We start from the raw sequence: 236,773 nt of genomic DNA on the forward strand, positions 1-236,773 counted from the left end.
CCTACCCTGTGATGTGAAGAGAGGTAAATGACAATTTTCTTTTGTGGTCTTCCCCCTAAAACTCATATCCCAGTCTAATCATGAGATAATTATCAGAGAAACCCAATTAAAGGACAGTTTGCAAAATATCTAAGCAGTTTTCCTCAAACTGCTACATACACTGTCAGCTACAGAGAGTGTGAAAGGAACTCACTGCTGAGGGCCCCTCATAAAAGCATGGCCTTAGGAACCCGGTAGGCAGTACTCCCGACTTCAGAAATCACTGCAGTGTGAGCACCTAGACTTGCACGTTCAGGGGCCAGGAGGCAGGAGACACGACCTTAGGCAGGTTGCTGCCTCCGGAAGGCCATCTCTCCATTAGTCACATGAGGCAGTTGGTTTAGATCAGTGCTTGTCAATCTCTAAATGCAGAGGCATCAGCTGAGGACCTTGTTTAAATACAAGGTGCTGATTCAGTAGATCTGGTGTGAGGCCCAGAGTCTTTGTCAACCACAAATCCTTAGATGAGGCCAATGCTCCTGGAACATGGACCACATTTTTAAGAAGCAGAGGTCTGGATCCACAGTTTTCAAGTAGAGTTAGTTTTGCCCCATGGGAATATTCCGTTATGTCTGGAGATATATATGAGTCTCACAATTGGAAGGTGAGTACTACTGGCATCTACTGGGGAAAGATCAGGGGTGCTGCTAAACATCCTACAATGCACAGGACAGCCCCCACAGCAAAGAATTTTCCAGCCCCAAAATGTCAACTGGGCTTCCCTCATAGCTCAGGTGGTAAAGAACATGCCTACAATTCAGGAGACCCAGGTTTGATTTCTGGGTCGGGACGATACCCTGGAGAAGGAAATGGCAACCCTCTTGAGTATTCGTGCCTGGAGAATCCCATGGAAGTAGCCTGCCAAGTTCTTCTGTCCATGGGGGTCACAAGAGTTGGACACGACTTAGCAACTAAACCACAAAATGTCAACAGTGCTGAGAAACCCTGGTCTGCCAGTGTGGTCCACGTCATTCTTAGTGTGGGTAAGAATCACCTGTGCGATTTATTAAAACACAGATTGTGGGCCTCTTCCCCAGAGCTTCTGATTAAGTCTGGAGTGTGACCAGAGACTCTGCATCCAGAACATGTTCCCTGGTGGTGCTGATGCTGCTGGTCCCAGGATGCACTTGGAAAACTACTGGTCTTGATGACGGCTAAGCTTCTTGTAGCTCAGGCATGATGTGCTTCTCCCACTCTCACATCCATACATAACCACCAGAAAAACCATAGCCTTGACTAGAGGGACCTTTGTTGGGAAAGTAATGTCTCTGCTTTTGAATATGCTATCTAGCTTGGTCATAAATTCTTCCAAGGAGTAAGCGTCTTTTAATTTCATGGCTGCAGTCACCATCTGCAGTGATTTTGGAGCCCAAAAAGATAAAGTCTGACACTGTTTCCAAGGATAGTCCTTGTTAAAAGCAAAGTATTGTGAGGACAACCTACTCCCAATCATACTGTCCCATTTTTTTCTTGCTCACAAGTGACCCATTAAATGCCAGAACCATGGGATTCAGCTAATAGGCAATGAAAGTTGGCTGTCCATCAAAGATTACATCTTGGCAGGCCCAAGAGATAGCACACAATGTCACCAAGCCACCCCAACCCCTCTACTCTCCTCCCATAAAACAACACAGAAAAAAAACTATCTGGTTTAATCAGGAGAATCTAGCAATAAATATGTGTGCTCTCATTACCTTGCTTGTCCATTTCTCTGTGTGACCTTGGGCAAGTCACTTTTCCTGAGCCTTTGTTTGCAATCTGTAGATGAGACTGACACAGTACTCCACGAGGCCATGGTGAGCACTCATGCATGAGGCAATGGCTATTGACTCCCTGCTACGTGCCAGCACCATTATAAGCATCAGGGCTAGAGCAGTGAACAAAATAGACAAAAACCACTGCCCTGCAGGGCTAAGCCCTCAACACTTTTTGTTGAATTTACCCAAGGAAAATGAATGGGGGTGCCTCTCCCTACGACTTCACTTCTCTTTCATTACCAATATAGAGACTCTCAAAGACTTTAACATGAAATGAAAGGTTATAATTAAAGAGTAGGCAGAAGCAATTCTTGGAGAAGGAACTGGCAACCCACTCCAGTATTCTTGCCTGGAGAATCCAATGGACAGAGGAGCTTGGTGGGCCACAGTCCATGAGGTCGCACAGAGTCGGACACAACTGAGTGATTTAGCAGCAGCAGCACCCTCTCCCTAGGAAATCTGTCAAACACAGCCTCCAATCCACTCACAAAGAAAAACTCCAGCAGGCAAGGCAATTGGAGCAGAGAAAATGGAGCCCAGTGAGGCCTCCTAACCAGGATGATTTATCTCTAGTTCAATATGGTACAGGGCTGTGGCTCCTGGAGCTTTAAATATTAAGGCTTTCATTATGACTATTTCATTATCCCAAGCAGTGCGCTGCAGGAGGCAAAGTAGCTTAGCGTGACCGGGCGAGAGGTGGGACGGGCTGGGGTCAGGAACAGAGAGCCCCTGGAGGCAGGACCATGACTCGCTGAGCAGACCTCACCGTGTGCTGCACACTGTAGGCACAGAGGGCACAGCGGCACCTGGGGAGCTGCCAGACCTGCCCCAGGACAGCCGAGAGCCTGGGGAATTTCTGGGTGAAGACTTCTAGAAGACGGCCAAGAACTTCTGCCTGGTCAACACAGCAGACTTATCCAGAGCCTCTGTAGGCCCAACATCTGGTTCAGTTCCATGAGGCCAGCAGCCCTAAGCCAACCTCAGCCCTTAGCCTCCCTCCAGCCCTCCCTGGTAGCTCAGCTGGTAAAGAATCCATCTCCAATGCAGGAGACCCTGGTTAGATTCCTGGGTTGGGAAGATCCCCTGGAGAAGAGATAGGCTACCCACTCCAGTATTCTTGAGCTTCCCCAGTGGCTCAGACGGTAAAGAATCTGCCTGCAGCAAGGGAGACCCAGGTTTGATCCCGGGGTTGGGAAGATCCCCTGGGGAAAGGAACACGTACCCACTCCAGTACTTTTGCCTGGAGAATTCCATGGACAGAGGAGCCTGGCAGGCTACAGTCCATGGGCCTGCAAAGAGTCAGACACAACTTTTCTCTTTCACACTCATTGCCCTCCCTCATGACTCACATTTCAGAGCCTCCCCTGGGCTGCTGCCCCATTACCTCCTCCCAAGGTGAGACCTCCCTATTGGTCTGGGCCTTCCACAGTTTTCAATGCTTACCCTGCCTGTGTCCCTGCTCCCTGAAGTTCATGGCTAACTAGATGTGATCAACTATCCCAGGGCCGGTTTGAGTGAATGCATCTTAACCAAACTGCAACACTGATTCACTAAATACAAATTTAAGTACTTTCTACAAGTCTTCTGGAGACTATTTCTTAACCCAAGGGAATAATAGATGTGTAAATTTATGACTACGGAAAAGTGTAGGGGGATTAAAGATAAGATAGGGGCATTTACTTATACTTGAGATGGGCTGTAGAAGTCACAATAACCCTAAGATAGATAGCAGTGAGGCAAATTTCTACAAATGAAGAATCTGTGGATAGGAGAGCTTAAAGGGCTTTCTCTCAAGGGTCACACAGTGACCAAAAGACCCACCAGGATTTTCCGAGTCTAAATTTGCAAGTCCATCACCTCTCATGAGACGAAGGAGAACTAGAGTTAATAAAACAGGGAGTAGGGGAGCCTGGAGAGACGAGGATTCTCCTAACATTTGCACTGAATCCACACCCGCACTTTCCTTTTTTTCTGATAAGGGGTTGGTTCATTTTTTGTTTTTATTGAAATATAGTTTATTGACAATGCTCTGTTAGTTTCAGGTATACAGTAAAGTGATACATATACTCTTTTTAACATTCCCTCCCATTATAAGTTATTACCAGACAGTGAGTATCATTCCTTGTGCTATGTAGCAGGCCCTTGTTGTTTATGTATCTTATATATAGTAGTGTATATTTTAATCCCAAACTCCTAATTTATCTCACTACCCGTCCTTTGGTAACCATAAGTTTGTTTTCTATGTCTATGAGTCTATTTGTTTTGTAAACAAGCTTTTTTAAAATTTTACATGATAAAGTGATATCACAAGTGTGTAAATGATACATGATATTTGTCCACTCCCTCACTTTCACCCCTTCCCTGAGTAGGAGTAGGCTACCCATTCCAGTACTCTTGAGCTTCCCTGGTGGCTCAGAGGGTAAAGCATCTGCCTGCAATGCGGGAGACCCAGATTCGATCCCTGGGTCGGGAAGATCCTCTGGAGAAGGAAATGGCAACCCACTCCAGTATTCTTGCCTGGAGAATTCCACGGATGGAGGAGCCTGGTGGGCTACAGTCCACAGGGTCGCAAAGAGTCAGAAACAACTTCACTTTCACTTTCACTCTTAGCCCAGCAAAGCCCTAGACTGAAGAGTGGAGCTGAAGCCATCGAGGAAGAAGCCAGGCTGTAGGGATCCCCCCTGAGCCAATGGTGGATGAAAACATTTCAGGTGTTCCCTGGACCCGGGCAGCCACCTCATCTGAGAGCTCAGAGGTCCACACCAGCTGGTTTTGACTCAGGACCCCTGGCCTCAAAAGGGCGGCTTCTCCAGGCTTTACCCTGGGCTTCATTGAAGCTCAGATGGCCAGTTGAGCAAGCTTCAGCCTCACAGCTGGTGGTGGCTTACAACGCCAGCTCTTCTGACACTGGCATTTCCAGCCCTTCCAACACTGGCATTTTCGCAGCCTTCTTCACATTGCCACACTGGAGCTGGGAAGGGCTATTTGAGAGAGAAGCAGGGCCTTTCCTAGACCCAAGAAGTGTTTGATTCCCCAAGTGCTGTTTTCCTGTTTTTTCCATAAGCCTTCCCATGAATGCCGCTTCTTAGTTCTTTCCTCATTGGGAAGGGCTCGCTGGCCTTCTCAGCCCCCTGCCTGCCTTTTTGCAGCAAGTCAGCTTAGCCTCAGCTGGGGCTCCTTATTAGGCAAGGGTTCCAGCTAATGGGCTCCCTTGACTCTTCTGCAGCCCAGGGTGGAGTCTGGGAGGGGGGCGGGTGTCCCTAATGCCCTTTCTGCTGCCTCCTCCTGATTCAGGGCCACCCTCCTCCACCCCAGTACCCCCTCCCAGCTCCTCAACCCTGCCTTGGATTTCTCTGTTTCAGACTCAGTGCCTCTGATGACTATACTCCTGCTAGCTTCAGAACAGACATTAATACATTAATTTTGTCCTCTACATCCCTGCCCCTGGCACATGGGATCATCATATCACGCCTGCCCAAGCACATGGTGAGAGGGAAGGGGCCCCAGGCTTAGAGCTGGGTGACTCAGGTGTGATCCCAGCTCTGCCTGGAATCTTGTTAATTGTATGGCCTTACTTGGGACATGTCATCTGCTAGCCTCTGTTTACTCACCTGAGAAAGGGGGAGGAAACTGAGACCTGCCTGACTCCCACAGCTCTTGTGAAAGTCAAATAAAATCATGTACTTAAAGGGGCCAATAAATAATATTCCCATCCTCCCTTTTTGAGCTTAGTACTAGTTAAGAAAAAAGACAAAAATGAAGCAGTAAATTTTTAAAATCAGTTTACGGTACTTCCCTGGCAGTCCAGTGATTAACACTCCATGCTTCCACTGCAGAGGGTGCAAGTTTGATCCTTGGTCAGGGAACTAAGATCCCACATGTCTCACAGTGTGGCAAAAAAAAAAAAAAAAAAACTTATTTTTAATTGGAGGATAATTGCTTTACAATGCTGTGTTAGTTTCTGCCATACATCAGCAGGAATCAGTCACAGATATACATACGTCCCCTCCCTCTTGAATCTCCCTCTCACCCCCCACCCCATTCGACGCCTCTAAGTTGTCAGCACTGGGTTTGAGCTCCCTGCATCATATAGCAAATTCTCGCTGGCTATTTCACATCCAGTAATGCGTGTGACTCAGTGTTGCTCTCTCAGTTCGTCCCGCCCTCTGCTTCCCCCGCTGTGTCCACAAGCCTGTTCCCCATGTCTGCATCTCCACTACTGCCCTGCAAACACGTTCATCAGTTCCATCTTTACAGATTCCATATATATCTGTTAATAAACAATCTTTTGTTTTTCTCTTCTGACTCACTCACTTCACTCTGTATAACAAGCTCTAGGTTCATCCACCTCATTACAACTGACTCCAGTTCACTCCTTTAATGGCTGAGTAATATTCCACTGTATATATGTTCCACAACTTCTCTATCCGTTCATCTGTCGTTGGATGTCTAGGTTGCTTGCATGTCCTGGCTGTTGTAAATAGTGCTGTTATTAACTCTGCACATGTATCGAAGTTCACAGGGTATGTGCATCTTTTTCTCTGTTGTTCATTTTTCTGTGTTGGGCCTTTGTTGTGGCATGTGAGACCTTCACTGTCTCGTGGGAGATCCTTCACTGCAGCATGCACGAGGCTCGTGTGAGCAAAGGCTTAGTCGCGTGTGAGATCTTAGTTTCCTGACCAGAGATCCAACCCGTGTCCCTTGCATTACAAGGCAAATTCCTAACCACTCTACCACCAGGGAAGTCCCCATGCATCTTTTTGAATTATGGTTTTCTCAGAGTAAATGCCCAGTAGTGTGTTTGCTGGGTCATATGGTAGTTTTATTCCTAGTTTTTTAAGGAATGTCCGTACTGTTCTCCATAGTGGCTGTATCAATTTACATTCACATCAACAGTGCAAGAGGGTTCCCTTTTCTCCACATTTTCTCCAGCATTTATTGTTTGTAGATTTTTTGATGATGACATTCTGACTGGTAGGAGGTGATACCTCATTGTAGTTTTGATTTGCATTTCTCTGGATGAAGCACAAGCTGGAATCAAGATTGCTGGGAGAAACATCAATAACCTCAGATATGCAGATGACACCACCCTTATGGCAGAAAGCAAAGAAGAACTAAAGAGCCTCTTGATGAAAGTGAAAGGAGAGTGAAAAAGTTGGCTTAAAACTCAACACTCAGAAAACAAAGATCATGGCATCTGGTCCCATCACATCAAGGCAAATAGATGGGCCAACAGTGTAAACAGTGTCAGACTTGATTTTTTGGGGCTCCAAAATCACTACAGATGGTGACGGCAGCCATGAAATTAAAAAGATGCTTGCTCCTTGGAAGAAAAGCTATGACCAACCTAGACAGCATATTAAAAAGCAGAGACACTAACGTTGCCAACAAAGGTCCATCTAGTCAAAGCTATGGTTTTTCCAGTAGTCATGTATAGATGTGAGAGTTGGACTATGAAGAAAGCTGAGCACCAAAGAATTGATGCTTTTGAACTGTGGTGTTGGAGAAGACTCTTGAGAGTCCCTTGGACAGTGAGGCTATCCAATCAGTCCATCCTAAAGGAAATCAGTCATGAATATTCATTGGAAGGACTGATGCTGAAGCTGAAACTCCAATACTTTGGCCACCTGATGCAAAGAACTGACTCCTTGAAAAGACCCTGATGCTGGGAAATATAGAAGGTAGGAGGAGAAGGGGACAACAGAAGATGAGATGGTTGGATGGCATCACCAACTCAATGGACGTGAGTTTGAGTAAACTCCAGGAGTTGGTGATGAACAGGGAGACCTGGTGTGCTGCAGTTCATGGGGTTGCAAAGAGTTGGACATGACTGAGCGACTGAACTGACTGAATAATAAGCAATGTTAAGCATCTTTTCATGTGTTGGCTATCTGTATGTCTTCTTTGGAGAAATCTCTGTTTAGGTCTTCTGCACATTTTTTGCTTGGTTGTTTGCTTTTCTAGTATTGAGCTTTTTGAGCTGCTTGTATATTTTGGAGATAAATCCTTTGTTAGTTGCTTTATTCGCAATTATTTTCTCCCATTCTAAGAGCTGTCTTTTCATCTGGTTTATAGTTTCCTTTGGTTTCCTTAAGTTTAATTAGGTCCCACTTGTTTATTATTGGTTTTATTTTCTAGGAAATGGGTCAAAGAGGATCTTGCTGCAATTTATGTGAAAAAGCATATTGCATTTGTTTTCCTCTAAGAGTTTTATGGTATCTGGCCTTACATTTAGGTCTTTGATCCATTTTGAGCTTATCTTAGTGTATGGTGTTAGGAAATGTTCTCATTTCATTCTTTTACCTGTAGCTGTCTAATTTTCCCAGCACCACTTATTGAAGAGACTATCTTTTCACCATTGTATATTTTTGCCTCCTTTATCAAAGGTAAGGTGCCCATAGGTGTATGGGTTTATCTCTTGGCTTTCAGTCTTGTTCCATTGATCTATATTTGTGTTTTGTGCCAGTACCATACTGTCTTGATGACTGTAGCTTTGTAGTATAGTCTGAAATCAGGAAGGTTGATTCCTCCAGCTCTTTTTCTTTCTCAAGTTTGCTTTGGCTATTTGGGGTCTTTTGTGTTTCCATACAAATTGTAAAATTTTTTGTTCTTGTTTGGTGAAAAATGTCATTGGTAATTTGAAAGGAATTGAATTGTATCTTAGATTGCTTTTGGCAGTATAGTCATTTTCACAGTATTGATTCTTCTAATCCAAAAATATGGTATATCTCTCCACCTGTGTGTCATCTTTGACTTCTTTCATCAGTGTCTTATAGTTTTCTGCATATAAGTCTTTTGTCTCCTTTGGTAGGTTTATTCCTAGGTATTTTATTCTTTTTATTGTAATAGTGAACAGGATGGTTTCCTTAATTTCTCTTTCTGACTTTTTATTGTTAGTGTATAGAAATGCAGAGTAGCTTCGACTGCAAGGAGATCCAATCAGTCCATCCTGAAGGAGATCAGCCCTGGGATTTCTTTGGAAGGAATGATGCTAAAGCTGAAACTCCAGTATTTTGGCCACCTCATGCAAAGAGTTGACTCATTGGAAAAGGCTCTGATGCTGGGAGGGATTGGGGGCAGGAGGAGAAGGGGACGACAGAGAATGAGATGGCTGGATGGCATCACTGACTTGATGGCCGTGAGTCTGAGTGAACTCTTGGAGTTGGTGATGGACAGGGAGGCCTGGCGTGCTGCAATTCACGGGGTTGCAAAGAATCGGACACAACTGAGTGACTGAACTGAACTGAACTGGCTGATAGAAATGCAAGGGATTTCTGTGTGTTAATTTTTAAATTTTTTTAAATTTTAAGTTTTTTTAAATAAAATAAAACAAAATCAGTTCAATTGGTAGAGAACCTGGATTGAATTTGTGATCAGTGAAGCTAACTAATCCCTCCTGCATTCATGCATGGCACTCTGGGCCAAAGGATGTACCATTTTTAATTTCCAAGAATCACTTGGGAGACCCGAGGCAGGTGTGATTCTTATCTGTTACAGAAGAGGAGCTGAGGCCCAAAGAGGTTAGGAATCCTGCCTAAGCACACACCACAAGCAAGTTGCACAGCTGGGTTCTGAACCCAAGTTAGTTGATTGCAAAGCCCAGGTTCTTACTACCAGCTCACAGGGGAGACACTTTCTTGCCACTGGAAGCAGAGGCACTGGATAATGGTCTTGACCAATGGGTAATGTGTCCAGTTTTCAGGGCAATTTCTCATGCATTATCTCATTTTATTCATTCAACTATTCAACAAATATGTGTTGAGCATACCTGTATGCTGGACAATCGGCTGAGGGTATGGCAAGAAGCAACCCAAAGTCCCTGCCCACAAAAAGCATACATTCTAGTGAAGAGACAGACCTCAAAGAATTATCCATAGAAAGAAAGACAGGTAGGTAGATCTAGGCCTAGCCATAGACAATCTCAATGAAAACACAGAATCAGGATTAAAGGATAGACAGAGAGTCTAGGATGGCAGCTCTGAGTGTCACGTGCAGTAGAGACTCAAAGTAAGTGAGAGAATGTGAGCATCAGAGGAAGGGCATTCCAGGCAGAAGGAACAGCCAATGCAAATTTCTTGAGAAGGCAGTAGTACAGTGATCAAGGACTAGTAATAGGACACTGTGACTGCAAAAGAGCAAGAAGGAGGGTGGTAGGAGGTGAGGTCTTACAGCTGGGGAGGTGGAGAAGGGAACATGTAGCCTTACTAGTCACAAGAAACACTCTGGATGTTTTTTCTTAAATGTGTTGGAATCTGGGAGATTATGGAGGGATTATGGGCCAAGTGAGTGGCTTGATTTGATTTAAATTCTTAAAACCACAGCTGCAGCTGTTATGGTGAGAACAGGTTCTAAAGGGTAAGAAGTAAGAATGGAAGCAGAATCATAGTCCACTTATAAAACTAGAATATTCCATCTGACAAATGAGATTGGAGATGCTGGGAAGTGTTTGGATTCTAAATCTATTGCAAAGGTGGAATCAACAGGACTGGGCTTCTCACAACCCACTTGTGAAGGCAACAGGGTGGGTTTTATCTGCACAAGCAGAAAAGGAACCCAAAGCCTAGAGCAGGGAGGGGAGGATGAGTGTGCACACGGGAAGTGACCGGTTCATGAGAGCTGAGCCCGCTCTGGGAGCAGCTCCCTGACCCCGCCAGGGACCTCTGCATCAGAGGTATCAGAGCAACCACGATGTCCCTCTGGAAGCCCAGTAACCAGCCTCAGGCTGTCCTTGGTCCCCATCCCTCCCCCATTAAGCTGGTAGGCCAGATGCACCATCTAATGCTTGCTGCGTATTTTTCAAGTGACATTTCCTCAACAGTGAAAACACCGCATGCCACGTTAATGCAAGATGATAGGGCAAAGGCCCAAGGCTGGGGGAGGCGCTTCAGTGCCCTCACAGTCCGGGAGCCACACTATGTGTCACACCAACAAGCTGGTGATGCTTCATTTCAACTCATGTTTCTGAGCATTTGCTTGCCAAGTGTTGGCTGGGGGACACTGTGCTTGTAGCCCGGTGGTAGCAAGAGAGGTTGGGGGACACAGGAGAAAGAGCAAAGGATGACTCCAGGAGTAAGGGAAAGGGCCAAGAAGAGAGTGCCCTGAACAGGACTAGGGGGACAACAGTGTGTGGGCAGAGGCACCCAGGTGTGCAGAGGCATGGGCCCCAAGAGTCCTGTGCAGGGGGGCGGTCTGTGGAGCCTGAACAGTGGGAGCAGAAACAACTCATTCTTCCTGAGCAATGTTCCAGGCAAGCCCTGCACAAAGAGCTTAAAGGTCGCTTGGTCCTCCCTACAGTAGGAAGCAGCCCCATTGTAAGGCGTGAGGAAATAGGCTCAGAGAGTTTAAGTGACTTGACCAACCAAGATTACTTACTAAAAAGTAAAATTTAAATTTTTAAAAAAAAATTTATTGAAGTGTAACACACATACAGAAAAGAGTACAAATCCTAAATGTTACAAAACAGAAAAAACAGACTCACAGACTTCGAAAACAAATTTATGGTTAGCAAAGGGGAAAATGGGAGGGGGGATAAATCAGGAGTTTGGGATTAACATACATACACTACTATATTTAAAATAAATAACCAAAATGGACATACTATAAAGCACAGGGAACTCTACTCGATATTCTGTAATAAGCTAGATGGGAAAAAGAATTTGAAAAAGAATAGATATTTGTATATGTATAACTGAATCACTTTGCTATACACCTGAAACTAACACATTGTAAATCAACTATGCTCCAATATAAAATTAAAAATTAAATTAAAAAATTTAAAAACTTGTTGAAGAATAACACAATTTGAAAAGATTACAAATCCTAAGTATGCTGCTGCTGCTGCTGCTGCGTCGCTTCAGTCGTCTCCGACTCTGTGCGACCCCATAGACAGCAGCCCACCAGGCTCCCCCATCCCTGGAATTCTCCAGGCAAGAACACTGGAGTGGGTTGCCATTTCCTTCTCCAACACATGAAAGTGAAAGTGAAGTCTCTCAGTCATGTCCGACTCTTAGCGACCCCATGGACTGCAGCCTACCAGGCTCCTCCACCCATGGGATTCTCCAGGCAAGAGTACTGGAGTGGGGTGCCATTGCCTTCTCCGAATCCGAAGTATATAGGTAGATAAATCATCACAAAGAGACTACACCCAAGTTACCACCAGTCAGGTCAAGAAACCAAATCTCACCCTTCTGAAGTCCCTCTCCAGCCCCTTCCCCAAACTTTCCTTTCCCTTCTTCCCAAAGGTAAGCACTCTGCTGACTTCTGACTCCGCAGATTCATTTTCAGAGTTGAGATTTACACCCAGGTTTGTGGGAATCCCGAGGCCAGGGTTTTTAGTGGCTGCAGGCATACGCAGAAGGACTTTCCCAGTCTGGCTGGGTCTGTACACCATCACCAGGACTGTTTTCCTCAGCCACATCCCATCCTGTGCCATTCTCCTTGCAGGGTCATTGGTGGCACCAGAGGACAGGGGACAGCTCCAAAGCGGACTCTGGAAACAGGTGTGGGAGCTGCCTGCCTCCAGCCCAGAGTCCCTCCCCGGGCTTGGCGATAGGATCTGCAACTAGACTGTAGGTCACTGAGGTTCCCCATATCCCATCTTCAGGAACACATGATCTAACAAGTCTGTCCTTTAGGAAAGAGCAAACCAATAGCCCTGAGTGGTGTCTTTGAATGGATTTAACCATATTCTCAAAGCTAAGAGTTTTATTTTGAGAAACATGAAGAAATCTATACAGTCACTGCAAAATAGAAAGACTCCAGTTTGTCAATAGGACATTATGACACACTCTCCGTTCCCCCATCGAGCCCCCTAGTCTATGTTCTGGTACAAAAACAAAAAAGAAGCATAAACTTTGCTGAGACAGTGATCAGCTTGGGTTCTTCTGAAACCCTGAGTAACACAGCTCTGACTCATGCCCTGCCCCTTCACCCCCAATCATATTTTGGCCAAGTCCTTAATGCAGAATTCTGTGGTCCACTCACTCTTGACAAATCTTACTTTTCGTGTGTCCTTTCACTCAGGACCAGATCAACCCCTGACTGTCTCAGGCAGCACCCATCAAGGCCCTGCTCCCCTTCCCTGGCCATCCTGACTGGAGTACTGCTGGATGGAATCAGTCTAGTGAAGGACTATTTCTCCCTGTGAAGCCATGGTGAGTTCCAGGAGGAGCCACCTGAAGGGAGACAGGCAAGACACAGAGCTGAGTAAAGTAAAAGGACTGCAGATGGCATTGGAAAGGGCAGTGAGAAAGAACTTTAACGTGCAGTTGTAATGGATACTGTCCCAAACGGGGGTGTCCTTGGGAACACGAGGCCTAGGTCAGGGGGCCGAGGTAACTGTTTCCTGGTCGGGCGAGCAGGGGCCTCCGAGGGGCTGGGTGAGTGGAGAGCAGCGGAGCACTTGTCAGGCTATGCAGTGGGGGAGAGTGGGGGGAGTCCCTGCCAAAGGCTGGCAAGAACCCAGCCTTGGGGACGCAGGACACAAAGGAGGCAGCAGAGTGTAAGGCACAGAATTGAAGCTCTGCAATCAGGAAAACACAGGTTCCAACTCCAGCACCTCTGCGCACGGCCAACTTAGCATAAGTTACTTAGCCTCTCCTAAACCTCAGTTCCCTTATGGAAAGTGGGGTAATCTGATCCACGTCGTAGAAGTCAAGTGAGATTGAAAACAAAATGATGTATTCAGGTGACAGACATGTGGTAGAGGCTAGGTACGTGGTTGATGAATGAAAAGATTAGGAGAAATTTCAATTTCGCCCCCAGTGGAATTGTGAAGCCTAGCACATTGGAGAAAGGAAGGAGATGGTGTGACTGTAGAATGTCATGGCCAACACACACACTCACTCACACCTAAATGTCTGCATGGAAATCTCATTTTAACTAAAGTTTTAAAAACACTGATTGTGATCAAATGGATTCACACGTTGTTTTTAAAATAGACTCTGGTGGCAAAAAAAAACCAAAAAACCAAGCTGAGAATCCCCACAGGGGCTGGGGCAGAAAAATAACTATGGTGAGTGTGTTCCTTGATGGGACAGGAAGGTAACTATGGTGACATGTCTCCAGGCTGTCCCCTTCCCTTGAATCATGGGAAGATACCTGGTGTCTCCCATCAGCTGGAGGACTTGATCTCCTTCCCTCTATAGTGAGTGGGATAGGAAAACCGTCACTAGCCTTTATCACTGCTGCTGCTGCTGCTAACTCACTTCAGTCGTGTCCAACTCTGTGCGACCCCATAGACAGCAGCCTACCAGGCTCCCCCATCCCTGGGATTCTCCAGGCAAGAACACTGAAGTGGGTTGCCATTTCCTTCTCCAATGCATGCAAGTAAAAAGTGAAAGTGAAGTCACTCAGTCGTGTCCGACCCTCAGCGACTCCATGGACTGCAGCCTTCCATGTTCCTCCGTCCATGGAATTTTCCAGGCAAGAGTGCTGGAGTGGGGTGCCATTGCCTTCTGCCTTGAAAAGGGACAGTGGCTTTTCCTCTTGAGAGCTTGTTTCAGGGGATAGGACGGCATCACACTCCACATACACAGCCCTACCCCACCCTCGATGTCATTTTCTTCAAGGCCCCTGCCTAGGGAAGGAAAAGAGACCCTCTCCCCAGGCTGAGGCAGACCCCTCCCACAGCACCTGAAATAGGAACTCCTGCCGCAGAAGACCCCCTTTCTTGGACCAGGCTGCACCAGGTCCGGGAATCATTAGGGGCTTAGCCCAGCACTTCAATGACACTGCTATCTCCTTAGCTCTGAATCAGCTGGTACACATTAACCAGTGCTGGGCCTCCTCTTCCAGAAGAGTTTACATTCTAATCCATCCAACCAATGCCCAAGTGGACCTAACTTTTCCTGAAAGAATTTTAGAGAATGCTATATAAACAATGATTTTAATGCCTCCTAAGTCTATGGCACTTATGAATTTTCAAAGCACTGTAACATTTATTACTTCACTTAAGTGTGACACAACTCCGGGAGATGGTAAGGACCAGTACTGTTGTTTGGTTGCTAAGTCATGACAACTTTTTGCAACCTCATGGATTGTAGCACGCCAGGCTTCCTTATCGTTGGCTCAATCTCCCAGAGTTTGCTCAGATTCATGTCTATTGAGTCGGTGATGCCATCCAATCATCTCATTCTCTGTTGGACCGGTATTATGCTCCCTAAACGAGACTGAGGCTTAGAGAACAGTTAATCCAGGGTCACATAACTAGTCAACTGCAAAGCAAGGCCTAGGAAGAAAACCTGATGGGAACAACAAGATATATAACATGAAACAACTGTGTGAAGACGTAGGGTGAAACTGGGAGGGGGTGACCCGCTACCAGAGGCTTCCGTCTCATAAACTGACCAGCCTGAGTCCTGAAGGGAAAAGATCAGTGGTTCTTCCTTCTTGAGACTCCTTGGGTGTAATTTGAATCAATCAACTCTGTGTCTATACATGAGTGACTACTGGCCATTTATGAGGTTCCCAAAAGCAGAAAAGGATTGGCAAAGTATCTGGCACGTGACAGGTGTTCGATGTTTTTGAATTAGCTGTCTTTCAGTTGTTCTGAAAATTAAAGCCGGACTTGTGTGTTGTGGCTCATTCTCGCCATCTAGTGGCCAATTCTAAGAGCACTAGAACACAGGGAGCTGAGCTCCCCTAGCCAATCTGCAAGATGAAACCAGTCAATCCTAAAGGAAATCAACCCTGAATATACGTTTGGTCTTTCCCAGGCTCAAGCAGTAGAGAACCTGCCTGCAATGCAGGAGACACAGGTTCGATCTCTGTGTCAGGAAGATCTCCTGGAGAACTAAATGGCAACCTACTCCAGTATTCTTGCCTGGAGAATCCCATCTACAGTCTGTAGTGTCGCAAAGAGTTGGACACAACTGAGCAACTAACAATTCAAAAATTCAGGGCCAGTGCTAGCATGAGATGCACACACATTTTTAAAGTGTCATGGAAATCTGAGTTTTTCCTGACCAGAAGAGTGGGCTGTAGCCTAGGTGTGGCTGTGCTGCCAGATTGGCTTGTTGTTATTGTTCAGATGCTAAGTCCTGTCCAACTCTTTGTGACCCCATGGACTATCTCCTGGAATTTGCTGTCTTTCACTGTCTCTTGGAGTTTGCTCAAATTCATGTCCATTGGGTTGGTGTTGCAATCTAACCATCTCATCCTCTGCCACCCCCTTCTCCTTTTGCCTTCAATCTTTCCCAGCATCAGTGTCTTTTCCAATGAGCTGGCTCTTCATATCAGGTGGCCAAAGTATTGGAGCTTCAGTGCAGTATCAGTTCTTCCAATGTAAACACACATGGGTGCTCAGTCAAGTCTGACTCTTTTGCGGCTCTATGGGCTATAACCCACCAGGATCCTCTGTCTATGGGATTTTCAAAGCAAGAATACTAGAGTAGGTTGCCATTTTCTCCTACAAGGCATCTTCCCAACCCAGAGATCAAACCCACATCTCCTGTGTCTCCTGCGTTGCAGGCAGAGTCTTTAAAAATATGTGTGTATCCCATGGCAGCACTGGCCCTAGCTCCAAAACAAAAGTCAAATAAATAGCCAACTACTGAGAATCAATTATGTGGACAAGTGTTGATACTATGCAGGAGCACATGAAGATACGAGAAAGGCACATTTCCAGCTCCTTTAATTCCACACCCTAGACATCCCAGCACCCTCACATGCTTAGAACCATGGAAGTTTTAGAACTCCAAGTAAAATTCGGTCCTGTAGACAAAGTGAAATTTTTTTCTGGAGAAAAAACATTTGAAAAGATCAATAGGATACTTTCATATCCAGAAAAATAGAAAACTCTCTTGTTATAAAATACTAGAAATTCTAGATAAAATACAAATATATATATATATATATAACTTAATGCATAGTTGAATACATAAGAAAAGTACAATTTTTTACAGTGGCCATGAATAGAAACTGAAAATATAAAGATAAGACACTGAAGAAAATCAATAAACAGATTTGTAATAAAGTGAAATAGTTTTCTAAAAGCCAAAAATATGGTCAGCAAGGGAATTCTCTGGTGGTCCAGTGCTTAGAACTCTGTGCTTCCACTGCAGGGGGCACAGGTTCTATGCCTGGTTGGGGAACTAAGATCCTCATTGATGCACGGAGGTGGTCTAAATAAATAAATAAAAATATGGTCAACAAAGTTAAAAACTCAATGGGTAGGTTTTAGACAGCAGAATAGATCTGAGACCCTTTGCAAAATTGTAGTTAAAAAGAAGAAAAATAGAATGGGAGCAAGAGACTCAGAGGAAAGAATAAAAGGTCCTAATATATGTAACTACAGATCCAGAGGGAGAAAGGTGAGGGGCACGTTAGGAAAGATAGTAGCTATGAATTTTCCAGAAAGTATGACACACATAGATCTTGCCGATCAGGGAGCACAAGTAGGATAAATGAAAATAGATCCACATCTCAATACTTCAAGGTGAACTGCAGAACATCACAGACGAAAAGAAGCTATTCATTAAAAAATATATATATAGCAGAAAAATATGCTCAAAATGTTGAGAAGAAATATACGGCTACATTATCTTTCAAAAGTGAAAGTAAAATGGAAAATAAAATAGACATTTTCCAAGAAAGAGCATATCACTAACACCCTTTGTAAAAGTATTGCTAAAGGGTGCACTTTAGGGAAAAAATTTAATCTGGAACTAAGAAGAACAATGCAAAATGAAATAGTGAACAAAGGCATCAATAAAACTCAGTGAATATAAAACAAGCGCTGACAGCATAAAAAAGTAATGATTTTTTAATAAAATAAATGATTATTTAGGGGATATAAAAGCAAGGTGGACATAATAGAAAAGATCTGAAAAAGAATACATACATACATATATATGTATGGGCTCCCCTAGCGGCTCAGAGGCAAAGAATCCACCTGCAATGCAGGAGATGAAAGGTGGATCCCTGGGTGGGGAAGATCCTCTGGAGAAGGAAATAGCAACCCACTCAGTATTCTTGCCTGGGAAATCCCATGGACAGAGGAGCCTGGTGGGCTACAGTCCATGGGGTTTCAAGAGTCAGACATGAATTAGTGGCTAAACTATTACCACTAACATATATAAATATACATATGTTTTGGATCACTTTGCCCTACATTTGAAACATTGTAAATCCGCTGCACTTCAATAAAATACTTAAAAATAAACATTAAAAAAAATTTTTTTATTCAAAAGTGAGGTGAAGGGCTTCCCTGATGGCTCAGTGGTAAAGAATCCACCTGCCAATGCAGGAGACACAAGTTCAATCCCTGCTCCGGGAAAGTCCCACATGCTGTGGAGCAACTAAGCCGGTGAGCCACAACTATTGAGCCTGTGCGCTAGAAGCCAGGACCTGCAACTACTGGAGCCCTTGTGCCCTGGAGCCCGCGCTCCACGAGAGAAGCCACCACGGTGACAAGCCCAGGCACCGCAAAAGAGTAGCCCCTGCTTGCCGCAACTAGAGAAAAGCCCTCGAAACAACGAAGACCCAGCACAGACAAAGATAAAATGAAATAATAAATGAATAAAATTATTTTTTTAAAGCAAGATAGAAATAAAACTCTTAGCAATACTAACATGTAAATTGGACTGTGCGGAGTTATTCATAAAACTCTCTAAAGCTCTTATACTGTTTGATAGAAGATTAGAGATTTTTTTCCATTTTAAAAGATAATCACCAAAGTAAGAAAAATATGATTTCCAAACCTGTAGAGATGCTGAAAGACAATACAGAAATTTTAAGAACTTTTCATTAAATATGGTAGATGGAATCAGTTTTATTTCTGTTCCCTCCTGAAAATACTCTAAAAATAGTATCAACATTAATAAGTGAGTTTAGCAAGGTGGCAAGATAAAAGACCAGTACGCAAAAATCAATTCTATTTCTGTATGCTGGCAACAAGCAATAGGAAATCAGAATTAAAAAAAATACTTCGGGGACTTCCCTGATGGTCCAGTGGCTAGGACTCCATGCTATTAAACCAAGGAGCCCAGGTTCAATCCCCTGATCAAGGAACTAGATCCCACATGCTGCAGCTAAGAGCCAGTGCAACCAAATAAATTTTTAAAAATACTATGTAAAAAAGCACCAACAATTATGAAATACAAAGGAAAAAAATCTGATAAAAGTGTATAAAATCTGTAAACTGAAAACTACAAAGTATTGCTAAGAGAAATCAAAGAAGACCAAAATAAGTAGAGATATATACCTTGCTCATAGATCATGATGACATATTTAAGATCATTTAAAAATCAAAATGAATAACTGTGGTTCAGGCATTCAAAATGGAGCCAGATGGCCACGGTGGATGTGGTTTCAGTCATGTTCTTGCACCACTGAGAACTTAAATTTTCTGAATTGTATTAAACTCAAGAACCACCAGTCCTTTTCAAAACAGTATCTGCTATCAACTTCCAAATGCAACCTTGTAACTGTGTGATGGTTCTAGATCCTAATAATTTCTTGTTTAACAAGTTCCCTTCTTACCAGTGGCCGATCCTAATTCTTAAAAAGCAATTTATATAACTTTGCGGTTTTTGCCCATATTTACCTCCCCCGTTTTGTAGTTCATAGAACACAATTCAAGTGCTTCTTGAATTTGCATCTCCCAGGCTATAGTCCTCAGCTTGGCTCAAATAAAACTCTTTTCTATTCCTATTATAGATTGTTTATTGATGATTTGTTGACAGTAGAAAGATACAATGTTGTTAAGATATCAATTCTCTCCCAATTAATCTAAGTATTCAATGCCATCCCAAATAAATTTCCAGCAGGACTTTTTGTAGAAATTGACAAGTTGACTCTAAAATTCATATAGAAATGCAAAGGACTAGAATAACCAAATCAATTTTGAAAAAGAAGAACAAAATTGAATGGCTTATACAACCTCATTTTAACACATTATAAAGCTATAGTAATCGAGACAATGTAGTACTGCCATCAGATAGAAAAATAAATCAGTGGAGCAGACTCCAGAAACAGAACCACAAATATATACAACTGACTCTTTGCAAAAATGCAGACAGTTCAATGAAGCACTGTCCCCTCAACAACGCTGCTGTTGAAAACTAGCTGCCACACGTAAAATAATGAACTTCCATCTCTACCTCACACCATACACACATATGAACTCTAAATGGATCACAGACCTAAATGTAAAACCTAAAATTGTAAAACCTGAAGACAACCCAGGAGGAAATGTGACATTTGATTATGCAAAAATTTCTTAGATGTGGTACCAAAAGCAATTTTGACTAAAAATTTGATAATTAGACCATCAGATTTTTCAACATTTGGCACATGGAATGACACTGTCATAGGAAAACAGAAAGACAAGTCAAAGAGTGGGAGAAAATACAACTGACCCATGAATGACATGGGGGTTGGGGCACCAACCCCCCACACAGTTGAAAATCCATGTATCACCTGATAGTCAGCCTTCCATATACAGTGTTGTGCATCTGTGGATTCAACCAACTTGGGAATCTTGTAGTACCTTAGCATGTATTTATGGGGGGAAATCCATGCATAAGTGGACCAGCACATTTCAAATCCATGTTGTTCAAGGGTCAACTCTACTCACAAAGAACATATTTGAAAAGGATGTGTATACAAAATATTCAATGTATTTAATTCTAGAAAATACACAGTAAGTAGTCTATATTGAGAAAGTCTAGGAGGAAGCGCTTCCCCGATAGCTCAGTTGGTAAAGAATTCGCCTGCAATGCAGCAGACCCTGCTTCGATTCCTGGGTTGGGAAGATCCCCTAAGAAGGGATAGGCTTCCCACTCCAGTATTCTTGGGCTTCCCCTGTGGCTCAGCTGGTAAAGAATCCACCTGCAATGCAGGAGACCTGGGTTTGATCCCTGGGTTGGGAAGATCCCCTGGAGAAGGGAATGGCTACCCACTCCAGTATTCTGGCCTAGAGAATTCCATGGACTACTGCCCATGCGGTCGCAAGGAGTGGAGCACGACTGAGTGATTTTTCACTTTCACTTTCAGAGAATATATTGGATATATATGGATATATTTACTATCTCGAATGTGATAATGGTTTCACAAGAATATACATGTCAAAATCTATCTAATTGTAAACTTTATGTGCAGTTTATTGTATGTCAATTATACCTTCGTAAAGCTCTGTTTAAAAAAAATTTTTTTTAATTAACAGCTGTCATTTATCTAGAGCTCGGCATGCTTGGTTGTTTTTCTGGTTGTATTATGTTTGCATGTTTCTATTTTATTCAGAGTAGGAACGACTCAGCTAAAAGATCACACTTCCCAACCTCCCTAGGTGGTAGATACAGACAGATTAAGTTCCGGCCAATGAGATGTTGGCGGTATATTCTACCATGGTGCACTTCTGAACAGTCTTTCTTAACAATAACCCGTGCCTTACGTCCCCGGTGGCTCAGACGGTAAAGCGTCTGTTTACAATGCGGGAGACCCGAGTTCGATCCCCGACTTGGGAAGATACCCTGGAGAAGGAAATGGCAATCCACTCCAGGACTATTGCCTGGAAAATCCCATGGACAAAGGAACCAGGTAGGCTACAGTCCATGGGGTCGCAAAAAGTCGGAGATGACTGAGCGACTTCACTTTCACTTTCTTTCTTGTCCTCTCTGTGGAAGGCAGACTTGCTGACTAGTCCAGCAGACTTCTTGGAACACAAAATGATCTTCATGAGAAAAATAGACTACCTTGATTAAAGTTAATTATTTGGGGCATGTTTAGTTTTCTGTTGTTGTTGTTGTTATATTCAACTGAACCTAATCCTGATAGAGACTCTTTCAATGATGCTTAGTATAGTGGAGCTACTTCGCTGACTTTGGAAAGGTTAGATCTTGTGACAGGTTGACACTTTGTAACCAGAGGTAAAGAAACAGACATTGTCTTCATGCTTCCTGCAGACTCACAGACACTGTCCCAGAGGCATTCTCTCCAAGTGGCTGACACAGCTTTCACTCCATGAATCCACTCTGCTGTTTTCATCTGCTCTCAACCTCCTTTCCAGAGAAGGCAATGGCACCCCACTCCAGTACTCTTGCCTGGAAAATCCCATGGACGGAGGAGCCTGGTAGGCTGCAGCTCATGGGGTTGCTAAGAGTTGGGCACGACTGAGCGACTTCCCTTTCACTTTCCACTTTCATGCATTGGAGAAGGAAATGGCAACCCACTCCAGTGATCTTGCCTGGAGAATCCCAGGGACAGGGGAGCCTGGTGGGCTGCCGTCTATGGGGTCGCACAGAGTCAGACACGACTGAAGCGACTTAGCAGCAGCAGCAACCTCCTTTCTGGCTATGTACAACAGCTTATTTTCCTCACCTGCAATTGGTCTGAGTCCAACTTGATCATTTCTTAATACTACTTTGGCCCAGTTACACTTTCCACTGAAAACAAATAACACTTTTTATGTTGGACAGCTTTTATTGCTCTAATTCATGTTATAGCTATTATTTCACGTTATAGCTATACTTTCACATGATCTACTAAGCCATTATGTTGAGGAGGGCAGAGAGGCCTGGCAGGAGAAGCAATATGACTTGCCAGCATCCCAAGGAAAGAGTGGACAGAACCTCAGACCAGACGAGGTTCCCTGACTCTGTACCCATCCTGCTCTGCACGCAGAGCTCTCCACCTTTATTTGTTTATTCCTCCCTTTTAAAAAATTTGTCAGACACGTTCTGTTGCAGAACTATGCCGCCTCAAGCACTGGGGATCCTAAGTGTAGCCAGACATGCTCTTGGCTCTCAACGAGCTCCCCCAAGCAGGAGACAACTTTTTACACATGCAGACAGCATGGAGGATAAGTGTGACTGAGCTGTGGTTTATGACAATTCATTGGTGTCTACATAGTGAATAAGCTGCGGCTTAAGACAATTCTCTAGTATCTTCCCTTGTCTGTTTTTAGTAAAGAACCAGAAGATTCTAGGATTTCCGCCTTTTCTCCTTTCATTATCAGTCATTTCCTCCTTCTATTTCATAATCATCACCTTTGAACCTCCATGGGATAAATGGATTTTTTAAAATATGTTCCCCAGCTATTCATGATTATCTCAAAGATTTTGCCTTTCCATACTACTTATTGACAGTTTTCTTTTTATTTCCCATTCATTTCTGAATTGGTCATTTCATCTTCATCCATTGCTTAACCAGCATATGTTCTTCCTGCTGTGAGGTGACCCCCCACCCCCCGCAACCATTTCTGACATCACCAAATTCCCCTTCACTCCCGCATGATTTTCTCCCATTAGCTGTTTTTCTGGCCTTCTTCACTAGGCTTTTGGAGAAAGCACTGGCAACTCTTGGGCCTCTCTTTAAGAATTCAAGGCCTTTGGAACTCAGGGCTGGAAAAAAATGTAACCTTTCCTGTAGGGCAACTTGATGGCAGACTTCCCACTAGACCAGGGCCTAACACAGCCTGGCTTTCTAGCTAACTAACCAGGACCTTGGGCAGATTGCTTCCTCTCTGGGCCCCAGGACCCATTTTGGTAAAAGAAGATTTTATTGGAGCCCCTACCTGGCACAGACACAATGTAATTCTAAATATACTGACTTGTGCTGTCCAATAGGCAGCCATTAGCAAGGCCACTGAGGCCTTGAAATGTGTCCAGTCCAAATTAAAATGTGTCCCAAGTGTGCAATAGACACTGGATAACAGATGATATGAAAAAATATATATAGATTACACATTGAAATAATAGTAATTTGGATATACTAGGTTAATAAAGGAGAGAGCAATGGCACCCCACTCCAGTACTCTTGCCTGGAAAATCCCATGGATGGAGAAGCCTGGAAGGCTGCAGTCCATGGGGTCGCTGAGGGTCAGACATGACTGAGCGACTTCACTTTCACTTTTCACTTTCATGCATTGGAGAAGGAAATGGCAACCCACTCCAGTGTTCTTGCCTGGAGAATCTCAGGGACAGGGGAGCCTGGTGGGCTGCTGTCTATGGGGTCACACAGAGTTGGACACGACTGAAGTGACTCAGCAGCAGCAGCAGGTTAATAAAATATGTTAAAATCAATGTCACCTTCTTCTTACTGTTTTAAATGTGGTTCCAAACACATTTTCAATTATACTGGGGTTGCTTATTGTGTGTCCACTGGCCAGCACCCAGATAGCTGTCACACAAGAAGCCCAGCACCATGGCTGGAGCCTGACTCACCCAAGACACGTAGTAATAGTACCTTAGTCACCAGGTGACCTGGAGGATATGGATCTAGACCAGGGTTTCCCAGTCTGAGGATTAAGGACAGAAGCCTTGGGCAGAATCCAGGTGGTCTATGAACTTTATTTGTATTTATTCGGCTGTGCCAGGTCTTACTTTTGGAATGAGGGACCTTTAGTTGCAGCAAATGAACTCAGTTGCAGCATGTGGGATCTAGCTCTCTGGCCAGGAATCTAGTTCCCTGCATTCATTGAAAGCACAGAGTCTTAACCACTGGACCTCGGGGGAAGTTCCCTAAACTTTAAAATTTACATCTTTATTTTCACTAGTCTCTACCTGAAATTTTACCATTTCCTTCCATTATGAGTGTAGGCAACAAGCCACTGGAATATTAGCCGTACTTGTTTCTCAGCAGTAAAAATCAAAGTTATTTTCCTAACGCTTTACAGTTGTTGCGGGATTTCAAAATACCGCTTAATTTCATCACTACAACACCATTGTGGTAGTTATAAGACCTGCCACTGGACCTTATTATCGGGTGTGTTAATAAAGAAGCACATTTAATACTGTACCATAGATTTGCTTTTATATTTTGGTAAATATGTCTCGGTATAATTTATTTTCTTAAATGTTTTTTGGATGCTATTTCATATGCATAAAAACATTATTATTCTGAGAAGTGGTCCTTAGACTGCTAGAGGGGTCCATGGTGTGCACACGCACACGCACACACACACACACACACACACAAAGACTAAAAACCCAGTCAAGGAAGACAAGCCATTTTCATTGGCAGGGGTACCGGTAGGCAGAGTATAAGGGGAACCCCCACCCTGAAGGGGCTGCCAGGACAACCTACGCTGCCCCCTGGAGATGCCTAGTGCCCTCAGTGTCTGCCCACGGACGCTTCAGTTACAGAACAAGAGAGCATAGTGTCGGATCCCTCTGGTTTGGTGCAAGGACGTTTTGATAGTCGCTGTTTTGCGGTCCTAAAGAGCAGACCATCAAGTATTTGAATCCATTTTAGATCACTAAATGATTGTACAACAGACATCCTTCCTATTCCATCGGTAATCTGTCTCCCATCTCAGAGCCTCACACTGGGGTCAGGGTGAACAAGACGCCCAGGAATGGGAGTTTTTACTTAGCATGGACGTCGTCACCCTGCTCACTTAATTTAAATGCAGAGCACATCATGAAAAACACTGGTCTGGACAAAGCACAAGCTGGAATCAAGACTGCCAAGAGAAATATTAATATCAATAACCTCAGATATGCAGGTGACACCACACTTTTGGCAGAAAGCGAAGAAGAACTAAAAACTAAACTCTTGGTGAAAGTGAAAGAGAGTGCAACAGTTAGCTTAAAACTCAACACCCAGAAAACTAAGATCATGTTATCTAGTCCCATCACTTCATGGTAAATAGATGGAGAAAGAGTGGAAACAGTGACAGACTATTTTGGGGGGCTCCAAAATCACTGCAGATGGTGACTGCAGCCGTGAAATTAAAAGACACTTGCTCCTTGGAAAAGCTATGACCAACCTAGACAGCATATTAAAAAGCAGAGACATTACTTTACCAACAAAGGTCCATTCAGTCACTGACTGACTGAACTGTTACTTAGCAGGCAAGCGGGCACAGCATGCAATGTTCTTAGCCCCAGGGCTGGGGTGGGCTAAGGGTCTGAACCCTTTTGGGTTGGTCTGTGCATGACTATAATCCTGTTTTGGTTTTGCTAAACCCTCCTCTGGCAACTAGCCTGAGGGCAGGGCTCTGACAAAAGCTACAGAGAAATACAGTTGAGGGATTCTTCCCCATCAGCCAACTTCTCCCAGGTACCCTGAGCTACTAAGAAAAGGCCTTCGAGGAACTCGGTTGCACCCATGGAGCTCAACTACTAAGTGTATAAAGACAGTTGCCCCTCGCAGGACACCATATGCCCAGGCAGTCCTGCCTCTGTGAACCAGCTCTCATTCAACACAGAGCAAAGCAGGGGCCCTTATCCCTACAGCACAGCTTGCCCTACACCACACAGCCATTACGTATAGCAGCCAACATTTAAACTAAATCCGTCAACTCCAGAGTGATTTCCCCCAACAGGCTACCTGAAACCAAACAACACTGAAATCAATGGGCAGAAGGTGGAAGCCCTTTTACAGAACTCAGCTGACCTCCAACTAACCAAATGCAATTTTTAAAAGAGGCTTGATTTTGTCTCCTCCTTCTCCTGTTCTCCAAGCCAGGCCCTGCTTCCTGTAGCTGCCAGAAAGAATCAGTCCAGTAGCAGCACCTCCACTTCTGCTACCAACACTGCCCTGGAGAAGCCCTAAAAGAAAAAGGGGCTTTTGCTTCCAATCCCAAGTCAAATCCACTGCAGACCTACAGCCCAGTAGTGGGATCTGGAGCCAGGCATTTTGCCTATGGGCCCTAGGTTCCTCATCTGTGGAATGAAGGGATTGGACTTCAATGGATGTGAAAGTTGGACTATAAAGAAAGCTGAGCGCCGAAGAATTGATGCTTTTGAACTGTGGTGTTGAAGAAGACTCTTGAGTCCCTTGGGCTGCAAGGAGATCCAACCAGTCCATCCTAAAGGAGATCAGTCCTGGGTTTTCATTGGAAGGACTGATGTTGAAGCTGAAACTCCAATACTTTGGCCACCTGATGCAAAGAGCTGACTAATTGGAAAAGACCCTGATGCTGGAAAAGATTGAAGGCAGGAGGAGAAGGGCACGACAGAGGATGAGATGGTTGGATGGCATCACCGACCCAATGGACATGAGTCTGGGTGGGCTCCAAGAGTTGGTGATGGACAGGGAGGCCTGGCGTGCTGCACTCCATAGAGTCACAAAGAGTCAGACACAACTGAGCGACTGAACTGAACTGAGTGATGATGGCCAACTGTGGGAAACACCACAGTAGATTGTAGCAATAGAGAAACTAACAAGTAGGAGCTGATGCTCCTGTCTCCCTAGTGAAGACTTTATTTAATAAAGATCTTCCAGACAAAAAAAAAGTCTAGATTTCTAGGCCCTGACAGCTCTCATAAAGAGCACGAGTCCAACAACCCAAGGCCATCTCCTGTTGAGAAATGAGTTCTACCACTAGATGGCAGACGTGTGCCAGGCAGCCTCATCCTACAGCTTGACCCACTTCGTAGCTTCCTCTGTAAAACTGGAACAGGACCACATTGCTTACATACTTTGCAGGACTGAGGACTGGTAAAGTCCCAGGAGTTATCATCAAAGTCAGGAATTTCAGGAACCTGAAAAGAGTACATGGTGCACAGGGCACGCACTGATAAAGAGGAATCTGGAAACATCCTCAACTCTAATACCCTTGGTGAGAGCCTCCTGGGCCTGTCAGATAAAACCCCACGTGACACATGAGCCTGTAAGGAGAGGTTAGGCTGGCTTTCCCTGGTCCAGGGCAGTCAGCACTCAACTGTGGTGAAGGCCACTTCATCCTCACTCAGCAACACACCATGGGCACCTCATTGTAAAAGGGCATGCCAAGCATAGATTGCCCTGTATGAAAAATCAGTTTACGTAACGCACAATTTCACATTCTCCCGTCCATTCATTCGAGGAGATATGTCTGGATAAATCTTTGCTGTTGTTTTGTTGCTAAGTCGTGTCTGACTCTTTGTGACCCCGTGGACTGTAGCCCTCCAGGTTCCTCTGTCCGTGGGATTTCCCAGGCAAGAATACTGGAGTGAGTTACCATTTTCTTCTCAAGGGGATCTTCCCAGCCCTGGGATCAAACCCCGTGTCTCCTGCATTGACAGGTGAATTCTTTACCATTGGGCCACCAGGGAAGCCCCGGATAAATCTTTAGTCCTGGCTCAAACTGATTCCACTGGCTAATTTGTTGTTTCAGTTCATGGTTTATTGAGAAGATAAACCATGGATAGTTAACTTCATGTTGGGTTTTAGCAAATGTATCTCAACTGTTTTAAACTGCCCTCAGCACCAGATGATGACAGAAATTGATCTCTGTGGTCCCCTCCTCTCAAAGCTACCGTCCCACATCCTAGGTCTCCTTCCCCACCTCTCATCTGTAGATCTTTTATGCAGGTCCTAACAGGTTTCTTTCAATCTGAGTCAAGGTGGTTTGACTCCAGCAGCACTTACTCGCTCATCAAACTAGTGAGTCCAGGCTGTGGAGCAGCAGGTGGCTCAAAGGACATTGTGACAGATGGGTGCGGAGGCAAAGCGAATGGCTCAAGAGCTCCACTAGCCTGCACCACTGCCCCTCCAGTTATAAGGAAGCAGAAAATGAGCGAAGTCCCAAGCAAAGCATCCAGCTCCAGACATGGTACACAGATCGGGGAGATGTGAATGCAATGCACAGAGAAAACTGGATTACAGCTAAAGTGATTGTAAAACCATGGCTCACAAGGTCTTCATCTGCCCGCAGATAATCACCAAGCTTGATAACACACACCTATGTGTGATTTAAAAACATACCAGCCTTCTGGGACGGATTCCTCTGAAATTCAAGTTCTTTTGGACCCAAACTCCTCCGTGGGTTTGCCTCTGTCCTTGGGACAAGTGGCTGGAAATAGCAGGGCCACTCTGCACGCAGATGAGGGTCATGTAGTGCCTGGGGACAGCGGGTGAAGGGACACAGAGAAGGTGGGGAGCGAGGGGGGACTGGGGTGCTACAAAGAGGGCAAAAGCCAATTATTTTAATTATTTTAAGATCTCTGGTGGTGGGTGGCCTAGATCTTTTAATATTGAGGTCGATGGTTATCTGCATTGATTGTATGACTATACACTAAATAGATATAGTCACTTAAGGTAATCACACACATGGATGTATGTGTATTCAGCTTGAAGTTGTTCATTGTTATAATGCCAAGTTTCCTCCAGCCAATAAGGGTTTAGAATGTTTTGTTTTGGCTTTTATTATTAAAGTTCAGGAAGGGACAGCAAAGGGAGGGGAGGGAGGGAAGACACTGCACAAACTGGATGACCTCAAAGGAAGCAGAGCCAGCTAGAGCTAGAGAACAGAAGCCTCCCAGGGACATTGGCCTGGCTTTCAGAGATGGAGCAGAAGTGCACGCATGGAGGCCTGCAGCGCAGCAGAGGATGGGGAAGCTTAGCGACAACAGGCTGGTGCCCATATCCAGCCAGCGAAGGCCTAGAGGGCTACCCTCCCGTCACCCGCTGGCCTCAGTCACTGTTCCTCCTGCACAAGCACCACAAAGAAGGCAAGAGTGGGTTCTTTTCTGTTCAGTCTTTATTTACAGCAAAGTACAGAGTATGTGGTCATTTAAGTAAGTGCTAACAAGTAAGTGCAGGGCAGTAGAAGGAAAAGGGGAAAGTGCAAGCATCTGAAAGACCAAAAAAAAAAGGCCTATGTCTCTATTTACCTACTCACCCTGTGCCTGAGGCAGGACCAGCCAGGCACTCACCACCTCTATGGGTGGCCGGACACTGCCTTGAAGCCAGCCCGCTGCCTGAGGAGGGCCACAGAAGGCGCAGAGACCAAGCTCAAGGCGGGGACTCAGCTCCAGACTCGCCCTGACGGTTTCCCGAGCATGCTCGTCTCACTCTCATCTGCTGGGACACAGACTTTGCCCCTCTACCCTCAGGTCAGGGGGAAGGGCAGGAGTGGCAGAGAAGCCAGCCCCCTCCCGAAGCCCAGCCCTGAGACCCGGAACCACCCTTGCCTGCCTCACCCACGTGGTCATTGACAGGCAGCTGGGAGACTCCAGGGTAGAGGAGAACATTTCCCTGCAAGAGGCTACTAGTTGCTGCCAATGGCTCTGGGCCCTGGAGCAGGTCCAGGTTGCTAAATTAGGAACGCCGCACAACAGCAGCAAAGGAGGTGATGCACCAACCAGCTGGGCTCCGGCCCCTGCTGCACACAAGCCTGACCTCACAGCCTCCCAAGAGGCTGGCATCCCACCCTGAGCACCACGACAAGCGTCCACGCCAGCCCAGAGAGGCAGCAAGCCAAAGTCCTTGACCGTCCAGCAGCCAAGACCACAGTGGGTTGTTGCGGTTCACAGGCTCTGAAGGGTGAACTGGAGACTTCTGCGGTACCCTCCGGGGCCTGTTCTTCAGAGACCATGGCTTCTCGAGGGCCCACCCTATCCACTCCAAAACCGGTGACGCCTGAGGTAACCACACTGCATCTTCCTTACACACACTCCCAGCTCTCTGCTCCTGTTGGTCCCAGGGCGGCAGAAGTCCCATTAGCGTGAAGGCGTGTGGGACCAGGACTTCCCCCGACACAGCGCCTGTTGCCTAAGCACATGGTTCTTGGACAACACCTGCACAGCGGGAGAAGCAGGCGCCACCGGGCGTCTCTGAAGGCAAGAGACCCCCATGCGTACACTACCAACACTGCCCTACGCCGCTCATCCGCGTTGCCTCCCCAGACAGTGAACAGTATCCATTTCTGGCCTAATAATTATATCCGATGCTCCAGCAAAAACAGAGATCCAGTGGGCTTCCCTGGTGGCTCAGAGGGTAAAGTGTCTGCCTGCAATGCAGGAGACCCAGGTTCGATCCCTGGGTTGGGAAGATCCCCTGGAGAAGGAAATGGCAACCCACTCCAGTATTCCTGCCTGGAGAATCCCATGGACAGAGGAGCCTGGCAGGCTACAGTCCACGGGGTCGCAAAGAGTTGGACACAATTGAGCAACTTCACTTTCTTTCTAGTGGCTCTTAAAATACCAATTCCAGGATTTGCTGCATAGAAAGATCAAGTTCAAATAGATACCCAGTTGGCTAAATGCTGGGGTCCCCCCAGGGTAGAGCTTCCTATCCCCTCCTTGCCCCAGACTTTCTGTGTCACAGAACCAGAGGAGTCATTAGCATGGCCAGCGAGCCCCCAGCCAAGAGGCCAAGATATCAAGAGGTGGGGCTTCCCTGGTGGCTCACACAGTATAGAATCTGCCCGCAGTGCAGAAGACTCAGGTTCAAACCCTGGGTCTGGAAAATGCCCTGCAAAAGGGAATGGCTACTCACTCCAGTAGTCTCACCTGGAGAACTCCATGGACAGAGGAGCCTGGTGGGCTACAGTCCACTGGATGGCAAAGAGTCAGACACCACTGAAGGACTAACACTCTGACTTTACCAAGAGGCAGGGCAGCCTGAGAACTGTTTCCTACCAAGGACAGGGCTACTCGGAGACCCTGGAGGCTTGGTCCCAACACCACGAGTGGATGAAAAAGCAGCTAAGTAAGTCAAGGCTCAGAGATGAGAAGACTCCATCTTCCAAGGCAGTAGGATAGACAGCCAAGGCACTGAATGGTTTGGCACCTGGGAGCTTCAAGTAAAGTTCAGCGTGCTACCCACCCAGGGGCCAAGGCTCCCCGAGACAGGGAGCGGCTGCCCCTGAACACAGACAGGCCCCAACAAAGCAGGAGGCCCTTGGGTCCTCAGGATCCTAACCCAGGCCTGCCATCCACCCTTCACCTCAGAACTACACAAGGCATGACTGGAAAGATAATCAATACTGGTTTGGAAATGCACACTTCAGAACTCAGCCAACCCACGGGGCACTGGCCTTCAGAACAGGCACCTTGGGGGCCTTCCCTTGCTCCAACTCAGCAGTTGCTACTCTCAGGGGCTCCTTCCAGAGCCTATAGTCCAGTCTCAGGGGTGGCAAAGCCCTGCTGCGGATTAGGTTTGACTTTCAGACAGAGCCCAACAGAGTTAGAGTCAAATGGAGTCCAGAAAAGGGGAAGCAAACCGGGTGAGGCTGAGCCTACAGGAACAATTCAATGTGACTGCAGTTAATGGTGTTGGATTTATCAGAATGGCTCCAAGGGGCTACAAAAGCAATGGAAAGAAAAGGGGTCCCAAAATGTTTCAGGCTGTGGCAGCCACAAGGGTAGCCTATCGAGCTACCTAAGGGCGATAGAGTAAGGGCGTAGCCTATCGAGCACTGAGATGGTCAGACGCCGAGATTAAAAGGTTCTGGCTCTTCTGCAGTTAAAAGATGAGGCTTTAGAACAGTATACTCACAGCTCCTCCATCTTACTAGGTCCCCTGCTTCCTCTAGCCCTCCCCACCAAGAATCTTCAGGAATCTGTACTGCTTCCAAAGAAGGAAGTCTCCACCAAGAGGGAGCCTCAGGGAAAGCTAGAATTCTCCACCCCAAATGTTTTCAGCCTAAGACTCCAACTTGTAATTTAAAAACGCTACTCTTCCTCCCCGCCTCTGTGCCCAGCGGCCAGGTGACGTGGCTGCATGGTAAATAAGTAAATCGGCGTGGCCATGATACTGCCTGTCATGGCCCCTGCTGTCTTCACCGCGCTGCAAATCCCTCAGGGTGGGGAAGAAACGCTACAGCTCCCTATACAGCTGAGCTCTCTGGCTGCCCTGGGAGGGGCTGGCTGCCAGGAGAGGTCCTCAACCAAAGTACAGGCTGCTAGGGTCCACTGTGCACCCCACAATCTGGGGGAAAGCCTGAGGACTATCATTGTGACCTCCCTGGAAGACGTCAGCATCTCAGATGCTACGATAGGCACAGTCCCTCTTTCCCCACTCTGTCAGGAAGCAACCCCATCGCATCCCCACCAGGGAAGGAGAGAGAAGCCGCTCTGGTTTTCAGAAGTGGGTGAGTAAGGAAGGAAATAGCGAGCTGCCTGAGCAGCCAGGGGTGGGGTGGGGGCAAGAAGAAAACACAGAAGACTCGTTCCCCTCTGTGGGCTTCTTCCCTGAGTTTTTTAATTGAGGTCTTGCCTAATTTCAACTCAGAAAAAAAAGAGAGAGAGAGAGAAGAAAAATAAAAGAGGATCTCTTATCCACATTATCCTAAAGCTCCAGCTCCAAGAAGGTAGCATCTGGCAGGGGAGGTGATCAAAGGTCCCAAACTCCACTTCCAGTGAGTCGCACAGACGCGGAGAGCCACGAGTCCCGAGCCTCCCTTCCAAGGCCACCTGAGCCTGCCCCACCAGGCACACGCTGGGTACCAGGCCTCCGGTGAAACCCCAGGTCCAGCCCCAACACACTCAAGGACAGGCCCTCCTGCAGAATACTTACGGCAAACAGCTGTACAGTATTTGTACATTTACACAAAAATAGATCCTTTTATATATATATATGTATTTATAACTGGTTACACGTTGGACTCATAATTAGGCATCACCAGTAGTAGTTGGCACAGTTTGTCATTTAAGCTCAGGGTCAACTTCTGTTTCATTTCGTCGCTCCAAAGTACCAAAAAAAAAAAAAAAAAAAAAAAAGGCATTTCATCTCCATGGTGTTTTCTTAAATACAGCAATGTCATAGGAAACCACATGTATAGATGCACAGTGCCTCCTGCCCCCTCCTCCGGCCCTTTGGAGACGGGGTCAGTGCGGCCGGCTGCTGGATTCCGAGGCCTGCCTCTTGCGGGAAGGGGTGTAGCCGTTGAGATAGCCATTGGTCTGTCGTTTGGAGAGCCCCCCATTCAGGATGTCCTGGATGTGCTGCACGATGAGGTTGATGGCCACTGTGGAGCAGAGAAGGGCAGAGTGTCAGGGGCACATGGGGGTGGGGGCGGGGCTGCGGGTCTGTTTGGGTGGAGGGCACACAGGAACCGGAGATGAAAAACCGCTCCAGGAAGCCGGCTCTGCTGCTTGTGGGAAGTCACCCGAACTCCCCAGACCTCTATGGGGGCTAATATAACCCCACAGCAGAGTTCTCAGAGTAGGACAACCTGGGACACAGTAAGCCCTGAATGTGAGGCTTCTCATCAGGATGCGATCAGAGGCAAGAACTGGATGGAAGCAATCAACCCAAATTCTGCAGACATGAGGACTGGTCTTTGTTCTGACACCATTCCACCAGGGAACCTACCAGCTCCCCACCCCAAAGACAGGGAACCCCACAGAAGGTCCTCTCCTCCAAAGATAAGATTGGACTCTCCTTCCTTAGCCTTAGAAATAAATCATATGCTTCAAGCACATGATCAATGTTAACATCATCAAAAACAAGACAAACATCAAGTGCTTTCTGGGGTGATGCCCCAAGAACATGGCCCCCCCAGGGTATTCTCCACGTTGTATGAGCTGAAGCCAACCATGAGGACACAAAGGCAAACCCAAGCTGAGGGCTGTTCTATAAAAACAACGGGCCTGTACTCCTCAAAAATGTAGCGTCACAAAAAAACAAAGGCTGAGGAAGGTTAAAGGAGTCAATATTAAGTGTCCTGGATGTGACGAGTGCACTGTGGCTTGAATGAAGTGAAATTTTCATTGCTGAGACTAACTCCCAAATGGCTCAGCAAAAAAATTACCTTTTTAAACAGAGGAAAACTGAAATAAATTATAAAGAGAATAGGAAAACAGGGTCTCCCAATTCAACTCTGCCCCATTACGCCTAAATCCAGAGATATTCCTACTTTCTAGACAAGGCAAAGCTAATGCATAAGTACACAGTGGTAAAAATCCTTCCCACCCCAGGAAAAGCTACTTTGAGTTTTCTAAATGAAATTAAGAAGGAACTCTGCTTTTACTAAAAAACGGCCTTAGATACAAGGTGCCCAGGTATCACTGGGAACAGCAGCAGAAGGTATCCACCGCCAGAGGAGCAGGAACAAGTTCGCGTCTGTCCCCGCTGATGTACACGCATAAGCACAGCGGCCTGTCCTTGAGGCCAGGTGTGTAGGTATGAATCCCTTTCTGGCTGCAGCAGCGGCCGGGGCCTCAGCCACACCTACAGAGCCTTGTTTGGTTACCACATCCTATCCAAAGTATAACTGACAAAGGGAGGAGTCGTGCCCATGCATGGCACCCCACGAGGACTCACCGAGATTATCTGCACCTCTAGGAATGATCACGTCAGCATACTTCTTTGTCTGTAGAGAAAGATATTTATAACACATTAGATGGATTGCAATGCGTTAAAGAGGAAAGCTGGCCCAAGCCCTTCTCCAAGGGAATGTGGAGAAACGGCCAGCCTTCGCCTACTAATCCCAGAGGGCAATAATCTGTCACTTCCAATGTAATATATTTTATCCCCTTTATCTAATTTGTAATAGATCAGCTTTTTCCTGAGTTCTCATTAACATTTAACACTTGTTCAGCTTACAACCTGTACAATGAACATGGTCTTGGAAACTAAATATATAACTGCCTCTTCACCACTATGAAAAGCCTCAATTCATAACACCCAGACTTAGGAAGAAGCAGTTCACCTTGGACTTCAACAGTTTGTCTAGTCGGAAAAAGTAAGTCCCACTGATGACCATTTTCTTCAGCTCTGTTATGACACAGTCTTAAAAAAAGAAAAAATAAAGCGCACAGTTTTTGGGTTTTTTGGTTTACTAAGACTTGGTGAACCATTTTACACACTACTGTGTCCTGGTGAGGCTGTGTAAACAATGCCTTAGGCCTGCCTTAGGCAGGTCGGTACCCTGCACCATGTCCATACTACAGCTGTGGAAGGCCAGAGGCCCAGCGTGAACTAGGCAGACGATGTATCAGGCCCAAGCTCACACAGACTGAGCTGCTCTTTCCTGAGCTGAGTGGCTGCACAGTGGGAGCTAGTAGAAACAACCTAGAAAATACTTACTTAAAATTCTGAGTTCTACTGCAACAAAGTTAAACAGCAGAAAGTTGGCAGTAAACTCTAATCTATGTCCACAAAGAATACTTTGTATTTTTATTATTAAGCTAGAAAGAACAGAGAGGTCCTCAGATGGATGGGTAGAACTTCAGAGCACCACAGCCACCTCTGCCCTCTCCCCAGAAACCTAATCCTGTGACCCAGGCCTCTCCAGGGAATGAGCAGGGCATCAGGGTTACTCAGGCTGACTCACACAGCCCGCCTGGTTCCGAATCTGAAACAAAAGTCAAGTCGGTTTTGAAGCAAAACCTACTAACATACTTGAAGAAACAAAGACAGCTTGGGATCTTATTTTTCCAGTACAGAAGAAAGAAGTTAATTATTAACATTAAGAGAAGTAGAAAAATCCCCACCCTACACTACTTCCCAATAGCCCCACACGAGCCAGTCTCCCTAAAGGCATCAGCCAAAATCTGGCGAAGACCCAGCCTCTCTCACACTCTCAGGACTGAACTCTAAATTCTCAAGGAGTGAGAACATGGTTTAGCCAACGTGAAAAAGATGTATGAGGAGGTATGAGTCTCCTGAGCTGAAACTCTTTCCAAAGCTAGGTTCTCTCCCATGCCTTCCTCTTTGACACCCCACCACTCTACCTCTTGCCCCTGACAGCCTTCCCCAAACTTTCACCTTACTTTCCTCAGGAAGCTGGGGTGCTTCCTAGGCTGAGGGCTGATTCACTAAAAGCTGAACACTGCCCAGTCCCTACTCTTCCTTCTCTGAAAGTCATCTCACTAGAGAGTTCCCAGCTCATGGGGAGGCCTGACGAGCCTGGGCTAGGGTAGACATACAGGAAGCCTGCTCCTCCGTGGTACACCTCCCCAAGCGGAACTTACATAGGGACAAGCTCAAAATAGGGCTCAAAGGTGGTGGCAGAAGAGATTCAGAAGGGAAGACTCTGCAGCTGAGGTCTCGTGCACCAACATGCCAACCGTCACAAATCTTCTGAAGACCCAAGTGGTCGAGTCTGTCCTTGGATACGATGCCTCCTTAATAAAATGCCTCCCCATGAGCTCACCAAGTGAGAAGTGTACAGCTTGCAGGAATATGGGACAGCAAGATCCTGAAGGACCACCCCGAAAAAGAGTGGCAGGGCAGAGCCCCGTGGTAGGAGGCAAAGCACCAGAGACTGCCCTTTCTTAGGACTCGACAGAGGAGCAGTCAGAGGAGCGAGTGAGATCCTGGCCGGGGAGCTCAACTGACAGACCTTTATTTGTTTCATTACATTTTAAAGACTAAATTCAATGAAAAACAAGAACACAACTCACTGGCAAGCAGAATTCCTCAAAGGCAGGCTTGACGAATGTAATGTACTGAGATAAAATCTGCTCAAGGTCCCTCCCTCTTTCGCTGATGTCCCTTAATACTAGAAGAGAAGGAAAAACAAGAATCAAGAAAACGGTGCATGAGTCAACACATGTCCGCCCTTCGCGAGGCTGATCAGGATCATACAAGCTCCACGAGGACTCTGGATGATTCACATGCCGGATTCCTGAGAGATCAAGAGCCGGTCAGCAGCAGCTTTGGGGAAAAACAAGTTGCATTTTCAAGTCTTGCTACAGTCAAATTCAGCTATGGCAAAACACTCTCTGAAATAAAAGGTTTCCGGGAAAGGCCATTAGTCTTCTCATTTCAAGCAACACTTGCCCCAAATAAAACTTCATTGTGAACCCTCCCAAAAAGGTAGGACAAACTCATAACAGGAAGGAGACTGGGCCGAGAGAAGTGGTGGGGCTTCCTGGCAAAAGGGGCAGGTTGCCAGGAGACGTCTCCTTTGCCCATCCTCATCCGATTACCCTTGCACGCACTCACCTGTGTTCAGGCTGGCAACCCTCTGTGGATGAGCCACCTCTGTCTGCCTGGCTCCCGTCCACACTGGGGCCCCCCCCCCACCGGGTGGAAGTATGGCAGAGGGCCCAGCTGCGGTCAGCCACACCTGCCCACCTCAAGCACAGAGAAGACCACTAAGAAAAGATGAGAAAACTATGGTGTCAGAAACCATGGGCCAGAGCTATGAAGCAGCCCAGAGGGACCCAAACTTATCATCTTCCACCTTCTTCCTCCTTGAGGGTGGGGGGTGCTTTTAACAGAGTCTTTTGTCAAAGCACAGAAAAGAGACCAGAATCCTGGTTCTGCCTCCCTGGGCCTGAGTGTCTCCCAAACTCAGCAAGTGAGTTTGATTCCCATATCAAAAGCAACCCCTCCCTACAAATGTTTTCAATCATGGCTATTAAAATCTTTCCTCCCACCCCCAGAAGGGTATCAATTTATCTACAATCATTTGCAGTGGACCCTTGGCTCCTTTCAATCACTTGTCAAGTAATCATTTCAGCATGGGATGAAACTCACTGTAAACAAACACAGGGAACACTTGTGAGTGCACTGCTGGAAAGTTGTGTCTGTAAATAATTCTGTGGACATGTATGCACGCACATAGGAACACACGCACGTGGGGAGGGGCGGGAAACAGAGCTTCTGTGGTTACAGTACAGGCTGGCGTGAAGTCTGTAAGATCAGAAGGCTAGAAAACTGTCAGGAAGACCCCATTCCAGAAACCCAGGTAATACACTGCTACCACCACTGACTTCCAGCTCCGCGATTCACAAGGGTCTTCCCGCCATGGGCCCTGCTAATAAAATGGTTGGTTGGTCCCTAACTTGTCAGGATTTGCCTCACAAACCCAGCTGCCTGCATGCCCAGCCCAGCCAGGAAATGGTCTTCTCGGGCATTTGGACATGGGGCCCTGCTCCAGCTGCTGCCGCTGCTCTGCCAGGGACACTCAGCGGCCAAGTAGAAGCTCCAACAGCTGCCACGTGGCTCAGCCCCACGGGCCTCCAGAGTGCGGGCCTGTGGGCCAAGGGGCTGAGCTCACCAAAACACACAGCTCCAGAGCAGAGGAGCCCGTGTGGCCTCCAGCTCTTCACATGTCTCCAGATAAAGCCCAAAGGAAAAAGGAAGTCAGACCAAAAGGGCATCAGAGCTGGGGGGGAAAAAAAAGCAAGCACATGCCTGCACTTCAGCAGCTTTGACTCAAAACCGTATAAGAGCTTGATGTCGGATTTGTTTTGCAAGACATGCATTTCCCACAATTGCTGACAGCCTCAGCACCGTGCAAATCTCCATCCTCCCCACAGGACACACACGCATGAACTCTCCCCTTTCACAGTGCTCTGCCGCCGCCCTCAGCCCACGTCTGCAGCTCTCCTGTGCCTTGCGGACCTAGAGCATCACCTGTCAAGTCACAGGAGTGAGGAACAGGAGGGGAGAGAGCAGGTGGAGCAGGTGAATCACACCTGCCTCTGCTCTGGAGCCCAAAGCTGCTTCTGGCCCCATCATCTAGAGCGATGGGGGCAAAACTGACCCTATTTGAATCCTGACCCCATTAACTACTACCTTTGTGGCCTCAGACAAAAAGCTCATTTTTCTTAAGTGTAAAGCAGAGACCACAATAGCAGCTTGTCTCACAAAGCTGCCACTTAGGAAGACTGGAGATATGCATAAGATTCTTCAGCACCATGACTGGCACGTGGTGTGCATTCAGTAAGCCTAAGAGGCACGATCATGACGCTGACAGGACCTGAGGAAGCTCCAGGAGAGGGATGGCTCCCTGATAAAGCAGACCATCAGGAGGACACGAGCTGGGAACTCAGCTAAGCAGGCTGGACCCAGTGGGAGGTGGGGGGTGCAGTCCCGGGAGCAGCTGGGAAGGAGGGGGTGGGGCTTCAGTGGGGAGGGGAGGGCAGACACGTGGAAAGACAGCATGGCGGGGGGAAACAGGCAGACGGGAGGAGACGTCCCGCAGCTTCCACGCTGGAACAGGAGACGGCAGGGGGCCAGAGCGCAGTCCAGACACATGAACACGCAAAACAGAAGGCTTCGCCCACCTCTGCTCCCAAGAGCCTCCCATCCAATTACCACCTTAGACAGACGGCACCCCTCCTTGAGCCCGGGACAACTTGGGACCAGCTAGTTCACTACTCTGAAGTGCCCTCCTCCTCAGAGTCAGGAAAGGTAACCAAGCCAACCACTGAATCAGAACAAGGTCTTGGCACAAACCGGAAACTCCAGAGACTCAAAGCCGTCTCTGACCCCGGCACACTTGCTGCGCCGGGACAGGTCACCTAAGAGCGCCCTGCCGGGTGAAGGGCAGGAAACTCCAGGCCTGCTCTTCCCTGCCTGGCTTCCGCTCAGCCCTTCCAAATCAGCCTGTGCTGCTTCTGGTCAGCCAGAGCCAAGAACCAAATGCAGAAGGACCAGAATAAACACAGTTCCTCCACGGTTGTCAATTCCCTTTAAAGATCAGTTGAGGAGATGTGTTATTCTAGTAAAAGAACCAACTGCCTATGTCAAGGCTCAGTGAAGCCCTAATTCTGTGTAAGCTGGAGAGAGGGCCGTGGCAGGCGGGCCTGAGGCCAGCGGTCCCAGGGCCCACTGCAGGCCCTCTCTGGTCCTGGTCCAAGGGTAGGTTACACTCACACGGAGGGGAGGCATGGCAGGCTTTGCTGGGAGGAGACCAATCCCCTAGACATCAAGGGGCCCCCTGGGAAGGAAGGAAGTCCTTCCAAAGGCTGTGAGACTCCCTCCCTTCCACATGAGGGTCAACCTGGAGTGTGCCCGGGAGGATGTGACCCACAGACAGTAAGACCATGGCACTCAAGTCCCCAGGAATGTTCTGCTCCACAGCTCCTGACTAATCCTCCTTCCCTCTCCCTTACCCCTACCCCGCCCCAGCCCACAAAGCATGTTCTCCGGCCCTACAGAGACAGAGAGTGAGTTTGTAGAAACAGCATTTGGGAAGCCCCACTAGACCAGCAGAAGGGTAACTCGGCAGTGGGTGACATGACAGGACGCAGGTCTGAAAGAAGGCAGTGAGCTGCCGCAGGGGAGGCAAGGGGTGCAGAACTGGCCCTGAGAAACCCCAGAAGAGGCTCTCCTCCATTTCACGGAAGGATCCTAGGATCAGGTCTTACCTAATCTATCCCAGAATTATCCATCTAAAAATGTGGTTCCAATTTCCACATTTTTGTACTCACTTCTCTCTCTCAGGCATCACTCCATCCCCTGGGACGTTAGTACCACCTGCTGGACTAATGATCTCAGCCCAGGTGTTACCAGCTCCAGAGGACATGTCTACTGAGGTTCTGACAAGTCCTGACAGAACACTAGGGAAAACAGAACATCAGCTACCCTCTCAAACGAAGCAGGTTTCTGATCTGCCACGTTGACATTTATCCGCTAAAGCCGTCACCAGGCATTGCCTCTCACGGCACAACTATCCTAGGAGTACTAACCAGTCATTACATGATCCACCAGTAGGAAAGTAAGGTGCAAACTGATTAGAACACAGCCTGCTCCAAGTCACACATCGACTAAACAGTGAAAAGTGAAAGAAACTGCAAGTGTCAGTCGCTCAGTTGTGTCCAACTCCTTGCGACCCATGGACTGTAGCCCGCCAGGCTCTTCTGTCCACGGGATTCTCCAGGCAAGAATACTGGAGTGGGTTGCCATTCCCTTCTTCAGGGGATCTAAATGGTGAAACCAGAATTAAAATAAAGTCCAGTTCATCTGACTCCCATTTTCCCCCAGTGATGCCTCCCAAATCTGGCAAGCTAACATGGATATCCGAGCAGATGAGCTGGGAGTAGAGCAGCCTAGGCAGGACCTGGATTCATGCATGAAGTTATAAACCAGACCCTGGGATCAGGTGCATAAGAGATTCTCAGGCTCTAGTCTCAATTATCTGTCAAAAAAGACCATGTAATCCTTATCTGGCCTGTGTCATGACCCTAAAAAACAGGACTGTTTCCTTCATATTACCTATTAAAAAAAAAAATTGCCTAGGAGGTCACCAAAGTCATAAAGCTAGGGGGAGGCTCTGCTGGGACTAGAATTCTCTTCATTCCATCGGATTACCCTTCCCGCATGCCCCCTGGGAGGCGAAGTACAGCTTCCCTGACTTGCAGAGTATGAATCCTATTACTTCTCAGGAGGGCAAATCCCAGGGGCTCATTTCTCTAGACTCTGCCCTTTCCACTTACAGTCCTTGTGATAAGCACACTAAATTGGATAAACACCAAATTTGTTTCATGAACTGGAAAAGGGAAAACTTCACACAATTTGAGGTTGGAAGGCTTTGGGTTGGGGCTTACGAAATCTGAATCTGCCACTGACTTGCTCTGTGACTAAGGGCTAAGCCTGGAGTATCCTGTGTCCCTCCTCCTCCACATGATGGGGACTCAAACCTTAGTCACCCTTCATGCCTCCCTTCAGTCACTTCCACCGCACTGCCTAGGCTGTGTCCTGTCGGCTCCAACTCTGCTGGGTTCCCCATCTCTCCTCAGTGGTTCATGCCCCAAGATGCCACCCACAGACCTCAGCCCTCCCTGTCATCCAGATCAGAAAACAGTCCTAACCAACCACAGTGTCTATTTTTGCAGCGAGTGCCTTCTCGGGTTGCCTACACCATCAGCCCACCACATCCACGTCCAGACTCCACTTCCCCCACAAGCCCTCTGGAGCTCTTTGCTCTGAGCCCCAGGGCTGAGTCCATGGACTCTGCTTCTCCCACAAGGCCTCCCAAGCTCTCTGCTCTGCGTCCCAGGGTGAGTCTACAGGCCCTGCTTCCCCCACAAAGCCTCCTGAGCTCTCTGCTCTGTGCCCCAGGGCTGAGTCCATGGGCTCTGCTTTCCCCACAAGGCCTCCCGAGCTCTCTGCTCTACGCCCCAAGGTAAGTCCACAGGCCCCACTTCCCCGACAAGGCCTCCCGAGCTCTCTGCTCTATGCCCCAAGGTGAGTCCACAGGCTCCACTTCCCCCACAAAGCCTCCTGAGCTCTCTGCTCTGTGCCCCAGGGTGAGTTCACAGGCCCCGCTTCCCCCACGAGGCCTCCTGATTTCTCTGCTCTGTGCCCCAGGGTGAGTCCACAGGCTCCACCTCCCTGCCAACAAGCACTTCAGTGTCTTCCGCACACGCTCAAGGTGTTCAGAGGGAACAACCAACTGTGCTCCTGAGCTGGCTGGACAGAGTGACCAAAGCTTCACAGAACTTTCTGGACAGCAAAGGGCAAGCGGAATGGGCAGATGGGACCAGCTGCCCAGAGCTGCCAGCAGAGGGTGTTCCTGCCCCAAGATGTGCTACAGTGAGTCCCCATCTTGACTGGACACCTATGGGGAAGTCATAGGGAACTAAGCACTTAGCCAAACTTCTCCCCAGCAAAACCAGAAGGTAAACTTATTTCATGTCTGTGACCTCACAAACCTTTAACAAAACAGTGAGTGAAACTAATCCCTTCTCAAATGTCACTTGGGCAGCAGGATGTCCCTGCGGCAAGGCTGACTGGCCTGGGCTGGGCCCCAGGGGCACAAGGCCACCGATGCGCTGTTGGCAGCTTCTGGGACGCACCTCTGCGGGAGAGCCGGGTGTCCGCATCTGTGTCCACAAAAAGCTTCATCTGGAACAGGTCTCGCACTTCCTGGGAGTAGAAGGCCAGGATCCCTTCGAAGAGCACCACGTCTGCGGGGTAGACAGTAACCGTCTCCTCCTTCCTGCAAACCAGAGGGCAGAAGAAGGGCTGGGTCAGGTGGGAGCAGCAGGGGAGGGGGAGTCTGGAGTTCCGTCCCCTGGACTGAAAACGGGCTGAAAGGGTTTAAGCATAGCCTCACAGAGCGCTGGGACCACTATGGAGACCTAAGAATGAGCGCCAGTGCGGCTGGGCCAAGGCCTCCTGTAACCAGCTCTTTGGAGCTTTCACTGTAAAACAGAAACAGCAGGCCTACATCCCTCTCCTTGGAATAAAAAAAAACCTGCTGCTAAATGAAGAATAAAGACAGACAAAAGGAGATGTGAGCACTTTCCCCCCACCCCCCCGGAGGCATCCCTAGGAATGCTCTGAGTCCTGTCATGTATGGAGACTCACACTCTGAACTTTCAAAAACAGAAATTCAGTTTTCTCCCAAGAAGCCCATCCCGTGCCCTCCATGCTGAGGCAGCTGGGAGGAAGACAGAAGGGGCCCAGGGAAAGATGCGGATAAGAAAGCTTTAGACAAGAGACTGGGAAGGGGAAGGGTCTCTGTGAAAGGAGGAAACAGCCCCAGACCTGCCTGCTTTGGCTCTCTTCCTCATCAGCAAAGCAGAGACACACAGTCATCCATCTACCCGTGGGGTTGGGAAGCCCAAGGCAGAGAGATACTAATGTAAACATGACTTCTCAAAAGCCGGGGCAGTGAAAACAGGTGGAGGGGCCTGATGGCGCCTAGCTCTGCCCTGCCTCAACTTTCACTGTACAGTTTTATCTTTTGCTTCTGTCCTAAAACCACATTGCACCTCATTTCAAAATTCACTGGAAGAAAAGTAAGGATACCACTGAAGGTTTACCACTGACCCTGACTGGCAGAGCAGCAAACATTTGTGAAGAAAACCAAATATTTATTTCAAAAGCTCCTTAAGATGATAGGTTTTATTTGGCAAATATAGGGAAGTCAGTAGCAGCTGCCTGCTAAGGAGGAACTTCCTTCCCATAAACATGCTTTGATTCTTTACTGGCTCAGTTCCTTGGGCTCGGGTCTAAATTTTAAGGGAGCACTGCTGGAGCAGCTACCAAGGTAGCAGAACATGGAGCATAAAAGACGGCAGAAAAGGGCCAGGTTAGAGCAGTTAGGAGACTCTAGAAGAGTGGTGTAACTCTTGATGCACAAAGAATCAACTGGGGAGCTTTTAAAAATATTTATTCCTGGACCCTACTCCCCTGGGGCTCTGATTTCATTAGTCTAGGGTGTAGCTAGGGCATCAGTACTTTTTAAAAGCTCCCCAGGTATTTCTTTCTCTTTTTTAAGTCATGAAACTTTATTTACTTAACAGCAGAGGTTTGCAGTATATTGAGCAGATAAAAATACCAAGAGAAATTGCATCCACATTCATATTGGAGATACTTCTAACTTCTTTATTTTAGAAACTGACAGATAAAGAAGGAAATGGAAAGTCTGAATAACACAATTAACAAAAATATGTGGTTTGAGCATACACACGACTTTGTACAAAACTTTGAAATACAACTGCAGCAGGCACAAAAATTAACTGTCAGGCCACAGTGGAATATTAATCAATTCCAAAAAGCAGAACTCACTTGTACTTTTGTTTTTTATCTATCCTGTTTGGAATTGTATGGCATGAAATCTATGGATTTGATTTCATTAGTTCTGAAATAAAATTAAGCTGGTATCTCTTCAGATATTGTCTTTATTCTCTTCACTTTCCTCTGATTAAATATTTTTCAGGTCTGAACTATCTTCCACGTCTCTTAATCTTTTTTGTTTTTTCTGTCTTTTTCTTTCTTCATCCATTAAGGCATTCATGCATTAATGGAGGATTTCTTCAGATCAATCCTCTATTGTCTGAATTGAGTTTTTTTTTTTTCCATTTGGCTGCTAATACATCGACTGAGTTTGAAAATTTTGCCATTGTGTTTCCCATTTCTAGAAGTAATTTCTTTTCTCATACTTATACATTATTTTTTTTTAATTTACATTTGCTTCTTCCAATTTTATTAAGATATAAAGCACTGCATAAGTTTAAGGTATACACATAATGATTTGACTTGCATTATGAAATGATAACCGTAATGGGGTTAGTGAACATCCATCATCTCATATAAAACAAGTATCGAAGAAACAGAAAAAAAATTTTGTGATGAGAACTCTTAGGATTTACTCTTAACGGCTTTCACCCAGAACGTACAGCAGTGTTATCTATATTGTATTGTACATTACATCCCTAGTTCTTATTTATCTTTACAAGCTGGAGCATGGACCTTTTGATGATCTTCATCTAATTCTCCCTCCTTCACAAACCCTATCTCCTCGTTCCCCAACCCCCTATGGCGGTAGCAATAATCTCTTTTTCTATTAGTTAGTCAGTTTGTTTTTCTGCAGTATAATCAAGCTACAATACTATGTCAGTTGCTGGCACACAACACAGTGATTTGATATTTCTATACATTTCAAAATCATTACCATGGTAAGTCTAGTTATCACCTGTCACCACACAAAGATATTGTTATTGAGTAAATTCCCCACACCGTACACTTCATACCTGTGATTCATTTATTTGGCAGCTGAAAATTTGTACCTCTTAACCTCCCTGACTATTTCTTTTTCCCTACTCCCTTAACTTCTGGCAACTACCAGTTTGTTCTCTGTACCTATCAACTCTTATCTCTGTTTTCTTGTTTGTTCATTTGTTTTGTTTTGAGACTCTACATAATACATAAAATCATACAGTATTTGTCTTTGGCTGATTGATTTCACTGGCGTAATACCCTCTAGGTCCACCAATGTTGTCACAAATGGCAAGATTTCAGTCTTTTCCCCAGCTATGTCTGCAGCCAGGGTTGAGACGTATCAGTCTCTGGGATAATGTCAGGTACTGGAAAACAGTGCCCACTGTGGTTCAGGATAAGGGACCAAACTGGGCAGAATTCAGAAGCAAGATGGACAGAAAAAGAGATCAACAAGTGAGTGAAATAATGAGTAGTCTCTAGACAGCTGGCCTGGGCCAAGAAGAGGGCGGAAAGGCTCTGCTGGGAAACAAAGAATGTGTGTTTTCCTGGGATTTCTAGGGTTCCATCTGGAAAACACACACTGTGCTTACACAGACTGACACTGTCTGGCAGTGCTGATCGGCTTGCCTAACGGATAAAGACTAAAAAGACTGTTGACTGTTTCAATTCAGTCATGCCTCTTCAATCCTGGGACAGTAAGGAGAACAGAACTGCATGCCCCATGGGTGGTGCCCCCGGAAGCTGGAATCAATCACTTCCCTAATCCACATGAAGGTCTGGGTGGGAGAAAATTTTGAAGCAGTTTAGAGCTAAAAGCAACATTTATTGAGCAACTACTAGCCCAAGATGGAGAAGGCAATGGCACCCCACTCCAGCACTCTTGCCTGGAAAATCCCATGGACGGAGGAGCCTGGTAGGTGGCAGTCCATGGGGTCGTGAGGAGTCGGACACGACTGAGCGACTTCACTTTCACTTTTCCCTTTCATGCATTGGAGAAGGAAATGGCAACCCACTCCAGTGCTCTTGCCTGGAGAATCCCAGGGACGGGGGAGCCTGGTGGGCCGCCGTCTATGGGGTCACACAGAGTCGGACACGACTGAAGCGACTTAGCACTAGCCCAAGATGTGCCAGAAGCCACATACCTCGCAAGGTCCTGTTTAGGAGTTTGGAGATGGGCTGTGAGGTTCACATAAGAAACCTGGAGTATTAGAGCATTTAGGATAACCTAGCACAACCTTCTCACTTGAGAATTATTCCTTACAGTAAAGAAGGGGAAGATCAGAGAAAGGTATTTACAGAGAATAGGTGACTTCTCAGTTTTCGCCCGACATTCATTTGTAGTCATCACAAAAAACCCAAGGCTGGAACGGGATCAGTTAACCCTGAGTGGCTGGGTCCCTCACAAGTGGCCCTTGAGAGCTGGGGGACTGTTGGGGTCTTAGATGGTCACAAAGCCTCAAAGAAGAGTTGGACTCTGGGCCACTAAAGAACAGGATTTTAAAATAAAAGATATGAGAGCAGAATTAGGAGAAAAAAGTAAAACATGTCTGGATGTGCAACTCTGTGGGGTTTTTTGTTACTCCGTGAACTTGACGGAGCCCATGCCAAGAAGATACTCATCTTCACCTCTTGCACCTGACTACACTGGTCAGGCCTGAACTCCTCCCAGCTCCCCTCACTCCACTCCCTTCCATCGGGCCCTTATCGGTGTCTCACCGGGGCCACTCCAAAGGGCTTCATAAACAGCACTGTGCATCTTCTTTTCCTGCCACAAGAATGACCTCTCCACTCCTACATAATAGCCGTCTTTGGCTCCCTACCCCCAACACATTTGCACCCTGGCTGTAAGGTCTGTGCCCTTCCTGATCTGAGGCCTATCTACCTCCCAGCCTCCTCCACCTCCTGCCACTCTCCCCCCATACCAATCCCCTTCCCTCCATACCCAACCCACTGCAATCTCCCACCAAGCTTGCCCCTGAAATGCCTCCCTATCCATCACCTTGGAGATCCCTTTCCCAATAACTTCTCATGCTTTTCAATACACAGTTTAAGTATCACTTCCTATACACGTACCTGCTCTAACTACTCCAGCCTCCTTCTTCCTTTACATCCCTCTACGGGCCTGTGCCTTAGCTGTCAGGCTGCAGGTTAATTCTGTAGTAGTGCCCCACCCTAGACCTTAAAAGGGGGTGGGCTTGACTGTCTCTTGTCACCACCAATCTCTGCTAAGGCTGCTGCTGCTGCTGCTAAGTCGCTTCAGTCGTGTCCGACTCTGGGTGACCCCATAGACGGCAGCCCACGAGGCTCCTCCATCCCTGGGATTCTCCAGGCAAGAACGCTGGAGTGGGTAGAAACTACAATTTCCAGAATCTCTTTCCCTAAATGGTCCCAGCTACTTTGCCAAAGGAAAACTTAGAAGATGAAAGTAAAACAAAATCTAAAATTTTTAGGAGATCATAACAGCTAGACAAGGAAACTGTGGACACTCCACACAGAGGCTGTGGGTACTTCCCTGGGGGTCCAGTGGCTAAGACTCCACACTCTGGATGCCCCCCTGAATCCTTGGTCAGGGAACTAGATCCCACATACTGTGACTAAGACCGGGTACAGCCAGGAAAAAAAAAGGCTGTGGGCCCAGATGCAGCAGATTCATGGACTTGGCATGAACACAGTTTCTCTTCCAGGGGCCTAGTCTGCCATCAGTGGGAACTGACTTCTCTGATTCTCCACCTGCAGCCTCCCAGATCCTCGCTCTCCCAGCCCCTCATTATTTATGTTAGTTCCAATTTCTATCTAAACATCCCTCTATTCCTGCACAGTCTGTAGAGGCAGATACAGGAGGCGTATCTTGTTCTTTGAATGTCAGTAGAACTGGGTTCATAATAGGAAGTGCTTCCATAGATACCAGAGAGATATGAAGGTGAGCACCAAAGCAGCTGGACTTGCCATCACAATGTGCTATCTCTTTTCTCCTCCTCCAACCAAACCTCTGCCACACCCTCAAGTTCTGAGAAAGTTCCAGAGAGCAGCACAGAATGTGTGAGCTAAACTGCATTAAAAGCTGAGATGTGTCCTAAAGGAACACACAGAGAGATAAAGATCGGGCTTTTAAATGGAGAAGCAGACATAGAGAATAGACTTATGGACATGGGGAGAGGGGAGGAGAGGGCGAGATGTATAGAGAGAGTAACATGGAAATTTACATTACCATATGTAAAACAGATAGCCAACGGGAATTTGCTGTATGTCTCAGGGAACTCAAACAGGGGCTCTGTATCAACCTAGAGGGGTGAGATGGGAAGGGACGTTCAAGAGGGAGGGGACCTATGGCTGATCCAGTGTTGATTCACACTGATGACAGAAAACAACAAAATTCTGTAAAATAATTATCCTTCGATTAAAAAATAATTAAACAATATTAGGTTTTTAATCATAGAAATATCTGGTAGTAACAGTTGCACAAGATCTAATTTCCCATTTAAGGGGGAAAAAAAAAAAAACAACTCAAGACAGATCAAGATAAAAGAACTAGGAAAGAAAATGAAAAGTGGGAGGGAGAAACTTTCAAAAACACAGCCCAGAGCTGAAAGCAACACTTACTGAGCCATCACTAAGCCCAGGATATGAAGCAGCTGTACATGGCCTAACACACCGCTTGGGAGTGTCAGCTGTGCCTGGGAGGCCCCAAAGTAAGCAGAGAGCCCTGGGCAGCTCTGAAGGAGCTCTAGGCCAGCAGGAAGGAAATCCTCCAGAAGCCCCTTTTCATTGCTCAGAGGGGAGGAGGCTGTGATGAAGTCAACCCACTCCTCTATTGATCAGGAGCATTACTACTGTTGCTCAGATGCTCAGTGTCCAACTCTTGGCAGCCCCACGGACTGCAGCACGCCAGGCTTCCCTGTCCTTCACTATCTCCCAGAGTGTGCTCATACCCATATCCATTGAGTCGGTGAGGCCATCCAACCATCTCATCCTGTCGCCCCCTCTCCTCCAGCCCTCAATCTTTCCCAGCATCAGACAGAATCTTTTCCAATGAGTCAGCTCTTTGGATCGTATGGTCAAATTATCAGAGTTTCAGCTTCAAACAGAAGCATGGAAACTGACAAATGGAAGGACAAATCTGACCTGACTGAGAAGATCCCTAGAGGACCTGGTCCTGGTGACTTCAGGACTCTCACAGCTCTCCACACAGCCCAATCCGAAGTGAACCAGAGAGCAGAAGTAACAGCTTCCTTGTTCTTCTTCCCGTTCTTCCTCTACTCTGCCTCGCTTTTTATTCTAGGAACATCTTGGGCATGTGAATAAAGATGAATGTGCAGTCCCTCACCTGAGCTCAAATTCACAGATCCGTCCTTCAGGGTAACAAAATAGGATGATCATGATCGGACTGTTCCAGGAACCACCTGGAACTGTTGGAATTCCTGACCTGTGTATCTGCGGACACCCTGACGTCACTGCCCCACCACAGACAGGATGCAGTGGGCACCAGGCGGCGGGAGGGGCCAGGAGACTGGCACTTCCGAGGAGCAGCAGGCAGCAATCCCCAGCCCAGAACAGCTCACTTACCGGGAATGGGAAACAAAGTCGTACACGGGAATCTGGACAGTTTTCCCTTCCGTGATTTCTTTGAGTGTCTTGAAGATGAGTTCATTGTCAAAGGCATCTGAAGGAAATCAAACTGTTAAGATGTTTGCTAACTGTAAAATGATTTCTCCTATAATGATGAACAGGCATCCCTTTAAGCCTGTTTTCTACCCATATATGCATCACACCCTAGATAAGCATCCCCTCTCCCCAAAAAAGTCTAATTTCAACCCAAAGCAGGATGCAAACTCCCTACATTTCAAACCAAAATGTGTGAGTTCTGAGAACTGGAAGTGGGTTCTTTTCTTTTGCTTTAATGTCCCATCCCTGGCCTGTATCTCTCTAAACCCAGCATACGAAAGATACCTCACGACTAGGTGAGGGCAGCAGGCACTACGGCAGCTTTGACTCAACTGAAAGAACCCTAAACCAGCTTAAGAGGCAGCGTGCTGACCTGGGACTGTCAGGGCACTGGACCCTCAGTCTCCCTTTCTGCCTTTGGGTGAGTTTAACGCACAAGCCGCGTATACCCACGTGCCAGGCGGTGGCAGGAGGCGGGGCCACAGGCTGTGTAGACCAGAGGAGGCAGGAGAACCAGCTGTTCTGGCCTGTGTCTGTCCCGCCCTGAGTCATGGGTTTTTCCAAGAGTCACCCTTGTTTAGACACAGACTCAATCAGTATTTAAGGAGGCAAGCATCGCAGAAGCCACAGCAGAAGCCCTTCTTTACTATGAGCCCACAGCAAGCCTGCAAGGTACCCAAGAGTCCTCCATTCAATGGCTAGGAAACAGACTCAGAGAGGTTAAGCCACTTCTTCAATCAACACCTCCACATAGGCCCTTTCAATGCCCCAGCTCACCTGGGTGATCAAAGTTGAACTGGCCCTTCAGGGCTTTGGCCTTCTGCTCTGAAGTGAGGGCGCGGTAGAAGCTGTCCTGGCTCAGGATGACCACCTGCTTCTGGCGATAGTCCACCTCGTTCTGCCCCAGAAGCTGCACGATCTTAGCACAGACGGAAGACTGCAAGGAGAGAAGAGAGCAGTGCAGACCACAGGGTGAGGCCCAGTCACTGTGTGTGTCCCGAGCAAGGGCCTTTGCAAGGAAGAATGCAAAGGCTACCACCACGGATGATGGAGTAGGGGAAGGGAGGATATGTCTGCTGAGAAGGAATTCAGGGGGCCCAGAAGTCTCTTCCTCCCCCATTCCTTAACACAAATTACTATGCTGAAGTATCCACAGTGATGACGTGGGGACGATGGCAGTAATCTCTGCTTCTATTTCATAAAGCCTTCCCCAAAGCCGCAAATAAAAGGTGATGCTATTTTATCCTTTACTGCCACCCTAGTATAGATACACAAAAAAGACAGCAGAAATTAGGGAAAGGGCACAGAGATGATGTGCTGATGGGCCAAAGGGCTGCTGGGTCATGAAATGACTGAGCATTTTCAAGACATCTCAGCCCTTACACATCTCTTTATATCAAAGGAATCTCAGCTGGTTGGCAGTGAGGCCAAGGCCTTGGCTTCCCTCCTACTTCAGTCTTTCGCTCTGGCCTACAGCCACAGTACACAAGGCAACCTTCTCACAGATGTATGCCCCCACTTCTGGAGCTGCAGACATAAACATCACCAATACTGCAAACAGTAGGGCATCCTAATTAAGAGGAGGGACACCAGCTCCCAGTGAACTTGAACCTACATACTTGTAATACACATATCTGACTTCTTTTCTCTCCAGTGAACACACACTCTTTGTAAAAAGGAAAAGTATAAAAACAAGTGCATTCAAAAGAATGAGATAGTCGGGACTTCCCTGGCAGTCCAGTGCATAAGATTTTGCCTTCCAACGCAGGAAGTGTGGGTTTGATCCCTGGTCAGGGAACTAAGATTCTACGTGCCTTGTGGCCGGGAAAACAAACAAACAAACAAACAAAAAAACCATAAAACAGGAGCAATATTGTAAAAAATTCAGTAAAGAATTTTAGGGCTTCCTTGGTGGTCCAGTGGTCTGCCTGCCTCTTACCATATTCGATCCCTGGTCCAGGAAGATCCCACATGCTGAGGAACAACTAAGCCCCTAGGCCATAACTACTGAGCCATGCACACTGCAACAAAGCCTCCCCACTCACCACAACTAGAGAAAGCCCACACACAGCAACGAAGATTTAGTGCAGCTAAAATTTCTTTAAAAAATGAAACAAAAATTTTTTAAAGAATTTTTAAATGGTCCACATCGATAAAGATCTTTTTAAAAATGAGATAGTGAAGGATTGTATTTATCAAATAACTGACTTCTTCTTCATTTGCTACAAAGATTAACTGAAAAATAAGAATGTCTACATCACAAAACCTCTAGAAGATGTAATGGAAGTCCCCTTATGGAATTGGCTGACCTGATTATAAGCGATGAAACAATGAGCACAGTTGAAAGATGAAAGAAGGAGAGGTTTCTTGGGCTCACCCTTAGAAATCTTACAGTTGAGACTATTTTACCAATTCATTTTAACAGGGAAAAGCCAGGAAACTTTTAACTAAAAGTTACAATTCATATGAAGAATGTATTCGATTCGTCCAAGCATAAGGAAAACTCACTATTCCTGTTGTACTACTCAATGTAAATCAAAACTATTTTGCACAGTATGTCCTGTTGTATAAGTTGTGAAACACACTGCCATTTTATAAGGATCTGTGGGAGAATAATATTTTGGCTCAACTGTTAGAAAGTTATTTTACTTTGACATTTTTGCATATTAATACACAGATAAAACATTTAAACTACTTAGGATTTTTGGAACGACAGATGTGCCACACAAAAAAAAAATCATAGGAAGATATAAAGCTTGCATATGACTTAAACTAGATTCAAAAATGAAAATGCTGTAACAATCCAAGGGTTCTATGCGGTTAAAAACTTTTTAGGTTTTTATACTTGTATAGGTCCATAATTTCCTTTTCCTAGCTTCCATCTGCTTCTTGTATCATAAAGCTATGAGTGGGGAACGCTTATACCTGCAGTTTTCACTAGTAAATAGAATTCCTTCTAGAAGTCCAAAGAACTGGGGCTTTCCTGGTAGCTCAATGGTGAAGAATCCACCTGCCAACGCAGAAGACACAGGTTTGATCCCTGATCTGGGGAGATTCCACATGCCTCAGAGCAACTAAGCCCGAGTGCTACAACTCCTGAGCCTGTGCTCTAGACCTCATACGCCTCAGCTACTGAAGCCCACGTGCCTGGAGCCCGTACCCTGCAACATGAGGCGCCACTGCAATGAGCAGGCTGTGCACCACAAACAGTGAGCAGCCCCCGCTTGCCACAACTACAGAAAAGCCCACTCAACAACAAAGACCCAGCATAGCCAAGAATAAATACATAAATAAAAAATTTTTTAAAGAAAGTCAGCGGGAGGAAGTGAGACAAATTTGGAGTTTGGGGTTAACATATACACGCCACTATATATGAAGTAGATAAACAATAAGGATTTACTGTATAGCACAGGAAACTACAGTATCTTGTAAAACCTACAGAGGAAAAGAATCTGGAAAACAGAAGTATAACTGAATCATTTTGCTGCACACCTGAAGCTAACACAACACTGCAAATCAACTATACTCCAAAAAAAACAGGTAATAAGAAGTTTCAAGGCAAGGCTCCCTTGGTGGCTCCTTCCTTACTTCCCTGGAATAAGGTGGTAAAGAATCCACCTGACAATGCAGAAAACACAGGGTTCCATCCCTGGTCCAGGAAGATCCCACCTGCAACCGAGTCCCTGCGCCTCAACTATTAAGCCTGTGCACTAGAGCCTGGGCGTTGCAACCATGGAGCCCACGTGCCGCAGCGAGTGAAGCCTGCACGCCTACAGCCCACACTTCAGAACAGAAGTCACCACACAGCTCCACTGTAGGAGAGCAGCCTCACTTCCTAAAACTAGAGAAAAGCCTGTGCAGCAACAAAGACCCAGCAGAGCCAAAAACAAATAAGTAAATAAACAAAATTAGTTTTTTTAAGTACTAAAAAAAGAGAGAGAAAGAAAGTTCCAAGGCATACGAAACCCTTTATCGTTCAGGAGATAAATACCACTGCATGAACGAGCAAAGAAACACCAGCCTCTAAGTTAATCTACATTTTTCTAGTATTTTCTTCTCCCTGAAACTTTTGTTAAAAATGGGCCCAGAATATCTAGATAACTGCTGAATCAGGGAGAGGTTCATTGTATTATTCTGTCTTCTGGCGCTTAGGTCTGAATCTTTACACAATCAGAAGGAAGAAGTGCTACAGAGGACTTCTGCAATGAGTAAATACTTAAGTCCCTCCTTTTATGTCTTCTTCACTTTTAATTTCCCTTTTCTCCAATCCTGCCCTCTTCAAAAGGATGAAATGGAGCTGTAAGGTGTCTTCTTCTCTTAGGAAAGGGTTTGAGATAGGAAAAAAATTAATGACTAGGGCCTGGAGAAGGGAAAGTCTACCCACTCCAGTATACTGGCCTGGACAATTCCATGGACTGTATGGGGTTGCAAAGAGTTGGACAGGACTGAGCGACCGACTTTCACTTTCTCCAGTACTCTTGCCTGGAAAATCCCATGGATGGAGGAGCCTGGTGGGCTGCAGTCCATGAGGTCCATAAGAGTTGGACACGACTGAGCGACTTCACTTTCACTTTTCACTTGCATGCATTGGAGAAGGAAATGGCAACCCGCTCCAGTGTTCTTGCCTGGAGAATCCCAAGGACGGGGGAGCCTGGTGGGCTGCCGTCTATAAGGTCACACAGAGTCGGACACGACTGAAGTGACTTAGCAGCAGTAGCAGGGCTTGAGAAGAAGGCAAGCAATCATGAGCTTCTAGAATGCTAAAAATGGGAGATGGTACAACTGCTGTGGTGAGCTAAGACTTATTAATAACTATAGTTACAAAAACACAAGTACCATATGATGCCACTTACATGAGGTATCTAGAGTAGTCAGATTCATAGAAAGTAGAATGGAGATGGCCAGGGGCTCGGGGGAGTTGCATAATGGATATAATTTATTACAGGATGAAACAGTTCTGGAGATTGGGGCCCAAAGCAAATATACTTAACATTACTGAACTATATGCTTAAATATTATTTTTAAGACAGTAAATTTTATGCTATTAGGTTGGTGCAAAAGTGGTTTTGCATTGCTGAAAATGTGGTTTTGCATTGCTGAACTTTGCTTTTTGATATTGGAATATATTCTTAAATGCAGTTATGTTATATATCATTTTAATGCACATTTCTCCATTTTTACGCTACAGGAATAAACAAACATTTCTTGTTGGCTAATATGTGTTAATTATAATGGTTCCTATTTTCATTCATAATGATGTGTTTGACCCTAGTTATAATGATTTAAAATTCACTTCCTAAAACTGCAATTACTTTTGTACCAACCTAATATGTATGTTTTATCACAATTAAAAATAATAATTCATATAAGAAGAATGTGCCTTTAGAGGTAGTTTCTTCCTATGTGCTAGTTGCGTGATGTGTGCTCAGTTGTGCTGGAATCTTTGTGACCCCATGGACTGAAGCCTGCCAGGCTCCTCTGTCCATGGGATTTCCCAGGCAAGAATACTGGAGTGGGTTGCCATTTCCTCCTCCAGGGGATCTTCCCAACCCAGGGATGGAACCCAAGTCTCTTGTGCCTCCTGCACTGGCAGGCGGATTCTTTACCACTGAGCCCCCAGGGAAGCCCACACTGGGCTCAGTATTTTTAAATCATTCCATTTCCTATTACAACTTTGTATGCTGGCCGTTATTATTATACCCACTCGGTACAGACTGAGGTGAAGAGAGGCACAGCCCAAGGCCAGCTGCAGGGGAGCCAGGACTCTCACCAGGAGCCCCACTCTGGACCCACTTACTCTACTTTAAATGGAAGAATCAGTGAAGATAATTTACAATTTCTTCACTACTATGCCATTTTGAAGATATTATCTCACTTAATTCTATTACCAAAGATATAGTTTTATCTTTTTTTCCACCTTAATGAGGAAACTGAAGCTTAGAGATTTCAATTAAGCCAAACAACTTGCTCAAAGGTCATGGAGCTGAATATCAAGCCTAACTGCAGATCTTCTAACCTCAAAGGCACAATTCTTTTCACTATTCTAGAACTGAAGCAGCTTTGGCATCACCCCCAATATTCTATATAAATTTACTCCACTTCCAGAGAACAGGGAGGGAACTACTTAGACATGTAATACTGTTTTGTCACACTGTATCATTAAAGTCAACTTTCACAGAATATCAAAATGAAGCTAAAAAGCACACACACACACACACACACACACACACATATTCAAGGTATTTAGTCTTAAGGATTGTGTTCAAAGAATCCAGCCAGTAATGTTGGGGGGCCTAGAAAATTCTTCGAAGAAAAGTCTATAGGATTAAGTCTCACAAACAGCTACTCCGGTGATGGAGAACCACTCACAATGCCTTTCAGATTCCTTCCTGTGCTGTAGTTTCTAGAACATGCCAACCCTGGACTTCATCATTAGGCCAGTGCTCAGATGTGCTGACCAGTGTGGCAGTCTCTCTTCCCAGAGACGCCTCTCACTCGGGAAGCCCCAGGAGAGCTCAGTCACCAGCGAACCAATGGACCCTTCCAGCTAGTGGTTTCCAACAGGGCGGCTATTGGGTCCTCACTGGTTCCCATTTTGCTCCAAGCAGTACAGCGATTTCCTAAATTGATTCTCACAGAGGAGGGGGCTCAGATAGCCTAGACACTAAGATGGTGTCTAGAAATGTCTAGTGTGTCTGTGTCTTCCAAGATCTTCCTTAAGATCCTCTTGTCCAACCCCAATACTGCCCGGTGAGGAAAACAGAGCAGAAGAACCGCCAACCACCCCAACACACAACCTGGAAAAAGCCCCAGCTGGTCAGCTCAGAGCAACTCAGGTCAGCACTGCAAGGGCTTCGGGCTGGTATGTCCTCAGGAGACAGGGTAGGTATTTCTCAAGGCAACTTTACAGGAGAGTGCGGGATTCCATCAAGCTGTCTGTGCTGCTCAGAGGAAGCTGCTTCATCCTGAGAGAGAGCTCAGATGGAGGAAAATCTAGCACTGTCACGGCCTGGGGCTTACAACGGCCAGCCAGCTCCAGGTGAGACGCCTGTGGCATCTCTCCCTCCCAGCCCTTCAGGATGGGTTGTGGATATCAGTTAATACCTGCTCTGACGGCACCATCCAGCAGCTAAGAGTGCAAGAAGACCCTATCTAACTCCTTCACTCTGGGACTGCGTATAAGTCACCTCAATAAATCTTGACAGAAGCTCTCCCTGTCACTATCATTAAGTAAGAAACACACCACTAACCTATATGGTGTCCAGCATGCCCCCAGACATTACATCACTCCTTTGAAGGCAGGGGTTCCTCTCCATGCAGCTCAGAAGCTCTAATTCACAAGTATGAGAAAACCAAAGCCCCAGTAATCTGCCCTGAGACAGAACAAAGCTCAAACCTGCTGACTCAGTTCCTGGTCAAACCATCTATGCGGAAGCAATAGGGAGGCGCCACTCAATGCTTCTGTAAGGCCAACCAACCGTGGGGCCATGGATGACCCCAGAACACATGCATTGCTAAGTTGGTTCTGCTAGCTCCCATACAGTTATACACAAACACAAACAACTAAGATCTGAACCAGAAACTCACTAAGTTGCTATATAACACAATAACTAAGAGCTCCTGGAGCACAGCGACCAGTTGTGACTCGGCTTTTATTCCAGGGCTTGGCAGGCCTTGGCACCTGGCGGGCTCACTCAAATGTGGTTAGATGAATGACCACAGGGAATGTCTGAATCCAGCAGAGTACCTTTTTCTTTTCCCTTCAGATCTGGAGTTTCAAATATATAGTTTGCCCTGTTCATCCTTAGCATCAGTCTTGACTCCATGCTGTAGTACATAACATACTCAGAGATAACTAGTTGTGTAACCAAATCTCAGTCCCTGAGTTTTAGCTGAGCACATGACCACATTTCCCAACTTCCCTTATAGCTTGTGATTGTACTAAGTTCTGACCAATTAGACAAGTAGAGGTGTGAAGCAGAAGCTTCTGGAATCTCCTGAAAGGATAAGGGTCACCTTTTGACTCTCTCCTTCCTGTTGGCTAGAAGAAAACTTGACGGCTGGAGCTCAAGCAGCCACTTTGTAAAATCATTATCATGCTAACTAAGGTAGTGGGGTAGCTAAATAAAGGAGCCACAGACTCCAGATCATAGAAGTAATACAGTAATGAGGTAAATTATCTTGTTTAAACCCTACTGTTTGAAATTTTCCATCACTTTCAACTTAAATAATACTAATGTCAACACCCACATATCCAGTATACCTTAGTGCAAATGTTCTCTGGAAAGCTATGGTAATTCTCCTGTCCTGGGGCAAGAGGGTGCCTTATTCATCACAATTTGCCACAAGCATCCCCTCAACCAAATAATTTCTTTGTTTTAAAAGGTGAGGTGGGAACGTTTGCCTCGACCAGTGTCCCAGACCACCTGCTAGCCTCTCTCTGTGTATTCACCCTGATGTGTCAGAGTAGTATCATCCCCATCTTTCAGCACCTTGCTTGTGCTGCAGGCCAAGCTCTCCACAGAGGAAGCCATGACTGGTAGGGGTAAAATCAGATTATAAACAGTACTAAATGAAAAACTTCCCAGAATAGAAACTCTTGGTTTTAATTCCTGATTTGTGTTGGTAGTAGAAAGGTAGTCCAGCCTAGAAAACCCCAGGTGTTAGCCTGCACCTGAGAAAAACTCTGGTTGACCAACAGTCACCGATATAAACATATTCCCAGGACTTTTCAGTGAACTCGGAATCCAAGCTCTACTCCTAGCAAAGACATTTAAAATAATTCACGTCTAGGTTTGTAGAATTATAGTTGGCTCTGTTCTCTTTGGAGTCATGAACCCTGACAGAGAGACTCCCTCAAAGAATACTTACTCGTGAAACTAAACTGGTTCAGAATCAACTGAGGGATGACGAACAACAGTGAACATCCAAACGCCAGGGGCTGTTCTAAGGAGTTTACATTTACTACGCTATTTAATCTTCAAATCAATTTCATGAGGTGCACATTCTTCTTATGCCCATTTAACAGAAGAAATGGAGGCACAGAGGGGTAGATTAAGTGACGTGGCCCAAGATCAGATGCCAAGAGAGCAGCTAAGCTGGTCTTCAAACTCACGCAGGCTGGCTTCAGGACGCCAGACCTCAGCAACCACACACACCACCTGCCTTGCCACTGCGTCAGAAGGGGCCGGGGACCTCTTCTCGTGAGAGACACAGTGACCTACCACACAGGTGCAGTGGCCACAGTGTATAATACAGGAGCTGCTGGGAACGAACACTCTCAGCAAGGCTCGGTAATTTCCTTTCCTTGGGCTCTGCAAAGCACAGGCTTGCTGGACTTCCTTAGAAGTTAGTTTTCCTGAGAAATATTTTACTAGGAAAACAGTAAGACAAGTCACTTCTGATCCACACTCTGCTGTACATGTGAAACTAACACAAAATTGTAAAATAACTATATTTTTCCTATTTCTATATCCTATTTTCTATTAGGAAATAAAATATTTCCTACATTTTTCCTATATAGAGAAAACTCTATATTTCCCTATTTTTCAATAGGAAAAAAAACAGGAGAGGGACTGCTGCCCATGGTCCTTATGTGAAGCCAAGTTCCACTTTAATCCACAGCCTGGTGGCAGGTATTAACCTGCCACCCACACAGGTGAAACATTAGGCAAGAGACGGGGCCCGTGCTCAAGCGGTGATGTGGGCCTCAGCGGTGGCCGACACTCATTCCGTACAAAACAGTGGCTGACTTCAACCTCCTGTGCTGATTTTGAGCCTGAATATAAAATCTGTGGACACTTCTTTGTATTCCCCACAGGACATACACAAAAGACACCACCTCCACCCTCCCCTCCCCCCCCAAAATTGAATGCATCTAGGCTGATTGCTGGCTTTGATGAATTTGCTCCTCGTGAAGCCCTCTGCAAAAGACAGAAGCCAAGAAGGGGAGTGCTGGAGGGTCAGCTCCCACTGCCTTGTGGATACACGTGAAGCTGGATCTCTTTCCTTCCCCTTTTACTTGAGGGGCAGGAGATAAGCAAAGAGGGTAAAACCCAGACGACTGAACTCCCTGTTCGAGGGAAAAACAAGCACATCCTTGGACAAGGTGTACCAAAACCCACCCACTTTGTACAGTTTGGCTTACGAAGCAAGGATAATATGCCTGTTGCAAAAATTATGGCCCAAGACTTGAAGTCCTTCTGGAGAGAAGCACAAAAAGAAAGGCGACTCCCTTCTGTTCTTAGAAAAGTGAACGGATACAGGCAAGCACAATGTGCCAGTGGGATCCCCGGCTGGATCTCTGCAAATTGAAGCCCACACATGAGTAAACATTTAACAAGGACTTAACAGCACAAGAGTGCTTTGTTGTACGAAGTATACTTGAGTTAACTCTTCCTTTCCAACAGTCCTTATCCAAATTGTGGAAAACCACAAGTTAGACTATCTGGCTCTCAAAAGATTGCTTCTTCAATTTTCTCTAAGTTTCCTCCAGCACCCCTGTCTAACTGCAGCACAGCAGGGGGAGGAAACCGAAAGTGTGTGCCAGGCACCCACTTCCCCTTCTTTTTGGAAAGGCTCTTTCACTGTCCTTGAAAACCCAACTTCCTATTCATCCCTCACAGCCTCTGAAGAAAGGGCTTCAAATCTTCTGTTAAGAAATTCAACTTCCTCAAGTTGTCCTTTCCAGATTTTGACGTACTTATCATTCATCAGCCACCTCCTTGGTCACCAAACTCCTCTGAAATCCAAAAACAAGTAAATAAATAAAAGAATTGTTACAGACCATGTTACTCTGAAAAGGAGTATAGTGAAGGGACTTCCCTGGTGGTCCAGGGATTAAGAATCCGCCTGCCAACGCAGGGGGCGCGGGTTCGATCTCTGATCCAGGAAGATTCCACACGCAGTGGGGCAACTAAGCCTGGAGCCACAACTGCTAAAGCCTGTGCTCTAGAGCCGGTGCTCCAGGAGAGAAGTCACCACAGTGAGGAGCCTGAACGCCTCAGCCAGAACGTAGCCCCCACTTCCTGCAACGAGGGAACGCCGGCATGAGCGCTGAAGACCTAGCGCAGCCAAAAATAAGAAATTAACTTAAAAACTAAAAATAATTTTAAAAAAGAAAAGAAGTGTAAGTGGCTCATCTCCCCAGGAAAACAATTTGACACTTTCTTTAAAGACTAAACATGCATCAACCATATGATCTTGCAATTGTACTCCTTCCTGGGCATTTATCCCAGAGAAATGAAAACATGTTCACACAAAGACATGTACACATATGTTCACAGAAGCTTCAGTCCTAACAGTCAGAAGTTGGAAATCACCCAGATGTTCTCCAGTAGGTGAACGCTTAAACAAACTGGTGTACCCACACGACAGAGCACCACTGAATAATGAAAAGGAATGAACGTCTACCCGTAGCAATCTCCAGAGAATTATGCTAGGGCGGAAAAAAGGCAATCTCAAAAGGCTACGGAACGTATGCTTCCATTTATATTAACATTCTAGCAACGACAAAATTATGGAAATGGAGAAAGTTCCTGGTTGACAGGGATGAGGGATGAGGCAGAAGGGCAGTGGTGGGAGAAAGCAGGGATGGCTAATAATGGGCAACACGGAGGAGGGATCCTGTGGTGATGAAATGTTCCGTGTTTTCACTTTATCCATGTCAGTGCCCTGTAAGATCCTACAAGATCCTACCACTGGGGAAACTGAGTAAAGGGTACATGGGATCTGTATTATTTTTTTACAACTGTAGTATGAATCTACAATTATCTCTCACAAAAACTTTATTTATTAAAAAAAAAAATCAATGACCATCCATCTTTTGTGATTCAACTACTGCCATGGGTTGAATTGTGATCCCCCAAAAGCTATGACCATGTCCTAACCCCTGGAATCTCAGAATGCGAGACCTTATTTGGAATAAAGTTCTTTGCAAATGCAACTGAGACTGCGGATCTCAAGATGACGCCATCCTTGGAACGGAGGAACCCTAAACCCAGTGACAAGTGTCCTTGTAACAAAGAGAAAAGAAAGAAACAGACGTGAGGGGATGCCAAATGAAGACGAAGCTAGAGACTGGAGAGATGAGAGAAGCTGGAGACTGAGGAACTCCACCAGAACTAGGAGAGAAGCATGCACCAGATTCTCCTGCAGAAGGAACCAAGGCTGTCTAACATCTATATTTTGGACTTCTGGCCTCCAGAAATACAAGAGAATAAATTTCCATTGTTTTAAACCACCAACTTTGTGATGATTTGTTACTGCAGCCCTAGGAAACTAATACGTTTGACACTTTTCAATGAGTGGGTTCAATTTCTCTCTTTTTTTAAATCACAGAAAATATGAGCAAGTCCTTAACTTCTATTTATGTATATTCCTGGACATAATTTTTCCCGCCCCCCCTGCAGAGGATATAGGCCGTAAGGACATGAATCATTTCACTCTACAATCTTTTCTGCGGTGTTTTCCCTGGTATTTTGTTTGTTCTAACTATAAACTATTACTAGGTGGCATATAGGAGTGTCCACTCATCAAATATCCTGGTTAATAATTATCATACGTGCTAAACAGGCTCAATCAACTTTCAAAGGTTCCTTAAAAGAAGCCATACTGACTAACAGGCTAAGTCTACTGTTTCCTTGGTAACTAAGAATTTGCTTTTAGATCTTGCAATGTGCTTCAGGGTCTTCAAAATGAGTAGTAATTACTAGGCTGAAGATACACAAAAAGTACTGTTTTGTATCTTGAGAGAAATACCCTAAGCTTCTGGCTTCTGAGCAGGCCAAGATGGACAAAAACTACCCATTAACCATGAAGTTTTAAGAAGGTGGAAAATGGATCTTTTGAATCAGGCTTGATTTCTGACTGTACCGCACCAGTTATGTTCAGAAAACACGACCTCTCAGACCGTAACTATCCCTGCGATACACAGTGGGACTGACAGCCATTCCACAAGTGGGCTGCAGGGGTTATCAAGTTAGTGTACACAGCAGTGGCTAACAGAAAATGCATGCTCAATAAAAATTATTCTTGTCTCTAAATCTCCTTAAACTTTCATTTATATATATTTATACAAATATGTTAAATGGATAACCAACAAGGACCTACTGTATAGCACAGGGGACTCAGCTCAAAGTTATGCGGCAGCCTGGATGGGAGGGGAGTTTGGAGGAGAATGGATATGTGTATATGTATCACTAAGTACCGGAAACTATCGCAACATTATTAACTGGCTATACTTCAATATAAAATTAAAAGTTTTAAAAAATAAAAAACAAAATCTGAGCTGAAATTCCGGGTTATATTTTCTCTGCTTTTAGTTTTTAATCTTGTTTTTTTTTGTACCTACTTATTTCTATTACCCTTTTCCAGGCAGTTAGGTTTTTAAGAGGCAATATCTATGGTACATAGTACAAGATCTAAAAGGTATGAAACAGCAGAATGTGATTCGCCTTTTTCCCACCCCACATCCAACCACCTTTGACTTCCTTGAAAACTATTTTCAGTGTTCATATACATCGTTTGAGAAGTGGTCATGTCACATAAAAACATAAGCGTGTACAATTCCTCAAAAAAAAAAAAAAAAAACAGTATAATGCAATGCTGTGTGTACCTTCATTTACTCATATATCTTGAAGATTTTCCCAGTGCATTTAAGGCCACTTCCTTTACAAGTACATACATTCCACTGTAAGAAGGAATTGCAGCTAGTCTTCCACTGATAAGGATTTTAATTGTGCTCAACTTTTTCTAAAACAAGCACTCTGTATGGCCATACGTATATACTTGTGAGAAATGGGATATTTCCTGCCATACCAGTAAACAAAGAATGTTACAGTCCCCAGCAATTACAGCCACAGATGGTGAGCTGGTGACCCCTGAGGGAACTCAGGAAGGAAAGAATACCTGCCATCCAGCAGTCATCAGACTGCTGCCACTACCTACAGTGAGTCCTGAGGAAACTGAAGGCGTGAAAACAGGGTAACTGAGGGACATATCAAAGGAATGGCTTCAGTGAGCCCAGATTCTTGCATCTTCCCATACACAGAAAAGCACTTCATCCGTTAACTTGGGATTCCTGGTTTTCTTTCACTAACAACCATCTTTTGGGACTGTGCTGGTAGTGCAGTGGAGAAGAATCTGCCTGCCAATGCAGGGGACGCAGGTTAGATCCCTAGTCCAGGAAGACTCCATAGACCAACGAAGCCCACGCACCACAACCACTGGTCCTGTGTTCCAGAGCCCAAGAGCCACAACCACTGCACCCACGTGCTGCGACCACAGAGCCGCAACTACTGAGCCCACGCTCCAGAGCTCGAAAACCGCAACTACCGAAGCCCACGCACCTAGCACCTACGCTCTGCAATGAGAGAAGCCACTTCAATGAGAAGCCTGTGCATCCCAACCAAGAACAGACGCTGCTCATCACAACGAGAGAAAGCCCAAGTGCAGCGACAAAGACCCAGTACAGCCAAAAATAAATAACATCATCTTTTGATACTTTTTGCAACTCTGTTGTTGCAAAACTTCTATATAACAGGGATCTTCTTTCGCTGCCTCAGCGCAGCTCTCTCAGGGTTACTTGAGATGCTGCTTCCCAGGCTCGAAGTCCTAAATATTCCCACAGGATAAAACAAAATATTCCCATGGGATAAAACATACTCGTCAACTTTTAAGTTGTGAATACTTTTTTTAAGCCAACAACTGTCAGATTAATTTCTGCTACTGGATCTGCTAGGCAAAGAATCTGTATTTTTTAATTTCCATACATAAGCCCAGATAACCCCCACCATCAATGATTTACATACACCTATTTACTCATATCTGAAATTCTAACTTAAACCTCTCTGCTGCTGCTGCTGCTAAGTCGTTTCAGTTGTGTCCAACTCTGTGCGACCCCATAAACGGCAACCCACCAGGCTCCCCCGTCCCTGAGATTCTCCAGGCAAGAACACTGGAGTGGGTTGCCATTTCCTTCTCCAATGCATGAAAGGAAAAGTGGAAAATGAAGTCGCTCAGTCGTGCCCGACTCTTAGTGACCCCCTCTCTACCTATTTAATTTACATTTCTATTTCATATGAGGCAAAGCATCATAAGCCTTCTGTTATTCTTTTTCTGAAAACTGTCTGTTGATATCTTATCCTCACTCTCTGTTAAGTTGCTGGTCTTTTCTCATTGAAAAGCTCTTGATTTCTATTCAGAAAATGGACTCATTTCTCATTTGTATCACAAATATCCTTTCCAGTGAACTGCCGTTTTCCTTTAAAAAATGTGATGTTTCCTAAAGAAATTTTTTATTTGTATAGTTAAATTGACTAGCTTTCTAAAAACTTTTATCATGTTCTACTTTAAAAAGTTGCATCTATGGGGATTCCCAGGTGGCTCAGTGGTAAAGAATCTGTCTGCAATGCAGGAGACGCCCCAAGACACCACTTCTATTCCTGGGTCAGGAAGATGTTCTCACGCAGAAATGTATAGTAAACTCTCCCATATTTTATTCTTCTCAGGTATCCTTTCTTTCTCTTCAACTCCTAAGATGGAACCAGCTCAAAGGAGGGCCACAAGAGGGCACCAGTCCAGCGGCTCTCTGAACCCTGAAGCTGCAGGCCAGACACCCAGGGCACACCCAGGGCAACAACGGAAAGGAAATGAGATCTAACCAAGTGGGTTGTAAGGAACTTCCTGTGCACATACAAAGAGCTACAGAAAAACCTGCAGCTGTGTCCCTCTGGAATTCATCCTGAAAGACACAGAAGATCTGTTTTCAACCCTCTGGCCCACAGCTGCACACATGGTGAGATCAGACTTGAGCTGTGGCACAACTTCTAGGGCAAAAATCTGCAGCAGGTTTAGAGTCCATCAGAGATCAAGGCCATGTGTAAAGTGACCTTTCTTTCAAACACAAGTATGTCTTCCCACCTCACACAGGGTATTCCATTAAAAGTGTGAAATCCTGTTTCTTCTCTACTGGGTCAAACAGCTAATGTAAGTACACACATCCTCACAAAAAAACCCCTCCACAAACTAATGGGGAATTTCAGGCCAAACAAACCTCCTATAAAGAACACATATATAACTAAAAATAGAAGATTAAGAAGCACATTAAATATCATGTATTCTCAAGTTATTTTTTTTTTAATTTACTTAAATTGGGAGGAAATTGCTTTACGATATCGTGTTGGTTTCTGCCATATGCAAATCAGTCATAATTTTATATTTATATATATATATACACAAAAAGCCAAAATGGTTGTCTGACGAGGCCTTACAAATAGCTGAGAAAAGAAAATAAGCGAAAGGCAAAGGACAAAAGGAAAGATTTGAATGCAGAGTTCCAAAGAACAGCGAGGAGAGAAAAGAAAGCCTTCCTCGGTGATCAATGCAAAGAAATTGAGGAAAACAATAGAATGGGAAAGACTAGAGATCTCTTCAAGAAAATTAGAGATACCAAGGGAACATTTCATGCAAAGATGAGCACAATAAAGAACAGAAATGGTATGGATCTAATGGAAGCAGAAGATATTAAGAAGAGGTGGCAAGAATACACAGAAGAACTATACGAAAAAGATCTTCATGACCCAGATAATCATGATGGCGTGATCACTCACCACAAACAAAGTGATCACTACAAAGCTAGTGGAGGTGATGGAATTCCAGTTGAGCTATTCCAAATCCTAAAAGATGATGCTGTGAAAGTGCTGCACTCAATATGCCAGCAAATTTGGAAAACTCAGCAGTGGCCACAGAACTGGAAAAAGTCAGTTTTCATTCCAATCCCAAAGAAAGGCAATGCCAAAGAATGCTCAAACTACCACACAATTGCTCTCATCTCACACGCTAGCAAAGTAATGCTCAAAATTCTCCAAGCCAGGCTTCAACAATATGTGAATCATGAACTTCCAGATGTTCCAGCTGGTTTTAGAAAAGGCAGAGGAACCAGAGATCAGATTGCCAACATTCGCTGTATCATGGAAAAAGCAAGAGAGTTCCAGAAAAATATCTACTTCTGCTTTATTGACTACGCCAAAGCCTTTGACTGTGTGGATCACAATAAACTGGAAAATTCTGAAAGAGGTGAGAACAGCAGAGCACCTTAGTGGCCTCCTGAGAAATCTGTATGCAAGTCAAGAAACAACAGTTAGAACTGGACATGAAACAACAGACTGGTTCCAAATCAGGAAAGGAGTACGTCAAGGCTGTATATTGTCATCCTGCTTATTTAACTTATATGCACAGTACATCATGCAAAACGCCAAGCTGGATGAAGCACAAGCTGGAATCAGGACTGCTGGGAGAAATATCAATAACCTCAGATATGCAGATGACACCACCCTTACAACAGAAAGCAAAGAACTAGAATCTCTTGATGAGAGTGAAGAGAGGAAAGTGGAAAAGCTGGCTTAAAACTCAACATTCAGAAAACTAAGATCATGGTATCCAGTCCCATCATTTCATGGCAAATAGATGGGGAAACAATGGAAACAGGGACAGACTTTATATTTTTGGACTCCAAAATCACTGCAGATGGTGACTGCAGCCATGAAATTAAAAGATGCTTGCTCCTTACTACAAAAGCTATGACCAATCTAGACAGCATATTAAAAAGCAGAGACATTACTTTGGCAACAAAGGTCCGTCTAGTCAAAGTGATGGCTTTTCCAGTAGTCATATATGGATGTGAGAGTTGGACCATAAAGAAAGCTGAGTGCCGAAGAATTGATGCTTTTGAACTGTGGTGTTGGAGAAGACTCTTGAGAGTCCCTTGGACTGCAAGGAGATCCAACCAGTCCATCCTAAAGGAAATCAGTTCTGAATATTCATTGGAAGGACTGATGCTGAAGCTGAAACTCCAATATTTTTTCACCTGATGTGAAGAACCGACATATTGGAAAAGATCCTGATGCTGGGAAAGATTGAAGGCGGGAGAAGGGGATGACAGAGGATGAGATGGTTGGATGGCATCACCAACGCAACAGACATGAGTTTGAGTAGGCTCCGGGAGTTGGTGATGGACAGGGAGGCCTGGCGTGTTGCAGTCCATGGGGTCGCAAAGAGTTGGACACAACTGAGGGACTGAACTGAACTGGTATATATCCCCTCCCTCTTGAGCCCCTCTCCCCTTCCCCCATCCCACCCATCTAGGTCATCACAGATAGCCGGCTGGGCTCCCTGTGTTATACAGCAACGTCTCATGAGCACTCCACTTTACACGTGATAGTGTATCTATGTCGATGTCACCCCACTCTCTCCCTCCCACACTGTGTCCACAAGTCCATTCTCTCCATTTGCATCCCCGTTCCATCCCTGCAATAGGTTCATCAATACTATTTTTCTAGATTCTATATATATGTGTTGATACATATTTATTTTTCTTTCTGACTTACATCACTCTGTATAACAGGCTCTAGGTTCATCCACCTCACTAGAACTGACCACTGTTATTAAGCCCCACATCTTTCTTGCCCGTCTGTCTGCCGATGGACGTCTAGGTTGCTCCCAGGTCCTAGCTCTTGGAAACAGTGCTCCTGTGAACACTGGGGTGCATGCATGTGTGCTCAGTTGCTCGGTGGTGTCTGACTCTTTGCGACCCCAAGAGTCTGCTCTGCCCATGGATTTTTCAGGCAAGAACAGTGGAGTGGCTTTACATGTGTTTTTTCAATTATGGTTTTCTCAAAGTATACGCCCAGTAGTGGGATTGCTGGGTCATATGGTAGCTTCATTCCTAGTTTTTAAGGAATGTCTATACTGTTCTTCATAGTGGCTGTACCAATTCCCAACAACAGTGCAAGACCGTTCCCTTTTCTCTACATCCTCTCTAGGATTTACCGTCTGTAGATTTTTTTGATTATTGTCATTCTGACTGGTGTGAAGTGATACCTCATTGTAGTTTTGATTTGCATTTCTCTGATGATTAGTGATGATAATCTCCTTTCTCTTTCCCCCTTTCTCAATTGAAATAGCTCCTGCAGATACCCAGGAAACTGCACAGAAGTTCCCTCAGGGAAGCCTCCTGGAGTGTGCTCCCTCACCAAAATGCAGTGAGAGGCTTGAATCACTTCCTCCCAGATCATTCAAACAGAACCTTCTTGCCAGAGACCGTGACTCAGTAACTCCTGTGAGTTGCAGCTAAGCATCTTCTTTCCTATGATAAAATTATCTTTCAACTAACTGTATTAAAACGAAGATGTATAATCCTACCTTATACAATATACCAAAATTAACTCTAAATGGACCCAAGGCCTAAACCTAAGATTTGATATGACAAATCCAAAACTCTTTCAAGAAAACAAAGGAGGAAAGCATCCTGACACTGGATTCAGCAAAGATTTTTTTGGACATGATATCAAAACCACAAGCATCAAGAGAAAAAAAATAAGATGGACTTCATCAAAGGTAAAACCTTTTGAGCATCAAAGGACACTATCAACAGAGTAAAAAAGCAGCCTAAGGAATGAGAGAAAATGTTCGCAAATCACATATCTGATTAGAGATTGGTACCCAGAATACACTAAGAACTCTTACAACAAAAACCAGGAGGGAGGAGGGTTCAGGATGGGGAACACATGTATACCTGTGGCGGATTCATTTTGATATTTGGCAAAACTAATACAATTATGTAAAGTTTAAAAATAAAATTAAAAAAAAAAAAAGACAAAAACCAATTAAAAATTGATCAAGAACTTTCCTAGTGGGCCAGTGGTTTAAGAATCCACCTGCCAATTCAAGGGACATGGGTTCAACCTGGTCCAGGAAGAAGCCACATGCCCAAGTTCCACGACGACGGAAGCTCACACGCTCTAGGGTCCAAGGCCGTAACAAGAGCAGCCACCTCAGGGAGAATCCTGCACATCCCCATGAAGAACAGCCCCTGCTCACCACAGTTAGAGCAAGTTTGCACACAGCACCGAAGATACAGCTCAGCCAAATAATAAACAAATAAATAAAACTGGGGGGGGGGGGGGGGTTGGAGTGAGATGTCAATAAAAAAATTTCATAAAAAAAAATCAAGAATCAAACAGACACTTCTCCTAAGACTATATGTGTGCCCAATAAGCGTGTGAAAAGATGCTCAACATGACTAATCATTAGGGAGTGATGCCTCTTCACACCCATTAGGAAGGCTATTAGCAGAAGAAAATAACAAGGGTTGACAAGGATGTGGAGGCAGTGGTGCCCTGTGCACTGCTGTAAATTGCAGTGAAGGACTGCAAAACAGGGCAACCACTGTGGAAGACAGCACAGTAATGTCTCAAAAACTAAACACAGAATTGCCAGAAGATCCAGCATTCCAGGTCTAAAAATACCCAGAAGAACTGAAAGCAAGGAACAGATATTTGTACATTCATGTTCAAAGCAGCCCTATTCACAATAGCCACAAAGTGGAAGCAATCAAAGTATCTATCGATGGATGAACGGATAAACAAAATGTGATGCTATATTACTACCCAATGGAGTATCTGTTTACCCTTAAGAAGGGAGGCAATTATGACACATGCTACAACATGGATGAACCTTAATTCCTGGAGGAATTAAGCCAAATGAAACAAACCAATCACAAAAGACAAATACCATACGATTCACTTATGACATACTTAGAGTGGTAGTGGTCTCCATGGGCTGGCTGCTGCTGCTGCTGCTGCTAAGTCACGTCAGTCGTGTCCGACTCTGTGCGACCCCATAGATGGCAGCCCACCAGGCTCCCCTGTCCCTGGGATTCTCCAGGCAAGAACACTGGAGTGGGTTGCCATTTCCTTCTCCATTGCGTGAAAGTGAAAAGTGAAAGTGAAGTCGCTCAGTCGTGTCTGACTCATAGCGACCCCATGGACAGCCCTACCAGGCTCCTCCATCCATGGGATTTTCCAGGCAAGAGTACTGGAGTGGCTTGCCATTGCCTTCTCCATCCATGGGCTGGAGGTAAAGGGAAATGAGGAGTTATTGTTAAACAGGTACAGAGTTTTAAGCTGGAGAAGGTTAAAAAGTTCTGGAGATGAATGGCGGTAATGGGTGAACAACAATGTCAATGTATTTAATGCCACAGAACTGTTCACTCTAAAATGCTTCAAAAGCAAATATTATGTTACGTATATTTTACCACAATAAAAACTTATCTACTTATATTACTAATCTCTTATCATCAAACTACATAAATTATGGGCAAGGGTCTGAGCTCATTCATCTTTATACACCTATCCCAGTGCCAAGCCCTCAATAAAAGTATACTGAGTCGAAGTCACATTTCTCAAGTAGAGTCTAAAACCAGGATGTTTTCCAGGTTCAGAGTACTGAAAGGTAACCCCTGAAACCTTGAAGCGGAACACACACACACCATATCACATCACCCTTTTCTCAGTTTCAGACATCAATTCTCTCACCAACAAATATTTAACAAAAGATAAAAATCAACAGCTTGCATTGCTATTTATCAACTTAAAGCCAAGCTCTTGCATGCGTGCTAAGTCGCTTCAGTGTCTGCCTCTTTGTGACCCTATGGACCACAGTCCGCCAGGCTCCTCTGACCATGGGATACTCCAGGCAAGAATACTGGAGTGGGTGGCCATGCCTCCTCCAGGGGATCTCCCAGACCCAGCGATCAAACCCCTGTCTCTTATGTCTCTTGCATTGGCAGGTGGGTTCTTTAACACTAGCGCCACTTGGGAAGCCCACTTAATTCCCAGTACATCCTAAAAACACAGCATATACTCCAATCTTGCAGAGTTAATGTCCTCTTCCAGGAAGATTTGAAAGATTGCGCCTAGAAAGTGCCCTTCCCCCCTCCTCCCCCTTTTTTCCCTCTCCCTACTCCCCATACGAGCTAACCAGTTTTCTGCAACCCTTCCTCAGCTTCCAGCCACACACCAAGTCCTATGAAGAAAGCCCGGATTACTGAAAAAGGATAGATCTTTCTGCTAAGGAGGTGGGAAGCGGCAGGCTTGGTCTCAGACCTACATAAAAGCAAAAATCTTGGCACTGAGTCCTGCCACCACTGGTGGAAGTAAGTCTGATGAGATGCGTGCTCTATAATTAGTTTTTATGGCTGCTGTTACCCGAGTTAACCACCCACTTGCTTTTCCAAGTTCTTTCACAGGGTCTTTGGTTATGAATTCATTTGTACCATTTTTTTTGACTCTGTATATAAGTTACATCATATGTCTTTCTTTGTCTGACTTACTCCACTTAATATGATAATCCTGCTATATTTAGAATGGATAACAAGCAAGGACCTACTGTTAATCAGGAAACTCTGCTCAATATTCTATAACAACCTAATGGAGAAAGAATTTGAAAAAGAATAGATGCATGTATGTATAATAAGTAAATAAAACAATATAGGTCTCTCTTTTCACATGAAAAAATAAGGAATATATAAATTAGGGTTGTTTTCAAGAAAGACCTTATCCCACCCCATCCCCCAAAATTGCAAGAGTTTTTTTCTAGCTCTTTCTTCTGAGGCGCTCACCATGCCTGCCCGGGAAAGCTTACAACATTGCTGTCCCAGCAGCACTGCATCTGGGCCCCAGCTGTCTTGAGAAACTACTCTCAGTGGCACCAACAGCAAGCACGAAGGACCCCGCTCCCGGTTTGCCAAGATATGAAAAACGTTCATCCTTTTAACCTGTAATTCAACCTGAAGGAATTTACCCTAAGGAAATAATCAAAGTGGAATGCAAACCTTGTAAAGATGTTCATCACTGCAAAAAAGTTGATGACAACCTACTTAGTCAACAATGAGGGGGTGGGTTTATTAAATAAATCCTGGAACACTGCACATACAATATAATACAGGTACCAAGCCATGTTTGCAAAAAATAAATTTGGTAATATGGGAAAATTCTCAGGATACGTTAAGTTTTAAACAGCTATGTTTTTCTCAATTTTGTCCCAAACCAAAATAAGTTCCATGGACATATATATTAAATTCAGAAAGAAATTTAATAGTTTAAACAATGGTTAGGGGTGGATGAAGCAAATACAAAACACTTTTCTTCTTCCTTATACAGTTTTACTTATTTTTATACATTAAATGATAAATTTCAAGCAGAACCCATAAACATAAAATGACATTTGTTTCTGAAATGTTACTTTGAAAAATCAGTCTATTTATTTTGGAAAGATTGCTAAAAGGAAAAGTTGTACACTCTGGTAAGGTTTACCATCCATTATCACTAGGACAGGTAGAGATGGAAAAAATCCTATGGTTTCCTATTCTCATTTGGCACCCTGAATCTGTCCTTCAAAAAAGCCAAAGAATGCACAAAAACAGGAGGCAGATCCAGGACCCAGAAATGAGGGGTCACTTACCTGGTTGTTGGAAAAATAAAGGAGGAACTATTAAAAAATAAAAGACACCACTTTTATAATACAATGTAAGGTGATTGCTGTATTTCACAAATACATAATGTAACTGATGTACACCATATAAGCTTTCTACAGACACTCGGAACTTAGTCTTTATTACACACCAAACCGGTTTGCAAACCAGCAATTAGGAAGCATAAGATGATCTCTATGATCCTACTACTAATACTCTGAATTTCTAAACACTCTGTTGGAAGTCATTCAGGCTCAACCATACTACAATTCAATCCAAAACTAATTTCAAGCATGCTTTTTTAGCATCTGGTTCCAATGACTTCCCTTTAACCCACAAAAGGTCCTGGCTTTCTGGTTTCCTTCTTTACAAAATACCCTACAAGCAATCCCCAAACTTACACACACACACACACACACACACACACACACACACACAGCCACCAAAAAGTTCACTGGCTGTGCAAAAGTAAAACACATTTTTCCATATAAATAAGTGAGGACTGTGTTCCCAGTATAGTTTCTATTGTCATTTAACCCAACTGATGATCTCCCTACAAATAAGAAAAAGCACTGCTGCTGCAATTCTAAACTTGAGTAAAGAAGGCCAGCGCAGCTGAGCGCCTGCTGGCGCCTGAGGGCACAGACCCATGCTTCTGGGGCTTTGCTCTTCATGCCTCTCACAGCAAAGGGCCAACGTGACTGGTTCTCCAATACTCAGTCTGGCCATAGGTCTCCAGAGGTCCCTACTCCAAACCTCTCTGCCTCACTAGCTTTCTGTGTGTCCCCAGAGATGAGCCCTCAAGCGCATAAACCCCTCTCAGGGTCAATCTGCAAAGCACATCTCTAGCACAGGAGGGAGCGCGCTCTAGATGGAGGTCCCAACGGCCACGCAGTTCTTGCCTCAGGGCCCAAAGGCTCACACATAATTACATGTTTCCCAAGTTCCAGATCTGGCTGAGGGCAGCTGAGAACCAGACAGTAAAATTATCTCTAAGTAGCCACATGCCTAGCAAGGTCCCGGATTTAGATAAAACTCTGCTTTTTCTACACAGGGAAATCCTCAATTATAGTTATTTACTCTTTCTTTTTACCCACAAAACTGAGAAGCTTCCCTTCCAGAATTCAGTTCAAAGGGATTAACAATTGCTGAGTGCCTCTGTGTGGTACTATTTTACTCTCCCTTAAGCCTGTAAGTGCCTTGTCAAGGCCACTGGCAATGACTCGGCCCATGACCTGAAACTCGACCCCATCTGGTGGCTCTCAAGTCCGAGGTGGGCAGAGTGGGTGCCAGGAGTCCCAGCCAGCTGAGTGTACTATTAAGGTAGTTTAAAAAAAAAAAAAAACAAAAAACAGCTGACACAAGTCTCGGACTGCAGCAGCTCCATTCACGAACTGCTCCTGATGCAAATAAAGGGTGCTGGAGATTTTGTCCCCTAAAATTAACTTTTCCCAAAGTGTTGGTACTTACCTGGGTTTCTCTGAAATGTGCCAACCTCGAGGTCTGGGGGAGGGTGGTGCTGGGGTTTTTACTCCAGAGGACCCCATACTCCTACTAGGCATGACAAGGCACCACGCCCTGAGCAGCGTGATGCGGCCAGACTAGAGTCCTACGTTCACTCAGCCGCACCTGCTCACAGTTGCAGCAAGCTAATCTTCGGTCTTCCCTACGGCACATGAGATCTTTAGTGGGGGCACAGGGGGTCTAGTCTCCTGACCAGGGATCGAACATGGTCCCCCCACACTGAGAGCACAGAGTCTTAGTCACCAACCAGCAGGGAAGTCTCGGTCCTACAGGGGCCGTCAATGCGGACGCAGCCCTCCTGGCCCTTGCTGCCTGAGCACGGGCAACCTCAAGCTTCCCTGAGTATTAGTGAAGCAGCAAGAAGAGACACTACAGAGACAGGTGACAGGACGAACATCTGAGGATTATACCGTCAGAGATCACTCAGTAGGAAGGGAAGACAGAGCCAGAGCGAGAGACTATGCATATGAATAAAGAGACCAAGAATAGCACACACCCCAGTATCTAGTAAGGATTTCCACCGAGGCTGACAAGAGGACTTTATGGCTTCCTCTTCTATAAGCAAGAGCTTTCAAGGGGGAACATTAAAGAATAAAAAAAAATGAGGAGGGTCTCTATCAGAACTCCTCTCTCTCGAGGGCCATTCAAAAATCAATCAGTTTAATGAAAATGATAACATAATTTACTGAAATTTAAAAGTAGCTTCAGGAAATTGGGATGTATTTCCTTGGAGGCAGAAGAGCACAGTGAGGACAAAATAGGCTTGCTTGCAGATCTGAGTTTGAATCCGGATGTGGATGGCTGACCTTGAGCAAAAGCACTCACTTTCTTTAGCCTCAGTTTCTTCATCCACAAGATGGTCAGGTAGGAGACACCTATCTTATAGGAATGTATAAGCATTCAATAAACCAGAGCTAATTCATTTTACTGGTGATAAGACACAACTATACTTGACAAGTTCCTTTCTTTTTTTAAAAACAAAAGGAGTTTTAAGCACTTACTCTGCCTGGTAAAGTATGGAGCATTTATGGAAAATCATGTAGAGCTTATCATCACAATCCCAAGTATATTAACAAGGGATATTGGATAAGATTCGATTTTAGATAAGATTAAGAATTTACTCTACATAAACATCATGTGTAATTGTAGGGAGGTGAGCTAGAGACCTCTGGTCATAGTCCTCCTTTTAATAACACTGAGAAAACTTTAACAGAGCAAGAGACAGCTCAGTGGCGGTGGTGTCACAGCCTTAACTTCAGGAAGGAGGGGGACAAAGGTGGGGGAAAGAACGACTAAGAAGTGGATCCTGAAAGGCAGGTGGTTAACACAGCAGACAGTGGCCCAGGGCAAACATCTCAATCCTGCGAGCACAGCAGGAAAACCTGGAGTTAAGGTACAGAAAGGCTTCAGATCAAAGTCCAGTGCTTCCGTGGTACTGGTGAGTTTTCCTACTGCTGATGTGATGGTGATGTGAGCTGACCCAAACCTAGGAGTGACGATTCCAGACAGCCCTGGCCCCACACCGCAACCTACATGGAGGCTGGGGGGAGGGGGAGGGGAGAGCTACTGTCAAAGGCAAGACAAGGTGGGCAGGGAAGGCAGTGTTCACAAGAGAGGGTGAGGGACCTTCCCCCCAGATTTGAGTTTGAAAAGGACTTTCTCCTTCACTCCAGTTGATCCTGCTAACAGGTGCGATTTGGGTCTGAAATGCAGGGGGAGGCTCGAATATAGAGATTTATATAGATTTCATTACAGTCCTCCAATCACTGTGTCATAAATGTCACAACCCTGTGAACTGCCTTCTCTTTCTCATCGTTCAAACCAAAAGGCAGGGAGTTAGCGCCAGCATCTCTATGAGCTTGTAGAACGGGATTTGCAATGGACACTGCTAGCTCAGCAGATTCTGTGATGCGTCCAGACACTTCTGCTTCAAGGCCTGGTGTAACCTTCCTGGACTCGGCCTTTCCCTCCAGGGACAAGTTCCCAGGCCTATCAGAGCAGCTGCTGCTGGCTCGTTCATCTGGCAGCAAAACCAGCTAACGTAGGCAAGGCCGCCAAGGGGGCAGACTGAGGAACCGCAGCTGCCTTCTGCACGACACCCAGGGCTGCACTGCCAGGCCCGCCGACACCTGCGGCAGGCACAGGGCGTGTAGGAGAGGTGTACAGACCCATGAGCAAAGCCCTGGGTCCACCCCGTACTGGCTGAGCAACTTCGGGCAGGCTGCTTAACCTCGCTGAGTCTCCACTCCCTCCCCTAAAACAGAGGACCAGGACCTCCCATCTCAGGATAAAAGTGAATGGCAGCTTTTCATCCTTCGGTGCATCCTGCATGCTGCCTAGAAAGCTCAACGATGCTGGTGGTGGCCCCCACACCAGCCTCATGCACACACCTCACGTGCCCACCCTAAGATTTTTTTGCGATGGTCTGTCCTCCGCCCATTCACCTTCCTCACTTTCTCAGAGTGCTGATTCTAGAGGCCAAGACCCTCAGAACTCCTCCCGTACGCTCTCCCCAACCCCCAGGGGACACACACACACAGGGACAGAGCTGGCCTGCTGAGAGGGTGTCTAGTGTGTTAGTCACTCAGTCGTGTCTGACTCTTTGCAACCCCATGGACTGTAGCCCACCAGGCTCCTCTGTCCATGGAATTCTCCAGGCAAGAATACTGGAGTGGGTTGCCTTTCCCTTCAACAGGGGATCTTCCCAACCCACAGATCAAACCTGGGTCTCCTGGATTGCGGAGGGATTCTTTACCATCTGAGTCACCAGAGAAGCCCTGGTGTAACCCTTTAATGTGGGAGACTGACATTGACAGTCCAAGAAAAGGGCTGGGAGAGGAGGGTTAAAAAAGGAGGAAGGAAAGGGAGACAGAAGGACAGTCAGACAACAGCCAGAGCAGCAGGTAAAGGACATGTGGGGTACACTGGCAATGGGACATCACTCAGACGCCTCCACTTGGCACAAAGAGCTGCCAAGCTGGCGCCGACCGGCTGCTCCTGCCACGTACCGGGCATGAGCACACACTGCTGTTCCCAGCCCTCCAGTTCTGTCTGGAACACCACCCTGCAGGTGTCCCCCGACCGTTCCAATCTGGCAAACTCTTGCTTTCCTGCTTCAGCACAGCCATCGTCCCCGCCTTCTCCAACTCCCCAGCCCGCATTGACGTCTCCCTCTGGACGTTTCCAACGTACTCTGCACTCCACACTATGTCACTTACCAAACTGCACTGCCTGCTGTCACTTGCATTTTATCTGTCTTCTCCTGTTCCCTTACTCATCTTTGCTGGCCAGATACAAGGGACTCAATAGGTTCTCAAATGGCTGAATAAACTGATGACTCAGGGGGCACTCAGTACCATAGCTTGCCTCCTGCTCTGTATACCCATGGCTGATTCATGTTGATATCCAACAGAAAACAAAATTCTATAAAGCAATAATCCTTCAATTAGAAAAATAAATCCCTAGGTGAGCCCAAAGCTGAAGAGTTAGGAAGGTTAACAGTTAAATCACCACCTGGGCAATTAAACCAAGAGTAGAATGGTTAAAAAGAAGAAAAGTTTTGTTAAACTCAATGCCTTTAAAGATCATTACAAGTTACTCAGGGGAAAAAAAATTGAAAAAAAGACAACAAACAAAACTCACCTAACACCTAAAATGCCAGGTATTAGGGACACAAGACATTGTTGGCTGAAAGAGTATCAGATGGCACCTAGTACTCCTAGTTGCCCACCCCTCTTATGGAGCCTGATTAGCTTAGAAGAAACCGGGTTTCAAAGGCAAGATTCAAGTGCTAGCTATGCCATCTACTAGCTGAGCAAGCTTCTGAGCCCTAGTTTTATCATGTGTTGTATGCAGGACAGGTACCTGTTTTATACACAATTTAACGCACTGTTTAGAACACATAATGGGGCTTCCCAGGTGATGCTAGTGGTGGGAGAAAAAAAAAAATCCGCCTCCCAAGGCAGGAGACATGAGACACCGGTTCAGTCCCTGGGTCAGGAAGATCCACTGGAGAAGGGCATGGCAACCCACTCCGGTATTCTTGCCATGGATCAGGAGCCTGGCAGGCTACAGTCTACAGAGTCACAAAGAGTAGGACACAACTGAATTGACTTTGCACGCAGAACATGTAATACCCTCTACACTAAAAAACACCCATCGCTTTATCATGGAGAGTTCTTTAGGGTTTTAAAAACATTTTCATATTTCACATTTTATTTTCATTGGCTCCTGGATGCTATAGTCAGAGTAGCTTCCTTTCTACTTTTTAGAGATAATCAAACATCTGGGGATACAGTCAGCCTGCACCACAGCATACCAGAGGCTGAGCAGACTGCAGATTCAGAGCATTTTGACCTCTCTGCTCTGTGGATCTTCCCAGGAAGCAGAGTTCCAAGCCTTTCCCAACCAGGCTGGCTCTGGGAGGCTGCACAACGCCCTCTCCCACCCCCGCTGCCCCACTCTGCTCTCACCACATTCCATGTTCTACATTATGGGGTGGGGGCGGAAGGGGGGCGGTGGGGGGGAGGCACGGGGTCCCTGCCTCCACACACCAGTCTCAGACCCCAGCACATCACCCAAAGCAAGTCTCAAACAGCACATGTTCTACCACCCCGCAGGTGTTCAGACATCTTCAGAAATCCTGGGGTATGGCAATTCTGCTGACAGAGGTCACATGAGTCTCAGTCAGGACAGAAGGCCCTTGTGACAGAAAACACAAAGACTGGGCAGTGACTGAGCCCGTATGTGAGCACAGTTTTACTTCCCACCACAGCGGATTCTGCGTCGACTGAGAGGCATTCAACTGTGAGCTGTTCTGAAACAAGATGCGAGGAAGTATGATCTGCTGCTGTGTGTAAGTGCCTCATAGGAGGTCATCTTTGCTGCCAAGTAAATGGAGATTCAGAGGGACTAGAAACAGGCATCTATGGAATGAGTTCAGAAAGCCTGACTCACTGGAGCTCACCTTTACACGCTGAGGCCCACGATTCATGGAAAGAGGTCCTGAAGAGAGCTAGCTAGACCCTACATCATTCCAGAGATAAATACCTAGCAAACTATTAATTATACCTTCAGAAGAGACTTACATGACTTTTCAAACCCAGTTAAAATCTTTTCAACCATGTCTTTCTAAAGGAGGCTCCAATAAGTGCTGAGGATCTAAGTATAAAGGAAAGAATTTGGGGGCTAAAATAAAGCAAGTAAGGTATTATTTATAGACTCAAAAAGATATGGCACAGCCAAAAAAAAAAAGAAAAGAAAAAAATATGGTGAAGTAAGAGCTGTGGATGCAGGGAGCTGCTTCAGGATGAATAGCTGAACAAAAATCAGGACATCAACAGAGCATAATACAGATTTCTTTTTTTTTTTTTTAAATCTATAAAGATTCAAAAAACACATCTTAAAAAAAAAAAAAGAGAAAGGAGGGTGAGTTAGCAATGTACAGTTTAAGAGGCAGGGTGGGGGCTGGGGGAGGGGACACAGCTACACCAGTTGGAACGGCCACAGGGCCTCACACCAGCAGTCGGTTCTCTGGTGGCCCCAAGAGCTCCCACACTCAGGACGGGGACCCAGATATTCACATGACATGTAACTCACACAACGGAAGGGGCCACTTGAGAGAAAAGAAACTAGCGCCAGGGGCCCTGGGAGGAGCACAGCCTGGGGAACAAGTCTTCAAGAGGGAGACCTCGCTTCGATATTTGAGAGATCTCTGACTCAAAATCACAAGAGCTGTACCGGCTTGAGTTTGATTCTCATCATCCTCTAAGAGGGCTTTTCAGAATGTCCCACTTAAGCCAGACTGTACCAGGTATCCAGTTTGGGCACTGACTCTTCCCTGAAAACCACACTCAGATCCAGGAAAACAAAAACCAGGGGCACAAAACAAGAGCTTCCGTCCAAACATTCAAAAGGAAACTAAGACAAAGGAAAGCCTGAGAATCTGCGTGCTTATGAAGCCAGGAGACAAAAAAATAAACCAGAGAGAACCATCCTCACAACGCTTCCCCCAGGGGCTGACGGGATGACTTAATCTCAGATACAGGTGTGCTGGGTCAGCTCCAAAAATGAGACACATCACAGAGGGAACAGAATCTTGGGTTTACCTTGCCTACAACTTGGTACTACATGACCTGGAAGGGACTTTTAGGGCTAAATTCCTAAGCAAGGGAAGTGTATATTTGGGGATATGGAGCAATCTCAGATTCTTTTCCTGGCTTTCCATACTGTTTCTGGGTCATGGCAGTCACACCTCTCACCTGTTAATCCAGTCCATCTCTCTGAATAATGAGTGTTCGTAATTATACCTATTTGATATGGAAGAGGGCTTCCCTGGTGGCTCAATCGTTTTAAAAAAAAATCTGCCTGCAATGCAGATGAGATTCAATCCTTGGGTCGGGAAGATCCCCTGGGGAAGGAAACAGCAATCCACTCCAGTATTCTTGCCTGGGAAATCCCATGGACAAAGAAGTGTGGTGGGCAAATTCCATGGGATCACCAGGACTCAGATGCAACTTAACAACTAAATCACCACCACCACCATGATATAAAAAATGACCGACCAAGTTACAGACACTTATGATTTACCAGTAACTATTCAGAAAAACCTGGTAAAGGCTGGATGAAAAATGTTGAGGAAGGCATCAGCCCAAGAACAGAAGGGCAAGAACTACTGTGAACCCACACCTACTGTGTAGCCCTCTGCTACTCACTCCAAGAGACATGCTTTTCCAGCTAAAACCAGCTTTTCCTGTGTTTACAAACCCTCACTACAATCACCCAACAAAACTGGTCACTAACCTCCAACACAAAAAGGTTAGAGCTAAAGATGAGAAAAGTAGAAATGAATCTCGTGTTTCTCTCTCAACGCTGGATCTGACCATTCTGTATAAAACAGTAATTAGTACCAGACCACTGGCTTCCTCCTCTCTCCACCTCACCACCGCCATCGCCCTGCGCCTTCCCCTCTACATCTCAGAGGTCAGGATCCCTTTAGGACTGCTTCATTAACTGCAACTCCAGAGAAAAATTCTGCTTTGGTTGTGGTTTTTCCCCACTCCTCTCCTAGATCCAGAACCCACAATTTCACCATGTGCTATACAAAGAGAATGTTTTGTCTCCAGCTGGGATTCTCAGAGCAGAGGCACCACACTGCCTGACCTCCTCTGTCTGGTTCGTTGGTAAACACTTGAGATCCACAAGACCACAACTCCAGCTTTGTCCTTTTTCTCCGCCCCTGCCCCCACGCTGGGCACACTGTACCAGTAGAGGTAAATCAACACGGACATTCCATCTACGAAAATCTGCCTCGCCATTCTATGGAGCGCCCTTGAAGACGCAGCTTTCCCCACTATCATTCGTATTTCCTTTTCACAGTCGTGTTACTTGTCTGTCTTTTCCCACACTGGGCTCATTTCATTCCGCATCCACCTAGGCAGTCCCAACTTGTATTGTACAAGTCCCAACTTGCACAATACAGGCAGACCCACTGTATTTTCTGAAGCCTAAGGCTAAGGCAGCTAGCAACAAGAGCTGACAGACCCACAGACATCCATGTCTGCTCCAAGTTCCCAGTCTATCTAAAACCCAGCATTTCTTCTAAAAGTTTAACCTCTACCAATTCTTTCTCAGATTCCAGTATGGTCATACAAACAAACGAGGTAAAACTAAACAGCTGAGGAGAAATAAGCAAGTCACAAAATAATTCTGAACAGCCAGCAACCGTATGACAACCTTTAACTTCATAAGCAAGACCAAATTGACAAGAACCTAGTCATTTTTTTTCAACTCAGCAGAGCACTCAAAAAATCCGGTAACACCCAACACTCTCAAACATGATCCCACAACGCAGTATGAACAAAGTCTATATGATCATAATAATACGAAACTCTAAATGTCGCTCTAACCAAAATGATACACTTAACTACGTTAGAAGAGACACAGGGAAAGGTTAAGTGTTAGCTAAAACCTCACCATCTACAAGAGGAAGTCAATAAAGCACACTCAATATTGAGAGGGGAGAAAAGCAGAAAATACCAGTGAAAATGTGATTTTTTCAAACAGCAAAATAATCAAAGGAATTGGAAGTGCTTGTCTGTGGGGAGATGGGATGGAGTGGAGGAAGGACTTATTTGGGGTTATGAGCTTTGCTGCAGGGGTAGTTACCCTCATTGCCATGGTCACCATCATCTCCCTAAGAGCTAACACTTACTGGCTGTTCACTATACACCAGGTAACATTTCAGTGGCTTGCTCTGTATTGTTACTGCATGTGTTATTTCACCTCTTTCGAGAGGTACCATTTTGGTGCCCATTTTACAGATGAGGAAAATGAGGCACAGCAAGCAACTCTGCCCAAGACCACTGCTCTAGGTAGCAGCAGAGCTAAGGCAGGACTATTTGTCTTATATATCAAACGCATTTTTTTAACTTTTACCACAGTAATATACAGGTTAAATTTTCAATCAGATCCCTGCACACAAGCAGCAGCATTTGGAAATAAAAATAGCCAGTTAAATGTGAGGGTGTGTGCTATTTCCAATCTACATGATAGAAGGCTCAGATGGGGACAAAAGCAGGCACGACACTGCTATCACACCAAAATGGTTGTTTAACCTGAACAGGTGCCCCCTGTACACAGGCTGAGTCCACACATTCCCTCAATCAGTGAGAACCTCTGTGCCCTAATGAGGAAAAGTCCAAAATACCCTCTCTGAAGTTTTACTCACACACACCTCATTTTCTCAGACTAGGAAATATACTTCTAATCTCTAAATGAAGTCAGCCTCCAGGATCCCTGTAGCCAGAGAATGAGAGTGTGTTAATACCCATATCAAAAAGGGCTTTTTGTGTCCTCACACTTGATTGGGAGAAGGCAATGGCACCCCACTCCACTACTCTTGCCTGGAAAATCCCATGGACGGAGGAGCCTGATGGGCTGCAGGCCATGGGGTCACGAAGAGTCGGACACGACTGAGCGACTTCACTTTCACTTTCATGCATTGGAGAAGGAAATGGCAACCCACTCCAGTGTTCTTGCCTGGAGGATCCCAGGGACGGCGGAACCTGGTGGGCTGCCATCTATGGGGTTGCACAGAGTCGGACACGAATGAAGTGACTTAGCAACTTAGCAGCACACTTGATTCTAGAAAGCTCCTCCAGCAAAATATGCACACTTAACAAGATGCTACATAGTTTAAGAAATTGATGGTCTTCTGGCAGCTGACCCCATGCTCACCTAAGAGTCCCTATCCCACAGGGAAACCCTCTGCTCCCACTGGAGGGGAACAGAAGGAAAGATAAGAATCACTTCTCAAACATTATTATAAAATGTTATTACACAAAGAAAAAATAATTTTAATTTTTAAAAAATGCATTTGGCTGTTCTGGGTCTTAGTTGCAGCATGCAAGATCTTCAGTTTTTGTTGCAGCAGGCAGGCTCTCAGTTGTGGCATGTGGGATCTAGTTCTCTGAGCAGGGATCCAACACTGGCCCCCTGCATTGGGAGTGTGGAGTCTTAGCCACTGGACCAGTAGGGAAGTCCCACAAAGAAAATTTTAAGCAGTCTTTCTCATCAGCACCAACTATAGGAACTGGGAAAAGATCAGAGTCAGTAACCACACACTCAAAACTCCAAGTACATATGCATGCTAAGTTGCTTCAGTTATGCCCGACTCTGCAACTCCATGGACTATAGCCTGCCAGGCTCCTCTGTCCATGGGATTTTCCAGGTAAGAGTAGTTTGCCATGGCCTTCTCCAGGGGATCTTCCCGACCCAGGTATCAAACCTGCATCTCTTATGTCTCCTGCATTGGGGGGGGTTCTTTACCACTAGCGCCACCTGCGAAGCCCCTTCCAAGTAGGTATACCCTCAGAATTTAGCACCATTAATTTTCTTTACAGGGATGACAACTCGCAGTAAGAACCAACAGAAAGTAGGTGACAGCAGCCATCTGGAGGAGCACTCCTATCCCCAGGATATTGCTGATGAAGCTAAACTGTCCCCCACATCTCAAGGAAACTAACATTTAGGTAAAATAAAAATCTCAGTCCTGTCCATTCTTTCATAGCTTAGACAATGTCACATCTCAAGGGACAGAGTCCCGAAGTGGTTGTGGAGGAATAGAAATGTTTCCCAAGACGGTAATGTTTATGTAAAAGGACTTTATCTATGAATACTGTATGCTTATAATTGAAAAGAAAACGCTTTTTGAGGAAAACAACCAAATTGCCCTGTAGAAGGGTGCTGAAAAAATACTTCATTCTTACTTTTTGTTTGGTATATTTCATGTTCATTCCATGCACCAGTGCAGAGCATCATGCTGGGAGCTGCAAGAAGCAAGCCGCCTGCCCTATAGAGCTTATACTGAGATTCAGCAGAGCAGAGTAGGGTTTGGGACACTGGAGTCAGGGGTGTGTGCGTGTGTGTGTGAGAGAGAGAGAGAGAGACACTGGAGTCAGAGGTGTGTGCGCATGTGTGTGAGAGAGAGAGAGACATTGGAGTCAGGGGTGTGTGTATGTATGTATGTGTGTGTGTGTGTGAGAGAGAGAGAGAGACACTGGAGTCAGAGGTGTGTGCATGTGTGTGTGTGTGAGAGAGAGAGAGAGAGATACTGGAGTCAGGGTGCATGTGTGCACACGGCTCAGTCACGTCTGACTCTTTGCGACCCCATAAACTGTAGCCCACCAGGCTCCTCTGTCTATGGAATTTTCCAGGCAAGAATACTGGAGTGGGTTGCCATTTCCAACTCTAGTAGGAATCTTCCCAACCCAGGGATCAAACCCTCATCTCTTGTATCTCCTACATTGACAGGAGGATTCTTTACCACTGAGCCACCAGACATGCTTCTTGGATTTAAATGTCATTCCCACCATATACTGTTTATGCACTTAAGACTTACTTAACTACTCTGTACTATAAGCTCCTCACCTGGAAATCAGGGATAATTACAGTAACTTACCTTTCAGGGCTCTTAAAAGGATTAAAGGAGTTAATACATATATGACACTTGGAACACACATAGTCAGTGCTCAGAAAAATATTCCCTATTATTTGTAAAAGTGTTTTGAAAAGAAATAGATAAGAAACACACATACAAATAATTTCAGATAGTATTAAGTGATATAAGGAACATAAAATAAGGTAGTAGAATAGAGTGACTGCAGGCACTTCAACATGTCATGTCAGTGTCTTACAAGAGCATGTGTTACTTTTGATTAAGAAAAAAATAAGTGACAAAAGATAAGTTTGTTCTTTCTAAGAAATTATAAGACTGTGCCACCCTCAAAATACTTGAGCCCAACAATTTGAAACTGAAATATCTACCTAAGAGCACAGAGAAAAGTAATGGCTTTTTCCTATAAATACAGAGTTCATTTAAAGCTGAATTTCTTTTCCAGGTCACGTATAGTAACTTTTGACATGCACTAGTAGCTCTTGGATTCACAAGATCACAGTTTTGCACACTAGTGCTATGTTCCAAAACCTCAGTGCACAGTCCATCTGCCATCCCAATGCGTGCTCTTCTCCCTTCACAGCTCAACACTCATGTGGCAGGCAGAGCAGGGGGTCGGCCAGATGCAATGTCAACAAGCATGGCTCCTGCTAGTACAGGTCCTACGTTAGTCTAACGTTCAGCTCTGCAGAGAACAAGTACCATGAAGATCAACCAGGAATTATATATATATATATATATATATATATATATATATATGCAAGATTAACTTTTCAGACCTCAAATTCTGATGTTAGAATGAAAAAAAAATTTACCCAGATAAATCCATACAATAACTTAATGTTATCAGATCAGATCAGATCGGTTGCTCAGTCGTGTCCGACTTTTTGTGACCCCATGAATCGCAGCACGCCAGGCCTCCCTGTCCATCACCAACTCCCAGAGTTCACTCAGACTCACGTCCATTGAGTCAGTGATGCCATCCAGCCATCCCATCCTCTGTCATCCCCTTCTCCTCCTGCCCCCAATCCCTCCCAGCATGAGTCTTTTCCAATGAGTCAACTCTTCACATGAGGTGGCCAAAGTACTGGAGTTTCAGCTTTAGCATCATTCCTTCCAAAGAAATCCCAGGGCTGATCTCCTTCAGAATGGACTGGTTGGATCTGCTTGCAGTCCAAGGGGCTCTCAAGAGTCTTCTCCAACACCACAGTTCAAAAGCATCAATTCTTCGGTGCTCAGCCTTCTGTGTTCACAGTCCAACTCTCACATCCATACATGACCACAGGAAAAACCATAGCCTTGACTAGACGAACCTTTGTTGGCAAAGTAATGTCTCTGCTTTTCAATATGCTATCTAGGTTGGTCATAACTTTCCTTCCAAGGAGTAAGCGTCTTTGAATTTCATGGCTGCAGTCACCATCTGTAGTAATTTTGGAGCCCAGAAAAATAAAGTCTGACACTGTTTCCACTGTTTCTCCATCTGTTTCCCATGATATTGTCACCCTGTTTATTTAACTTATATGCAGAGTACATCATGAGAAACTTAATGTTATACTCATGGCCAAAAAGGGGGGGGGGGGTACTCATTATATTCACTCAAGTATTTTCAGTACCTATGACCTCCTAGGCACAGATAGGTAAATAGAGATGAAAGACATTGCTCGGTCTGCTGGTGGCTGGTGGTTCAAGATGACGGAGTAGAAGAACATGTGCTCATCTTCTTCTTCGAGAGTACCAAAATTGCAACTAGCTGTTGAACAACCATCAACAGGAGGATGCTGGAACCCACCGAAAAAAGATACCCCAAGTTCAACGACAAAGAAGAAGCCACAACAAGATGGGAGGAGGTACAATCATGATAAAATCAAACCCCATACACGTCAGGTAGGTGACCCACAAACTGGAGAACAATAATACCTAAGACGATCTCCTATTGTTGTGAAGGTTCTGAGCCTGGGGATCCGGCAAAGGGACTAGGAACCCCAGAGAACCTGTCTTTGAAGGCCAGTGGGACTTGATTACAGGTTTTCCACAGGACGGGGGACAGCGAACACCATGCTAGAGGGAGGAGAACGGAGGATAGGAACCTCAATTCAGAGCACAGTAGACAGAGAACACCTCCTTTTGAAGAGAACAGACAAAAGTGGAGGGGACAACAGAAGCAGCCACACATCCAGAAATATGGTGGTGAGCTCTCTGAGATCTGGGAACTGGAAGCTGATGACTGGGTAGGAAAGGACAGGCATGGTCTATGGGGAGACACAAAGTAAGGCTGGAAAGACTAAGCCATAAGCTTAGGTGGGAGGGAATCCTGGCAGCAAGACTGAAGGCAAAGAAGAGCCACACACTAAGCATTGTGGGGGAGTGACAAGCATGACCCCTCCTGGAAACTGGAAAAGGCCAGTTTTCATTCCAATCTCAAAGAAAGGCAATGTCAAAGAATGTTAAAACCAGCACACAAGTGCACTCATCTCACAAGCTAGCAAAGTAAGGCTGAAAAATCTCCAAGCTAGGCTTCAACAGTACATGAACTGAGAACTTCCAGACGTTCAGGCTGGATTTAGAAAAGGCAAGAGAGTTCCAGAAAAACATCTATTTCTGCTTCATTGACTATACTAAAGCCATTGACTATACGGATCAAAACAAAGTGTGGAAAATTCAAGAGATGGGAATACCAGACCACCTGACCTGCCTCCTGAGAAATCTGTATACAGGTCAAGAAACAATTAGAACCAGACATGGAACAACAGACTGATTCAAAATCGGGAAAGAAGTACATTAAGGTGGTTTATTGTCACCCTCCTTATTTAACATATACAGAGTACAACATGCAAAATGCCAGGCTGGAGGAAGCACAAGCTGGAATCAAGAGTGACAGGAAAAATATCAACAGCCTCAGATATACAGATGACAGCACCCTTATGGCAGAAAGCAAAGAAGAACTAAAGAGCCTCTTGATGAAAGTGAAAGAGGAGAGTGAAAAAGCTGACTTAAAACTAAACATTTAGAAAATTAAGATCATGGCATCCGGTCCCATCACTTCATGGCAAACAGATGGGGAAACAATGGAAACAGGGACAGACTTCATTTTTCTGGGCTCCAAAATCACTGCAGATGGTAACTGCAGCCATGAAATTAAAAGATACTTGCTCCTTGGAAGAAAAGCTATGACAAACCTAGACAGCATATTAAAAAGCAGAGACACTCCTTTGGCCACAAAGGTCCGTCTAGTCAAAGCTATGGTTTTTCCAATGGTCACATATGAATGTGAGAGTTGGACCATAAAGAAAGCTGAGTGCCTAAGAATTGATGCTTTTGAACTGTGGTGTTGGAGAAGACTCTTGAGAGTCCCTTGGACTGCAAGGAGATCAAATAAGTCAATCCTAAAGGAAATCAGTCCTGAATATACATTGGAAAGACTGATCCTGAAGCTGAAGGTCCAATACTTTGGCCACCTGATGCAAAGAACTGATTCCCTGGAAAAGACCCTGATGCTCGGAAAGACAGGGCAGGAGGAGACGGGGACGACAGAGGATGAGATGGTCAGATGGCATCACCAACTCGATGGCCATGAGTTTGAGCAAGCTCTGGGAGTTGATGATGGAAAGCGAAGCCTGGGGTGCTACAGTCCATGGGGTCACAAAGGGTTGGACAAGACTGAGCAACTGAACTGAAATGAGGCATGACCCCTCCAGCAACAATGTGCAGAATGTTTTGAAAGAAGTCCCAGATTGGCTGCTGGGACATCTGCCACTGGAGAGTTATCCAAGCAAGAAACAATAGATGCAGGGGAGGAGCTGTGCTGTACTTGGTCGCTCAGTTGTGTCTGATTTGTTGTGACCCCATGGACTGTAGCCTACCAAGCTTCTCTGTCCATGGGGGTTCTCCAGGCAAGAATAATGAAGTGGGTTCCATACCCTCCTCCGTGGGATCTTCCTAAACCAGGGATCAAATCCAGGTCTCCCGCATTACAGGCAGATTCTTTACCACCTGAGCTATCAGAGAAGTCTGCAGGGAAGGAGGGGAGGTGGGTAAATCCAAGAGAAATTCAGCAAGTAGAACTGCTGGGACCCTGGGAGTCTGGATGGATGTAAGGGGATGGAGGAGGCTGGAGAGTGAGAGAAAGGACACACGGTTGCTGTCCTTGGCATTCATGTGGAGAGAAAATACTGGTAGTGCAGCCTGTGAGTGGAAGCAGATGAGGTTCTAGTTCTGAATAAATTTAGTTCAGGACCATCAGTGGGCAATGCCCAGGAGACAGCTGCATAAGTGAGAAAGGAACCCAGGAATAGGCTCAGGGCAAGAAATCACTTGGGAATCACCAACAAATGGAGGATACAGGATATGCAGAGCGTGAAAACCAGTGAGCCAAGAGGGGGTTCTAATGCATAACACACTCACAGGCAGAAAAAACCCTCAGAGGTGACTGAGGAAGAACACTGACACACGGAGAAAACAAGCCTGCCTAGAGAGGTGAAGTCAAAAAACCTGCCAGAGGAAATGGTCATGGTTAAATGTTACAGAAAAGTAAACCAAGGAATCAACAGCTTTAATGGATGCAGGGACTAGGGGATTACTGGCAACTTTAGCAAGAACAGCTTTACCATAGCCATTAACACTCTCCAGCTCCTCAGAACCTCTGACAATACTTACTGACTGTACTGTTTACTTGGCACTTGTCACACCTTCAATAATCAGACTAAGTCCTTTCTGTGCAAGAGGCTAGAATGGATAACCTACATTCCAGGACCCTGGAATCTAGAGGTCAGGTCTTGGATGGACTGAGGTATCAAGCTGAGTGAAATAAATCCGACAGAAAAAGACATATATCCTCTGTTATCACTTATATGCAGAATCTGAAAAATAAAATAAGTGAGTGAATATAACGACAACAACAAACAGACTCGTAGATATGGAGGACAAAACAGCGGTTACCAGTGGGGGTAGGTAAGGGAGGAGGGGCAAGATAGGGATAGAGGATTAAGAGGTACCAACTACTATGTATAAGATAAATAAGCTACAAGGATATATTGCACAGCACAAGGATTATAGCCAATATTTTATAGTAACTATAAATGAGAGTATCATCTACAAAAAACTTGAATCGCTATGTTGTATACTTGAAACTAATATAATATTGTAAATCAACTATATCTCTTAAAGACATGGGAAAAGAAAATCAGAGGTCTAACAGCTGACTGCAAGAGGGTGACCACCACTGGAGAAGAGTACAGGGAGTACCTTTAGTTGGGTTGAGAAGACATTTGCTAAACACCTGCCACATGTTTGGGCGCTAGGTCAGCACTGGTGAGTAAGACCTAGACATGTAAGCCCACTGAGGCCATGGGCTTTATCTAATTACTGCCGTATGCATAGCATTTACCTGCATGCCTGGCACTGTGTCAAAAGGTAATCAATGTTTACAGAACGAACCAGTGAATGGAAACATGAGCTTTTCTCTCAGAGGAAGACAAGAGTCTCAAAAGCTGCAGTGGTGTATTTACATATGTGTAAAGCTAAGTCGCTCCACTCGTGTCTGACTCTGTGCGACCCCATAGACGGCAGCCCACCAGGCTCCCCTGTCCCTGGGATTCTCCAGGCAAGAACACTGGAGGGGGGTGGCATTTCCTTCTATAATGCATGAAAGTGAAAAGTGAAAGTGAAGTCGCTCAGTCGGGTCTGACCCTTAGCGACCCCATGGACTGCAGCCCACCAGGCTCCTCCATTCATGAGATTTTCCAGGCAGGAGTACTGGAGTGGGGTGCCATTGCCTTCTCCGGCTCCCATCCCTAACTACCCTTTATAAAATAAGTCCACTTCTTCAGAGAAAAGGGCCGCCACAGGAATTCCCTGGCAGTCCATGGTTAAGACTCCTCACTTCCACTGCCGAGTGGCAGGCTCCATCCTGGTTGGGGAACTAAAATCCTACAAATTTGGGCCAAACCAAAAAAAGAAAAGAAAGTAAAGGTTCACCTTAACAACTACAGAACAGAATCACTAAAGCCACCAGCAAGCTGGTGATGAGAAAAAGAACACTGAAAGGCCAATATCCGACTAGTCGTGGCCTCAAGGAACCAGCATCACAGTTAGCAAGTGAAGTCACACACCATTGCTGCCAGTGCCGCCAGCCCAGACAGCACCAGGCTCCCGTGTTCATGGTGCTGTGCTGTCGGAAGGGGCAGCGTGACGGCCAAAGAGCCTGCAGCGACAGCACAGCTGCCGCAGAGTGCGAACCATAGTGCAGGCGGGCAAGGATGGCCGCTGCGAACCTCCTGTCATGGGTATACTTCTGCGCCTTCTCGTGGAATTCTAGCAACTCTCCAAACTAGACAGCATTTCCTTTTCACAGACGTAGAAAGGGGCTCAGAAGAAACAGATGAAGGGTGATAGACCTGGGGTCTTAACACAAGCATGACTCCAAAGGCCATGGAGCTATCTGGACCTACAAGAGTTCTACTTCAGTCCTTGCTGGAATGAGACATCACAAAGCTTTGATTCTATCACATCAACAAGACCTGCAAAAGGAGCCTTGTGCCAGGTTGGGGATTTAGCCTTTCTCAGATGTCCAAAACACAAACTTCTCCACTTCAAGCATGATGTCTCCTGATCTTGTCCCTCCAGAACCCAAATGGTCAATCCAGCACAGCCTCTGGCTTATGTCATCCAGAGGCAGACGAGGAGGGCTCCACTTGCATCGCCTTCCAGAAGAGTACTCACTGCCTCTTATTCAACTATGATGTATCACTCAAGAGTCTGAACCTTATGCTTTCAAACGCTTACTTTCTCTACAGAGCGGGCAGAGGAAAATGAAACCAGTGACTAGTCAAAATGGCATGTTTTACAATCCAAATGTCCACTGACAGATGAATAGATGTATGTGCTATGTGTGGTATATATATATATAAAATATACACACACAGCGGAATACTACTCAGTCATAAAAGAATAATGCCACTTGCAACAACATGAATGGACCTAGACATTAGCCTACTAAGTGAAATAAACCAGAAAGATAAAGATGAACATCACATGATATCACTTTTATGTGGAATCTAAAATAGAACATAAACAAATTATCAACGAAACAGAAACAGGCTTACAGATACAGATAACGGAATTGTGGTGGCAGAGGCGGGAAGGTAAGGATGGATTGGGAGTTTGAGATTAGTGGATGCAAACTATTATAACTGAATGGATAAACAACAGGTCTGACTGTGTAGCACAGGGAACTATATTCAATATTCTGTGATAAACCATAATGGAAAAGAATATGAAAAAGAATGTATGTGTGCGTGTCTGTATATAGTCACAAAGTCACGTCTGACTCTCTGCGACCCCATGGGCTGTAGCCCACCAGGCTCCTCTGTCCATGGGATTCTCCAGGCAAGAGCACTGGAGTGGATTGCCATTTTCTTCCTGACTCAGGCATTGAACCCAAGTCTCCTGGCTTGGCAGACAGAGTCTTTACCAGAGCCACCAGGGAAGCCCATATATATCTGTATATATTATCTGTATATATAACTGAATCATTTTGCTGTACAGCAGAAATAAATACAACATTGTAATCAACTATACCTCAATAAAAAACGTGTTTTACCTCAATAGAAAAATCAACAGATCCCCAGGAGATTCGGCCCATTTGAAACAGCAGTCTCCTCACCAAATGCAACTTTCATAGAAATTCTGGAGATAGTGTCCACAGACAACCAATACACCAGACAACAGAGACAGATCCTCAGAAAGCCTCCACTGAAATAAAGGGCGGTCACGTCACAGCTGCTCTGACAAATGCCAGGCTGGTTTCAAAGCACCTGTTGGTAGAGGTGCCAACTCATGAGCCACACAGATAGGCAGGCAACCTGTGGCCCAGCGGTCTCTGCCCTGGCTTCCCAGTTCTGTTCCTGCTCAGAACTACTTCTTAGTATCAGTCCCTATCATAAATTTACTAGAATAATAAAGACTGTAACTGTTTCAGTTTACAAAGTATCTGCACTTCTTTTGTCAAAAAAAGAAACCATTTTAAATGGCAACATCTCAGATCTCAACCTGGCTGTTTCACAGCAGAAACTCAAGTATACATATAATCATCTGTGTTGATGAAGAGAACACTAATAACCCCAAAGGGATAACACAAAATTACACATATGGCTATGGGCCGTTTCTTTCATGTCAAATCTCTCTATTTCAGAATGTTGCCTACAGGCCGCCCTAAATTCAGAAGAACCCAAAAAGCTACTTACAGTGTTTTCTCATCCTATGGCTCTACTCAGCACTTCACCAACTCCACTCTATGCTCCTAAAGGCCTACATTCAGATGAATGCAAGGTGCCTAAAGCAAAGATAGTTTTTCCCAAAAGACAATGCATCTACCTCCCTCTAAGATAATAACTGTGGTTTAAAAGATCTAGCATTTTAGCATTTCTTGAGTTTAAGATCTAGTTTATATCAATAAGCATTTCATTAAAATTAGGAGGTATCGCTAGTAAGACTTGACAGTAAAGTACTAAGGTTGATTTTATATATATATATATATTTAATTAAACAGGGCTTCCCTTGTGGCTCAGCTGGTAAAGAATCCGCCTGCAATGCAGGAGACCTGGGTTTGATCCCTGGGTTGGGAAGATCCCCTGGAGAAGGGAAAGGCTACCCAATCCAGTATTCTGGCCTGGAGAATTCCATGGACTGTATAGTCCATGGGTTACAAAGAGTTGGACACGACTGAGCAACTTTCCTTCCTTCCTTCCCTCCTTCTTAAACAGGCACCTAAGCCATCTACCATGTACAATGATACTGAGCTGAGCAATGCGCCTACCATCCAATCCTAGTGAAGAGATGCCCAAGAAGAGGAAGCACAAATGTCACCAGCAAAGGAACAATGATCTCCTAGCAACAGCCAAAGCAACTAGGTTAAGGCCTGAAAACTAGTATTGGAAGCGATAACTGAGCAATGGACTGGAAAAATCCAATTCAGGTGGAAAATACACATTGCCCCAGGACCTACTGACCTGGAAAAATCTAGTTTCAGGTGGATGCTGGCAAGTGGCGAGAGACATCAGTCTTTCAGAACCCCATCTAAAGATTACAGATGCTTATGCAGGTTCGGAGTTGAGGATTCGAGAAGTACCTCGTCTGGGAAACGATTATAGGATACTCAAGGCAAGTTGCAGAATTGTGACATGCTACGTTCTGACAGGACCCTCGAACGTACCTAAGAAGTAACTGGCAAAGCTGGACTGGAGCCCAAGTTTCCTAAATCAGTGGCCACGAGGGGTGACTTGAAGTACTAGTACCAACACTGTGAACTGAATGACCTAATTAGGGGGCAACAGATCCTTTTACAATCCGGAGGTTTCCAGTTTTCTGCTCTCAACAAAATTAAAGGGAGCTAAGTGTTGAGTTAGTTGATTCATAAAGTCACATCAGGTTTCAACATATAATTTAAAAGATTACAAACTAAGTGGCCAGGGCAGGAATACAGTCACAGATGTGGAGAATGGATTTGTGGGCAGGGGTGTGGGGTGAGTTGAGAGTGGCACTGACATGTATACACCACCATGTGCCATACACAGCTAGTAGGGAGCTGCTGCACAGCGTGCGGAGCTCAGCTCTGCGTTCTGTTGAGACCTAGAAGGCTGGGACGCTGTGGGGGAAGCAGAAAGGAGGCTCAAGAGGAAGGGAATATATGTATACATACAAGGGATTTATGTTGTTTTACAGCAGAAACTTCTGTAAAGACTGTCAGTTTAAAGACTGTTCTGTCAGTCTTTAAACTGACACAACAGTGTAAAGCAACTCCACTCCAGTTAAAAATAAAAATAATAAGTGAACCTGATATAACAAAAGTTCTTCTGATCCTATCTACTTCTGTCAACAAGGTTTCTCAAATTTTACATCTATGCAAATGAAAAATCTTATTATCGCATTAAGTAGTAATCTTTCCCCAATACATGAAATAATTCAGTGTTGGAGCTCCATTTGTCTCAAGTTACTTTCCAACATAATTCTACCTTTCATGTTTAATTACTTATCCAAAACATATGCCTACTTGTTCTGATTAATTTATGTTAATAACCATCTGACACAAACCAAAAGAAATTAACACTGAAGAGACTTATGAGGATAGAAAATAAAAAATCATTCCCATCACTCCATATTTTTGTTGCAGAAGGATGACAGAATGATCAATAAAAGATTTTCAAGTATAAAAATAAATTAACATTTTGTGGAGGAAGTGGAACTGAAATATCATTTCAAGGAGAAAAAAATGAAAAATTAACATTTGTGATTCAATGAAAAGCTTAGTCATGTATTTTTTAAATGGATGACAATAGGTCAACGTATAACAGTATTTAGAGCCCACTAGATTCATTTTGGAGAAGGAAATGGCACCCCACTCCAGTACTCTTGCCTGGAAAATCCCATGGATGGAGGAGCCTGGTAGGCTGCAGTCCATGGGGTCCCTAAGAGTCAGACATGACTGAGTGACTTCACTTTCACTTTTCACTTTCATTCATTGGAGAAGGAAATGGCAACCCACTCCAGTGTTCTTGCCTGGAGAATCCCAGGGGCAGGACAGCCTAGTGGGCTGACGTCTATGGGGTCACACAGAGTTGGACAAGAAGTGACTTAGCAGCAGTAGCAGATTCATTTGAAAAGAATGAGATAATTGTTATTTTAAAACATCAACATTTACAATATATCAGAAATTACATGATTTGCTACTCATGTGATGAAAAACCATGTGATGGGGATAAAGAATTCTCCAAAATTAGCAGAAATGTATGCAAACATTTAAAGGCCATAGTCTAAAACCAGGGGTCAACACTCTTAGCATCCTAGTACCCTACAAGCTCCCTGTGCCAACATGCACAGAGCAGAGACAGGGCTTACCCTGAAGAGATGACTCTAGAGACACCTGCAGAACTCTGGACTTCCTTCAAGACAGGCAGGCAAACAAGAGGATGTTTGCTGAGATATGATGCAACAGCTCTTCAGCTGAGGGGAGTGAAGAGGAGGGGAAGGGAGCGGAGATATCAGACCAGACAGCATACTTACAGTGATTAAAGTGATTAAACAAATAAAGATGCACAGCTCAACTTCAAGGACGCATACAAATATTCTTATGCTTCCATGTGTGTACTAGACAAAAAGTCATACCTTACTGAAGCTCTACAAAAAGGTGCCACAAGTCATACAAAAGGCCAAGTGGTAGAATCTTCTGTCACCATTATTGTGAAAATGAGTGCTCAACCAAAATGAATGTGGGACCACACAGGATGGGACTAAAACGCACTGCTGGACATCCTAGGGCACTCGAGGTTACTATGTAGGGCACTCAAGGTTACTACAGAAGTATGAGTGGTGCAGAGATACTCTTGACACTTTTCCTGCAGTTTCACACAGGGTATCCATGTGAAAATAGCTGCTTTTTATTAATAAGGAAATGGCAACCCACTCCAGTGTTCTTGCCTGGAGAATCCCAGGGACGGGGGAGCCTGGTGGGCTGCCAGAGTCGGACACGACCGAAGCGACTTAGCAGTAGCAGCATGGTTCTTTTATTAATAAAAGAACCACTTCCCTGGTGGTGCAGTGACTAAGAATCCAGGCTTGATCTCTAGTCAGGAAACTAAGATTCCATTCGCCTCTGAACAACTCCTAGTGGCTCAGATGGTAGAGTCTGCCTGCAGTGTGGGAGACCCAACTTCGATCCCTGGGCCAGAAAGATCTCCTGGAGAAGGAAATGGCAACCCACTCCAGCATTCCTGCCTGGAAAATCCCATGGACAGAGTAGCCTGGTGGGCTACAGTCCATAGGGTTACAAAGAGTCCGACACGACTGAGCGACTTCACTCTCTCTCTCTGAACACCTCAGTTCGTGCACCCCCATGCACTGCAAGGAAGATCTTGCATGCTGCAACTAAGACCCAAGGCAGCCAAATAAATAAATTTTTTTAAATTTTTCTTTTTTTCTTTTAAAAGGAACCCTATGCTCTGAAAAGATCATTTTTAATAGCCAGGTGCCAATGCAAATTGATCTTTTTTAGTATTATCATCCTCTCCCATCATTATTCAAAACTCTCAAAGCATACATGGTTTTAGAACCAATGTCCCCAGGACGTCCCTGTGAGGACTCTGTGCTTCCACTGTAGGGGGCCTGTGTTCACTCCCTGGCAGGGGAGCTAAGATCCCACAGGCCACACAGCATGGACGAAAGAAAAAATAGAAAAATCATACCTAATCAGAGTTCTGCTTACACGAGGCCTGAAAGTCCAGTTTTATACGATTCTTCGTAGTTCTCCAGTTAAATAGTGCGCTGATGGTACTTCTGTGACTGTAAATGCTTTGCCTTCTGAGTCAACTCTCCTGTTAGACTTTACTGAATGCTGATGAGTCTGTTCTGTTAACACCTGACGATTTTTATACCTCTTACTTTGTCTTTTAGAAAGTCTGTCTTTTGGGACTCCCCTGGTGGTGCAGTGGCTAAGACTCTGATCTCTCAATGCTGGGGCCCTAGGTTTGATTCCTGGTTGGGGAACTAGATCCCACATGCCACAACTAAGACCCTGTGCAGCCAAATAAATAAATAAAAATAAATATTAAAAAAAAAAGAAAGTCTGTCTTTTCTTTATTATCTTCATGTAAACTTTTCAGGGTATTTGGAAATATTTCACTTTCAAAAGAAGTTTTTGATTTGCTGTCGAAAGAAAATGAATACATGTATTAAAATCAAATTAGCAAATTAAATATTAAAAATAATACTTTGTGCAACTATAAAACTCATAAATAGAAACTTGTAAAACCTTTAAATACTTCCAAATGAGGGTTTTCAGTGGGTTTTGAATCCACTAGTTGAAAAAAAATAAATAAATGGAGCACCTTGGTTTGCAAAAACAGCTGATGGACAACAAAGAAGATGAAAATTTCCTAGCTATAATTGGCGGATGGGACTCTCATGATTAGATAAATACTACAAATGATGAGTTTCTTGTACCTGGATCATTTTGGGCAATAACTTTTTCAAATACAGTCATTAAATCAAGATTTGAGAGACTTATTAACAGAACCAAACCTTCAGCCTTATATAATCACTAAGAGTAATATCACCAAAATCATGAATCATCACATTTAAGTAAGGTTTTTAAAAATCAAACATTCAGTAAGAACTAAAAGGCTTTATACTGTTAAAGAAGCCACATTTTTAAGTGTATATCTCATCTTTCTTATCATTCCATAATCCCTATTTTTGTTTTGAATTCTATTAATTATACTGACATGATTTACATATACAGGTAGATGTACTTCATAACATAATCAAATGCTTTAATGATAAATCAGCTTATTGATAAAAAGTTTGCTGGACAAGAAAGCACATACATATATACATACACACACACAGATTATACCCTTGAACTTTAAAAAATTGAGACACACGTCTAAAAAATCTTAGGGATCTTAAGCAAATCCAACAGCACCATCTCTACAACCTGTCTCCATCACAACATCTCATGAGAATAAGACTCAACAAAGAAATAGTATCAATGAAAAGACACAATCAAAAAATGGGAGGAAGAAAAAGATAAAGTATTACAAAAATGTTTGAGACAAAAAAAAAAAAAATGGGCAGAAAACCTAAACAGACATTTCTCCAAAGATACAGAAACAGCCAACAGGTACGTGAAAACATGTTCAACATTGCTAATTATCAGAGAAATGTAAATCAAAATGGCCACCATAAAAAAGTCTACAAATTACAAGTGCTGGGGAGGGCATGGGGAAAGGGAAACCCTCCTACACTATTGGTGGGTACTTAAAATTTTTTTTTTAAATAGTATCAGGCAGAAGACCTAAGCAAATGCTATAGGTATGGTGAGCTGGAGCTAGGTGACCAGACAGCATGCATCAGGAACACACTTCAGAGACTTTCCAACAGGAAGTAAAGGAAACAACAGCAAGCAGCATGCCCTGTTGTCTGGGCTTCATTCTAATAGGCATGTGCTAGACGCACTAGTGCAATGAACAAGAGGAGAATTTCAGTCAGAGCAAACAGCAAATGTGAAGAGCCCCGGGTGTCAAGGTGGTAGGGAGCCCGATGGACCAAGCCAGGAGTCTGGCCAGAATCAAGAACAAAGAGAACAGTGGCAGGAGAGCAGCAGGGCCAGATCATGCCAGACCTCTCCGGCAGCAGCTTGGGGTAGTACAAAGCAGACAATGTCAGCTCTATTTCTCACAGCAGGACTTCAATCCCATGATTCTAGAAGCACCTGATGGAGGGACGGTATGGAATAAATGATCTGGTTGGATGGGGATGGCTGCTGAAGTTCTAAGAACCCAGGTCCAGGGAGCATTCCAGGGCGCTCCAAAAGCAGATGCTGACTCATGGTCAAGCCAAGCTGACAGCTCCCACCTCTGAAGGGACTGCAATGTCCTCTCTTGGGCTGTATTATTCATACACTGTCCAACTGACCTGCCTTAAAATACCACTGAGGGCTAGTCTCTGCTGGCAAAGAAAGTCCAAAACAGGAATAGGTTTAGTAAAGGAAAAACCTGGATTCCTATCTGGCTTCTGTCACTGACTAGCTACATGACCTCTCCCATTGTTACCCATCAATGGGGAAGATACCTGCCCCACTTCAAAGGGAAGAGACAATCAAATGCTTTAATGCTAAATTGGCTGGCTGGTAAAAGCTGTTTAAGCAGTTTTAAACTATCCTGACAGAGACTTTCTCTCATATTTTCTTATTTCCTGAGTTCCTCTCAAGTCCAAGCACTTGATACAGTATTCTACACAATGACATTCAGCAAATATCCATTTAGCACACATTAAACAAATACTAGACTCTCAATAAGCAATACCAATGAGTCCTAACTCAAGTTCAGGTGGGCTTTATATTGTCTAGTCATTGCAACACAAATAGGACAATTAAATATGGTTTCAAATGTGGCCTCAAAAGCCTATTTCAAATAGTCATGAATGAAAAGAATAAAAGGCTAATTATAAATTATGGTTTGCCTCAGTCCAACAAATGCTGAATGACAATGCTGTATAAAACACTGCAACAGGCATTAAAGCAAAAATAAATGAGTTGCTCTTACAGAACTTTTATTATAGTGAGGGAAGCAGTCAACAAATAACTCCAGCAATTGGGGGCTTCCCTGGTGGCTCAATGGTAAACAATCTGCCTGCTAATGCAGGAGATATGGGTTAGATCCCTGGCTTTGGAAGATCTTGTGGAGAAAGAAATGGCAACCCTCTCCAGTATTCTTGGGCTTCCCAACTGGTGCTAGTGGTAAAGAAGCCGCCTGCCAATGCAGTAGGCCTAAAAGACAAGAGTTCGATCCCCGGGTCAGGAAGATTCCCTGGAAAAGGGAATGGCAACCCACTCCAGTATTCTTGCCTGGAGAATTCCAGGGACAGAGGAGCCTATAGTCCACAGGGTCTCAGAGAGTCATGCACAACTTAGCAACTAAACAACAATGGCAAAATGTGGTGAAACTACAGAAGCATTAGAGATAAAAAATAATTCTGATTAAGGATATGGATAACAAGGTTCCCTGGGGAAAGTGTTAACCTAAATGAAGCCTTAAAAGGATTATAGGCCATTCCAGGGAAAAGACCAGGAGCAAAAGTAGAACTGAAAGCAAGGGAGGTTCAAAAGGGTGAGGATATATGTATACCTATGGCTGATTCATGTTGAGCTTTGACAGAAAACAGCAAAGTTCTGTAAAGCAATTATCCTCTGATAAATAATGAATTTTTTTAAAAAGTATAACTGAAAGCAGTTCCACAGATGTGTGGTGTATATTTGGGTGTGGGGAAGCAGGACAAGAGTAGAAAAATAAAGTCTGGGGCCACATCTTGGGGGCAGGGAACTGTGCAATGTGCTGAAATACCGGACTTGTAGTCTGGGTGATGGAGACGCATCCAAGGTTTCCCAGAAGAGTGACGCAGTCAGAGCTAAGCTAAAGAAGACCTCTCTGAGGATAGTGCAGAAAAAGAAACTATTTAAACGGCCGAGGAAGAAGCCACAGGGCAGTAAACAGCAAAAATGAAGAGAACAGGGAATGGCAGCTAAAGTCAAGGGTATATATGCAGGTAAAGAAATTTAAACTATCATTTTCCCCGCCAACCACGGTTACTTATTGCTCTCTAGACCTGTCCTTTAAGAGGAAATGTAAGAATCTGGTCTTTAACAAACATTTAGATTATTTTCTCAACCCACCACAATTTTAGATGAGTTTTTAGCAGTGATTTGTCATGTCAGCCCAGTAAAGCTTACTCTAGTGTTCTAACTCATCTTCATTTGTAAAACAAACTTTTAAAATGTGATAATATGGAGCAGCAATCACTATTTTTGCCTTCCACAACCAAAATAATTTAGGCTAAGATAAAATACTTGCAACTCAGGGCAGCCACAACACTTAGACAAATTAGAGCTCTCCAGAGAAGCTAAACAGGGAGTTGTTTTCTCTTATCAAGCAGGGGCGGAGAAGGCAATGGCACCCCACTCCAGTACTCTTGCCTGGAAAATCCCATGGACGGAGGAGCCTGAAAGGCTACAGTCCATGGGGTCTCGAAGAGTCGGACACGACTGAGCGACTTCACTTTCACTTTTCACTTTTATGCATTGGAGAAGGAAATAGCAACCCACTCCAGTGATCTTGCCTGGAGAATCCCAGGGATGGGGGAGCCTGGTGGGCTGCCGTCTATGGGGTTGCACAGAGTCGGACACGACTGACTCGACTTAGCAGCAGCAGCAGCAGCATAAAGCAGGAGAGAGAGCAGTGAAGATCTACACTATGCAGCCAATGTGCATTTCCATTTCCTTTTGGGTCAAGCACCTCTGAAACCATTCTATAGCTGTTTCCAAGTAGCCCCTTTCCAGGTTGAAGGTGTAAACTTGTGTTCTGCAGGCATGCCTTAGTCAAGTCTTCTTAAACAAGAACAATGGCTAGGACAGAGCAGTACCTATCTAGTTCTGGCTCCACCACTAAATATATGATCTGAATTCATTACTTCCCTCATCCATCAGTGATGAGATGAAGTGCTGGACTCCAGGACCTCTGAGGTTTCTTCTAGCTCTAAAACTGTCATTTTCTGTTGATGCCCTTGGACCCTTTCAGTTCAGTTCAGTCACTCAGTCGTGTCCGACTCTTTGCAACCCCATGAATCACATTACCACAGGCCTCCCTGTCCATCACCATCTTCCAGAGTTCACTCAAACTCACGTCCATTGAGTTGGTAATGCCATCCAGCCATCTCATTCTCTGTCGTCCCCTTCTCCTCCTGCCCCCAATCCCTCCCAGCATCAGGGTCTTTTCCAATGAGTCAGCTCTTTGCATCAGGTGGCCAAAGTACTGGAGTTTCAGCTTCAGCATCAGTCCTTCCAATGAACACCCAGGACTGATCTCCTTTAGGATGGACTGGTTGGATCTCCTTGCAATCCAAGGGACTCTCAAGAGTCTTCTCCAACACCATAGTTCAAAAGCATCGATTCTTCGGCGATCAGCTTTCTTCACAGTCCAACTCTCGCATCCACACATGACCACCGGAAAAACCATAGCCTTGACTAGACGACCTTTATTGGCAAAGTAATGTCTCTGCTTTTCAATATGCTATCTAGGTTGGACCCTTTGCCTTCTCCCAAATTCCTTTAACAAGCCCAGAGCAAATACCCAGGAAGTAGAGTATCAACCTTGCTTCCAGAGCCCCCTGTACTAAAATGTTCAGGCTTGAGACCCCCAAACGAGGTCCAATCTGTTGATGGGGACCATCCTTTAAACAAAAACAAACCCCCCCACCCCCCAGCAAAAACAAAAACTCAAACTCCTTGGAAGAGAGATGCTAAGGACTGGAACATAGAATCATGACAATAATTGCCACAAACTGACTACAACACAAAATTTTTAAAATCCAATGCTCCTTGGGACTTTTTTAGTAATAAAAAAATTATAAAATAACTCTAAACAATGACAAACTATTTGTGATTGCCCAAAAGGTACAACATGCTTTAAAAATTGCATGAGGGATTTCCTGGCAGTCCAGTGGTTAAGACTCCACATACTGCCAATGCAGGGACTGCATGCTTGATCTCTACTGAGAGAACTAAAATCCCACATGCCACTTGACACAGCCGAAGATTTAAAACTGTGTGAAAACAGACCCTTTTTGGGGAGTATCTTCTTCCTTGATTAGAAACAGGGACAAAAGAGAGCTCCCTTAAGAGCTCTTTACTAGTTTGTACCTGACACCTTACCAAAATAACACTTACCTGTATACTGATATCAACTGAGAACAGGTGATCATTCAGGACACAAAAATAAGAAGGAAGTTATTTCACCTTTCAGATTTCAATTTCTACCACTGTAGTAACTAAATTATTTAGTTGATTACTAAGGTCATTTTGTTTCTAAATGCTATACTCATATGTCAGTTTGTCTCCCTATCCCTAGGAGGGCTGGATCTCAGGTCAATATTTGAGTCCAGCTATATACCCCACGTCTCCCAACTATACTCCAGTACTTTCGCCACCTCATGCCAAGAGTTGACTCATTGGAAAAGACTGATGCTGGGAGGGATTGGGAGCAGGAGGAGAAGGGGACGACAGAGGATGAGATGGCTGGATGGCATCACAGACTCGATGAACTTGAGTCTGAATGAACTCTGGCAGTTGGTGATGGACAGGGAGCCCTGGCGTGCTGCGATTCATGGGGTCGCAAAGAGTCGGACACGACTGAGCGACTGTACTGAACTTAACTGACACCCCACGTCGGCTTCCCTGGTGGCTCAGACGGTAAAGAATCTGCTTTCAATGCAGGACACCCAGGTTCGATCCCTGGGTTGGGAAAATCCCTGGAGAAGGGAATGCCAACCCACTCCAGTATTCTTGCCTGGAGAGTTCCATGGACAGAGGAGCCTGGCGGGCTCCAATCCATGGAGTCGCAAAGAGTCGGACACGACTGAGCGACTAACACACACATACACACATACACACGCCAGGTATTGTGCTAAAAGCGCTGGGAATACAGCCATCAACCACAAAAAAGAAGCCGCGCAACACGAATATGCTCGGGGGGTGGGGGATGGAGTGCTGGTTCTAATGTAACAGGTAAACTTCCTAAAAGAACTGGCATCCTGGTTTGGCTTTGGCGTAACATGGAACAAATTTCAAAATTAAAAAAGGCATTCAACCAGGGGCAAATTCAACAAACTTCTGGGCCCTAAAGCAGGCAGATTTCCTAACCCTGGGAGCTATGGGTGAGATTAACTAATCAATAAAGAAGTTCCACAGCGCCAGCTGCCGCGTCTGGGCCACACGCGCCGAACTAGTTCAGACCTGGAGGGAAACGTGTAAAACCAAAATGGAGGAGGGGCTCCGGCAGAGTCAGATCCGGAGCGAAAACCTCGTGGCTCTCCTCTCATGGCGCCAACCAGCCTTCCTGCTCCGCTCTCCCCAACCCTAGGAGGCATCATCTCGCCTAGCCAGACCCAGCGCGCAGCACCCATGTCTCGCAGGCTCCCCTTGAGTCCGTGCGCCGAATCAACTTGGAGATTGTTAAACAGTAGGGGAAACAAGTAGCCACCTTAAAGGAAGGGGAGCAAAGAAAGAAACATCTGTGAGGACTCCACCCTTCTCCACCTGCAGAAAAAGCCGGGGATAAAGCTACGAAAAGCATATCCCTAGCTTTGCTGATAAAACAATAAAGCAGGCTGCTAGAAGGGTCAGACACCCAGAGGATGACCACTTTCCGCGGATCCAAGACGCCTACGGCCCCAGACATCTAAGAGCCCGGGGCCAGTACAACTTTCTCATTGAAGATGACCGCGTTTCCTCTTAAAACCAGAGAGGGAGAGAAAGAGAAAAGCCCTTGGTATGATCATTACACTGATGTCACCTTGCTTATTTGGCTCTCAGGATTTTTCCCGGAAACCCCTGCAATCCCCGGCCCCGGCATCCAGTCCAAGCGGGGCTCCTCTTCTTCCCCTGGACGCTGCCTCGTGCTTTCTCGCAGCCGTCCGGATAGGGCTACGCGGCTCGCTCCGCCCTTGGCACCGGGGCTGCGCCGCTGGGCGAGCGCATCAACGCCAGGACAGGGGAAGACGGGTGTACCGGGGGTTCGTAGAGGACCCTGCTTAAAGCCCTCTCCCCCACGTCGGACTTGCAAAACAATAAGCATCCGTTTTCTCTGCCCCTCCCCCACAGGACCCCGGCCACGAGTCACTGCCGCCCGGGGAGCGTGCCAGCCCTGCGATCGGTAGCCGGGGTACCTCTGGAACCTCGGGTGGCCCGAGTCCCCACCCGCCCGTCCCCCGCAGCGGCGCCCGTAGTCCGCGCAGGGAGGTCTCGGCACTGGAGCGCTGCCAGGAGCGGAGGCGCGCGGGCCATGCGGTGGCTGCAGCAACTGACACGGCCCGCGGCCGCCGGCCACATGCGCCGCCGAGGGGCCGGGACCCGGGAGGGGACCTGAAAGGAGGGGGAGAGAGCGCGGCCCCGGGGCCCCGCTGTACCTTGCCGCTGGCCGTGCCCCCGCTGACGCCGATCAGGAAGGGCTCGCCGCCGTTGGGCTGCTGGTGGTTCTGCAGGGTCTGCTCGCTGTCCCCGGCCATGGCTCGCGCGGCCCCTCCTCCCGCTGCCTGTGCGAACCGACGCACGCTCCCCGCCCGCGCCCGCTCCGGGCTCCCTCTGCTTCCCGCAGCCGCCACTGGGCGCTGCCCAGGCCAAGGCTGCCGCCGCTCCCAGCTCGGAGCCCGGTGCTGCCTTTCCCTAAGGAGCGCAGAGCCTTCCTCTGCCCGCTGCGGCCGTCCCGGTTTACATCCCAGGCAGAGGTCAGCGTGATGCTGCTGCTCCAATCCGGGCGGGCAGCGCACTGCTATTCGCCGAGGCGGCGGCGGCGAGGCGTCTGGCCCCCGCCTCCGCCCCTCCCGGGCCCCGCCGCCACCGCCCGAGGTCTCTAGGAAAGGTGTGAGCCCGACCCTCCTTCCTACCCACCCGGTTAACCCTATCAGCGAAGACGGCCTGCCGAGGACCAAAGGACAAGAAAGGAGCCTTCTGCGTGTTTTAATTGGGTATGCCCCCACCTATTTCAAAAGGGATAAAAAGCTAAAAGGGCAGATCAAATAATAGAGAGGATGCCTCAGGTTTGAGAAGCAAAATCAGAACAAGCTTGAAAGAGTAAGATGAAACAAAGGGTTAATGTCATTTATCCATTGTCCAGACTAAAAACTTGTGTTCCGAAAATTAAATTCTTTCCCCCTCCCGTTTGCCAAAATAATATTTCAGCCTCTGGCTTTAAATATTTCCTCTTTTGGGAATCTCCAAACACCATCCTCTAACTTAACAGGCGACTTTCTGTAGCCCTTCTTCCGAAAGAAAGATAATTTGAGGGGGCTCTGAGGAACGCCCTCCCTCCCGACATCAATGCCCTTTCTAACCATAGTTTGAAATCCCAAACACGGAGGTTCCTGTGGAGTTAGGGCTGTGGAAGCGTTAAAACAATGCATGTCGATTTATTAGTACCTTTAAGTGAACCGGTTTAGGTGGGCAATTAGGTACTTGGTTACAAAAGACAGTAGCTGCTGGTGACCAAGAGTGGGGCCACCTCTGGAACCAGATTTCTGTATTAGCTGCAGTTCCCTGAGCAAGTCACTCAATCTCCCTTGCTCAATGTTCTCATCTGTTAAATGGGAATAATGGCAATTACATGCTAGGATTATTGTATTAAAATGAACTTTTATATTTAAAGTGTTTAACAGAGGGCCTGACACAGGTGCAAGCCTTTCTATAAAGGTGCTGTGAGAAAAGGCCCCAAAAGGGCTGAAACTGGAGAAGGAGCCTTTGCTGAAGCACAGGAAAGAGAGAGAGGACTAGACTAGCCAGTTCCAACCTCTGCTCCCTTGAACCCAGGACTGGCATCAGTGAGCTCCAGGCCCTACCATCTAAAGAAGAACTCAAGTCTATTGCATTCTCTTTCAAAACTTAGTAAATTATCTTAAATTCAGAATTACTTTGAAAAAATTACTAAAGAAAATTAAGAGTATTAGAAAAAAACATACTCTTTTCACTTTTAAAATATTTCAGGTTACCATCCCCAACCAAACTCCACAGAAGCTCAGACAAGAAACTAACCTGGGGAGAGCAGCTTCCTGGAACCCAGAGGCAGGCATTTGAGAGAGGTTAGTGAGAAGCCTTATCAGATTGCTGAGGGGTGGGTGGGTTTTGGCTGATTTGTAAATCTGCTTCTTCTCCTACAAGTTCTTCCCTTAGTGAAAAGATAACGATCTTTTAGGATTATGGCAGAGCTTTTCAGAGGCAAGAAAGGCCAACTGAAATTTGGAACTTGATGGACTCATAGCTAAGGGGATATTAGGTAATTGAGAGAAAGAAGAATAATAAAACAATGCCACATTCTCCATGAACTTTTCCCAAATTCCCATCTTCTTTATCATTCCAATAACTTTTTTCTACAACATTTTAATCATAAAAATTTTCAAACTTAAAGTTGAAAGATTTTACAGTAAAGACTGATATAGCCACCACCTAGATTCTCCTGTTAACATTGTATTATACTTGCTTTATCACATCTATACATTGTACCTTTTGTTTCCCTTTCTTAAGTGACTTACTACAAACTGGTTTACACATTTCTTGCTTTGTTTGTCTGTCTTTATTTTCTATCCTAGCACCTAAAACAGTTTCTGACACATAGCCTTAGGGAGTAAAGAGACACCATACTTCATTTCTACATTCTTAAGGCCCACAGAACAGAATAACTGCGGGTAGGAGGCACTCACACAATACATGTTTGTTGAGTACTGGATGAATGAATGAACAAATATGAAAGAGGTAGGAAAATGTGCTGTGCTGTGCTTAGTCGCTCGGTTGTGTCTGACTCTTTGTGACCCCATGGACCCCAGGAGCCTGTCAGGCTCCTCTGTCCATGGGGATTCTCCAGGCAAGAATACTGGAGTGGATTGCCATGCCCTCCTCCAGGGGATCTTCCCAACCCAGGGATCGAACCCAGGTCTCCCACATTGCTGACGGATTTTTTACCAGCTGAGCTACCAGGGAAGCCCAAATACCAACAAGTAAATATCACTTCCACCATTTTGGAAGAAAATGTGGTTTTCCCTAGATTGCATTTATGTGGTTACTATTATTTCTGAATGTTCTGTTTTCCTGTCATTCCAAGTAACTGTCTACCTCTAATCCTAGTATGTGCATCTGTTAACTAGTGGAACTAACTCCTTAACTGAGCTAACTCATTACACTTATCTGTACCCTGTTTAATAATAATAATAATATTTGACATGAGTTAATATACATAAAAGTGCTCTGAAAAAAACAAAAGCTATCTATAAAGGCCTAATCCAGCTGCTCTCTGCACTCCCTGTTTTCACTTTGCTATTTTCTTTTTTTCTGTTTGTCCCTAGGGCAGGCTCACCTACACAGAAGGAAGTTCCCCTGTCCATTTAAATTATTAAAAATATTCTCAGCACTGGTGACCTCAACAAGGACTTCTGCATCTTTGCTTTCTATAAAGCAAGGTAGGCTGTCTGTGCTATTCCGTGTGCTGTGTCATCCTCTCTCGGGAGCCTGGTCACCAAATCCCACAGCTTAGGATGTTCAAATCACGTTTGAGCCTCCTGCAGCAATTACACTGCAGATTCTGGATTAAGTGATTTCCAGATGCCCTCCTTCCCCTCCCGCTAAGAAGAAAAAAAAAAATCAAATGTTTTCAATAAAATCCAGAGCTAGAACAGATGCACGGGAATACATTTTCTTGGTATCTGTGAGAATTTTCTTATATGTACAGAGATTCAGTCTGATCAAGTTCTGGCCTAGTTAACATTTGGGAATGAAATCAGCATGAATGTGCAACTACAGCTGTAGCTAAAGAAGAAGAAAAGAACTTGCTACTGACAGTCCTCTGCCTCCCTTATATCCTTAGCTACAGTTCTGAGCTAGACAAGCAACCTTACATTTTGCCTCCAATTGACAAATGCTACCACCAGGTGCTTCACACACCATAGCTAGTTCTCTAATTGCTTATCACATTTCCCAACCAGAAAAAAATGTTCTCACACTTCAGTATGTCTTCTGCAGCATGTTAGTTCCCTATTATGCCTTTCTATTTACCTCCTGTCTTTTATTAATCAGCAATTACTTTGACAGGTCATAAGTACTGTTCTAAGATGACCAGATGATATGAAAGCTCCCCAATATCTGGCTTTGTAATCTTTAGTTCAGTTCAGTCGCTCAGTTGTGTCCAGCTCTTTGCGACCCCATGGACCGCAGCACGCTAGGCTTCCCTGTCCATCACCAAATCCCAGAGCTTGCTCAAACTCATGGCCACCAAGTCAGTGATACCATCCAACCATCCTATCATCTGTGATCTTAATCAGTCACATTCTCAGATAGATACTATTAGGCTGCAGGACATAGCAGTCTTAGAGCAGCATCAGCAGCCTCTGAAGGCAAATCCATGGTCCCCACCCCAGAAGTAGTAAACCTGAAACTTCGTGGGCCAGGCAATTTGTCTTTCTTAAACTGTACACATAATTCAAGTGCTTACCAAAGTCTGAGCACTCCTGATTTAGTGGAAAGAAGACAGTGTGAGCTCTAGTTAGAAAAGCGCAGTTTACATCCTTGCTTTGTTACTTACTCATTTTATAACCTTTAGCAAGTTACCTTCTACACACCTCAGTTTCTTTAACTGTTAAATGGTACCTGGCTCATAGGATGGTTGTAAAAAATAATAAAAATATTATCAGTATACATATAATGGTTGTTAAGTATCATTTCTCTTTCCCTCCTATTTCTGTCACAAGTCTCTAACTATTGCAAGAGTCACACCATTAGAGATTAGGCGTTCCAAAGGTAAGGACTTCTAATCCCTGTGGACACTTTAAACTAAAATGAAAAAGATAATGTCCAAAATAAGTAACTCTACATGTAGTGCTTGCCTGCAGTTGGAGAAGTTGGGGATAAATGGAGAGTGGCGGCTAATGGGTCTGGGATCTCTTTTTAGAGTAAAGGGAATGTTCTGAAATTGTCTGGTGGTTGTGCAACTTTTGCATAAGAACCTTTTAATCATATAAGATGGTGAATTATATGGTATGTAAGTTGTATCTCAGTAGAGCAATTTCAAAAAATAGGTCTCAACCTGCAGTCTAGGAGGGGAAAGAAGTTTTGCAGAATTGGTAACAGAAATAACAAAGGCACAGGGGAAAAAAAGACAGAACTAAAAAGACAATGTTAGGGGATTTTGTAACCTAAAAAACAGTGCCCAGATGCAAGTCATTAATTTTTTTATATTCAGTATACTGATTTTTGCACATATGCCCTTCCCCTTCCTCAGAAAGATAATAGTCATACAAGGGCCCTTAAACTTTAGTTGGCCCAACTTCAGAAATCCCACATGTCCCTAGAACTCTTCCCAGACTTTGAAAAAGTTAACATACAAATTTTAGTCCTATAGCGATTTATTTTCTCTCCCTACCTTATAACATGATTTGTTAGTGTGATTCTATGAAAATAAAGTCAGTTCAGTTGTCTTGCCCAGCAAGCTTGCAGCATCCTTGTTTTGTTCACACTGTGTTCTAAGCCATTTACCTTTATTCTGTTCCCAGTTCTTATCCCAGACCTGTATCTGACCCTGTGCTTCTTTGCCCATCACCAGACCACCTTGCCCATCCCACTTTTCTGCAGTGACTTCCTTCACCTTCCTCAATTAGCTCCGAGGTCACTTTCTCTGTAAATAGTCTACTTCTACCCCTCCCCCTTCACCCTAGGGCTGATGCTTTGTCCATTACACCATAATGGACATTATGGTTGGTGATGTACAGTGCTGGGACTAGGGTGACACAAGGGTGTCAAAATGTAAGGAGGCCCTGACTCTCGGATGGAGCAAGTGCTGGAGTAGCTGTGCTGTGCTTAGCCGCTCAGTCGTGTCCAACTCTCTGCAGCCCCATGGACTGCAGCCCACCGGCTGCTCTGTCCATGGGGATTCTCCAGGCAAGAATACTGGAGTGGGTTGCCATGCCTTCCTCCAGGAGATCTTCCCGACCCAGGGATCAAACCGGGGTCTCCTGCATTGCGGGCAGATTCTTTCCTGTCTTGAGCCACCAGGGAAGCTAGTGTAGGGTGGGCCTTAAAAAGGAGTCTTCCATATGTGTTTGTTCTAAATGTCTTCTTTGTCTCTCTCTAGTCCCAGCCCTAGTAACTGTCAACAGGAGAAGCAGAAGATGGTACAGCTGATGGCATCAATCTCAGAGGAGTAGCTACATTTAGACTGGTGGCCACGGATGGCAGGTCTGACTGTCCTGGAGGTGATGCTGAGGTGCCAATTTGTGTTGGAGGCTAAATGAGATTGCAGATTTAGCAGATTAGTTTTTGCTCGGTGTTCAAATGGTATGTTGCTGAAAAGTTACTTCGGTATCTCAAAGCAAACGCTCCCCAGATCATTAGGAGAGAAAATTAATTCAACTCTGCTTCATAATGAAATTACAGCTGTTCCTGGTGGCAGAGAGGCCTAAAGGTTTGAGTGATAGAACTTAGTGTTTCAGAAATATTTTTAGTCAGAGACTGAGAAAACTAAAAAAAGCAACATTCCCCAGGCACACACACACACACTCACAAGTAGAATTTTGAGTGTAATTTACTTAGGTCTGACACAGCCTGCTGGCCAGGGGAGGTGGTGGGGGTAAGGGCAACTTCAGAGGAGAGCACCCACTGCCAGCAGAATGGAAGTGTTAGCTCTTTTTAAGGAATATGGGTCACCTCTGCCAGCACAGAGGACCCAGGGGCATGGTGTTTGCAAAGACAGTATCCTCAAAGGCACCTATCCAGATGTCCCCACCCATATCTTAGGATCTTAGGTGTTTACCACCAAGACCCTGACATCTTTCTACCGGTCCTGCCTTGGCTGACCAACACAAGCTCAGTTTTGAGCTCTAAGCCTGTATTCAGCCGGCTGAAATGACATGCACTATCCCAACTTGCTGGCAGTAGGGACATTAATTAGCTGGGGCTCTTGGTCAGTTATGTTGCTTGCAGGCTGAGTTCTTTGAGGTGCTTCTCGTGGTCACCATATATGGAGAGCAAAGTCTTAAAATCTCTGATTAAAATTGTTGAATTATCAATTTTCCCTTTCAGTTACGTCACTTTTTGCTGCATGTATTTTAGGACTCTTTTGTTAAGTATGTATACATTTATGAGGGGTCAGATCCATTATGAAATGTCCCTGCTTATCTCTCAGAATATTCTATGTCCTAAAGCCAATTCTGTCTGACATTAATAAGCCACTCCACCTCTCTTATGATTACTGATTGCATGGTATATCGGTTTCCATTTTTTAACTTATTTGTATCTGTGAATCTAACATGTATGTCTTATGAACTGTATATACTTGGATCTTGCTTTTTTATATAGCCTGACAATCTGTAGTAGATCTAACAGTATAGTATAATAAGTCTGCTAGTAATATCTCCTCTCAGTTTTTGCTTATCTGGTAATATCTTTATTTCAATTTCCTTTTCAAAGAATGGTTTTATTGGATATAGAATTCTTGGTTAAGAGCATGGTACTTTGTCCCTGGCCCTTTTAATATGTCATTCTACTGTCTTTCTGGACTTCATTATTTCTAGTGAGAAGTTAGCTATTAATTGTTGTCCCCCTAAATATGATGAGTCATTTTCCCTTGCTGCTTTCAAGATTTTTCTCTTTGCCTTTGGTTTTCAGAAATTTGCCTCATGTCGAGGTGTGGTTCTCTTTTATCCTGTTGAAATTTCATTGAGTTTTAGGATTTGTAAGTTAAGGTTTTTCATGAAATTTCGGATGTTTTTTGGCCAGTTTCTTGAAAATATGTTTTCTTCTCCTTTCTCCCTCCCCATTTTGGGACTCCCATTAAAGCTGGAATACTTGACTCCACGGTTTCCAAGACTCTGTTTAATTTGCTTCAATCCTCTTTTTTCTCTGTCCTTAGGTGTGGACAATTTCTATTAGTCTGTCTTCAACTTCACCAATTATTTCTCCTGTCATCTCCGATCTGCTGTTGAAACCATGTAATGAATTTTTCATTTGAGTTATTATACTTTTCAAATCTAGGATTTCCATTTGGTTCTTCTTAATACTATTTTCCTATTGAGATTTGCTTTGTGTTGATTCATTGTTAGCATTTCTAAAGTTATTTGAACAAATTTATAATGGCTGCCTTGGAGTGTTTCTCTGCTAAAAGTAAAAGCTGGGTCTGTTCCTAGTTTCTTCTTTTTGGTTTTTTTTTTTGTTTGTTTTTCTTGTATATGCGTATAACTTTCCCAGGTCTTTTTGCATGTCTAGTAATTTTTTATTTAAAAAAACTGGAAATTTTAGATAATATATTTTAGCTACTCTGAGTTCCATTTTATATTTCTGATGGTTATTGGATTTTTCATTTTTTGTTTAATAAGATGCTTAAACTGCAGACTCCATTTCCCTGATGTACAGCCTCCTGTCTCTGCTGTTATATTTATTTTTAATTAATTAGTTTTTTTCTTTTGGCCTAACCATGTGGCATGTGAGATCTTAGTTCCCCGACCAGGGATCGAACCCACACTTCATGCATTGGAAGACACAGTCTTAACCACTGTGCCGCTGGGAAAGTCCTTCTGCTGTTTTATTTTTGCTTGTTAGTTTGCTGTGTTTGCTCAGCCTGGCTCCCTAGTGATTTCCTCTATGACTAATTGCTTAGTGGTCAGTCAATGCTTTGGGCAAAGGTTGTACTCAAATACCTTGAGCCAGTTAGGCTCTGCTGATATGTGTGGATTATGGAATGCATTCAAAGCTTCAGCCTGTACTCAAGTCTCCCTCATCTTTTAGTTTTTGCTGGATTCTCCAAGGTCTGTTGGATCTCTTCTATACATGTGTAGTGTCCCAGTCAGCCAAGAGGGTGAGCAGCTTATCTCAGCTCTTCTATCCCTGCTTCAATTCCAGGATTGCCCTGTTAAATTTCTGGCTGCTTCACCACTTGCTCTGAACCTGAACCCTATCTTCAAGCTGCAGGGATGCTTGAAGCATTTTCCCTTGTGTCCAACTAAAGTGAAAGTGAAGTCGCTCAGTCGTGTCTGACTCTTTGCGACCCCATGGACTGTAGCCTACCAGGCTCCTCCGTCTATGGGATTTTCCAGGCAAGAGTACTGAAGAGGGTTGCCATTTCCTTCTCCAGGGGATCTTCCCGACCCAAGGGTCAAACCCAGGTATCCCGCATAGCAGGCAGATGCTTTACTTTCTGAGCCACCAGGGAAGCCCTGACTGAGTCCAGCTAAGTCCACTACTTGTTACTGGTGAGGTTTGTAGGACTGTGGTCCCTACACTGAATAGGGTCTGACTCCTCTTGCCGATATGAGATTCTCTTGCAAAACTGAAAACTGTCCAGTGAAATAAAACACAGCAAGATAAAATTCCAGGCTCTGAAACTTTATTCAGGGAATTCTACCAAACATTCAAAGGAGAGTTAACACCAAGATTTCACAAACTACCAGAGAGAAAAAAAAAGATGGAACATTTAACAATTCATTTTATGTGACCAGCAAGAAATTTAATACCAAAACCTGACAACACAGGACAAGAATGGAAAATTAAAGGGTTTTTGTATAAGCATATAGTCTCTCCTATAAGCATAGTAAGTAAAAATCCTAAATATAAATCACAATTTTAAATATGCATGCTATGCTAAGTTGCTTCAGTTGTGTCTGACTCTGTAAGACCCTGTGGACTGTAGCCCTCCAGGCTCCTCCATCCATGGGATTCTCCAGGCAAGAATACTGGAGCGGGTCGCCATGCCCTCCTTCAGGGGATCTTCCTGACCCAGGGATCGAACCTTGTGTCTCTTAATGTCTCCTGCACTGGCAGGCACTAGCACCACCTGGGAAGCCCAATTTTAAATATATCAACACATAAAAGAATAGTCTATCACAAACAAGGTTTATTTTAAAAATGTAAGGTTAGTTTAATATTGGAAAAATCTATACCTTCAATGTTCTAGATCTGGCTCAAAAACGATGTGCAGAGAGCAGTGTATATTTAGATATGGATAAATCCTGCAATAAGAAGAGTTAGTGTCCTTCATTACCTATCTCTATGAAATGAACTCTTTCTTTAATATCCTGCAGCAGTATTTCCCAAAATATGTGCCTTGGAACAGTGGTTTTGGGAGGAAAAGAGGTGTTGGAAACAAGTAAGTTTGGAAAAACCTGTGTACTATCCTCTGTTCCCACTTTAACTTCTAGGCGGGAGTGACAGGGCACATTAGCATATTAAACACCCTGAGAAATACTGCAATAAAGAAACTCACTTATGTTTGTTGAAGCCAGTGCTTTACCAAAGTGCAGAATCCTTTTCTTGGTATGCCTATTACTAAAAGGCAGAGCCAATATTTTGTGGAGCTCAAAGTGCTAGTAACCAAGAGTCCATACAGCAAATTATCTCTTACAAAGAACAGTATTTTGCTAGCTTGAAAGAGGCTGTAAGAGACCTATTCACACTAAGAAAGATATCTATTTACTTCAGCTATTAGATATCACATATTTAATGTTATTAATATTTATTATAATTGTTTTCTAGCTTAGGTTATAGATGTTTAGTGTATAAAAATCAATGAAGAAAATTTTTATATAGAATATTGAAGTTCTCTTTAATTCCTCCCTTAGAGATAATTGTTATTATCAGTTTAGTGTTATTATTCAGTTTTTAATATTCATATTTTTTGCAAAGCTTTTTTTAGAATAATTGCCCACTAGCAGAAGAGTTCATCAGTTTCTGCTAATGAAAAATAGACATATCAATACCTCTAAGCTTTCAAATAAATATGAAAATATCAGAGTTTTTAAAAATATGTACAAGGGACTTCTCTGGTGGTCCAGTGATTAAGAATCTGCCTTGAGATGTGGGGAACCCAGGTTTGATCCCTGGTCTCGGAACTAAGATCCCACATGCTGCAGAGCAACTAAGCCTGCACACCGCAACTGTAGGAGCCCACGCTCCACAACGAAGGATCCTGCACGATGCACTCAAGATCCCACGTGCCACAACTGAGACCTGATGCAGCCAGATGTATATATATATACACACAAAATATGCATGAAAGAGTACTAAAGTACAGGGACTTCCCTGGTGATCCAGCAGCTAAGACTCCACACTCCCAACGTATGGGGCCCAGGTTCTATTCCTGGTTGAGGAACGAGATCCCACATGCCAAAATGAAAATTGAAGATCCTGCATGCCACAACTAAGACCCAGTACAGCCAAACAAATAACACTAAATATTTAAAAATGTTAAATGTAAAAGGAAAGATAAAAGAAGGAAAAAACCCTCAGGAGAGGAAAGCTGAACACTATGACATCTAATTAACTTTAAGGAAGACATGGAACACACCAAAGATGGGAAACCAACTGGGATAATTTATTTCTTTTTGGATACACAAAACACATTTTTGAATGTTCCGACAGTTTCATAACAAACAGTTTTCACTATGGCTATTATAAATCAAGGCATACTTACACAGGAAAGTATTCACAGACATAAAATTAGTTTAGCAGACAAGAGAAAATGGATAAAAGACATGAGTAGTTGACAGTTATGACTGATGGAGAGAAGGTGTCTCTCATTCACAATAATCCAGGATTTGGAATGAAATGAAGGTCAACAGAGGAAGAACTCCAAGTCAGTGTCAGCCTGTTGGCAGCTGGAGCGCCACTGTCGCCAAGGGAGACAACTAGGCACTCACTGTCCCTTCTCCATTGGTGACGTTTCCAGGGATCAGGTGGGAGTTGAAATGACAAGAGAAAGGGTTTTGTAAATAAGGCCACAGGAATTATCACACTGCTCAGTGTTCTGGATCATCTGACTCATCGCCACCTCTGACAATGGCATCCAGGCCTATTCTGTGGAAGGGTCTCATTTTCTTCTGTATTGCAACTTCCAAAGTTTCAGGTCCAGTCCCCACAATTATTTTCCTTTAACCTCTCAGGCTGAAATATCAGAACATTTATATCCTATTCTTCCAGTTGTCAGATTAGTTTCATGTCCTCCTGCGGTTCTTCTCCAGCGTTAGCGTATCTTTCCTCTGGTGTGGACACAGAGCTATGTACAGTATTCTGGATGAGAACTCTTCTGTTTGTTTTACAATGCCCTTCCTAATGACCTCACATTGGTGTTGCTCTCTGTGGCTAAAGAACCATGCTAATCTGGACTACCATGTTCAAAGAACAAAAGGATTGCCTATGACACCCCACTGGCTTGCTTGCCTTGGTTTAGGCGGAAAAGAGATCTAGACCAACAAGTCAGGAGACCTGGCACATAGTCTGGTATTACCAGTAATGAGCTATGTCACCTTGTAAGTTATTTAAATTTTATTGGTTATCATTTATTCACATATAAAATGAAAGGATTGACTTTTAGATGCTCTTTAGTTCCCTCCCGGCTCTGAATTTATATAATTATGATATGTAGCTTGAGCTTCCCTGATGGCTCAGATGGTAAAGCGTCTGCCTGCAGTGCGGGAGGCCCGGGTTTGATCCTTGGGTTGGGAATATCCCCTGGAGAAGGAAATGGCAACCCACTCCAGTACTCTTGCCTGGAAAATCCCACGGACTGAGGAGCCTGGTGGGCTACAGTCCATGGGCTCGCAAAGAGTCGGACACAACTGAGGGAGCTTATCTACCATTATTCTCTACATTGTTACACCTCATAGGAATTTTTAGTAGTATATTTGTATCTTGGCATTTCACGTACTGCAGTTGGCTATACTACAAATGTAAATATCTCACCTTAAAACCTCAAATCTTAAAAAAAAAAAAAAAAAAAAAAACTCAAATCTTAATGAAACATATACCTCTGCATCAGTGTGTAAGGAACCATATCCATAGTGCATTTCAAAACCCCAACCTTTTATTTTCTTGTTCTAAATCACAATTCTAATGGCCATCATCAAAAAATCTACAAACAATAAATGCTGGAGAGTGTGTGGAAAAGACTTACACTGTTTGTGGGAATGTAAATTGGTTCAGCCACTATGGAGAACAGTATGGAGGTTCCTTAAAAAAACAAAAATAAGCTGTCATATAATGCACTCCTGGGCATGTATCTGGAGAAAACCATAATTCAAAAAGATATATGCACCCCAGTGTTCACTGCAGCACTACTTCCAATAGCCTGGACATGGGAGCAACCTCAATGTCCATCAACAGTGGAGTGGATACAAAAGATGTAATACAGATATACAATGGAATATTACTCAAGTCATAAAAAGGGGAATGAAATTGGGTCATTTGCAGAGGTGGTGGATGGATCTAGAGAGTGTCATACATAGTGAAGTAAGCCAGATAAAGACAACTATCATCTGATACTGCTTATATGTGGAATCTAAAAAAAATTATGGTTATGGTGGGGAGGAGGGAAGTGGAGAGATAAATTGAGAGATCAGGACTGACATATACACATTCAGTTCAGTCACTCAGTAGTGTCCAACTCTTTGCAATCCCACAGACTGCAGCATGCCAGGCTTCCCCGTCCATCACGATCTCCCAGAGCTTGCTCAAACTCATGTCCATCGAGTTGGTAATGCCATCCAACCATCTCATCCTCTGTTGTCCCCTTCTCCTCCTGCCTTCAATCTTTTCCAGCATCAGGGTCTTTTCCAATGAGTCAGTTCTGTGCCAAAGTATTGGAGCTTCAGCTTCAGCATCAGAACTAAAGAGCCTCTTTATGAAAGTGAAAGAAGAGAGTGAAAAAGTTAGCTTAAAATTCAATACTCAAAAAACTAAGATCAGGGCATCCAATCCCATAGCAAATAAATGGAGAAACAATGGAAACAGTAAGAGTCTTTATTTTGGAGGGCTCCAAAATCACTGCAGATGGTGACTGCAGCTATGAAATTAAAAGACACTTGCTCCTTAGAAGAAAAGGTATGACTAACCTAGACAGCATATTCAAAAGCAGAGACATTACTTTGCCAACAAAGGTCCATCTAGTCAAAGCTATGGTTTTTCCAGTAGTCATGTATAGATGTGAGAGTTGCACTATAAAGAAAGCTAAGCACCAAAGAATTGATGCTTTTGAACTGTGGTATTGGAGAAGACTCTTGAAAGTCCCTTGGACTGCAAGGAGATCAAACCAGTCAGTCCTAAAGGAAATCAGTCCTGAATATTCACTGGAAGGACTGATACTGAAGCTGAAGCTCCAATACTTTGGCTGCCTGATGTGAAGAATGACTCACTGGAAAAGACCCTGATGCTGGGAAAAATTGAAGGCAGGAGGAGAAGGGGACAACAGAGGATGAGATGGTTGGATGGCATCACCAACTCGATGTACATGAGTTTGAGCAAACTCCGGGAGATCGTGGTGGATAGGGAAGCCTGGCATGCTGCAGTCCATAAGGTTGCAAAGAGTTGGACATGACTGACTGAACTGAATAACTGATTCAATCTGCTGTACACCTGAAACTAACCACCCAACGTTGTAAATCAACTGTACTCTAATAAAACGTTTTTTTAAAATCACAACTCCATTCATTTATACATTCTTTTTTTTTTTAAATGTTAAGTTCTTGTAATTTGCCAGTAAGACAGATATTATTTCTGTTCTTATTGAGCTTACAATCTAAAGACTGGTACAGGTACTTGAACACGCTATGACAAGAAAATGTGATCCTATGGAAAACACTAGGGAATATTTAGCAGAGACATCTAACCACATCCCAAAGCAACCTCAAGTTTTTAAAATAACCTTTGACTTCACTATTTGAAACTTTGAACATTTAAACAAATTACATCTGCAGCTCTAATTTTTTTTTTTTAATTACATATTTATTTGCTCAGTGGCACATGGGATCTTCCTGGATCAGGGATCAAACCAATGTCTCCTGCATTGGCAGGCAGGTTCTTAACCACTGAGCTACCAGGGAAGGCCCCAGTTCTCCTTTCTTTAAGATAAAGTAATTTAACTAAAAACATTAGAAATTCTCCTTTCCCTAAAAAAGTACATTCAGACACCTCCATATCAATAACATCTTACAACCCAGGAGAATATTTTCCAAATGGCTTTAATAGTAGCTTATTTATTAGTTGATAAACAACCCTGCAATTTTCCTAAGTTTCTAAGTACTGTGCAAAACTGGCCCGCCATAGGTGAAATAAACCCAATATAATTTATGCATTGTTTACAGAAATGTTTCAGCTGTATTCTACATGGGATGCCCCACAAATGAGTGTAATACATTTGTTACAAAGGAACATAATTGGCCAACACAGACAATAGTCTTTTGTGTATTAAGACCATAAAGCTTCACTGTTGTTATTGTTGAGTATTTTTAATCTTAAATGTAATAGTTTTGACTTTTACTATTCTCCATTATAAAAGTAATATAGAATTATAGTCAAATTAGAAACTCTTAAGTGAGTATAAAGAAAACAATCACCCTTAAAGTCCCAGTCAGATATAACTCACATTAACAGTTTAGTGTATAACCTGCTACCTGGTTTTTCCCCTCTTTTCTTTACTTTCTAAAAGGGACTTCAACTGTACAAATTTGAAATAGTCAAAACTCTTACTTTATAACACATTCTCATCATTGACTCTCTTCATTATTTATTTAATAAGCTACTAAATATTTGCCACCGTATGCAAGACCTGCAGTGTGCTGTGCTATGCACAGTCGTGTCTGACTCTCTGCAACACCATGGCCTGTAGCCAACCAGGTTCCTCTGTCCATGGGATTTCCCAGGTAAGAATACTGGAGTGGGTTGCCATTTCCTTCTCCAGGGGAATCTTCCTGACCCAGGGATTGAATCTGTGTTTCTGGTGTCTCCTGCCTTGGCAGGCAGATTCTTTACCACTGCACCACCTGGGATATCTAGAATAGAGACAACAAATGACAGGTTATTGTCAATATTCTAGATGTTTTTCTATGCATTATATGTATGTAGAACTTTTTAAAAAGTGGTCCTTACTAGTCAAGATCTCATCAGTCTAGTATCTACAATTAAGAGATTGAAGTGAGAAGCAAAGATTGTCCTAACACATATTTACCAATGAACTAATAGCATTCAATGTAACCGATAAACATCTGTATCATTTGAAGTACTGAACAGTATTCTACTGCACAAATTTGTTACAATTTATTTAACAGTCTGCTTTTTTAACATTTAGATACTGTTTTTTAAATTAGGTAAGAATATGAAAACACCCTTAAATGTACTTCTTGACCCATATCTTGACCCATCTATCTGATTATTTCCTCTAGTTGGATCAAAGGGTATGCACATTTTTAGGGCCTTTGATACAACCTGCTAAATTGCTTTTAAAGTTTAAACTAATTTAGCCTCCAGTGACCTCACTAGGAAAGGAAGGCTCCAGATGCCAGAAGACCTCAGGCAGCTGGAAGTTGGTGGCATAAATACAACAATCAGACCTAAGGATGAGTAGGGCACTGACAAAGTATACTATGCTTTAGGAAGAAATCATATATGCAACATTTAATTTGAATATTTAAGCATATTTTTTAGGTAATATATGCAAGAATACTGTAAAATCCATGATGGAAAAAAAGCCACAGAAACAAAACTTTGTGTGGCCAGAGGTCTAGTTCAGTTCAGTCACTTAGTCACGTCCAACTCTTTGCGACCCCATGAATCACAGCACGCCAGGCCTCCCTGTCCATCACCAACTCCTGGAGTTCACTCAAACTCATGTGCATTGAGTTGGTGATGCCATCCAGCCATCTCATCCTCTGTCATCCCCTTCTCCTCCTGCCCCCAATCCCTCCCAGCATCAGAGTCTTTTCCAATGAGCCAACTCTTCGCATGAGGCGGCCAAAGTACTCGAGTTTCAGCTTCAGCATCAATCCTTCCAATGAACACCAAGGACTGATCTCCTTTAGGATGGACTGGTTGGATCTCCTTGCAGTCCAAGGGACTCTCAAGAGTCTTCTTCAACACCACAGTTCAAAAGCATCAATTCTTCGGCGCTCAGCCTTCTTCACAGTCCAACTCTCACATCCATACATGACCACTGGAAAAACCACAGCCTTGACTAGACGAACCATTGTTGGCAAAGTAATGTCTCTGCTTTTGAATATGCTATCTAGGTTGGTCATAACTTTCCTTCCAAGGAGTAAGCGTCTTTTAATTTCATGGCTGCAGTCACCATCTGCAGTGATTTTGGAGCCCACAAAAATAAAGTCTGACACTGTTTCCACTGTTTCCCTATCTATCTGCCATGAAGTGATGGGACCAGATGCCATGATCTTGGTTTTCTGAATGTTGAGCTTTAAGCCAACTTTATCACTCTTAGTCAACACCGAAATCAGATTGATTATATTCTTTGCAGCCAAAGATGGAGAAGCTCTATACAGTCAGCAAAAACAAGACTGGGAGCTGACTGTGGCTCAGATCATGAACTCCTTATTGCCAAATTCAGACTTAAATTGAAGAAAGTGGGGAAAACCACTAGACCATTCAGATATGATCTAAATCAAATTGCTTATGATTATACATTGGAAGTGAGAAATAGATTTAAGGGACTAGATCTGATAGAGTGCCTGATGAACTTCATGACATTGTACAGGAGACAGGGATCAAGACCATCCCCATGGAAAAGAAACACAAAAAAGCAAAATGGCTGTCTGGGGAGGCCTTACAAATAGCTGTGAAAAGAAGAGAAGTGAAAAGCAAAGGACAAAAGGAAAGATATAAGCATCTGAATGCAGAGTTCCAAAGAATAGCAAGGAAAGATAAAAAAATCTTCCTCAGTGATCAATGCAAAGAAATAGAGGAAAACACCAGAATGGGAAAGACTAGAGATCTCTTCAAGAAAATTAGAGATACCAAGGGAATATTTCATGCAAAGATGGGCTCAATAAAGGACAGAAATGGTATGGACCTAACAGAAGCAGAAGATATTAAGAAGAGGTGGGAAGAATACACAGAAGAACTGTACAAGAAGAGCTTCATGACCCAGATAATCACGATGGTGTGATCACTCACCTAGAGCCAGACGTCCTGGAATGTGAAGTCAAGTGGGCCTTAGGAAGCATCACTACAAACAAAGCTAGTGGAGGTGATGGCATTCCAGTTGAGCTATTTCAAATCCTGAAAGATGATGCTGTGAAAGTGATGCACTCAATATGCCAGCAAATTTGGAAAACTCAGCAGTGGCCACAGGACTGAAAAAGGTCAGTTTTCATTCCAATCCCAAAGAAAGGCCAGAGGTCTAAGTTTCTGTCAAAAACCAAATTATATGATGAATAAGTGGAAATATTTTTTAAAAATAAAAAGTATAACTATTAAATCCTATCCAATTTTTATATGTCTGTAACCAGTCCTGGGTGTTCATTGGAAGGACTGATGCTGAGGCTGAAACTCCAATACTTTGGCCACCTCATGCGAAGAGTTGATTCATTGGAAAAGACCCTGATGCTGGCAGTGATTGGAGGCAGGAGGAAAAGGGGACGACAGAGGATGAGATGGCTGGATGGCATCACCAACTCAATGCACATGAGTTTGAGTGAACTCCAGGAGTTGGTGATGGACAGGGAGGCCTGGTGTGCTACGGTTCATGGGGTCGCAAATAGTCGGACACAACTGAGCGACTGAACTGAACTGAACCCTTTAGGCCAACTTGAAATGTACAATGTGTAAAGCTTCAGGCAGATGAAGACCTAGAAAAAATATTTTTTAAACCCTTACATGCTTCTATATATACATGTAACAAACTCACATTAAATATTTTTCTAACATGAATTTAGTAATAATCCCACATTATTCCAGTCCTCCTGCTTACCATTTATTTTGGTTTTAGAAATGGTAAAAAATTTATCAAGTTATATATATATATACATATATATATATATATATACAAGCAACATACACATGTTTATACATTCACAAAGTAAAAAAATAAGCAATAAAAAGTATACAATAAAAAATAAATCTTATGTGTGTTCCTAATGTTACTATCCAAAGGCAGTCACTCTTAATGGTTTCTTACATATCCTTAAGACTGTCTATGTACATATCAAACACACAGACAAAAAATGTGTGTGTGTTCTCTCTCCAATTAAAAAAAAACAAAAACATATGCTACAAATTGTTCTACATTTTGTATTTATCACTGTATCTTAGAGACTATTCCATATTACTACAGAGGTATCTGCCTCATAAAAAAATTTTTTTTTTTAATTAAAAGCACAGAACAAAACATTTTCAGGGCTTAGGGGAAATTACTTTTGAGGAAGGCTCAGTAGATACTGTGAGATTACTGTAATAAGAAAAAGTTAAAGGAGACATTCATTTATTCATTCCTTCACGTACTCATTCACTATGATTCACTCATTCACTTACTCATTCACTATGACTCATTCACTATGATTCCTTCACTTACTCATTCATTACCTGCATACAAATTTCTCAAGAGGCAGATCTGGTGGTCTGGTATTCCCATCTCTTTCAGAATTTTCCACAGTTTATTGTGATCCACACAGCCAAAGGCTTTGGCATAGTCAAGTAAGACGGTAGGTGTTGCAAGAGGGCATCAGAGGGCAAACACACTGAAACCATACTCACAGAAAACTAGTCAATCTAATCACACTAGGACCACAGCCTTGTCTAACTCAGTGTTAAGCATTCATGGGTACTATTTCATATAAAACTTACCACAATCCTATTACATGCCTGCAGGGGGTTTTTATTAGTCAAGGCTTCATTAAAAGTCCCCACAGTTGAGAGATTGAGCAAAAGTTGCCTTGCTATATATTTACCAGTAAATCAGCCACTTATAAAATTAGTCATTAGATATCCTTCCTTACATAACATCTTTCTGTTCCTATTAGCCTGTTTGAAAATTCACTCCAAACTGTTTTCAAAATGAAATTGCAAATTTCTTGCAAAAGATGTAGGACTTTCATGAAGTTTTGGAAAGTAATAGTGGAGAATTGCTCAGATTACAAGCAAAACCACAGATGAAAATAAGAATGTTGTGGAAATATACTAGTTAATAATTGAAGATAAGAAATTCCAAAAGCGTAGTGGCATTTCACAAGAAAATGATTTGAATGGAAAAGAAAAGTAAAATATGTGTTTTATGTATCATGGTGGTGGTGGTGGTGGTGCTGGTGGTGGTGGTTTAGTCGCTAAGTCGTGTCTGACTCTTGCGATCCCATGGACTGTGGCCCACCAGGCTCCTCTGTCCATGGGATTTTCGAGGTAACCTAAGGCAAACCCTATAGCAGATATACAAAAGATAACAGTGGTACCAATAAGCATAGGACTATGGAAAATCATCAAATCAAAAGGAAGAGAGCAAAAGAAGAAGAAGAAAGGAACAAAGAAATTACAAACAGCCAGAAAACAATTAACAAAATGCCAACAGTAAGTCCACACCTAAACCAATAATTACTTTAAATATAAAAGACTAAATTATCTAATGAAAAGACATAGAATGTCTTGGGGCTCCCCCGGCAGTCCAGTGGTTAAGACTCCACGCTTCCACTGCAGGGGCCACATGTTTCATTGCTGGTTGGGGAACTAAGATCCCGCATGCTAAAAGATGCAGTCCCCTGCCTCGTAAAGACACAGAGTGTCTGAATGGAATAAAAAAAACAAGACCCAACTATATGCTGCCTATAAGAGATTCACTGAAGCTCTAAGGAAACAGACTAAGAGTGAAGAGATGGGAAAATGTATTCTTTGTAAATGGAAACCAAAAGAAAGCAGGAGTAAGCTATACTTCCACTGGAGGAGGAAATGGCAACCCATTCCAGTATTCTTGCCTGAAAAATCCTCATGGACAGAGGAGCCCGGCAGGCTACAATCCATGAGGTCACAGAGTCAGGCACGACTGGGCAACTGAGCACAAGTACAAAGCTCTATTTCAATCAGATAAAACAGACTTTAAGGCAAAGACGTGTAGGAAGAAAAAAGGAAGGTCATTATATAGTGATAAAGGGGTCAATCGAAAACAGGATGTAACATTTGTAAATATTTATGCATCCAAAATAGGAGGAGCACCTAAATATATAAAGCAAATACTGTCAGACCTGGAAGAAATAACAACATAATAATAGTAAAATAATCCTTTTCAACAATGGATAGGTAATCCAGACAGAAAGTCAATAAGGAAACACTGCATTTCCTACATTAGACCAGATGGCTTTACTAACGAATTCTACCAAACATTTAAAGAAGAATTAATATCAATCCTTCTCAAACCTTTCCAAAAAAACAGAAAAAGAGGGAACAGTTCCAAATTCATTTAATGAGGCTAACATTACCCTGATACCAAAATCAGACAAAGATGCTACAAGAAAAGAAAATTACAGATCAATATCCCTGATAAACATAGATGCAAAAATCCTCAACAAAATATTGGCAAATCAAATTTAACAATCTACTAACAGGACCATATACCATAATGAAGTGAGATTTATTCCAGGGATGTAAGGATGACTCATAATCTGCAAATCAATCAATTTGCTATACCTCATTAACAAAATGGAGGATAAACATTATACGATCATGTAGAAAAAGCATTTACAAAATTCAACATCCGTTTATGATAAAAAACTTCGAGAAAAGTCGGTGTGGAAGGAATGTACTTCAACAAAGTAAAGGTCACTAAGATAAACTTCCGGCTAACATCATCAGTTCAGTTCAGTTAAGTTGCTCAGTCGTGTCTGACTCTTTGCAACCCCATGAATCGCAGCACGCCAGGCTGCCCTGTCCATCACCAACTCCCGGAGTTCACTCAAACTCACGTCCATCGAATCAGTGATGCCATCCAGCCAACTCATCCTCTGTCGTCCCCTTCTCCTCCTGCCCCCAATCCCTCCCAGCATCAGAGTCTTTTCCAATGAGTCAACTCTTCGCACAAGGTGGCCAAAGTATTGGAGTTTCAGCTTTAGCATCATTCCTTGCAAAAAACACCCAGGACCAATCTCCTTTAGAATGGAGTGGTTGGATCTCCTTGCAGTCCAAGGGACTCTCAAGAGTCTTCTCCAACACCACAATTCAAAAGCATCAATTCTTCGGTGCTCAGCTTTCTTCACAGTCCAAATTTCACATCCATACATGACCACAGGAAAAACCATAGCCTTGACTAGACGGGCCTTTGTTGGCAAAGTGATGTCTCAGCTTTTCAATATGCTATCTAGGTTGGTCATAACGTTCCTTCCAAGGAGTAAGCGTTTTTTAATTTCATGGCTGCAGTCACCATCTGCAGTGATTTTGGAGCCCCAAAAAATAAAGTCTGACACTGTTTCCACTGTTTCCCCATCTTTTTCCCATGAAGTGATGGGACCAGATGCCATGATCTTGGTTTTCTGAATGTTGAGCTTTAAGCCAACTTTTTCACTCTCCACTTTCACTTTCATCAAGAGGCTTTTGAGTTCCTCTTCACTTTCTGCCATAAGGGTGGTGTCATCTGCATATCTGAGGTTATTGATATTTCTCCCAGCAATCTTGATTCCCACTTGTGCTTCTTCCAGCCCAGCGTTTCTCATGATGTACTCTGCATAGAAGTTAAATAAGCAGGGTGACAATATACAGCCTTGACGTATTCCTTTTCCTATTTGGAACCAGTCTGTTGTTCCACGTCCATTTCTAACTGTTGCTTCCTGACCTGCATATAGGTTTCTCAAGAGGCAGGTCAGGTGGTCTGGTATTCCCATCTCTTTCAGAATTTTCCACAGTTTATTGTGATCCACACAGTCAAAGGCTTTGGCATAGTCAATAAAGCAGAAATAGATGGTTTTCTGGAACTTCTTGCTTTTTCGATGATCCAGCAGATGTTGGCAATTTGGTCTCTGGTTCCTCTGCCTTTTCTAAAACCAGCTTGAACATCTGGAAGTTCCTGGTTCACATATTGCTGAAGCCTGGCTTGGAAAATTTTGAGCATTACTTTACTAGCATGTGAGATGAGTGCAATTGTGTGGTAGTTTGAGCATTCTTTGGCATTGCCTTTCTTTGCGATTGGAATGAAAACTGACCTTTTCCAGTCCTGTGGCCACTGCTGAGTTTTCCAAATTTGCTGGCATATTGAGTGTATCACTTTCACAGCATCATCTTTCAGGATTTGAAATAGCTCAACTGGAATTCCATCACCTCCACTAGCTTTGTTCATAGTGATGCTCTCTAAAGCCCACTTGACTTCACATTCCAGGATGTCTGTCTCTAGGTGAGTGATCACACCATCGTGATTATCTTGGTTGTGAAGATCTTTTTTGTACAGTTCTTCTGTGTATTCCTGCCACCTCTTCTTAATATCTACTGCTTCTGTTAGGTCCATACCATTTCTGTCTTTTATCCAGCCCATCTTTGCATGAAATGTTCCCTTGCTATCTCTAATTTTCTTGAAGAGATCTCTAGCTTTCCCATTCTGTTGTTTTCTTCTATTTCTTTGCATTGGTCGCTGAGGAAGGCTTTCTTATCTCTTATTGCTATTCTTTGGAACTCTGCATTCAGATGCTTATATCTTTCCTTTTCTCCTTTGCTTTTCGCTTCTCTTCTTTTCACAGCTATTTGTAAGGCCTCCTCAGACAGTCATTTTGCTTTTTTGTGTTTCTTTTCCATGGGGATGGTCTTGATCCCTGTCTCCTGTACAATGTCACAAACCTCCGACCATAGTTCATTAGGCACTCTATCTGTCAGATCTAGTCCCTTAAATCTATTTCTCACTTCCATCATACTTGATGGCAAAAAGCTGAAAGCTTTTACTTTAAGATCAGAAACAAGCAAAGGATGCTTACTCTTGTTACTTTTACTCAACATAGTACTGGAAGTCCCAGCCAGAGCAGTTAGGCAAGAAAAAGAAAGAAAAGGCATTCAAAATGGAAAGGAACATGTAAAAATGTCTTTACTTGCAGATGACATGATATTATATATAGAAACCCTCAAGGACTCTAACGAAAATTGTTAGAATTAATAAATGAATTCATCAAAGTTGCAGGATACAAACTCTATATGTAAGCATTAATTGTATTAAAAACACTGACAATGAGCTATACAAAACAGAAAATAACAAAACAACACCACTTAGTTTCATCAAAAGAAAATATCCAAGAATAAATTTAACCAAAGAAATAAAAGGTCTGTATACTAAAAACTATAAAATGTTGATGAAAGAAATAAATGGAAAGTTTTTCTGTGCTCACAGATTGGGAGAAGTAATATTCTTAAAATGTTCTTCATACTACTTAAAGAAATCTCAAATTCAGTGCAATCCCTACAGAATTCCAATGACATTTTTTGTAGAAATAGAATGAACAATTCTAAAATTCATACGTAATTACAAAAGACCCCAAACAGCCAAAACAAAATTGAGAAAGAACAAAGCTGTATTACATATTCTGATTTTAAGCTATATTACAAAATTATAGTAACCTAAACATTATCATTTTGTTATAAAAACAGACACATAGCTCAAAGGGACAAAATAGAGCCCAGAAATAAATTCATGCATATTTGGTTAATTAATTTACAACAAAGGAACCAAGAATATACAATGGGGAAAAATAGTCTCTTCAATAAATGGTGTTGGGAAAGCTGGACAAGAATGAAATCAATGAATGAAATTGGACAAGAATGAAACTGGACCCCTATCTACCATTATACACCAAAATCAATTCAAAATGGATTAAAGACTAGAGTGTAAGACCAGCAATCATAAAGTTCCTAGCAAAAAGCATAGGGAGTAAGCACTCTGACATCAGGCTTGGTGATGATTTTTTGGATTTGTCACCAAAAGCAGAGGTAACAAAAGCCAAAATAAACAAGCGAGACTACATCTAACCAAGGAAAGGAAACAAGCAGTACGCAATGCCCACTTATGAAGTGTGAGAAAATATCTGCAAATCATACATTTGATAAAGGATTAATATCCAAAATATATAAAGAACACACAATTCAACAAAAAACTATCAGTCTAATTAAAAGCATACAGAAGAACTGAATAGATAATTTTCTAAAGACACAAAAAAGACAAGTATATGAAAAGGTGTTCAGTATCAGTAATCATCAGTTCAGTTCAGTTCAGTCGCTCAGTCGTGTCCAGCTGTTTGCGACCCCGTGAATCACAGCACGCCAGGCCTCCCTGTCCATCACCAACTCCCGGAGTTCACTCAAACTCACGTCCATAGAGTCAGTGATGCCATCCAGCCATCTCATCCTCTGTTGTCCCCTTCTCCTCCTGCCCCCAATCCCTCCCAACATCAGAGTCTTTTCCAATGAGTCAACTCTTTGTATGAGGTGGCCAAAGTACCGGAGTTTCAGCTTCAGCATCATTCCCTCCAAAGAAATACCAGGGCTGATCTCCTTCACAATGGACTGGTTGGATCTCCTTGCAAGGGACTCTCAAGAGTCTTCTCCAACACCACAGTTCAAAAGCATCAGTTCTTCGGCGCTCAGCCTTCTTCACAGTCCAACTCTCACATCCATACATGACCACAGGAAAAACCATAGCCTTGACTAGACGAACCTTTGTTGGCAAAGTAATGCCTCTGCTTTTCAATATGCTATCTAGGTTGGTCATAACTTTCCTTCTAAGGAGTAAGCGTCTTTTAATTTCATGGCTGCAGTCACCATCTGCAGTGATTTTGGAGCCCAGAAAAATAAAGTCTGACACTGTTTCCACTGTTTCCCCATCTATTTCCCATGAAGTGATGGGACCGGATGCCATGACCTTCGTTTTCTGAATGTTGAGCTTTAAGCCAACTTTTTCACTCTCCACTTTCACTTTGGGAAATGCAAATCAAAACCACAATGAAATATCACCTTGCACTTGTTAAAATGGTTATCAAACCAACAAGTGGTGGTGAGGATGCAGAGAAATGAGAATATTTGTACACTGTGGGTGGGACTGCAAATTTGTGCAGCCAGTATGGAAAATAACACAGAGGTTGCTCAAACAATAAAACTAGAACTACCATATGACCTAGCCATCCTACTTCTGGATATATATCCAAATGAAATTAAAATAGGATATCAAAGATACACCTGTTGACTTATATGTCATTGCAGCATTATTCTCAATAGTCAAAATATGGAAACAGCCTAAGTGTCCATAAATAGACGAATGAATAGAGCATGGATAAAGAATATGTAGCATGGACTTTACTGGTAGTCCAGTGGTAAGAATCTGCCTGCCAATGCAGGGGACATGGGTTCGATCCTTGGTATGGGAAGATTCCAGACACAGTAACTAAGTCTGTGTGCCGCAACTATTGAGCCCAAGCTCTAGAACCTGCGGACTGTAACTACAGAAGCCTGTGCACCTAAAGCCCATGCTCCACAGAGAGAAGCCACTGCAGGGAGAAGCCCATGCACAGCAACTTACAGAGTAGCACCAACTCGCCCCAACCAGAGCAAGCCCTCAGGCAGCAAGGAAGACCCAACACAGCCTAAATAAATAAGTTTTAAAATGATGTGGCATATATATACACACACACAGAGTCCAGTTCAGTCACTCAGTCCTGTCCAACTCTATGCACTGCAGCACATCAAGCTTCCCTGTCCATCACCAACTCCCGGAGCTTGCAAACTCATGTACATCAAGTCAGTGATGTCACCCAACCATCTCATCCTCTGTCGTCACCTTCTCCTCCTGCCCTCAATCTTTCCCAGCATTAGGGTCTTTTCCAATGAGTCAATTCTTTGCATCAGGTGGCCAAAATATTGACGCTTCAGCATCAGTCCTTCCAATGAAGATTCAGGACTGATTTCCTTTAGGACTGACTGTTTTGATCTCCTTGCAGTCCAAGGGACTCTCAAGAGTCTTCTCCAACATCACTGTTGAAAAGTGTCAATTCTTTGGCGCTCAGCCTTCTATATGATCTATCTCTCACATCCATACATGACTACACAGTGAACTATTACTCAGTTGTGAGAAAGAAGGAAATCATTTTATTCGTGAGAATGTGGGTAGACTTTGAGGACATTGTGCTAAGTGAAATCTATCAGACAGAAAAAGACAAATACTGTATTGTTCTCACTTATCTCTGTGTTGGGAAGATCCTCTGGAGAAGGAAATGGCTATCCACTCCAGTATTCTTGCCTGGGAAATCCCATGGACAGAGGAGCCTTGCAGGCTACAGTCCACATGGTCACAAAGAGTTAGATGTGACTGTGTTTTCCAACACCATCTGCTCCCTCTGTGTCTCATGTATCACTTATATGTGGAATCTTTAAAAAAAAAAAGAGAAACACGGAGAAGCTGAGTAAAGAAAAGTTGTTATCAGGGCCTGAGGGTGGGGAAAATAGAGACAGGTTAGTAAAAGTATACAAATTTTTAGCTATAAGATTAATAAAGTCTGAGGATCAAACGTAAAACATGGTGACTATAGCTGGTAACTGGTTTAAAAAAAAAAACTTCAAGTAAATTTTAAAATTAATTGGTTTTATTTAATATAAGGCAATTCATGAATTGGATAGGATCCCATCTAGCACCTAATGGGCTTCCCAGGTGGTGCAGTGGTAAAGAATCTGCCTGCCAAGCAGGAGTCACGAGAGACGCAGGCTTGATCCCTGGATTGGGAAGGTGCCCTAGAGAAGGAAATGGCAACCCATTACAGTATTCTTGCCTGGAAAATCTGGCAGCCTACAGTCCACAGGGTCTCAAAGTATCAGATATGACTGAACACCAGCACTGACCTGGCTCTGGCTGCCTCTTGAACATCATCTCTCCCCAGTGGGGTGGGGTTATTCTGAAGGATACAGTGCAAGAAAAGAAGAAAAAAAAGAAGCCATCTAGCAACTAAAAGAGTGTTTTGAGGAGTTGTATGAAATGGAGGGTTACAAGGCAGCAGGCAGCCTTGGAAGGTTATAGGCAGCAGGAGAGTGGGGCAAGAAGGTATTAGCAAAAGAACAGAAAACATTGTTTCAGTCCAGGCTACCTTTTTGGGTGGGTGGGGAAGGAAACAGCAGGAGTCTTTATCCTGTAATTTCAGACCAACTGTTTTAAAGGTCACATTTCTGTGAATGCTGAAACTGCAATTACAGACATACCTCAGAGATACTGTGTGCTCAGTTCCAGACCACCACAATAAAGCAAATATTGCAATAAAGTGAGTCACATGAAACTTTTGCTTATCCAGTGTACATAAAAGTTAGGTTTACACTATACCATAGTCTATTAAGGGCTTCCCTAGTGGGTCAGATGGTAAAGAATCTGCCTGCAATGAGGGAGACCTGGGTTCGATCCCAGAGCTGGGAAGATCCCCTGGAGGAGGGCATGGCAACCCATTCCAGTATTCTTACCTGGAGAATCCCTATGAACAGAGGAGCCTGGTGGCTACAGTCTACGGAGTCACAAAGAGTCAGACACAACTGAGCGACTAAGCACATAGTCTGTTAAGCGTGCAATAACATTATGTCTAAAAAAAATGTATCTGTGTTATTCATTCAATCATGTCCAACTCTTTGCAACCCCATGGACTATAGCCCACCAGGCTCTTCTGTCCACGGAATTCTTCAGGCAAGAATACTGGAGTGGGTAGCCATTCCCTTTTCCAGGGAATCTTCCTTACCCAGGGATCAAACCTGGGTCTTCTGTATTGCAGGCAGATTCGTCACCATCTGAGCCACTGGGGACACGAGGTTTCCACAAACCAATTGTCAAAATCAAAGCACAATAACATAAAGTACAACAAAATGAGGTATGCCTGTTTCAAATTAAAGAAAAACAGTCAATGTAAAAGTTGTGAGTTGACTTTTATTCAGGGACTTTACAGAGAACTATTGCCCAGGAGATAGCCTTTCAGTAATTCTGTGGGGACTACTCCAAAGACATAGGGGAGGAGCCATTATATATATGATTTGGGGGGCCTGGAAAATAAATACACGTTGACAAACATATTTTGGGTAAAAGATGACTGCTAATTACAAAGAACAGATATCTCAAGTTAATAATTTTGATGCTTTTCTGTGTATGGGAAGTTTCAAGAACTGAGGGTCATTAAAATTCTTCCTTAAATATGGATCTTAGTTATCTACAGGCCCAAAGCAGAAAATGTTTTATGCTGTTTCCCTCACCCCATTCCGGCCCCTTCAAAGAGTGTACAGGTGGCGGGCAACCTCATTGAGTTGCAACTTAACCCTTTCATAAATGGGGTGATGAGCCACAATCTTTGTTCTCTTTGTTTATACTTAAAAGTCTTGGATTGCTGCCTTGGGGAAAAATGACTCCATTTTGGGCCTTTTTAACTTGATACTGTATTGCATAATCAAAATTTGCTTTGAAAGTAGAATTTAAATGTTCTCAACACACACATGCACACAAAAAAATATGTGAGGTGATGGACATGTTAACTATCTAGATGAAGGGAATCATTCAAAATGTGCATATATATCAAATCACTACAATGTACACTTTAAATATCTTATGATTTCATTTGTCAATGATACCTCAATAAAGGTAAAAGTCTTTTGAAAAGTAAAATATCTTTCAAAAATGACCCTCTGGGGACACAGCAGCAAACTTGGGCAGGTATTCCTTTTCCAGACTATATGTAAAAATGCCATAGTAGAAAGAAGGATGTTGATAGGTTCCAGAACTTTACATAATTGCTCTAAGAAAAGCCTAGGGGAGAAAAAATTGTGTTATCAGTTCTTGAATAGGAAGAAATGACAATCTGAATATGTAAGAGGGCCAGTATCATGAAAGTAGATATTCTAGGTAAGAATTGTGATTTTTTTCTTTCCTTCTCACATTGTTTACCCAAAATGGTTCCCTAAAAGTTGATTTGAATAAGTTTATCACATAATGCCAAATTCCTTTCAATGCTGTTGTACAATTTTGCATTACCATCTGCAATATATGACAGTATTTGATAATTCACAGCCATGCTAACAGAGTGTGTTGTCAAATTCTTCGATTTCTGATGGATGAGATTTGAGAAATGGTGTTCAATATTGTTTTAAACTTTCTCTTATTGTGAGTAAGCGTGATTATCCTTTCATTTGTTTAAAAGATATTCTTTATGAACCGTGTATTGTGATTTTTTTCCATTTTCGTCATGGTTTGGCTCTCGTTTTCTGTTTTTTATTTAAATCAACCCTTTGTCTGTGGCACAACTGCAATTATTGTCTTTTAGTTTTCATTTCTTTTGCTATGTCTGTAGCACTTTTTGCCATGCAAAAAAAATTTTTTTTAAATCCTTAAGTACTTAAATGTATCAGTCTTTTACCTATCATTTCTTCTGATTTGGCTTAATAGTTAAGAACAGATTTCTCTTCTCTAGTTCAAAAGAAATTCATCTCGGTTTCTTCTGGTATTTGTATGTTTTCATGTTTTTTGATTTTAGATCTCAAACCTATTTTGCTAATAATGCTTTCAAGTCTTTTATAGTCTTATTGATTTTCTATCTACTTGTAGCAAACTATAATTGTAGACTTATCTATTTTTCTTTTCTAGACTGTCAGCTTTTATTTCATGTATTTTGAAGCTCTGGCAAGTGCATATACATTGAAGACTGTTATGTCTTTATGTTGAAATGATCTTTCTGTTATTATGAAATGTCTTCTTTACCCCTGGTAATATACTTGCCCTAAAGTTTACTTTGTCTCATATTAATACAGTTCACCTTTCTTAAGAGTAATGTTTGCATATTTTTTAACATGAATTTAAGAATATATTATATTCTTCCATATATAAATTTGTGTTAATATATTTCATTGGTTTTTTTTTTTTAAGCCAGTATGAAAATCTCTGCCTTTCCATTTTGATGTTTAGACCATTCATATTTAGTATAATTTTCCATATGGTAAGGTTTAAATCTAACATTTTACTATTTTGTATTTTTCTGATGTGTTCATTCTCTCCTTTTTTTTTGCCTTTTCCTTTTTCTTTAATCAATTTTTAAATTCTATTTAATTTCCATTCTGGCTTATTAGCTGTATTTTTGTATTAGTTTTTTAATGGTTGATCTGGAGTTTACAACTGCATCTTTAACTTATACTCTATCTTCAAATACTATTGTGGTGGTGGTGGTTTAGTAGCTAAGTTGTGTCCAACTCTTGTGACCCCATGGACTGTAGCCCACCAGGCTCCTCTGTCCATGGGATTGTCCAGGCAAGAATACTGGAGTGGATTGCCATTTCCTTCTCCAGGGGATCTTCCCGACCCAGGAATCAAACCCGGGTCTCCTGCACTGCAGGCAGATTCTTTACCAACTGAACTATGAGGGAAGCCCCAACACTATTATACTATATGATAAAATGTTAAAATCATACAAGAGTATACTTACATTTCTCCCATACATCCTTTGTTGCTATTCTTGTCATACATTTCACTTTTATACAAGTTATTAACTTCAGGTTACTATTGTTGTTCAGTTGCTAAGTCACGTACCACTGTTTGTGACCCCATGGACTACAGCACACCAGGCCTTCCTGTCCCTCACTATCACCCAGACTTTGCCCAAGTTCATGTCCACTGAGTCAGTGATGCTATCCAACCATCTCATCCTCTGTCACTCTCTTCTTTTGCCTTCAGTCTTTCTCAGCATCAAGGTCTTTTCCAATGAGTTGGCTCTTTGCATAATGTGGCCAAAGTATTGGAGTTTCAGCATCAGTCCTTTTAATGAATATTCAGGGTTGATTTTCTTTAGGATTGAATGGTTTGCTCTCCTTAACTTCCAAGGGACTCTCAAGAGTCTTCTCCAGCACTAAAGTTTAAAAGCATCAATTCTTTGGTGTTCAGCCTTCTTTATGGTCCAACTCTCATATTTATACATGACTACTGAAAAGACCATAGCTTTCACTATGCAGACCTCTGTCAGAAAAGCGATATCTCTGCTTTTTAACAAACTGTCTAGGTGTATCACACCTTTCCTTCCAAGAAGCAGTTCAGTTCAGTTGCTTATTTGTGTCCAACTCTTTGTGACCCTATAGACTTCAGTATGCCAGGCTTCTCTGTCCATCATCAACTCCCAGAGTTTACTCAAACTCATGGCCACTGAGTCGGTGATGCCATCCAACCACCTCATCCTCTGTCATTGCCTTCTCCTTCCACTTTCAATCCTTCCCAGCATCAGGGTCTTTTCAAATGAGTCAGGTCTTCGCATCAGGTGACCAAAGTACTACAGTTTCAGCTTCAGCATCAGTCCTTTCATTGAATATTCAGAACTGATTTCCTTTAGGATGGAGGATTGGATCTCCTTGCACTCCAAGGGACTCTCAAGAGTCTCCTATAATACCACAGTTCAAAAGCATCAATTCTTCAGCACTCAGCTTTCTTTATAGTCCAACTCTCACATCCATATACTGGAAAAACTATAGTTTTGACTAGAGGGACTTTTTTTGGCAAAGTAATGTCTCTGCTTTTTAATATGCTGCCTGGGCTGGTCATAACTTTTCTTCCAAGGAGTAAGCGTCTTTTAATTTCATGGCTGTAATCACCATCTGCAGTGATTTTGGAGCCCCCAAAATGAAGTCTGTCCCTATTTCCATTGTTTCCCCATCTATTTGCCATGAAATGATGGGACCAGATGCCATGATCTTAGTTTTATGAATGTTGAGTTTTAAGCCAACTTTTTAACTCTCCACTTTCACTTTCATCAAGAGGCTTTTTAGTTCCTCTTCACTTATGATGCCATAAGGGTGGTGTCATCTGCATACCTGAGGTTATTGATATTTCTGCCGGCAGTCTTGATTCCAGCTTGTGCTTCATCCAGCCTGGCATTTCTCATGATGTACTCTGCATATAAGTTAAATAAGCAGGGTGACAATATACAGCCTTGACATACTCCTTTTCCTATTTGGAACCAGTCTGTTGTTCCTTGTCCAGTTCTAACTGTTGCTTCCTGACCTGTATACAGGTTTCTCGGGTGGCAGTTCAGGTAGTCTGGTATTCCCATCTCTTGAAGAATTTTCCAGGTTGTTGTGATCCACACAGTCAAAGGCTTTGGCATAGTCAATAAAGCAAAAGTAGATGTTTTTTCTGGAACTCTATTGCTTTTTTGATGATCCAGCAGATGTTGGCAATTTGATCTTCTGTGTCTTCTAAATCTAGCTTGAACATCTGAAAGTTCACAGTTCACGTACTGTTGAAGCCTGGCTTGGAGAATTTGGAGCATTACTTTACTAGCACGTGAGATAAGTGCAATTATGCACTAGTTTGAGCGTTCTTTGACATTGCCTTTCTTTGGGATTGGAATGAAAACTGACCTTTTCCAGTCCTGTGGCCACTGCTGAGTTTTCCAAATTTGCTGGGCATATTCTGTGCAGCACTTTCACAGCACCATCTTTTAGGATTTTAAATAGCCCAACTGGAATTCCATCACATCCACTAGCTTTTTTGTAGTGGAGCAAGTACCTTCTAATTTCATGGCTGCAGTCACCATCTGCAGTGATTTTGGAGCCCAAGAAGAGAAAATCTCTCACTGCTTTATTTATGAAAATCAGTATATTTACTGGGTTTATTATTTCTGGCACCTTCATTCCTTTGTATAAATCCAGCTTTTAATCTTGTATCATTCTCTTTCAGCCTGGAGTAATACTTCTTTTACTGTAGTAAAATATGTTAGTGACCATTTATCTCAGATTTGTCTGAAAATATCTTTATTTTACCTTAATTTTGAAGAATATTTTTGTTACAGGAAGAATCAGTTATTTTCAGCATATTAAAAATATTCTATGATCTGACTTGCTTAGGTTCTAATGATAAAGTTGCTATCATTTTATTTTTGTTTCTTTGTGTATAATGTGTATTTTTGTTCCTCTTATTGCTTTTCAATTTTCTCTTTTATCAGTGCTTTTCACCAATGCAACTGTAATGTGCCTTGATGTGCCTTTTTCTTTAACTTATCCTATTTGGCATCAATTGAGATACTTGGATCTAGGGAGGTAGTTAAAAACGTATAAAACAGTGTTATATCTGAATTGCAAGAAGCTAGGAAAGACTGAATATGCTAAACAGAGACATGGAAGATATAGAAAAAAGATCAAAAATCAAACTCATAGGAATGAAACACACAGTATAAAAGAGACAGTACATTAGGTATTATAGAAGACTGATGAGTGAATTTAAAGCACTAGAAAACATCCCAAATGAAACACAGGGAAGAGATGAAATCTACCACAAACTACTTTAGGTTTCTGAGAACTAAAAGGTGAACTTATTGAATAAAAATAAGATGAGCTACAATGTGATGAAAGATGTGAGAAAGATTCTACAAAGGGAATGGAATAAGGGTGTAGCAAATGAGATTAAAAAGACTGCAAAGAGCATACAAGACCAAGCTGAGTTTATAAAACAAGATTTTTATGGATGTATTTTCCCATCAGCCACACTAGAAACACCAAAATAATTTTTGCCATTTCTCCTTTCTCTATTCCCTAAGCCATGCTAAGTTAGTCCCATGAATAACCTTCCTGGTTTCTAGTAGTCATCATTCTTTTCACTGACACCCTAGTTCTGGCTTTTTTGTTTGTCTAGATGTCAGCATGGTCTTCAAATTAATCTGCCTTCCATTCTGAATTGTGTTGCCAAATTCTTTTTCCTAAGGCACCAGTTTGATCATATCACTTTTTTTTTTTTTTTTGCTCTAAAATCTTCAAAGGATCTGCTGTCTTCTGAATAAAAATTTGGACTATGTTTCACCTGCAATTCAAAGTCCTACTTATTTCTCTAGCTTTTTATAAGTCTTATGGTATGCCTGTACTAAATTATCTGGAAATAATTCTAACAAACCTTCATTTTATTGCCTCTTACTTTGTCATTAATGAAAATAGTTACTGAGAATATTCAATGTAGTATTTTTGAAAAAATATATTTATTTATTTACTAATGGCTGTGCCAGGTCTCAGCTGCAGCACACTGGATCTTTGATCTTGTTGCAGCATGCAGGATCTTTTAGTTGTAGCATTTGAACTCTTAGTTGCAACATGTGGGATATAGTTCCCTGACCAGGGATTGAATCTGGGCCCCCTGTGTTGGGAGCATGGAGTCTTAGCTACTGGACCACCAGGGAAGTCCCTACAATGTAACATTAATCTAAATGCCAGGGATAAAGTCACTTTCTTTCAACCTAGTTTCATGGAAATCTGATCAACTTCATACAAATCCATATAATGAAGTTTCTGAACTTTCAAAGTTGAAGATCAGACCTAAATAAAAGTAAAATCACTATGGTACATTCATTTAGGAAGTTTTATGTGAAATAGCCAACTGGCCTCTCTGTTGAAAACATTATGGAATGAATTATTTGCATGAGACTCAAGAGAGAACCCTGAGACACAAAAATGTATGAGAATCATATTGAATGAAAAAGTTTTAATTTGTCCCGTACAGAACAATTTCCCTCTGTCTGGGCAAGGATGAATGACCTATACCACAAGAATGGAAAGTTAAAATTTCCCTGTGCTTTGGTGGAATGCTTTTGTGTGTAGAATATGTATTTCATCTCTTTGACAAATATTTTTGTGTATCTACTAATATGCCCTATACTAAATGCACAGGTCAATGAGATCCTAAAAATGGCCTGGACTCAGAGAAATGAAGCTATGAACATTAATAGCATTGTTTACGGTATTTATGTTTCTCCGTGAATAAAACCCATGACTTTTTGGTAGCAAAGTGAATTACTAAGGTGGGTATGAGTCTAAGTAGTGAGTGTGAGTGAATTATTGGCCAATAGTCTATTATAGGGATACTGAGTGAGTGTGACAATGTGTATTCATAAAGGGAAAAGTCACCTCATGTTTTAAAGTCTTCTATTAAGATGGCCCAGAGTCACACATCAGAAAAGGAATGTGGATTAGTTTAGGTATTCAAGCATTTTCAAAGGCCTCTTCTAATTCTTAGGATTATAGAAGTTTATTGTCAAAACTGAATTTTTTGTATTTTCCTCTCTTAAAAGGCTACCCAGACACTCTGTCACACTTGTCAAAATAAAGGTTAAAATTCTGAGACTGGACTTCCCTTGTGGTTCAGTGGTTAAGAACCCAGTTGCCAAATTGAGCCATGGTCTGGGAAGATCCCACATGCCATGGGGCAAGTAAGCTGGTGCACCACAAGTACTGAGGCAGTGTGCCCGGACCCCAAGTTCTGTATGAAGAGAAAGAAAGTGAAAGTGAAGTCGTGTCCGACGCTTTGTGACTCCATGGACTGTAGCCTACCAGGCTCCCCCCTCCATGGGATTCTCCAGGCAAGAGTACTGGAGTGGGTTGCCATTTCCTTCTCCAGGGGATATTCCTGACCCAGGGATCGAACCTGGGTCTCCCACATTCCAGGCAGACACTTTAACCTCTGAGCCACCAGGGAAGCCCTGGTGATCAAGAGAAGCCACTGTGATAAGAAGCCCACACACCCTAGTGCAACTGCGTCGTGCCCCCTCACCTCAACTAGAGAAAGCCTGCATGCGGCAAAAAAGACTCAGTGCAGCCAAAATAAATAAATAAATAAAAATAAAAACATTCAGAGATATTTACCATGAAATCAACGAAAGAAACTTAAGCTCTTGGGATCCTCACTGGCACTGGTTCCTTTTAAATAAGGAAGTATTCACTTTTGAAGAAGTGAATACTACTGTAATTCTATATTTTTCCTTTTAAAAGACCCCAAGAATTGTAAAAGCTTTAGAGCTCTCTTTCTCTCTCTCAATCTCTCTCTCTCTCTCTCTCTCTCTCTCTCTCTCTCTATATATATATATATACACACATGTACATATATAGGGCTTCCCTTGTGGCTCAACTGGTAAAGATTCCAACCACAATGTGGGAGACCTGGGTTTGATCCCTGACTTGGGAAGATACCTTGGAGAATGGAAAGGCTACCTACTCCAGTATTCTGGCCTGGAGAGTTCCATGGACTGTATAATCCATGGGGTCACAAAGAGTCAGAGACTACTGAGTGACTTTCACTTCCCTAGGTCTCAGTATACCTAGAAATGTCTCTGGTATAAACCTCAGAATTCTTAGAACTTTAGAATTCTTGTTCACCTCATTTTATTTAATTCTAAGAATTAATATTTCATCCTTCAAAACTCTCTTGGATTTTTCTTCTCTTGTCAGTTTCTGCTGATTACTATGCAATTTAGTTCAGGGCATCTTCACTTGAAAAATTGTATCATGATGATAGCCTCAGAGTTGGTTTTACTGACTGCAACTCTCCTCCAAATAAATCTATCCTTTGTAAAGTTGGCAGACTAATCTTCTTAAAAAAAAACAGAGATTATTTTGCAAAATTCCCATCCAAACTCAAGATATTTTGGTGTCTTTCCACTATCACGGCTCTTTTACACTTGAGATATTTAAATGCTCAGGCAAAAGTGTGGCAGTCAATCAGAGGGTACTTGAAGCCACATAAGAAATGTGAAATTTTTCTAGAGTGTCATTTTTACTTGATAGCAAGTAGTTTAAAAGATTACTCCCCCCTCCTGTTCTTCAACAATATCAAGCAGATATACAGTTAAATGCAAAAAAGAAAAATACTTTTAAGCTCAGATGCACAGATTTAGATTTACTATTATTCTTGGCTCCTGACACATTCTCACCAATTGTTCATTCAAGGCTAGAACCTTCATTCATTCTGTCAACTACAAATTGGCACTTACCAAGAGCATCACCAATGCCTGAACAACAAGGCATTTGCCATCTGCCTCTACTGAGATTGAACCCCACTGCTATAGCTGTTGACCTTCAACAACCCCTGAGGGAATTCAGGGTGGAGTGAGGCGCTCTGTGCTCCAGGAAATCTGGTGGGACAGGTCTTTAGATAGTTGGATGTTTTTAGGAATAGATTTTATTATCTCAGTCCTTGCATCTCCTCCCTTCATGGTGACATCAGACCCTCAAGACTAACAAAAAACCTTTTGTAAATTGAGGGCTTCATGGTATTGAACTCCCCTTTCACCAAAACCTTATATATTGACTTTCCCCCACTGCCACTTTGGAACAGTATCTCAGAGCTATCTGAGATGCTGCCTCCTGGGCTACAGTCCTCTTTTTGCCCCAAATAAAACTTAACTCATAACTCTCAAGTTGCACATCTTTTTTTTAGTCAACAATTCTTTCATTTAAAATAATACAACAGGACTTTCTTGGTGGTCCAGTGATTAGGAATCCACCTACCAATGCAGGGGCATGGGTTTAATCCCTGGTCTGGGAAATTTCCACTTGCTGAGAGGCAACTAAGCCTCTGTAGCACAACTAGTGAAGTCTGTGTGCCATAGAACCTGTGCTCCACAACACGAGAAGCCACCACACTGAGAAGCCCACTCACTGCAGCTAGGCAGTAGCCCCTACTCAAAGCAATGAGAATGCCCATGCACAGCAATGAAGATCCAGTGTAGCCAAAAATTAATTACTTAAAAAAATACCCATGAAATTACCAACATGAAAACTAGAACATGAATTTACATTTACATTCACCTCTTTGACCTTCCATTGCATCATCCAGTCGCTCAGTCATGTCTGACTCTTTGCGACCCCATGGACTGTAGCCTACCAGGCTCCTCCGTCCATGGAATTTTCCAGGCAAGAGTACTGGAGTGGGTTGCCATTTCCTTCTCCAGGGGATCTTCCCAACTCAGGGATCGAACCCAGGTCTCCCACACTGCAGGCAGACACTTTACCATCTGAGCCACCAGGGAAGCCCCCCTATTCAAGGTACCACTATCTAAATCATCATTCTCCAAGATGGCAGAGTAGAAGGACATGCACTTATCTCCTCCTGTGAGAGCACCAAAATCACAATTAGCTGTTGAACATTCAACAGAAGGACTGTGGAACAAACAAAAAAAAAGATGTGATGTGAAAGTCGCTCAGTCATGTCCAACTCTTTGTGACCCCATGGACTATACAGTCCACGGAATTCTCCACACCAGAATACTGGAGTGGGTAGCTGTTCCCTTCTCCAGGGGCTCCTTCCAACCCAGGAATTGAACCAGGGTCTCCTGCATTGCAGGGGATTCTTTACCAATTGAGCTATCAGTGAAGCCACCTGCCCCTGCCTCCCCCCAACCCCAAAAAGGTAAAAAGACAAAGAAGAAGCCGCAGTGAGATGGTAGGAGGGGTACAACTGCGATAAAATCAAATCTCATACCTGCAAGGTGGGTGACCCACAAACTGGAGAACAATAATACCAAAGAAGTTCTCCCACTGTTGTGAAGGTTCTGAACCCGACAGCAGGCTTTCCAGCCTGGGGATCCAACAAAGGGACTGGGAATCCCCACAGAATCCCCACCTTCAAGGCCATCGGTATTTGACTATAGGACTTCCACAGGACTGGGAAAAACAGAGACTCCATTCTTGAAGGGCACAAACAAAATCTTGCACACACCAAGACCCAGAAGAAAGGAGCAGTTACCCCCAGGAGACTGAACTAAAATTATCTGCTAGTGTTCAACCATCTCCTGTGGAGGCGGGATCAGCAGGGGCCACCACAGGGATGCAGGGACTGGCAGCACCTGTCTGGGAATATCCCAGTTGGAGGTTCCTCTTGGAGGCTGCCATTAATCCTACCTTAGATCCCTGGGCTGGGTTGCCTCAGGCCAAACAACTACCAGGGAGGGAGTATGACCCCACCCATCAAGCAGGTAATTGGATTAAAGCTTAACTGAGCAAGGCCCTGCCCACCAGAGCAAGATCCAGTTTTTCCCACCATCAGTCCCTCCCATCAGGAAGCTTATACAAGCCTCTTAGCTTCCTCCATCAGAGGGCAGACAGAAGAAGCAAGAAGAACCACAGTCCCACAAAAATCACATTATAGAAAGTTAATGAGTATGGAAGAGCAGAAAGTTATGCCCCAGATTTAGGGACAAGATAAAACCCCAGAAAAAAACAATAAAAAAAAAAAAAAACTTAAACAACTAAAAAACAACTAAATTCAGGATCTCAGGAAAATAAAGATGAATAATACACTAGAAGGAATAAACAGAATTACTGAGGCAGAAGAATGGATAAATGACCTCGAGGACAGGATGGTGGAAATCACTGCTGCAGAGCAGAATATAGAGAAAAGAACACCCTGAGAGACCTCTGAGACAACATTAAGTGCACCAACGTTCACATTATAGGGGTCCCAGAACGTGAAGAGAGAAAGGACTTGAGAAAATATTTGAGGAGATAATAGATGAAAATTTCCCTAACATGGGAAAGGAAATAGTCGACCAAGTTGCGGAAGCACAGTGGAAATACCTAAAGAGGAACACATCAAGACAGATAGTAATCAAACTGACAAAAAGACAAAGATAAAATATTAAAAGCAACAAGGGAAAAGTGACAAATAACATACCAGGAAACTCCCACCAGGCTATCAGCTGATTTCTCAACACAAACTCTTTAAGCCAGAAGGGAATGGCATGATACATTTAAACCAATTAAACGGAAGAATATACAACCAAGACTACTATACCCAGTAAGACTCTCCTTCAGATTTGAAAGCTTTTCAGACAAGCAAAAGTTAAGAGAATTTAGCACCAAAAAACCAGCTTTACAACAAATGATAAAGGAAATTCTCTAGGTAGGAAACACAAAAGAAGGGAAAGACCTACAGAAAATAAACCCAAAACAGTTAAGAAAATGGTAATAGGATCATACATATAGATAATTACCTTAAATGTAAATGGATTAAATGCACCAACCAAAAGAGTCTGGCTGGGCAGATATAGAATGTATATTAGATATGTGTGTGTGCATGCTAAGTCACTTCAGTCATGTTCAACTCTTTGCAACCCTGCAGACTGTAGCCCACCAGGCTTCTCTGTACGTGAGATTTTCCAGGCAAGAATACTGGAGTGGATTGCCATGCTCTCCTCCAGGGGATCATCCTAATTCAGGGATCGAACCCACTTCTCTTATGTCTCTTACACTGGCAGGCGGGTTCTTCACCACTAGCACCACCTGGGAAGCCCCAGTAGTTATATGTGCATGTATGCAATTCCACTTACCACATCACTTGCTTGACCCCCAAACTGTATTACATACACTGTTTTATACTGTTAGGTTAATCGTAATGATCTTTTATTTTTTGTCTACTGATTGTGAAAACTGATAAATATTTTTTATTATTGTGATTATGTAACTGTTACTCACTTAATACCATTGTAGCATGACTGGTCAACAGAAAAATAATAGAACTCTATATCACCAAAACTACTATTTAATAGAAAAACCTGTAATCACTTTTTAAAATCCTGATGCATATCCTAGTTATCTTGGAATTTTTTGAAAAATACAAACACCCAGGTTTTGTTGTACTTTCTCCAGAGCTCCAGGTATCTTTCTAATGAGCATCCATGTTTAAAAACAACTGTACTATATGATGATCTTTTACTTTATCTAGTTTGCTTCACTTTTTCTATTTCATATTCAGTGCTCCCATTTCAATTAGTTTTTTTCAAATTTCTCCATCTCCTTTTTTTTTGGATGTCCTTTCTCAAGCCTTTATCAAGCATGGTAGCTTGATATATATTTATATATATATATATGTGTATTTTGTATATATATATTTTTTGTATATATATTTTTAGTTCAGTTCAGTCACTCTGTCGTGTCTGACTCTTTGCGAACCAGTGGACTGCAGCACATACATATAATATGTATAATATATATATATTTTAGAGAACTTATGAAATTTTGCCTAATTGAAACATTTATGACATTTTGATTCCACTTATTTGACTTAGTATGAAAAGAATGCTAGATTCCTAATTTAAAAAATATGCAACAAGCAATAAAGGTTTACAGTATAGCACAGGGAACTCTAGTCAATATCTTGTAATAACCTATAATGGAAAATAATCTCAAAAATATATGTGTATATGTATAACCTTGCTGTGCATCTGAAACACTGTAGGTCAACTATACTTATAAAAAAAAGTATATATTAAAAACAATCATTTTCCTGCTTTTCTTTTTATTATCACCTATATATACATGTATATATATATGAATATATATATACACACATATATATTCCTAAATAGTGTTGGGTGGGGAACTTAGAAGTTATTAACAATACAAAGTCTACTTCATGCTGTATGTAATTCTTACATTCTTTTCACTCAATATCGTATTGCTAGGATTAATTAAGGCATGCTTGTGTGCATGTTCAGTTGCTTCAGTTGTGTCTGACCCTTTGCAACCCTATGGACTGTAGCCCATCAGCCTCCTCTGTCCATGGGATTCTTCAGGCAAGAATATTGGAGTGGGTTGCCATGCCCTCCTCCAGAGGATCTTTCTGACCCAGGAATCAAACCCGCGCCTCCTGCACTGCAGATTTTTTACCTACTGAGCCAACTGGAAAGCCCATTATTAAGGACTATAACTGTAGTACTGTAAAATCTAGAGTATATATCCTAATTTATCTATCCTCTATTTGTATATGGGCATTGGGGTTGTTTTTAGATTCTGATATTAAAGAGAATGCTCATATGAATAATCTTATATATATCCTGGTACTTGTTCAAGTTTCTTTTGGGTATATACCCAGGAGCAAAATGGTAGGTCATGGGGTACGCAAATGTTTATCTCCACAGGGTAATGGCAAACTTTTGGAGGGGATGGTACCAATTTACACTCCCACAAGGATCAAAAGACTCTGCTGATCCATATCCTCTAGATATGGTCCAATTAACAAAGTCTTTTAAAATTTATGGTACCATATGCACAATATCAAGCCTACCTTTTTAACTGTGTCTTAGGGTACAGTTCCCCCTTCATGGATAACAGCTTTGACATGTTGAAGAGGCTTGCATAACTCAATGAAGCTATTAGCCATGCCGTGCAGGGCCACCCTAGACAAATGGGTTATAGTGAAGAGTTCTGACAAATCATGGTCTACTGCAGGAGGAAATGGCAACCCACTCCAATATTCTTGCCATGAGAACCCCACTGACAGTATGAAAAGGCAAAAAGATATGACAGTGGAGCAATTACTAATAGCTCCAGAAAGAATGAAGTGGCTAAAAAAAAACAAAAGCCAAAAACCATGAAGCAGATACACTGAGTTGTGGATGTGTCTCAAGTGGATACAACATTCAGTTGTGGATGTGTCCAGTGGTGAAAGTAAATTCCAATGCTATAAAGAACAATACTGCATAGGAACCTACAATGTTAGGTCCATGAATCAAGGTAAATTGGAATGGTCAAGCAGATGATAAGACTGAGCACTGACATCTTAGGAATCAGTAAAGTAAAATGGATGGGAATGGGTAAATTTAATTCAGATGATCATTATGTATACTACTATGGGTAAGAATCCCTTAGAAGGAATGGAGTAACCCTCTTAGTCAACAAGAGTCCAATTCATTCATATTGCTATACAACAATCAGCCACCACATCCATCTTCAGAACTTTTCATCTTCCCAAACTGAAATTCTGTGCCTATTAAACAATAACTCTTCTCTCTCTCCTCTTCCCAGTCCTGATCATCCACCATTCTACTTTCTGCGTCTTTGGACTGGCAACTCTAAGCACCTCATACTGGAATCACACAGTATTTATCCTTTTGTGACTGGCTTATTTCACTCAGCATAATGTCTTCCAGGCTCATCTATGTTGCAGTATGTATTAGAATGTTCTTTTTAAGACTTAATAATTATATATATATGTATATATATATAAGGGAAGTGTAAGTATATATGTAAGTATAAGGGAAGAAGAGAAAACTGGAGTTTGGGTGAAAGAACTGCATAGATTCAGTTTGGAATATCCACATGAAAATGCCTAGTTGGCAGTTAGATACTAGGTCTGAGAATCAGAAAAAAAATTTCCGCTACCAGTGGATAGATGGTAACTGCTATTGAAGAAAGCAAGGTCACCAGGAAAATGAATAGAATGAGAAAAAGCTAGTCCAAGGATTATGTGCTAGGTGGTTTAATAAGAACCAATATTAGTAATAGTTAACACTTACTATGAACTTTCTAGGAGCCAAGTACCATTTTAAATACTTTACTCACATAATTAAAAAAAAAAAAAACCCTTTGGACTAAGGTGCTATTATTATTATATCATTTAAGGAAACCAAGGGACAGTGCAGTGAAATAATTTGCCTAAAAGTGCACATCTACTTGAGTGGTGAAGCTAAGACTTGAAGACAGGTAGCCTGACTCCAGAACTTTGCCCCTAGCCTTATATAAACCTCATAGTAATTCTGCAAAGTAGATATTTTTACCTCCATTTCACATATTAAAAAAAAAAAAGAGGCTCAGAGAAATTAAATTCACTTCCTAGAATAATACAGGTTGCATGAGGTAGGGTTACAATTTAAACCTAAAGACCATATTCTTTCATACCTCAGTTAAGAGAAGTGATTTAATTTCTCTCATAATCTTTTACAATGCTGAGCCTAGTAGTAAATAAAATTATTACTACTAATAATGTAAGAACACTGAAGTTTAGCTCCCACTTACCTTTCATAGAAAGTTACTTGAGGTTGTACCACAACTTAAAAAAAAAAAGTATAAACTAAGGCAGAAGATGTTGGTTCAGGAAATAGTGACTCCTATCCTAGAGAAGAGTGAGAGGAAGTCCCAGGACATAAGCCTTGTAATAATCATAGAAATTAAGAGCAGTACAGTGACTTTTTGGAGTGGTCTTCAGGGACAAAACTTTGAAACCTAAAAATCAGTACAACTGAGTGCTTAAAGACATGATAAATGAATCTGGTAGCATGCAATAAAGATGTCATTGAATTGCCTCTAGCACTGTTCTTCAGCAAAAGGGTCACATCATTGCCCTAGAGAGGGCTTTCCAGGTGGCACTGGTGGTAAAGAATCCACCTGCCAATGCAGTAGACATAAAAGACAAGAGTTCGATCCCCTGGTCAGGAAGATACCCTGGAGAAGGGAATGGCAACCACTTCAGTATTCTTGCCTGGAGAATTCCATGGACAGAGGAGTCTGTCAGGCTCCTATGCATCCATTGGGTAGCAAAGAGCTGGACATGACTCAGCAACTAGCATACACAGAGAAGGAAATGTTATCCCAACAGTAGACAGTTTTGTAGTAAATATTAACTGAGGAATAAATTAAAGGCTTTTTATTACATTTTAACACCTCTGGATGAAATGCATCTTACAATCATGGTTTTCTTAGTTATTTTCTTTCTTAGTAGTACATAAAATAGCATGTTGGACTTGATCAAATGTGTGTGCCACAGTTTTATATGTTTTATAATATACTTTAATCTTCATAATGGTTTCATGTAGTTGATGCTATTACTATTTTACAGGTAAGGAAACTGAGGCTCAAAGATGTTAATATGTTCAAGGACTGCTGTCAATTAAGTGGAAAAGCAAGTACTACAAACCAGGTATGGGGAATTCCCTGGCGGTTCAGTGATTAGGATTCAGTGCTTTAACTGCCTGGCCCCAGGTTCGATCAGCAAGTCTTGTGGCATGATGGCAAAAAAAGAAAAAAAAAAGACAGAAAGGAAATCAAGAGAGAAAACTAAGTCTAACTTCAAAGGTCATGCTCTGTTGTACCTCAACATTTACCATGGGTGATACAAAGCTGAATAAAAACCATCCAAGTTGAACAGTTCAAATGAGATGAAGCTTTTCCAGCTCCTCCAGAAAGAGCCAATCTTGCCCTCATCTGTGCTTGTAACATTTTATGAACATCTCTGTGAATGTAAAATGTCACTTGCCATATCAGCAAACACATGATGCTGCAGCCATCAAGCCATCAGCCACTATTGAGCCCAGGGGGAGCTCAGGAAAGAGACAAACAGGCTGCCCACCACCAAGCTGTCAGCCACTGCAATGGTGCACCCTGAGGGGATTCAGGAAGGAGTTAGGAAAAAAAAAAACCACAACAACTGGACCTAGATCGTTAAGGTGCATATTGAAAGAAAAACTTCAATAAGCCCAGACTCTTGCATCTTCCCATATATGGCTAAATTCATTAACTTGAGATGTCTGGTTTTTCTTTAATTAGCAGTGATCACTTGACTTCCAACCTGGTTTTTGTTGTAAAAACTCCTCCTGGCTCCTCCCATACCCCTTTGGATCAGTCCCTCAGAGCTCCTTGGCTGCCTTCAGGGCGTAAGGCCTCAGAAAGACTTCTGAACAAAAATGTTAACTCCCAACTTTGAGGTTGTAAGGTGGTTTTTGTTGTTGGTTTTTTTTTTTTTTCAATCAACACCTCTCTTACATCTTATTATAACATGTAACTTCCAAGGAGGTCAGAAATAGTATCTTGATAATTACCGTTTCCAATCACTGTAGTGTCTACCAGTGATCCTCACACATGTAGAAGCTCAATGTCGTTAAAAGGAAACAGGATGTCTGCCACTAAGTCTAAAGAGGAGACAAGAAATGCGTATATAAGAAATAAAGGCCAAATACAGTTGTTACAGGGAAATTATAAATAAAGTGCATTGGTGTTTAGGAGAAAAGAACAAAGAATAGAAAGTACAAGTTAAGGGGAGATAGTTCAGCCAGATTCCCGATTTTCATACACACTCACACAGACATAATCAGTCTGGAAAAGCTGAAAAGGCTTAAACTAAGCTGCTAAGACAACTTCTTTCTTCAACCATTTTTCCTGTATTTCAGGTGGATTCTTTACTTTCTGAGCCACCAGGGGAGCCCTTTAAAGAGTTACCAGCATTTATAGATTAGAACATTTAAAATTTCACATAACTCAGGATTTGGGGATTTTCTTGAAAATGGGAAGATACTGGAAACTGGGTGCTCATTCTCCAAGGTAAATTGGTTACATGCATCAATGGTTCCTTTCAGATCAAGTTCCTGCTCCCTTACTCATCGTAGTACCTCCCACCATTTTCTTAAGCCCACCCTGTGTAATGGTGTTTATTTGAGTGTACGTATCAGTTCAGTCGCTCAGTCGAGTCCAACTCTTTGCGACCCCATGAACCGCAGCACGCCAGGCCTCCCTGTCCATCACCAAGTCCCGGAGTCCACCCAAACCCATGTCCATTGAGTCGGTGATGCCATCCAACCATCTCATCCTCCGTCGTCCCCTTCTCCTCCTGCCCTCAGTCTTTCCCAGTATCAGGGTCTTTTCAAATGAGTCAGCTTTTCGCATCAGGTGGCCAAAGTATTGGAGTTTCATGAGTGTATGAATGACCACCTCCTAAGACATGCCACTCACTGCTCTACTACACACCAGGTATTTTCAAGGACTGCGTCTTTGCCTTTCTTCAAAACACTGACTCCTCTTAGCCACTGCTTCAATTCCTTTTATTAGCTCCCTCTGACCACCTGCTGAACCAGGTCACCGCAGCATTCTGATCACACTTCTGTAAAAGTTCTAATCACATCGTATGCACAAGTTTCTCTCCTTTGCTAGGATGGGAGTGCCTGAAAGCTAGCGGCCCGGGGCTCATTGATGTTCGCGCTTCCAGCCCCAAATCCGTGACCTGGAACCTAAACAGAGTTTAAGTACGTGTGTTTGGAAGCCAATTTCCCCACTTTAGGCAAACCGAAACTAAACTATCTACTCGGCTTTAAATGTGGGACTGAGACAGAAACACGGACGAGCAGACGAGTCAAAAACCGCACACTCGGGGCGAGAGGAAAGAGCACCTCAGCACCGCACTAGCAGACGTTACCAGACAAAGTCCCGCCGCTACAGTAGTCTCAAGCACACCAGGTCCAACTCTCGCGAGGTTGGGCCTGAAAGCCAGCTCATCCGCCCCAGAAACTTGGAGCGCGGTTTCCGCAGGATTCTCGCGGCAACAGGGCACGCCAGAATGGGCACTTCCGGCGCTGCGCCCAGGAAGCGGAAGTGAGGCTTCCTATCTGTCAGAGTCGGTGTGTTACTCCGCGGTCCTGAAATCTAGGAAAATCGTTTTCGCTCCGCTTCTCCTGGCTGTCAAGGGCTTCCCCCGTGCAGGGTGGGAGTGCAGAGAGTGAACCGTCGCGAGATGAGCACGATGTTCGCAGACACGCTGCTCATCGTTTTTATCTCCGTGTGCACCGCTCTGCTTGCCGAGGGTGAGAGCAGCTAGTTTTTTTGACGTGTGATCAGACCCCGAGGGAAGGGAAGGATCGTAGGCCCCGGGTCCCTCGAGCCTCCAAGAGAGAGGTCACGAGCCTTGCTTCCTTTGGTGGCGGTGGGGATGCGTCTCATGTACTCTACTTCAGGGAATCTTACCTTCAGGAGTGTGAGAGAATCCAGTGTGGAATCCATTGCCAGTTTTCTCCGGTCCAGAGTAGATTTCATTTGCGTGTTTGTGGCGACAACTTCGAATCGTGTCATGGTTGTTTTGGTTGAACATCAGTTGTTAAGCACTAGTGAATATAAGGCAAAAAGTCAAAATCCATTCTTATCTAACAGTAACCACTAATAAGGGTTTTGTTACGGTTCCAAACATTTCTTTATTAGCATTCTGCTTTTAATGTTTCAGGTATAACTTGGGTCCTGGTTTACAGGACAGACAAGTACAAGAGACTGAAGGCAGAAGTGGAAAAACAGAGTAAAAAATGTAAGTATGCCAACATCCTTTAGAAACAAGTCAGGTTTACTGAAGTGCATGTTCACAGGACGTATTTTAGGAGCACCAACGGTTATAAAATTTTATAGGAGTAGGTGAATCCGACTTGAAGTCTATTTAGAAATATAAGACTTTTGTGCAAAATATGTACTACAAACAGCAGAGCAACTCAAGGGAGTCGTACTTGTTATGTGTTTTGGCAGTTCTAAAGAAGATATCCTGTTCAGTTGTGAGGGGCCATTGAAGCCTTTGTGATGCAGATAGCTTTGGAGTCCTTCTTGGGTAGTTAGAATTTGGACAGAGGATGACATGGGGAAGGAATTCCAGGCAAAGAAGATAGCATATGTGCAAAAAATATGGAAATTTTAACTCCTAAGGTGTGTCTGGAGAACATTAGGTCATTATGATTGGTGTCAAAGTTAAATGGTGTCTTTAGGGATAAGCCCAATTTTCTGTTGGATCTGATGGTTGAAGGAATATTTGAGAAAAGGGTTAAGAGCAAGTTGAGTTGTTTTTGAAATAAAACAGGAATTCCACAGGATACAGCTGAGGGAGCTGCTAGAGGTATAATATGGATGGTTCCTTATAGGTTTGGTCTGGTTTTCAGTCTTCTGTCTTATAAAGATTAACTTTCACATCTTAACTTTCTGTATTCCATAACTTTTCTGTATGTATTCATAGGAGTTTGAAGTCTTCTTTCTTACAACATGCCATTTCTAATATCCACATAGCAACTATTTGTGTAAATATTGTTGTATAAATATTTTTCTCCCTTTGTAAAAAAAGGAGATTGAGACTCAGAAAGGTTAAATGACATGTTAATGTCTCAGAGCAAACAAAGAATTAGAAACCAAATCCAAACCATCACCGACACAATGGACATGGGTTTGGGTGGACTCCAGGAGTTGGTGATGGACAGGGAGGCCTGGCGTGCTGCAGTTCATGGGGTCGCAAAGAGTCGAACTGAACTGATGTCAGTTCTATTTCCAGTTTTTTAAGGAATCTCCACACTGTTCTCCATAGTGGCTGTACTAGTTTGCGTTCCCACCAACAGTGTTAGGGGGGTTCCCTTTTCTCCACACTCTCTCCAGCATTTATCGTTTGTAGACTTTTTGATAGCAGCCATTCTGACTGGTGTGTGTACTCACTCTTTTAATAAACTCATTTATGTGCTCTATTTGCCATGGACCTCCAAATATATGTCTTTAGTCATTTATCCTTAATGCAAGATTCAGATACCCAATTATCAACTTGTTAATTCTACTGAAATGTCTAATAATCATCTTAAACCCAACCTGTCCAAATTGAACTCTTGTTACTCACTTCTAAGCCTGTTATGTATGTAACCTTCACAATCTTGGTCATTGGTAATACTGTCCCTCCAGTTGTTCAGGACATAATCCTCCTGTTGTTATCTGTAACTTTTCTCTCACAGCCACATCCAGTACTGTTGGCCTGCCTTCAGATATATCCACAGCCTATCCACTTTACATCATTTCCACTGCTAACTACCAGAGTCTAAGCTGCCATCATTCTTTGCATGAATTATTATGATAGCCTCGAACAAATGTTCCTGTTTCCCTGTGTCTATTCCCAAGATAGCAACCAGGATAATCCTTTCTTGTACTATATCAGTTCATGTCCCTCCTCTACTTATAACTCTATGATGGTGTCCCATTTGACTCAGAGGAAAAAAACCACAAAGTTTTTGCAGAAGTCCCAAGTTACAGCTCTGAGCTTCTTTCCCTCTCACTCACTGTGCTCCACTCTCACTGACCTGTTGCTGTTCCTCACTACATGTCAGCCTCATTCCTGTGTCAAGACCTTTCTAATGGCTGTGTCCTCTACCTAGCATGTTCTTCCCTATCAAATCTTACCTAACCCTCATGTGTGCTTAGTCACTGAGTCATGCCCAACTCTTTGCAACCCCATGGACTGTATGCTGCCAGGCTCCTCTGTCCATGGGGATTCTCCAGGCAAGAATACTAGAGTGGGTTGCCATGCCCTCCTCCAGGGGATCTTCCCAACCCAGGGATCGAACCCACGTCTCCCTCATTGCAGGTGGATTCTTTACCAGCTAAGCCACCAGGGAAACCCAAGAATACTGGAGTGGGTAGCCTATCCCCTCTCCAGGGGATCCTCCTGACCCAGGAATTGAAGTGGAGTCTTCTGCATTGCAGGCAGATTCTTTACCAGCTGAGGTTCCAGGGAAGCCCATATCTTCATATCTTCTTTAAATCTTTGTTTAGAGCTCACCTCAGTGAGTCTTAACTTGGCCACCCTATTTAAAACTGCAGTCAGCTTACCTCCTCTACCACCGCTACTTATCTCCTTTATCCTGCTCTGTTTTGTTTTGAGTCATCTGCTAGAATGACACTTCACTGGAGCAGGATGCTTTTATTTATTTATTTTTAATCGTTTTTGCGTACTGATTTATCCTATATTCCTAGAACAGTAGTTGGCACATGCTCAATGTCTAATAAATATTTGTTGATTCAGATACTTTTTTCTGTCACCCTGTATGTGCAGTCCATTCTCAAGCCCTGATACTTTATTGTCCTCCTGAATTGTTTTCAGTCTTTCCACATCTCTTCATTTCCACCATCACCCAGTCTAAACTTCCATCAAGTTTAATTTAGTCTACTGTGACAGCCTCCTCATTGGTCTACCTGCTGCTGCTCAAATTTCCTCCATACAGAAACACCTGGAGTAATTTTTCAAAACACAAATCTTATTATGTTACTTTTCCTTCTTAAAACACTCAATTTTTTCCCATTGCTTTGAGGACAAAGGTGTGTCCTACAAAGTCCAGCATGGTCATATGCCTCCCTGTCTCCTCTCTGACCACATTTGTATCATGTTTTTCCCTACTCTTTCTCTAGCCCTCGTCTGAACCAATTTTGCTTTTTTCCTACTATGCAGTTGGGCTTTTGCACTGCTTTTTTCTCTGGAATAATTTTCCTTTCTCATTTTGTATAATGAACTCCTACTCATTCTTCAGATCTCAAAGCCTTATTTAGTCTCCCCTATCATGATCCCTAATTTATACAGCTCCTTCTCCTTAAAGAATTTCTCATAATTATAATTTTATCTGTGTATGATTATTATTGTTTGAATAATATCCTCTCCCCAACTAAACTCTAATTTCTATGACAGCAAAGGCCATTGTATCTCTAGTACACACAGTGCCTGACATAGATTTGATACTGATAGATTACGGTGAACAATGTTGGGATTTGTGATCTCTGAAGACGATTTAGCTTCAGGACCAGGGACCAGCTTGATCACTCAAGAGCTTTTGTGTAGGAGTTTTATTAAAGTATAAAAGGGACAGAGAAAGGTTCTGACATAGACATCAGAAGGGGGATGGAGAGTGCCCCCACTCACTACTAGTCTTATCAAGGCCTTATATACTTTTACCAGACCCACTCTCGCAACATACATCTTAAATTAACAAGATTAGAGCTAACAATAGAAAGGTCTTACCAGACCCACTCCCACAATATACATTTTAAGATAACAGGGTTAGTCAGAAGGTTCTTGTTAAGGAGAAACATGTCCTCATTGTTATATTGACTAAGACAAAGCAACTAGAAAAAAATGTTTGTCCTTTTCTCCTCCTTGAGAACCCTGGACCTCTTCCTCCTTGAGGGCCCCAGATTCCTTATCAACCTACCTAAGGATTAGCTCTCTCAATGCTTGATAAAAGTGTGTTGAATATATTAAAGAATAAACTATTTCTGTAACATAACACCACATATATTCTTTGTGAGAAATTGTTCTGCTCTGATCATAAACTAGTTAGCCAGCATGTAGTAGCATCCATAGACAAATTTCTTCATGTCGTATGTATCATGGAGTAGTCTTATGAAATATAAAACACGTTTAACTTTGAATTTGTTTAGATAAATATTCTCATTCCTTAAATACTTATATGAACATGAATTTACTCTAGATTTTGGGCTTTCTTAGTGTCCACAATTAATTACCTTGTTTATAGTAGTTATCTGTATTATAAACATTGTCTCCTTCACCTGACACCTAAATTCAAAGTAGTATAGTTGCCAGGCAAAGCTTCCATAGTTGTATTTTTTAATGTGATTGACTAATGTTCTTTCTTTGAAGATAGTATAAGGTAGGTTGACAGTGATTCGAAAGTCTTTTGGTGTTTTTTTATGGTTTTATGTCCTCTACTTTATAAAAACTCAGTGAGCATGCACAGACATAGAAAACAAATTTATAGTTACCAAAGGGGAAGGGTAGGGGAGGAGTAAATGAAGAGTTTGGGATTAGAAGTATATATAAAATAGATAAACAACAAGGTCCTAGTGTATAGCATAGGAAACTGTTCAATATCTTGTAGTAAACTGTAATTGAAAAGAATCTGAAAAAGAAGTGAATCACTTTGCTGTATATCAGAAATTCACACAGCATTGTAAATCAACTACACTTCAATTTAAAAAAAAAAAACACAAAAACTCAGTGAGCATGTATTATTTTCATTTATACAATCAGTTGAAACTTATGATTGCTTGCTCTATATAGAGTTTACCGTGAAGAGTGCAGTATACAATGAAGGGGCGTAGATACCTTTCTCTAGATATTCGTAACAGGAAGAAATAAGATAAATTCCCTCTTTGAGCAAATGTCTTAATTGCAAACATAAGCCATTCTGACATTCTGTGTTCAAAATTTGGTATGCATCAAGGCAAGAAAAGTTTGTAGAGCCCAGGTATAGAACTTGTACAAAACTATGATTGGCATGTCATAGGATCTGGTAGAAAAGGTAGACAACATGCATGAACAGATGGGGATTTTCAGGAGATGGAAACTATAAGAAAGAATCACATGGAAATAGCAGTAATAAAAGCATATTCCAGTAGTCATGTATGGATGTGAGAGTTTGACCATAAAAAAAGCTGAGCATTGAAGAATTGATGCTTTTGAAATGTGATTGTTGGAGAAGACTCTTGAGAGTCCCTTGGACTGCAAGGAGATCAAACCAGTCAGTCCCAAAGGAAATCAGTCCTGAATACTCATTGGAAGGACTGATGCTAAAGCTGAAATTCTAATACTTTGGCCACCTGATTCAAAGAACTGACTCATTGGAAAAGACCCTGATGCTGGGAAAGATTGAAGGCAGGTGGAGAAGGGGACGACAGGGTATGAGATGGTTGAATGGCATCCGCAACTCGATGGACATGAGTTTGAGCAAGCTCCAGGAGTTGATGGACAGGGAGGCCTGGCGTGCTTCAGTCTATGAGGTCGCAAAGAGTCGGACACAAATGAGTGACTGGATTGAACTGGACATAAAGGATCCTTTGAGGAAATTACCAGATACACAAGGTCTTAACATTTTTATCTCAGCAAACTACTGGAAAATACACTATATCAAAGCAAATGAATAAACCAAAAAAAGAAGAAGATATGAACTCCAGGAAATAGAAGCACCAACACAGGATTCCAGTAAAGGGAATCCCCTGGACAATGGTGAAGGCAGATTTAGATCTGACATGCTTAAGAATGTCAGCTTTGCACCATGCTGAGCTTGTTAGAAGATGCTAGGAGAAACTTCTTTAGAAAAACTTATAATTCCTAATGATCTGATTTTATATTGGAAAGATGCAGACAGCTAGCCAAGAATTTGGGGCTGAATTAGTGATAAGTATGGAGACAACCGAGGAGAAGGCAATGGCAACCCACTCCAGTACTCTGCCTGGAAAATCCCATAGACGGAGGAGCCTGGTAGGCTTCAGTCCATGGGGTCGCTAAGAGTCGGACACGACTGAGTGACTTCACTTTCACTTTTCACTTTCATGCATTGGAGAAGGAAATGGCAACCCACTCCAGTGTTCTTGCCTGGAGAATCCCAGGGACGGGGGAGCCTGGTGGGCTGCCGTCTATGGGGTCTCACAGAGTCGGACACGACTGAAGCGACTTAGCAGTAGCAAGTGTATTTTCACACATTTCAAACAAATCAATAGTAATAAACCAAACTGAAGGGAGGCCTTGCTGTTTCATCTGCTCTTTTTCTGTAATTAAGTGGTTTCACATTTTGAGCACAGACTCAAAATGTAAAAGAATAAAATAATTAAAATCTAAAAAAAAAAAAGGTTTGTTGCGCTTTTGAGGAATATGAAATATAAATAGATTTGAATCACAGATTCAAGTCTCATCTTGTGCAGATCTGATCTTAGGCATTATTTGGAGAATACTGATGTTATCTAGAAACCTGTGCTACTGTGGTGGACATCCTTGTTGAAAGATGCTTTCTTAAAGGTACCAAGTTGTTTGATTGAGGTGGTCTCTAGATGACTGTGCTCTAAATATCAGTTAGTGTTTTTTCATTGTTTTACTTTTATAATATAGACTAATGAAAGAACACTTCAATAAATGAGAAAGATTAAAGTACTATATGTAATTGGATTCTTGTAACAAAATTATTTGAGAACATTTACGAAGTACAAATTATTGTAAAGTATGAAGAATTTCTTTGGTTTACAGTGAAACATGATAAAGGTTTTAGAGTAATTTATAAACTGTTTGACAACTCTGGAATTCAGAATGCAGTAAGTAATACCAGGTCATAGGCAAAAATCTGTTTCATAGTAGACATCTTTTTTTTTGGTCAACTCTGATATGTCCATTTCTTAGAGTTTCTTTGTAACTTCATGAAGTTAAAAAAAAACATTGTATTATCCCTGGAAAAGATTTATCTAGTCTTAATCCATTGTGCCAGAAGATCAGGTAATGTTCATAATATCATCTTATGTTTCTATTTTCTAGCCTTCTGATATCCCCACCTCCCCCCCCCCCGGTTTTTATGTAGCCATGGTTAAATGCCAAGTAGTAGTTGTGTTATAGTCCTTCTGGGATGGGGAGAAATATTTTTTGTTTCTGTAACATCTTGTAGAATATGACTCTTTCCTTTTGTGACCTCAAACTAGTAGTTCATTCTAAATCTCTGTCTTTCTCTCCCTATATATGTCATCTTTTATCTTTTTATCTACCTGGAATAGTACCTATCACTTAGGCATCCAATGTGTATATTTACACACACACTCAGATTTTATTTTAGTCAGAATTTTACCATTTTATTTGTAATAGTGGACTTAAATTGAATTTTACATCTCTGATAAAGGAGTAACACCAATTTTGCTTTTAAAATTCAAGCAGCATACTTAATATAGTAAGGGAAAGATTTCTACCTGCAATTCTCTTTAATGAACTTTTAGAAATAATACATATTCTGTACCATGTTCTAGTAAAGGAAGTATACTAAGATAATATAAGAAGCTGCTGCTGCTGCTAAGTCACTTCAGTCGTGTCCGACTCTGTGTGACCCCATAGATGGCAGCCCACCAGGCTCTCCCATCCCTGGGATTCTCCAGGCAAGAACACTGGAGTGGGTTGCCATTTCCTTCTCCAGTGCGTGAAAGTGAAGTCACTCAGTCCTGTCCGACCCTCAGCGACCCCATGGACTGCACCCTACCAGGCTCCTCCATCCATGGGATTTTCCAGGCAAGAGTACTGGAGTGGGGTGCCATTGCAAATAATGTAAATAAAGGTTTTACTGTATATATTGCTAGTCCATTCATAGGTGGTTCTTCTCCAGGGAATCTTCCTGACCCAGGGATGGAACCTCAGTCTCCTGCATTGCAGGCAAATTGATTACCATCTGAGCCACTAGGAAAGCTCCATAGGTGATTAAATATGTTACATTGTTCTTCTTCCAAAACTCACTCTTACTCTATCCTCATATTAATTGAAAAGTCTCAGGAAATGTTCATCTTAGCTGTTTTGACTCCTGATCTTCCTACCCTGTGCATTCTATACTGTAATTGTTATTTGATTATGTGCCCTCACTAGATTGCTTTTTAGATGACAGGGATCATGTTTATCTTTTTATCTACCTAGAATGGAGCCTATTACTTTGGCAGATAATAACTGAATGAATGAATGCCCATTTTCTATAATGAATTTGAGACTGGAACTACAATTAATCACCTGAGGAAGCAGAATTTTAAATTGTGCTTGAAAGTGAAGTAGCTCAGTCGTGTCCCACTCTTTCTGACCCCGTGGACTGTAGCCTACCAGGCTCCTTCCTCCATGGGATTCTCCAGGCAAGAATACTGGAGTGGGTTGCCATTTCCTTCTCCAGGGGATCTTCCCGACCCAGGGATCAAACTGGGGTCTCCCGCATTGCAGGCAGACGCTTTAACCTCTGAGCCACCAGGGAAGCAGAATTTTAAATTGTGCTTAGATACTGTCTAAGGCAGTCTCAGCTAATGGCCTGAAAAGCATCTCAGTTTTGATCATGACTGTCTTTATGAAGTCTTTTTTGGGTATTTGATTAATGGTGCTTACAATGTTGCTGTTACATTCTTAGAATATTGTGTCTACCTTTTACTGTCAGCAGGTGTGGGAGCACGCCAGTTAACTTAATCACAACCACCATCAAAGCCAATGTGTAATTTTCTTGTAAGCTGCTTTCAGTGGTTCAGCTGTGATAAAATATAGTCTTTGTTTCTTGAGTGTAATGCATAATTAATTTTTATGATGTCATTATGTTTACAGTGGAAAAGAAGAAGGAAACAATAACAGAGTCAGCTGGTCGACAACAAAAAAAGAAAATTGGTAAGATGAGTTATTGGTATATACAATATTAAGGTTTTCTTGGAAAAATAAATTCTTAGATAATGAAAATATAAGAAATTTTTTTTTGTTTTTTCAAAAAATGTTTGGCTGTGCTGGTTCTTTGTTGCTGCACAGGCTTCTTTCTAGCTGCAGCAAGCAGGCACAGGGGCTCCTCTCGAGTTGCAGTGTGTGGGCCTCTCGTGGTGGTGGTTTCTCTTGTGAAGCACAGGCTCTAGGGCATGTGGGCTTTTTTTTTTTTAATAAAGTTTTCAATAGTGATAACTCATGTTTGTATAGTTTTACAGTCACGAGAGCACTTGCATACGTTATCTTGCATGCATGTGTGCTAAGTCACGTCAGTCATGTCCAACTCTGTACCACCCTGTGGACTGCAGCCTGCCAGCCTCCTCTGTCCAAGGGATTCTCCAAGCAAGAATACTGGAGTGGGTTGCCATGCCCTCCTTCAGGGAATGACCCAGGAATCGAATCTGTGTCTCATGACTAACCTGCATTGGCAGTCAGGTTCTTTACTGCTAGTGCCACCTGGGAAGCCTTGTACATTATCTTACTTGATTCTTTCTACCATATTGTAGGACAAGTTCAAGCACTTCCTTATTTTTGCTCTTAGCTTTGAAATTTCAATTTAGTAAAATGATGTTGACAATCATGGCTTTTGAACTTGGCTGAAGGTTCTTGGCATAGTTTGTAAAAGTGTTTTGTTTTTCTTATCTGAGATGATTATTTTCAGTTAAGTCTGAGTTACATGTGTTTATTGTTGCCATGACTTCCTTACTGAGAATTGACTGGTGATGGAAACCCACCAACACGTAGGAAATTTTCTGCTGAATAATTTTACCTACTCTGCAAAATAATTGTTTTTGGCTTTTCAGTGTAATTTGAATTTAATTACAGAATGTAATTCTGTTCCAAAAAGACAATTTATAAATGGCTATATATAATTTGTATTTGTACTTTATGACGCTTCCTGATTCTAAAATCAGGAAAAAATTGTTGTGAAATTGTGTATTTGGATCAAAAACTATGTCTCTATACCTGGATCATTGCTGTTAAATCCTGGAAGATTACTCTACCAGGCTTGACTATACCAGTGTCCTTTACTAGTTATTGTTGTTGTTTAATCACTAAGTTGAGTCTGATTCTGCAACCCCATAGACTGTAGCCTGCTAGGCTTTTCTGTCCATGGGATTTCCCAGGTAAGAATACTGGAGTGGGTTGCCAGTTCCTTCTCCAGGATCTTCCCGACCCAGAGATCGAACCTGCATTGGGAGACAGATTCTTTACCACTGAGCCACCAGGGAAGCCCAGTTTCCTGTTCTGGTTAAAGCTTCTCAACTTAGTGTAGGGATATTAGATGTGTTCTTAATGGCCTGATCATTCAGTTCCATGGCAAAATGCTATTGTACATATACTCTGTATGGGTATACCAGTGTACTACTCTGTATACCCAATCACTCTGGTAGGCGTTGAAGCACCAAAGTAGAAAAATAATTCTGTCTTTTAAGAGATCTAAAGAGGGAAAACAAACCAATGCAGTATAATACATATTTTTTAGAGATACATTCTGAGTGTCATAAAAGTAAAGAGAAAGGATATTCAAACCAATCTAGGGGATCAAGTTTTCTTGGAGATAATGCTTTAAGTTGAATCTCAAAGCTTTAGTGTGTATTAACTAAGTAAAAATATAAATAAATAAAATACTGGTCAGTTGGCCCATCTGCAAAACCCTGAAGTAAGCCTTTACATATTTTTTAACTCTTTTGACAATGGTATGTGGTAGTGAACAGTGTTACTTCATTTTTAGTGATGAGAAAATTGAGGTTAAGTAACTTGCTCTTGGTCAATCAGTGGTATGGTGCAATTAAGTCAGTGGTAGAGAAGGGATTTGAACCTGTACATTCATAATTTTAGAATCCACATTTTTAAGTCTTGTATATTCTTGGCAGGATACGCATATGCAAAAGCATAGAGCAGTCAAATAGCAAGGTATATACCTGGAACTATAAATAGTGTACTATAACAAATAAAAAAAGGTATGTGTAACATACAAGCAGACAAGCCTAGAGAAATGAGTAGTGCCTAGTCCATAAAGGTCCTTATAAATTAAACTCAGGTAAGGAGGTTAACATATGTAGAAAGGAAATTAGACAGGTGTGAAATTAGATTTTAAGGAAGACAAATCTGGCAATATTTGGAGGATAAACCAGAGAGGGGATCATTCTGGAGGTAGGAAAGTTATGAGATTTTTCAGGTATCCTTGGCATACAAATGGCATAGCAAGAACCTGAACAGTGGTACTGGGACTGGAGTAGGTGGTACATATTCAAAGAATTTAGGCAAGTAGATGTAACACAACTTGATGACCTTTTAGATGTAAGGTATGTAGAGAAAAATGAGTCTAGGAAGAAGCCTGGATTTCTGATTAGAACAAGAAATATTGGAAGAGTAGCAGATTGGGATAAGGAAGAAGAGAGGATGATTTCAGTTTTGAACATGTTGGATTTGTTGTGCCTGTGTGACAATAGGGTGGAAATATTTGGTACACCATTGGATGTATGGTTTGGAGCTGGCAGAGAGGTAAAGGCTACAAATAGAGTTTCTTTCTTTATTACTTTTGAAAGTTTATTTAGTTTTTGTCTGTGCTGGGTCTTCATTGCTATTCAAGGGCTTTCTCTAGTTGCGGCGAACATGGGCTACTCTTCATTGCAGTGCGCAGGCTTCTCATTGAGGTGACTTCTCTTACTGCAGAGCACAGGCTCTAGGCACACAGACTTCAGGGGTTGCAGTGCACAGGCTCAGTGATTGTGGCTCGAAGGGCTCTAGAGTGTAGGCTCAGTAGTTGTGGTGCATGCTCTGTGACATATGGGGTTTTCCTGGACCAGGAATTGAACCTCGAACCCTTGTCCCCCACATTGGCTGGCAGATTCTGAACCACTAGATCACCAGGGATATTATCGTTCAGTCACTAAATCGTGTCTGACTCTTTGTGACCCTGTGGACTGCAGCATGCCATGCTTCCCTGTCCTTCAGTATCTCCTGGAGTTTGCTCGAACTCTTGTCCATTCAGTCTGTGATGCCATCCAACCATCTCATCCTTTGGCGGGGAAGCACCTACAAATAGAGTTTAACATCATATGATTATAAACTATAGTAGTTTGATCCCTGGGTTAGGAAGATACCCTCGAGGAGGGAATGGCTACCCACTCCAGTATTCTTGTCTGGAGAATCCTGTGGTCAAAGGAGCCTGGTGGGTTACAGTCCATAGGGTCGCAGAGAGTTGGACATGACTGAAGCGAGTTAGTATGCGTCACACACACACATAGTGATGAGGGGACTATAAAGAGGGATATTGCTGCTTTGAAAGAAGGGAGTTTTTAGTAAAAGGGGAAAGGTCAGCACATTCAGTGTTTCAGAAAATCAAAATGTCATTGATATCACTTAGGTGATGCTCTTCGATTGTGGTCTTAGGTAGAGCCATTAATTTGAAACTGAGGTGTCTGAAGACTATATTTTTCATTCTTAATTTCAGGAGCAGATATTTTGGTTATTTTATGTTTCCCTCTCATAGCAGATAAACTACTTTTGATATATTTTATTTAGCTCTTTGGCTATAGTAAGCTATCTCAAGTAATAAGGAATTTAAGGGTATAAGTGATCAAGAACTCAGGAAAAGCTGAACTAACTGGTTACAGGAAGGCAAGAACTGTGTTAAAGCAATTCCTGCAGACAGAGCAAGCCCTGGGATAAGCCAGACATTGGGCTCACTATACGTTTATAGTACCTTTCCCTCTTCTGGTATGCAGTGCTTCCTAGGATTTAATTTTTGCGTGCACCTAACTTTGGCTTGTATCCTGCAGTTCTTTCTATATAGTATTGCTCGTACATGGTCTCTAGGCCACCCATATCAGTTTTGCTTGAGATACTTGTTAAAATGAAGGGTTCTGAGTCTTTGTCGTTGTTCAGTTGCTCAGTTGTGTCCAACTCTTTGTACTCCATGGACTGCAGCACACCAGGCCTCCCTGTCCTTCACCATCTCCCAGAGCTTGCTCAAACTCATGTCCATTGAGTCCATGATACCATCCAACCATGTACTCCTCTGTTGTCCCCTTCTCCTGCCTTCAATCTTTCCCAGAATCAGGGTCTTTTCCAATGAGTTGGCTCTTCACATCAGGTGAACAGAGTATTGAGTCTGAGTCTTACTCCTAGGTTTTACTGAATCAGGAGTTCTAATCCAGTGTCTAAGACTGTATTGTCCAATTATGCACCCTCTAGCTACCTTTGACGTTTAAATTTTAAATTAATTGAAATTAAATGAAGTTGAAATTTTAGGACCTCAATCACACTGGTCATATTTCATTGCTCAGTAGCTATATGTAGCTATATTGATAGCACAGATATAAGATACTTTTATAATTGTAGAAAGTTCTCGAGAATAGTATTGCTTAAGGAGTCAAGATTTTCCAAAGGAGGTGACATAAGAGCTGAGGCTTAAAAATTGAGTTATAGGCTAGCCAGGAAAGGATTTGATGGGATAGGATGAAATAGTCTAGGTAGAAGTAGGGTAGCCAATCATTCCAAATTGTTTCACCCAAGGAGTTTCTTGGGATGTGAGATTTTCAGAGCTAAAACTGGAACAATCTAGGAAAGCTGGGACACTTGGTCACCCAAGGTCAAAGGAACTTTATGCACAAAGATGCTGAATCAAGAGAAAATCATCATTTACAAAGGAACTTTGGTGATGTAAGAACATAAAAATTTATGGGAGTGGTCAGAAATGTGGCTTCAGAAGGAAACAAGAGCCAGATACAGGACTTGCAAGTGATATTGAAACATCATCTTGGGACTTCTCTGGTGGTCCAGTTCCTCTGGACTCTGCACTTCCACTGCAGGGGATAAGGGTTTGATCTCTGGTCAGGGAACTAAGATCCCACATGCTGCATGACACAGCCCCCCCCCAAAAAAGAGAAAGAAATAAACATGATCTTATAGGGATAAAAAGCCAGGGAAGGATTTTAAGCTGGCGAGTATCATGATCTTGTTCAGTTTGCCTTTTCGGTAGATCTGATATGCGTTTATGTGGAACGTGAATTTGAGGAGACAAGTGTGAAGACAGTGAGGTCTGTTAGGTTTGAAAGTAATATAGGTAAGAAATGTTGGAAACCCTAACTAAGGAAGTGATAGTAAGGAGGAGGGGAGGCGGTAGATTTCATAAGTATGAGGTATAATTAATAGAACTGGGTGTTTGATTGAAGGTAGAGTAGGAAGTCAAGGATGTGCAGGTTTCTAGCACAGATGCTTTTCTATACCTTCCTTTTCATGTCTCAATGGCAGTCCTTTTCCACTTCTACTTGTTCTTTGCGTGTTTAACTTCTAGTCATCTCTTACCCCAGTCCTCAAACCCCCAGTTTTAAAATGTCTTATTATATTGTAAGAGAGCTGCTCAATAGAAAAGGAGCTCTAGCCCTTGAGATACACCTTAGCTCCATCCCATTTTGTTCATTTTCTTCCATATATCTTCACCTTCAACTCTTTCCTGCTTGTATCCTTTCCTCCATGGAGAACAAACTAGGTAGGAACTGTTTAAGACAAAGAGTCATGTATTCATCTCACCCATGTGTTGTTTGAAAACTGTGGTCCAGTCTGCAGTCCCTGTAGGCCTGTTTTTCTTCCTTCCTTTCTTTCACCTGCCTGAACCTGCCAGCCCTCATACCACTTTAATATATTCCAATTGTATGTTTTTGTATTTTAGAGGGTTTTTTAATATTTTTATTTCATAATATTCTTGTGAGGGTATGAATTGGTGTGTGTTTTGATCATTCATTTACCCCTAGTACCCAGAAAAGTGCTTGGCATGTAGTAGGTAATCAGTAAGTATTTGTTGAGTGAATTAATCCTGGTGATAAAAATACATGATCAAAGAAAGCAGTAGCATGGTATATATAGAGATCATTGGATTAGAGGTTGGGAAACTTGGATTCTAGTCCTGGCTTTGCCATAAAATGCCTGTATGGGCTCTGAGAAGTCACTTCTCCTTTGCTGGACCTCAGTTTCTTCATCAGCACAGCAATAAAGTCCAATATGTTGATGGAAAACTCAGCAGTGGCCACAGGACTAGAAAAAGTCAGTTTTCATTCCAGTCCCAAAGAAGGGCAGTACTAAAGAATGTTCAAGCTACCGTGCAATTGCTCTCATTTCACATGCTAGGCAGATAATGCTCACAATCCTTCAAGCTAGGCTTCAGCAGTACATGAACCGAGAACCTCTAGATGTACAAGCTGGATTTAGAAAAGGCAGAGGAACCAACGATCATATTGCCAACATCTGTTAGGTCATAGAAAAAGCAAGAGAATTCCAGAAAAACATCTACTTCTGCTTCATTGACTACATTAAAGACTTTTACTTTGTGGATCACAACAAACAGTGGAAAATTCTTCAAGAGACAGGAATACCAGACCACCATACCTGTCTCTTGAGAAACCTATATTCAGGACAAGAAGCAATAGTTAGAACTGGACATAGAACAACAGACTGGTTCAAAAGTGGGAAAGGAGCACCTCAAGACCGTATATTGTCACACTGCTTATTTAACTTATATGCAGAGTACATCATGTGAAATGCCAGGCTAGATGACTCACAAGCTGGAATCAAAGATTGCTGGGAGAGATATCAACGACTTCAGATATGCAGATGATACTACCCAAATGGCAGGAAACAAAGAGGAACTAAAGAGCCTCTTGATGAAGGTGAAAGAGGGGAGTGAAAAAGCAGGATTAAAACTCAATATTCAGAAAACTAAGATCATGGCATCTGGTCCCATCACTTTATGACAAATTGATGGGGAAACAATAGAAAGAGTGAAAGATTTTCTTTTCTTGGGCTCCAAAATCACTGCAGATGGTGACTGCAGCCATGAAATTAAAAAAACACTTGCTTCTTGGAAGGAAAACTATGACAAACCTAGGAAATATATTGAAAAGCAGAGACATCACTTTGCCGACAGACGTCCGTATAGTCAAAGCTATGGTTTTTCCAGTGGTCATGCTTGGATATGAGAGTTGGACCATAAAGAAGGCTGAGAGTCGAAGCTTTAATGCTTTTGGATTGTGGTGGTTCTCGAGAGAAGACTCTTAAGAATCCCTTGGACAGCAAGGAGATCAAACCAGTCAATCCTAAGAGATATCAGCCCTGAACATTCATTAGAAAGACTGATGCTTAAGCAGAATCTCCAGTAGTTTGGCCACCTGATTCGAAGAGCTGACTCATTGGACAAGACCCTGATGTTGGGAAAGATTGAGGGCAAGAGGAGGAGGGGACGACAGAAAGATGAGATGCTTGGATGACATCACTAACTCAATGAACATAAATTTGAGCAAACTCCAGGTGGTAATGGAGGACAGGGAAACCTGGTGTGCTGCAGTTCTGGGGTTGCAAAAAATGGTACACATCTTAGCAACTGAACAACAACAATGTTCATGGGATACAGTAGATAAGAGCATTAATGTGTAGCTGAAACTTCTTTAGCAGTTTAGATTTGGTGTATATAACAATTTTCTTGAAATATATGTCAAATTTCCTAGCTTTCCAAGTGACTTAAATATGAAAGTATGCTTATTTTTAGCTTCATTTGACTGTAAGATGAAACAAGCTGAACCTAACTTTATCTTAATTGGCTTTTAATTTTTAGATGCTATGCTCTCTTAAACTGAAAAAGTGGGAAAGAAACTTGAGATGGGTAATTAATATTTGAAATCTAAGTATAGTCATTATGATTATACCTCCCATTGATGTAATAATAATATTATATCTCAATGTACAGAGTTGAAACACTTAATACCAGAGGTAATTTTAAAAATTAAACTTTAAAGATTTTTATTTATTTAAATTGAACTATTTTAGTGCTCTCCTGCACTTGAATTTTCTGTTAGTACAAAGTATATGGTATTCCAAGTATTCAGCTTATCTTATTAAGTGATAACTGAGACAGAAACATTGTTGTAGTCACCAGTCAGTGACAGTTTAACATCTGCTTCCTGCTCAGCGCTGTGTATATTAACCAGTTCATTAATTCCTTGCAGAGCGGCAAGAAGAGAAACTGAAGAATAACAACAGAGATCTGTCAATGGTAAGAGTCCTAAATATAACTTCATGATAAACCGCATGTTTTTCAGCAAAAGACCATGATTTGCATCAAGTACATTGCACTTACCTTTTCAGAAATTTATAGTTATGCATGCTATAAATAATATAATGGGTGTTCCTAGACCAAATAGAAGTGAAAATGTGCTACAGGGCTGAAGCTTCATGTTGGTAATATGAATAGCTTCTTTTTTAAGGGTATCTTGAGGTCATTTTCACGCAGTTTTGTTTTGTTTTTTTTTTTTTTTAGCTTCTCCCTTATGTTTTCAAATGAAGTCATTTATTTTCTTTTTCTTCCTTATGTTATTACTGAATCTTTGGCTTTTGGTGACCTGGTAATCCTATTATAAGAGTTGGAACATCATAGATGGCCTTTATTCTTTAAGAGGCCTTTTGTTCTGAAGGTCAGGCATATCATAAAGTGTAAGGAAAAGTGATTTTATTAGCAATTTACTCATTATTTATAAAGAGTAGAGTTTGTTCAAGCATGTCTTTAGGTATGCGAATATATGCATAGGTAGGCATAGGTAGGCAAATTATATGGCTTGACTAATTTTTCTGCCTAATTTCTGTATATTCATCACAAGACACCTAAACTGTGCAACAGTTACCGTTTGCTTACCGAGAGACCTTTGCTATATTATTTTATCTTCTGTTTCTTAAAACTCTTTTTTTTTTTTTTTAATATTTATTTATTTATTCGTTTATTTGGCTGTCAGGTCTTAGTTTGCATCACATGGGATCTTTCATCGCAATTCACAGACTCTCTAGTTGCATACAGGCTTAGTTGCTCCATGGCATGTGGGTATCTTAATTCCCCACCCAGGGATTGAACTTGCATCCCCTGCACTGCAAGGTGGATTTTTAACTACTGGACCACCAGAGCAGTGCCTTGAAATTCTTTTTAAGAAAGTTTATAGTTTAGAAGTATATTTTTTTGAAAATAGCTTTTCTGTTGTCATAGTTACTCCACGTTCAAGAGACCAAATTTGAAAACTGCAGAAAGAAGAGAGAAAACTTTCTGATAAACTGTTAGTCATGTCTTTATGATCTTTTGTTTATTTATACTTTTATTGCACATGTAATTAAGAAAGTAGCTAGCCTCAAGAAACAAAATACCTTATATACTTGAACATGTAATCGTTTTTTCACTTGATTGAGAGGTAGAGGTTGGTAGTCCCAGCTGGTGTGGCAGCACAGTAGTGTCACTAAAGACTCCAGTTAGTCTTCCTTAGCTTATGGTTGTTTGGTTGGTTGATGTTGCTTTACTGTCAGGAATTACATTTTTCATTCCGGACAAGAAGTATGGGCAGAAGGCCTAAAGGGATGCTAACCAAGTTAGCCCTTTTTAAAGTTCTGGTTAGTCCTTGGACTTGTCACCTGTTGGCCAGAATTAGGTCATGTGGCCACTCCAGTACGCTTCATCAGAAGGTGACAAGGAGAAGGGGCCTTGGAGGTGGAGGGTGGGTTAGACAACAGACAGTTTTTTGCCAAGGAGCACCTTTTAAAAATGATATGACATCAAAATTTGGGGGGATATGCTTTAGTAGTGTTTTCCTTTAGTGTGAAGTGACAATTTGTTGATCTCCTTACAGGTTCGAATGAAATCCATGTTTGCAATTGGCTTTTGTTTTACTGCCTTAATGGGAATGTTTAATTCCATGTGAGTATCCTTTTCTATGGCTTTATCTAACTTGCTCTGTGTCGACAATTAACTTTTTTGTAATATTTTGATATTTCATATTTACAGAAAAGTTATAGGACTAGTATGTCCATTAACCAGGTTCACAATTGTTAACATTTTTCCTCATTTGCTTTCTTTTTTTCTTTCTCTAGATCATAAATATTTGTGCTCATTCATATATTATTTGTATATTTTTCTGAATCTTTCAGAAGTTTGATGTGGATTTCATACCCCTTTATTCATAACTACTAAAAGTATGTGTTACCTAAGAACATGGACATTCTCTTGTCCTCAATCCAGTTGTCAAAATTCAGGCAAATTTAATTTTGTTAGAATACAGTTATATGGTAACTTTTTCACCCTCTTGATTTTGAGGATATCTTCTTATGTATAAAGTGAAGACTAAGCTATTATGAGGCCTCTAAAAAGAGTTTAGTACGTCCCTTGGGTTTTTAAGTTCCTTACTAGCAAACTGCTTCCAAATGAAGGTAGTCAGTCATTCAGAGATATTTTGACTTTTAAAATAATCTTTACAACTGTAATCTTGTTTAACGATAAGGTAAGTTACTGTTTTCTAAACTAACATATAGCAGGCCTGAATGATTATGGGACTGATTTTGACAGAAGCTGGGAAAATAGCCAAAGATGACAAGCAGTCATTTATTACCTTTGAAAGCTCACCGGGGCTATCCCACACGTACTAGGATTGTCCTCTTACTCTTGCTTCTCTTCCCCCACTCCCTGCTTCATTTCTGTATCTCCCTTCCCTTGTACTCATCCCCCCAACGCTAGTCTGTTCTCTTCACACCTGTTAAGTACCTACTTTGTGCCAGGAATTGTGCTAGGTATCAGAATATAACAAATAAGATGTGTTTCCTGCCCTCAATAGTATCAAAATTTTATGGAAAGGAAAGACCGATAAATCAATACATTAATGGATGTTACCAGACGTGTGTATGTGAAGTATAGTAGGGGGAAAAGGGGGACTGGTTAGGTGAGAGACGAAAGGAAATGTCCAAAATTATTTCAATACAAAATTTCCACTTAACTAGTGATTTTGAAAAGGATCTTTGGAAGATTAAATAACTTGCCCATAGTTATGAAGTCTCATAATTTCTAACTTATGAGAAAGTTAGAAAGTCTCAGAGTTTCTAACTTAATAGAAATTAGAAGTCTCATAATTTCTAACTTATAGAAATATAAATCTCATAATTACAGAAGTCTCATAATTTCTAATTTATAACTCTAATCTCAGTATTCTTTTTCACTGCTATGCTTTCTCTTCTTTCTTGGATATATTTCACCATGGATTACCAGTCAAACCAAACACTGTAAGATTTTATAGTAAACTAGCAAGCTTAAAGTTATGACCAACCTAGACAGCATGTTAAAAAACAGAGACATTACTTTACCAACAAAGGTCTGTCTAGTCAAGGCTATGGTTTTTCCAGTGGTCATGTGTGGATGTGAGAGTTGGACTATAAAGAAGGCTGAGCACAGAAGAATTGATGCTTTTGAACTGTGGTGTTGGAGAAGACTCTTGAGAGTCCCTTGGACTGCAAGGAGATCCAACCAGTCCATCCTAAAGGAGATGAGTCCTGGATGTTCATTGGAAGGACTGATGTCGAAGCTGAAACTTCAGTACTTTGGCCACCTGATGCGAAGAGCTGACTCACTTGCAAAGACCCTGATGCTGGGAAAGATTGAAGGTGGGAGGAGAAGGGGACGACAGAGGATGAGATGGTTGGATGGCATCACCGACTCAATGGACATGGGTTTGGTTGGACTCTGGGAGTTGGTGATGGACAGGGAGGCCTGGCGTTCTGTGGTTCATGGGGTCGCAAAGAGTCAGACACGACACTGAGCGACTGAACTGAACTGAACTGAGGAAGCTTAACTAGTAAGTTAACTAGTAAACTGTGTGGATCACAACAAACTGGAAAATTCTTAAAGAGATAGGAATATCAGACCATCTTACCTGACTCCTGAGAAGCCTGTATGCAGGTCAAGAAGCAACAGTTAGAACCAGACATCGAACAATGGACTGGTTCAAAATTGGGAAAGGAGTACATCAAGGCTGTATATTGTCACCCTGCTTATTTAACTTATATGCAGAGTACATCATGCAAAATGCTGGATGATTCACAAGCTAGAATCAAGATTGCTGGGAGAAATATCAATAACTTCAGATATGCAGATGAAACCACCCTTACGACAGAAAGTAGGAACTAAAGAGCCTCTTGATGAAGGTAAAAGGGGAGAGTGAAAAAGCTGACTTAGAAGTCAACATTCAGAAAGCTAATATCATGGCATCTGGTCTCATCACTTCATGGCAAATAGATGGGGAAACAATGGAAACAGTGACAGCTTTTATTTTCTTGGGCTCCAAAATTACTTCAGATAGTGAATACAGACATGAAATTAAAAGATGCTTCCTCTTAGGAAGAAAAGACAAACCTCGACAATATATTAAAACTCAGAAACATTACTTTGCCAATAAAGTTCTATATAGTCAAAGCTATGGTTTTTCCAGTGGTCATGTATGGATGTGGGAGTTGAACCATAAAGGTGGCTGAGTGCAAGAAGAATTGATAGTTTTGAAATGTGGTGTTGGAGAAGACTTGAGAATGAGTCCCTTGTACTTCAAGGAGATCAAACCAGTCAATCCTAAAAGAAATCAGTACTGAATATTCTTTGGAATCACATGAATATAATGCTATATTATAATCATGTGATTCCCTTTCTTAACGTTATTTGTGAACATATTGTGGTGTGAAAGGCTGATCTATGGAAGGGACATCTGCTTCAAATATATATATATATATATATATATATATATATATATATATATATTTAATATTTATGTGTTTGGCTGTGTTGGGTCTTAGTTGCAGCGTATGGGATCTTCACTGTGTCGTGTGGGATGTTCTGTTACAGCACATGGACTCTCTAGTTGTGGCACACATGGGCTCAGCATTTGGGATGCACAGACTTAGTTGCCCTTTGGCATATGGGATCTTAGTTCTCCCCACCAGGGATTGAACCCATGTGCCCTGCATTTCACAGGGGATTCTTTTTTTGTTTGTTTCTTTGTTTTGAAATTTTTACAATGTTGTATTGGTTTCTAACATACAACAATGAGTGAACTGAAGTCGCTTAGTCATATCTGACTCTTTGCGACCCCATGGACTGTAGCCTACCAGGCTCCTCCGTCTATGAGATTTTCCAGGCAAGAATACTGGAGTGAGTTGCCATTTCCTTCTCCAGGAGATCTTCCCAACCCAGGGATTGAACCCTGGTCTCCCGCATTTGAGAGAATGCGGGACAATGATGAGAATCAGCCATAATTAGACACATATTGCCTTCCTCTTAAGCCTCCCTACCCTCCCCCAGTCCCAGCCCTCTACGTCATCATAGAGCTCCAGGCTGGGCTTCCTGTGTTATACAGCAGCTTCTTACCAGCCATCCACTTTACACGTGATAGTGTATATATGTTGATGTTACTTGTCTCCATTCGTCTCACTCTCTCCCTCCTGCACTGTGTCCACAAGTCCATTGTCTGCATCTCTGTCTCCATTCCATCCCGGCAAAGAAGTTAATCAATACTATTGTTCTAGATTCCATGTATATCTGTTAATGTGTGATATTAGTTTTTCTCTTTCTGACTTCTATCACTCTGTGTAACAGACTCTTAGGTTCATCCATCTCACTAGAACTGACTCAAGTTCGTTCTTTTTTATGGCTGAGTAATATTCCATTGTATATATGTACCAAATCTTCTTTATACATTCATATATCAGTAGACATCTAGGTTATTTCTATGTCCTGGCAATAATATTGTAAATAGTGCTGCAGTAAACATTAGGGTACATGTGTCTTTTAGAATTGTGGTTTTCTCAGGGTATATGTCCGGTAGTGGGATTGCACGGTCATATGGTAGTTCTGTTTTTAGTTTTTTAAGGAACCTTGTACTGTTCTCCATAATGAGTGTATCAGTTTACATTCCCGCCAATAGTGCAGGAGGGTTCCCTTTTCTCCATGTCCTCTTCAGCATTTATTCTTTGTAGATTTTTTGATGATGGCCATTCTGCCTGGTGTGAGGTGATACCACATTGTAGTTTTGGTTTGTATATCTCAAATAGTTCCTGATATGGAGCATCCTTTCATGTGTTTATTGCCATGTGTTTGTCTTTTTTGGAGAAGTGTCTGTTTAGGTCTTCTGCCCACTTTTTGATTGGGCTATTTGTTTTCTTGATATTGAGCTGTATGAGCTGCTTATATATTCTGGAGATTAATCTTTGTCAGTTGCTTTATTTGCAGTTATTTTTGAGGGTTGTCTTTTAATCTTGTTTATTGTTTCCTTTACTGTGCAGAAGCTTTTAAGTTTCATTAGGTCCCACTTGTTTATTTTTATTTTTATTTCCATTACTAGGAGACGGATCAAAGGGGATCTTCCTGTGATTTATGTCAGAGTGTATTGCCTACATTTTCCTCTAAGAATTTTATAGTTTCTGGACTTACATTTAAGTTTTTAATCCATTTTGACTTTATTTATGTGTATGGTGTTAGGAAGTGTTCTAGTTTCATTCTTTTACATGTAGCTGTCCGTTTTTCCCTTATTGAAGAGGCTGTCTTTTATCCATTATATTTTCTTGCCTCTTTTGTCAAAGATAAGGTGCCCAGAGGTGCGTGGGTTTGTCTCTGGGCTTTCTGTCTTGTTCCATTGGTCTGTATATCCGTTTTTGTGCCAGTACCATACTGTCTAGATGACTATAGCTTTGTAGTAAAGTCTCAAGTCAGGAAAGTTGATTCCTCCAGCTCCATTTTTCATTCTCAAGATTTCTTTGACTATTCAAGATCTTTTGTGTTTCCATATATCAGCAGTGGCCACAGATTGGAAAAGGTCAGTTTTCATTCCAATCCCAAAGAAGAGCAGTGCCCAAGAATGTTACAACTGCTGCACGTTTGCACTCATTTCACCTGCTAGCAAGGTAATGCTCAGAATGCTTGAAGGATTTTGAAGGCTTCAACAGTACATAAACTGAGAACTTCCACATGTACAAGCTGGATTTAGAAAAGCCAGAGGAACCAGAGATCAAATTGCCAACATCCATTGGATCATAGAAAAAGCAAGAGAATTCCAGAAAAACATCTACTTCTGCTTCATTGACTACGTTAAAGACTTACTTTGTGGATCATGACAAACTGTGGAAAATTCTCAAAGAGATAGGAATACCAGACCACCTTACCTGCTTCCTGAGAAACCTATGTGCAGGACAAGAAGCAACAATTAGAACTGAACATGGAGCAACTGACTGGTTCCAAATTGGGAAAGGAGTATGTCAAGGCTGTATATTGTCACCCTGTTTATTTAACTTATATGCAGAGTACATCATGTGAAATGCCAGCTAGATAACTCACAAGCTGGAATCAAGATTGCTGGAAGAAATAGCAACAACCTGAGATATGCAGATGATGCTACCCAAATGGCAAAAAGCAAAGAGTAACTAACCAAAGAGCCCCTTGATGAAGGTGAAAGAAGAGAGTGAAAAGGCAGGGTTAAAACTCAGCATTCATAAAACTAAGATCACGGCATCCGGTCCTATCACTTCATGGCAAATAGATGGGGGAAAGTGGAAACAGTGAGAGACTTTATTTTCTTGGGCTCCAAAATCACTGTGGCTGGTGACTACAGCCATGAAATTAAAAAATGTTTTCTCCTTGGAAGTAAAGCTATAGTAAACCTAGACAGCATATTAGAAGGCAGAGACATCACTTTGCCAACAAAGGTCCATATAGTCAAAGCTATGGTTTGTCCAGTAGTCATGTACGGATGTGAGAGTTGGACTGTATAGAAGGCTGAACGTGGAAGAATTGATGCTTTTGAACTGTTGTGCTGGAGAAGACTCTTGAGACTCCCTTAGACATCAAGGAGATCAAACCACTCAATCCTAAAGTAAATCAACCCTGAACATTCGTTAGAAAGACTGATGCTGAAGCTCCAATAGTTTGGCCACCTGATGGGAAGAGCTGACTCAATGGAAAAGACCCCGATGCTGAGGAAGATTGAAGGCAGGAGGAGAAGGGGACGACAGAGGATGAGATGGTTGGATGGCATCACTGACTCGATGGACATGCGTTTGGGTGGACTCCAGGAGTTGGTGATGGACAGGGAGGCGTGGTGTGCTGTGGTTCATGGGGTTGCAAAGAGTCAGACATGACTGAGCGACTGAACTGAACTGAACTGATGCTCCAAACAATGAGAGTTTTACTTCTTTTCCTATCTGTATTCCTTTTATTTATTTTTCTTCTCTGATTGCCATGGTTAGGACTTCCAGAACTATGCTGACAAATAGTGATGAGAGAGGGCACCCTTTTTCCTGATCTTAGAAGAAATGCTTTCAGATTTACCATTGGGAATAATGTTTGCTGTATGGTTGTCATATATGGCCTTTATTATTTTGAGATAGAGTCCTTCTAGGCCTAATCTAAAGAGATTTTTTTTTTAATCATAAATGGGTGTTTAATTTTGTTGAAAGCTTTCTCTGCATCTGTTGAGATGATCGTATGGTTTTTATCTTTCAGTTTGTTAATGTGGTGTATCACATTGATTGATTTGCATATATTGAAGAATCCTTGCATACCTGGGGTAAACCCCACTTGATCCTGGTATATGATCCTTTTAATCTGTTGTTGGATTCTGTTTGCTAGAATTTTGTTGAAGATTTTTGCATCTATGTTCATATTGCCTGTTGTTTTCTTTTTTGGTGGTATCTTTGTCTTGTTTTAGTATCAGGGTGATGGTGGCCTCATAGAATGAATTTGGGAGTTTTCCTTCCTCTGCAGTTTTCCGGAAGAGTTTGAGCAAGATAGATGTTAGCTCTTCTCTAAATGTTTGGTAGAATTCACCTGTGAAGCCATTTGGCTCTGGGCTTTTGTTTGTTGGAAGATTTTTTATCACGGTTTCAATTTCAGTGCTTGTAATTGGTCATTTATGATTTCTGTTTCTTCTGAGTTCAGTTTTGGAAGGTTGTACTTTTCTAAGAACTTGTCCATTTCTTCCAGGTTGTCTGTTTTATTGGCATATAGTTCCTCTTAGTAGCCTCTTATGATCCTTTGTATTTCTGCATTGTCTGTTGTAACATCTTTTTCATTTCTAATTTTATTGACTTAAGTCTTCTCCCTTTTCTTCTTGATGAGTCTGGCTAGTGGCTTGTCCATTTTGTTTATTTTCTCAAAGTTATTTTAGTTTTATTGATCTTTGCTATTTTCTTCATTTTTTCCCATTTATCTCTGCTCTGATATTTATGATTTTTTTCCTTCTACTATCTTTGGGGGTTTTTTGTCCTTCTTTTTCTAGTTACTTTAGGTGTAAGATCAGGTTGTTGATTTGATATTTTTCTCCTTTCTTGAGGTAGGTTTGTATTACTATAAACTTCCCTCTTAAAACTGCTTTTGCTGCATCCTCTAGGTTGGTAAAGAATCCTCGTGTAATGCAGGAGACGCTGGTTTGATTCCTGGGTCAGGAAGATCCACTGGAGAAGGGATAGGCCACCCACTCCAGTATCGTTGGGCTTCCCTTGTGGCTCAACTGGTAAAAAATGTGCCTGCAATGTGAGAGATCTGGGTTCGATCCCTGGGTTGGGAAAATCCCCAGGAGAAGAGAAAGGCCACCGACTCCAGTATTCTAGCCTAGAGAATTCCGTGGACTGTATTGTCCATGGGATCAAAGAGTCAGACACAACTGAGCAACTTTCACTAGGTTTTGGATTGTCATATTTTCATTGTCATTTGTTTCTAGGTATTTTATAAATTTTCTTTTAGTGTCTTCAGTGACCTCTTGGTTATTTGAGAAGCGTGTTGTTTAGCCTCCTTGTATTTGTGGGTTTTTTACAGGTTTTTTTCCCTGTAATTGATATCTAGTCTCATAGCATTGTGGTCAGAAAAGATGCTTGATAGGATTTCAGTTTTCTTAAATTTACCAAGGCTTGATTTGTGACCCAAGCTGTGCTCTGTCCTGGAGAATGTTCTTTGTTCAGTTGAGAAAAAAAGTGGATTCTGCTGTTTTGGGATGAAGTGTCCTAAAGATATCAATTAGGGCCATCTGGTATAATGTGTACTTTAAGGCTTTTGTTATTAATTTTCTGTGTAGATGATCTGTCCTTTGGTGTAAGTGGGGTGTTAAAATCCCCAACTATTATTGTTTTACTCTCAATTTCCCCTTTTATGGTTGTTAGCATTTGCCTTTTGTATTAAGGTGCTCCTATATTATATGCATAAATATTTATAATTGTTGTATCTTCTTGGATTTATCACTTCAAAGTGGATTCTTAACCATTGGACCATCAGGGAAGTCCCTCCAATGTATTTTTCTCCTAATGTCATATTTTTCCTCCAAAATGGAATCTCTTAGTGCATTTTTTCTCTTATTATTGAATAGGTTCTTACTGGAAGAATTCCAATAGAGTATAATTGTGTAAAATATAAAGTAAAAATCACTCTGCCTTCGTGAAATGTCCTTTCAAGGCTTGTATTTTTTCAGTATATATACAAACATTTAGATATTTGTATGTATTAATTTTTATAACCCAAAATGGCTGTTTTGTAGTCTGCTATAGTTACCTGTGGTAATTGTTAATTTTTATTAATTTTTTAAAACGTGTATTTGTTTGGCCATGTCAGGCATCAGCTGTAGTATGTCGGACTCTCACTGCGTCACACGGACTCTCTCACTATGGTGCGCGGACTCTCTAGTTGTGGTGTGCAGGCTCCAGAGCACGTGGGCTCAGTAGTTGTGGGGCATGTGCTTAGTTGCTCTGTGGGATCTTAGCTCTCAACCAGGGATCTGAACACTCATCCCCTGCCTTGCACTGCAGATTCTTAACCAGTAGACCACCAGGGAAGTCCCCCTACGGTCGTCTTTCAAAATACAGTACATGTGAACTTTGCATATCATTTTTATTGCCTGTAAGTATTCCATTGAATGGATGTACCCTTACCTATATAATCTTCTATAAATCTTCACACAGAATTTTCACAGGTAGTATATACACCGGTATGCTTATACTTATTTTTTCCCCATGTGTATCCTACAAATATTGCTTGGGTAAAGTTTTGATAGAAATTTTCTCCAGAATGTTGCTTTTTGTTTGGCTGTGCTTTGTGGTGTTGGGGAATCTCAGTTCCCCAACCAGAAATTGAACCTGGACCCATGGCAGTGAAAGCATAGAGCCCTAACCACTGGACCACCAGGAAATTCCCCTAGAAAAGTTTTTATTAATTTATATTTTCAGATTACTGTCCTCTGGGCTTGTGAATCGTTCTTTCTGTATATATTTGTCATCACTAGAAATTATGTATCTGTTTAATATTTGTAAATCTAATAGTTGAAAAATAATATGTTTTTTTAATTTGCAATTTCTGGTGATGTTTAGCATCTTTTCATTTATTTATTATGCTTTTACTATTTCTAAATTTCTAGTTCATGTTCTTCCCCTTATTTTCTTTTTATAAGAAGTCTTTACATATTAAGACTCTTCTTTACATATTAAACTCTCCTTTTGGAGATACATGGAAAATATTTATTTTTATGTCACTTTTCTGTTGTATAAATAGTACCTTTCTTATACCCGATTATATAGTTTTTTCTTTTTTATATTTAAATAAATTTTGTTTCATCTGTAATTTATTTTGGTGTTTAGTTTCCAACTTTACCAAGCTCTTTGCTGTTGTCAGTACTAGGCAGGGAGTAAATAATTTGTTTTCCCTGATGATTTGAAATGACTAGTTTATATCACGTAGCTTCTGAAGCTTATGCTGTAGATCTTAACCAGGAATGTACATCAGAACCAAAGAATTTTGGTTCCAAAATTCTAAAACAAGGATTTTCTTAGGCTAGTGAGACACAAATACTTCTAAAAAATTCACACAATATAGAATAATATAGAATAAAAAGTGAAAGTAAACCCAAATGAGTTGAAAACTTATGTCCACCCAGAAACTTTCACACAGCTTTATTGATAATTGTCATAACTTGGAAGCAATCAGTTTATAAATGGATAAACTGTGGGAATATCCATACAGTAGAATATTATTCATTGCTAAAGAGAAATAGGCTATTGGCCATGTGAAGACATGAAGAACCTTAAATGCATACTATTAAGTGAAATAAATCAATCTGAAAAGGCTACATACTATATGATTGCAACTACATGACATTATAGAAAAGATAAAACTATGGAGATAGTAGTAAAACGATCAGTGGTTGCCAGGAATCAGGTATGAGGGAGGGAATAAGCAGAGCACAGAGGATTTTTTTTTAGTGTAAAACTATTCTGTGTGATACTTAATGGTGATACATTTTGCTGTACATTTATTAAAACCCAAGAATGGTTCTTGCCTGGTCATTCAGTGACTAAGACTCCACACTCCCAGTGCAGGGGGCCTGGTTCAGTCGCTGGTCAGGAAACTAGATCCTGCATGCCACCACTAAAGATTCTTCATGCCACAGTGAAGACCCAGAACAGCCAAATAAGTAAATAAGTGCTAAAAAAAGAAAGAAACAAGAGTGAGCCCTAATGTAAACTATGGAGTTTGGGTAATAGTGAAGTACCATCGTAACTTATCAGTTGGCAGTTATGAATAATGCTTCCTTTTCCCAGCTTTATTGAGATATATAATTGACATATAATATAGAATACTATGTACGTTTAAGATGTATAGAGTGATAGTTTGATGCATACATTGGTGCATATATTGCAAAATGATTACCAAATAAGATTAGTTAACAAATCCTTCACATAAATATCAGTTTGTTGTGGTGGTGGTAAGACTGATTAAGATTTACTCTCTTAGCAAATTTCAAGTATATAATACAATAATATTAAAGATAATTACTATTCTGTACATATATATTTCTCATGTCTAGGACTGTAAGCACCTAGAAGTTAAAGGCTGTAACTATTTTTATAGGCCCTCATGTGAAATGAAAAGTCTAATGCATATTTTGGGACTTCCCCAATATAAGACTTTGTTTTTCAGTGCAGGGGATGTGAGTTCGATCCCTGGTTGGGAAACTAAGAGCCCACATGCCTTGCAGCCAAAAAAACCCAAAACATAAACAATATTGTAACAAACTCAGTAAAAACTTTAAAAATGGTCCACATCAAAAAAAGTCTTAAAGGTCTAGTACATGTTTTGATCGTACTGAACAATCACTGTTCTTTAGCATAATTTCTCTTAGTTTCACCTTGATCATCTGTTTATTGTAGAATGGAATATATTACCTGTAATACCCATTTTCATCTTAAAATGTGTTGATAAGAAAAAAGCCTCAGCTTAGACTGTATGGGAAGGACTTGAGCTCCTAGATTGCCAGAGAAGCAATAGGAGGCACTGTATTTAATTATTATCAATTATTTATTTCTATTTAATTTCTCTTCTGGATTATTTCCATACAGTCAAAACATTATAATCTTAGAGAAGCGATCTTTAAAGTCATTTAACACATTACTTCTGTGTCAGTACAGAAATCCCTCCAATAATACCTCTAGCAGATAATTTTCCATCCTCTTTTTAATTATTTTCAACAGTGAGGAGCTTGATGGTTTCTAACATAATATAGTTTATCAGTAGTATGTAGGGTTTGAAAATGGTTCTTTTTATTGGGCCAAAATACACCTTCTTATTCTGTTCATAAGTAGTGGTCCTTCCCTTTGGAATTGCAGAGAGTAAGTACACTTGGAGAGATAATCAACCTATTATAAGCCATGTCTCTCTCTGTACTTTTTCTTTCTCTCCCCAACTCTTTTCATTATTAGGCTAGACACCAATTCACTTAGCTATTCCTGTAGCAAGCTTCCAATCTCCTGAAAAACTTAATTTGAAGGATTTTTTTTTTTTTTATTCATTTTATTCCTTTTTGTGGCTGGTCTAAAGTCTCATACTGTTTCTCTCACCTCCCATCCTCTGGCAACCACCAATCTATTTCTCTAAGAGTTAAGCTTTTTTTAGATTCCACATATAAGTGATGTCATACAGTATTTGTCTTTCTCTGTCAGACGTGTACACAGTATATATATACATGTATAGATGTGTGTGTGTGTGTGTGTGTGTGTATATATATATACATTTCCTTTATCCATTCATCTGTTGGTGGCACTTAGGTAGTTTCCATATCTTGGTTATTATGAATACTACTGCAGTGACATGGGAGTACAGATCTCTTTGAGATAGTAGTTTATTTCAATTTCTTTGGCTAAATAGCTGTAAATGGGATTTCTGAATCATATGGTAGTTCTGTTTTTAATTTTTTGAGGAACATTCATGTTGTTTTTCATAGTGGCTGTACCAATTTACATTCCCACAAACAGTGCCCAGCATTTGTTATCTCTTGTCCTTTTGGTAATAGTCATTCTAACAAGTGAGAGATGAAATCGCGTGGCTTTAGTTTGCATTTCCCTGATGGTTAGTCGTATTGATCATCTTTTCATGTACTTCTTAGCCATTTGTATGTCTTTTTCAGAAAAATGCCTATTCAGATCCTCTGCCCTCATTTTAATTGGACTATTTGGAAGAGTTTTGCTACTGTACAGATCCTTATATAATTTGGATATTAACTCTTTAACAGATATATGGTTTACAGATATTTTCTCTTATTCCATGGTTTGCATTTTCATTTTGTTGTTTCATTGGCTGAGCAGAAGCTTTTTTGTTTGATGTGGTCACATTTGTTGAGTTTTGTTGCTTGTGCTTTTGCTGTCATACCCAAAAAATCTTTGCCAAGAGCTGTGTCAAGGAGCTTTTTCCCAATGTTTCCTTCTAGAAAGTTTCATGGTTTCATATCTCATGTTTAAATTCTTAATCCATTTTGAGCTAATTTTTGTGGGTGGTTTTTGATAGGGGTCTGGTGTTATTCTTTTGTGTGTGAATATCCAGTTTACCCAGCATCATCCACTGAAGAGACTATTCTCTCCTTGAGAATTCTTTGCTCCCTTGTCAAATACTAGTTGACAGGGTTTATTTCTGGGCTCTTCATTCTGTTCCAGTGGTCCACATGTCTGTCTTTATGCCAGTGTCATATTTGTTTGGTGACTGCACATTTGAAATCGAAGTTTGATGCCTCCAGCTTTCTCAAGACTGCTTTGCCTATTCAAGCTCTTTTGTGATTCCCTATGGGTTTTAGTATTAATTTTTCTATTTTTGTAAAAAGTAGAATTTTGATAAGAGATTATATTGGATCTAGGGATACTTTGGATAGTATGGACATGTTTTTTCTTTTTAATATTTATTTATTTATTTATTCTGCTGGTTGGATCTTTGTTGGGGTGCTCAGGCTAAGTAGTTGTAGTGCACAGGCTTAGTTCCCCTGTAACACATGGGCTCTTAGTTCCCCAACCAGGGGTCAAACCCATAGCCCTCACATTGAAAGGCAGATTCTTAATCACTGGACTACCAGGGAAGTCCCAGTATGGACATTTTAACAATATTATATCTTCCAATCTGTGAACATGGATATCTTTCCATATATTTGTGTCATCTTCAGTTTATCAGTGTCTTACAGTTTTTAGCGTATCTTTCACTTCCTTGATTAACTTTGATTAAATAAGTTAATTACATTAATAATGCTGTTGTAAATGGGATTTTGTGTGTGTGTGTAGGGCTTCCCTGATAGCTCAGTTGGTAAAGAATCCACCTGCAATGCAAGAGACCCCAGTTTGATTCTTGGATCTGGAAGATCCTCTGCAGAAGTGATAGGCTACTCACTCTAGTATCCTTGGGCTTCCCTTGTGGCTCAGCTGGTAAAGAATCCACCTGCAATGCGGAAGACCTGGGTTTGATCCCTGGGTTGGGAAGATCCCTTGGAGAAGGGAATGGCTACCCACTCCAGTATTCTGGCATGGAGAATTCCATGGTCTGTATAGTCCATGGGGTCGCAAAGAGTTGGACACGACTGAGCAACTTTCACTTCACATAGACGTGCAACTGATTTTTTTAGGTTGATTTCTGTCTTGAAACTTTACTGAATTCATTTATTAGTTGTAAAAGGTTTTCATTTTGGTTACAATTTCAAATTAAAAATAACAAGAAATAAAATGACTATAGAAGGTGAATTTGGGTGTGCATATGTTAGCAATAAGAAGGATAAACATTTTTGTCTATATTTATTTCAGCCCTGCTTCTTACAGTTAACTCTATAGAAAAATAGTAGAGTGTCATATGTAGAACCAGCATACTGTAAACAGCATATATATAACAAGGAAATATCGCAACAACTATATATCATACTTCTTATGAGTAAATGGGAATATCTCCTCCTGGAAAAGTTATTTCTTTTGTTTTGCTTTTATGAGTTTAGTAGACAAGAATGATTACTTCTTATGGATCTTTCAATATTTTTTGTCATATCCAAGTAACAGCACTTTATGGTTGAGCCCTTTCCCTATGTAAATATATACTAGGAAGGCAGTTCAAAGTAGTAAGTGTATAATCATATATATTTATAGAATGTGTCTATTTCATTCTGTTCTATTTTCTGTGGAGTTCAGCTATGTATGAAGCTCGCAATATTTATATTTTATAATATTTATACATTTATAAATATATAATATTTATAAATATATAGAAATAAAATATTGTATATTTATAAAGCTCATATCTCTGGCGCCTCAAAATTCACAAGTTTATATGGATGGATATTTAGGAATTTTTTTTCTCCAAAGGAAATGATAGTAATGCTACCTCTCTTTTCCCCCTCCCTCTATAGAAACATTCTAAATACCAAGCATTTTTTTTTTTAAAGGGAATGTTCTTGGACTTCCCTGGTGGTATGGTGTATAAGAACCTGCCTGTCAGTGCAGGGGACACAGGTTGGATCCCTGGTCTGGGAAGATTCCACATACCGCAGAGCAACTGTACCCATATTCCACAACTACTGAACCTGCATTCTAGAGCCCATGCTTCACAACTGCTGAGCCAGGTGCTGCAGTTACTGAAGTCTGCGTCCAGCTCTGTGCTCCGCAGCAAGAGCAGTCACCGCAATGAGAAGCCCATGTGTCACACCAGAGACTAGCCTCTGCTCACCACAGCTAGAGGAAGTTCACAGGCAGCAATGAAGACCTAGCACAACCAAAGATGAATAAGATAAATACATATTTTCTAAAAGCAAATGTTCTAGACATTTTAACTGGAAGTAGAGACTTTATTTGGATAATTTAACTGATGGCGGTCATATACTTTTCTAATACTGTGAAGTATCACTGTCCTTAATCACATTAATTTTATAATTCTCTTTGTCTGATTATACAACTTATTGAAAAGTATAAAAAAAGCTCATATCCCCAGCACCTCAAAATAAACAGTGATATGTACTTCTTCTAGCTTTTTTGTAAGCTTTTCCTCTTTTCAAAACATCTTTCTTTTCTGTTTTAGAAAAAATAAAAGGAATTAATTTCAAATATTAGAAGTATGTTAAAAGTTATAGAACACTCTTTTGGACTCTGTGGGCGAGGGAGAGGGTGGGATGATTTGGGAGAATGGCATTGAAACAGGTATAATATCATATAAGAAATGAATCGCCAGTCCAGGTTCGATGCAGGATACAGGATCCTTGGGGCTGGTGCACTGGGATGATCCAGATGGATGGTATGGGGAGGGAGGTGGGAGGGGGGTTCAGGATGGGGAGCATGTGTACACCTGTGGAGGATTCATGTTGATGTACAGCAAAACCAATACAATATTGTAAAGTAATTAACCTCCAATTAAAATAAATAAATTTAAATTTAAAAAAATAAAGTTTTATTAAAACAAAAAAGTTATCTCAGAATATTATGTATACTATTTTTCATTCACCACTGTGTACATTCCATGAATTTCATGTTTAAGGTGTATACTGGGAATCTTTGACTCTTAGAAAAGAGGATTCTTAAAATCTTATTGATCTCATGGTTTAGAACAGTGCTTCTCAAAAGTATGGTTTGGGGAATGCTGGCAGTTTCAGACTTTTAGGAGGTCCTTGAGGTAAAAATTATTGTAATAATTCTAAGATTTTTTTCCTTGCCTTCTTCACTTTCGTTCTCTCATGAATGTATGGTGGAATTTTCCAAAGGCTTCATAGGGTGTATAATATTGTAACAGCCCAAGTAATGAAGCAGCTATGACATTGAGGGGGAGGAAGGAAGAAGCCTTTCTTCTTGGTGAATTCTTTTTTTGTATGGAAAATAATGTTATTTTCCATAAAAATACTTGTGTTAACATATACTGAGTATTACTGTCTTTTAAATGATTTGACAAATATTTTAAAATTTCTCAGTTTTAATTTATTAAATAGTAATATTGATAATAGATGAAACCTCTAAATAAAACCTTTTTGGAGTCCTCAATAATTTTTCAGCATGTTAAATATCCTGATATTGAAAAAACTAAGAATCTCTAGTTTAGAAAAAGATTAATGGGAAGAAAATTTCCTTATATCCTTATACTACAGATATATTTTTAGAATATCACCATTTCTTGGTTTTTTAGAGATCAAGAGACTTAAAGTTCTGTTTCTGTCCCAGATTCTCTCCGGAACTAAGTTTGTCAGCCTTCTGAAAATAACAGTCCTCTGTTCTTTCCTCTTTAGATTTGATGGCAGAGTGGTGGCAAAGCTGCCTTTCACCCCCCTGTCCTACATCCAGGGACTGTCTCACCGAAATCTGCTCGGGGATGACACCACAGACTGTTCCTTCATCTTCCTGTATATTCTCTGTACCATGTCAATTCGACAGGTGAGTGCCCACATCATCTGTTTCATATGTACATCCTTTCTTGCTCTCACACCCTAAATTAATGCCTATTTCTGTAATACTGGAAGTGTCTACCTGTTGCTACTGAGATCTTTCAGTTGCTTGTTTCAGAATTCCAGCATATCATCTGAAACTGTTTTAAATGTATATAGTTTAGATCCCCGATCCTTAGGGATGGAAAGTGGTCATAAAGTCAAACGTGGTTTTCATCTCTTCAAAATGAGATGAAAATCTTTCTTCTCTTCTTTATTGCGGCTATCTAAGGGTAGAAAAGTAAAGAGTGGACTTTGCCTTCCCACTATCATTACTTCTTTATTATTCACCAGTGCCTTTTGGCTCTTCAGGAACACAAGTAAACAATAATTTGGTGACTTTAAGTTAGTCACAGTTGAGGTAAAGTCTGCATTGTAGAGTTTACATTCAGGCAACACGATGATCGGATATTCATAGTGAAAAAGAGTGAGAACTAAATCAGATAGTATTGTGAGAGCCTGGAAGAGAGACTTAGCATTCAGTTAGTGGCAGACTATTCAGGCAGCAAGGTTGAAACAATAAAGTGGTTTTTGAGATGGGACTTTAAAAAATAAGAGAGGTTAAAGTCTCTTGCTCTAGAACTCTTCATATTTCAGGGCATTATTCAGTATTTGAACATACTGTCATTCAGTAGGCATTATATTGGGGAGGTTGGCACATGCAAGTATGAACATGATTATTTCAATGTTTGTTGCATAAATGATCCAGAGTTGTTTTTCTTCTTCCTCTGAATATTGTCTGCAGCAGCAGGTTTTTGATTGGTCTGACGTGTGAATCAGTAGGAAATGGAATTCTAATTAGAAGTTCACAAAGATCTTCATGATCTTAGCACTTAATGCTCTCCCTACCTCATCTCTCACCTCATCCAGCACTCCAGCCATTCTGACGTATCTGGCAGTTTTCATTCTCCACTCACCCAGACTTGCTTTTTGTGAATACTCTTTCTTCTATTTGGATGTTTCCCACCTTCTTCTTTTGCATGTTAAATGCAACCAAGTATTCAGGCTTCTTGGAATCATTTTCTGATACTTACTGCTTCTGAAGGATAGATGTGAGGGGGACATGACCACATGCAGAAATAACAGAAAACTATTAGAGTAGTCTAGTAAAAAATCACTTTGTTCTAAATTATTACAGTGCTGAAATGATTGAAGAGGGGACAAAGTTGAGAAATAGAGGTAAGCTAGCAGAACTTAATGATTGATTCAATGTGAGAAAGAAGAAACTAAGGTGACTTCAGCATTATGGCTTTGGTGACCAAATGGAGGATGCGAAAAGAAGAAAGAGAAGTAGGTTGGTAGGAAGATGCTGTTCGAGTTGTCTGTGGGGCAGTTAAGTGAGTGTGTCCAGCAGGAAGCTGTATTCTTGTGGTGGTCTTCAGTCACTCTGTCGTGTCTGACTCTTTGTGACCCCATGGACTGCAAGCACAGTGGGCTCCTCTGTCCTTCACTATCTCCCAGACTTGCTCAAACGCATGTCCATTGAGTCGGTAATGCCATCCAACCACCTCATCCTGTGTCGCTCCCTTCTCTTCCTGCCCACAGTCTTTCCCAGCATCTTTAGCATTTTGGCTTATCCAAGGTAAAACCCAAGACAGTGACAACATGATTCTTTTTGTTGGTTTAATAGAGGTCATTGATAACTAGAATACTGCTCTTAAACGTGATTAAGAATGAGATATTAAAATTATAACTAGAGACAAAATATTAATGTGAAGTCAAGTGGGCCTTACGAAGCATCACTATGAACAAAGCTAGTGGAGGTGATGGAATTCCAGTTGAGCTATTTCAAATCCTGAAAGATGATGCTGTGAAAGTGCTGCACTCAATATGCCAGCAAATTTGGAAAACTCAGCTGTGGCCACAGGATTGTAAAAGGTCAGTTTTCATTCCAGTCCCAAAGAAAGGCAATGCCAAAGAATGCTCAAACTACTACACAATTGGACTCATCTCACACACTAGTAAAGTAATGCTCAAAATTCTCCAAGCCAGGCTTCAGCAATACATGAACCGTGAACTTCCAGATGTTCAAGCTGGTTTTAGAAAAGGCAAAGGAAGCCGAGATCAAATTGCCAACATCCGCTGGATCATTGAAAAAGCAAGAGAGTTCCAGAAAATCATTTATTTCTGCTTTATTGACTATGCCAAAGCCTTTGACTGTGTGGATCACAATAAACTGTGGAAAATTCTGAAAGAGATGGGAATATCAGACCATCTGACCTGCCTCTTGAGAAATCTGTATGCAGGTCAGGAAACAACAGTTAGAACTGGACGTGGAACAACAGACTGGTTCCAAATAGGGAAAGGAGTACGTCAAGGCTGTATATTGTCACCCTGCTTATTTAACTTATATGCAGAGTACATCATGAGAAACGCTGGGCTGGAAGAAGCACAAGCGGGAATCAAGATTGCTGGGAGAAATATCAATAACCTCAGATATGCAGATGACACCACCCTTATGGCAGAAAGTGAAGAGGAACTCAAAAGCCTCTTGATTAAAGTGAAACAAGAGAGTGAAAAAGTTGGCTTAAAGCTCAACATTCAGAAAACGAAGGTCATGGCATCTGGTCCCATCACTTCATGGGAAATAGATGGGGAAACAGTGGAAACAGTGTCAGACTTTATTTTTGGGGGACTCCAAAATCACTGCAGATGGTGACTGCAGCCATGAAATTAAAAGACGCTTACTCTTTGAAAGAAAAGTTATGACGAACCTAGATAGCATATTGAAAAGCAGAGACATTACTTTGCCAACAAAGATCCATTTAGTCAAGGCTATGGTTTTTCCAATGGTCGTGTATGGATGTGAAATTTGGACTGTGAAGAAAGCTGAGCACCGAAGAATTGATGCTTTTGAACTGTGGTGTTGGAGAAGACTCTTGAGAGTCCCTTGGACTGCAAGGAGATCCAACCAGTCCATTCTAAAGGAGATCAGCTCTGGGTGTTCTTTGGAAGGAATGACGCTAAAGCTGAAACTCCAGTACTTTGGCCACCTCATGCGAAGAGCTGACTCATTGGAAAAGACTTTGATGCTGGGAGGGATTGGGGGCAGGAGGAAAAGGGGATGACTGAGAATGAGATGGCTGGATGGCATCACCAACTCTATGGACGTGAGTCTGAGTGAACTCCAGGAGTTGGTGATGGACAGGGCGACCTGGTGTGCTGTGATTCACGTGGTCGCAAAGAGTCGGACACGACTGAGCAACTGAACTGAACATGAATCTGCCACGGGTGTACACGTGTTCCCCATCCTGAACCCTCCTCCCACCTCCCTCCCCGTACCATCCCTCTGGGTCATCCCAGTGCACCAGCCCCAACCATCCTGTATCCTACATCAAACCTGGACTGTGCTGGGGTTTTGTTGCTGTGTGGGCCTCTATGTAATTGTAGCGAGCAGGGGCTACTCTTCATCGCATTGTGCAGGCTTCTTAACTGCAGTGGCCTCTCTTTTTGCAGAGCACAGGCTTTAGGGCATGCAGGCTTCAGTAGTTGTGGCACGTGGGTTCAATGGTTGCAGTTCCTGGGCTCTAGAGCATAGGCCCAATAGTTGTGGCACTCAGTTTGAGTTTTGTTCTGCCACCTATGGGATCTTCCCAGACCAGGGATCCAACCTGTATCTCCTGCATTGGCAGGCGAATTCTTTACCACTAAGCCACCAAGGAAGGCCAGGTTTTTTTTTTTTTTTTTTTTTTTTTTGCCATCTCTCGAGGTTTTTGGGATCTCAGTTCCCTGGCCAGGGATTAAACTCAGGCCACATCAGTGAAATACAGAATCTTAACCACTAGGCCACCAGGAAACTCACAGTAGTTGTTGTTGTTCAGTCACTCAGTCGTGTCTGACTCTTTGCAACCCCATGGACGGCAGCATGCCAGGCTTCCCCGTCCTTCACCATTTCCCAGAGCTTACCCAAATTCATGTCTATCGAGTCGGTGATGCCGTCCAACCATCCTTGGTCATCCCTTTCTCCTCCTGCCTTCAACCTTTCCCAACATCAGGGTCTTTTCTAATGACTTGACTCTTCTCATCAGGTGGCCAACATATGGGAACTTCAGCTTCAGCATCAGTCCCTCCAGTGAATATTTAGGACTGATTTCCTTTAGGATTGACTGGCTTGATCTTGCAGTCCAAGGGACTCTCAGGAGTCTTCTCCAGCATCACAGTTCAAAAGCATCAGTTCTTCAGCATTCAGCCTTCTTTGTGGTCCAACTCTCACATCCATATATGACTACTGGAAAAATCATAGCTTTGACTATACAGACCTTTGTCAGTAATGTAATGTCTCCACTTTTTAACATGCTGTCTAGACTTCCCTGGTACCTCAGCTGGTAAAGAATGCACCTACAATGCGGGAGACCCTGGTTCAATTCCTGGATCAGAAAGATCCACTGGAGAAGGGATAGGATACCCACTCCAATATTCTTGGGCTTCTTTGTAGCTCAGTTGGTTAAGAATCTGCCTGCAGTGAGGGAGACCTGAGTTAGATCCCTGGGTTGGGAAGATCCCTAGGAGAAGGAAATGTCTACCCACTCCAGTATTCTGGCCTGGAGAATCTCATGGACTGTGTAGTCCACGGGGTCACAAACAAAGTCGAACAGGACTGAGAACCTTTCACTTCGCTTAGGTTTGTCATAGCTTTTCTTCCGAGGAGCAAGCGTCTTTTAATTTCAGGCTGCAGTCATCAGCCGCAGTGATTTTGGAGCCCAAGAAAATAAAGTCATCACCGTTTCCATTGTTTCCCCATCTATTTTGCCATGAGGTGATGGGACTGGATGCCATGATCTTAGTTTTTTGAATGTTGAGTTTTAAGCCAGCTTTTTCAGTCTCCTCTTTAACCCTCATCAACAGGCTCTTTCGTTCCTCTTTGCTTTCTGTTATGAGGGTGGTGTCATCTGCATATCTGAGGGTATTGATGTTTCTCCTGGCAATCTTAATTCCAGCTTGTACTTCATCTAGCCTGGCATTTTGCATGATGTTCTCTGCATATAAGTTAAACAAGCAGGGTGACAGTATACAGCCTTGACATACTTCTTTCCCAATTTTGAACCAGTCCGTTGCTCCATGTCCAATTATAACTGTTGCTTCTTGACTGCTTACAGGTTTCTCAAGAGGCAGGTAAGGTGGTCTGGTATTCCTGTGTCTTTAAGAATTTTCCACAGTTTGTTGTGATCCACACAGTCAAAGGTTTAGCATAGTCAGTGAAGCAGAAGTAGATATTTTTCTGGAATTCTGTTGCTTTCTCTATGATCCAACAGATGTTGGCAATTTGATCTCTGCTTCCTCTGCCTTTTCTAAATCCAGCTTGAACATATGGAATTTCTCAGTTCATGTACTGTTGAAGCCTAGCTTGGAGAATTTTGAGCATTACTTTGCTAACAGGTGAAATGAGTGCAGTTGTGCAGTAGTTTGAGCATTCTTTGGCATTGCCTTTCTTTGGGATTGGAGTGAAAACTGACCTTTTCCAGTCCTGTGGCCACTGCTGAGTTTTCCAAGTTTGCTGGCATATTGAGTGCAGCACTTTAATAGCATCATCTTTGAAGTTTTAAAATAGCTCAACTGGAATTCCATCACCTTCACTAGCTTTGTTCATAGTGATGCTTCCTTCCTAAGGACCACTTGACTTTGTACTCCAGGATGTCTGACTCTATGTCAGTGATCATACCATCGTGGTTATCTGGGTCATGAAAATCTTTTTCGTATAGTTCTGTGTATTCTTGCAACCTCTTCTTAATATCTTCTGCTTCTGTTAGGTCCATACCATTTCTTTTCTTTATTGTGCCCATCTTTGCATGAAATATTCCCTTGGTATCTCTGATTTTCTTGAAGAGATCTCTAGTTTTTCCCATTCTGATATTTTCCTCTATTTCTTCATATTATTCACTTAGGAAGGCTTTCTTATCTCTCCTTGCTATTCTTTGGAACTTAGCATTCATATGGTATGTCTTTCCTTTTCTCCTTTGCCTTTCACTGCTCTTCTTTTCCCAGTTATTTGTAAGGCCTTCTCAGAAAACCATTTTGCCTGTTCGCATTTGTACTGCTAGCTGGACTTCATTACCTAGAAATCACCATCTGAAAACTGTAGCATTTTCTTAAGTGAAATAAATGTTAAGAATGATTGTTGAGAAAGTTCAGCTCAAGCTAGTCTTTAAACTGCTTTCAGTTATTTCAGAAATTCTGGTGAGGGATATGTATAGCAGTTAATTTCATGAGGTCATTTACCATGGAAGTCAGCAAACTTTGTATTTACTCACTACTTTGTATGGGTCTAGGTGATGAATATTTTTGTATTTACTTTTCAGACCATACAATTTTTATCACAGCAACTCAACTCTGCCATTATAATATGAATACAGCCCTAGACAATATGTAAAGGAACAAGTGGGGCTATGTTCCAACAAAACCTTATTTACAAAAACAGGCAACAGCGTTCAGGCAGACTTTTGCAAACTCTTCCATTGTGTTATGAAAACAGCCCTAGAAAATAAGTAAGTGAATGAGTGTTGCTGTATTCCAGTGGAACTTTATTTCTAAAAACAGGCGATAGAGCAGCCAACCACGCTACTCCGAGAACCAAGAGTTTGTAATATGTGCTATAAAGTTAGAGTATCTACAGATACTAGACTGGTAGAGCTTAACGAAGTAATTGCTTACTGAATACTCCAAAAAGAGTGGGAGGCGAGAATGGGCAGCCAAAAAAAAAAAAAAAAAAAACTCAGTATTTCTTTTCAGCCAAGGAGGATGTATGTTCATACTTTTAATTTCTGTTTGTCCAGTTCTCTGCACTGATATTAATAAGAGAAAAGTATATAGAGCTATCGGAGAAGGTAATGGCAGCCCACTCCAGTACTCTTGCCTGGAAAATCCCATGGACGGAGGAGCCTGGTAGGCTGCAGTCCATGAGGTCGCTAAGAGTCGGACACGACTGAGCGACTTCACTTTCAGTTTTCACTTTCATGCATTGGAGAAGGAAATGGCAACCCACTCCAGTATTCTTGCCTGGAGAATCCCAGGGACAGAGGAGCCTGGTGGGCTGCCGTCTATGGGGTTGCACAGAGTCGGACACGACTGAAGCGACTTAGCAGCAGCAGCAGCAGCATATAGAGCTATGGTATAGGTATTCTGAGATATTAAAAATCTTTTAAAAATCCCTAAAATGACCTACTTTTATAATTTTTATCTTATTAGCTGCCAAAAGTTTCTATATTCCTTTCCCCACTTCTTAGTATGTAACAGGAGGATTATGAACTTATATCCAGTCTGAAATAGTTCAGTATTTGAAGTTTTTCAGTGGAATATATGCTTCTTTCTTTTAATTAAAATCCTTATTCACTTGCTCTTTCCATATTTTCTTTTGTTGTTTTATTTGCTCTTTAGGATCTTAGGTTATATAAGATTTGACTTTGTAGATGCCTGTGAAACAAGCCATCATAAAATATGAGGCTTTCAGAGTATAGAATACAATTCCCTCAATGAGACCGTTCTTAGGCAAAGAAATAGGCCACTTAATTTCAGATATATACTGTAGCATAAAGTAGTTTTGAGAGAACATAATGAATTGTTTTTGTGTTGAGGTTGTTAAATTGATTAAGTGATGAGGAAACTAACACAGAATGATTCAAATTTCTATAGTGGTTGGTCATACTCTGCCTTACACTACAAGATTTTTTAATTTGTTTTTGTCTACTTGTAATTTTCATTTATGTTATCCTTTCCTCCCCAATTCTTTTAAGGTAGAGATTTTTTAATTTCCTGTATATACCTTAAAGAATCTATATAGAGTACATAGTATGCACCTAAAAGGCATGTGTGAAACAAAACAGTAGATACTATACCCAAATATAAACTTATAAACTTGGCAAATTGAGGTTATACCACTTTTTACTCCCTATCGCTATGTGTGAAAATTCATAATTGCCCCCAACCTGCAGTAGAAATTGTCAAACTTTGGCGTTTTTACTGTGTATTAGGTAAAAATTGCTATCTCATTGTAGTTTTAATTTGCATTTGGATTGAGCATCTCTATTTGTCTAAGAGCTACTCATGTATTTTTTTCTTTCTTTGGTAGGTGGGACACTGTGTATGCTTTTTGCCTATTTCACTATTGGGTCATTTTCTTAGTTTTTAGCTCTTAGGGAGTTTAGCCCTGAGTGCTCTAAGTTACTAATAATTTTTGCAAACTGTTGTTTGTGTTTCAGTTTTACTTAGTATGGTTTTTGCCATGCAAAATTTTATTTGCTGGAGTTTTTTTTTTTTTTTTTCTTATTAGTCTTTTATTAAAGTTATACAGAAATTCATCTTTGTTTTCTACCACTATCTGTTAGTTTCTTATATAGTCATGGCTCAGTCCATTTGGAGTTAATACTGGCATACCTCATTTATTCTTTCTTTTCTCTTTTGTTCTTTGCCAACTTTTGTGTGATTTTTATGAGGAAAAACATGAAAATATGGATTCATTTGAGATCAAAGTTTGCCTCCCCTTTTTTTCAAAGACCAAGAAGCTAGAGGGTCGGAAGATGCAGTGAGGTGAATGATAATTCTTGAATTTGATGTGTATTTGAATAGGGTGAATCCCTGTCAAATTATTAATTAATATTTTCTCTTTGAAATTTGAACATCTGTGTTTGACTAGGGATGCTCCTCCTTTCTTCACACCTAGTGTAGATAATCAGGTCTTTTGGATTTGGGTGCCATAGGATGGGTTAAACAATGTTATCTGAGATCCTAGAGTAAAAGAGTATGAAGGAGTGGGTCAGAACATACATGTCATACTTGGAGAGTCTCAAGGTTTAAATTTGTCAGTGTGACTGCCCCTGGTAGCAGTTTTCCCAAGGAAAGTGCAGTGCTCTCTTATGCCCAGAAACTACTTTCTGATTTCCTGTACTCAGTAATTCCAGTACTTTTAATCTTTTTCATTTATTGTGGTAAAATAAATATCACTTAAAATACACTGCTTTAACCATTTAAATTGTTCATTTCTTTGACATTAAGTACATTGCGTGTTGTTGTACAACCATCACCACTATCCATTTCTAGAATTTTTTCATCTTCCCAAACTGAAAATCTGTGCCCATTAAACACTAAATCTCCATTATCCTCTCCCCTCAGTCCCTGGCAACCACCATTCTAATGTCTATCTCTGTGATTTTTGACTGTTCATGTTTGTGAATGTGCCCTCATAAATGTAGAATCATACTTAAGTCCTTTTGTAACTGGAATGTTTTCAGGGTTCATCCATATTGTAGCATATGTGAGAATTTACTTCCTTTTTAAGAGTGAACAAACTTTCCAATGTATGTGTATACCGTTTTTTTATCTATTCATTTGCCAAAGGCCTGCTTCTGCCTTTTGGCTGTTGTGAGAAATGCTACTGTGGACACAGGTATATAACGTCCGAGTTCTTGTTTCCGCTTCTTTTTCCTTTATACTCCACAGGTAGAACTGCCGTCACGCTGCAACTCTGTGTTTAATTTTTCTGAGACATCAGCACACTGTTTTCCATAACTGGTCCCCATTTTCACCCAGCACTGTTAATCTGAAGTCTCAGTTTACCACCAGTTTGAGACCATAATCTTATGAAAGATTATGGCGTTTACGTATATCAGTTAATAACATCTCTACAGTGTTAACCAGAATCCACTTCCTTTACTTGAGTGATAGTGTGATTGAATAGACTAGCTCTAGTCCCTTCATGACAATACCCCAAGGGTAGGAGTGTACTAACTGGTTAAAAGAGAGCATCACCTCAAGATCAACTGCAACCAACAAACAAAAACAACAACTGCTAACTTATATAGCATTGTCACACGATTATAATAACATCAGGGCTTCCCTTTACAACGTTGGCTCAGATTGTAAAGAAGCTGCCTGCAATGCAGAAGACCTGGGTTCAGTTTTTGGGTCAGGAAGGTCCCTGGAGGACTAAATAGTAATGTGCTTCAGTATTCCTGCCTGGAGAGTTCCATGGACAGAGAAGCTGGTGGGCTATAGTCCATGGGGGTCACAAAGAGTCAGACATGACTGAGCTACTAACACTTACTTATCATAATAGGCCCCCTTATTATTATAGAGGTATAATATTAAGTTGAATAAGGATATCTATCTGTTTCGGTAATTTTTCCCTGTTTCCCAGGTTTGATTCCTGGGTCGGGAAGTATTCTGGCCTGAAGTGGGTAGCCTTTCCCTTCTCCAGGGGATCTTCCCAACCCAGGTATCAAACCCAGGTCTCCCGCATTGCAGGTGGATTCTTTAAGCCTAAGGAAATACAATATTTGGAGGTAAAACACCAAGGTTTGATTCTTATTGCCACTTACTAGCCTAATGTCCTTGGGAGTCATATAACCGCTCTGAGTCTCAATTTTCACGAAGATGAAATCAGGTTTAGGGTTTAGTGTGCAACCTCACCACATCATGATAATCAGATGCCAATGATATAGAAAGTTAGCTGTTATTCTTAAAGTGGTAGGTTTTTGTGTTTTGTTTTTTTTTTAAACAAGTTAGCGCCTGCCCCTGCCCTTGGGATGTTTTTAAATTAGTGTTTGTTTCCCAGCCCAAGATAGGACTGGTTCTTTTCATAGATTAAAACATGGTGGTGATATGTCATATTAACTGAAAATAAATCTAATTACCTTTCCTTGTTTTATCTTTCTCCTTTTGTTTACTTCCTTAATGTGTGGTGATTAGTGATTAGCTGCCTTGACCTTCACATCACTGTTTCCTTTGTGTGAATTTGTAGCAGCGGAAATGGTAGGTCTGCCAGCTTTTATCAGAGGTGTTAAGTTAGTCCAGTGTAGTGACGGATTTTAAGAATAAAAGGAAATTTTCTTAATTCCTAAAATAAAAAACTTGCTTTTTTTTTTTCCTTTTCTTATTATGAGTCAGTAATGGATTGAGTAAATGATCTCCTCTATAGAAAGTATTCTAAATCTTAGTGAAAATCCCAGCAAATTTACCTGGTAAACAGCTAAGGGAAAACGGGTCTCTTCTTATAAATGTATATGATAGTTAAAGCCATGACAGAATTCTCTTTACTTCAAAAGCAAAAAGAATTAATATTTATGAGGAAAAGTACAAGAAAGAGTTTCTTATATTTTTTTTCCTTTGTCACCCACATCTTAATGTATAACCATATGGATATATGGCTATGATCTGAAGAAATGTCAGTGAGAATTTGTCATTGTCTCCTTCAACAGGTATATGTGCTTAGGACAGGGATAAAAATAAGTAAGTTTAATTTTTTATCACACTTTTGGCTTCCGTAGGGCAAAGAATTTTGATATGGCTTGTATGTCTGTAAGGACAGGTTCTAATTATGTCATGTCAGTTTATCTTAAAGTCATCAAAATGGTAGATGCCTGCCATCTCCTGCATCTCATCATTAATTTATGTCATTTTATTTAAGGATTAGAACTTAATTCATTAATTCCAGTATAGCTCATCTTTAAGCAAAGTATTTTCATTTGTAGTATTTAACTTTAAATCAGTTAGAGAATGCATTTGGTTTGAAAAGTGATAGGTAAGTACTAAGTGAGAACAGATTATTCAGGCATCATCTTAATCTGATCCCTTTGAATTGTTTCAGTGAGTTTAAGGCTTCATTTAGAATATTCCTGTCCTTGTTGAAGAATAAATCAAGTTCTTCACTATGCCAGGAATTCTTTGATGCTGAGATGCAAGAGCAAGGAGTGATTATCTCTACCCTTGTGAAACTCACAGTCTATGTGGGAAGACAGATCCATAAATAATAGCAGAATGTGATTGATAACTTTTGTGTATGTATACATATATAAAATGGTTTGGGAGGGGGGAAAGTGTGCTATGGAAGTGAAATCACTATAGGAATTAGTTCTGTGAAACTAAGATTTTATACAGAAGGGGCATTTAAATTGTATCTTGAAGGGTGAGTAGGAGTTTTCCAATTTTATCAGAATTTTCTTAGCATAGTTTGAATAAAAACATGAAGGCTTGAAAGTATATAATAAACATAGAGATCACCGAGTCCAGAATTGTTGGTGAATGTCACTGCTTAATGTCTGTACTTCACAGCACAGTGGTAAGTGACTTTTCCCTGTGTTTCTTTCCTTCTTTCTATGTGTTTCTTTTTCCTTTATTTATTGGCCCTGTTATATGACTTATGGGCTCTAAGTTTCCTGGCCAGGGGTTGAACCCAGGCCCAAGCAGCGAAAGTGCCAAATCCTAACCACTGGACCATCAGGGAACTCCCTGCGCGTGTTTTTTGTAGTTTAAGTCTGCTGGTGACAGATTCTCTTACTCTTCATTTATCCCCAAATATTTGTTTATCTTTACTTTTGAAGGATATGTTCATAGGATATAGAATTCTGGATTGACTGCTTTTGTTTGTTTTAATCCTTTCAGCTTCAGGTTTATTTTCTTTTAATAGTGGCAACCCGTATTTATTACAGTTATATACAGTCGGATCTTATATTCTGAAACCTATACCTGATCACAAGAAAGAACACGTTTGTGGATGAGGCGGGGACAGACAGGAGAGCCTGGGCCTGGCTCCTGGTGGGGTGGGACATCTCCCTGGAGCGGCAGTGGGGCCGCAGCAAGTGAGCGGTCGGGAGCAGTGCGCCATCGCTTGTGGTGGTGACCAGGCCGGGGCTGGGACAAGCACACTCGGGCAGCATCGCCTGGGCAGGGCCTGGCTGGGGGGCCCCGGAGCTCTCACCCAGAGGGAAGCGCAGGGCCGTCGCTTCTGAAATCAGGACAGTGTGGCCCCCGTGGCCACTGGTGAAACAGCTTCAGGTATTTCTGATGAGAAGACCTTTATGTCTTTGTATCCCTGTAGATAATAATAACTTTTCTCTGGCTGCTTTCAGATATTTTTCTTTAAGCTTGGTTTTTAGCAATTTGACTATTATGTACCTAAGGGTACTGTAATGTAACTTTTTGTTTTTTTGCTGTACTGGGCAGCTTAACAGGATCTTAGTTCCCCAACCAGGGCTTGAACCTGGGCCTCCATGGTGAAAGCATCAAATCCTAACTACTAGACCAGCAGGGAACCCCGCCCCCACAAGGGTATTTTTTTTTTTTTTTTTAATTATTCCTCTATAGCTTATGGCTTTTTTTTTAATTTGGGAGAATTTCAGTGATTATTTCTTCACTTATTTTTTTCTGCCCCATTCTTTATCTCTTAATTCCATTTACTTATAGTCTGTTTAGTATTGTCCAATAGAAAACTGAGTCTATTCAATTATTTAGTCTTTTTCTGTCTGTTGTTTAGATAGGATAATTTCTTGTAATCTGTCTTCAAGTTCACAGACTCCTCTCTTCTATCTCTAATCTAAAAAAGGAGTTTCAACACTCCTCTTTTATCCCTAATCTGAGTTAACCCTAAGCTTGTCATAGTATTTTTTAGCTCCTGGATTTCCATTTGGTTATTTTTTAGTCTTTTTCCTTCCTTGCTGAAGTTTACTATTTGTTCATTTATTGTGAATGAATATATTTCTTTTATGTCCCCTGTCATGGTTAATTAGCTTCTTTAAAACCTTGCTTACAATTCCAAAGTTTGGATCATCTCAAGGTTGAACTCTGTTGCCTGTTTTCTTTTGTCTGGGTCATGTTTTCCTGTCTCTTGGTATGTCTCAATTTTGGATTGTATCATGTGCATTGTAAATGATAGGCTATAGAGAGTCTGTTGCTGCTGCTGCTAAGTCGCTTCAGTCGTGTCCAACTCTGTGCAACCCCAGAGACGGCAGCCCACCAGGCTCCCCCATCCCTGGGATTCTCCAGGCAAGAACACTGGAGTGGGCATAGAGAGTCTAGATTCTGTTATTCTTAACAGAGAGGGGTGTTTTTGTCTGTTTGTTTGTTTGTTTAAGTGGACAGTTAAGTTGGCTCCAAGGTTCAAAGCTTCAAACTCCAAGGTCTGTTTTCTTTGTGGTAGACATCTAGGAAATCTCAAGTTATTTTAGTCTTATTTGGTTGAAGGCAGTCTCTCCCATGAATAGCTTAAGAGTTAACCAGAGAATTGGGCGGAGTTTGCATGCTAAGTTGCTTCAGTTTTGTCTGACTCTTTGCAACCCCATGGACTAGCCCACCAGGCTCCTCCGTCCATGGGGTTTTCCAGGCAGGAATACCGGAGTAGGTTGCCGTTTCTTCTCCAGGGGATCTTCCTGACCCAGGGATCAAACCTGCATCGTGTATCTCCTGCACTGGCAGGCAGGATCTTTACCACTAGCGCCACCTGGGTAGAGTTTAGATGCAGAATTTTACAGGGCCCTGTTAACTCTATTTTCCAGGAATTTTTTTCAGTTGCTATGGTTTAGAAGGAAATGGCAACCCTCTCCAGTATCCTTGCCTGGAGAATTTCATGGACAGAGGAGCCTGGTGGGCTACAGTCCACGGGGTCACAAAGAGTTGGACACGACAAAGTGACTAACACTTTCACATTCATGGTTGTCCAAAACTCTGGTACTTCAAACTAGTAAGACTGCAATTTCATACTGAGTTTTCGATACCCCACATAGTGCCAGCTGGGTTCTACTATCTGTTATGAGATTTTAAAAGGATAGAACATCTATCTTCTTACACAAAACTAAAATTCAGAACATTCTCCTTGACTGATTGAAATTGTCACTTGATCCCCTAATCTTCCCAAAAGAGATCCTATTTACAAAAGAGGCCTTTGGACAACCTAAGGAGAGAAAAATATTCATTCATTCAACTTTACGAAGGAAATGATGTTATTCTGGTGCAGATTTGATATACTTATCCTTTTAGAATTTTGATTTTCACCTTGCAAGATATGTGTTGAAGTCAGCAATATAATTTATTACAATATAACTGTGTTCAAGAATGTTAGAGTGCCACAGCCACACAGGACTGTGGCTTCTTTCAAGGTGCTTGGTGGGAAAATTTGATGGGCCCAACAAGGGGCTTCAGGTTCCCAAAACTATTTTATCAATTTTCTTTGTTGACTTTTTACATGAGATTTTGTTTAAAGAAAGGGTTCTGTGACTAAAGAGTCTAAAAATAATTGATCTAGTAAGCCCTCTTCTTTTAAACATAAGGAAAATTGAGATTTGGTACAATAAAAAGATATTGCGTATTGGGTTTTGTGTGTTTTTTTTTGCATAATTTGCCAGTATTGGAAATCAAGTCTTCTGTTACCCAGTACTCTTTCAGCTATGTAAGTGTTATACTGTCATTAAACATTTAATCTTTTTGTCATCCTCCTGAATAGCCTGGGACTATTGAATGTGAAAACCTGTGAAAATCCTGGGACTGTTGAATGGGGCCATTCAGGGTGTTTGGATTTACAGGCAGCATTATGCATAAAGTAAAGATTATGTTATGGGAACTTGATGAGAAATTGTAATCAATTGGAACGGAAGGTTGGTTGCGGATGCCAGAGAAACTGACAAAGAGCAAAGTGAGGGTGGCTATGGCTTGAGTTATTTTAGCTAAATGACTAAGAAATAAAATTTAGCAGAATGTGTTTATTGCCAGTGACCTGTGTCTTCCCAAAATATCCAGTTAGCAACCAACAACTTCCTTTTCTTGATCACCAGTCCTTATCCTTTGCAGAGAGGAAGGAACGCAAATCCTGTAGTGGTATTTTTCTGAGTTTCCTGCCAAAAGAAGGCATGATTACGGGAAAATGGCTTTCCTTTGTTTTTCCCTTCTGACACACACTCTTCAGTTGTTACCCGATTACGCAGGACTAGACAGAAATTCAAAATAATTTTTCCAAAAAATAACTTCAAAGCATGACCACATCTTATATTTTGTATTTCTGTTAAGCAGTCTTCTGTATCATCTTCTTAATATATTGAAACTCTCATCTTTTAGCATAATGCATATTTCTAAACTGTATCTTGTAAGAAGGCCTGAAAAATTGGAGGAGAATTGAAAGACTATAGGAAAGCAGTCCGGTCGAGTTTAATGAATGAAGTTCTTGAAAGATACAAAGGAGAAAATATATATAAATGAACCTGCTATACAGTGTGAAGCTCAGTGAGCATTTATTGAGTTACAGCCTGACAGTTGGATCTCCTTTGTTTATCTGCATATAAGGATAATATGTGTCACTGAGTTGCTGTGAGGATTAAATGAGAATGTACATGTGGAGTGCTTAGAACAATGCCTACCACTTTGAGATAGCACCTATGGAGATATTTCTCATTTTAAATTATCCTGTTCAGCAATATTGTAAAAACTTGAAGACAAGGAATGAGAAAGTGATTTATAACTATTTTTAATACAATTATTATTTTTCCATATATTCTTAAGTCTTTATATGCATTTTCATAGACTCTTTTTTAGAGCAGTTTTCGGTTCACAGCCAAATTGAATGGACTGTACAGAGATTTCCTATGACTCCTTGTCCCCCAGTTGCACGTAGCCTCCTCTACTGTCAACACCTTACGAAAGAGTGGTACATTTCTTTACAGTCAGTAAACCTACATTGACACATCATCATTCAAAAGTCCATAATTTATATTAGTGTTCACTCTTGATGTTGTACATTCTATGGGTTTTGATTTATATGCACTTATTCACTTAACAATGTAATGTATTTTTTCTTTTATAGTCTTATATAGTCTTCATAAGTGTAAGTTTTTAACAGGTCAGGCCTGCTATAAGATTTTTCACTTCTAAGATAAATATCCTTTAGAGAGTTGTGGTTTAATAGAGGAAAACTGTGTCTGAGTTATAACCTCCATCTGCCCCAGCTTTCTCATCTCAAAACCAAGGATAACTAAGGACTGATGTCTAGTCCTTAAAACTATTCGCAAACTTAGAATTTATAGAAACATGGAATGTTGTTACTACTGTGGAGAGAACCATGGCCTCGAGCCGTGTTTTAGAGGAAAAGACTTCATAGACACAGAAGCAGGGAACCTTTTTGTCTAAGAAAAACTAGTCCATAAAATAAACCTTTTTTCTTTTTAAGGTAGAGAGGGGCTTCCCTGGTGGCTCAGTGGTAAAAAACTTGCCTGCCGATGTAGGAGACATGGGTTCGATGTGTGATCCAGGGAACATCCCACATGCTGTGGGGCAGCTAAGCCCATGCACCCACAACTACTGAGCCTGTTCTGTAGCGGCCAGGAGCCGGGACTACTGAAGCCCACGTGCCCCGCAGCCTGTGCTCCGCAACGGGAGAAGCCACTGCAAGCGCGGTGAGAAGCCTGTGCGCCACAGCTAGAGGGCAGCCCTGAAAGTGAGAGTGTTAGACACTCAGTGGTGTCCAGCTCTTTGCGACCCCATGAATTGTAGCCTACCAGGCTCCTCTGTCCATGGAATTCTTCAGGCAAGAATACTGGCATGAGTTGCCGTTTCCTTCTCCAGGGGATCTTCCCGACCCAGGGATCAAACACAGGTCTCCTGCATTGCAGTCAGATTGTTTACCATCTGAGCCACCAGGGAAGCCCAGAGAGTAGCCCTGGCTCACTGCAACTAGAGAAATGCTCATATAGCAACAAAGACCCAGCACAGTCAAAAATAAATAAATAAGTAAACATTAAAAATAAAATATTGTGGGTTCAATTGTGAGAGGATAGGAATTCAAACTCATTTTTAGAATTTCACTAAAAGATAAAATTGCATATAGTAAATGCAGAGCGTTGGTATTAAAATACAAATACTTGAGTAATGTACCACTGATAAACTTGATTTGGTATTTACAAAGGAAGTCTGAAATGAGATCCACAAGGAGAACAAAGCATAAACCTGCCTGGATATACATGAACTTCAGTCTTGGCTACTAAAGTGCCTTGTTTTAACGTTTCTGTTACCATCGTGGTCATTGCTGTTAGGGCTGTTTTCCATCTAGAACAGTGGCTTGTGTCCAGTAGTCATTTATGTTTTAAATTCATAATGAGATTGTCAACAGTCTACCCTTTCAGTCTGTGCTTTGAAATATTTCCTATTTTCCTTTTACTTGTCTTCTTTAAATCACAGTAAACCTGTGATTTAAAGGGCCTCAGAGGTTTTTACACTGGTCTTTATCTCTAAAATGATAAGGACTCACTTAATTGACCCTTCTACAGAATAACTGAGCAAGGATACTTTGTACATTTTCTCTAGATTATATTAATGTATTTGTCAGCTAGACAGATGTGTTTATCAGTAGCTAATTCAGTAATGCCTTACTATTTTAGATTTTATCTTTAACTTCCCATCATGCCTTGCTTTGCTGGATACATTGTAGGTGGTCAGGAAATACTTACTGATTAAATAGGAGTGGCATTCTGTTATTTGGTCTTCTTACTGCTTTGTGCAGTGAATTTTTAAAGGGGGCATGAAGGAGCTACTTTTATTATGAAAGTAATATAAATATTCTCCAGCGTTACTGAGGAAAACTTACCTGAACTACTAATGGTTCTTTTTCTTCTTGTTTTTAGATTTGTTTTTATTATTTATTTCTCTATGGCCATGCTTTTAGGCTTGTGGGACTTTATCAATAATTTTGGACAGGCCTTTCTACTCTTCCAGGTTTTAATTGATTTCTCAAAATATTAAATGAAGAAATTAGCAAGCATAACTAGATATCTTTAAGGTTTTTCCCTCTTACAAATGCTGTACAAAATCTTAACTGACCTTTACTTACCCCTCCAAATCCATTTACCTCTTTCCTGTACCTTTAAAGCAAACCAATTCCTCCCCACATCACACCATCCACTCCTGATTGCTCTTTAGAGCTCCTGCACCTCTCTGCTCCTGCTAGTTGAGTCCTTGTCCTTCAAGAGCCACATGTGTTTATTCCCAAACTGTTTGTGTTAGTTTTACTCATTGCTGTATTTATGTGATTTAATTTAATGTTATATTAACTGATGAAATCTGAATATAAAAATAATTTTTTTATGAGTTCTAGTTTCATAAAGTTGAGTTCCTAAAAAAAAAAAAACAAAAAGAAAACCCAAAAAACTATTGAATTAGATTTAAGTGGGACAACTGAAAAAGATGAGGGGCTGTGCTAAAAATATAAGTGGATTCTAGACTCAGATCTCTTTGCAAGATTCTTAATTCTTTCACTTATTTGAAGAAGTTGATACTGACTATTTCAGTTTTAGCTTCAGGTGTTGCAGTAATGACTGAATTCAGCTATAAGGCTCAGCAAAGGCAGAAAAATAACACAGTAGTAATCATTTTATTTTAGGTGATATCAGTACTTTTTATTTGTAAGGCTTCTCTTTATGAGATGTATTTTAAATACTTTTCTCTATATCTCATATTAAAACCCAGTTTTTATTCTGTTTCCTTCACAGAACATCCAGAAGATTCTTGGCCTTGCCCCTTCGCGAGCTGCCACAAAGCAGGCAGGTGGATTTCTTGGCCCTCCACCTCCTTCTGGGAAGTTCTCTTGAAATCAAGAAGAACCCTATATTTCTGTCATTCTTTTCAGATATTCAAATCAGACCCAGCAACTATTTTACAGCAAGAGCCATAGGCAGCCTTAGCACTTGGGCTCACTTCTAGATTTGAGTTATTTTTAGGCTTTTTGGGGGGTATAATTTGAATAAGAATGGTACCTAACAAACGGGATAGTGCTTTTGGTTACAGATTAATTTTTTTTTAACAAGTGTGTTGATTAATTAAGCCCAGGTGATGTTTATGTAATGAGAAACAAATTTGTATTTTGCTTACATGAATATATCTGTGGGGTCAACTTTCAAGTATGTGCTGTGTGCCATGTATCTTGGAAGTTGGCTCTCCATGAGCATTTTGAGATCTGGAAGAAAAATTTAGTTTATGTAACTCTTAGTTGAAACTATATGTTGTGTGTGTTGTTTTTTTTTTAAGCAGAATACATGACCTGAGATCTAATAAAAGAGGCTAGAATTTTACTTATTTCATCTACAAGGAGACATCTGTTTTGATTTGCTATATTTCTAGATACGTATTTTTAGTAATCTGAACGTAAGGGTAAACATTGGCCAGAAAGGGGCAATGCTGTTTTTGTTTTTATTCTTTTTCTCCCGTTCCCTTCACCATGGGGCAGTGTTTGAGAGTAATATTTTATCACTCTTGCTTCATATGCTCAAATATAAAGTTGCCCTGTTATAGGAATTGGAAAGCAGGAAAGGAAAGGAAAGTAGTAACTCACGGGAGTATAACAGTAGAGCTCCTCAGCAGTTTCCTTCATACCCCAGTACAATCTGTTGGGTTCTTGAGAAGATTCAAGTTGATCCCACTCTTAGCTCTCCCCCTGGAGGCAAGTTTATGGTTGCATGTGGTTAATTTGCAGAGCTTCCTTGTAGTCACAGTGGCCTTCAGTTCCTCTGTGCTGCTTTATAAAGGATGAGAGAATGCTTATACCATGATTTTCCTCCATGATCCGTGGAATTGGAAATCCTGTGTGGAGTGATAGCTCTAGTTACTAAAATATTTACATTGATCAGTAGTGTCCTCAGATGCACGTTTTCTACCAGTAAGAAAGTCACAGCTGGTAAACCAACATCGGACTTTTCAATTGCATAAAGTCCAGAAGACCGTGGGATAATATTTTCAAAGCTGGACAAAATAATTATCAACCTAGAATTTTATGTACAGCTAAACCATAAGTTTGGGGGCAAAACTGTGGACAGTATTTTGACAGCTACGGTATCCAAGATAGTTGAATTATTAAAGGATGTATTTTCAGACACAAAAAAAAATACCAGGAGAAAGGTGTGGGATATAAGCACAATGGTCAACACAGAAATTGATAAAATCTATGGATAAAGTTAAATGTTTCATGGATTATCTAGTTTAGGGATTATCTCAAGACAGCACCACAAGGTTATACTGTTCTCACACTCATTTAACAGATGAAGAAATTGAGGCAAGAGAGGTTAAATAACTTGATCAGCATCACATAGCTAGTGAGTGGCAGAGTTAGGGTTTGAACCCAAGCAGTTAAAAGCCATTTAGCCCAAGCTCTCAAATGCTGTGTTGCATTATAACTTCCCCATATAGTATGTGGTGAGCCTCTTCCCATCACTTTACCTTATCTCCTCAGAAGATACGAGCTCCAAAGTTGGTGCTTTGTCTTTTTTTGTTCTTGTTTCCTTGAAGCCATCACATCCCATGGTGGGAGAGAGCACCGCAGGAACTCATTAGATGCAGATGAAATGCAGCAGAAATCTGTTTCAGAAAAGGGGGCTTCCCTGGTGGCTCAGACAGTTAAAGAATCCACCTACCAATACAGGAGACACAGGGGATGCAGCTTTGATCTCTGGGTTTGGAAGATCCCCTGGTGAAGGAGAGAGCAACCCCCTCTAGTATTCTTGCCTGGAGAATTCCATGGACAGAGGAGCCTGGCGGGTTATGGTCCATGGGGTTGCAAAGGAGTTGGACATAATGGAGCGACTAACACCTATCAAAAAAGCTGCCTGATAGTGGATGGTGATGACTTCTAATGGTCTTTTCTCTATATCACTAACTGTTCCAGGCAAAATAAAAATTAAAAAGGTGACAATGAAGGAAATGATGATCATAAAAACAATGATGACAAATGATGGAATATCTAAAATAAAACATAAAATGATAAGAAACCACCCTCAAAATTCTGCCATCACCTGGTAAAATGAAAATATATAGTTCATCTTACTACTCACCCTCTTAGGTTTTGAAGCTGATGCTTTCTAGGCAGATTTCTAATGGATGTTGAGGTTTTTATAAATTTCAGTGGAAGAGGGTAAATAAGACGGAGAAGTAAAAAGGGAGAAGGAAGGAAGAGAAATAACATCTACTCACCCTGTTCCTAAAAGGAAGCAGTAACAACGATGTATACACTGGAAACAAAGCTGTTACATCACAGGAATGTAAATTCAAGGAGATTTTAAGGGCTACTGGAGCCTTGCTGTTGTGGGTGTTTTTTTTTTTTTTTTCCCTTAATTACTTGCCCCGAAAAATTTTTAAGACTAGCCATTTGGATGACTCTAAATCCAGACCATCACCAAGTTAATGGAGATGACATTCGTGGCCAATCTTAGGTCTGCCCTTGCTTGCTTCTGTTTTTCTTACATTATTCTAAAACAAATCCTAGGCATTGTATTTTTTACTCTGATATTTCAAGGCTTTAAAAAATATCTATCTACATTTATATCTCTGTATCTCAGTACCATTTTCACACTTTAAAAATTTAGCACTTCCTTGATAGGATAAATGTTAAAGTTTTTTACAGTTGTTTTTTTTTTTTAATCTGGAGCAAATATTAGATTGCCATATTGTAGTTGGTTGATAAGTGTTGTAAATCTCTTCTATTGTAGTGATTCTCAAACTAGAATACATTAGAATCACCTGGAAGTCTTGTTAAACCACAGTCCCCTGAGCCCCACTGCAGAGTTTCTGAATAGAGCTTGAGAATTTGCACTTCTAAAAAATTCCAAGGTGACATTGATATTGGCTGGTTTAAAGTCCACTCACATTTTACTTCCCCACCATCTCTCTTTCATTTCCTGCTTTGCAATTTTTAAATAAATATGCTTAGAGAATTTTAATAGTGTTGGGAAATACTTATACAATAATATATGGGAAAGAATCGTTAAAATAATAAAATATATCTTCAGTTCAGTTCAGTTGAGTCGCTCAGTCGTGTCCGACTCTTTCCAACCCCATGAACCCCAGCACACCAGGCCTCCGTGTCCATCACCAACTGCCAGAGTCCCCCCAAACCCATGTCCATTGAGTCGGTGATGCCATCCAACCATCTCATCCTCCGTCGTCCCCTTCTCCTCCTGCCCGCAATCTTTCCCAGCATCAGGGTCTTTTCAAATGAGTCAGCTCTTCGCATCAGGTGGCCAAAGTATTGGAGTTTCAGCTTCAACATCAGTCCTTCCAGTGAACACCCAGGACTGATCTCCTTTAGGATGGACTGGTTGGATCTCCTTGCAGTCCAAGGGACTCCCAAGAGTCTTCGCCAACACCACAGTTCAAAAGCATCAATTCTTCGGCACTCAGCTTTCTTTATAGTCTAACTCTCACATCCGTACATGACCACTGGAAAAACCATAGCCTTGACTAGATGGACCTTTGTTGACAAAGTAATATCTCTGCTTTTTAATGTGCTGTTTAGGTTGGTCATATCTTTCCTTCCAAGGAGTAAGTGTCTTTTATTTTCATGGCTGCAATCACCATCTGTAGTGATTTTGGAGCCCAGAAAAATAAAATCAGCCACTGTTTCCACTGTTTCCCCATCTATTAGCCATGAAGTGATAGGACTGGATGCTGTGATCTTAGTTTTCTGAATGTTGAGCTTTAAGCCAACTTTTTCACTCTCCTTTTTCACTTTCATCAAGAGGCTCTTTAATTCTTCACTTTCTGCCATAAGGGTTGTGTCATCTGCATATCTGAGGCTATTGATATTTCTCCTGGCAATCTTGATTCCAGCTTGTACTTCATCCAGCCTGGCATTTCTTATGATGTAATCTGCATATAAATTAAATAAGCAGAGTACCATATACAGCTTTGACATACTCCTTTTCCTATTTGGAACCAGTCTGTTGTTCCATGTCCAGTTCTAACTGTTGCTTCCTGACCTGCATACAGGTTTCTCAAGAGGCAGGTCAGGTGGTCTGGTATTCCCATCTCCTTCAGAATTTTCCACAGTTTATTGTGATCCACACATTCTATTTCTGCTTTATTGACTATGCCAAAGCCTGTGACTGTGTAGATCACAATATTTTCACTACATTTAATTAAAATGATAAAAATAAATTGAAACCCACCTATATGTCCTTGAATACTTCTCCTAAGAGTTACCTGTGGTATCTCTTAGAAATTAAGTTAGTTACCTGTGGAACATACCATAGTTTTCAGATTCAGTCACTTGCTCATTCATTCTTTGCTATTTCCTGAACTGAACTGAAATTTTTTAGGAAAAGCAGAATAAGTGCATGATTATCTAGTTTTTAAAATAAAGAGCTGTTTACTATAATCTTCCAGGGGTGAACAAGATGTGTGTGTGTGTGTGTGTGTGCAGTTCACAGGTTTAGACATACTTGCTTCACTTCACTTCACTGAAGTTATTTTTCTTATGGATGCTCAAATTGTCCTATTTTTGGCTAGTGAGAGACTTTTTAAATTGGCTTCTGGGGCCGTTTGACGACCCTAGTTTTCGTTGGTGGCATCCTTGCTAAGGGATAGGATGTTTCAGTATCACCTCACATTTCCTGCCTGACTGGAAGACAATGCTTTCTTCAGGGAGGCCTGTTTCTTTTTAATGGGGAATGGTATTTGGAGAATGCAAAGCTTTAAAGATTCTCCTAGAGACTGGGTTACTAGGTTTCTAGGCCTTTTTTGTGGACTAAGATAGGTAATATGTTTTGTATTTTAAGATAAAATACATCATGAGTTTATGCCAATATTCTATGTCTCACTTAAATTCAGGGCCACAGAGTTTTCCCTTATTTTCTTTGACCTATGTCTTTTAATTCTCATGCTAAGAATACCAGTTTTCATTGCTAAAAATGATGGAATACCATATAATTAGTCATTAGCATAACCCACAATATCCACCCAAAAGTCTCAGAGTATCAATACCAATGTTACTATCAATCAACAATACAATTACTGAAAAATAATTGAAGTTTTTTTGTGGTGAGGGGATTCTTTAAAATACATCCCACTGTTGCAGGTTACTGAGGTTTCAAGTTATAGAAATAGTTTCTTTTTTCAGTTTCTCATTCATGTCTTCCCTGGTGGCTCAAATGATAAAGAATCTGCCTGCAATGTGGGAGACCTTGGTTCAGTCCCTGGGTCGGGAAGATCCCTTGGAGAAGGGTATGGCTACCAACTCCAGTATTCTTGCCTGGAGAATTGCATGGGTCGAGCCTGGTGGGCTACAGTCCATGGGGTGGAAGAGAGATGGATATGCCTGAGTGACTGATGCTTTCACTTTTCCATGTCCTCATCACTGTCCCCTCAATTTCTCTGAAACAGCCTCCCAGCTAGTCTCCATTATTCAGGTCTCTCCTGGTTCTGTTCCATCATTCGCCCTGTAAAGGCAAATAACCTTTCTAAAATATAAACCTAATTATTTTGCTTTTCCAAGGAGAATTGTCCACTTGCTCCCAGTAGCCTGTAAGTAAACTCAAGCTATTTAGCATAGGAAATCATCCTATCCTGGATCTCCAGGCTGTCTCACCCCGAGGATCAACCCCTCTCCTATTCCTTTCTTGCCTATATCCTAGGCTCTGGTCAAGCAGATTTATTTTTTAAATTCTGCATTTTTCACATTCTTTTAAAACTTTTTACTACCTTTCTTTTCTCTGCCTGGAATGTTCTTCCTTTTATTGGCCTGATTTTCTCATGTTTTCTTCTTAACTCCGCTTAAGCATCTCTTCCTCCTAAAGGTTTTCTCTGGTCTCTATGTGGCCATATTAGGTTTCTTTTCCCTGTATCTCTTTGAACATTTCATATACAAGTCACTGATAAAAAATGGGCAAATTTCATGAAGGTTAATTACTTTACAGAATTTTGTTGTTTTCTGTCAAACATCGACTAAGAATCTGTTGTAGGTACACCCATTAACCTTCAGTTAAATAATAAATTAAAAAAAAATTTTTTTTAATAAAAAGGGGGGCAAATCTCTTACTTTCAATGGCCTCGTCTAAAAAATGAGATGAGTCCTCCAACTAAAACTCTCATGTCCACCATCGCTTCTCTGAATCTTCAGCTAGATTCTCTTCGTTCCCTCTGAAAAGCCTGCTGGCTGGTGCCCACAGCACACTGGATGCTGTCAGCTGCGCTTATGCACTTTAGCTCTTGTCAGGGAATTGTAAAACATTACTCGTTTTACTTGTTAACTTTATATATGTTGACTGAGTATTATGTAAATTAATGAAATATGAAGCAAAAAAGAGAATTGTGTCCATGAAAACTAATTTGAATGGTTTGAAATGAATCAGTAAAAACAAATTGCCAAAAATAATTGCTTTGACTTAACATATGGGTAAAATTGCAGGAACTAAAAAAGAAGTAATAGAAATTTAGAAAGATTCAGGACTCATTAATTCTTAGTGTTTTATTTAGTCCATACCTCACTTTAAACGTACCAAGACTGGAAATGAGGTGATGCAATTTTTTAAATATTTATTTTATTTGGCTGCACTGGGTCTTAGTTGTGGCATATGCTGTCTAGTTCCCCGACCAGAGACGAAACCTGGGCCCCCTGAACTGGGAGCATGGAGTCTTAGCCACTGGGCCACCACGGAAGTCCCCAGAGGCAATACATTTTGGTCTTATAAACATTTTAAGAATGCCTAACCACAAAACATGGAGTTTTCATTATCACAAATTCTGCTTTGGGACTTCCCTGGCAGTCCAGCAGTAAGACTCTGCACTTTGACTTCATGGGGCTTGGGTTCAATTCCTGGTTGAGGAACTGAGATCCTGCTTGCCACACAGCATGGCCAAAAAAACAAAACAGAAAAATAAATTAATTTTAAAAGACAGATTTTGTTTCAGTTCTTCCAATATTTGAAAGCTTTGAGTTGCGGGTATTTGATTTTATTGTTTTATTGCTATAAAATATTCATGAAAAACAAAGAAGAGGTTTCTTTGAAATAAATGAGCCAATCATGATGAATCAAACAAGAGGTGATACATTATAGGCTTGGTATATACAAAAAATAATAATGAGACTCCAAGCAATAGACTCGCATTCAGGGAAAAGGCCTTGGCTCTGTATCAAAAGTAAAGAGGTATATATGTGTTATAAGTTAAAATAAAAGTTTCTGAAATACATAAGAATTTTTTTTTCATGATTCTGTAATTAACTTTTTATATCAACCTACAGATGACTGGTTCTAGTCACATCAGCCACGTGGGTTTTTCCCTCACACTGTTTCTGATGGATTATATAAAGCAACTGACTTTATGCCTGGCATATTAAAAACATTTGATCTTCAAACACAGCAATCCTATAAGGTAGACAGGATATCTTTTTATTATCTGGATTTTATATGTGACAAATCAGGTTATGAGATGTTATGGTGTTTCCAAGATCACAATAAGTGGCAGAACCAGGAAGAACCTTAGGCTTCAGGATCCACACTCTTTCTTTTTTTTTTTTTTTTGGGCTCCATAGCCCTCTCTTCAGGCTTTTTTTTTTTTTTTTTCTTTTTCTTTTTATTTCCTCCTCCCTCCTCCCTAAGTATGGATACTCTTTCATACTCTCAGCCTACAGAGCACCCAGTAGGCTGACTCCACTGGATCTACAATATGAGACTGCTGAGCTGGAATCCTGCTGGACTTGTACCCTGTATGCAAAATGTCTTCATGTAAAGCAAGCTGGGCTTTCCAGGGAGTATTATTTAAGTGACTATCACTATCTCTTTTCCCTCTATTTTTAAAAACCTTTCCCATATTCCTGTTTCACCATCTGAATGGTACATATTCATAAGACTTCGTGAATCTTAGAAGAAATTTTTAAATTATTAAATCAATTAGGAAATTGCCCAGCTGTCACAGATGAATATGGAAGAGGATAAATGTAAGTCTAAGATGCAGTTAGTTTTGTTTTTTAATTTCAAAATTGCTTTTAAATTTTTTTAATTTTTTAAATGTATTTTACTGAAGTAGTTGATGTACAAGGTGTTATTATCTGATGCATAGCAAAGTGATTCAGTTATACAAATATATACACTCTTTTTCATATTCTTTTCCATTGTGGCTTATCACAGAGATGATATTTTGAATGGTTGCTTTCTGCAGATGGGAAGCTAAACACATATTTAAATTCAGAAAATTATATTTGGATCCATGGCCTTGTGAACATAATCAAGGGCCTGTTTTATACACGTGATTTTTAGGTTTGTAATTAATGCTGCAACCATTTGCTGAAAAAAGTCATTGATCATAAATAGAGACCATACCAAGAAGGTTGAAAAAGCCTGAAACCTGCTTGAGCTGGTGACAGACTATTCCATTCTAGAGGAAATTTCACATTTTTAAGCAAAATAAGATGATGACTTTAGAGCAGTGATTTTGAAAAATTTTTTGACCACAATCCATGGTGAGGAATACCATTATGCAACCCATACACTGAGGTTTCATGAAACAGTGTTTACCTCCTATATGCTCTTTGATGATTTCATACTGTTTCATTTTTCAAAAACATTGGTTACATTCTTTAAATGCAATTCTGCTCTTTTTTGGTAACACTGCTCCAAGAATACTCAGATATAAACAGTAAAGTTAGCTTGGGCAGGAAAATGGAAATTCCACTGGCTTCCCTATTTCCATTTATATCCCTTGACTCAGGGGTGATATTTAAAATATAAAAATGCCATTTAAAAAGCTTGCTGAAGAGATCCCTCTAAAATTCTGTTTGTTCTCCATGTCCACATCGGTTTTTCTATTTAATCTATAAAAATACTGTATGTGCAAAAAATTTGGGTCTCAATCTATTGATTTTTACCACCACTAGTAGGTGGTACCAGGAAGTTTGAAGAAGGAAACAAAAAACAAACAAGAAAACCAAAAAAAAACAAGACACAGAGAAAGCAAGATCTTTTTAGAAGTTGAATTAAGAAATTTGGCTGAAGCCAAATTTGGGGCAATAGAGAAGAACACTGCTCAAATTAGATATTGTTGGACTCATCTAAGACTTTCTGACTATATTATGTTAATCAGTAATTGGGTCTCTAAAATGAAGAACAATCAAGTTCCTGGAAAGACTATGGCCAAAGTATGAGTTCGTTCCTCAGATATGCTGGGATGATGGGATGACACTTTCTGGAAGGTGAGAAAACAGAGGAACCTGAAATTAATGTCAAGACATAATTATATACATTCATTTACCCACCCACCAAGCACACAAACAGCACCATCTTTTTGCAAGACTGGGAACAGTGGCTACAAAGGTGAGGTGAGTAGGATTTTATGTTCAAACAACTGACAATTTGTGACTACCATGTCAGCTACCTTATCTAACAAAAGAGGATGATAATTCCTTCAGTGGGCTGCTGCTCACAAAACTGTTACAGAGATGAAATGAGGAGTAGATATATACTTGGTAAATGAGAAGGGAACATTAATAAAAAATCATTAAGTAAAATGGTCATTTGTTTTATTTCTATAGACACTAAGCAATCATTTGACAATTTTTCTTCCCCTGTAATCATCAACTTGTAATATAACTCTAGATTTCTGAAGTTAATTTGCCTAAAAGTTGTAACTGTATTTAGTGAAATCTTGCTGATAAATAGCACTAGACTTGTGGATGAACAAATTTCATTTCCTTCTAATCTTGGTTGTACCCCATATCCGTAGGATAATTAAAAATCTTATCTTCCAATAAAAAATGATAATAAACCAATTTCTTGCTTATCTCAGTAGATAGGATTTATTGATACACAATAAAACACCCAGCAGTCTTCAAAATAAAGTACTATTAGATCTGCTGTCAAAAAAGTACATGACTACAGATAGAGAGGTCATAATCTGTATAACTCTGGTAATACTCGATCCTTAAAGGTTCTAACAATGTGGATATCACCTCCCAAAGGTGATTTTTGTCAGTCACATCAGAGCAACTCAACAGCACCAGGGAGGTGCAGGGATTAATAATACATAGTATCCTCTAGAAGCAAGGATGAATAACACTAATGACTGTGGTGTGTATTGCAATAGAGGTAGCTACATGGAGAGGAGACCATTGATTCTGTTTGAGGGAACAGGTTAGCAAAAAGTAGTAAAGCAAAAGCCCTGCCTTCAAAGAGCTTACAGTACCGGTGGGGTAGCATTTGATTGACTCAACCAAGCACGGCAAGCGGAGACGAACATAATGTGCTACAGGACATAGAGGACGCCTAACACAGCCAAAGTCGGGGTTCTGAAAGAGGCGATAAGAACCAAATTCCGGAGTCATTAGTAGAGTTGGCTGGTAAACAATTGGAAGGAAAACCACTGGAGACTGAAAAAATAATGTACAAGTAAGGAAGGAAGCAAGAAAGAGTAGGCAGTTGGGTGACTGAAGCCTTGGGGATGCCCAGGGAACTGGCAAGCCATGAAGCGAATTCCTGACCAGTTAAGGGTTTAGTTTGGAAGCTCTAAGCCACTGAGTGGTGGAAAAAAAAAAAAAACTGCCTGCCAATGCAGGAGACGTGGGTTCAATCCCTGGGTTGGGAAGATTGCCTGGAGTAAGAAATGACAACCCACTCTGGTATTTTTGCCTGGGAAATCCATGGACAGAGGAGCCTGGCAGCCTGCAGGCCACGGGGTTGCAAAGAGTCAGGCATGACTGAGCAACAAGCACAAGTAAACACAAGCCACCGATTACAAGAAGAATTTTCATGATCAGATTTCCATTTTAAGCTCACTCTGGTACAGGGTGAAGAGAGATTAAGAAGAGAAAGCCTATGAACAAGTTAGGAAGACATCCATTCCTCTCTGCTGCTGCTAAGTCACTTCAGTCGTGTCCGACTCTGTGCGACCCCATAGACGGCAGCCCTCCAGGCTCCCCCGCTCCTGGGATTCTCCAGGCAAGAACACTGGAGTGAGTTGCCATTGCCTTCTCCTCTCATGTGTATTAAATACCTATTGTGGGCCAGGACACTGGTTATCAAAAACATACATGGTTATACTTTCATGGAGTTCTATCCTAATGGGGTCAGTAGGTGTCAAAAGAATACCTATTTACAAAACATGCGCGCACTGAAACATGCTCAGTTGCTTCAGTCATATCCGACTCTTGCGACCCTTTGGACAGTAGCCCACCGGGCTCCTCTGTCCATGAGATTCTCCAGGCAGGAATACTGGAGCGGGTTGCCATTTTCCTCTCCATTACAAAATGTAAGTATTCTAAATAATCACTGTGATAAAGTAGGACAGTGCGACCGTGGTCCATCTCTGCTGTTGTTCATGCCTAACATTCCTTCTTCCTTCTCACAATTTTCTTTGGGGAACCATACCTTCCCGACTCCCTGTGATATGTCAGTCACATTGTTCCTTCTTCCTAAAAGGTGGGTGCGTAACCAGGGTTAGCCAATTAGAATGCTGTGTCCTCCTGGCCCAGGGCATAGGCTCCAGGTGGGGCATGTGGACAAACAAAACCAAGCAGTAACTACTCTGGTATTGAATATGTGGTGCTAGAAAGGAGACAGCCTCTTATTATTTAGGATCGATGGCTTGAACCATCTTTCCTCATAAATGTAGAGAACCAGAGACTGGATCCAATAAACGTATGGAAATAGAGCAGAGAGAGAGAGAAAGAAAAAAACAAACAACGGCTTTGGCAATGTTATTTGGGCCTCTGTATCTAACTATGCCTAAAGCTTTGAACTTTCCAGCTACACTGAAGGGAATACAGGAGGAAGAGGCTCATGCTTTGGAGAGAAAGTGAGTCCAACTTTAGACGAAAAGGATGGAAGAAGTTTGGGCAGCTAGGCTAGCTGGGAATGCCTAATAGGGTCTCGATGTGTGTCTCTGGTGCATAGAAGGGAAATCAAAGATGGAGCTGTGCATTCGGGTTACTGAAATACAAGTGAAAGGTGAACTCAAGTTTGGCTGTGAACTACAAGGAGAATCTACTGATTGAGAAAGAAGAACAAATACAGGGGAACATTGTCATTTACAGAAGAGACAGAGGCAAAGATGCCCTATACAGAATAATAAGGAGGAAACCCAGGAGGCCATCTGAAGATGATTCATCCGAAGATTAGTAAGTTTTTAACAAGAAGACACTCTAGGTTCTCTCTCTCCTCACACCCAATCAACCAGCATATTCTGTTGGCCGTGCTTTTCTCATCACTTCTACCTCGATTGTAACAATGGTCTACCATTGCCTCTCCCAGGCTGTTTCATTAGCATCGCAGTGGGTCCGTTTGATTCCACTCTTCTGGTCTTAATACAGCAACAATGTGTGTTTCCTTTACAAAGTCAGCAGATCCTCTGTTTAAAGCCCTCCACTGTCTCCCTGTATTCGATGTCTAGGGCTGCCATAATGAAGTACCACAAACTTAGTGGCTTAACAACAGAAATGTGTTGTGTCCCAGTTCTGGAGCCAAGAAGTCCAGGATCAAAGGGTCGGCAGGGCCATGTTCCCCTGAAGACACGGGGGAAGCACATGTTCTAAGACTTTCTCCCGACTCCTGGTAGTTCCTTGGCTTGTGGCAACGTAGCTCCTGTTTCACAAGGCCTCCTCTCTATGTGCCTGTCTTGACTTTGTGTCCAAATTTCTCCTTTTTTTTTTTAAAGGATACAGTCATATAGGATTAAAGTGAAAGTGTTAGTCACTCAGTCATGTCCGACTCTTTGACTCCCATGGACCAGGCTCCTCTGTCCATGGAATTCTCCTGGCAAGAATACTGGAGTGGGTTGCCATTCCCTTCTCCAGGGGATCTTCCTGACCAGGGCCCACCCTAATGACGTCATTTTATTAATAACTGGGTATCTCTGTAGAGACCCTATCTTTAAATAAGGTCATATTCTCTTTTCCAGGGGACACAATTCAACCCATAACACTTCCCAACTCAGGGTTAAGTCCGAAGTCTTTGCAAAGATCCTACTGGACTCTACAAACGTGTCCTCCCCTCCTCTTCCCTCTCCCCAGCCCCACCACCTCTCCTTACTCTCTGACAGCTTCCCTTACTATTCTCTCTCTGTTATTCATTCCTATCCTAACAGAGGGCCTTCCAGACTGTTCTCTGTACACAGATCACACTCTACCTCAGCCCCTTTGCACTTGCTTTCCCCTCTGTCTGAAAAAGTCTTCCCCCTAGTTTTCTGCATGCATTTCTTTATCACTTTCTTTCTTTCTTTTATTTCGTGGCTCAGAGATCATCTCGGTAAGCCCTTCTCTGGCCCCGTTACTTAAAACACTCTACATTCAAATCATTCTCACACTCTATCGTATTTTGTGCTTCATATTTCTCCATACACCTTCTGATGCACCATAGCACTTTCTCTTAGCACATTCTGATGTACCATATAAGTTTCTTATTGATTTATTTTATTGCCCATCTATTCCCACTAGACTATATGCTTCATGAACACAGGCATTTGGGACTATTTTATCACTAATGTATCTTCAGAACCTAGAACAATGACTGCTGCATGGTTGAGGCTTAATGAACACTTACTGAACAAATGAGTAAGTGGTTAATAGAGTCAAATGCCACACACAACAGTTGTCAATATGAAAACGTCAGAAGAACATCCATTGAATTTTGCAGGATGGAGATTATTAACACCTTGTCCAGAAACCAAATACAACATTGATAAGCAACTATCCTCCAATTAAAAATGACAGCATTATTCAAAGAGGCTTCAACAGAGTGGCAGGAGAGGACCGTGGATTAGGGAGTGAATGTGAGATGAAGGAGTAGAGACAGCAGGTGTACTGTTTTCCCATCAGCCTGGTTCTGAAGGAAGGAGACATACAGATCTGCAGCTAGACAGACACACGGCTAGGATGGAAGGGGACTGTTATTTTTAGATGAGAGGAACATGGATTTGTTTAAAGGCTGAAGAAGTAACTCAAGTACTGGCTGAGCTCAGTGTGGCACGTGGGTCCGTGGATTGCCTGGAGCCACACGGCTGGGATGCTCCGCACCGCGCTCCTCAGAAGCAACCAGAATAGGGGAGAGGCAAGAGGGGCTCTGTGGGGCCAGCCCTGCTCGGCTTCTTCTACATCAGTGCTGAGGCTCCCATCTACCCACATGCGGAGGGCTGGGAAAGAGAAGCGGAGGGGACGGGAAGAGGGCACAGCCCTGGCTCGGGCTCAGCTCTGAAGCGGCACGGGAGCTTCACAGCCGCTTATCCATGTCCAGGAGCATCCCTGTTTTCACTGCTCCCTGGGTCCCACCCCCTAAGAACAAAAGGATACTCTTTCTCCTCTTTCCCTTTCTTCCCCTTCGCCCCTTTCTTTGACTTTCTGATAAACCTCTTCCTTGCTTAGACAAACTTATTTTCCATGCTGTTGGGAAAAAGAACAAAGGTCCTTATTGCATCAGGCCTTTTCTCTCTCTCTCCTTTTTTACTTAATTGACGTGTAGCTGATTTACAATGTTGTGCTAGTTTCTGCTGTACAGAAAAGTGACTCAGTTATACACACATATGCATTCTTTATATTCTTTTCCATTTTGGTTTATCCCAGTAGTTGGGTATAGTGTCCTATGCTATACAGTAGGACTTTGTTATTTATCCATTCTAAATGTAATAGTCTGCATCTACCAACCCGAGACTCGAGGTCCGTCCCTCCTCATCCCCCTGGTCTCCTTGGCAACCACAGGTCTGCTCTCTATGTCTGCAAGTCTCTTTCTGTTTTAGAGACAGGTTCACATGTGTCATGTTTTAGATTGGGCTTCCTTGGTGGCTCGGGCAACGGTAAAGAATCCACCTGCAATGCAAGAAATTCCTGGGAGCCTGGAAGATCCCCTGGAGAAGGGATTGGCTACTCACTCCACATCGTTGCCTGGAATATTCCATAGGCAGAGAAGCCTGGCAGGCTATAGTCCATGGGGTTGCAAAGAGTCAGACATGACTGAGCTAATAACAATCTCACTTTCGTAAGCGATATCATATGGTGTTTGTCTCTCTCTCTCTCTGACTTGTTTGATTTAGTATGAGCATCTCTAGTTGCACTCATGTTGCCACAAATGGCATTATTTCATTCTTTTTATGGCTTAGTAATGTTCCATTGCATATATGTACCACATCTTGTTTATCTATTTATCTGTCCATGGATATTTACATTGTTCTCATGTCTTGGATATTGTGAATAGCGCTTCTATGAACACAAGGGTGCGTGTATCTTTTTGAATTATAGTTTTGTCCAGGTATATGCCCAGGAGTGGGATTGCTGGTTCCTACAGTAGTTCTATTTTTAGTTCTCTGAGGAACTTCCACACTGTCTTTCGTAGTGGCTGCACCAACTTATATTCCTACGAACAGTGTAGGAGGGTTCCTTTTTTCTCCATACCCTCTCCTGCATTTGTTATTGGCAGACTTTTCATGATGGCCGTTCGGACTGGAGGTGATACCTCTTTGTAGTTTTGATTTGCATTTCTTTAATAATTAGCAACATTGAACTCATCCCATGTGCCTGTTTGGCCATCTGTATGTCTTCTTTTGAGAAATGTCTATTAAGGTCTTCTGCTCATCTTTTGATTGAGTTGTTTTTTTGTTGTTGAATTGTATGAGCTGTTTGTATATTTTGGAGATTAAGCCCTTGTCAGTTGCATCATTACAAATAGTTTCTCCCACTCTGTGGGTTGTCTTTCTGTTTTGTTTTTTTTTATAGTTTCTTTTGCTTTGAAAAAGCTTGTAAGTTTGATTAGGTTCCATTTGTTTATTTTATTTTATTGCTTTTATTTCTATTGCCTTGGGAGACTGACTTAAGAAAATACTGGTATAGTTTATGTCAGAGAATGTTTTGTTAATGCTCTCTTCTAGGAGTTTTACAGTGTTATGTCTTATGTTTGTCTTTAACCTATTTTGAGTTTATTTTTGTGCATGGTGTGAGGGTGTGTTCTAACTTTATTGATTTACATTAAGCTGTCCAACTTACATATTGGGGATTTTTTTAAGAGCTGGGAAATCTTTTCTTATTAGATTCCTGGCTTCTGTAGTGCTCATTGGCTGGATCTGGGTCACATTCTCACCCCCAAGCCCATCAGTGCCAAAGGGAATAAGACAATCCTTGTTGGCTTAGTCTACTCATGATTTGCCCTAGTTATGTGGCAAAGGAGTTAGACACTGGAACAAAATCCAGGATCTTTAAGCCTGGAAAAAGGGAGAAATGGCTTTGTGTGGGACACAAATAGTTAAGAATGTGGGTAATGATTCAGGGAGGCCGTTCAAGGTAGAATTGGGCTGCCTGAGGGGGGCAATGTGGCCCTAAATGGGTCATCAACTTCTCTTATTCTCTATCTTGCTATTTGCTGCCACCTGGTGCAAGGACGGCTTCCCAGGTGGCTCAAGGGTAAAGAATCTGTCCACAATGCGGGAGACGTGGGTTTGATGCCTGGGTTGGGAAGACACTCTGGAGAAGGAAATGGAAACCCACACCAGTATTCTTACCTAATAAATCCCATGGACAGAGGAGCCTGGCGTACTATATAGTCCATAGGGTCACAGAGTCAGACATGACTGAGCGACTGAGCATAAACACAGATACAAAGATATTTCTTTCCATCTTGACCCAGAATCCAGCCTCAATTCTGGGGACTCCGGAAGATGCCACTTGGTGGTCAAGATTTGGAAAATGCAATAGATATTTGAATCTGTGGACTTCATTCCTGGATTCCTTCTTTGCTGTGTGCGTTTGCTTTTTCTACTTGTCTAACTTTATTCTTTCCACAGGCTTATGTGTATGTGCCACCTGGTGGTAAGAATGGGTTCTGCAGGCTCTGCAGAAGAATGAGTTGCTGTGTCCTTGGAGCCTCCTGGCCCCTCTACAGCAGAAGGGACCACACACTGAGAAGATTCAAGAATGGGTGCTCAAATAGGGCCAGTGGGAGGCTCCCTGTAGTTGAGCATGAAGGCATAGATCTCATAAATGCATGGCAAGTATGACCTTTTTCCCCCTCCTAGACTCTCCACCACTCCTCAAGCCTCTCAATGTGTTTCCAAGAAAAAAGAATAACAACAATACCCCCAAAAGACTTGTTCCTTCCTTGACTTGGTCACTTGACTTGGCTTGGTAAAATAGGAGAGAACGAGAGCAAGTGGACCCATAAAGTTTCCCCTTACCTACTGGCGGCCCGACCGTTGTTTCTTCTCTTAGTGCCCATCTCTTTCCAGCCAAGCCCTTCTTCCTTCTGCTTCCCCTTTCCTGTTCATCGAATCCTCTGACGCCTTGCTCTTTGCTTAGACTTCGCTGCAGCCTCAATTTTATCACAGAATACCCCAGCCACGGTAACTAGAAACCTAACTTTCTCATGAAAGTCAAAGTGAAGTCGCTCAGTCGTGTCCGACTCTTTGCAGCCCCATGGACTGTAGCCTACCAGGCTCCTCTGTCCATGGGATTTTCCAGGCAATAAAACTGGAATGGTTTGCCATTTCCTTCTCCAGGGGATCTTCCCGACCCGGGGATCGAACCCAGGTCTCCCGCATTGTAGGCAGACGCTTTACTGTCTGAGCCACCAGGGAAGACTTTCTCATGAGGGAAATATAAATATGATTACATACATGCATTTGGTAATACATGGTCACTCACAACTCTCTTGAACAGAGGCTACGGTTTCCCTGACACTCCTATCTGAGAACCAAGGGATGGGATGATATGCTCTTAGCTTCCCGTTGCCATGCCCTCTATTTTTCAAGAAGTCTGTCTTCTTTTCAGACTTATTAGTCTAATGTCTTATGTCACTTCTTAAAAAATAATTTTTCAAAAAAGAAACTAATATATTCACATAGTAAAACATCTAATATTTATAAAGATATAAAAATAGCAAAAGTCTATGCCTCCCTTCCCTATGTCTTCCTTCACCTTCGCTGCCTATTCCAAAATAACCACTGTTGACACTTGGATATCTGTGATGGTTTGTTTTATGTGTCAGCTTGGTTAGGCTATGGCGCCCACTTGTTTGGATAAGGCACACCTAGATGTTGCTGTGCAGATACTTTTTAGATGTGATAAACATTTACAGTTAGTAGACTTTGAGTAAAGCAGATCATCCTCCATAATACGATTGGAGCCTCATGCAAACAGCTGAAGACAAAGAATCAGGTTTCCCAAATAAGAGGAAATTTTCCTTAAGATGACAACATAGAAACCCTGCCTGAGTTTCCAGCTTACTGCCCTGTGGAATTTGGTTTCAAGACTGCCACTTCAATCTTCAATTCTCTCTCTCTCTCTTTTTTTTTAAGTATAGTTGATTTATAATGTTGTGTTAATTTCTGCTGTACAGGAAAGTGATTCAGTTATTCATACATATACACATTGTATTTCATATTATTTTCCATTATAGTTTATGCCACATCAACTCTTACCTGAATTATCAGCCTGCCCACCAGCCTAAGGACTTCAGTCTTGCCAGCCCCTTCATCCTCTGACCTAAGTCAGTTCCTTAAAATCTCTCTTTGCCTCACTTCATCTATAGAATTATAACCTTGATTCTGTTTTGTTAGGTAGTTAGAATAGGAAACAGGAGTCCAGAGTGGCGGTGGCTAAAAGACAAGGAAGGGAAAGCCCACAGAAATAGAACAAAGGAAGGTCCGAGGACCGGAGTGAGGACCTCAGGTAGAACAAACAGCACTCCTGGCTGACCCAATTTACACAGAGCAGGCCCAGGGGGAGGAAAAACATATAAAAAGAGGGGCCAAAGGGCCGGGGCTCTCTCTTCTCTTCGCGTCTTTTGGGTCAGCATGCCCTCATGCCTCTAGGATGTATTTTCCTGCTATTTTCTAAATAAAACTGAGCTGTAACATGGAGCTGTAGCACTGATCTGTCTAAGAGCTATAACACAGTCTATCCAAAAGCTGTGATGCGCCAAGGGCTTTAATGTCTGTCGCTTCAAATTTTTGTTGAGACGAGACAGAACAAAGGAGATTATACTGCCCTGACAGTTTCTAGGAAGAATCCTGACTAATAGAATATCTGTGATGGGAATGGATACTTGTCTTCACAAATCCATATTTTGTTCTCCTAGGTAACCAATGACGAGTTGCAGTTTGGTGTGGCCATGCAGCTTAATTCTCCCCACTTAAGTGGGAAGACGAGTAATATGAATGACTTCCATGCCTGACCCATTACACCTCCTTGCTCTGTGTCTTTTCTGAATGACTGGCCAGGCGACACAGAGGGCATCCTTGGAAACCATGTGTTGCAAATGGCATCCTGGGTCCTTCTATAACTGTAGGGACTCAAGTGCCCACCTCCTTGCATCTAGCCTCACAGATCTTAAACATTCTAACCTAAATACCCCTGGACTATTAGGTAAGTTGTAAATAAATTTCTATTGTGTTCAAGCTATTACATTTTGGATTTGTTTCATAAACTAATTTAGCATACGCTTCCCCAACCTTGGGTCAGATGGTAAAGAATCTGCCTGCAATGCGGGAGACCCAGGTTGGATCCCTGGGTTGGGAAGATCCCCTGGAGAAGGGAATGACAACCCACTCTAGTATTCTTGCCTGGAAAATCCCATGGAAAAAGAACCTGTCAGGTTACAGCCCATGGGGTCGCAAAGAGTTGGACATGACTGAGCGACTAACACACAATAGAGAAATCAGTACTTTGAAGTGGAGTGATAAACACCTAGGGAATTCCCTGGCAGTCCAGTGGTTAGGACTCCTTGCTTTCACTGCCAAGGGCCAGGGTTTGATCCCTGGTCAGGTAACTAAAATGGTATGAGCTGCGCTGGTGTGACAAATAAAATAGAAAAATAAAAGACGGGCATTGGCTTAATAGATGCATAGCAGGAAGTTAGAGACTGGCATCACTGCCTGAGAATACAGGGGTTCCTCTTCTGCCATGGCAAAGCTTTTGATAGAACTGATGCTGTGATAACTTGAAAGGCAGACACACTCCTTACAGTGCCAGTAGTGTGAGGGAAGGTGGTTGGAATTGTAACACTGAGCCATAACACTGATTTGTCTAAGAGCTATAACATGGTCCATTAGAGACCTGAGAGCTATAACACGGTCTGTCCAAGACCCGAGAGCTGTGACACGCTGAGGGGGCTTTAATGTCCATCACTCCAAGTCTCTGTTGTGACGAGACAAGAGCTGAGGACCATACACTTGCCTGACAGAATGATCCAGAATATATGAGTTGCCCAAAGTTTTTAAATTTTTAAAAAATTGGAGTATAATTGATTTACAATGTTGTGTTAGTTTCCGGTGTACAGCACAATGATTAGGTTATATATATATTTTTTTCAGATTCCTTTCACTTATGGTTATTACAAAATATTGACTCTAGTTCCTTATGCTATACAGTAGGTCCTTTTGGTTATCTATTTTATGTATAGTAGGGTGTTAACTGTTAATTCAAGCTCCTAATTTATATCTCCCTGCCCCCCTTTTCTCTTTGGGAACCATACGTTTGTTATGTCTGTGGGTCTACTTCTGTTTTGTATATAAGTTCCTTTGTATCTTTTTTTTGGCTACAGTGTACAGCTTGTGGGATCTTAGTTCCCCAGCTAGGGAGTCAATCAGGCCCCCTGCAGTGGAAGAATTGCAGAATCCTAACCACTAGATCACCAGGGAATTCCCTCTTTTTTGTTTTTTTTTTAGATTCTACACATAGTGATATCATAAATATATGATAATCTGTATATCCATCCATGTTGCTACAAATGGCATTAATTCATCATTCTTTTTATGGTTGAATAGTATTCCATCCTATAAACATACTGCATCTTCTTTATCCATCCATCTCTGGACTCATGTTAACATTTAGCTTTCTTCTGTTTCTTGGCTATTGTGGATAGTGCTGCAATGAACACTGGGGCGCATGTACCTTTTGAAATGGTGATTTTCTCCATATATATGTCCGGAAGTAGGATTGCTGAATCACGTGGTAGCTCTTTTTGTTAGTTTTTAAAGGAAACACCATGCTATTCTCCATAGTGCCTGCATTAATTTACATTCCCATCAACAGCATAGGAAAGTTCCTTTTTCTCAACACCCTCTCCAGCATTTATTATTTGTAATGCTGCTTCCTGTTTTTATCTAGGCGTTACAAAATAGAAATGTGCTCACACCAGAATCTACTGGTTTGCAGGCAGAATAAGGGAATAAAGAACCTAGAAATTTTGGACCTTGTAGATATTAATAAGCCAACTGCTTCAGAACCATAAATAGCAAGAGACAAGACTTGCTGCTTAGAAGCCACTCATTAAGACATCTAGTCAGACAAAAAGCTCATTTAAATTTGCAGTTCTTTCAGATGGTTTCAAGGCAACTACCATTAACTTGAGAAAAAGAAGCTTGGGGGCAAGGAAGCAATGTGCTGAAACGGATTAAGGACTCTGTCTAAGAACTCTGAGTATGGCCCCTGGTACATGGAACTGAATAAAAGCAGATAGATTAAATGCTTTGTAATAACAACACAAGAGATGACTGTACACATGGACATCACCAGATGGTCAATACCGAAACCAGATTGATTATTTTCTTTGCAGCGAAAGATGGAGAAGCTCTATAGAGTCAGCAAAAACAAGACCGGGAGCTGACTGTGACATGATTATGACTCAGATCATGAACTCCTTATTGAAAATTTAGACTTATATTGAAGAAAGTAGAGAAAACCACTAGACCATTCAGGTGTGACCTAAATCAAATCCCTTATGATTATACAATGGAAGTGAGAAATAGATTCAAGGCATTAAATCTGATAGACAGAGTGCCTGAAGAACTATGTGTTCAGTTCAGTTCAGTTGCTCAGTCATGTCCGACTCTTCGCGACCCCATGAATCCCAGCACGCCAGGCCTCCCTGTCCATCACCAACTCCTGGAGTTCACTCAGACTCACGTCCATCGAGTCAGTGATGCCATCCAGCCATGTCATCCTCTGTTGTCCCCTTCTCCTCCTGCCCCCAATTCCTCCCAGCATCAGAGTCTTTTCCAATGAGTCAACTCTTTGTACAAGGTGGCCAAAGTACTGGAGTTTCAGCTTCAGCATCATTCCTTGCAAAGAAATCCCAGGGCTGATCTCCTTCAGAATGGACTGGTTGGATCTCCTTGCAGTCCAAGGGACTCTCAAGAGTCTTCTCCAACACCACAGTTCAAAAGCATCAATTCTTTGGTGCTCAGCCTTCTTCACAGTCCAACTCTCACATCCATACACGACCACAGGAAAAACCATAGCCTTGATTAGATGGACCTTTGTTGGCAAAGTAATGTCTCTGCTTTTCAATATGCTATCTAGGTTGGTCATAACTTTCCTTCCAAGGAGTAAGCGTCTTTTAATTTCATGGCTGCAGTCACCATCTGCAGTGATTTTGGAGTCCAGAAAAATAAAGCCTGACGCTGTTTCCACTGTTTCCCCATCTATTTCCCATGAAGTAATGGGACCGGATGCCATGGTCTTCATTTTCTGAAGGTTGGGCTTTAAGCCAACTTTTTCACTATCCTCTTTCACTTTCATCAAGAGGCTTTTTAGTTCCTCTTCACTTTCTGCCATAAGGGTGGTGTCATCTGCATATCTGAGGTTATTGATATTTCTCCCGGCAATCTTGATTCTAGCTTGTGCTTCATCCAGCCCAGCATTTTGCATGATGTACTCTGCATATAAGTTAAATAAGCAGGGTGATAATATACAGCCTTGATGTACTCCTTTTCCTATTTGGAACCAGTCTGTTGTTCCATGTCCATTTCTAACTGTTGCTTCCTGACCTGCATACAGATTTCTCAAGAGGCAGGTCAGGTGGTCTGGTATTTCCATTTCTTTCAGAATTTTCCACAGTTTATTGTGATTCACACAGTCAAAGGCTTTGGCATAGTCAATAAAGCAGAAATAGATGTTTTTCTGGAACTCTCTTGCTTTTTCCATGATCCAACAGATGTTGGCAATTTGCTCTCTGGTTCCTCTGCCTTTTCTAAAACCAGCTTGAACATCAGGAAGTTCATGGTTCATGTATTGCTGAAGCCTGGCTTGGAGAATTTTGACCATTACTTTACTAGCATGTGAGATGAGTGCAATTGTGCGGTAGTTTGAGCATTCTTTGGCATTGCCTTTCTTTGGGAATGGAATGAAAACTGACCTTTTCCAGTCCGTGGCCACTGCTGACTTTTCCAAATTTGCTAGCATATTGAGTGTATCACTTTCACAGCATCATCTTTCAGGATTTGAAATAGCTCAACTGGAATTCCATCACCTCCACTAGCTTTGTTCGTAGTGATGCTTTTAAGGCCCACTTGACTTCACATTCCAGGATGTCTGGCTCTAGGTCAGTGATCACACCATCGTGATTATCTGGGTCGTGAAGATCTTTTTTGTACAGTCCTTCTGTGGATTCTTGCCACCTCTTCTTAATATCTTCTGCTTCTGTTAGGTCCATACCATTTCTGTCCTTTATCGAGCTCATCTTTGCATGAAATGTCCCCTTGGTATCTCTAATTTTCTTGAAGAGATCTCTAGTCTTTCCCATTCTGTTGTTTTCCTGTCTTTCTTTGCATTGATCACTGAGGAAGGCTTTCTTATCTCTTCTTGCTATTCTTTGGAACTCTGTGTTCAGATGTTTATATCTTGCCTTTTCTCCTTTGCTTTTTGCTTCTCTTCTTTTCACAGCTATTTGTAAGGCCTCCTCAGACAGCCATTTTGCTTTTTTGCATTTCTTTTCCATGGGGATGGTCTTGATCCCTGTCTCCTGTACAATGTCACGAACCTCATTCCATTGTTCATCAGGCACTCTATCTATCAGATCTAGGCCCTTAAATCTATTTCTCACTTCCACCATATAATCATAAGGGATTTGATTTAGGTCATACCTGAATGGTCTAGTGGTTGTCCCTACTTTCTTCAACTTAAGTCTGAATTTGGTAATAAGGAGTTCATGATCTGAGCCACAGTCAGCTCCTGGTCTTGTTTTTGTTGACTGTATAGAGCTTCTCCATCTTTGGCTGCAAAGAATATAATCAATCTGATTTCGGTGTTGACCATCTGGTGATGTCCATGTGTAGACTCTTCTCTTGTGTTGTTGGAAGAGGGTGTTTGCTATGACCAGTGCATTTTCTTGGCAAAATTCTATTAGTCTTTGCCCTGCTTCATTCCGTATTCCAAGGCCAAATTTGCCTGTTACTCCAGGTGTTTCTTGACATCCTACTTTTGCATTCCAGTCCCCTATAATGAAAAGGACATCTTTTTGGGGTGTTAGTTCTAAAAGGTCTTGTAGGTCTTCATAGAACCATTCAACTTCAGCTTCTTCAGCGTTACTGATTGGGGCATAGACTTGGATTACTGTGATATTGAATGGTTTGCCTTGGAAATGAAAAGAGATCATTCTGTCGTTTTTGAGACTGCATCCAAGTACTGCATTTTGGACTCTTTTGTTGACCATGATGGCTACTCCATTTCTTCTGAGGGATTCCTGCCTATTCTACCTATATATTCTATATATAGGTATATATATATTCTATATATTCTACATACTCTAACTATGTGTTAGGTAGGTAGAATAGGGAAAAGGAGTCCAAAATGGAGATGGCTAAAAGACAAGGAAGGGAAAAGGCCGCAAAAATAGAACAAAAGAAGGTCCGAGGACCGGAGTGAGGACCTCAGGTAAAACAAACAACACTCCTGGCTGGCCCAGTTTACATAGGACAGGCCCAGGGAGAGATAAAATATAAATAGAGGAGCAAACGCTCTCTCTCTCTCTCTCCCACACACTGGGGCGCTCTTCTCCTCGTGTCTTTGGATCGACGTGCCCTCACACCTCGAAGATGGATTTTCCTGCTATCTTCTAAATAAAATAGAGCTGTAACACTGAGCTGTAACACTGATTTGTCTAAGGGCTATAACATGGTCCATTGGAGACCTGAGAGCTATAACACAGTCTATCCAAGACCTGAGAGCTGTGACACGCCGAGGGGGCTTCAATGTCCATCACTCCAAATCTTTGTTGTGATGAGACAAAGAACCGAGGAACATACACTCACATGACATATGGAAGGAGGTTCATGACATTTTATAAGAGGCCATGATCAAAACCATCCCCACAAAAAAGAAATGCAAAAGGGCAAAATAGTTGTCTGAGGAGGCCTCACAAATAGCTGAGAAAAGAAGAGAGGCGAAAGGCAAAGGAGAAAAGAAAAGATATACCCATATGAATGCAGAGTTCCAAAGAATAGCAAGAAGAGATAAGAAAGCCTTCCTCAGTGATCAGTGCAAAGAAATAGAGGAAAACAATAGAATGGGAAAGACTAAGCTCTCTTCCTTAAGTCTTTCTTAAGATTAAGAAAATTACAGATACCAATGTAATATTTCCTGCAAAGATGGGCTCAATAAAGAACAGAAATGGTATGGACCTAACAGAAGCAGAAGATATAAAGAGGAGGTGGCAAGAATACACACAAGAACTATATAAAAAAGATCTTCATGACCCAGATAACTACAATGGTGTTATCACTCACCTAGAGCCAGACATCTTGAAGAGTGAAGCCAAGTGGGCCTTAGGAAGCATCACGACAAACAAAGCTAGTGGAGGTGATGAAATTCCAGTTGCGCTATTTCAAATCCTAAAAGATGATGCTGTAAAAGTGCTGCACTCAATATGTCAGCAAATTGGGAAAACTCAGCAGTGGCCACAGAACTGGAAAAGGTCAGTTTTCATTCCAGTCCCAAAGAAAGTCAGTGCCAAAGAATGTTCAGACTACCACACAATTGCACTCATCTCACATGCTAGTAAAGTAATGCTGAAAATTCTCCAAGCTAGGCTTCAACAGTACCTGAACCAAGAACTTTCAGACATTCAAGCTGGATTTAGAAAAGTCAGAGGAACCAGAGATCAAATTACCAACATCCACTGGATCATAGAGAAAGTAAGAGAATTCCAGAAAAACATCTACTTCTGCTTCATTGACTATGCTAAAGCCTTTGACTGTGTGGATCACAACAAACTGTGGATAATTCTTCAAGAGATGAAAATACCAGACCACCTTACCTGCCTACTGAGAAATCTGTAGCAGGTCAAGAAGCAATAGTTAGAACTGGACATGGAACAACGGACTGCTTCCAATTGGGAAAGGAGTATGTCAAGGCTGCATATTGTCACCCTGCTTATTTAACTTATATGCAGAGTACATCATGCAAAATGCTGGGCTGGATGAAGCACAAGCTAGAATCAAGATTGCCGGGAGAAATATCAATAACCTCAGATATGCAGATGACACCACCCTTATGGCAGAAAGCAAAGAGGAACTAAAGAGCCTCTTGAAAGTGAAAGAGCTGGCTTAAGACTCAATATTCCAAAAGCTAAGATTATGGCATCCAGTCCCATCACTTCATGGCAAATAGATGGGGCAACAATGGAAACAGTGAAAGCCTTTATATGGGTTCCAAAATTACTGCAGATGGTGACTGCAGCCATGAAATTAAAAGATGCTTACTCCTTGGAAGAAAAGCTGTCACCAACCTAGACAGCATATTAAAAAGCAGAGATATTATTTTGCTGACAAAGATCCGTCTAGTCAAAGCTATGTTTTTTCCAGTAGTCAAGTATGGATGTAAGAGTTGGACTATAAAGAAAGCTGAGTGCTGAAGAATTGATGCTTTTGGACTGTGGTGCTAGAGAAGCCTCTTGAAAGTCCTTTGGACTGCAAGGAGATCGAACCAGTCAATCCTAAAGGAAATCAGTCCTGAATATTCTTTGGAAGGATTGATGCTGAACTGAAGCTCCAATACTTTGGCCACCTAATGCAAAAAACAGACTCATTGAAAAAGACCCTGATGCTGGGAAAGATTGAAGGCAGGAGGAGAAGGGGATGACAGAGGATGAGATGGTTGGATGGCATCACTGACTCGATGGACATGATTTTGAGCAAGCTCTGGGAATTGGTGATGCACAGGGAAGCCTGGCGTGCTACAGTCCATGGGATTGCAAAGTGTCACACATGATTGAGTGACTGAACTGAAAATTGTGAAGTGAGAGAATCCTGAAGAAACTGTGGAAAGCCTGGCCTAAAAAAGTTTTGTTAAAATAAACCCTTGGCTCCCTGATTGTGAAATAAGGCTGCAAAAGCTGAATAATCCTCGAAGAAGGACTCCGTAACACCTATTTTAGAACTTGTACTTATCACAGTTTCCTAGAATTTTAGTTAGGATGTGTGTTGATGTACTTTTATTAGTATTTCTTCTGTTAGAGCTTGATTGAACTTCTTGGATTGGAAAATTTATAATTTTCATGAAATTTAGAAAAATGTGGGACTTCTCACAAGTAAATAATCTGCCTACAATGCAGGAGCCACAAGAGATGTGGGTTCAATCCCTGAGTAGGGAAGATCCCCTGGAAGAGGGAATGGCAACCCACTCCAGTATTCTTGCCTGGAGAATCGCTATGGACATAGGAGCCTGTTGTGCTATCGTCCATGGGATTGCAAAGAATCGGACACAACAGAAGCAACTTAGCACATACTGCACTCGAAGACTCCTTACTAGCTAAACTTTAAGTCTCATCTCCCAACTTGAC

The 236,773-nt window shown here is 42.0% G+C and overlaps 2 protein-coding genes, 2 long non-coding RNA genes and 1 other non-coding gene across 9 annotated transcripts; 3 read left to right on the forward strand and 2 right to left on the reverse strand.

Moving 5' to 3' along the window:
• Positions 1 to 29,183: 29,183 nt before the first annotated feature.
• On the reverse strand, positions 29,184 to 106,674 carry UCK2 (uridine-cytidine kinase 2). 2 transcript variants are annotated; one of them, XM_019986627.2, is made up of 7 exons: positions 106,541 to 106,674; positions 51,024 to 51,183; positions 50,148 to 50,244; positions 42,932 to 43,074; positions 36,800 to 36,897; positions 34,716 to 34,764; positions 29,184 to 33,417 (listed from the first exon to the last, which is right to left on the reverse strand). In XM_019986627.2, the coding sequence occupies exons 1-7, from the start codon at positions 106,637 to 106,639 to the stop codon at positions 33,278 to 33,280; spliced, it is 786 nt and encodes a 261-aa protein (XP_019842186.1). In that variant the 5' UTR covers positions 106,640 to 106,674; the 3' UTR covers positions 29,184 to 33,277. The 2 variants fall into 2 exon arrangements, with proteins under 2 accessions (XP_019842186.1, XP_019842196.2); XM_019986637.2 differs by lacking the exon at positions 106,541 to 106,674 and adding an exon at positions 105,928 to 106,519.
• TRNAC-GCA (transfer RNA cysteine (anticodon GCA)) lies at positions 30,426 to 30,497 on the forward strand. Its single transcript has one exon. It is a non-coding gene; the product is annotated as a tRNA-Cys (tRNA).
• Positions 106,675 to 106,950: 276 nt separating the features above from the next.
• Positions 106,951 to 115,468, forward strand: LOC109577798 (uncharacterized). Of its 2 annotated transcripts, XR_011564853.1 has the most exons (5): positions 106,951 to 107,098; positions 108,111 to 108,205; positions 108,947 to 109,117; positions 109,463 to 109,576; positions 112,240 to 115,468. It is a non-coding gene; the product is annotated as an uncharacterized lncRNA (long non-coding RNA). The 2 variants fall into 2 exon arrangements; XR_002183592.2 differs by lacking the exon at positions 108,947 to 109,117.
• Positions 115,469 to 117,447: 1,979 nt separating this feature from the next.
• On the reverse strand, positions 117,448 to 153,706 carry LOC109577810 (uncharacterized). 3 transcript variants are annotated; one of them, XR_011564856.1, is made up of 5 exons: positions 153,574 to 153,706; positions 152,207 to 152,296; positions 133,046 to 133,235; positions 124,050 to 124,283; positions 117,448 to 119,768 (listed from the first exon to the last, which is right to left on the reverse strand). It is a non-coding gene; the product is annotated as an uncharacterized lncRNA (long non-coding RNA). The 3 variants fall into 3 exon arrangements; XR_002183595.2 differs by having other exon boundaries at positions 153,548 to 153,648; XR_011564855.1 differs by having other exon boundaries at positions 117,448 to 121,918; positions 153,548 to 153,648.
• Positions 153,707 to 153,739: 33 nt separating this feature from the next.
• On the forward strand, positions 153,740 to 209,557 carry TMCO1 (transmembrane and coiled-coil domains 1). Its single transcript, XM_019986655.2, has 7 exons — positions 153,740 to 153,958; positions 154,372 to 154,449; positions 163,036 to 163,095; positions 171,189 to 171,235; positions 172,845 to 172,912; positions 189,555 to 189,699; positions 208,979 to 209,557. Exons 1-7 carry the CDS (start codon positions 153,889 to 153,891, stop codon positions 209,075 to 209,077), a joined length of 567 nt encoding a protein of 188 aa, XP_019842214.1. The 5' UTR covers positions 153,740 to 153,888; the 3' UTR covers positions 209,078 to 209,557.
• The last annotated feature ends 27,216 nt before the right edge of the window (positions 209,558 to 236,773 follow it).

The sequence above is a fragment of the Bos indicus genome, chromosome 3 (assembly GCF_029378745.1).
Source record: "Bos indicus isolate NIAB-ARS_2022 breed Sahiwal x Tharparkar chromosome 3, NIAB-ARS_B.indTharparkar_mat_pri_1.0, whole genome shotgun sequence".
NCBI classification, from domain to species: Eukaryota; Metazoa; Chordata; class Mammalia; order Artiodactyla; family Bovidae; genus Bos; species Bos indicus.

Bases quoted from the DNA above. Each gene is read 5' to 3' on its own strand.
- UCK2 (XM_019986637.2), bottom strand. From the start codon at position 106,209: ATGCTTATTGTTTTGCAAGTCCGACGTGGGGGAGAGGGCTTTAAGCAG. The intron at 50,245-51,023 runs GTGAGCTGGGGC...GATTTCCTTCAG, and splicing joins GTTCAACTTTGATCACCCAG to ATGCCTTTGACAATGAACTC. The intron at 34,765-36,799 runs GTGAGTTGTGTT...CTTTCTCTACAG, and splicing joins TTGAGGAATTCTGCTTGCCA to ACAAAGAAGTATGCTGACGT.
- TMCO1 (XM_019986655.2), top strand. From the start codon at position 153,889: ATGAGCACGATGTTCGCAGACACGCTGCTCATCGTTTTTATCTCCGTG. The intron at 153,959-154,371 runs GTGAGAGCAGCT...TTAATGTTTCAG, and splicing joins CACCGCTCTGCTTGCCGAGG to GTATAACTTGGGTCCTGGTT. The intron at 171,236-172,844 runs GTAAGAGTCCTA...ATCTCCTTACAG, and splicing joins ACAACAGAGATCTGTCAATG to GTTCGAATGAAATCCATGTT.